This window comes from Eucyclogobius newberryi, unplaced genomic scaffold (assembly GCF_026437365.1).
Source record: "Eucyclogobius newberryi isolate DKJ021-1_F unplaced genomic scaffold, fEucNew1.0.hap1 SCAF_12, whole genome shotgun sequence".
NCBI classification, from domain to species: domain Eukaryota; kingdom Metazoa; phylum Chordata; class Actinopteri; order Gobiiformes; family Gobiidae; genus Eucyclogobius; species Eucyclogobius newberryi.
Window position 1 is genome coordinate 22,032,008 of NW_027315746.1, and position 247,500 is coordinate 22,279,507.

At 39.7% G+C, this 247,500-nt stretch overlaps 6 protein-coding genes across 8 annotated transcripts; 1 reads left to right on the forward strand and 5 right to left on the reverse strand.

Moving 5' to 3' along the window:
* Window positions 1-20,007: 20,007 nt before the first annotated feature.
* plk3 (polo-like kinase 3 (Drosophila)) lies at window positions 20,008-26,253 on the reverse strand. The gene is made up of 15 exons (XM_072441457.1): window positions 25,976-26,253; window positions 25,065-25,172; window positions 24,874-24,990; window positions 24,577-24,706; window positions 24,349-24,436; window positions 23,956-24,051; window positions 23,671-23,869; window positions 23,429-23,555; window positions 23,146-23,261; window positions 22,651-22,771; window positions 22,477-22,560; window positions 22,196-22,358; window positions 21,979-22,108; window positions 21,788-21,898; window positions 20,008-21,697 (listed from the first exon to the last, which is right to left on the reverse strand). The coding sequence occupies exons 1-15, from the start codon at window positions 26,192-26,194 to the stop codon at window positions 21,500-21,502; spliced, it is 2,007 nt and encodes a 668-aa protein (XP_072297558.1). The 5' UTR covers window positions 26,195-26,253; the 3' UTR covers window positions 20,008-21,499.
* Window positions 26,254-27,365: 1,112 nt separating this feature from the next.
* cacybp (calcyclin binding protein) lies at window positions 27,366-29,949 on the reverse strand. Its single transcript, XM_072441458.1, has 6 exons — window positions 29,838-29,949; window positions 28,884-29,094; window positions 28,702-28,798; window positions 28,291-28,390; window positions 28,110-28,204; window positions 27,366-28,032 (listed from the first exon to the last, which is right to left on the reverse strand). The coding sequence occupies exons 1-6, from the start codon at window positions 29,853-29,855 to the stop codon at window positions 27,864-27,866; spliced, it is 690 nt and encodes a 229-aa protein (XP_072297559.1). The 5' UTR covers window positions 29,856-29,949; the 3' UTR covers window positions 27,366-27,863.
* A 212-nt stretch (window positions 29,950-30,161) lies between these two features.
* mrps14 (mitochondrial ribosomal protein S14) lies at window positions 30,162-31,919 on the reverse strand. The gene is made up of 3 exons (XM_072440396.1): window positions 31,835-31,919; window positions 31,097-31,261; window positions 30,162-30,501 (listed from the first exon to the last, which is right to left on the reverse strand). Exons 1-3 carry the CDS (start codon window positions 31,901-31,903, stop codon window positions 30,319-30,321), a joined length of 417 nt encoding a protein of 138 aa, XP_072296497.1. The 5' UTR covers window positions 31,904-31,919; the 3' UTR covers window positions 30,162-30,318.
* Window positions 31,920-47,339: 15,420 nt separating this feature from the next.
* Window positions 47,340-71,546, forward strand: tnn (tenascin N). Of its 2 annotated transcripts, none has more exons than XM_072441460.1 (17): window positions 47,340-47,538; window positions 47,615-47,806; window positions 48,213-48,587; window positions 57,808-57,941; window positions 58,010-58,139; window positions 59,477-59,659; window positions 59,943-60,032; window positions 63,986-64,249; window positions 64,978-65,238; window positions 66,034-66,297; window positions 67,408-67,538; window positions 67,789-67,927; window positions 67,989-68,140; window positions 68,534-68,630; window positions 68,737-68,901; window positions 69,378-69,541; window positions 70,706-71,546. In XM_072441460.1, exons 1-17 carry the CDS (start codon window positions 47,340-47,342, stop codon window positions 70,844-70,846), a joined length of 3,081 nt encoding a protein of 1,026 aa, XP_072297561.1. In that variant the 3' UTR covers window positions 70,847-71,546. The 2 variants fall into 2 exon arrangements, with proteins under 2 accessions (XP_072297561.1, XP_072297560.1); XM_072441459.1 differs by having other exon boundaries at window positions 47,416-47,551; window positions 47,625-47,806.
* A 5,564-nt stretch (window positions 71,547-77,110) lies between these two features.
* LOC140356494 (uncharacterized protein KIAA0040 homolog) lies at window positions 77,111-82,559 on the reverse strand. Its single transcript, XM_072441461.1, has 2 exons — window positions 82,467-82,559; window positions 77,111-78,174 (listed from the first exon to the last, which is right to left on the reverse strand). The coding sequence occupies exon 2, from the start codon at window positions 77,736-77,738 to the stop codon at window positions 77,418-77,420; it is 321 nt and encodes a 106-aa protein (XP_072297562.1). The 5' UTR covers window positions 77,739-78,174; window positions 82,467-82,559; the 3' UTR covers window positions 77,111-77,417.
* Window positions 82,560-92,461: 9,902 nt separating this feature from the next.
* Window positions 92,462-219,662, reverse strand: tnr (tenascin R (restrictin, janusin)). 2 transcript variants are annotated; one of them, XM_072441462.1, is made up of 31 exons: window positions 219,598-219,662; window positions 190,213-190,266; window positions 165,065-165,122; window positions 151,918-152,037; window positions 151,452-151,650; window positions 150,577-150,677; window positions 150,274-150,436; window positions 148,939-149,415; window positions 144,693-144,812; window positions 144,302-144,445; window positions 143,494-143,609; window positions 135,615-135,765; window positions 133,486-133,664; window positions 132,527-132,617; window positions 132,115-132,197; window positions 131,797-131,899; window positions 130,366-130,455; window positions 128,742-128,875; window positions 128,506-128,635; window positions 126,484-126,750; window positions 123,484-123,603; window positions 123,230-123,373; window positions 118,020-118,139; window positions 116,254-116,397; window positions 108,386-108,516; window positions 105,501-105,633; window positions 104,254-104,405; window positions 103,060-103,156; window positions 96,671-96,832; window positions 96,082-96,245; window positions 92,462-94,334 (listed from the first exon to the last, which is right to left on the reverse strand). In XM_072441462.1, exons 4-31 carry the CDS (start codon window positions 151,999-152,001, stop codon window positions 94,218-94,220), a joined length of 4,116 nt encoding a protein of 1,371 aa, XP_072297563.1. In that variant the 5' UTR covers window positions 152,002-152,037; window positions 165,065-165,122; window positions 190,213-190,266; window positions 219,598-219,662; the 3' UTR covers window positions 92,462-94,217. The 2 variants fall into 2 exon arrangements, with proteins under 2 accessions (XP_072297563.1, XP_072297564.1); XM_072441463.1 differs by lacking the exon at window positions 126,484-126,750 and having other exon boundaries at window positions 132,115-132,215.
* Between the last annotated feature and the right edge of the window lie 27,838 nt (window positions 219,663-247,500).

The following is a 247,500-nucleotide window of genomic DNA, read 5'->3' on the forward strand; positions in this document are numbered from 1 at the left end:
GTCTTTTTGTGCAGTTGGAGGGTCAGCTGCCTTGCCAGTAAAGGAAGCTATTATACACTTATTGTATCTGTCTTTTTCTGTCACTGCGGGGCTCGGCATAGCAGAGCTAATGTGCCAGAGGACACGATGCACACTCCATCACTCTGTCCACTTCTCTATTCTGTTCCCCTTCTTTTACGTTGTTTAGCTTGGCAGCATATGACAGCTTTGTTCACTGTTCAAAACGCAGGGCCTTGGCGCAAAACACATCATGAATAGTAAATGTGATGTCCTTGGGATTGAGAGTGGCACCCTTCTGAAGATGAATTGTCTTTTACCATTTTATAAAACTGTTGCTTCTAATGGCGGCTAGCAGCAAACTGCAAAGGTGCATTTACCGCCATCTGATTTATTCTTTATTCTATAGGCTTTAGACTTTATCCTTCAGACTTTCTTCCATTCCAATCGTAATGGAATTGGTCATTGTTGGAATGATAGAAATTGCAGTACTTGTAGTGGTAGTTGTTGTACTGATGGTGGTTGTTGCAGTAACCATAGTAATAATGATGTACTTTTGTTTTGACTTGAGAAATGTTTTCATGCATTAATAGTACTCCATTAGACAATAAAATGTTTTGGTCTCTCTTAAACTTCCACTCTTTCATAAGAAGAATAATGTTCTGTTTTGCTCCGTTTAAACAATTTGTATGTTTTCCATTCAATACATTAGTAATGCTAAGATATAAAAGATAATGCAGTAACAGTACTTACATTTTTTTGCATTTATTGAACCAATCAAATAGCACATTTAGTTGACCATAGTGCTGCACAAATAAAGTGAATATATCAGATAACCCATTTTTATATCAAAGAAAGAATATTTGCTAAAACCATGATTAATATGGATGTTTAGCAAAGGTGCTGCAGCTAACTGTTATTTAACGCCAGTGCGATGAGTGTTTCCATTTCAATACATTGCTACAGATATAAAAGATGAATCATGCACTGATGTCTTAACAGATATAACCGTTTCTGCAGTGACATGTCTTCAATATGAGATAATATGGTTGACTTAATTATGTAGGATTCAGAATTGCTTCTATTACATTTCCTGTAAAGAAATGTATACTGGAAGACATGAATCATAACCCAATTTTCATTCTGTGTGGATCCGTCTTGACAGCCCATACATGACGCACTTCACCCGGAGAGCGTATTGATTATCTGCCTGTTATTTTCCGCGTCCCATCATGCAGAAGAGAAAATATTGGTTTGGCTTGTATGATTTCAAGTACTATTTTTAACAATACAGTTTCCAATACTTAAATTCAATTGCTTTTTTATGAGTGCAGTACGAAAATAAAAGAGAGTAATAGGGTCACAGTAGGAAGAGTGGTTTGATCACTGGAGCGTGGCTAACAAATGTATGACGTATAAAGCATGGTGATTTGTTAACCTTTTAAAATGGCAAATTATGTTTGAGATGTATTATTTGTCAGAATGCTGGATTGAGCCTGTTATTTTGGCAACTGTACTTTGACTTTGTGTGCTAGATGACTCATTGTTTCTTTTAAAAAAAATAATAATTTAAACCCCTGTGCGATCAGATGTAGCTTTCATGAGTACAAATATTTCTTTTTACACCTATAGTTACATATAAACCTCACTTTATAACTATAACTTAACATATTTTGGCTGTTTTCTATTGCAACAAACTGAGTTGCATTTGACACACAAACCGTGGGGTTCATTGAAGCTGAAATTGATTCTTATGATCTTTAAGCTTGCCATAGGCACCGTGACAATGTGAGTAAAAAGCTTAAGTCAGATTTAGGTCTTTGCACTATGTGGAGTCATGATCTACACGCACGTACCATTGATTAACATGCGGCTGCTATGGCAACACTCTCTCTCTTTGTCTCCTTTGTAAAGGCTTGAAAAATCCAAAACAAACAATTTGGGCTTTCTTTTCTACATAATCCCAATTTGACATAAAGTAATTGCTTGTACGCACCAAATAGTTGTGTTGAAGTGTTGTGGGCCTTATTATGACACATGAGCCCATCTTCCAAATGCCCCTGCGCTTACATGACTACTGAGAATTATTTCACAACCCTCCGTGTACCACTGCTACAGGAATAAACCATCCAGTTCAGTTCCAATTCAAGTTTTCAAACATAATAAATAGTGTGAAAGAAATGGCAGTGAACTGAAATATTGCTCTGTGTTGTACAGTGGTCCATTTCATAAAAGGTTGGGCTCTATTCCAGCCTAATCTGTGCAAATCAAAATGATGGAATATATTTTGTAGCAGAGAGACATTTAGTATTTTCGGGGCACACAAGCCACTATGACAAATGGCATGTTGTGTAATTCATGGGGACGATATCTGTTGAAACAATTACAGTTGCAGTGCATTACCAAATACAAAGCTGAGAATGCCATTACACAACTGTATGTCTTTTTCAGATTGGGTTTGCTTTTCTCCCTCCCAGACAACTTTGGCCAACGTGACATTTGGTATAGTTATAGTATCTGCATAAATGTAAGTCTGACAATAGGATCCCAAACATCAGGGAAGAAAAGACATGTCTTCATTTCTATTTCACTTGTAAACTTGGCTACATCAAGTAGCTCTAAAGTGAATATCACAACAATTAAAATATCAGTTTACTATTCATTATTTGTTCGCCTTAAAATGTATATCATATATCCAACATGTTCATTGCACTGATAACCTTTTCTTAAATTCTTAATTGATTTGATGTTATTCTTGTAGTTCATTGTTTATTTATTGCAGTACAAAATGTTTTTTAGAAACAAATTTAAAAAATCTGTTTTAAGGTTGTTGTTGGTGGCATACCATTTAACTGTACAATTTATTATTTTAGTGAGTTAGTTTGTTTGTTGTTTTATGTCTATCTTGCAAGTTCTTCCACCAATCTGCTCCCAAACCTGACCCCTCGCACCTCCAGCGCGACACTAAGGTGTCATGTACGGCCTCATTAAATGTGTGTTTTTGCACACGCTCCCTCGTGACCCAAAAGTTGTCTGAGAGAGAAGCTGAGAGGAGTTCACACCAGCTGTGAGAATATATCACGTTCTCTTCATGGAACTGGTGGCGGGTTTAGATCTGAAGGTGCCAAACACAAACATGCAGATAACACTGACCCTCACAACAGTGCACCCATAAAACGGTGAGGGGTCGAGGAGCTATTTATGCCCTGGAGTAAAAACCTCCAGGGGAAATTACCTTGGTCACTATTTTTCTTTAGACTCTATGGACGGTCCTGCCGTGAGAGCTCACAGGTGTAGTTTGTTCACATTTAGAGTGAACTACCGCCTAAAAGACGATTCCATATGTCAAAATGCATTTACAATTTTTAAAGTAATTTCTCCACTGTTTTCAATAACATTTGTCTAAGTTTGACATATGGTATAAGCCCATACCAACTGTGAGCTCTTCACTTATTTAAAGAATCATTAAAAAAGTTAGAATATTGAAATATACTTTGAATACAATTAAGATACAACAAAATAGAGACTTTTTTAAACTATTAATAATAAAATTAAAATAGCATATACTGTGACTTCTTAGGTAATTTACCAGAGGCCCATGAAAGTAAATGGTGAAATGGCAGAAGATGAAATCCACTGTTGATTTGATGCATGCCATATGAATTCATCAACATCAGCATCAACATTTAAAGCAAAACCTTTTATCATATGAAAACACTTGGTACTTTTTGAACAGTGCTTCGTAAGGAGGAGGAGGAAAAAGCTTAGACCCACTTTTCTGGAAAACACATCTGAGACACAGAGGAGGGCGGGGGCACAGGCAGGAGGCAGACGAGCAGCTGTGAGATGAAGAAAGCAGTAGGAGGACAGTTACCACATTATCTCTCTAAGTATCACTCCACATGCCTGCTAAAAAACACCAGGTAAATCATGTTCTAAAACTTTTATGCCATAACTCCTACGTACAAATACAGTGTAATGTCATTTAGCTGAATTCTGAGCAAGCTACTAAAATGTCAGACTCTATTTTGATAGCAAGAAAAAGCCTTGATAATAAACGATACAAGAATAAAAACACAAAATAATACTAATGATCATCTTTATTTTACCATGTGATTTTATACATACAGTATTATAAAGCTCAAGATTATTCTAAAACAGCAAAATCTGGGCACTGTTCAATATTAATGTATTTTTATGTTTTGTCTCTTTTTATCTTATAAAAACAGTTTCTCTGCTAGTAAATATTATCCAGATGATTAGAAATATTTTGTTCCAACAGGCAGTACATGAAGCTTGTTAATATTGAAAATTATGCATCTCTTAAGTGTCGTGTAAACTAACTGATTAGCATTAAAAGCCGACACAAATCTCACTTTGATCTCATATTAGCTTCAAATCAAACCCCAGCCCTTCGCCACACAAGGATATGAATATTGATGTACAGTGTGTGACTCACCGATTAGGGGTTGTTGCAGCGCTATGGCAACACTTCCGCCACTGCTGAAAACCTCCTCTCTGCCCCATGTCTCTGTGTTCCTCTGTGGAAGTGGGTGGAAGGTGGCTGTAATGTCACACTGGCCCATAATGAGGCGGCAGCACAGATATTTAAAATGTGCCATGGGGGCAGGGGGTGAGAAAGATGCAAGAAATAGCACCCACTGTATGAAAGACATTTGGTCTGAGGCACTAATTTTGAAATCTTTTGACACATTTATACATAATTAGAGTCACCATGAGGGGTGCATTTAGCTGGGGGCTGATTCCTGTGATGAGCAAAGAGGCCATGACTGTACACACACAAGGTCTCATACTGCTACCAGCATGTGTTTTGTAACAGCAGATGACAGACGCATGTACGCTTTGTATATCAAATACACAAAACACAATTAACACATACATCTTGTTTGTTTACTGCCGTGTGGTGTTTACCCAGTTATATGGCAATAATGTAACAAATGGACAAGCTTTATGTTTCCCCTTAGCAAGAAGCGGCTATAGATGTTTTCTGAAACTGGGCACATTTACATGGAGTAGTAGAATAATAAGATAACCCAAGAATTAGATCTGATTTTGATGGGCACAAGAGAAATGTGATGATCAGAAAGAGTCAATCTTATCTTGTAAGTATTTTGAAAACAAAGTCCACATTAGTTTGCCCACTTTTGTATAATTGTCCTTGTCAAAACCTGCACAGGTGTGAACAAACAGACAAAAATCAGATATTGACAAAAAATATCTTGATATTTGTCTGGAGTATCCTGATAATTTGCCAATTGAACAGAAAAGTCTGTAAATGTATTAGTTGAGGTTTAACAATTAGACACATGTGAAATATCAAATATATCACAACAGTTCAGAGATATCACCTTATACCATTATTTGAAAGTTTACAACATAATTATATTTCATTTATATTTTTAATCATCTCATTTTGTATTTAAATCATCTACTGAATATTCCAATTTGACATTTAACATTATCTACATTTCCATATATTTCCACCTCTAATCCTGACATTTAAATATATTGGTGTCCATAGCCTGTCTCACCTTTACAAATGTCTTCAGCATTTCAGATTAGATTATCTACAGCATGTTACCCTTGAGTCATTCCATGTAATACACAAATACATGATGTACTTGAATTGAAGGTTATTTACTGCTTTGAGGACTTTTCGACATTTGTCTTCATCTTTGTTTATCGCTCTGACAACGTGCTCCTGTCTCTGTGCAGATCTACTGATACTGCCCAGTGCCCGGAGACATGTGATTTATCCATGTGTGATTAAACCGGCTGAGTCGACACTACGGAGAGCAGTAAATTCCACAGCATTCACTCCTAACGATCACAGTGGCAGGGACACATTAATTAATGACAAGGTTTTACAGCCCTCAACACAAACACAAAAACACACAAAATCACGGACAAAGTTGGAAGCTAAGAAAGACTGGATCGGCTTTAATTTATATATTCGGAATTTGTTGCAGAGAAAAGTTCTAGGGAATATTTTGGAGCTTAGCACAGGCTGACACAGACCCCCCCTCTCTTCCTCTCTCTCTCGCTCCCTCTCTCCCTCTTTCTCATATCTCCCTTTTATTGAGCGACTTATCAGAAAAGTTAGAAGCGCAAATATGCTTTGTAGTCTCGAAGTAATAAATGGTCATAAAGGCAGGAATGTAAACGGGAAACAGAAACAGACCTGCTGACATTTTGCTTTGATTTCTCTTGGTTGCCATGACACACACACGTTGGTGTGTGTGTGTGGTGTGCGGAGCATAATTATGTAATGCTTTGTGTCAATAAATGTTCCGTTTCAGCCAAAATGAACCACATGATACAAACTGTGAGGAGACCTTGCTCAACACCCGGTCTGGAGAGACGGGAGATGGCGGAGGAGAGTGGATCGGGGATGGAAGACATTCTGGACGGCGTGGAGGAGCAGCCTTTTCTGCCTGCACGTGCCCGGAAACGAAAAAAGTCCCTTAGCTCGTCCGAGGGTTCTGGGAATGAGCAGCAGGATGAGGCTGAAGCTATTGATATCCGGGGTGAGAGCAGAGACTGTAAGGTGATCATAAAGCTTGCACAGGATAGTGCATCCTTTAAGGAGTGGAATTCAGTGGCATTGTCAAAGAGCCTAACTGTAGCTGTGGGAGTGATCAAGAGTGCGAGTGTCCTTAGAGATGGCTCGCTGCTGGTCGTGTGCAAGGACGCGGCTCAGCAACGGAAGGCGATTGGAACTAAACGTCTGGGTGGAAAGGACATTCTTGTGTCTGATGCTGAAAGAAACACGGTCAGAGGAGTTATCGTAGGTGTCCCTACGGCGACGTCTGTGGATGAAGTTAAGGAGAATTTGACTGGAGTTACGGTGGTGGACGCTAGGCGGTTGAAGGTGACCCGGTCTGGGGTAAGATGTGACAGCTTGTCGGTAATGGTAACACTTGAAGGGAGGTGCCTGCCTAGTAAGGTGTTCATTGGGTACATGTGCTATAGCGTCAGGCCATATGTTCCGCCGCCCCTGCGTTGCTTTAAGTGCCAGCGCTTTGGGCATATTGCAGCGGTCTGTAGAGGGAAGCAAAGATGTGGTAAATGTGCAGGAGATCATGAGTATGGGAAGTGTGACGTGGGAGCAAAACTGAAGTGCTGTAACTGTGGGGAAGAACATAGCTCTGCCTACGGGGGATGCAGGTTTAGCAAAAGAGCTGCTGAGGTGCAGAAAATAAAGGTCTCTCAAGATATATCCTATGCAGATGCAGTCAAGAAAGTTTCAAGTAACGAGTTTAGAGTAAATACAGAGAGAGGAGCCAGCGCTGCTCCCAGCCAGGGCGAAATGAGAGAGGCCAGCGTGGCTCCCAAGAAGTGTGAAGGTTTCAAGAGTGGAGGTCCCAAGTGTGCAGGTTCCAGAATTAATGAGAATACCCTGGTTGTGGATAGAGAGGATTTTGTACTCTTTATGGTGGATGTTGTAAACTGTGCTGCTCAGACTCAAAGCAGAACTGAAAGGATCAGGATCATTGCTAAAGCTGCAGGGAGATTCCTTGGAACAAAGGAGCTTGATTGGGCAGATATAGAAAACAGGCTAAAGGCGCTAAATGGGAGTAGGAGTGATGGGGGTCTGCTTTTGGGGAGTCAGAGTGATCAGAGTGACGAGATGGGGGTGGGGGTGGTCTCCTGTCCTCGCCCAGTCTCGTAGACGCACGGCTACCAAGCAGCGCCATCAGTGGAAATATTAAAGCCTATAGAATGAAGCCTAAAGAATAAAGCTGTACGGTGGAAGCACCGAACGTCAAAGAAGGAGAGGAAGATGAAGAAGAGTCTCCCTGGAATAAAGCCGGTTGTTGTCTGAAACAACAACAACTATTCTAGTCACAAAGACATATCATGACCTCATGGGCTTTGTAACACCAAAGCAATGGAAGGAGTACTTTTACGGACTACGACAGAGTCTGAGGACTACGACAAAGTCTGAGGAATAAAGTCTGGCGGTAATGAAACACTTGGATGCCAACCGCCATAAAACAACAACAACAACAACAACAACACCTTAAATAAATTGTGTGAATATTGTGTGAATAAAATAAAGTAGCAATTATTCTATTGTTTAACCTACACGTAAAACCTAATGATACAAACCAGTAAAGCAACTCTTGATGATTCATATCTCCTGAACTATTGTCAAACTGGAAAGAACTATAAATTCCCATTAGATGTAGCAAAAAGAGGTGGCAGAGAAAAGTAGTAAGTTATTTAAGAATTGAGTGATTCTAGACATGTGTATTCTCCGTTATGACGGGGTTATGAGTGCATGATGAATGGAATAAGATCAAATGATGTTCAAACTTCCCTTAGCATTTTCACTGTCACATTTTCTAACCGCCCTTTCACTTCCTATTTGTCATTCCTTCTGATTAAAAAGGTCAACAAAATCAGTTCAACCGTATTTCCCTTCCTTAACTTAGAATTGTATGGTTTTTGTGAGATTCTCCAGACGAGTCTTGTGATTCTACTACATAAACACTGTGTCAGCTGTTAAAGTAGTGGGTCAGCTGGTCAGCTTATCTCTCACACACTAGTCTATTGTAATGACATGCGATTAAGATTATTGTGCCTTTTGCTTTGGTTTATTACTTTCTGTCTCTGTTATTAAAGGTTAAAAGTATTTTTTTATAGCATGATTAACAGTTAGTGATGATTTACATTTATTTGAATAACTTAAAACTTTCACTCGAGTAATTTTTTGTACCACTATTTTATTCTTCTATTTGGGTGAGTTATATTATTTTGAACTGTTACTTTACTCTTAATTGAGTACAATTTCTGGCTTCCACCTCTTTTTAACATTAACAGTATTTTGGCAATCAAGTGATGTGTTAGAAACAGCACAGTAACAATCACAGTAACAAAGATATTGGTAGTTGTTTTATAGAAGTTATATAAAGTAAGAAAGAAGTATAAAAACATATATTTGTATCTTTAAATCCTGACTAAAATACAAGAAGAAAGGAAAACTGTTTAGAGCTTTGGGTCTTTCCAGAAAGAATACTTCCAACCAATCGCCCACACGCACGCCTCCATAAAGTACTTTTGCTTCAGCACACATGGCTCTGATAAAGGAGAGTTTGAGTACAGAGAAAGTGCACTGGGGCTGGTTCACAGAAGGTGATGCCTGGGACAGCCCCAGGTCACACACGGGGAGGACCACGCACCATTGTTACTGAAAAGAAGTGTTATGGTGTCTCCACTTGTTTCTATATGATGACAACAATGACACTTTATAATGTATTCATCAGGCTCAAGATAATAAGTGTTAGTGTGCATGTGTCTGACATATACTATAAAAGTCACAAGCAAAATAAAGGTACAACTTAAAGTTGTTGATTGAAGGATTAAAGCGCTGCCTCTGAACTGGGCAGAAGCATCAAAAAGTAACAATCATTTAAGTTAACTTTCTAATAAATTACACAGACATAATGCTTTCTGATTATAAGTTATTCAGATATCCATTCAGGTCAACGATAATAAAGCAATAATAATGATGTTCACAGCCAGCAGCAAAATAAATCTGATCATTGTCTTATTTCTGGAGCACAATCAGGATCAGGATCAGATTATTAAAAGGTCATGTTTTTGATAACATGTTTTTGATAATAACTTTAGATTCATCTGGCCATGCAAATGTTCCCATTGTTAGGTTATTGAAAGACTTGATGTGCTACATTAAAAAATAACTACATTTTTAATCTCTGAAGGTAGATTTGTTTAAAGACTTCACATTCCTACAAGTCTCTTTTTTTTGGCTCGATGTGTCGAGACGCCATTGTTTGTTTTGCAATTTTCACCTCAAATCCAAATACCTTCTGCTTTATGGTGACACCGTGAAACTTTTCTTGACACAAAATGGTGTTATCCAAAGCAAAATAATTATCCTGTCTCCACAGTTATGTCGTGGATTTCCCCTTTTCAGCCTTACATTATACCACTTTTATCTGTTATTAGGAGCTTAGAAAGGCAGACAGAAAAGTGTCTCCACTTGCCAACCAAGAAAATATCTAATTTCTTACTTTGCCATTTTAATATTGCGGATTATTTGCATTGACTTGCTGAATGTGTTGCTGTGTCATGTAGGGATTTTATAACTAGGGGGAATCACATGGCAGGTACTTCCCACATTGTAGAGTAACATAAAAGTACATAAAAAAAATAAATCTCTAAGCCTTCCTTTTAAACTAATTTGGTTCTCGCTAAACTATTTCCATTTGAGATAATGTTTATACATGTCAAATGATCTACAATGTGGGAATCCCCCTGTTATCAATTAGACTGCTCTGGAATCTCTTTCAAAGCTGCTCAGTTTGTTTGGGTTAGACCGCATGTTAGAAAAAGAGAAGAGAAACAAGACGGTGGTCAGTGTGTGAATGGTTATACTTTAAATCTGCATGCGGACATACTTGACTGTGAAATAGCGGATAATAAATTGTGCGTGAGCTTTCTCAAACAAGCCTCTCATACAAATACACAGAGGACAAAGTGTTGCATTGATATGTGTGTGCAGTGACCACAACAGTCTCTTATTCTGCTCCAGATGACACAGTGGAGTCTGAACATACTCAGGAGAATGTGGGAGGCCTGCAATGTTTGCCCTGTGGAGTTTGACGAGTTCAGAGATCGTATGGAAGAAATTACAAGGTTTACAACATTTTAGTTTGTTAAGGACTGTATCAAATGTAAAACACAATAAAATGCTTATAGAGCCAAATCTATGCATGAAGAAATGTTTTGTATTGTGTTGAATTGAGAAAAATGCATTCGCAACAATCAATAAAACCTTATAGTTAGATTTAAAACAGGATCTTTTTCCCCATACATTTCCAATTCACAAGAACATGGCCCTAGTTCACCTGTCCACCATGATTTTATTCTTACAGCAGCCTCTAATTACAGCCACCCTCCAATCAACACTCCACATTTTCTAGTAATTAGTGCAGTTCCTGTTTTTGTCATGTGATCACTTGTGATCGTGAGTGTGGCTTCTGCTCAAAGATCTCTTTGAGTAAAGGGCCATGACGGGTCATTATCACATGTGGAGTGGATGATGCATTGTTGTCCCCCCCATATGGCCTTTGCTTGGCTAAATGAGTCAGAGAAGAACAGGCCTATTTCATACTTGTTTTAATCCTTGTCTTTAGCCAAATTATTAAAAAAAATTAACGTTTCCTAAATGTACTATAAATATCTTACTCCAGCATGTATCTCAATGTAATCCTTTATTTGGTCACAATAAAACAGTTTTGGTTTTATCAACACTAAACCCTGTCGCACTGACTGGAGCAGGCAACAACATTATAGAGAAGCAGCTTAACCTACACCACTGTTGCACGCTGTTGTCTACTGTGTGGTAATAGTAAGATCTGCCAGTAAATAAACCCCCATTTACCATGGTTACGTTGTGAAATCCTTTTATAAAAGTTAATCTGGGGCCGCTTCATGGCGTGCAGGCCATCTGTTTCCAGGCCCAGTGTTGTTTCGTCCTGTCAGCAGAGTTTGCTTGTACTGGAGACATTAGTAGATTAGTGCACAAGGTGTCTCCACATAATTCAAGGGTGTGGACAGGCTGCTCCCAAAATGAAAGCAATGCTGCATCATGGGAAATAGTATAGCATAAACTGTTCAAATGCTAACATGAAGTAGTGTAACATTGTATTGTCACGGTAAATCAAAGGCCCGGCCATAAGATATACAGTATGTGTCCCCTCTTCAAACAAACACTTCCACTTCTAACATTTCTAATTCTAATTCAGAAATAGAGTTTTCACTTGTCAATCACTTGTCAAACTCATATGAACAATAACCCCAAAGCAAATGTAAAATATTTTTGTTGTAACGTTATTTCTTACAGGACTCTGAGAATTACCAGGGTTTATTTTTGCCTTTCATTTATATACATTTCTATATTACCATGAACAACCTTTAAACGATTTTATTGCCCATGTAATACAGCCACTGGCATTAAGCAGTCAATCTATAGTAGAATCAGTGCAGTGTGTTAGCATTTTCACTGTTCACATGTTCTGCCATTTCTCTTCCTGTTTGTCATTCCTTCTGATTAAAAAGGTCAACAAAATCAGTTCAACTGTACTGCCCTTCCTAAATTTAACATTGTATGGTTTTCGTGAGATTTTCCAGAGAAGTCTTGTGATTCTACTACAACCATAAACATTGTGTCAGCTGTTAAAATACTGGTTCAGCTCTAGCTCTTAGACACTAGACCGAGGGTTCCCAAACCTTTCAGGCCGGAACCCCCAAAATAACCACGAAACCGACTGGGGACCCCCACAACCAAAATTAAATAGAAGTCTGTGATGATTTCAAGCTTCAAAGCATTTAAAATGAAGTTTAATTGTGTTTATTTTAGTTCAGTTAGTTAGTTCAGATTCATTCATTCAATGTGATGCAGCCCGCTGGCATTCAGCGATCAATCTAAAATAGAATCAGAACAGTATGTTATACCACTGTGTACATTTCCATTTTACAGCATGGAAACATTTCACCATGGAGACGTTTTGTGCTCTGTTTGCTGCTGTTTAGGCTTCCTCTACACCTGACAAACAGGAAGTTGTGTACCATAACTAGAGTACCAGAGTTAATCTTTCCACAAATGTCAACCCCTCATGACTTTTGAGATCTAAAAATAGACGTGTTTAATAGTTGCGTTTGCACATTGTTCACCAGACACTATGTGAAAGGGCATCCGCTGTGAAGCAACTTCCCCTCGAAGCTAAGTTGGAACAGACTTTGCTGCAGAGTCTCTGATGTGTTCCTCACAACTGAAAAGGCAGCTTGGTTTGTAACACTTCTTCGACAGGATGTGGTTGAAGTATTATAATTTGTGGTGTAACTCGAAATAGCAAAAAGGGTCCAAACACACACTTTGACCCCGATGCTAGAAATGAGTCAAGGGGGCTGTGTGTTTTATACATCGTGTTCTGTTTCATTCTGGGTCATTTGCTTAAAATACTTTCAGACAGATCTATATGAATACATTGAGAAATATCACTTTTTTCATAATACATTGAGAAATATCACTTTTTTTCATAATACATTGTTTCTTTGAGCCAAGATAAACTGATATGCTTCCAAATCCATTACAAATATTGTGAATTACCAAAACATTTGTAATTTGCATAAACGAACAATCACCAGGTTGGGACATTGGAACAGTCAAGTACAGATTTTGTGTTGTACCTTTTTTTTTATAATATGTTATAATATCTGGGGGAATATTTCCTTACAGCTGCTAAGGTCCTGGTGGAATATATTTTGACAATAAAGTCCGTCTTCTCTATGAACCACGCAAATGCTCCAATTACCAGCATTTTCTTCTCTATTCATAGCCACCAGGAAACTGAAGAAGGCCTTTACAGATCAATGGCCCGGTTGTATTTTTGCGTCTAAAAGATGTCTCCTGAGGGACACATCTCGTCAAGGTTCAAGAAGTTGAAGGGAAACTGCAAAACGTCCAAATGCAGGAAATGAATGTATCGCCCTGAACAATGCACTGGGATGGGCTGCTGTGGCAACATGTCATGGGAAAGGAAAGAGCCTGGGCCAACTGGCACATGACTCCGAAAAATGCTCCCTGTAAGAAAATCCTTACAATATAGACAATAAAGTAGTAAAACATTTACTTCTTTGCTTTTTCTTTTTCTTTTTACAGCACAATGGAAGAAATGTATACTTAATAATAATGAAAACGATTTCTTGAAAAGGAATAAATGTAAACGACATGAATGGAACTGTTACTATTAAAGGCAAGAAAGAGGGTAGAGAGTTTTCCTGGACAGAGTGCTGTTACTCTCTGCTGAAAGATAGATTTAATGCCATACTGTTGAACATTCCAGGCCAAGTAATAACATAATCTTAGCGAGAGGAACATGACACATCTTCCATCACCAGAAGCGTCATTTTGCCGGTAAGTGCTCCTTAAGTATACTTCAAAAATCTGTCAGAAAAATACAGATAGTCAACAGTCTGCTCCTTTTACAGGCTAGAATTCACATGTGAATTACAGTACAATGGCTTCTCCACATGCACATGCGGGGGCCGGGCAGACTGAGAGCGCTCTTGAGAAAACACAAGTTACTAATTAAGTGAAATTGTGTGACAGCAGTTTAAGATGTCTGGATTCCTCTCCCTCCTTCTCTTCCCCCCTCTCTCCACCCTCTTGTGTGTCCCTCCAGATGTTAGACTTCCGGAGTGCAGTGATGTTGAGACGTTTTATGTTGGTTTCTGTCACAGCGGGAGTTTCTGCGGTTGATCATTAGCGACGATGAATAATCACACTAACACTCACCAAAGAGTGAGAAGGGAGGATCAAAAGACCCCCCCCATCCAACTTGGGACCCCCACAGCAAAATTAAATTGTTAAATTTTTGTAGTTTATTTTGATGTCTGTCTAAATTTGACAATGAAGAGATAAAATACTGTAATAATTGTAACATTAGAAATCCTCTCGTGATCCACAGCATGTGCTTTATGACTTCCATTCATAGTAGATTCATTCACTTCTTAGTCAAAGTGGGTCTGAATGATCAATTTGAACCTTCTTTTACACATGTTGGCATTAATCTTTTCCTGACTTGTTATATGTTTGAAAAGATAGGATGTCTGGCCAGGATAGGGGAACTAAATGCATCCTGTGAACAATTACTAATGCATCCTGTATGTCAGTAGTCAAGAAGGATGTGAAAGGGAGCTCCCCAAATACAAAATGGCGCATATGTCACAATCTGCAATGATCAAACCAATTTATACATTTGTATCTGTTTCAATATAATACTTTCAAAACTGTTAGGGCACAATATTTTTCGGTGTTGTAATAGGTTTGAGCAATGATTGGAATTAATGAAAGAAGTTATACTTGATCGTGGTAATGTATTATCATTGGTGAAAACAGCCCCCCAAATTTGTACTCAAGTAAAAGTACAGTTATACGGCTAAACTCAAATACAAGTACCAAGTACAAGTAAATAAGCACTGCCGAAATAGTTCTTCAGCAAAAGCAAAAAGTACAAATAAAATCAATACTAATTACTATTTACCGTTTGGAATTTTGGTAGCATTTGGGATCAATATGTAATACAAAACTTGAAACTTAAGCTGTTTTAACATTGTTTTAAACCGGGAACACTGAACTTAGGAAAAGAGGACGGGCACTGAGCTACTGTAGCCCTGAAGTACAAGTACAGGTTCACAATTGGCTCATACCCAATACCCAAAAGTGCTACTCAAATACAGTTTGTACATGCAAGTATTTGTAATTAATTACGTCCTCCCCTGTGTATGATTCTATTAGATATGAATATATATGGCAGACAGTGGTGTATGGTTGCAGGTACCTGGTTGGCCTAGTTGTAAACAAAGTAGTAATATTCTAGACTTAATACTAGGTGTGGTAATGTTAATGAAATAGGAGAAGTAGTTGTTGTAGATGTCTAGGCGTAACTTGAGTCCATGCTTAATATCACTAATGTTGGTTACTTTCCCCACATTTTACTTACCATTGCACTATGCTACCCCATTTTGTAAACCAATTTAACTAACAACAAACCGTTTCTTTCTCCCTCGGTTCACAACAGCAGTCAATCACAGTGCAGATCGAAGGGCTGCAGCGTCTGGGTGAATCAGGATCTCCTTTGTGTTCCTAATGGGCTGCAGAGGTCAAGCCTTGACAAGGAAGCACACACACACACACACACACACACTCACACACACACACACACACAAACACACACACACACACACACACACACACTTCCTGTCGGACCAGAGCAAAGTTAAGTGGTGGCTGACGTAAGTAGCAGCGTGGATTCTCTTTCAAGCAAGACTGGTGACATCAGCTCTGAATCCCGCATCCAGGAGAGACCAGAGCCAAGACAAACACAAGGACAAATACAGAGTAGCCACAAAATGATCAGGCCGGCTCGGTTATCCTCATCCTCCTCCTCTGCCTGCGTCACTTCTTCAGTCACTTCTGATTTAAAAGTCACCACTGTGGAACTGTAGTGTTTTGAGGCTGTTATCTGGTTATGACACACAGGCTACAACAACACCCCAATTTTGTTTGAATGTTTTGTTTTATATTTCTTTTCTTTTTCTTTCCCCCCCTTTTTTTGGCATGGAAACTCACTCAATGAGTAGAAGGTGATGGTTCATTGAAAATAGTTTCATCACACAATATTGTTTTGTTAGTCAAATGTTAAACCAACAGAGATTGGAAGACATTCGTACTGGAGGAGGGTTCTCAAAAAAGAATTGTGACACTAGTATAATAAATGTATTAAACTGTTATAAAAACACAACTGTTGAAAGACTGGCGAGTCCCAAATGTTCGCTGCACAGATGTGTCCTTCCACAGGAAACCGCTGAGCACTGACTGTGGTTACATGACATCATGCTGCAGTTGTGCTCATAAATCCATTCTGTCCATGCCCAATCCAATTAAATCTTACTACAGAAACAATAAATCCAAAGAACATTGTAAATGTAAGGGCCATTACAACATGCACATATGAGCAGGTAATTAAAGGCTAAATTCATATACAGTGTAAGTAGTGAATTTTAACAGGGGAATTATGTTACTGATGCAGCACAAATGAACAGTGTTTACATAGGAGTAATACCATGTTTTTTCTCTTATTTTTAAGCACAATTCCAAAACCACAAATGTTGAACCTAATCTTCTAACTTTATAAATTGTACCCATAAACTCTCCATACAACAAAAAATAGCCTGCCATTTAATATTGGTAATGTCCCCACTCCATTCCCATTAAATGATACAGCCTTACAATGTTGTGATGTCATCTTAAACCCAGCCATAGCAGCAGTATTAATTGTGGTACTTCTTACAATGATACTCTGACCTCATTCATACAATCGCCCCTCAGTCTGGTGATCGATGGGCAATAGATTTTAAGCGAATCAAGCTATTTTGTGAGGCACTCAGAATGTATATGAATTGAAATGGTGAAGAAAGAGACTGAAAGAGTGTAAAGAAGATGATGACTGTGCTAACGGCAGCTGAAAAAGCAATCACTGGCTAACTGCTGAGTGAAGCTGGCATGTGGCCACGAGGTACACAGCCCTGGATATGACGCTGCTCCTGAACACCTAATGATTTTCTGCTCTATTGAAGCAATGCTGCATATTTCAATGGCATACTCTATGAACAATCCCTCAGCTTTGCTCTCACCTGCTCTTAATAACATTCCTATCAAGAACATATTTTAATTCCTTTAAGTCTGTCTTCTCAGAAATCCCAAACAGATGCTGTCCCTTATGCTGTTACGTAAACTGGCCTTTTTAAAAAAAAAAATTATACATCATGTTTAAGTTGAAAGTCAAAACCAGTGTGTCAGTGTGACGATACAATTTAAACTAAAAGTATTATTTGGGGAAAAACCGTACCTGCACAAATCATTAGAAATGCTCAGATATCAATACCCGTCTAAGTTTGTTCATTGTCCTAAAACCAACTAAGTTAGTACCTGATAGTTGAAACACTAAATTCCAACAATGAAATACTTCTTAATTAGCCTGGCTCAGGAACTAAGGAAACTAGCTGTAAATACTCTAGCTATAACCTGAGGCCCAGAGAAAGAAACTTTCACCCAAACTACAAGCACAGTCTTTTAATCCATCAGCACAAGTAAAAAAAAAGTGTTATTTTTGACTCCGAGCTGACTTTTATTCCGTATACAGTATCAAGAACAACACAAAAAAAAAGATTTTTAACACCTAAAAATACATAGCCAGAGTGAGGCCCATTCTCTCTCGGGCTAACATGGAGACACTGAGGCTTTTATCACCAGTCATAGCTATACGAGTGTAATGCCCTGCTCTCTGCGCTCCTCTGGCAATGGGCTCCTTGTCATTCACAAAGTCAGGACACATATTCATGGTGAGGCATCTTTCCAGTACTACGGCCCTCGTTCATTGACCAGAAGGACCTCAGGGCCGCAAAGAACATCCATTTATTAAGAGCAGATCAATGCCACCTTTGCAGTATTTAATATTCAATTTACATTTCATGTATGTATTTATTCTATCTATCTATTGTGCCTCTGTGTGTGTGTGTGTGTGTGTGTGTGTGTGCCTCTGTGTGTGTGTGTGTGTGTGTGCCTCTGTGTGTGTGTGTGTGTGCGTGTGTGTGTGTGCCTCTCTGTGTGTGTGTGCCTCTGTGTGTGTGTGTGTGCGTGTGTGTGCCTCTGTGTGTGTGTGTGCGTGTGTGTGCCTCTGTGTGTGTGTGTGTGTGCCTCTGTGTGTGTGTGTGTGTGCGTGTGTGTGTGTGTGTGTGCCTCTCTGTGTGTGTGTGTGCGTGTGTGTGCGCCTCTGTGTGTGTGTGTGTGCGTGTGTGTGCCTCTGTGTGTGTGTGTGTGTGCCTCTGTGTGTGTGTGCGTGTGTGTGTGCCTCTGTGTGTGTGTGGACGGGATGTTTTGATGTGTGGGTCAGGTGGTTGAGTGGGACGTGGGCATGTGAAATTGTGTTTAATAAACTGAAAAGATTTTGTTACTTTTTTGTATGAAAAGTGCTTTAAGAATAAAGTTTGATTGATTGATTGTTTGTCAGATTTAATTGATTTACAAGCTTAATGTCTCACATTATCATAATAGCTTATAATGAAGAACTTTTGCCAGACACAGACAGCACCTATAATAAAATAAACCGAAAATGAATTCCAATAAAAGTATGCTGACATTTTAAAACACCAAAATCTTTAACAGGCTATATTTATTTCCTTTTGTGTGCTTGTCTTTTTAAACATCCCAGCTATATTCTCAGTTGATTTGCAGAAAAATTCTCAGTGTGCTAGACACAGTGCTATCTCACATCCACACCGTTTACACCTGGGAGGTAAAAATCTGGCTCAAAGATGTAGTCAAGTGAACGTTGCAATTAAAGTTGAGGCATCAGCGTTTTTCAGTCTGAGCAAACCCATGCTTTGAGTCCTCCTCTGCTCCACTTTACTCTGATCTGAACCGGGAGGAGGGGAAGTTTGACGACATCTCACCCCCTTTTCCTCTGCTCTCTGTGGGGGTCACAATGGTACTGCCAAGTCAGCCTTGTCACTGTCAGTCTGTTTGGAGGTTAGAATGAATTGGCTCACACGAGGCCCGATTATGAGAATACCTTATAAGGCCAATTATGCTACATTTATATTCATTATCATTTCCTTCCTGATTCATATTTTTATTCACTGACTCATTTCATTTTTGTGAAAGTGAGCCAAACACTTAGTATGCTGTTTTGCTGTATGACATGATCTGAAAGTGTGTATCTTCTAAGGAGATACTTCTGAGATAATATATTTCCAAACCTTGAGTATGTGGTTTACAGCAACAACAAAAATACATTTTAGAAGCTATACCGTAGTTCTAGTGGTAGCAGCAATAATGTTAAGGGTTATGGAAGAATACGTCTGTTGAAAATGGTTGTGATGACAGCGATTAGTATCAACTTTTCATAGCAGGGTACAATATTGTTAATTTGAGAGAAATGTACAGGTCTTGGATAGACCAACTCTGAATGTAAGATTTTTACTCAAAGCATTTTGAACAAAGCCTTGACATTTTTCCCCCATCAGTGAACTTGCTACATTTGAGTTTCATGAATGCAAAGTCAAGAATGTGTCCCTTTGTTGCACATAGATTTGAACTTGTTAAGCAGGTTGTACAATTTGTTAACAATGTCACAAATGCCAAGCACTACACTCACTCTTTGGCAATGTACAACACTTTCACCATAAAAAGGTGAAACCATAAGAGTTATAGAACAGGTTTGCCCGAGTTACATAATTGTCAAGTGTTTCAGTGTAACAATGTCCTCTGTAGATGGCTCATCGTTCAGGTTACCACAATCTGTTTAATATTCATTTTTCATGTCATCGTCATTTACATAAGTTACTCATGCTGCCATCAGGCCCACTGTGTCATGTAAGACCAAAACTACAGGATTGGCTTTCAGTAAACGTTTATTTAATCCCATTTTCCCCCGAATACATTACATACAAAAAGGTGATCGGAATTGAACATTTCCTCGTGTCAAGACCGCGTTAAACATTTGCACAATAAATTAAAAAAACCCATGTATAAATAAAAATAAATAACAAGACAATATGTGCCAAAAATAAAGACTCTTCTGAAATTGGCAAATGGCTTTGAAAACACAATACTTGTACATAATACTTGCATTCCAGGTCACAGTTTTAGGATACAACTCTGGGTCAAGAAAAGCAATGTAAACCGATAAGGATTACAGTACAGTACAACGGAGTACAATGTTTTCTTTTTTCCGATATAGATATTACTGGGATATACATTTAGGATACCAGTTGATCTAAAAAGCTTATACCGGGTATGAGTGTAGTGCTATGGGGAGAACTTCTTTACAGTTCAAGAAGTGGGCACCCGCTTGTAAATCCCATCTACAATGTCGTTTGTATCCAGCTCGACATTCAGTTATTGCACTATACAGACATCCCTCCGAAAGGCACTTTATATCTCGCCCCCTCCCTCCTTTGTCATTCCCCTCTGACAGCACACGTGGCACACACATTTGGAACGCACTGTGAGTTTAAAACTGAAGCTTTTAAAAACTCAAGATGCTTATTTGGATAAAAACAAATTATAAAAACTGTGGTAGTTTTAAAAAAAAAAAAAAAAAAAAAAAAAAAAAAAAAGCGTACTTTCCGGATGAAAAAAGTAAAGAGTGAAAAATTGTGTTGATCCCCATTTTTTGCAGTGTACCGCTTTTGTGAAACTTGACTTCCAGTTATTCCTTAAAAAGTGATGGGGCAGAGTAAGACGTTTATACATTACTAAATGCTGGGAATGCTACGGTGCGTGTGGTTGTAGTGTGAGTCAATGGTTGGCTTTTCGAGTAAAGACCAAAAATGTGTGTGCGTCAAACGTCCAACAGGATTGTTTCCAACTGAGGGTAGGAGGGCCTCTTCTCTCACCACAGCCCTTTTCTAAAGCATCTGCTCGGTAAGACAACTTTTCCAGATCCACATGTAATTAGATCACTGCGGGGAAAGGCTGTCCTGCTGAAAGATCCCACAACTGATGCAAGCGATGGGAGAGTCAGTGTTTGATGCTTCAGGAAAAACCATGCTCAAGGTACTGGGAAAGGCTGGAGCTACACGACTGGTTGGTTGCTTTTGATGCATCCACCCAAGAAGCCAGTGGTTTGGAGTGAGAGAAGTTCATCCAGACGTCTCTTAATGAGGGATCCATTTTAGGCCAGTTCAGGTATTAAGACCAGAGGCAAAGCTGGCCAGGCACAACCCTTTAAGGAAACATCCGAGGTTTGCAGTGTGTTTTGACCCTTCACGCGTCAATGCAATAATGAGCTGCCTAAGCATCAGTCTAGGTGAAGATATTGCTCACTGTCCCACTGAATACAAAATCCTGCCCTTGAGAGAGACCTCAGAGAACAGGAGGGCCTCAGGCATCCATGTGATGCTGCAGCAGCTGCACCACATACCTCAGTCTGTGCCTTAGCTCCGAGGAGCAGCCCAGCTCACTCAGCATACTCAACAGGTACGTGTACGACACTCGCTCCCTGCTGATGTAGGTCAGCAGGTACACGTCATCCACTGACTTGCACAGGATTATTTTGGTGTGGTCTGTGTAAAAGTTCACCTGCAAAAAAACAACAACAATAGTTATAAAGCAATCAAAGTGTAGGGACACACTGAAGTAGTCAAAACAAGAACTCAAAATAATTCTTACCTGTAGAGTGCCATTGTTGAAGAGCATCACAAGTGCGTGGTCAGTCTTGACCCATTGGAGCAGTAGTGGAGGCGAACCAGAGACTTGTTCTTCACAGTGTAAATCACCACCCTAAAACAGTCAAGTTGGCGTTAGTGTACATTACTAAATAATTTGATTCAAAAGAGAACATTTTACTAGACTAGACCTACCTCCATGAGGTTCTGTTCCATGTAATTCGCCATAAGTTCTACGATTTGTTTCTGGCTTCGGAGCTGCTCTGGTAACGCGTTTGCAGCAAAGGTAAAGTGTTTGTTGTTGTTCAAGCAGTAATGCACTGACCTGTTTCAGAGAAAGAGAAACTGTTAAGGAGGAACATGGACGATTGCACTAGATTTACAAAAAAAAAAAAAAAAAGTAGACACATACCTGCGTTGGTCACCGAGGCTGAGGTGTGTTCCCTCATTGAACAGAACGCCGATGTTTTGGTTGGACAGTTGGTACCCAAAGCCATATTTGTTGGAGTAATCAACCCATTTAGTCACCCACAGGAAGGACTGTGGCCTGGACAGGCAAGGTGGGTTTCTTGTAGCTGTAGAATAGACAAAACATCATGAATAATAAAAAAAATAAAAAAAGACAAATAGGCACACACTGTGGACAATTTAGCCAAACTTAAGATGGCAGACTATGCATCATCTGTTGCTTACCTGCTGGCATGTTTGCCAAGCAGCTGTTCAGAACTTTCATGGCCACATCAGCAACAGCTGCTGGAGACAGCGCATCCTCACATGCTGGAGGGACAAAGAAACATGAGATCCTGTTAGCATGAGGGAACCTCCACTATTTGTACAACTGTAGCTTTTCAAGAGAGCCTTGCTTACGTTCAGAGCTGCTGGCCATGGTGCCTTTGAAAGAGCGGGAGATAGACTTCCTGGATTCTTCCTCAGCAGGGGTCTGCTCCAGAGGCACTGAGCTGACCAGCTGACCAGCGGGGGAAGGGGCCTGCGGGAAAGTCAACATTTAGCCCACCCATAGCACAAACTAATAATTCAACCATGAAACATCATAAAATTAGTTAAACTGTACAGTGAAGTCTGTGTCGCACACTCCTCTGCAATGCTAGGCTAAGTTTAAAAATAAACTAATCTTCATAATGACTTCTCATAAACAGGTACTTTCGAAGACCACATTGTTCCAACAATCTTATGTTTTTATTTCCCGCGTTGCAATCAGTGCAACAATATTAGCAATGTAACAAAGGCCCATTGAGTGATTGACTCCAAAAAATCCAAATAAGTTGACCAATTTATTTTTATACAGGTCATTTGTGATACTTTAATGCTTGTTAAATTTTTTTTTTTTTTTTATAAACATACCTCATTTGGTCCCACTGTTTTGTAGCTGATCTGCCGACTGATGGAACATTTTACAATGCCAGACACCAGCTTTGAAATGTCCTTGTCATCTTTGTCTTCAAAAGGAATCTTTTCCACTGCAAAAACAACAAAATTAATTCAGCTTGGACATCAGTCAACTTGTATCACCTAAAACAATCAGACGTGGAACAAACAGGACTGGCAAAAACCTCCAACTCTCCTCAGAATGAACGTAACCAACAGTGGCATTAGTTGATTTGTGACAGTGGTCATCGCTTCTTACCTTTTGCCTTCTTCTTGCCAAAGAGACTCTTTGCCATTTTTGTGAGGAATTTCTTGGCAGGGCTTGGCGGGTGGAGCTCTGGCACCATCACACAGCTACTGGGAGGGAGTTTATCAGGAGTGTAACCCTGAAGGGAAAAGAAAATTTGAATTTGAGGCCAAGGATAAGGAACGGAGCTTTTAAATAGTCCATCAAAAGAGTGCAATGCCTCATTTATCCATGCAAAATAAGCATTTACTCACTTTGGTGAAGAATTCATGGTTGAGAATTTGATCGAGGGTGAGTCTGTCGCTGGGGTTCTTCTGTAAGATGCTGGAGATGAGTTTCTGGGCTGAGGGTGAGAGCGTGGAGGGAAGGTTGTAGCGCACTTCTTTAATGCATTTGTACGTTTCTTTTAGGTCAAGCGTCTCAAATGGAGGGTTGCCACACATGAGCGTATACCTGAAGGAACAATTACAATATGAAATTGAGAAAACAATTGCCAATTAAATCCAGACATCCTCTGTTAAAAAAAAATTACAACTTACATGACACAGCCAAGCGACCAGACATCAGACTCTGTGCCGTGTCCCTGTCTGTTGAGAACCTCGGGGGCCAAATAATTAGGAGTACCACAGATTGTTCTAAAAAAAACAAAAACAAAAAACACATTAAATAATTTTGCCTAGCAAGTCAGTCATGGCATTGCTTGTATAGCCCATCAGCATTCCTTCATGAATCGTTTCTCATACAGATACAGTCAAACTATTTTCCAAGGGCAATTTCCAACTGCCACTTTGAAACCAGTTGAGTCAGGTGCTTAGCGGGAACGGCAGGTAGGGCAGAGAATGTGCCACGTGCCCATGTTATTTGAACTATGCAAGCCAAGGAAACATACCAGAGTACATTAATATTATCGTCCTTACTTACTACAAACTTACTTTTTCCTCTGCTCCACCGTTTCTAGTTTTGCAGCGAGACCAAAATCCCCCAAACGCAGCTCCATGTTCTCGTTCACAAAGAAGTTGCCTGTTAAAAAAAAAAAAAAAAAAAAAAAAAAACATTCATCCCGTCAGCATTCCACATATTCGCCTAAAGTCACTGCAGATTCCAGGGATGCTTTCATGCGTGAACGCATCGGGCTGCGATGTCATGCGTTCCCTACTCACCTAGTTTCAGATCTCGATGCAGGATGCCTCTACAGTGGAGGTATTTGAGGCCTGATATGATTTGTCGGAGGTAATACCGCACTTCAGGTTCAGTCAGTGTGTGTCTCGCCTTCCAGATGTGAGCCAGCGACTGCGGAGAGACAGGGGAACGGGGAAACTGTCAGCTCTACATCCATCAATGACCATACGAGACACTGTACAAGCTAATCATGTGGGGTTTATCATGCTGCTGATAAGATTAGACATTTTGTACACAAAGGCAGAGACTGTCCACTGTGGGGTTTTGTGGTGACTCACCTTTCGGCTGCATAGTTCCAGAAAGATGTAGATATTTTCTTGGTCTTCAAAATGATGGGAGAATTTGACTATATGCTTGTGTGAAAGGGATCTGTGCAAGTCAATTTCATTTGTAATCTGTTAACACAATGAGTTAGTCTGCATCCATTTACATAATTAAATTAATACATTTGAAAGGCACAATTGTATACCTTGTCTCTCTGGTGTGGCTTGGACACTCTGCTCTGTGGGATAACCTTAACTGCGTACATTTTGTTGTTTGAAAGGTCTGTCATTTCGTAGCATCTTGCAAAGCCACCCTTTAGAAGAAAAACAAATGGTCAATATCACAAGCAGCAGGTAGAAAACCTGCATTGACAAGCTTCCATCCAAACAAAGCCCAGAATATACCGCCAATGCTTCTTCTACAAAAGGCACTAACAATGTTAAATCCATCACCATGAACAGAAAAGCGGGTCTTTCGTAACCTTGAGCTGTAGTGGCACCTTCCATAATGACAGCACTGCATTTATGGTTTCATATGGTGTTGCTGGAGATGCCACACAGACGCTCGCGGACACGAGGACGAAGCAGACGGTGATACTGCATTCATTAGCCGTGAAATGGCCCGAGACGGTCCCGGCTCTGCGGCAGGGCGCACGGGGCGCTCTTGGCCGCGTGCCCGGTGCAGCGTCGATGTAAAATGCAACACGTTGATTTTTACCCCATTCATTACGTGAAAAACGCCAGTTCAAGACCTTTAATTATCGTAAATTAATTCGTGACGATGGATGCGTCGGTATGTGGAGGAAAAAAAAATATGAGTCTCGCGCGGCCACTCCAGTTTCATTGATGGAAATGTGAATGTATGGTCGGCGTGAGGTGGTGCCAATCATGGGCACACCTTGCGTCTGATTCATTCAGCGGTGACGCGCGCACACATGGGCAAAAATTGGCTTCATACAACACGAGGTCACTGGCTTTTCCTGCATTAACTACACACCAGGATTAAAAACGGACTGTCAGGCAAATTTTCACCCAGACAAATTAACAAAAAGCAGTCACGTTCCAACATTTTTTTAGCCGTTAAACGAACGAGCAAAGCGACGCGCGTGTCTCGTACCTTCCCCAGAAGCTTCCCTTTGCTGTAACATCGTCCAGATTTAGGGTCTGTGATCACCTGGGCGACCTCGGACTTGTGCTGCTCGCCCTTATTCCTGCTCGTCTTCGCCGCCGGGGCTGAGGACTGCGAGGCTCCGCGCTCGGGAACGGGCTTGAATAAATCCGCGTTCATGTTGTGGCACGAGAGACGCTGCGCCGCCGAGAAACAGCCGGTATCCATGGAGCGCGGCGGGGGCTGTGGGGAGTCACTCAAGCGCTGTCCCGTGTGTCTCCCTTTTGGCCCTCGAATTGTCACGAGTTGGTTCGGTTCGCGGCGCGTTCTGACTCCCACTGACCGACTGTGTCTGTTGAGTCTAGGAACGGCTCCGCGGGCTTTATATGCGCTACGTCACTAGGAAGGGGCGGGGTCACGTGGCGCGCAGACCTGAGTCCAGACATGTTCACGTCATCATCGTTATCGCATAAAGATGATAACGGTGCCGCTCCAGATACGTGAGGGAGAAACACCTTTTGGACACACGGATTAGTTTTCCATTTCTCTTTTTACGGTAAATACGGTCAAACACACCTACGGTAAATGCGGTGAATGCACCTTTTCAGCTGGCTCCCAACCGCCATTAGGAGTAACACAACAACGAGCCCCACTGATTAATCAAAGTGATGGGATTAAGGGACTGCAGAGGTCTGCCTGCAGGTCGACGCAATTTATAGCACATTAAACATGTGATATACTTTTAAATTATGTAAATAACCAAGAAAACCACAATGGGTCGTCTTGATTCCCAAATCGAGCCCCAGTGTATCTTTATCATCACAGGAAAATGATGACGATCTTCCCCTGACCACATTGAGCTGCTCTAACGGGATGAAACATGTAACAATCAAACGTCTGCTTTGATTTCAGCGTCATTTCCATGGAGCCAAACTCTGCTGTGCAAGTTCAGATGGGGTTCAAAATGCCTCCCATTCATTCTGCAGTGCTCCTTGATCATTTGATGAGATTTTCTAAAAATAGCAATGGTGCTGAGTGGTATTACCAGTTAACATTTGATCTTGGTCTAAAGCTTACAGAAAAGTCTGTTTGGTTGTAGATTAGAATATGCCAATATTTACCACTGACTATTTCATGGTTTGATTTTCTAACCTTTGAATCACTTGATTAAATCAACACTTTTGAGACACCTTTCAAGTCGACTGCTGTTGTGATTGTGAGCTCTACATAAATGTATTACATTGAAAATTAATATGCACAGTGCAACATGAATCACATCTTTGCCTCGTTGTGTGTATCTGGGTAAATCCACATGTATAAATGTTGGCGCAAGACTGCCACCTGCTGTCATCTTCTTTAACAAACATTGGAGGCAGAATGCTTTTCAAGGAAGAAACACTTTGGTAAATATATTCCTTTTTATTAGTTCACATTGTTTTGATTTGGCTAATTTTTTTGTTTTTTTTGAAGGAACAACCCAATTGAGTTCAGACATAATCCCTGTCAAACATTAACTATGGAACATATTACACAGTCATGATGGTTTGCATTTTATGGCAAAATCTATTACTTCTGAACACAGTCTATGGTTACAGCACACATAAGGCTGGATATTTTTTGGAATGGTGTTTGCTTAGTCATTTTCAAGGAATGTCTTAATCTATTTAAGGAATGACAGAACACACAAATGGCCTATTTTGCAAATACAGACAGTTGCATCATGCTCAGTTTCAGATATTCTAGTCGTTTTCCTTTTTCAGCACAGAGAACTTTATATGTAATAATGAGTAATGATATGTGTGTGATAAAGGCAATAGTAAGTAACTCTTGGTGTAGCGGGTTGTATCGAACATTTACTCAATGTTCAACCCTTTGATGGAAGAGGTGGGATTCAAGATCAAAAGTCCATCATGTCTCCAGCTCCGCCTCTTACTTTCTTCTCCTGGGATTCCGACCAAGCTTTGTTGATCGTCCTCTTCATGTCATCGTCTCCGTCGTCATAAATCTTCTTGAGCATGTTCATCAGGCCATCACTGGGCTCTGCATTGTCATCCATTTTTGGCTTACTGTTGAAGAGGAGCAAGAACATCAAGTCTTGTTAGGGCATGTCTTCAGAAGCAGTGTGTAAACGATCCTCACTTACTCTTTGTCTTTAGACTGCTTCTCCATTTTTGTAAGGTATTCCCATTTTTGTGTGGACTGTTTCTTGCACATTATCAGAAGCATGTCTGTTTTTATCTGTTACAGAGAAGAATGGATCTTATTTGGTCCAACAATTGTCCATTTATTACACTGAATTCAAGATCACTGTAACTCAAGCCTACCTTTTTGTAACAGTCCTTTTCGTTGATTTGATGCAACATGTTTAGAATAGTCATCTGGTGGTTCTTTCCATCGAGTTCCTTTACCAGCACAGAAAATGAACTGAAAAAGAACAAATATGCATTAAACGTGGCTTGCAATAGTTTGTTTGGGCAAGTCACAACTAAAGCTATGGCACATTTGAATGACAACACAATGTAATTTATTGCTCTTGTAAAACTCCTTTTTAGTAGAATATATAGTGCAACATATAGACAATCTCCTTGCTGCCCTGCTAGCTTTATATATTTTTGTGAAAAGAAACACCAATCGCTGTTTCCAATACAATTCAATAGCATGTACCTTTATAGGCATGAGGTAATCTGGTAAGGTAAGACTGACAAAAAATATGATTAGTTAATAATTAAGTTTACCTATCTGTAAAAGTGACATCAACATTTTCTGATGGAATTTTGTGCACATCCTTCAACGTGATGTAGATCTTCACAAATTTATCAGACTGGTCCCATGCTGCAGGAGAGAGGACATGTGTTAGCTTTTATCCTTAAGTCAACAGTGTCCTAAAATGTAAAAGGACATTTTATACTATGTATACCATAGTTTGTGATTTTAACTGCGTATGCCACTTTAGACGCTACTGAGGGATTCATGTCTTTTTTGGCAAGTTGCTCCTTCTGTTGTTTTTTGGCTGAGAGCTCCTTCTCCACTTTCTTTATCTCTTGTGTCAACACATCTTTAACTCGGTTTCGCTGGGCTTTCTCCAAAAGAGACCCAAGTTCAGTCAAGTCTGCCTCCAACTGATTGATCTGCAGGAGATTAGACAATTAGAAAAGTTAGTTTGAAAAATGCTGAGATATTATGGATCGATGTGGAAAACGTTATAAGGTTTTCACCAATATGTCTAACAAGACTGCCATCTACTGTCAGACCCCTGTCATTACATAATAATGGTACGTCACTTTACTGGCATAAGATAAGATACAAGTGAATCAAGTCTAAGAGGTTAATAACATTTGGAAATAATCTTGCATTGGCTCGTTTTAATGTCAATGATGTTGTTTTCGTGTAGAAGTATGTACGACTGAACATGCTTAGGTTCATATTATTTACACTTCAGAATTTGTGAGGACGAGGATACATAACAAATCAAAAGAGGATGACATGCTGATTTATAGAAAGGATAAAATCTACATTTACTTCACAGTTAACACAGGTTTTATCTCGTCTCACGTGACATCGCATAGATTGGAGTTTTCTTTGCTAGAACATTCCAGACTACGACAATGCGACACAATCTGGTGCATATGAAAGTAAAACTGCTGGAATAAAGTAAATGTCACTTAAAACGGCAAATAACCCTGATTGTCATTCACTATATGGAAACATGAACAATCAGTTTAGACTATCTTGATTGAATGAAGACTTGATTGAATCAGCTTGAAGCTAGCTTACATGGGACCATCAACACCCGTGCGCTCTGAGCAATGGACACAACTTTTATCATTTGCCTCATCTCAAACACAATACACGAAGGACATATCTGTTTTACCTGCTCAGTTGGATCCATTGTACTTCTTTATTTAACAGATCGATAACAGGACGTCCTGCTCTCCACACAACGCACGCGTCGGTTTCTTCTTTTCTGGTTTCATATTGGCAACGACACATATACTGCCCCCTACTGGAATGTAAGTGAATGTACCCAAACAGGCATACATATTATACTAATAATATATACAATATACAATAATATACAAACTTAGGAGCCTTCACTAATACAGTCATAAAAATAGTCAATTCATGTAACAACATTTTATTATTGCATTTAAATTCAATTGACATTTATTAGACGAGAAAACCTATTTACAGAGAAAATGATAATGTATATTTAGCATGTATTATTCCGTTAGCGGTCAATAAGAGATGCTTCACATCTATGAAGGAAAATTAACATGCATTACATTGTGCGCATGTGAATAAACCAAGATGAGTTTTCAGAACAACCAATCTCTTTTCTAACATTTGTAACATCACCATCTTGCTCTGAGAATACCAGACATCTGGTTGTGGTCAGCTAAGTGACGGAAGACAATTCGACTGAGTCTCCATCTCCGCTTCACTCCTCTTGGTCTTGAAGTCATTATACACCGATTACGAATCCGCACAGGGCAGCTGTCTCTGGGTAACGCAGCAATTTCCTTATCTGCTACCTCCTGCAAAAGCAAACATCAAAACCACTAAGGAAATATATTTAATTAATATTTTTGCAATTAATGATTATTTTAGTAACGTCAGTCGACTAGTCAGCGACTATTTCTATGTTGTACTGTGAACATTTTTACATGTATGTATTCAAACACATGATGCTTAAGGCTGAAATATGGGGACTGAAAGATCCTATCTTCTATCTACAGAGAATATTTATGAATTAAGTGGCTTATTGATCAGAAGTAATTTATTATTTTTTATTATTTTGATTAAATAATGCCGTTCGAGGGGGAACTCCGTTCACTTAAGTGGAGAACGAGGGAAGTCTCTTGCTAAAATATGTTATAAAGTAGATTGATTTGTGTAAATTGTCCAGTGTTCCTGTGAATAACAAGTCAATAATGCGATTCCGGACCCTAAAACAGCTTTTTAGTCTGTGTAGAACTTATTTTCTCTCGAGGTCAGCAGCCCTATCTATGTTAACGAATGCAACAGAAAGTAGGAATAAGTCGATGGTGGCACTCTGGGCAACTTCCGAAATAAGGTGAATAGTCCAGATAACAAGACGTTGCATTCCTTCAGTATTTTATGGTCTTGTACCTGAAGTGTCTTAGGCAGGATGGTGTTTTTTCTGATTGCATTGATCCGCAGTCTCTCATCAGCATAATCAAAGGCCATCTGTCTCCTCTTCACATCTCGGAGCATCCTCCAGTCCACGTAATAACCTCTGACCTGCTCCACAGCCACCCAGCAGCTCCTCAGGACCTGCACAAAAACAAACAGCACTCGATCAGTTCGCCTTTTGTCAAAATTTCACATGGTTGAGTAGCTGCTTTTCTTTTTTTAAGATTGAAATAATGTCAGCTTGCGTAGTATTTATAATTAAATCACATTCACAATATACACAAGGAAATGCATTTTACTTAGAATGAGACATTAGCCAATTCAATACAGGAACAGGAGGAGGTTAAAAAGGAAATCCTTATTGTTATGTAATGTTGCATGAGCAGCTTCATTATTTTAGACACAAGTTTGAAGGTAATTCTTGATTTATATGGTTAATATTTATAATAGGGGTCTATTATTGGAGCACAACGCATACATTTACTATGAATTATATTTCTACTGTTTGTGATAGAAGTAGATCATTATATTATCCGGCACTATGTTGAGTCTGTTGATCAGAACAGAAGACATATTTATGTCCTCTTGACTTTAGCCAGACGCTGTGCGGGGCAACACAAATGCAACAGTGGGACATTGTGATATCACACAGACCATTTATGATAAAAATAATAGAAGAAACAATGGACAAAGAAAAATAAACTCTTTAAATACCTGTTTTGGTGCACATAGAGAAGAATAAAGGGCATTTATCCCTAAACTTGTCACACGGCGGACCGCCATGTTTAGTCTGCTTCTTCTTCTTAATGTTGTGGTGTGAAGTGGAGCGTGGTGACCCCTGCTGTCCAGATGCAGTACAACAACTCTTGTACTTAGCACCTTTTTTCGTCTGTTTTAGGCTCGACAGATTTGTATTGACAAGCTCATCGTTTGCTATAATTAAATCAGATTATCTCAACATTTTGCGTTGCACCATAGCGAGTTCAAAGATTATATGTAAATAAGAGGGTTCAACATTTATATATTTTCCATGTATCACCCACATGGGAGCTACACACGCACACTAATGCAAGAAAAAGTCAATGAAAGTAAACTATTTTAATAAAATGTTTTATTCAGTTTCTCCAGTTACCTGCAGTAAATTCTAAATCCTATAGAGGGCAGCAATGCACCATACAAAGAGGGCACACGCTTTTACTCTATTGTGTATTTATTTGGCGATCCCAGCCTAAACCATGGGTTTGTAGATTTCAAATGATAACCAGACAGTGTACTGTAAATTATTGAGAGAGAGAAAAAACAAAACAAAAACATTGATTTGTGTTCTTTCTTTTAGCCATAGTGTCAACAACATCTTGCTCTGCACAGATCTGACCTGTAATTTGACCTGGTGCAAAACCTGCTAATCTCCATGAAGATAGGCCAGATATGTTTAATGCCATCTTGTGGAACTTTCCACTCAAGGCAATGACCTCTCTATGGAGAAAGGCAGGTGCTGGACCCTTCACCAGAGATTTACAGACACCACTTACTGCACATTTATTCAAACACAAAATGTGTTACCTGACCATGCAGTCAAGATGCTCTACAGGCAAAAAACAGATCTATAAGGTGAAATCAAGCAAGCTCTACATACTTTCAAACTGAAATCTATTTATGCTTTACCAGCAATCATAATTTTCACAGAATAATTGCTGCATGTAAAACATTCACCACTATATCTCCTACAGGCCCTGATAGGGAGAAGATGGCTGATGTCTTCACTTTGATGAGACGGAGATCCATGTGCACTCCGTCTTTGAATTCCTCACAGCCATGTAAGCTGATATGAGTCTGTTCTGCCTGCGGTGTTAACAGCGGTAAAATATAAGTTAATAAAATTTAACCGCTTGGCCTCGGCACCTCAAATTAAATGTTTTTCTATAGGGACTATGGCGTATCCTGGTTCAGATGAAGGATATAATCACACAGACATTTTCCTTTGGTCGCTCAAATATGTGATGGCATTCTTCATGTGTTTTCATTTCCAGCTGCCTAAACAGAACCGTTCAATAGATCTATACAATAATATTGAATTGTCCATTTGCACTTTAAGTTGGTATTCTTAAAACATATTTTATAATGGGTTAAAATTTATGAGATGGCACATCTCTGTTATGCAGGCTTAAATCATACATCGAACATGTAAAATATGTGAGTCATTAACCTCGGTATTCTCACCGCACATTTTAGCCATGTTGCCATGTTATTAAATGCTGAATATGGGAATGATTGTGCAGTAGATTTAATAGCCACCATGAATCAAAAGCAAAAGACATTGCCCATTGGTTTAGACAGAATTTTCACTCATGGTGCAGTTATATTTATACTTTCTCAAGAATAATTTATTCACTAACCACTCTTTGACAAGTTGCACACTTTTTTTTTTTTTTTACAGTGATGAAAGTACAATTCTTGTCACAATAGCTGAAGCAGAAACCCTCCAGTTAGTGGGCTAATTCTACTGAACGGACGGTAAACCAATCATATCCTGTGAAAGAATGATCACCTACATTGAATGTTCCTATTATTTAATTTCATAATTGATCAATTTGTCCCAAGAAAGTGAAGAGAACCCATAAAAAAATAACACGCTGCCTCTTATTCAGATTCATAAATAAATTAGATTTTAGTTGTTGGAAGTTGCATATCACTAAGTGGCCCCAAGACAGCATTTAACTGATGCCTATAGATCGGAAAAAGTCACCACAGCTATAGACTTACATATACTAACATAAATACATGCATATAACATACAGTAGGGGGAATCTCAACTCGCATCGTTTACGTTTTATTTAAACTACATGTTCCTCTCTGTTGCCGAGTACAATGGCAGCCTGTACTGACACATTTTTTTCAAACACTACACAATATTGCAGTGAATGTGTTAAAGTAATTATACGTGCCTTTAAAATCCCTGCTCCTACCATGAAACCGCAATGAAATGCACACAGGTCCAACGTAACCGTGAGACGTTTCCTGGACTCTGTCATAGACTAAAATAAATAATCTTTCTGTACACGTTGTAAAGCTCACAAGAAGGAGTCACTGGAGTTTGGACATGGCATTAGCTGAAATATGAAAGATATAGTCACGTGTTACAGTATGTAAATTCCATCTAATAAATCCTAGACAAAGCCAGCCATTCAACCGTTCACAGGGAACCATGATTGTGGAAAATTTGAGGAACTTATAGTTTAATAGGAAAAATGTAAATCACTAAAAATGCGAGCCCATTCAAATAAAATAAAAAACAAATAATTCTTGTGACTTCTTAAGGATACTGAAACCCTGAAGATACTACCAGTAGTATTGCTACTAATTAATTGCACTATTGCTACAGCTACCAATACTACCACCACTATTACTCTGTGAAAATATACTGTAGTAGAATAGAAATACCACTAAAAGTACTGTAAATGATACTGCTAGAACCACTGGCAATACTGATGCCCAATGCAAAAGTTGAGTATGATATTAAGTTTTGTTTTACAACTAGAACTAACCTATCTCCACATGCATTTGTTATTCTTGACCGCTTCTTTTGCCGTGACTCAATGTATGTATCTAATTTAGAAGTACAAATTCTCTACCTCACAACCCTAGCCAAGCAAATACTAAAATACTAGATATTAAAAAAATACTTTTATTGAAAGTATCAATCAGCACGCTCCACATTAGTCCAGGACATTCTTGCAGAGAGTCATCATTGTCCTTTTGACCCTGATACAGCCCATTTAGTGAGAGGTCGTGACCTTATGGGTGACGGGGGACCAGCCCAGCTTTCCAGGTTCCAGGAATGTCTAGTCTTCCCCAAAGGAAACAGGTTACAACAAGCCCATGGTCAAGTTTAAGGAGAAAGTGGTTCATATTTATTAGCCCTAACTGTTTATGTTCAAGCAGGTCCAAGTTTCTAATCTGATTTATTCTGACACAATATCACATGCGTTTCTGGCAACAACAGGAAACAATGAAAATCTAAGAAAGTGTCTTTTGGAAAACTGGATCACTGGTTGTATATAGAAATCAACTAAGAAAAGGGATATAGATAAAGAGGGGAACAGACACATCTGGGATTATACTCAGTGAGGAGACCACCAAGGTGAAACACAGCACACACTTTGAAAACAAACCCGTGTGACCCAGGAGAATCTGTCGGTGGGTAACTCGGGGTGCTGTTTTACAAAGACGCAATCATGTACCTCAAACCACTGATTTACAATGTGTTGAGTCATACAGCCACTCGCCTCCTAATGTTACTAACAGAAAACTGACTAGTTACGCAATACGTCATTAGTCTACTCACACCACATCTGCAATTATAAGGACTAGTCTCTGGTTCATTTTTGGAATGGGTTTTGACTTCAATTGGGCATTTGCTTGTTCAGCATTAAATGTCCATCAACTCAGTGAGCATATTGCCTACTACACTTTCTTTATACTTTAAAGCCTTTCCAGGGTGGGCAAGGACACGGATCACAGGGCAACTGAGGCCTTGTTTACATTCAATACAAGAGGTACAGAAGTACTATTACCTATAAACCGCTCAGACCAGTGGTGGAAGAAGTACTCAGTTTTGTTACAGTATTTCTGTGAGGAAATACAAACAAGGTATTTATTAATTCCTTCATTTTCTACCGCTTGTTACCGTTCGGGGCTGCGACAAATACAGTATTTAAGTATTCAAATAATTATTTTTTAATTTTCATTAAAAAAAAAAAAGTAAGTAAAAGTACCTGTTTAAAAAATATTTTAAGAGAAAAAGAGTTTTACGTGTTATATGTAGTAGTAGCTATATGTATTTGGTTAACAAAGGTAATTTCAAATCAGTGTCTTAGCTGGGACTTGACCTCAACTTTTAGGCAGAATGTCACCATCAACATGGTTAAAATAACCCTTCAAGTACAATTTACTTTTCAGTCCAGTTCAAACGTTTTGGAGTAAAAAGTATAGCTACTTGGTCTCAACTGTAGCAAAGTCAAGGTAAAACATATCCACTGTAAAAACTATTGTACAGATACCTAAAAATGCTACTTAAGTGCAGTACTTTTACTTTTGTTGTTCGTTACTTTCGCCCACTGCTGCAGCGTCTGGAAAAAATAGATTCCTAAAATGACCTGCACCTCCCCCTGACCCATGCCCACAATGCTCTGAGGTCAGTGCAACGCAGTGATTTCACTTTGGAGTTCTTGCATTACTGACACAAACAATTCCCTGTTAAAGCTAAAGACAGTTTCTTATTTACAAAGCTGCCTTCATACAAGTATATCCTCCGTTTGGAACATAAGATTTGTGACCATACTGTTAACAAAACATAAAACCTTATTGCGGTGAGCTCCCAGGACAGGAGAGAACCTCAACGTCCAACCACCCAACGTTACCCACAAAGCTCTGCTGTGTGTACAATGTGGCAAAGGCATCAAAGACACATAGGACCTTGAAAGTTCCTTATACCATCAAACTTCCATATGGCATTAGTTTATTTTTCCTTAAATGAGTTAGATTTTATCTGCCCTGTGTCGCTCTAATCTGATTCAACATCCAACAAAGTCACACATGGGAGAAAATACAAAACAACCTCCAGACATTTTGAGCATGATGCAAAATGTCTAAAGCTTGCGTCTAATCAGATTTGGCTAGTCTTGTAAACACCATACGCCTCTAATCTACGATAAAAGGTATACTGATGTAAAAATGACTGGCCCAAGTTTGCTAAATTAATGTAACCTAATGACCTGAGGACAATACGTGCCTTAAACTGATTTCCTCTGCTAAATTCACAGGCGCTGTTTAGAATAGCTGTCAGAATGAGTAGCTCCTGTTCATGTCAAATCAGCTTTTAAAATCAACAGTTTCCAGATTTACAGAGAAGCTGCAATCAGTGAAGTTTGGCCTGCCCTCTTAAGCCACTTTGTTAAGATTAAATACACCATATGTTTCACCAGACTCCAGCTCGGGGTAAAGCTACTGCAGCAGCAGATGCAGTAGAAGTTGCTTTATCATCTTCTGTTTAACTGTGAGATATGAAAAAATCTGGCTAAATTCTTTTCTAGTAGCACACATTTCTGGTTATTTTAACTAGAAATATGTGAGCCTCGAGAGGGTGAATATTTATCTTAGCCTTGTGTAAAAACAAGATAATATGAAAGAGTTGTAGCTTGAGTGAGAGAGAGCGCAATAAATTCATTTTTGGCTTGAGCGTGACGTAAAAGTGAAATCTAAAGTATACCATAGGGACACGTCAGTAAGAAAAGGTACGGAATGAAGAGGTTATAATGGTGATTTTATTGTAGTGGTGTGAATTTACTGCAGGTAAGTCAGGTTTAAGTCATTCTGTAGGCGTTGTTGCCAGGATTCCTATACACGATTGAAACACTGAAACATATGTACAACGGCAGAGTACAATGCCGATGTTGTCATGTGTCAGTGTGTTATTGTAATATGGAGAGAAATTGTTCCTTCATCAGGCCACAAATGTCCTTTATTTAAGCTCATTCAATTTCGTGGGACAATTCTTGTTGCATTTTATCTACTGCACGCCTCAGAGGCCTGTGTCAGTTTCACATGTAAAACAAATTCACAGCACACAAGCCATGACTTTCCATTATTCTCCATAAAAGACAATAATCCCACTGGTGTTTGACCAAAGCTGGAGGCTAAACAATAACATACACTGCATTTTTGATCATGTTCCCACAGCCCAATGTCAAAGAAAAGTCATGAATATCATTTCTATGAAGGAAACATGATAAAATTTGACCTGCTGCGATTCATCCCGGTTGCTGTGTTTATTGTGGGGCTCAAACAAAGAGACTTTTACAATGGGAAACTGCACAAAGTCTAGTAACATTGCTGACATATTCGCACTGGCTGCCCCATAAAGTGCTGTAAATGTCATCACATCGCACTCAGACACTTTATCAATACATTTGCAATATTCCGACTTATAGTACACCGTATACTGGAGTGGAGATGGCTCAAAAAGGGTGAGACATTTGATCAACATTGCAGTATAACATGAATATAAAATGAATGAACAGCTAGGTCGTTAACAGATAATAAATCAAAATCATGTTATAAAGCAACACAAAAAGAGAATATTTAGTATCTTTTATTTTATTAAAGTGATTGCCTAAGTTACATTTAAACTATTTTCTTTCTTTCTATCACTTCTTTTCCTACCTTTCTGTTGGCTGGCTATAGAGTAACTGAGTGTGTCCCAGTTTTAGTTGCGATAATAGAAATAAGTGGGTACATACAAAACATACTGAAATCAGGCTTATTATTACATCCGTGCAGACGAGTCGCACTGAGAGAGAGCGTTCAAATAATTAGTCTGTTGTGTACGTTTTACATTGAGCCATAATAGTAAAAAAAAACACCTAATAGTTCCCTGCTGTGTGCTGCACTGCTGTTGTTTACTGCTCCTGACACACGATACTCCTTAAGCGTAATGTTATCTCTTCTCCTCTGCAGCAAGATCTTAAAACCAACATTTGCTTATATCTATACAATGCTGTGACATACTTAATCTGAGGTAAATGCTAAAGTAATCTACACATGTGGTATAGCATTGATTTTGCTTCCTCTCAAACCTAAAAACAGTATTTCAAATCAAATCATGCTTGTCATTGTCACAGCTACCATATCATTGGGTTATTCTCAGTTTAATATTGTCACTTTTCTTTTAAATAAAGTAAACAGAAAGTGGTAATGTAAAGCAAAAAGATCAAACTGCATCTTTTGTGTCATCTAGAATTTCTCCTGAACAATCCTGCCTCCCGCTGCGCCGCTGTAATGTGACACCGTAGGTATATATTTGGAAAGAAGTAGCTGTAAACTATATGCTAACCTTGACACCTCGCATTCTGACATCAACCCTGAGCGATGGATGATGCTACAGTATCTTACAGAGGAGATACCAACGTGATCTTCTGATACAAAATGGGAAAAATATCATGCTTTTATTGATGTTTATTGGTTTGAAAATGTACGCCGCTTGCTTCCCGACGCTCCAAAGTGGTGTGCCACTCATCAAAAACACTTACAACATATATCTAAAATGTGTTATTTTTTAGGATTGGATAAAAGCAAAATACATACTCTACTCTTATATCTCTATGTTTACCAAGATTGCGAATATGCTTTTAGCACCAGCACTCAAACTATAAACATGCATATTTCTTCTATTATATGGAAGAAGATTTGTCAGTTGTCAGTTTAAATCACAAATTTCAAACTTGGCTCTGAAGCGTTCTGTTTGGAGCTGCAAGATTTATTGCAGTTAAAACAAAATCATATCTTGAATGGTTACAATTACAGTAGCAATGGTCTTTTTCAAACAACAAAATATCCAGTTTCAATTATAAAACCTGTCAACTCTGTAGTTTAGACTTTTATAAACATGGATTCTTGTTTTAGTTTGGCAGTTCATTTCATATTCCAGTCTGTGTTCTAATGTCATTGTTGCTCCTAGACATTATTATGTTTAAAACTGGCAAAATCCTGATCTCAAATGTCAGATTATGTCAGATTATTCAGCATTTGTACTCGGGTGTTAACACCAGTGTGTTTAAAAATCCAGCCAACTTTTGAACTTGGTTGATCTTGGTTGAAAACAGAACTGGAGACAACATTAATTCACAGATATTGAATAGGTAAACTTTCTTTCACTTTTTCGTCTAAAACTGAGATATAAAGAAACAAACATGTACCGCAAAATCCACTTTAATTCGCCAGTCCGTAACGCACGTTAGTAATTATGTCCATTGAGAGAAAGTGTCATTACACGCTCACCTCTCCTTTCATTGCAGAGTGCAGAGGGGCAGGGGGAGGAGACGGGACCCTCCCAGACGACCTGCCCATGGCCCATAGGCACCGGGACAGCCCAGCTCACATAGGAACTCAGAGTCTGACCGATAGCAGCCAAAGAGGAGGTCAACAGGTGGTACAGTGGAGTCCAGTCCTGCAGCAACAGTTCAGCGAGGCTCAAGGGTAAGAACACTTTACTCTTGAACCAATTTAACTAAGATAAAGGTAACTATTAGGTTAAACATTAAACACAACTAGAACATTCTAATAGGCTTTATTAATTATGTACAGCGTGCAGAAGTTTTGTCTTTTCTTTTAGCTTGTAGTGAGAAAGTGTGTTGTGATACATCTTCTGGTGGTAGTAGAAGTAGAAGTAATGGGCCGAAGATGGCTTTTTAAATCATGAATAGTTTCACTGGATCCTTTTCTATCCAGTGTTTTATAAAATTACAAAGCTTAGGACTCTATCTATAGTAAGAGTTTATATATTGCCCCTGTGAGATAGATGTAGTGTCTTAATGGAAAGAGAATATGCTGAAATAGAGCAATGTTCAGTTGAAGTGTGGGAACTGCACCATGCAACTGTGTTGCATGGTAGAGTTGCTTTCCAAGTTTTGATTCAGCTTGCTTACTTTTGTCTCTATTCTCCTTTTATTCTCCTTTTATTGATCAATACTGTATATTTTGCTTTCCCTTACTGATTTCTCCCCTTATAACCTCTGTCTGTCACCGCCTCTGCATTCAATCACTCCCGGTTTTGACACCTGGAATTTATCAAATGTCACACCATTGCAGCGGTTGTAAGTTCATATTATATGGCAAATGAAAAACCAATGTGAGTCCCAGGTTCAGATCGCAGTAGATGAACACAGCAGATTTTATTATTATTTGAAAGGGCCTGATATGAGGGGAAATGTGGAATGGTTGTCAAGAGTAAATGATGTGCTGAACAGAAACAGGCTCAATATCACATGCTGTTCTGCCGTCACAAAACCACAGACAGAAGTATTTTATTGTGCACTGTTAAAATATGGCAGGAAAAACATGAAATCAGTCAGTGAAAGTAACTTGGAACCTTTACTTTTAAGTATTTTTTGGAAGAAATGTTAACTTACAAGTAGCAGTACAAATACTACTTATAGTCATTTTTATTGAATGCTAAAGTGATTTATTTTATTGACACAAATAATTGTACATTTTAATAGAGAGGCCAGTACAAAATCGACCTTTATGAGATTTTAACCATGCCCTTATCATTAGTTTACTCAATTTCAAACTGTATTTAGATTGATTCATGCGTGTTTGAGTAATTTAACAGGAATTAAATCACAATTTCCCATTTTCCCAGTCCCATTTCTATTACTATGACATTTTAGATCAATTTTGCAATAAACGTAGAATGAGAGTCTTTGTATGTTAGTAGTTAGTTTGTTACTAAGTACTAGGAAAAAACAATGTGCAAACTGCTCTTTGCAGTATCCGTCAATATCCAACACTGAATTAGCATTTATTTTCAATTAACGTGTAACAAAAATATCAAATTGTTGTATATGCCTATTACTTATGCTTTAGAAAACTACAGAACAGCATGGTATGAATTATTCTGGGCCAACATCTGCCTGTAAATTAGACTTATATTAGTCTTATACGACATCTTAACCAAAACCCAAACCAGCAATTTTTGTCTGGCCGCTACCAACTAATAATAACTTTCCATTGCAACATGTCATAAATGTGCATAAATATTGATGAAGGGACTTGTGGGGCATCAGGTACTCACACGGGGCCTTGATCCACTAGATTTACCCTTTAATGCTACTGTGCTGGCGAGGGAACTCCACAGAAGCCCCGGTGAAATGAGCTGCAGATGTGGGCCCGTCGCCATGCCAAACAACACATGCACAGACCGATGGAGAGACAGACAGGCAGAGTGGGTGGCTGTGGTTGCATAACGTGACGGCTAAGATGATGGAAATCCTACCAAACTGATATAAAGAAAACTGTTAATCTTTTCAAAATGTGACTTTAAGATTTCACTTAGCTGTGTTTGGTGATGTAAAATAAATACAGTTAGAGTAGTTTTATAGCTTAAATAGCTTAGAAAAAAAACACTATTTGATACAAGAATAGAATGTGCTATGATAAAAGGGATTCATTGATAGAGATTTACTGACTCATAGTAATAGTATTATTATTAAATTATTTTAGTTGTTGTGATTTTTTTAAATGCAATTAAGTCAAAAGTGTTTACAGTGCTACAGGTAACCAGGAAGGGGACACTGTGGTGCTGTAGGACTGATTGAGAGGCCCTCAGGTGAGCTGATCACGCTTGTTTGGTTTAAATTATGTTCTTGCATACCGTATGTTCCAGACTATAAGTCGCACCAGCCAAAAAATGCATAATAGGGAAGAAAAAAACATATATAAGTCGCACTGCAGTATAAGTCACATTTTTGGGGGAAATTTATTTGATAAAATCCAAGACCAAGAACAGACATTTAATCTTGAAATGCAACTTAAAATAACAGATGAGAGAACACTGTGAATAGGTGTACGTATGCTAACGCTAACACCTTCAGCTACATGACGCACAGACAACGAACTGTGGTAAGTGTCTGGTATGTTAACGTAACATATTAACAGTTATTTAGATAACTATAGCATAAAGAACATGCTAACAAGTTTACCAAAGCATCAGTATCACCCCAAATCACTAAATCCATTGAATTCTTCTTCCTCTGTGTCACTTAAACAACTCTGAAAACTCCGGAGGTAGAGGAAGTGCAGATTCTTCTTCTATGTCAATTAGAGCCTAGAGCGCCCTCTTGTGGTTATCTGTGTGAAAACAATCAACATGTGGAATGCGGTTTCAAGTGTGAAAATAACAAATAATTTCACATATAAGTCGCACCCCGGCCAAACCATGAAAAAAGGTGTGATTTATAGTCTGGAAAATACGGTAATCCCTCCCATTCCAGTGTAGTCCTCAATTGTTACGGTTTGGTATTTTGAAGAGCAGTTGAATCCATATTTTCTTAGCTCTGATCTTTGTCTCGGTTTTGTACTGCTTTTGTCCTTATTTGGTAAGGCATTCTTCTGGGGTAATCACTACTTTATCCCATAGTTTACACCTGGCTTTGATCTACACTCGTTTTAGGTAGAGGTGGGCAGATGTTAAAAATATATATAATATAATCCTAATATATTTTATTTTAACATAAACCTCTAATAAAAAACTAATGCATTTAAAGAAATGTTAACCTATTTCCGTTGGATTGCCATAATATCATCTGATTATTGTTAGGAATACTCCAAAAATATTGAGATAATAATAATTTCTGTCAATATAGTCCACCCATGGCCTCTAAACACTACCTGAAAAGATATGTAGTATACTTAGGTAGTACATAGTGTAAAAAGCTGTAGGTCTATGGAGGTCAGCGCCTTAAATTAATTCAATTTAAAGTGACAGATTATTACAATGTATCCATCTGTTATTTGCCTCTAAGAATTGTTATTGTCGCTGTACAGAAACAGGTGAGGAGAGTAAGGTAAATCTTTAGACCCGGAGGCTGCACTCTCATGAGCTGCACTGAGATGCCCCTCACTCAGACGCCCCTCTTTCTTTCTCTGGTTCTCCTTCCTTGGCCCGCTGTCTAAATGGATGAATATACTTGTAGATATACATTTGAAATGTACTTTTGTGTTTTGTACGATGTGTGTAATGCAAAAGTACAAGGGGCGTCTGAGTGCGGTACATTCACACAGCCTCGGGTTATACAGATTTATGCTTGAAAATATGCCAAACTATTCATGTTAGCTGACTTTTGCTCTCCATCAGCGGTGCAATGCAAATTTACAACTCCCGCCAAGCATAAACCTACCACCCTATAGATCATCTTTGTTTTCTTAACAGACTCCCTTCCTTGTCTTCCGCTTTGTTGCTGTGGTCCACTGAGATTTGCCTTGAGTTGAAACTTCCCGAAAACAGCCGGTCTTTGGTTTGAAACCTTATAGCCCTCTAGAGATGAGAGGAAAGATGTACACAGTCTGACAAAGTCTTCTGCCTCTTTGTGTACTACTGCTACTGCTCACTTTCTGTTCCCTTGTTCTTATGGAGTTACATGCATCTGCCACAGCTGTCTAGTGAAAGCTGTCTGACTATATAGCTCCCATTAATTGTGGCAACATTCCTCCCATAAACAAGACGCAAGTGTTCCTTAAAGGAGCTCTATAGACACATGGGTACAATGTGCCCCTGCTCCTTTAAAACATGGTGTACAGTCATTACAGGTCGTCTACAAACATTTCACAGGCCCATTGACATAGTTGGGCTCAGACACAGAGCGGTTATTGTTGAGAAGGAATTTTTAACAGTTTTTATGGACATACTGGATTCTACTTAAGTGTCTTAGGATGTTGAAATACAACCTGGATGTGGGGATCCTGAAGTGATGTGTTTTCCTGCTTTATACTTTGGTCAATAAAGCGTGGACTCCAAAATAAACGTGTCTTATCTCCCAAAGAAAATTACGAGTTTTACAGTGGGTTTATACCATGAGCTTTGTTAAGCTAAAGACTACTGAATGAGACCTTTTGAAGACCAAAAAGCATTAGAGAAAGCCCAGCAAAACCAAAAGGTTTGTAGGCGAACGCGATCACATAATGTGATACTTTTTCAATATATTATTACCGGTACACCATATTTTAAATCTGTGTTGTACATTTATATTTACAGAGCAAAATGAGAGGTCTAACTCCCATATAGAAATGTTCTGCTTCGATTCGTACCCAAACTCACACACGCAGGGTTGAGTACCCCTTCTTCTGTTAAACTGAGATAGAAGCTTTGCATGATAATGCGTGATTCTTGATTTTGCATTTTCTCACCAAAACAGTTTAGGCTTATCTGCTACTTTAATCTAAAAATGTAATCATTTAGCTTGAGTGCTTAAAGATTTATTCCTCCTCAATTCACTTGTGCTATTCATCTTTCCATACTTCCTCGTCTCCTCACATGCTATTATCCATACATTTTCCCTTGTCCTGCACTTCACGTTCCCCTCCATAGCCCATTTCCTCTGTCCATTAATCCCACCATCTGTCTGGCCTGGCCCATGCTGGGACGGTAGCACTATAGCGTTCCCGATATGCTTGGAAGCTCATGGCCCGACCTCCTCCAAGAGAAATACAAAATTGGTTCTCAAAACAGCAAGTGTTGAATAAAAACCTTGACAGGGAGCTATAAACATGCTTGTTGAGCATCTCTGTGTGCCATTGGTGGGTACCATTCCCCACTGTTAATGGAGCATCCAAATCATCTGTCACCCATACACCAAACACCATCTTCCTTCAGCCCAACAAGCTGCGTATGTTCATATTTATATATTTAGCATCATCATCATAGCTTTTGGCCATTGATAAAACCATTTCATTTTAAGTAGCCCTCCCTGCACTAAAATAAATGGTGATCTCGGAGCTTGAATGTCTTGTTAAAGATTTGCTAACCTCAAAGCTCCTGTCATCTGCAAGCGAGGTCATGCAATTCTGGGTTTGGACTATGTAGAATCATATAGTCATTTATATCATCATCAGACAAAATAATTTATAAATGCCGCAAATCTTTCCTTAACATTCTAAAACAGCTGTTTTCCAATCCCAGTTGACAGTGTTATTGTTATGGTGTCAGAAGATGTTGCAGATTTAGAGGCCAACTGTTGACATGTTAATGTTCTGATAATGTCCACTGAGATTTATGTTGTCCGTTTCACATTTCGTGTTGTCTTACAATTTCCATCTTCCTTGCTATTTGATGCACCGTGGGGAATAATAGTATGTCAGTGTGTTTTGCCATAAAAAGTGTCACTTCAAGGTTACTTAAATTTGTGGCCTTGAAGATAAATTAAAGGTATTCAATATTATGCAATGCTGACTTTAGTTTTTAACTAGGTTATAATGTTGTTTACTCAGCAAAATATATGTTCTTTGTTTCGTTTTGTTTCCCACCACTTACGTAGGCCTGCATCTTGTAATAAACAATGAAACTCTTGAGTGTTTTTAAAGGCACTACATCTTCACCAGACTCAAATTGCCTTCACTATTCATATTCACAACATAAGTACTAGCGAGTGAAGCTGCTGAACAGTTTGGGAATATTACACACAAAAAAGTATTTCCATTAACTTCCGAATTTAAACTTTCAAGACTTTGGCTTGAACAGAAAAAACAGATGGAATCTTTTAGTCAAGAACCTAAACATTATTAGCATTGCATGAAATAAACCTCAGCCTGAAACAGCAGGTTGTAATGTACATTCACACATGGGAGTCTTAACTATATGCTAATAAATTCCTATGTACAGCCACTCTGAGCTGTCTCTTGTTACAGCTGCAGTCCACTTTTGTTACATGTTTTGCTGCATGTGCATTTATTGTACACATGTTTTATAGCTGTGGAGTTTCCAGTTGTCAGGCATCACAGCAGGACGTCCCACACTCCACTTAGTTAGACGCTTTGTCTTTCCGTAGACCACACATAAGCTGCTCACTACAAGTTGGATCTGTTGCCTTTCTATTTAAACTTTTATGGTTGAAGACTGCATTTAAGGAAATGTGCTTAGTTAGAAACAGTGTGGTTTGCGTATGTCATTTGGTTTCAAGGAAAGTTGTGGCTACAGTAAAATTTCACATGACATCATTATCCTGGGGTTGCTGTGCTGTTTGAAGAAATCCTAATTATAAGGCACAGGGTTCAGAAGATAGTATTATGACTCACTTCTACCCACACCTTGGTGCACTATATGGTGTCCAAGGAAACTGCAGCTAAAACAAAGCTAATATGTATGGATTACACTGAATATTTGAACACAGAAGATAAAGTCTGGATTAAGGTCTATCACCAAAGTTTTAATGGCCCAAAATGACATTGCATTTTGCACTTTTTAAGCTTGACATGGCCATTCATGAACTAAGTATTAAGTATTAAGTAGTCCTACTTTAGTCATAGCTGCCTTGGGGCCTAACATGGTTGGTACCAATCACGCACTCTAAACACAAACCTTCCCATTTGACGATGTCTTTCCCATTAGCCTCGGACCTCGACTTTAAGTTAGAAATACTCAGAAAACATTTCATTAATCTTGATAATGGCGGCCTCCTACAGAGCATTTGCAATGTGCCGTTGCAATTGAATGGGGAAATCGTCTTTATAGTTTGGATTAACTTGACTACAGGTGAGTAATGCTCAAAGTGTAAAGGCATTACATTTGCCAGTGTGTCACAGAGAGTCGGTTTATTTAATGGTATTATTAATTCATGAAGTGGATTGTGTTTTGTAATCATTTATCCTCTCTGTGTTTTTCCCTCTAGCCATGACCACCAGACTCTTGTGGAGAGCCCGGTGTTGGTTGATCCTGCTCTGCACTCTGTCAGGATGTGGTTTCGGAGATGAACACCCCCAGGTTCCCGCTCCGGAGCAGGGAGTCACCTTCAGCCATGTCTATAAAATCGACATCCCAGCCACGGGGTCGTCTTGTAAACTCGAGCCCCTTTCCACGGATGATAAAACAGGTCATTAAAACACCTTTGATGAATGCACGTAAAAAAAGTCGCATTATACTATACTAATACTGGCATTGTGTTGTAGATGTGCAAACAGGAACAACAACAGGAGAGAATGATATCATTTTTAGACATAACATCAAATTGCAGACGCCAAAGTGTGACTGCGAGGAGTCAGAGAGCTTCAAATCTCTAATGTACCGGGTCAACGGGCTGGAAGAGGAGGTCACCTATCTGAAGACCCAGTGTGATCAGGGCTGCTGCGGAAAAACCTCAGGTGGAGTGTCTTATAAATGTTATTTTCACACAATTATTTTTCTAGTGATCGATTTCAATACAACCTACTAGTTAAGTTATTGGTCCTATGTTAGCCTCAATACTTCACTCCTTATAATCATGCTTTAAGAGAGACTTAAAACACAAAGGAGGAAAGAGAAAGAACTGGTCTGGAAAAAGGGAGATAGAGATACAATTGAGTTTGGAGTTGTGTCACATAACTGGAAAAACAAGATGACATTATTATATTGCACCAAATGAATAGCTTTAGAGATGAGTGGCTGGCTATGATTGACTGAATTCTCCTAGATACATCCTCGACCATTTTACCAGGACCTTTAAACAATGACCGTCTAAACTACATAACATCTAACTAATAATATTTTCTTTCTGCGGTGGTTCTCAAGGTGTTGACACCAGCTGCAGCGGCCACGGCACGTACCAGCAAGACTCCTGCAGCTGCCTGTGTGACCCGGGCTGGGAGGGGCCGGACTGCTCTGTGTCGACCTGCCCCGACGACTGCAACGACAACGGCCGCTGCGTGGATGGAAAGTGTGTCTGTCTCCAGGGCTACACCGGGCACGACTGTAGCCAGGTTGCCTGTCCCGACGACTGCAACGACAAGGGGCAGTGCGTCGATGGCAAGTGTGTGTGCTTCCCCCACTTCACCGGAGAAGACTGCAGCGTCCAGAAGTGCCCCAACGACTGCATCGGGAATGGGAAGTGTGTGGATGGGAAGTGCGTCTGTGATGAAGGCTTCTTTGGGGATGACTGCTCCCTTGGTAAGCAATGTGTTCCATTCATTTTATTTATTAAGAAAAGTTCTCTTTTTCATGGGCACCCTGTTACAACACAACACAACATGAATAACAAACAAACACAGGACACTAAAACACAAATAAAGCATTCAATGAAATTAACCAATACATAAAACACATTTGTACATACAATATGAGATCAAATTATATAAAACAAGTGCATCAGCACTGCGGGTAGTCCTTGACCAATTCTTTAAAATCATCAAAAGGTAAACGATTATTTAATTTAAAAAGTCTCTGTGTTTTGTTCCACATGCAGGGAACAAAGTTGTTGAAAGCCTTTTTTCCTGTCTCTGTGTTGACACGATGGGATTGTAAGACCTCAAGCAGTGAATACTGACGTGCAATAAACTTGATAAATAATCAGGCAAAATGCAAACTAGAACCTTACACACAAACAAAAGTCAGTGCTGTTCTCTTCTTGCATCCAATGATTATCATTCGACTTTAGAGTATAATTGACAGTGCTGGGTTCTGTCTCCTTCTCATGGAATGAACATTAGAGCTGAACCTTAGAGCTGAACCTTAGAGCTGAACCTCAGAGCTGAACCTTAGAGCTGAACCTCAGAGCTGAACCTCAGAGCTGAACCTTAGAGCTGAACCTTAGAGCTGAACCTTAGAGCTGAACCTCAGAGCTGAACCTCAGAGCTGAACCTTAGAGCTGAACCTCAGAGCTGAACCTTAGAGCTGAACCTCAGAGCTGAACCTTAGAGCTGAACCTCAGAGCTGAACCGTAGAGCTGAACCTCAGAGCTGAACCTCAGAGCTGAACCTTAGAGCTGAACCTTAGAGCTATATATATATGTGATAGAGATGCCGTCCAGTAACACAGTGGCTCCAAAATTCCTGCCAAAGGCCGACCACATGACTCTTGATAACGGGCTTGATTTCAGACTTGCCCAACTCAACCGCTACATCAATTGATGGCCGCCGAAGGGAACGTTTAGCCAGTGCATCAGCCATTTCGTTACCATCCACCCCCACATGCGCAGGGACCCAAATGAAGGAAACCCTCACATCCTTCCTGGACAGGGAGAGCATCAGACAGAAGATGCCATTCAACACATCCTGTCTGCAATCCGATTTCCCAGATTTAATGCTTTGCAATGCAGAAAGGCTGTCAGAGGCCACCATAATGCCGCAACACTGCAAAGCAGATTCCGCCCATTCCAACGCCAACCGTATCGCTATAAGTTCCGACGTGAAAACAGAAAGGCGATCTGTCAACCTCTTCTTGACCGCTAGCCCCAGGTCAGGCACAAAATAAGCGGCGCCAGTACGCCCACTCTCAGGATCCCTAGACCCGTCGGTATAAATAAACACATCACCTGAGTGCTTATCGATGATCGCTTGAACGGCAAACTGCGGTGCCCTCCCAGCGACTCCTCTAAGCTTGCCATGCAAGCTAACATCAACAGGAGCCGGGACAAACTTCCACGGAGCTATAGCAGACAAAGCCACCGACGGGCTCACACGCAGATCACCAACCCCCGCAAGCCGCGCCTTCGCATTTCCTACCTGGCTGAAAACCATACCGCCAGCCTCACTCTGCCCCCCATCAACCCTGAGAAAGTCCCTCACCGGGTGAGAGCTCGTATGACCTTGCACATTCACCCAGTAAGCTAACAGAAGTTCTAGCCTCCGGAGCCGTAACGGCAATTCCCCCAACTCAACCTGCAGCGCCGAGACAGGGGAGGTCCTAAAAGCCCTACAGCAGATGCGCAAGGCCTGGGCTTGCTCCACATCAAGCTTCTTTAAGTTAGTCTCAGCCGCAGACATGTAGGCTATACAGCCATAATCAATAGCCGCCCTCATGACGGCCCGATAAATACCCAGGAGCGACCTTCTGCTGGCCCCCCAGTCCTGGCCGGATAGACAACGAAGCAAGTTATTCACCCTTTTGCATTTACCACTGACCTCATCAATGTGCTGACGCCAACTAAGCCTCTCGTCAAAGGTGACCCCCAAGAACCTCACCTCCCTGACCTGTTCAAGCACCTGCCCATGCAGTCGAAGGGAGATGTCCCTATGCCCATTGAAGAAACAGATCACTTGAGACTTCCGTACGGACAGTTTAAACCCCCACTTCAGGGTCCACTGCTCCACCTGCTGTATTGCCCTTTGCAGTTTCGCCTCGTAAAACCGGAGATTCCTCCCTCTCACCCATAGAGCACCATCATCAGCATAAAGGCTCCTCCCAACAGACCCATCCACGTCGTCAAAGATGTCCTTAATCATGACATTGAACAAGATAGGGCTACACACACTCCCCTGCGGGATCCCATTCTCTACCTCATAGACCCCAGAGTAAGCAGCGCCCACTCTGGTTTGGATACGCCGGCCAGACAGAAAGCTCCGGACCCAGTTAAACAGTTTACCCTTCACACCACACTTCCGCAGCTTAATGAGGAGCCCATCCTTCCAAACCATATCGTACGCCTTCTCCACATCAAAGAGCACCGCAATAACCTTTTCTTTCTGAGCCCTGGCCAGCTGGATATCAGATTCCAAACACAACACGGAATCCATGGTGTTCCTGCCCCTACGGAAACCACTCTGGTGCGCAGGAAGCAAACCCCGACTCTCCAAGAAGTAATCCAACCGCTCGGTAACCATGCGCTCCATCGTTTTCCCGAGCTGCGACGTCAAGGCAATCGGCCTATAACTTGAAGGGTCAGACGCTGGCCTACCCGGCTTCAGAACCGGCACCACCGTAGACTGTTTCCACGCAGATGGAACACAACCTGAATCCCAAACACGGTTGAAAAGACCCAGGACTAGCCCAAGCGTGTCATCAGTCAAATGAGAGAGCATGTCATAGCACACCTCATCTCTACCCGGGGCTGTCTGTTTCGCCTTAGAAAGTGCTCTCCTTAGCTCAAACAAACTAAACGGAAGGTCAAGGTCATCTTGAGTCGAAGGCTGGTGCCCAATCAGCTCAGAATTCTGGGCCAAAGTACTCTCCCTGTAGTAGCCTTTCCGCAGGTGAGAGATTGTCAGAGCTGTGCACCGACACAAAGGTGCTGGCCAACAGTTCAGCTTTGTCAACGTCGCTGACTGCTTCAACACCATTCAGTATTAGGACCGGGGTCCCATGACCTCGCTCAACCCCATGCATCCGCTTAATCATCCCCCAAACATCCCCGAGATGCGTTTCTCTCCCAATTTTGGAACAATACCGCCTCCAATAGGCACTCTTGGCCGTTCTCACAGTTTTCCGCACAACAGCGCGGGCCCTCTTGTAGTCAATGAGGGCACCCTCAGTGTGGGCAACCCTTAGCCGGCGAAACGCCGCATTTCTCGCCCTAACAGCATGACCACATGCTGTTCCTCCTTTGTGGAAACGCGGTACGGCGCCGGCCAGGGCCGGAGCCAGGGGGCGGGGCCGGAGCCGGGAGCTAGCTCACGTCACAACAACACAACGAACGCAACGAAAAACGCTCAAATCCAGCCGAAAAAAGTCCAAAACAGTTGAATTAAAAAACTATTCCAGCGCGTGTCCCTATCGTACAGTAAAATAGAAAAAATATACTAACTATATTTACAAAATATAGGAGATAAAGCACAATAAGTGTGAGAAAGAAGAGAGAGCGTTTACACCGGGCTGCCAGCTGTACCAGCGCCTTATGACGTGCCATTCAGCGTTAGAATAGATATATTTTGGGTCACTAGAGTGTCTTTTGGAGAACAGCATACATTTTGTTTTGTTTTATTTGAATTAATTAATAATATTAAATTAACAGGTTTTTTTTGGATCAAGTGAAAATCCTCTTGAATATGTTTAATCACTTGTGCACAAGAAGGTGCCTTAGCATAAATAACTGCATCATCTGCATACAAGTGGATGCTACTGTGTTTTGAATTGTCCCCAATTGAGTTCATATACATTTTAAATAACAGTGGTCCAAGGACAGAGCCTTGAGGAACACCTTTATTAAGGTAAGAAAATTCCAATTGAAAGCCATCTGCAGAAACAGCAACTGAAGGTTCCTGAAAGCAACTTTATTTGTGAGGTAATCTCCAAACAATTGTTCTGACTTTGTATGGAACCCACAAACATCCAGACAATCCGAGAGAATACAGTGATCCACAGAATTAAAGGCCTTTGACCAATCTACAAAAACATTAGCACATTCTTCATGATTGTCCAATGCAATAGCAATATAATTTATAACTTTGGTAGCAGATGTGATAGTGCTATGCCCTGGTCTAAATCCAGACTGGCAGCTATTTAAAATGGAATATTTGGTTAAGAAAGCATGCACCTGGTTACTTATTAGCTTCTCCAAGAGCAGGATAGTTTTGAGATTGGACATAAATTATTCAAATAATTTCTGGCCTCCTTCGTGCAAAGGGAGAACAAAAGCAGTTTTCCATAGTAATAGGATACTTTCAGTGTGAATTGTGAGATTAAAAACACAAGTTAAACAATTCACTATTAGTGGGGCTGATAACAAAAGTAACCTAGGTTTGAGGGTGTCAGCTCCAGTGGACTGTTTTGGATCAATAGAGAGCAACATATTTAATACTTCATACTGTGTAAAGGGCTTAAGGGAAAATACTTGATCATCAGGTCTATTCTCATGTATTGGGGAAACAGCAACAGATGGAGCAGCAGCATCATAGATATTTCCAGAGTCAGCAAAATGCTGATTTAATCACAAATATATATTTTTTGTTGTCAAGCTGATTGCGTCTTTAGTAATTTTATTTGGTAAAGAGGGAGTTGAATTTTATGAAAAGGATTTAACCGTTTGCCAAAATTTTGCAGAATTGCCCTGTGATTCCGTGAAAGTATTAACATAGTAAGATGTTTTGGCTTTACGAACAGTAAAGACGTATTAATTGTTCTTAAGTCAAAACTGCTGCCAATCTGCTGCTGATTTGGTTGCTCTGGCTTCTGCTCTGGCTTCTGCTCAGGCTTTGATCAGATCATACTGTGATGTCTGGACAGAAGTAGGGATTATTCTTATTTTTGATTATTCTTATTTTTGGGCATGTTTATCAGTAATATCCTTAAATGTTTTAATGAAAAAGTCCAGTGCTGTGTTGGGTTCTGGAATACAAGCAGTAAAAGCAAAGTCACTATAGAACAGATCAGACATAAATGCTTGTTCATTGAAATGCTTATATGATCTTTTAACAGTTAATACTTGATTTGGATTTAATACATTTTGTGTTCCGCACACACCCAATTGAACAGTAGTCAAGTGGAACGGAAGGTACAGAAGTCCTCTAGCTCTCCGACAGGTGCAGACAGAGGATGATAAAACTCTATAACTATATTTTTCCCAGCAACATCATATCATAAGGAGTCACCAAAAGAGTGTAGACCTTTCATTGATGACTGATTCAAATTAGAGGCAGTCCAACATTTAGTGCAAAATACTACATACTTGTCATCTCATTCATCCAGGAGTGCTCCATTGTCCAACAAAACAAGACAGTTGTAGTCATATGGACACTCCATACTAAAGTACTAGTACAGTAGTAGTATACTTCTGGTACATACTTATTACAATTACTTTACTTTACTTTACTTCATCACAAATCACTGAACAAAAGGCAGAATGCCTGGTCGAGGGTGTTGTCCTGTGTTGCATAAATTATGTATGGCAGTCAAAGAAAAAGAATAGCACATTATCTACAGTACTCCACATAACCCTGTGCTTTGTTCCTCTCTCAGGAGGTATTATAGTGCTGTTATTTAAATGATTTCTATGTTACATTTGCCACTGTAAATGACACATACATATTAACTTAACTCTCCTTAAAACTGTCTTTTTAGTACAAGTTTTGGGTTGTGTAAAATGCCATACCTTCCCCAATGGCCCATTCACCTTGATGACTGCTGTTATCAGATGACCTGCAGTTCAAGCGTTTAGGGCTCACACGGGGCTTGTAATAGCTTGCTGTAGTAGTCATGATTACTACCGTACTATACCGTATCTAAAATGACCACTTATATTGTCATCTCTGCATAGCAAAGTTGTTATATAAATATGCTTTTAGTTAAATAGTTAAATTTTCTGTCTCTAGTTGTCACTGCAGATTAAATGCCTTTCGTTGTTTGATGAAAATATAAACTAAGTCTCTTTTTATTATCTAACCTAACCTATCTAGTTAAACAATATTATATACGTTGTTTTATCAGCACAAGCAGTATCACCTTTTGACCCTATAAAACCTACCATAGTAAGATTTAACTAGACTTTTGGACAAATCCTCTCCTAGACTTCTCTATGTCACACTCAGATCATCACTTTCTCGCTGCGCAGCTATATCTGTACCTGCGCCGGACCAGAAGTACTGCAAAAATCACATTTTCCAGCAATTTGGGGTTAGACAAGCAGAAAGGTGAGGAGCAGCTGCCAGACATTTTATTTGGCTGAGTTCACTGAGAGACTGCGACAGTCATATTTAGGTGGAATGCTCAACATTTTACTTAGTTCAAAGTTCAAATTCATCCAAAAACATCTAAGAGATTTTGTACTGAAAAGGTACATGCGTGATTGAACCTTTGCAGGTCGCCTGTGAAGCTGCTCGGCTGGTCTTTTAGCCATGCTGCTCAGCATGTTGTTGCTACTGAACTCCTGCCAGTGTATAATAGCAAGTGATAAGCGCCTTATGAAGATGAGTAGCAAAGGAAAACATGCAAAGTCATATTTATTTTTCCATGGCCAGTTGCCATTTCAGCACATGCATGATAGATATCAATCCTCTCCACAGGTGATGATGTGGGAGGAAAAATTGCTTTGTGAAACCCACAATTGTACTTTTCTAATAAAGTCCGAACATTAAAGGCAGATGGCGTGGGTGCAAGAAACCCTGCAGAAACTACCATCAAAAGTCAACATGGCCCCTGTTGAAAAAGATATTCTGATCAAATGCAGGTTGGTCATTAAATGCAGTCACAGTAGCTTTGGACATGGATCATTAACGCAATGCAGATGTCTTGGATTTTTCAGGCTCACGCATTCCCTTTTATATTAGACACCCAAAAAGTACAATATATCCTTTAAAAACGCTATGCTCAGTTAAAATGTCAAATGGAAAATATGAAATGTCTGACTACTTGTTAGTTCAGTGCTTGAATTAGTAAATACTTTACATTCTCTATAACTATTGCTATCATTATTATTAGTTTATTTGGTGGAAACACTACATGATAATGCACACGTTGTAAACATGCCAAAATGTAGTTATGGGCTAATTTCCATTATCCCTCATATACTTCTCATTCATACACCAGTGTACTTCAACACTGGAGTTAAGGCGGGTGAAGAGCCTTACTCTAGGATACAACTATGCAAAAGCACCTTGTATTTCCCACAGTCTAGCCAGGTCCAACCTCTACTTTCTTTTGTATTCCCAACACTATCCCAACCTATTGAAAGACCTACTGTAACTGCAAACTGCTGCACCGACCTCCTCCACTTCTCAGCGCTCACCTGTTCCTCAGACTTCCTCACTGTATTCCCGTTACCCCTCCCTGCTGCTCGACTCACCGCTTCTGCACCCAGTCATTGCCCATTCTGTCCAATTTGAACCCACAATCAAGGTGACACATCAGCTTTCCAATTCTGGCCGTGCTCCACCTCCTCCTCCCCATCCTCATCCTCCTCTGTATCTCGTCCCTTCACTCTCCTCAGCCTCATCTTCTACCACCAGTGTCCAGACCCCGAAGGGAAGACATCTCCTAAATGTCATCTAATCTGAGTCCGAGCGCCAAAATAAGTCATTCGTCCAATGAATAATTTCTCTCTTCAGGGTGAAAATGCTTTACTCTATCTGGACTTGTGCTAACTTTGACGAAAGCAACTAGTCCACATAAAATTAAGGAGACGTATATTTGATTTTGTTCCATAATACATTTTTTGTATGTTTGTTATTGGGATACACTTTCTGCCTCAATATAGGATTACCTCTTCATTTCCTCCTAACATCGTTTTATTTAGTTTTTCTTTTCCAAACAGGTATTGCCAGCTACAGACTTAATCCTTGTTGTGAATTAATTTATTCCCCATCGCTCCTCACAGAGACAAGTGGAGCGTGTTGATGCTTGTGTCTGGAGTGGCATCGGGGGGATATTAAAGTTTGTTTGATGGAAAACTGCCCGTGCTGCTCTGAAAGGGAGAAAAAAAAACAGCGGGCTTCCTGGTTGAGCCTTGTGGATATAGCATCTAAAGCTAATGTGAATACCTTCTTAGGTCTTCCACTATAACGCATGTTTCGTCTGTTCCCTGGAGGCCTGTTCTTAACCTTCAGTCTACCAACAGCATCTCGTCATGGCCACAAAGTCGTCTGGTTGTTTGCTGGTCTGTTATTTGGCTGATGCAGCGTTACTCTACACCCGTTAGATTATAGACCCTAGTCATGTTTTTCCGTCTTCTCAGTTAGAGGTTGTTACTGCAGATGTCAAATAGGTAACCACAGAACAGTTTTCATCTGTTTAGATTGCCACTGGAGTGAAAATGACTCTAATACACAGTTTTTCTTACACCAAATTGTTTTTTTTCTATCATTTAAGCAGTTATTTCTGTCATTTATCGGATCAAGCTTAATCTGTATAATGGCAACATTTCTTCTGGAAATGTGAATTTTGCTCTTTTACAGTAAGTGCATGTTACAGCAAAAACAAGAAAGACCAACAACTAGAAGTATATTTGAATTTTTGCATTACATTTCCAAATTTAGTTCAGGTGTAAATGCAGTGACAATCTTTACAGCTTAAAGAAATTAAAGAAACATATAAATATGTTGTGAGGTCACTATATTTCTAGTTAATTCAAAATGTAAATTAATAATATTTTCTCTGGCAGTTTAACTAATAAAAATGACAATTTATTGTATTTTTCTTGCTGTGATACTGATATTTATTTCGTTTTTTTAATAAAGCTATTTCTTCTGCTGGTCCTCTACATGTCTGTGACAAAAATAATTTCCCCTTGAAGATTATTAAACGTAATTCTGATTATAATTATGACAACTATTTATGTACTGAGCTTGAACCCAAAAAACATCTAACTTCAATATAGTATAGATAAAAGCGAGATGATAATGAATGAATTGGCAGATGCAGAAGTTCCTCTAAGGTGCATTCAATAGGTTTTGAGACATTTCTTTCATCTAAACTACAAATTACATCTATTAATTAATCATTATTTTATGTTTTTTCTTGTCAGTTATGGGCCCACAGGGTTTGCGTCTGGTCACGGCGACGGATGCGTCTCTGTTGGTGGAGTGGGAGCACGTCAGAGGAGCAGAGTACTATATCCTGACACACCAGCCCAAAGGAGACGATGCTGCTCTCAAACAGGCATGTTCATTTTGTTTTACTTTACTTGACTCTGCTCTGCTCTACTCACCCACTTTGTTTTTCTGTAGGTTCAAGTTCCCAACACGGAGAACTCCTACCTCATCACAGGTCTTACTGCTGGGGTCACCTACATAGTCCAGGTCTATGCTGTCATCAAAGAAATCCAGAGCGAAGCAGACAAGATAGAGGCCTCAACCGGTTTGTTTTAATGTCTAAAGGAATTATGGTCAAACAATGGAGCTTGTCATGTTTGTACTTAAACTTAACAATTATGACTAAGAATTGAAAAGTAGTAAATGTTGCCATGGAACCTGTGGGTGGGATGTATATCGCACGCTTCAAGTTTTATTCTAGACTATAATAAGGCCATACTGTGATGTCTAGGTTAAAATTGTAAACAGAATCTTAACAAACTCCAAACCACGATTCAGGTTCAGTGGGATGTGCACTATATTAAGTAATCGTGGCATTAGTGTGCAGACATTCAGAAAATAGTAGATACAACATTAAACCAGCTCTTTATTCTCAGTTCCTCTGTACTATTTAAACAAAAATTAAATAAAAACATAAATTAAATATAGTATCGGTACAATGGTTCTGAACACTGTGTGTCAGAGATGTAGGTAAGCTGGTAGGAGATGTAAATAACAAACTAGAGTGCAGTATATCATTAGATTTTATAACATTCAGATTAAATTACAAGGAAATGGCTTTAAAATGTGTTTATTTAAATGTAGTCATGGCCATAGATGTGGTGAGAGGCAGATGTTTGGTGACAGGATCAAACATCCTTAAATGCGGAGCACGAGGGACTAACAAAAACAAACAAAAATGCAGGAAGACACACAGTGGTGGTGCTTCAGTGGAACATTTTTTTACCGCCTGAAGAAACTGTCATCTGGAACACGCAGCATGGGGCCGCCATCTTGCATAGATTTAACCTTCAAAGATTTGCCTAAACTCTGCTCTGTGTTTCAGACCTTTGAGTTATAGTTCTCACTTTTTGAAAGTTAAAGGGGACATATTATGCAAAATCAATTTTAATGAGCTTTTAACCTTGTTACAACAGTGTTTTCTCTTCATTAGTTTACTCAAAGATGATTGATTCATGCAGGTTTGAGTAATCGTGTATTGTCCTGCAATCTTGAGTCCTATCTCCTAAATTCCCCTATTTCCGTCCACATCCCTGTAAATTGCAATTATTCGAAAAATGAAGACTCAAAGTGATAAATGTAGTGCTCAAAAATATCACTTTTATTTTCACTTGCCACTTTTCAAAAAAAGAATGTGTCAATAAATGTCTGCCGCTTGTTGTGGTGAAATGCTGGTTTGAAGAGTTATCAGTTCTACAGTTTAAATCAGGAAGTCAACGGACCCCTTTTTTAAGCATTAAGCCGCTTTAGATCATTACTGCGGTTTACAATGAACACAATATAAAATGATGATCTATGCACGTTATAGTTCAACATAACAAAACATAACAATCTCCTTTAACCATGCCATTTGTTTTTCATTGTTTTTTTCCTATATTGTAGAAGTTTCAACCATCGATGACCTGCGGGTCGTTGGTCAGACTGATGCCACCATAGAAGTGGACTGGAAGAACCCCATGGCCCCGGTGGAGGCCTTCCGACTCTCGCACAGAGGCCCCTCAGGACAGGAGGAGGAGCTGGAGGTGCAGCGCAGTCAGGAGGCACGCACCAAGCACACTATTGTGGGTGAGTGGAGACCTACAAGGGATACAAGGGCACAGAAGAAGAGAAGAAGAGAAGATGGAGAGGCTGAGGTGGCTGATAGGTCTACTGCTGAACATAGCGGAATGACACATGTGAGAGAGAGTGCGTTGCATTTGTATTTGCTTGAGAAGCGATATACGAAGCAGGAAATACTGGTTGAATTTATGCTACGGCTTCATCTCCTCTGACTGTTTGCATCATAATTTATTTATTTAATCATTAATTTATTTATGCATTAATTTATTCATTTATTAATACTTTGCAGGTCTTTATCCAGGAACTGAGTACTTGATATCTGTGAGTGCTGTGAAAGAAGCCATTGAGGGAAAAGCTTCTAAAACTACTGGGGTCACAGGTCAGTATGCCCGATTCATTATGCTATATATATCTTTATTGCACGGCACTTTGAAGGTCTAAATACATCTTAAAGACATCCAAGAAATTGCATAAGAGATCTGTCTTCCTTTTAGCCACTGTTAAACCCTCTATAAATCTTCAGTGGCCGTGAGGTTAATATGGAAAACACAAAATTCCACCTGGTTTTACCTTCTTCCCAGGAAATAACGTCATGCACATCAATAAAGACGCTATACAATTATGGTTAAATGATTAAGGATAGGAATTTAGAGCCTAATATTGCCGAGTGGATGGTTGTGGTAAATGGGAACATGATATGTATAGTGTAATGGTGACGCTCCCTGACGACTCGGCTGAGGTCTGAGGTGGATTCTTGTCCGGTGGCGTTGTTTTTCGGTCTTACCCTGCTTCTGAGGCCCAGCTGCTCTTAACATTAGTTTGACAAATAGTCCAAAATGGAAGGTTAGCGTTTTGTTCCTTGTGATTGTTCTTCTCCAGTCCAGTTTATGATCTCTGAATACATCACCATAAACTGTCATTCGTTTGGGAAACCGATTAAGAGTCTCTTTTTTGCATTTGGTTGAGGGATTTTGAGCCACCAGAATGAGGAGTAAGCGACATCAATTTGCATGAGCATTATTCTTGCACTCTCACCAAAAGATCCATTTCATCTTTGCATGTCTGCGGACGCAAAGCGAATTCCTGATCTTTTCTGTTATGTGAAATAAATAGTAATGCATCAGCCTTCAGTACAGCGCAGATAACAAAAGTTAACAAAAGATAACAAACTTTTGACAAATCTCACATATCTTGTAATGGAGTTCTACAGTTTATTCAGCTGGTTGTTGTCCAATGACAAATACCTACTTACAGTGAGTTTATTGTTGATCTGGGGAAAAAAAGAAAAGATCTTCAATGTGTTTCTGTCTCTGGAGCAGTTATGCATTTTCAAGCACCTGCATCTCTTAAAGTCAGCCAGGTCCTCTGAAGCTCCCGTCTGTACTAATCTCTCCTGTGTGATAACTAATCTTGCCCAGACAGACAGTGACTTGTCCTCACTCCACTGGCCACAATTCCCAATTTTCCGGTGTTGTGTGAGGCGGCTTAGAGGTGATTGAAGAGGATACTCGTGAGCTCGGTTTGACACTGAGGGCAGCACTGGTCTTACGGTGACTGGCATTGCAGAGATAGAAAATACCACTCACCTATTATCTCCAAAGAACAAGCTGCTCACCTCAAGACAGCTCCGTAATACTCAGGGGATAAGGCCCACCCAAGGGAGTTATACGACGGTTTCATTAATCTGCTGGTACAGTATTTGTTGTTGCGGTTTTGCTTCAGAATTGTTTCTGTTTTAAATTTTTTTATTTTCGCAAAATTTTCCTAAGAATTTATTGGGCTTGCAGCTGGCATACAGTACATTCTCCTAAACATAATGATATTTGATGTACAATATGCATGTTTAATCAAGTTTATCAATTTAGATAATCCAATTCATTTTATTTATGTTATTTTTTTTAAACTGAAACGTTTGCAAAGTGCTACACACAAAACATTCAATACACTTGCTCTACCAGTGCAAAACAATACAATACAATAGTGAAATTATAAAAAAAAAAAAACTAAAACAGTAAATCAATTATCTAAAACGATAAATACTGGCTAAAAACTACAACGACTCACCAGCCAGTATTCCTTTGCTGTGCAGGGAGGGCATCTGGGTTATACTGTATGCCATGTCAATACACAAAATCACTGCACATGCAAAATTACACACAATCTCATTAAGTAATAGCTAAATCTCTATCGTTGTTCATAGAGATTTGAATTCACATTTGTCATCTGTATCATAAGCGATAAAAGCCACACATTTGGGACAATCCAGCTGACAACCATGGCTTGCTATGTGTATATTTGTTTTTATTTCAGTTACAAAATCAAAAGATAGGAAATATATCCAGACACATGCACGCCTGCCCTTTCAATATTCCGACTGTGATCAAAGCCTATTCGACTGTTGCTTCTCATTCAGCGCAGTCACCCACGGGTCTTTAAGCTATAACAGATGTCCCGGCTGCAGGTCAGGGGAATCATGTTATCAGAATATATTGTAGCACCTCTTGGTCCGCCGGGACGGTCCTGTGCTCTGAGGCCTGTCCATCACACTCTGCTTTAAAGTGTCTATGCCAGAAAAGTGACAAATGGGAATGTGAGTGTGTGTGTGTTTTATAATGAAGTTAAACATACATTCTGTGTCAGATGTGTCAATGTCGGTGTCACTGGAGGTCCACGCATGGATTATAGAGGTCATATAAACATGCCAATTCAAAAAAGTATTGCATTTCATTTGCACCACATGCTATCATAATAAATAGTTTCCTTAGGCCGCAGTTATTTTATTACTTGGTTTGAAATTGCTTCACGCGCTCTTGTCTTTTGACTTAATACCGCTTTTTACATTTAATTTAATGCTATTTTGCTTTTGATAATAATTTATTTTATTTATATTGTATAAATCAATAATCTAAGTGCGGTGGATCCGAAAAACCAAGTAATACAATAACTAAGGCCTAATGGGTTAGTTGTAGAAACTAGTATGTTTTCCTCAAACCTTTTTTCTTTTCTTTATAGTTGGTTTCTAGTTTTGGGTTGCAGATTGGAGCTTGTCCCAGTGCTTATGACACAGCTAGTTACCGTACTTTCATACTTTTTTACTACAAAATGATTAAGTTTAAACATCCACACTTGTTTTTAGAGGCAAGTCTGTGCTAACCTATAGGCGCCCCTGACAGTTAAACGGTATAACCTTTAGATCAATACCATCTACTGTGTACTGACCATAAGCAGTGAATGAAAAAACAATTATGTCTGAATTTGGCTTCAATGACAAACCAAATCCACATGGCAGAGTTGACATATACTCCACAAAAATGCTGCTATTTTGACACCTACTGTAGTTTCATTGGTTTCCTCCTGCCTGCACTGCTCAGCCGGGGACTGAGGCCGTGAGAGTATGAATGATTAAAGATGGCCTGTCACACTATAAGCCTTGTGGTCAAACCCAGGGCTGAACATGCCACCTGTAATGGATAAGCTCTTTTCCAACTGGTGCAGCCCACTAGCTTCTGTCACTACCTCGCTGGTGAGGAATGTATGTCTTAATGTACACGTCAATTTGAGGAGAAAAATGTGGAGGAACAAAGACCATGAGATTTAAGCTTAAATGAATAATAATGATAATAGTTTTGAGATACAGCAAAATACGAATATAATATAGCCTAAACTATGTTGATTCCCCCCATTAACATATTTATAATTTGATTGAACTTATGCATCTCAAAAAGTTACCTATTAATTGCATATGCAGTGTCCAAATCATCCAGAATTTGTTTATACACCAAAGTGAACAACTGTAAATTTACAAGGTAATTTTGTGTTCCTTATTTACTGGAGATAGGGGCTCAAACAGGAAGGATACAGTGAAGGACACATTAACTTTTAGGGTTTTGGAGTTGCGTGGCAGCTTCCCTCAGTGGAGACGATACCGTTTGCACACTGACAGACTGAACTGCCTCCCAGGATATTTACAGATGCTGATTGCTTTTGCAGTTGGCTCCACTTCCTCTTTGCCTCTGTCGGATTATCACCAGGTTTTGGGTCGACTTCTACCTCTTGTGCATGTACGGCCATCTCTAACCATACCAGCTTTTAACAAAGAAAATTAAGATATTGCAATAAAAGCTAAGGGTCATATGCAGTTTCTTCTTCATTTTTAATGTAGATACTTTGAAACGTTTACATGCGTCTGATGCTCTCTGTGCTTATTAACATTGTGCTGATGAAAATTGTATTTTGTATGTTTTTTTTGCACCATCAATGGAGGCAGTTTGTTTTGAGTTAAGGCAAAGGACTCTTTTTTGCCACATTTCTTTTTTCCTCACCCTCCTTCAGACCTGGACGCTCCTCTGGGCCTCGTGACCACAGAGGTGACAGAAGACACGGCCACAGTCACATGGGAGAAGGTGAAAGCAGAGGTGGAGGGGTACATGTTGAGCTATGAGACCAGCGAGGGCACCAGTCCAGAGTACGCCCTGGGCCGTGACGACACCTCATACAGGCTGATCGCTCTAAAGCCTGGAGTCCTGCACACTGTCTCCATCTGGGCCTTTAGAGGGGACAAGGTCAGCCAGAAGACATCCACACAGGCGGAGACAGGTAAACCTGTACAGGACGGTCCAACAAGACCTGAGAATTTGGCTTTTTTACTATTATACTAAACTCTTTTAAATATATACATATTTATATTATTGAAAATGCCCACACATTTTGGCCCCAAACACAAAGCATGTTTTGTCAAATGCCCTGGAGAAAAGTTACACCCTTTCATGCTTTAAGTACATACAAGATAATTAGTCTTGACAGCTCATTTAAAGGCACTTTTTCTGTAGCTGTAGACGAGACGTCCTTAAAATGTCTGACAACAGACATTTTGCCTTGTTGAGTTGTTCATGGTCTTCTCTTCTGGTAATATGTTGTGACGACTGGCAGCTGCTGCCGCAGCGAGAGCAGACTGGCCTCTGTTTACCCGGGCTTAACTAAGGAGCTTTTAAATCTCTCACTTCTATTGAAAGAAACACAATTATTTACTTTTAGCATGTGTTTCTCTAGAGAGGTTTTGATGAGACTAACAGACATGTTATGGTCACTGAGCCCCCTCATTCGTCAAACAGCAGGGGCACAAGGATACAGTTATCCAAAGAGACTTGGAATGCAGATTACTACATCCTTAGCTCCTGATGTTATTGTATTACCTTTTTAATTTAGCTTAAATTCTACCATAGAATTTCCAGCCACTCCCCACCTATTGTAATTTTGAAATGTAAGCTACATGTGAGGAATGATGTTACATAAATGCTACATACATTTGTATTGTTCCTATGCAGACCTAGATGCTCCCAACCTCTCCATTCAAGACACCACTGAGTCCAGCTTTGTCGTTAGTTGGGTCCCGCCTCAGGCTGAAATCGATGGCTACATTTTAACCCACAGCTCCTCTGAGGGCACTAGTGAGGAAATCCCTCTCAAGTCTGACCAAAGCTCTCACAAGCTGAGTGGTCTGAGGCCTGGAGTCCTGTACACTGTGCACGTGTGGGCCGTCAGGGGGAGTAAAGCCAGCAGGAAGACCTCCACACAGGCCCAAACAGGTGCCCAACTCTGGAAATCTTTCATTATTGCTATACACCTAAAACAACAAAAGGACTATGTTTCAGTGTAAGGATTACAGTCCCTCCCCCTCATTATTAAACTATGATTCCAATATCATAACTTTTTTCATAACAATTTCCCTGTTGCCTGCAGTTTTGTAGAAGCAGAAATTAAACATTCCCCACACCAAGGTGTGATCTATCTGAGGGCCACTGTTGGAATTCTCACACGTTTTTCTCACACGTGACAAAAGAGGACCCTTCTTTTTGATTTAGTACAGTCTGTAGTATAAATGACTCTCACATGACTTTGTGCAGCTTCCATTGTTAGTGCATGGTTTGAGAAATGTAACTAACATAGACAACATTATGGCCTTCATTGACTTGCAGACTTCATGAGAGCCATCAGAGCAGGATGAGTTCACATATGCTGTGTTTGGTTTCTTATTATGAGAACTGAGAAAGTGAAACTGGGTTGGACTGAATTAAGATTTGTGTTCATGTTTTTTTCACTTTGTTGACCAAAGTGGACCTAAATATATGCCATCATTATAGTAATACTGCTTTCCAGTTTACTTTCATTTTAGTTTATTTTTAGTGAAATTGAATATACCTTCTCTGGGTATTTTAAACCAGCAGATGTGAACACATGTGAGACTTCTAAAGTCTAGCTTTTACAAATATCTTTGTGTTAGGGGTGTAGTCTTGCATGCCACACTGACTTTTCTCTTCTTTTACAGATTGAAACAGCTGTAGTATTTTCAGTAATTAACTTCTACTAACCTGTGCACTTAGACTTGGACGCTCCAACTAACCTTGTAGCACGAGACACCACTGAGTCCAGCTTCACCGTGTCTTGGGATAAGGTCCAAGCAGAGATAGATGGCTACATTTTAACCCACAGCTCCTCTGAGGGCACTAGTGGGGAAATCCCTCTCAAGTCTGACCAAAGCTCTCACAAGCTGAGTGGTCTGAGGCCTGGAGTCCTGTACACTGTGCACGTGTGGGCCGTCAGGGGGAGTAAAGCCAGCAGGAAGACCTCCACACAGGCCCAAACAGGTCAAAAGAGATTTTTTTAATACTGTATGCTTCAAACATACACGTTCATGACTATTTCAAATTGACCAGAATATGTTGAGGTTAAAAAAATAGGGCTAAAAGTGAATTCAAAACATAAAATAATAACAAATACAATAATACTTTTAAAGATGCTTAAAGTCGCTTTACAATTTTGTACATTATTCATTCTTTCGATCGTAGGTGGTAAGCTGTTCTTGTAACCCAAGCTGCCCGGGGCCAGACTGAGAAGCGAGGCTGCTAATCTGCGGCATCAGCCCGTCCGAACAACTCTAACAATTCACTCACATACCACATACATATTAGGCAAGGCGAGCTAAGTGTCTTGCCAAAGGACACAACAGCGCTGACATGAGATGGCCACAACATGACAATAGTTCCATTAGGAAATCTGACATGTAAAATGTGTTTATAATCAGAAAACTGAATGGATTATTTTCTTTTTGTCCTCTATATGCCATCTACATTACAGGTCAAGTTTTGCTTCTATTTAACCTCATAATTGTATGCTACGTATACTGATTTTACGTAGTAGCGGCTTTTACATTCCCACATTTTTTTGAACTTTTGTGATTTTGAGTGCATTTTTTTGTATGTGTATAGACGTAGTACAAAGAGTAGCAGTGTATAGGAAATGTCGAGATCACAGGGGCGGTTGTTACTCATTGAGGGGTAAAAATAGAGATACTGTGGTGTCTTTACGTGAGTTTGGTGATCTGGAACATGGTGTCTACCAGGCAGCTCTTGGTCATAGTGCTGCATGATAAACTGTTCTAGCTGTAACTCATAGACGCTCAGTTCAGCGGTGTCCCTGAGAGCTGATGGGGTTTGACAATCAGAATATAACCTTTTGCATACAGGTAGGAAAGACAACGGCCAAAGAGAATGTGAAAACATGAATATGTGATGGTCCAGTCGGTCATAGATGTGTCTCTTCACATTCTATGCACTTTCCGCTTTCTTGTTGAAATATATATTTGTTCCTTATACTCTTTGACTTCAACAAACAATGATAGACAATCTTTTTAGACCCAGAAAGCGATTAGAAAATGAACAGAGAAAAGTTATTGTAATGGTCATTTTTGGTTACAGAAATCGATGCCCCCAAAGACCTGAAGGCTGTAGATGTGACAATGGACACGGCCACAGTGACCTGGGTTCCACCTCTGGCTGAGATACAGGGCTACATCCTCACTTACAGGGACGAGGAGGGCAAGATGGAGGTATTAATAATGAATGTTATAGATACACTATTCCCTCAGATTAAGCCCCTTCAATTTGCACTGTGGAACGCTGACCTCTTGTGGTCGATAATGCAGTAAAGGCAAATCTAAGCACTAAAGTGTTGGTACACGCTCTTGAAAATATTTAATGGAAAAAATAGCCATTTAAACCCTGTTTCACTGTTCCTATTTAGTTTCCCTTGACAATATATTTTGTACATATATTATGGGAGGTCATATATTTTTTCAGGCTGTTGAAAAGAAGCTCGGAGTCAGACAGAAAAAACTTGCATTGTCTGGTCTGGAAATGGGCAAGAAATACATTGTGACCGTCATTGCTTACAAAGGCAACAAGAGAAGCAAAGTGGTGGAAACGGTCTTCCAAACAGGTCAGTGTAAAAGGTCAAGTTAAAATGTTTCTCTATATTAATAATGTTTGTTGAATCTTAGTTGGCATCATGTATCCGTTCCCCATGGACTGCACCCAGATCATGAAGAGCGGCATCACCAAGAGTGGTGTCTACACCATTTACATCAACAATGACCAGTCCAGACCCATCGAGGCATTCTGCGACATGGACACTGATGGAGGGGGCTGGCTGGTATTTACATTAAAACATCATTAATACACATCATATCAAACAGCATGTACAAGCACCAATGGAATTAAAGCATTATGTACAGATTTGCAAAGTATATGTTTCTATATTACCAGTAGATAGCATTTTAGAATAAGATTAGAAGACTATGTGTTCTTTTATGTATACATTTGTGTTAAATAATAATAGGACCCATCTTTACAATAACCAGTCATTTATTACTAGAACAATCATGCATTTGATTTTTACAAATATCAAAAATGTATCAAGAGTCAAGGTCTTCAGCACCTTAAAAAGAACATATTACTCAACAGTACAATTGAATACTGACACCTGACTGTTCTGTCATTGAGCTCTGGATGATCTTGTACATCAGTGCGTTTGTGCTGCTTTCAGGTGCTGCAGAGGCGTACTATTGGCAAGCTGGACTTCATGAAGCGCTGGAAACAATACATAGCTGGTTTTGGCAACATGACAGATGAGTTCTGGCTCGGTGAGTGGGCTGTTACTGGTTTTTTATTTGTATTGTTCTTTTTTTCTGCTAACACTCAAATCATGCAAATGTGGTAAGTCATGTAACATCTTTTTCCTCCCTCTAGGTTTGGAGAAGATATACGATCTCACCAACACTCCCACTCAGTACGAGATAAGATTCGACTTGGGCTATGGCTCAGAGAGGGTCTACGCTGTATACGACAACTTCAAGATTGCACCAGTCAAGCAGAAGTTCAAACTTACCATCGGCAAATATAGTGGGACAGCAGGTGGGTTATTTCACTCCTAAAATCTTTCAAAGTAAAACACCGCTCAGAGGCAGCCAGACACGCACTACTCTGCTCAGTGTTCAGTCTGCTACTAGAATAGAAGCGGTGAAAAGGGGCCAAGGGCAGCAATATAACAGACAAGCTGGGAATATAAGGGGTTTCAAATTACAGGGAGCTGCTGAGAAAGCAAATATACTGTGTCACTGGTTAGAGTTTTTGAATTAGAAACCCGCATTGACTGAGGTACAGGCAGCGCATATAGAGATGCTATCTGGGGAAGCGGCTTTGAAGTCAAACACATACAGTGCCACGGTGTGCTGAAACAACGTGTACACTTCTACTTTTAGACGTTTTATTCAATTCTATCCATCAGGGAAGAGCAGATGGAGCCAGGGAAATAGGTGAACAGAGTCAGAGGATGGGTATAAGTCGCCATGTTAATGATTATCATGGACTGTTGTGGATGATTATGCCAGGTGATGCGATGACCTACCACCAAGGCCGGCCCTGGACCACCATAGACAATGACAACGACATCGCCCTGGGCAACTGCGCGCTGACTCACCGCGGCGCCTGGTGGTACAAGAACTGTCACCTGGCCAACCTCAACGGGAGGTGGGGGGACACCAGGCACAGCACGGTGAGTGGACCCCAAACCAGTGTGCATTTTGATAAGATGCTATTTAGTTTAAGTTACAGTTTGGGCAAGACTTAGTCAAAGAATTCCTTTTAGCTTTAGTTGAGAATGTTTTTTTTCTTTTCATAAATGATGTTGCATTGCTCCATAGGATATGCAAAGATGTATTTCATAGACGTTGAGTTTGGTTTGGATCTAGTCTCCACTTGTCCCTTTCATTCATTTATGCATGCTTCGTTTTTTATTATTCAGCAAATATATCAGTCCTTTGAGATGAAAAAAACATCTATTTTTAGTCATGTTTCAGCCATGATGAATACTTTTTTTCAAAATTGAGTTTGTATTTAGTTTACATTTTAGTCGACAAAATGAACACTACACACATGCAAGTGGTAAGTAGTCACACATTCATTTCTTCAGTGGAATTTGGAGATAGAAAAAGATTCTATAGAAAGTCATTGCTTTATTATAGTTTTATTTAATAGGTAAATAGGTACATATCTATTTTTTCACTATTGTTCTAAATATTTGAACTGGGATATGATGCAGTAGACACCCACATATTATATAAAAAGAAAAACGAGACACATTCTTCAGTACCACTTTGTATTGCTTTTAAGCCTGGTTTCACTTTGATAAAGTAGTGGAACTGAACTAAAACAAAACACGGTACGTCGTCCATCATGTAATTATCACAAAGCCTGAGGTATTGTGTGTGAGCGTTGGTTCCATGTTTCCTCTCTGGGACTGAGCTTGTTTTGTGTTGTCAGGCACAGGAGAAGTGGTTTGAATCCATCAGCAAAAACAAAAAAAGACATTTTTCACTGCAGCTATAAAACACATGTATTTTCTCACAGATACAGGCCCAACAGCAAATTGGTGTTATTGAGTCCATTGCTTTCTGGGTTTTATTTAGGTCGTTTTACTTTTTTTTGGACCATTTTGTTTACAGTGGTTTGTGGTCAATTATATATAGTATGCCATGCAGAAAGTATATTTTAAAAACTAATACAACCATAGTTTGTGATTTGTTTTTACTTGAAGTGTAATTTTTGAGATAGCAGAATCGTCCAGATTATCATAAAAGTGAAGAAGAATTAAAAATAAATTAACATATTAATTAATAGATTTCATTTCTCCTCCTTCTGTGCGCTGTGCCACTGACAGGGAGTGAACTGGGAGCCCTGGAAAGGTCACCTGGACTCCCTGACCTTCACCGAGATGAAGATCCGACCTCTGGGAGCCATGGCCAGCAGGAAGAGGAGGTCAATGATGAAGAACAGGAGCACAACTGTGGAGGAGGTTTAGAACAGACGCCTCTGCCAACTGCCCAGAAGCATTAAAAAGGAGATGTTTTGATAGAAACATTAGAATAAAGGGGTTGAGTGTGACCTGTTACACGGACACATGCAATGGATATTTACAGCTCTATAAAAGACACAAAAATGCAAACAATTATAACTTATTAACTGTTCAAAAAAATAAGAGCCACTATTTTGTTACTGAATTTGCATAAGATGTTGCATGTTTTTGAAGGAAACAAGATTATTTTTACAAAAGCAAAACATTTAGTGTAGTTTAGTTTATGTTCTACTCTCCTCACATTTTTCATTATTTAGTGTTACATTTTAGTGGAAAGCGGTAGAATTTTGATCTGTTTTTGTTGACTTCTTTTACATGAAAGAAATTGACAAAATTTTTTATTTTTTTACTCAATTACAACACGTAACCACTAGAAATAAACCGGAAATGTAGTGGAATGATGCAGCAGCTACACCCACACAAGTTTGCCAAAAACCTCTTGTCTGCTCTTTACACTTTTCTAAAAATCTGTTCAAAAACTTCTTTCTTGGCACAGCTAATTAAAATTCTTGGGAATTTACCATAATTATCATCAACTCCTGTTTCAGAGCAATTTAAACCAAGAAACTGAAGCAGTAGCCAGTAGAGAAGTAAATAGTTATTGCATATAATCATAATTTTTGTCCATCAACTAAATCAAGCTGTATATGTGTGTAATTCAGTAAGTTCACAGTACGTTTTATGACATTTTCTGTGTATAGTACTGTCATTAATACAAAAATGTGAAACATGTAAGTGTGTGTTTGGCCCTTTTTCTCAATTGTATTATTTGGAGGCACAACAGTGTTATTTCTGTAACATTTCAAATTATGTCAATATATAATGCTCATTCAATTTGCCATAGCACATCAAATCCATCTGTATAACTGACACAGATTGGCCCGGACTTTACAGCTTAATCACTTTCCATTGTAAACTGTTGGGGACTGTGACATGGACAGGGCTCATCCATCAACCTCCTGCTAATGTGTCACAACTCATTTGGGCTTTACGCCTCTCATCATCAATTTTGCATTTTCATTCAGAACCATCTGGGCCCACAAGCTTTTAACACGGCCTGTCCCCAATCCGTCTTCTAAAGGTCACCAGAGACTGAGTAACAAACTGTTTACGACGCTCCTAACTCGGGCAAATTGGAAAGTTTGGGTGCTCATTTTGCCTGGCAATGTGCACAACACAATCTATTACTTGCACCATTGTCATCATCGGACAGACCAAGCTGAGCATTAAACTGTACAGCCAGATGAACCATTATGTAATTATTGTTCATTTTCTGTCCCCTTGCATTGCACAGACACATCATGTTCCCAAAGAATCTATAATGCGCAGGACCATCTCAAAGTATAAAGAGATCCTGGTGCCCCCCTTTACACTTGCCTTGGATCAGAATAAAAATACCCTTATATCAACCCTTAAAATTTGTTTTACAGCCTAAAACTCTTAAATTGAGCTTTTCATCAATACATTCAAAATAACTGTATGTTGTTGGAATCAATATGTTTTATTCAACAAAAGTCAGGTTATTTTTGTTTTTGACAGTGCTCTATGTAAAGAGACGCTCAGCTGCTTAGACTCCACTCCATTGTGTCTAAACCTCCTTGATAGTAATTGCATTATTCAGGTCTTGTGTATTTGCTTTTTGAACGGCTTAAGGTTTTATAGCTTAAAATAATATTATCTAGAAAACAAGAGTAATTCAGCCTTGATTTCTTCGCTCACAGAACAACATAGCCGACAGATGTTGCAACAATCGACTTGTCTTGGCCTTTTGCTGGTGCTTTGAGGAATCTAAATGAGGACAAAAGTAGAGTTGTTTAAATGCTTGAAAGTTCAGATACACCTTATGTGAAGGCTGAATTGTCCAGAATGAGTCTGGGCCGGGATTCCAGATGGAACAGACTCAGATCTTCTCAACTGTGGGAAGCACACAAATCCAGCTTTATAAGGGAAATATATATTATACATGATAACAATTTCAAAAGCAGATTTTGCAAACAAAATTATTAAATTGAATACATATTATGCTCTTTCTTTCTCTGCCTGGAATGTAGCACTGAGCAAACCTTTGAACGATACTTAATCTTGCAAGCTAGCAATGCAATTATTTCATAACAAATGGGACTTTTCCATAGAGTTCCGATAACTAAGGGAAATAATACAATTTCCGAAAGTGATCCATCCCCGCACCAGACGTAACCACATGACCAAGCAGATACTAAATTCAAGTTTCCAATCATTTAATACAAGGACTGCCTAAGTTCTATGCTTACAGCTGTTCAGGAAAGCATTTTATATTAAAAAAAAAGATCCAAAAGCGTGCAGATGTGAAGGTCTTTCCATCCCACAATGGTTGCATGTTTCTGTGAGGGAGGTTCCAGCCAAAAGTACTTGCTGTTCCAATATGTAGTGTATGTGTAAAGCCTTGGTCTTGGTGATGTGTTCTTTCCATGATGCAGAGGGCTGTGGCAACTGCAACAAGCGCGGTTTGTTTGGGGAGAGACTGCGAATGGCACATGGACGGGCTGTTGAAGATGTTAAAGCTAAAGTAGGTGATAATCAGAAATGTAGGTGATAATTAGAAATGTACTCCTAAACAATGGGAACTGTACAGCTCACGTTCCCCAAAGATAGTTGAATTACTGTGGTGGGAAAAAATAAATACATCATTTAAAACATTTTTCACAGTTTTGCACAGTTTTTCAAATCCAATGATACAAACACATTACATTTAGTGTTTAGTTTACATGTCTATTGAACTTGAACTGTCAAAAAATATTAACGCACATCCCTACATTTATTTGAAGTTGAACAATCTTGATTGTTTTTTTGTTTTTTTTAAACTTTATTGTTAAATCGTTTTTTATTGCTTCATATAGTGTAAATTTGGGGAAACGTAAAATGTATAAGCTAAACTTTAGTCAAATAATTGAATAACTTCACTTATATTGTTCAATAAATAAGTAGTGTAAGTAGTTTTTCAAGTGCACTTTAGTTTATTTTCAACACATTTTTATCTGCTAACTTAAGCCCTCATTATCAAGCATTTAAATGTTTGGATTTGCCATAACTCTGGATATAATGTATTCAGTCAGACTTTAAATGTCTGCAAACACATATAGTATAAAAAGCTTGGTCCCTGAGGTCGCTTTGGCATAAACACTTTAGAAGGTGTATAATGCATAAAACGGGCGTTAAGAGATGTGCTGAAGAAAACTGTCAGCTCATTAATTACCTGTTTAAAATTCTACACCTTCACTGACCCCATCAGAGTGTCAAATATGGAAACATTTCCCCCTCATCAGCAAAAGAGGGTTTTCAGAGGCAGGTCCACGCGCCGTGCACTTAACAGAGATAAACATGTTTTATTGAGGTTAGGACTCCTGATCCGTGAAATGGAACAAATTCACACGTTGACGCAGTAATGGAGACAAACACCAGCAGCTCCAGTCAGAGTGATAAGAGGCCACAGTTATCAAGAGGCTTATGTGCCATAAGCTGTATTTACAATGCATAATATTGGTATCAACTGTCATGGGACATTTGGGTGTTACCTTCAAGCTCTTCAAGTGCACTATGTAACTTTTCTGGTGGGGGAGATTCACTTGCTTGTCTCCATGGAGATATTATTGCTTTGCATGAAATGTTACATTAAGTTACGTATTACATAAGTTGTTAATTTAGCATGATTTTTTTATGGATATTTTTATTGAAAAATAAATAAATTAAAATACGTCACCAACCTGACAGGGGTCTCCTCTCCACTGATCTGACCTGTAATTTGGCCTGGTGGGTTTAATTCCATACTTTGGAACATTATGGGCATAATAACAATCATATCAGTAGATCATGTACGATACAAACGTTTCCAACGTGTCACGAGCCACAAACAGTTTTGATGATAAGCTACAGTACGTGGTAGTGGTGGTGATGCAATGGCAGTAACCACAATAACTTTGTGGTAGTAGAAGGTGTAGTTATAGAGCAAATCTGCAATCCCAGCAGGTTTGGTCTTCATTCATCAAAGTATCGTGGTGGAATATGGTAGCACTGAGCACAGTTAGTAATTGGCAGCAGTGGTATCAGCAGACGTAGCCCGTGTGGAATAGTACGAGTTGTTATTCCATACTTCTATAAAAATGTCTATATTTTACATTTTCAGGGATAAATCTTGCAAATTGAGAGCACTTTTGTATGAGTGAATATAGTGGACTCCCTTTGTCAGAGCGGTAATGAACTAAGAGCAGCCCCATTTTCCCATCAGCCCTTGAGAGGAGGAGTAGCTTAGTGCCCGTGCACGCTAATGCATAAAGATGATGGTGAGCTTAATTGGGCTTTAGAGAACGTGAAATTCAAAAACACACTCCAACTTCTAACACTATTCAAGATCACTTTTTACAGCTCATTAGAAATTACAGAAGTGAAATCAGTTGATGTGTAAATGAGACCTAAATACTTATTGGTGCATCTTAAAATATTATAATGTATTTTATTGTAAATCTATTTGGTCATGAAAAATGTTGATGCAAAGCTTTTCGTTAAACTGTTCATCTTTAGTTGTGGAAATGGTCTTTATTTTATGTATCTCAAATCCAAGTAGCCCATAATGATAAAACAAATAACATTATACAATTTTTTACTGACCTCTTGTGGAAATGTGCAACACTTATGTCTCCCACAGCAAAAGATTCAAGCCACAAGTCAGATGGTAATTATTTTCGGTGAATAATTAGAAAAAGAATATGAGACACTTAGACAAATTGTGAAATCACTGTATTGTTGAAATGGCAGTTTTGAAGGTAACAGCAGCAGCATAGCACACATATAAATACAGCTTAAGTGAACATGCACAGCTTGTCATAGTTTGCTCACAAAGGTAGAGAAGTCAAATCCCAAACTTAGTTGCTTCTTGTGTTTTGCTCTGGGTGTGAGCAGTGTGACTGGAATCCTTCTGAGTCCATCAGCAGTGATGTTGAGGCGCAGCAGTCTTACAGTCTTCTCGGATCTAGATTCTCCTTAAATAACTCCCTCTGATACATAGTGAGTTTCACACAAAGAACCCCACGGAGCTCTGCAGATTTTTTCCTCTCAGAGTTCACATTCACACAGGGCTGCAGACGTCAGAGCAACAATCTCACTATTCAAATTAAATACATGTCATGTCGATAATGCATAACATGGCTATTTAATACAAGAAACTGAAAATACTTGAACCAAAATAGTATTGATCAATGGACAATGGAGCGCTACAGTTATGTGTTGTATCAGTTATGTGGATGCTTTCAGTGCAAAAAACACATTCATTAAGTCACTTTAGTGGTTTGAACTTATTTTACATTAGATTATAAGTCTAATGGTGTTTAGTTACCACATGCAAGCACTCAAACTAATAATGTTATAATTTTTTGAAAGTCTATGGGTAAAAATTAAGATTAATTTACTTCTGGTGGATGAAATTTGATGATCACTGTTGAACTCTATAACTATAACTACTGAAATCTCTACTTGGTTAATGTATCATTTAATATGAAGATGTATTAAGGCCACTTATAAATTTAAAAAAAACAAAAAAACAAAAACAGGATACCAAATAACACACAACTTTGCCAGAAATAATATGCAAATGAGTTTTAAACATGCACATTTGCCCAAAAATTGCCGATTTGCTTGACTGAAGTACTATATTGATTCAAACACATTGGTTTATGTTGGATGCACTTGTAGAAGGAATAATAAAGGGCTGCCAACAAGATCAAGCTTTGGGTGACATTTGCCTTGGATAAACTACTGTACAGGATATAGTTCATGACTGGCGTTTTGCCAATTTGTGCTTTTCTTTGGACTTTGTTGAGAAGTTTGACAGTTGGCGCTGGTGTGTGGAAGATCTACTCTTTGACCTAAAGTAAATCTAATCAAGTTGAAAGTAGGGAGCTGTGTCTGCTGTTGTGTGGACATTCGACTGTGTATATGCACTGCACTGTATTGACACATTAAAAAGCAATAGCCCACACACACTTTCATGTCCTATAATAACGTGATGGCCCAATATGACAAAGTGATGGGGATTGCTTCCTTTTCAAGCCATAAACCTGTGCAGCACTGGGCTGTGGGCTCCGGAATGATACAAAAAACAAGCAAATATGAAGAAAAATGCAAATCTGTCATCTGTAAGTAGGCCTAAAACGCTTCCGTAATTTGAAAATTTATCCAAAAAAATAAAAAAATTTGATAGGAAGATTTTAACCACCATTATTTACAATTCCTTTAAGTAGCTCTGTGACATTTCCCTTTCTATAAATTGATCTAACCTGTCCAAACCAGTACAATTGTCTTTTCTCCTCATGTCAACAGCCCTGGCACACACTCAAACATTGTTCCTCACTGACACGTTTCTCCTCGTCTCAGCAAATTCCACATGTACCATACGCTGACTACACGCTATAGCAAACACAAAACATACCACGCCATGAATACAAATGAATTATACACACGATCAAACAATAATGTGCCTTCCAGGGTCTCAAACCATTCCCAGTGCCACTCTATCCGCCGTCATCGCCCCGGGCTTCACCGAGATCCACAGGTCATCCGAGTTTGTCGAGTCTTTCTTCTTTTTCGTCTCTGACCTCGCTGTTGCCATGGAGTCCGGACAACAGCAACAGCAGCACCCGTCGGCATGGCGACAGCAGCAGCAGTGGCAGCAGACGATGAAGGTGGTGAGGATGACGAGCAGAGGTAAGGTTAGCAGGACCGCCAGGCACACCGTGTTGAAGAGGCCTTGGTCGTGTTTGTCCGTCACAAAAGTCCACAACTGCTCGAAGAAATCCTCAACTTTGTCCATTTTCGAGTCGGAAAAGTCTGGAAAAGTTCATGCAAATCCTTCAGGGTTTAGGAGACCGCACGTGTGAGCGTTCCCACACCAAAATCATTAAGAAACCGCTAATTAATACAGCCAGGCATTTTGGTGACATTAGCTGGCTTTTATGTTCCACTTTCTGATGCCTCGGTTTGTTTACGCGAGACAGGAATGGCTGCGAGGCTTCCTTAAAATGTCTGTCAAACTCCACGCCCCAAAAGCACTTGTATAAAGCCAAGAAACTTTGAAATCCGTTATGACAATTCTTATCTCAAGGCAGTCACAGAAAAGTTTGTTGTTCATGCATTCCTCTCACATTTGCAAGCTTCATCCTTCAGAGGTTATTTTTTTTTCCTTTTTTAATCTTTCCGTCTTCGGCCTTTTGCTTTGGTTTGATCCTCTTCACTCATGAGGTGTGTCACTGAAAAAAAAGAACAAAGCAAGAGAAAGTGAGAGCAGAATCTTATTTGTATCTACTCATCTTAACCTGCTGCCCCCGCCCCCTTTCATTCTTTATTAAATATTCTGTGCTAAAAAAATATCTGAAAAAGTAGGCAAAGGAAACAATTCGAAATACAGTGGTGGAAAGTAACTACAGAAGTAAAAGTACGTAAAAATAACAAAAACAATCATCATTTTACACATTCATTCTACTCCACTGCATTTGAGAGGAGGAATGTGTATTTCTTTAACTGGACTGAAAAGTGGAAAGTACTTCATGTGGGTTGAAGGGTTATTTTTAGCATGTTCATGATGACATTCTGCATCACGTGTTGAGTTCAAGTGCTGACTTTGAGAACACAAAATATGTACATCAAATTCACACGCACACATATCAGCACATTCCTGTATCAAAATCCCCACATTTAACATTTTAATAGTTGGTTTAGTTGGTGTGAAAGTACGTTTTTAAACAGGCACCTACATTCTTTTACTTAAATAGATGTTTTTAATGCGCTAGTAATACTTTTACTTGAGTATTTTTTGCTCCTGTAGCTGTTCTTTTACCTAAAACATTGTGTACTTACAATTAAAACAAATCATCTAAAAAAAATGTATAAAAAGCTTAGATCCAACTCCATGTCACAACAAAACAAAACAATAAAACGGAAAAAATAAAAAGCGAGACTTTATGGTTTGGTTTGAATTTATGGTTTCCCTTTGACAATTTGACATTCTATTTTGTCCCTCTCTTCCTCTTGTCCATCTGTCAGAGCCTGTTACGTCTCTTGCTTTCCGGTCGATGTCAGCTCCACATTTTCAGCGCTCCGTCTCATTAATACGGCACACGGCTCATTGAGGATTCAGGGCAGGGAGCAGAGGGTCCCGAGGAGGAGGAGGACAGGGCAAAGACACAGGATAAACAGGAGGGAGGATGTCTGAGCGGGAGGAGGAAAAGGTGAGACACTGATGGAGGTAACGTCTCTCTAAAAGGCCTGAAGAGTGTCAGGGGGGAGAGGGTTGAAGATTCATCTGAATATAAGGCCATAATGGCTCCCATCGGACACTGCCCATTACATCTGGACGTTTTATGAATGTTAGCCTTCTTTATTATTCCATTTTTAATTCACTTTAATACACGAAATGCACTGACTTATTATGACTTAAAGAACTTAAAATAACTTCCGGCGTTGATGAGAGCCGGCTGCTTTTTAAGTTATCTGTTTTTTTATCATTATACTTCTGTGCCTAATCTGTGTTGCAACATTAGAATTTCCCCATTGTGCGACACATAAAGGTGATCTTATCTTATTATGTTACATTTATGTCGGCGATTGTCTCCATGGAGATTGCTTTACCTGGAATGTTGCACAGTAAGACATTATTAAACCTATCTTCATGACAAAAGCAGGTGACTCCATCAGGCTAAGTTACAGGTCCGATCTGTGGAGAGGCAAACCTGCTCATTGAAAGCAATCAAAACTCCTGTAACAATAAGTGCATGTACTAAGTTACACAGTGCAGCTTTAAATAAAGACAGCTTCTGCTTGAGAGGAGCAGACAGATTTAGTTAAGTTAGTTTTGTATAAAGCAACTGGGTGGAAAAAAACGGTCTGATTTGTAACATCTACGTCTACGTATGTGCTTTCAATTTATTCCATGTTTATCTGGCCTCAGAGTTTTATTGGACAGGACAGCTGAAGTTTGAAATGGGTTTGAGCGGGTAGAGACATTCAGCAAAGGTTTAATGCCAGGAAGCAAACCCTACAACTCTGAAGTAGTAAAAACCTTTAAACTACGCACCACCGAAGAGCACATCATACAAAAAAGTAAAATTTGTTTTGTTCCAGTGCAGCTTTAATGTAAAAGCATCTATTTGGGTGAAAATTAGTCCATTATGCACTGTCTGCTTTGAATTATAGAGCATTATATTCTCTGCGACGCATGCTAATGTTTGTTAGCTTTACCATGATGGCAAAACTCGCTTTGGCCTCGGAAAGTTGCCTCTCAAACTCATTGCGATACAGTGAGTGATATGTGGACCGCTGCAAAAAACACTGTAGTTTCAACCTTTGTGACTCCTGCACTTGCAACTCGCGTGACTTTAAAGCACAAACTATTTGCAAACTTCCACTCTATTTGCTCAACAGGAAACTCAGCACCTCAAGATTCATGCAGCACTAGAGGCAGTTTACAGTTCTATTCTAAAATATGAGGAGAAAACAATCCAAGAGTGAAATTGTAAACATTTATATCAACCTATAGATTTTAAGAGTAAACATATTCATCATTGTGTTGTTAGATTTTATTAGATTAGATTTTGTGTCCGGGGACTTGACTCACCCACAGTCAATAGCATGTTTGGTCATAGCTGTGGCACGTCAGTATTTCCCACATTAAAAACAAAACTGTCAACACTGTCAACACTGTCAACACTGTAAGCTGATGCACAATAAGTGTTTTTAGTGAACACGATCCGGCAGCGGTTAGAGAGATGTGAGGTGTTCATGACTAAGGCTGTATCAGAGCTAAAGCTTGACAAGAGCAAGATAAGAGGTGAAGTGTTATCATACTTATAGTGTTATAGTGTTATAGTGTTAGTCAAGAACAATGAACTGACTGTGTCCCAAAGCTTCCGCTCAGACTGTATTTAAATTTAACATTGTCTAGTCCTGAAAAAAATAGACTTTTTTAGCACTGTATACGCTCATATAAAGCTAATTATTAACTATTTTGATGATCCAGTGGTAATACAATGTTGACTGAACTAGTACATGCAAAGTGGCAGCACCAACAATAATTGCATGGAACATTACATTACACGGAACATTAACCGCCGACTTTAAGTTTATATATTAAATCAAAAATATATATATATATTAAAAATGTATATATGAAATGTTTAGAATTGAATCAGTTATATGAAGTAATGCCCACAACACCAATACGTAAATTATATTATATATATTTTTTACAGAATTTTAAGGTTTGAGTTGTTTTTTTGGATTGAAATCGAATGTGTTATGTACAATAGTTCCCACATTGCTGGTTAGCCTCTGTCATGTCTATTAAACCATTGATATTTTTTTAGGGGAAAAATGAATGGGAAATGACACATAAATAAATAGCAAATGTTCAAATTCTGATACTTCTAGTACTTGGGAAAACAAGTTGCGTATTGAGTATTGGGCTATGTCAAGGCACGGATCCAATCTTGCAACAATAAAGACAGTGCCAGACTCAATAAACAAATATATAATTGTAGAAAGCCTGGAAGGTTATCTGTAAACCATTGATTTTAGCCTAACAAAAGCCCATTATAAAAGACCTATTTCAACTAACTGGGTCTTTTATCAATTGACTCTATTACAACGTTGACTTAGAATTACTAGTGTCCTCGCATTCCGTACTTTCTCAAGACATTGTGCTTTCCTGCAGCAATTCACTCACAGGAAGAGGTCAATGCTCTGGACACACAAAGCCAGGAAAAGACTGCATGAGAAATATGTTATGGTTACACCGACTTAGCCCCTTGTTGCTTTCTAAGGAGCGTATGTGACCTAAAAGGCTCCAAGTTGTGACAGAAGGCATGGCAGGAATTTTTAATGGAGAGCCCCCAAGCGTACTGTGCAGAACATGGCCCCAGTATGAACATCTGATTATGTCCAGAGGCAGTTTGCAATATGCCAAGACGAATTGATGCTTTATGTGTTGAAAATATATAGAGAAAACTGCAAAAATTCAAAGTTTCGAAGACTTAAAAGCGACCAGTAATCTTTCAAATCAACTTTTATCTAGACACATCATCACTCTGTGTACATTTGCTGTATCTGAATGACAACAAAGCTCATCTAAGTCAAGTTTTCTGTGGAATATCTTTGAGTTCTCTGAATTTATGGAGAAAGTTTTGTGATGACAGCTTCATCCTAATGCTTAGCAACGTGAAAAGCAATCGGAAAGTCAAGCGATTTCCCTTAAAGTCCCCATCATATTCAAGCTTTGAGCATGTTGACCTGATTTGAGTGTTGAAAAGTGATTTTCTTTCAAGCGGTAAGTGAAAAAAAAAAGGTCCTGGTTGGAGGAGTTGATTGTCTCAGCAGGAATAAACTTATCTGCTTATCTTCAGCGCCTGTCAAACATCCTGTCAGACACAGCCGCAGTCGCGCAGAGCCAAAACAACAACACAACTATGTTCTCAATGCTTTTCTCTCAACTTCAACAACTCACAGTACAAATACAACTTCCAGATAGCTATGTAAAGTAGCACCTTACCCTTTCAGTGGAAGGTCAGGTGTCTCCTGTGGCTCATAGTTGCACTTTTAGCATTCACTTCTGTGCGTCTGTTCACAAAAGGCTGATCTTGACACAAGTCTTCACTTTCTGTTCCTGTTTCCTCGTGTTGTTCTGCTGCCCCCACCTCCCTCTCGCCTCCCTCTCGCCTCCCTCTCGCCTCCCTCTCGTCTCCCTCTCCCTCTCTCTCTTCTGGTCACAACGTCACCTCTCCCGGCCCACTTAGTCTAAGAATGGGCCCTCTGTGCTCTCAGCGTGGCGCGCCAGATTCTTGTGGTAACACACTCACACATGATGTCAGCCCAAAGGTACCGGTACACTGCAAAAGAAAGGGAAAACAACGTGTCATCGATTATTTACAGTTCAGATCATTGCGATATCAACAGGTGAGTGGGTAAATGACAAACACACTGAATTCTTTCAAAAGTAAATGAAGTAAAAGAAAAGAAAAGAAGAAAAGCTAAAACAGACGGACCTCTGCAAAGACAATGGTCCTATTTTGCAATGGTAGTTACTGTGTCAATACCAGGTGCACAACAGGAAATAATAAAACTGCTGTTGGTAGTAGTGACAACAGCAGTAGTAATAGTAACAGAAGTACTACTGGTAATTGTTGATGGTGACATGACTGTAATAAGTAGAAACTTACAATTAGAATATATATCTTTACTAAATTTAGATAATTGGATGATCCTTGTCATGCATCATGAGTAGAAAGCACTCATTTAAAGTTATTTTATCTAACCCTCTGTTTTATTCATAAAAAACAAAGTACTTTAAAAGAAGACATTATGACTTTCATCTATAGTTTACCTGTATCTTGCTTCTACTTTTGTCTTAAGTTCAAGAAAACTGTGGAAGTTAAGAGTTAAGTGAGAGCAAAACTTCAGAGATGCCCATGGCGCTGCATTTTTAGTTCACTCAAGTAGGAAAGCGTTTGATTAAAGTCAGAAAGAGGACACAAAGTGTTTTTCTGCTCCAGAAGGAAGGAGGATATTCTGCTGAATGTTCAGACTTGTAGACTGAGGCATACGCACATGCAGGTTGTGTGCTTAAAACACTCCCCAAAACATCTGTAGACATGTGTGTAGCTGAAAGTGAGCTGACATGACTCCTGGGAGTCACCTCAGTGATGAAAGCAGTACTTAAAATGCATACAACACAACAACAAAATAATATGCATATAAAAAAATTCTACCACCATTTTGCAAGCTCTTGCAAGGATAAAAACACAGCACCAGGTGAACTGAAAATATGTAAACAGGAACATACATTTCTAGTTTAGAATGCTTCAAATAACCATTGTCTATTTCATATGCATTATCTTTATTATGGCCAGAGAGTACTTTTATGAATGATCTGCTGTTTGTTGGATGGACTTCTGACCATCTGACTCCAGTGACCGTGCTGTGAGGATCTCTCAGCCACAGGGCACGGTTACATCCAAATTGATGAGACAAGCCTCACCACGTCTGCAGGTGTGTTTGAAGCGTCCAGGACCAATAGCTCACATCCGCCCACTCTGACACACAGCCCCAGTGGGCGGCTTCTTTTTGGAAACTGGAAGAAAGTATACAACCACAAATATATCTGTGTCTTATTGCAGCATCAGTCAGCTCCACCTAACTGCACACGTAACACTTAACTGCACCATAAAAATACTATTGGCATTTTAACTGAAGTGATAATAGATCATATTCTTTACATAATCGCTATTTTTTGTACCCCATTTCAAATCTTCATATCCATAATATTGTTAAAGCTCAAAAAACAATGATACATTGATTTATACATTTACTTACAGCATAAAAAGAGACCATTGTTGACCATTTTTTGTGCACCTTGTGAATTTCAACATATTGCCTTTGTATTTTAACAGTTTTTATTTGCCTTGGATGTAAGGATGGGTGTCACCTGAAACCCATACTACATTTACTTGCCACACACTGAATGGAAACGGCTGCCATTGTTTTTATTTATCACACAAGAAGTATTATGTCTACAGATCCTTATGTTGAGCCTGTGCCCCCCCAACCTGTGTATGTGTAAGTGTATGTTCCACTTCCTCCCCTGTAACCTAACTCCACATATGTACTCCTCTGGGCCATAATGAGTGGAGATTTCCACAGAGAGCTTATTGAGTTCACCTCGGAGCGAGACACAATGCAGCCCTTTATTCTGCTCGGGCCTGGAGTTGGACAAATTGCAGGAAAGGCCCATGGGCTCACTCAGGCCCTGTGATCACACAATCGTCGTGGAAACAGGGAGTGGGACATTACTAGTTGCATTAGGCAAAGTCGCATTGAATTACCCAAGAGAAGAACTGAGACCAAACAAAACAATGGTTCGAATACTAGATAGATAATAGCAGTTTAACATGAACTATTGTGTATCTACTTCACCTTTGTATTTGTGACAAAGCTTTATAAAATGACAACTAAAAATTATATTAGTTTTTATACCTTCAATATTTATCTTGAAGTGCAGATTATTATTTTAAGGCATATTTTGTGCACTTGCCTCACCCCCGTGGAACCACTGTTCTAATTTCCTTTAAAGGGATATATAGTGTCCAGGTCGCCCCTGGTATGATGATGAGGTATCCATCCATGCCAGACGCCCTTGTGAAGTCATGCCGCCCTGTGAACTGTGGCAGGAGCCTGTACTGTGGCAGGAGCCTGTACTGTGGCAGGAGCCTGTACTACAGGAGCCTGTACTGTGGCAGGAGCCTGTACTGTGGCAGGAGCCTGTACTGTGGCAGGAGCCTGTACTGTGGCAGGAGCCTGTACTGTGGCAGGAGCCTGTACTGTGGCAGGAGCCTGTACTGTGGCAGGAGCCTGTACTGTGGCAGGAGCCTGTACTGTGGCAGGAGCCTGTACTGTGGCAGGAGCCTGTATTGCCTGGCGTGGTGGTAGAGAATCTGGCTGCATAATCATCAGATTGCAGGTTTATACACTGCGTACTAAAACTACAACTAGTTTAGGGGGGATACTTAAACTAGTGTGATAGTTTATATCTCCATCTCTGTTCATATTGATAACTAGATGAGGGGCAGCCACACATGTTTGCATTTATGTCACCCTGTTCAGTTTTCTATACTAGTATAATGGCAAGGTCAAGAATCATGCTTGATCAGAAACAATGCATCGGAAGGTTTTGATTTTCTTTGGGTTAGGGTAGACTAATAGTACATTTAGTACTCTTTATGCTTCAGTGCATCAGCAGTGACTTGGTTTGGAGCAAAGTGATCCATTGGCTGCTAGATGAGGCTTACTTAGGTCACATTTATGAGCATAATTATTTAAAAAAAATACTGCCCAAAAAGTTAATTACTAACTCCCTTGCCCCGGCAGCTGGTTGGGATACACAGATGCAGTGGACCTATGTGAGGTGTGTCTGTGGCTTTTTGAGTGGGAGCTCTAATGAAATGAGACAACAGCAATGTCGTAGTGGAATCTGACATGTGTACAGAAATAGCCCCTTAATAAAACTCTAGTTCCCCTGACGCAGACCTACACCATGATTCAGGCCTGTTCAATGTTTGGCCCACATGAGTACAGTTAAAACAAAAACAGTCTAGTTGGCCATATAAGGTAACACTGCTGAGTTTGGCTCCATAGACAAGCCATCCATCTCTGGAGCGTTTGGCTGGCATGTAAACTGTAAACTGTAAACTGTAGGCTTTTACAGCAGGGCCTGGTACTGCAATGGAGGTGTTTTAACTTCCAGTGCCGTCAGATGTTTCATGCTGCTCAAAACACACATTATGTTTCGTTTTTTGGTAGAAGATCCAGTAACTAAGATCTTATTTTATCACTTTGCATTCTCAGTTCCTCTTTACAAAGAAGGAGCATTGCAAAATAAAGGGAAGTTTACTGGAAGGCTGCCCGGGTCAAGTCAGTGTCTAACCTTGTTTAACAGTCAACTCCTTATGGTATTTTAAGGTTAATATCAATATTAAAACAAGTATAGAAAAACTAGTGTATACTATGTTTTGCAGGTATCAATGCAGGAATATAGTAATAATATAAGTAGGACAGGATTGTTCCTTTACGGATATTTTAAGAATGCTTTTTATCCATATCAGAAAATTCTTGGATCACATTTTATTTATAACTTGCAAAAGGCTATTATTTAGTGTTAAAAATTACATTATATTGTCTAAACAGGCTTTTATGATCCAAGTGATCCAATTGGTATCAGTATCAAGTATTGAGCCTTTTCCTGTGCATCAAGCTTGATTCTGAATTTTAATGTAACAATTAAATACTATAAATCATTTTGTTCATGCATGTTTATTGAACTACAATGACATTAAAGCATTTGTATCCTCTATTTCCAAAATAAACAAGCAAAATTTAATAGGGTCAGAATTTCCACTCATCCCTCTTGAAATCAGATACAATTTCTTATCTTGACATTTTGTGGCAATTATCTTTACAGAAATGCTTTGTTTAGTCTAAATATACTTTTTTCCATGAAACCACTGACAGTTCTGTGGTCATAATCTATGTATCAGAGCACTTCCTTATTCATTTTCTTTCCACTGCTACCAAAATGAGTCATCTGTATGCAACATCCCTGCTATTTCAGCATTTAAGATTCATGCTGAAAGAGAATATTAATTTCTCATTTGTAGCAACTGAGACATTTTGACACAGCAAGCGAGTTCAATTAAAAATTTCCAGTGTGCCGCGTGAAAACAACGGCGCTGTATTAATCGAAGAATCTCCCCGAGTTTCGACAGGATAGTAAGTGAACGGCGGACCTGAGCGTGTCATGTTCCCTCATCTCACTGTGATGCCGGTGTAAAGCAGCTCTCCGGGTGAACGCCGTAATCACTGTTAATCACTGTCACTTGCAAAAACACACACCGCTAGTTAGGCTGACGCTGCATCCGGTATATACGGGCTGGACAAGGAAAACCAAGCTATATGGAGTAGTTTGGCAGTCAACAAGCCTGTCAGTATCATAAGATATACACCATTACTATAGGCTACTTTATTTTATACTTTTTTTACCACTGGGAATCATGAGAAACTTCGTTGTGCCCATCTCAATAAGTAGGGTTGTTGTATTCAGAGTGCATATGGAGAAAATAACTGATAAACCAATCAAATATTATTTGAGCCTTTAAAATTAGGTTCCTATTTATAATGTATGATTAAGCTCAGTTTTTCATGGAAAACTGTTTAATAAGCAGCTTATTGAGGCTTATTACACATTTTGTACAGGGCAGAAACCATAGCCTGTGCTCTACTGCTTTAAAAAGGAACTACAACTGGATTCAGACTCTGAAAATGGCAACTCAAATGAGTCATGAGAGGATGATTTTGCTTTCTAATTGGATAATCGTCTTGAGAAGAAACAAAAAAACAGAATTACAACATAAACAACACTAATATCATTAAGAATAAATCACCATTAAAATTGTTATAAGCAAAATATAAATGTGATTGGACATGTTTACCTTGTATCAGGAACATTGATCAAGTTTATGAAAGTCAAAATGAAAATCTACGGTTCCATTAACACACACTTTTTTAATTAACAGTTTATTAACATTTGAAGGGCTTATGAGCCTACAAATACTAGTAATAAGTAGTAAAGTACAAACAAATAACTAGTGCTTATCAACGCCTTATAAATTATTTACTAAGGGACCTTATTTAAAAGCATTACCTGAGCTTGATTGATGAACTAGTATTATTTGGTATTGCAAATTACATTCTACCATATATCACATTTGGAATTATTATTTTCAATGTGGTATTGGGTATCAAGTCTGTTCTTTAATATCAAAATCGAGTTTGAAGTTTGAAATAACACTACTCAACAGTAACTGCAGATCCAATAATGCAATCAGTAGGTTTTGGGAAAATACAGCCATAACTCATGTTCTTAGGGATGGTTGTTATGAGAATATTGAATCAAATATGACAGTTACATTATGATCCAGTGCTTTCTATTAAGGGCAGCACAAACAAAGTTGCATATTGAACTGTTTACCCACCCACTCCTATTTGTCATCTCACACTTAAATGGAAAAAAAAATGGCATGCCATTTTGCCATCGCATTCCTGTTATTACCATTGTAGTAAAAAAGGTGTGAGTAATACAGAACAATACAACAATTTAGCATTTTCATTTCAAACAAGCAAAACTTAGGCTCAACACATTTCAGTTCAAGAGCCCATTGGGAACTGGCTTTCCACTTTGATGAAACCAAAAGAGCAAAGGTGTAATTACCTAATACCCTCTGCACTGCAGCTATTAGCCTGTGTGTATACAAAATAGCATCTGAAATTGCCGAACATCAGAGCTAGTGATTGGGCATTCGGTCTTATTTATTCTGAATGGCTCCTATAGTGCTCTTTACGATTTAAGAGAAGCAGTGGAGCATTTCGAAACCACGCCGCTAGAATAAAACTATTTCTAGCAGCAAAACAGCTTGAATGAAAATTACTGCTGCTGAAAAGGGCACGCACCAACACGAATGTACAGAACGTGTGTGATGAAACAGGCAAATACAGAAGAATAGTAGAAAAAGCTTCAGTTGTAGTCATCTGGACTCAGTTAGAAAAAAATAGACGTTTCGACTCTCATCCAAGAGTCATTGTCAATAACAGAATTTAGGTCGGGAACTCCGATATTTATACTGTTCTGTGGTAGGACCAGCCCATTGGGCGGAGCCTTCCTGGAGTAGAAAGAGTTGTTTGTTTCAACAGAAACTCCCCCCTTGTATCTACCGAGCTACTCCTCTTTCTTCTGAGAAAAGATGGTTTGAAAGAGGGGTTAAGGAAGCTATTTTTGTTAAAAAAGAAAGACCTTCTTTAAACAGAAATGGAGGGCTAAGATTCAATCTCCCTGGTATCTATAATGGTATACTGAACCCCTGGAAAGGTAGAGGACCAGGACCAGGACATTTAGATGCTAATCAGGTACTCAGGGTGGTTGAGCCAGGGTCTCACAAAGACAAAGAGGATTCTAATAGCCCATTAAGATTCTGAATAGGCTAGCTCAATTTAATGTGAGTAATATGCAGTTTTAGGATTTGCAGACCACATCCTTTTGCCATATAAAATACACCAAATATCTGAGCTAAGTTGATTCTTTATGCACCACATAATGAGTGATTTGTTTAATTGTTTACTATGCACAAACCCTTTCATTATCATACAAATATTACCAAACAACACCCCAGAAAACCTACAGAAACTATAAGAATGTCATGCCTTCTGCTGTCCAGGACCTTACAACTCTGCAGAGGGTTTTGAACTTCATTTCCCTCCAATTAGGGCTCAGCGTGGATGGGGCAGTGCTGAGAGGGTCCGGTGGAGGAGGAGGTGGGGTGGACGGGTCTTTATTCAGATGCCTGTCAGGCCTTGTTAGCTGTGAGGGAGCAGTCAGATGTGAACAGCACACGGAGATGGTGCATGGTCCACACACACTGGACTGGAAGGAACGGACGGGAGAAAAGTGCTTTTTATTTAACATGTGAGGTGCTTAGATTAAGTATCAAATGTAAAGAAGATCACAGCGCCAGTATAGATTTGTGTGTTCCAATTCAGCGTGAAATGTGCACTACGAAACAACTTTTCACTGGTTTTATTTGTTTGTTTGAAAATGCATTCTTACTGTGAGTGCGGCGGTTTTTTACAGATCTGACCTGTAACTTGGACTGGTGGAATCACCTGCTGGTCTTCATGGAGAGTGTTGGATATGTTTAATCTCCATTTGGCGAAGCCTCCATCCGAAAAGTTACATATTGTACCTTTAACTTACAGTGTCTCTCCGCCGTTCTGATTGTCAGAGCCACTTTTATTCCTGATCGTTTTATTGTGAACTAACCAACTTAAGTCCACATTAGTTTGTCACAGTTCTTACAACATGAGTAAGGCCTAATCTAAAGTGTAACATGTGTTTCCACAATCTGCAAGTCTTACAAAAGGATCACAGACTGAAATTGTGTAACAGCTTTGGACACCATTAGAGGATCATTTCATTAGCAGGAATAGAAAAACTGGTTTATAACTGGAGCTGTATTGGTCATTGATCTTTAGCCTGTGAATGTGTTGATGGTGTCTAAGTCAACCATTTATTCAGTTAGCTGGAGTTATGGTTCTATTGTTCTTTTTTTAACCTCATTTTTAGTTTTAACACGCATTTCCTGGAGCAGTTTTTGCAGCTTGCATAATTTAGCGATTTGCTAATCTAGTACATTCCTCAGCAGATCATTGAGGTCCACCATGCGATTCAGTTGCAGATGTTTTGATTATGACTTAATACATAAGTCAATCTATAACTGTATCTCTATAATATGGAACTCAAGTTGTGTTTGCACTCACCATGAACCTACTCCATCTGTGTGACCACAAAAAGGACCTCACTGGTATTTGAATGCATTTATAACTTGCTCACAAACTCTAATTGTTCACATGGGCTTTCTGCTGACTGGACAGTGACTGACTAATTAGCACATAATTAAAATCTGCCATAATTAAAGACCAAATACAGAAAATGCTGCGTGAGCTTTCACAAAGGCATATCCTTGTTACGAAGTCAACACAAACAACACTGAAGGGGACTATTAAATATTTTATTAATATGTAGAAAATGTATTAAAAAAGGAACTATATAATACATGTTAATGTCAAACTAAAGCTAAGGTTATCCAACAAGAAATCAGTAGTTTTAACATAGCTTTTCAACAGTCAACTTCACCTTTTTTTTTTGACATTTACAGCATCAAAAATGTAACTTAATCCAGTATAATTGAATAAAATAAAATATTAATCTGTAACTAAGTGGTTTTTAACATTGTTGCTTGGTCATTATAAATAGTAATAATTGTTCCATCAGATAAACAACATACCGGTACCTTCAAGTCACAGACAGTTTACATCTTTTCAGTGCTTCAGACAAATCATAACACAACCTAAGAGAAAGAAAAGGAACTGACAAATGAATGGTACAAAACATAACTTACAACTGATGTCTTTACTTAGAGACTAATAACAAACATCGTAACGTTTGTGGCAGATTTTACTGCTAATGCTAAAAAAAAAAAACATGAATTTGTCAATAGCTGATGCTCCCTGAAGGTAATGAAATTGTTGTGCTGTAAGACACACCCTGCAAATAAAATTCTGTTCCCCCACTGTTTCCCCTATAAAATGCACAAACACAGTACTTAAGAGAAAGTACATGGAAAATTCCCTACTCCACAATAAATCACATTGGGAGATGGATCGTAGGAGAAGCTAAGAGACTGTCACTTTGACACGCAAACATTAATCAGCCCTGGGAAAGGTCGCACAGCGCTGACACATTTGTTCACTGTTTACTTTTTTACTTGCATCTGTTTTGTTTGCCTTTGTTGGCAATTTTACCCTTTCTACATTGGCCCAGAAAACGCATTTATCAAAGTTTAGCTACTTCATCTAATTTACCCTTTCAAACTAATTTCAATAGCAACAATGGCTGCCACTGGCCGTAAATTAATTATGTAAAACAATATTGGGGTTCAGTTTTTTTTATTTTAGCTGACAAAATTCTATGAATATAGAGTAGGTTTATTAAGCAGAGGTTACTGAAAAGTATATCGTGTTTGTAAATGCTGTTTTCATAATGTATTTAGTAAACACAAATATGCTGCTTTAGTCGCACAACGTGCCATTATTATGGACACACAAACTGTTCAATCCAGTCAAGAAAAGTCTTTGTTGTGAATCTCAATCAGGAGAAACTCAGCAGTGAGACAACTGCACTGGAAGGAACAGAAAGGATGAGCTTCTAAAACTGTGCTTCAGGTCCAAATGCAGAGGGAGCTCTGGAGAATAAAGTCATACAGGAACAGTGAAGAAGAGCATTCTCCTTGTTGAATACTTTAAAATCAAAAGGGTGTAAATAGAATACCCACACACAAAGTGCTAGACGAGAGCTATGACTTGTAAAGCCCACATATGTGCGGTGGACACAATTATGGGCTCACAAGGTTCTTCACATACAGTTTGTCAAAAACAGCTAAATAAATACAGTATAACCAAAAAACAGCCATAAAACAAAATTCACAGTGGCTGTTCAGGTGAGTATACAACAAATGTCACAGTTTCAAAATAAAAGTGCCTTATACAAATAAAACTATTGCTTGTAGTCATGGTGACAAAAAAACTAATCAATGAATCTCTTTTCCTTGAATGACAGAAAGAGGGTTTAGCCTGATGTTATATGTGGTCAAAATAAAATGTTTTTTGGAAGCTAGACTGAAATAGTAAGTGGCACTAAACACAAAGCTTGAAGGCCGTGCAGCAGATTATACCAGCTGCAGAGAAAGAACACAGAGCTTCTGCTGGGGAGCGTGGACCAAGAAGCAAAAGAGTTGGCTCACACAATGCAATGTTCTGCTTTCTTTGTTGAATTTGGGCTAACACGAGATCGCCAACATGACTTTTCTGTTTATGACCAACATTGAATACACTCACCCAGGGACATGATTAACGGCAAGTTCTAAAAGGCAAGACTTCATTAATAGAGGAAAATGACCATAATTCAAACAGCAGGCCGAGTCTATAAAGCAGATTTTTTTAAATGTCACCATAACTGCAGGCAACCACATCATCAGTAGTCCCACACAGAGAGAGCAGTACCGTGCCTTAGTTCATCAGAGGGGAGTTGACAAAATAATGACTATTGTTCATGAAGGCCATAAAAGACACATGAATGAAACAAAAATAGCCCATTTTGTTCTTATATTTTGTGCAAATGAAGCTTCATACTCGCACTGGTTTCTTAGTTATTTCTTTTCTTTTGGCAGCCAACCCTTCTCAGATTTCTCCATGAAACTCATGGTGCGTTCATGTGAACATGCCAAAAATGTTTGGAATTGCTTTGCCAATCGTCAACCATGATAGATGGTGATGTTTTTAGGCTCACACAGCCAAATACAAAGAAAATAAAAACATGATACCATCTTGTCCCCTAATCTATGCCTAACACCAACAGAACATAACATCAAGAAAGTGTAATTAAATAACAAATACTGACAGAGTACATTGAGAACATTTGGAGAAATGAAGAATATCACATAACTGTTGCTGGTGCACTGCTTTTTGAGAGATTTGGTTGTTCGTTAAATTATATCCATTTATTTATAATAATAGCATGAACTTAAAAAGATTTTATAACAGGGCTTTAAATAAATGTAATTACATTAAATAGGTGAATATTGTCACAATATCAGTTATAAAAATATAGATATCTTACAGTTAAGAGTTTTAAGGGCATGTACAGTCTGTTTCTGTTAAAAGCGTTATTACTTTCAAATAATGCTTCCTCAGTTTAGAGGGCGTCTCGGAGCACTTGTCCTTTCTACACAGGGAAAGGCCATTCACAGACTTAAAAGGAGAGAAAGCTCTGGATTTGCCTTTCCTGTTTTACAGCAAAATGAACCATTGTCATTGAAATTATTCATAAAATACACACATTGTCTTCTGGGCAGAAGTACAGCAGGGGCAGACAGCTAAAGCTGGAGAGAAGATCTACGCAGGTCTGACCATGTTCTCATGCTGCTAAAGAATGGGTTGTTAGAGAGACTTTTCACACTTTGTACTGAAGCTTTTATGTAACAAATATTAAAATATTAGTAGCCATCTTCTTGTCGCAAATGTATTCAAATCCTGTGTAAACATGGTCCGACCTGGGCGTGTGCGTCACTGCAGGCCGCGGGTGCTTTTACTCAGCCGACCTCCTCCTCTTGCTGCTGATGCTACGGAAGTTGAACGGCCTCATCTTCATCTCCACAAAAGGAATGGAGAACTCATGGCCTTTCCAGTGGTACCAGTTAATACCCTGCAAAGAACTTCCACAATTCAGATAAACAAACCAAGCAGGCTTTCCAAATGAGATGGAAATGTCAAATATTCTGCATCTATCTCTGGAGCACGCTCCTGGCGGCAGCGAAAAAGCCCCTCTCAAAAAATGGATGACACAAAATGCACTGAAAATAAAGCACTGGACTAACATTATATTGGACATTCGGACTTAATTAGAACATTGACAAATTTGACAAGACATTTTTGGTTTTGGTTTTGTTGGAAGTCTACTTATTTTGGTTTATGTCTTTTCTCTTTTCTGTTTTTCTGTGTTTATTCTTTTGTTATAAATCTGAAAAATAAAAAATAGATATAAAATATTGCTTGTGAGCTGTGGGTAGATGTCTCAATTACAGAGAAGTTCTTAGAAGTGCGTTCAACCAGACTTCCTTAGACCTACTTCTCTTACTGTCAGATTGGAGTTCCTCTGTACAAGTCTAACCAGCTGCTTCTCTCAGTTTCTGTCATAAAAAAACAGCTCGAGGTACAAAGTGGTGGAGAGGCAGTGAGGCTTGACAGCCTTTAAAGTTGAGCCAATCACAGCCTCACAAAACCTGTGTCTATCTGAGACCTCTTCAGGAGCAGAACACGGAGTCCTTGATGACAGCAGCCTGTCATTTTCAATAAAGACCTGCCTGTGTTTATTTAACTATTAGAGAAGGACTGTAACTTTTCAATACAGTTTATATTTGTGCAGAGGAAATGAACAGCACACATTTCAGCGCAGCAGAAATAAGTAACGCGCAAACTAACCCATGGTTCCTTTTGGCGGGTGGCTGATGTACTTAAGTTATGTACACTACTCTTAGCACTAATGGTTAAAGTAAAAGTAGTGGGTAAAATATAAAAATATAAAAATACATAAAAAGGCACCGTGCTATTTGACAATTTCAATTCTACCAATAATACAACCACCTAGCATTAGTTACATGCACTACAAATATTTAGTGACTTTAGTCAGTTTCCTCCCATACATCTCCTTCTGTGATATGTATGACTATAACCCCTAAACCAATTAACTATAAATATGAATATTAAAAACATGTTTCTATTAAATTACAATAATCACAAAAAAACAAAACAAATATTGGTAGCCAATAGTCACAAATCGTACATAAAAAGAAAAAACATTGTTGTAAACATTTGTCTAAACTCAGATGAGTATTGTATCTTTATAAACATTAAACTCAGATGAGTATTGTATCTTTATAAACATTAAACTCAGATGAGTATTGTATCTTTATAAACATTAAACTCAGATGAGTATTGTATCTTTATAAACATTAAACTCAGATGAGTATTGTATCTTTATAAACATTAAACTCAGATGAGTATTGTATCTTTATAAACATTAAACTCAGATGAGTATTGTATCTTTATAAACATTAAACTCAGATGAGTATTGTATCTTTATAAACATTAAACTCAGATGAGTATTGTATCTTTATAAACATTAAACTCAGATGAGTATTGTATCTTTATAAACATTTGACTAAACTCAGATGAGTATTGTATCTTTATAAACATGTATTTAAACTCTAGATGAATATTGTATCTTTATAAACATTTGACTAAACTCAGATGAGTATTGTATCTTTATAAACATGTATTTAAACTCTAGATGAATATTGTATCTTTATAAACATTTATTTAAACTCAGATGAGTATTGTATCTTTATAAACATGTATTTAAACTCTAGATGAATATTGTATGGCGGTCTGACCTGGCTGTGTCTGGACTCCCCGTATTTGCCGTTGAGGTTGGCCCGGTGGCAGTTCTTGTACCACCAGGCCCCTTTGTAGGACAAGGCACAGTTTGTGACAGCAATATCGTTGTCTCTGTCTTTCGTGGAGAAGGGTCGGCCCTGGTGGTAGCTCAGCGAGTCCCCTGTGATCAAAGGCACAATGTTAAACTCTGAAGGGGAACGGTGAGTAAACATTTGTGTGGAGCAGCAGTGAATAATAGCGTGATGAGGGGTTTTAAATGGACAGGCTGGCGGGAGATTGAGATGCAGAGAAGGTCCTGCAGCAGCCTCTGTGTATTTACTTAGGTGGAGAGAATTAGAATGATAAACATGAACGGGTGACAGGTAATTCTGGCATATGGTCATGTTGACGGAGGAAATGTGGAGGAGCTTCAGGGACAGGAGGAGACGGAGGAGGAAGTTTGGCTGTGCGATGACGGGACACTATTTGTGGAGTTTTCAGATTCTGTCACACTGTCCTTTCTGACATGAAGTAAAAGGAGGAAGTTTTTATACTGAAGCTGATACTGCGCGGGGTACTGGTACACACATTTCATAATGGCTGTACCTGCAGTGCCGTTGTACTCTCCTATCCTGAGCTTGTAGAGGTTTCTGGCGTCTCCGATTGAGAATTTGTCGTAGTTTGCGTAGACTGACTCCTGTCCATCCTTCATGTCGATTCGCAGCTCATAACGGCCCTGAGCAGCAATCTTCTGGATGTTGTCCAGGCCTGGGGACAAATAGAAAGGCATGTTGCTATATACTGTTTCTTGACTGTAAAAAAACAAAACAAAAACTGAGTATTTACTGCAGTATTTACATTGTGCTTATATTAAACTACACATCTCTAGGCTTTCAATTGAAAAGAAGAAACTGAACAATTCAACAATGTTCCACCCAATTTAGTTATTTTGACTTAAATGTAGATGTTATTCAGCAAAAGTACAGTATTACGCAAGTACAACATTGTGAAATTGTGTTGTGTTTGACTTTTACAGAGAAAATTCGTCTGATTTCACTCTCATCATGATGCCTCAGATTACTCACATGTTTTTTGTTGCTATAATGTTAAAGATCCAGAAATCAAATAATAATCAGATTTTGGTGTGCATGTGAACAAAGCCAGAGAGTCAGAGATAAGAATCATATGCACATCGACAGAAAAAATGTTTTGTTGTTGTCTACATGCAGATTTAATACCACTGAAACCTCTAGTTTGTGCTTTTTACCTGCTGTTTCTGGCCATTTTGCAAAAATGCCAGTCATTTGCATCGCAGCTTTTAATGAAACCCTTTATTGGATTGTGGATACTTGGCACTCAATTAAGTCAATTCCACTGCTTCTTTTGCAATTATCTCATACTGCACATTTCTAAGTGCCATGAGCTTTTACAGTTTATCTTTGAGGCAGCAGAAACAAGAAGTACAGTAACTGCTGATAAGGTGCAGCTCCCTGACCTGTGAGAGTGGACCGTTGTGCATTATCAGATTACAACAGGCACCTATCAGGAAAAATGTGCCCTCTCCTGCTCAACCATCTATACAGACAAAAGTACAACATCCTGTTTTTAAAACCCAGAAAACGTAACGCTAAAAGATCTGATATGGGGAAAGGTGCAGAGGAACTATGTTGTAGATTTTATCACTATCTCCACTGACAGATTACAATGACCCAAGAGCACTTGTCTGGGGAAGCTATTGTTGAAATAAAATTCTTTATTTTCAGCAATTAATTCCGAGTCTAGTGTTTTCTTAATGTGGTTCAAGGCATTTAGCGTGGAAAAAAAAATACATTAGGTGAACGTTTTGCCAACATGGACACATTTGTTAATTAATACAATGTCAGCACTAAGCTTGTATTAGATGTGAAACAAGCCGGGGTCACTGGACAGGAAAAATACATTGCCCTAGAGCCGCTATAAAACTCGCCATTCCCTAGACTGTAGCAGATAATTGTGCAATCTTAATTTCCATATTCTTTATTGCAGCTACCCAACGGTTAAGTGGCTCTTCTGGTTCGGCCTTATGCAACGATGTGATATTGATGTTTATGGTTCCGCGCCGGCCGACTGGACGGCCGAACTGCGCGCGCTGCCCGGTGATTAGCTAAATGTCTAATAGCGCTCAGGGCTCTGATGGTGGCCGCGGTGCAGAGAGAGGAGTGAAGGTCGGAGGCAGTAGATCTTCAGTGGCCCATTTGTGTGACACGAGCTTGTGCTTTCCGTGTAAAAACTGCACAGATCCGTCAAAAGAGCCACACCACAGGGCATTAGGACGCAGTGAAGTGGCAGACCGTGGACCATATAGCTGCTCAATGCTTTTCATGTATCATTGGTGTTTAATGTTATGTAATGAAGAGGATATAGAAGTGTGATGTCATCTGCAGGCTATTGACAAAGAAACATGTCAATGCCATATACATTTTTTGCTTATTTTCCAACACAACCAAAGCAACATCTTACAGTTTTGATAATATGTTTAGTGTATTTCTAATATCAAATGCTATCATCTGTTTAAGTTGAAATGCATGGAGATGGCACCCTTGGTTATACAGTGTTAGGAAGTAACTAAATACATGTACCAACAATACCAACCTTTGCGTAAATTCTTTTGTTGGTATTAAAAATAGTTACTCTCCTAAAATAAAAGGAACACATTTTGGTATTTGATGATGCAATTTAGGTTTCAAACTGCATGACATTAGTGAGAAAAAATAGAAAATACAGCTCTTGTGGAGCAGGCAGGTGCACATTTTCCTTTTCTAATTGGTGATAAATGAAGGCATGACAAATGGTGCAACAAACAAAGCTGTTAATCTAAGCTGCTAATCATATGACTTGTTTTTACACTATAATGTAATAAAACTATTTTAAGTATGCTAAGAATTCAGAACACAGTACTGCGATCGGACAATGTCATGGAATTTATAGGTATAGGCATAAGTATTGCAGGTATTTAGAATGTAGGTATTTCAAAGTATTCTTCCCAACACTGGCTAAATGGTAATAAAATGCTGAACAGAGTATACTATATTGATAACTGTTAACCACACATATTAACTTGACTTTAATGACTTTTTGAGCATTCGTTGTTCTTTTGTATTATGGAGGTCCTGTAATGACAATATCAATGTATGTATCAATATCCTAGTGAGCTGCACTAGCTCACTTTTCCCCCATTTGTGGCTAAATTTGATAAAACGACATGTAAAATAAACGTACGTTGAACAGTTACTCTAGTCTTAGCAATAATATAAAACTCAACTCAGCGGTTAAACTTAGTGACCCACAAGTTTTGTTATATTCAGAATATTTTTTTTTGCTTTTGACCTAGATAAGTAGTCACTAATCCTTTTAACTTGCCCTGATCTCGCAAAAAAAATATATATATATATCTAATCATCCTTCAATGTTGAAAGGGCAGTTTTGTCAACAAGTAAGTAAGTAAGTAAGTAAATTTTATTTATATAGCACCTTTCACAGACAGAGGTCACAAACACAAACCCTAACCCTAACCCTAACCCTAACCCAAGTTTATAAGACTTGGTTTAGCAGTCTGGCCTAAAACACCCAAGTACTGGTTTATCCTTCAATGACATCATCTGGGGCAATAATCAGAGTTTCTGTTTTGTCAGCATTTAGCTGCAAGGAGTTTTGACTCAGCCATTGTTTTATTTGCACTAAACAACTGACCAAGGAGTTCAGCTTCTGGAAGGTTTAAAAGAGCAATAGAACAACTTACTCCTCCTGCTGTGAACTGTTTCTGCATAAAATTTTGCCAGAAAGGATCATATCAAATAGGCCACTAGAAGAGCTGCAGACAAGAAAATGCATATCATCCAATTTTAATTATCTAAATACTACTATAACAATTTCAGGAGGGGGAAGCAGTGCTTCACCAACACAGTTTATGGAGCGGGTGTAGATATGCTGACCTCCACTAGGGAATGTCGTCGGACGGTGGAAGGAATACTGAGGACCTCCCTAATCCCACCCTCCTCAGCCTCCCCCGTAAGGTCTATTCCAGGATACTGGAGAGGAGAATCGAACCTCGTATTCAGGAGGAACAGAGTGGTTTTCGTCCTGGTCGAGGAAACCTGGACCAGCTCTATACTCTCCATCGGGTGCTCGAGGATTCATGGGGGTTTACCCAACCAGTCCACATGTGCTTTATGGATCTGGAGAAGGTTTTCGACCGTGTTCCTCGAGGTGTCCTTTGGGGGGTGCTCCGGGAGTACGGGGTCCAGGGCCCTTTGCTCAGGGCTGTCCAGTTCCTGTATGACCGGAGCAGGAGCTGTGTTCGCATTGCTGGCAGTAAGTCAGACCTGAGCGTGTTGGACTCTGCCGGGGCTGCCCTGTCACCGGTTCTGTTCATTGGCTTTATTGACAGAATTTCTGGGCGCAGTCAGGGGTCGGAGGGTGTCCAGTTTGGGGACCACAGGATCTTATCTCTCCATGGCTCCATCAAAACCGCAACATACACTGGGAGGGTTTGTAGCCGAGTGTGAAGCAGCTGGGATGAGAATCAGCAACTCCAAAGCCGAGGCCATGGTTCTCAACCGGAAAAAGGTGGCTTGGAAGAAGGAGCTGAATGGAAAGCTCTCGATTTACCGGTCAATCTACGTTCCTACCCTCACCTACGGTCATGAGGTTTGGGTAATAACCGAAAGGACAAGATCGCGGATCCAAGCGGTCAAAATGAGTTTCCTCCACAGTGTGGCTGGGCGCTCCCTTAGAGATAGGGTGAGGAGCTTAGTGTAGAGCCGCTGTTCCTCCACGCCAGCTGAGGTGGCTCGGGCATCTGTTCCGGATGCCTCCTGGGTGCCTCCTGGGCGCCTCCCTGGGGAAGTGTTTGGGCATGTTCCACTGGGAAGACGCCCCGGGGAAGACCCAGGACACGCTGGAGGGACTATGTCTCTCGGCTGGCCTGGGAACGCCATCGGGACCCCCCGGAGGAGTTGGAGGAAGTGTCTGGGAGGGGGAGGTCTGGGAGTCCCTGCTTAGACTGCTGCCCCCGCGGGAGTGGAAGAAGATTCATGGATGGATGGATAAAACAATTTCCTGTGGCTATTTACGTGCGGTAAGCCGGCTGCCTCTAAAGTTCTTTTGTGCTCCCCCTGACATGTTATCAGTAATTTAGTACCACACAGAGCAGCTTTTACTGGAGTGCACGGAGTCTCCTTGATGCCACCACCCTGAGGTTACATTAGCTGCTTTTAAGCACTGAAAAGACAGAGTACAGAGCAGACAGAAGAGAGAGAGTGTGACCCGTGACACAGCCCCCCCTCTGCAGCTGGAGGAGAACTGCTGCTCTGGAGTGGATCGGGGCTCAGGCACAACCAGGTCACAGACAATTTTATGAAGTGAATATTCCACTAAGTTATACGAGTCACAGTTCAATAGAAGAACAGTGGACACAAACGCCTCAACATCAAGTACCGTAGTGTTTGGACTGACGGATTTGATCGTGTTTTCTCTTGTCAATTGTACACTATTCCATAAGAAACAAAACATAACAAACAATACAAAAAGGTTATTCAGTAATCCTTTCCAAGGCTGTTTAAAAAATGAGGCTTTAAGTGCTGTTTTCCTTGTTTGGACTTTGTCAAAGCAGTAAAGGTCAGATTTGTTTTTAAAATGTTGCTTTGGATTTTGTTTTAGAAATTGTTTTGTTCAGTTACAAAAGTAGCATTTCATTCATCTTTTATTAAAGAGCAAGATGTAATATATACCTCTGTTTTCTTCCATTTTTGTCTCACTGCCATTTCTAGCTAAAATCAGAGGAACCACTTTAGTACCAATTAATGACAATAAATTGTGTTTGAGAGGAAAACAAAAAAATAGTATTACAAGTGCGTACTTTCAGATAGTATTTACTGTACCATTATCTCTTGTTTGCAGTCTTGCACCAACTTTAACACCTCTTTTTTAGAATGTCATAATGGAAACTGTGGTTCTGTATATTATTTTGTTTGGTTAACTAGATCATGGTGCTGCAAACTACTTTAAATAACTGTTACTGACTTTGGGCTTTCAACTAAGACTTTGTGATAGAATATAGTAGAATAGTGTCTTTCCTGTCTAATAAAGCATTCGGGCCAGAACATTCTTAAAAAATAATCTTTTACCTTTTACCCATTCTCGTTTGCCCGAATATCACCACACTATCACAAATTCTGCACTGTTATTTAATTCCTCTAAATCAAGTTCAAATGCCATTTTTTTGCACCCTCATTTATTTTATGAAATATTCATGTAACATTTCCCTTTAATCATCTGCGCCAAACAATAATAAACTGGCACATGAAAAAAACATGAGTCATTTGCACATTTTCTAATGAATATAACTATTGTTTCATAATGAGATTTGGGGAAGAAAGACTTTGCAGCGTTCGATCAAACGTAGTGGTATGTGTTTTGTTTTTGAATCAGCGCAGTGCTAAAAACAATTACGGATGAGACGCAGAGGCTCTCACCCAATCCTGTAATGAATGAACCAGAGAAACTTTGAGAAGTGAAGGAGAGGAGGGCAAAATGAGCAAAGCCTGGCTCATCTTAATCAAGAACTACTGACGTGAAGAATGCTTAGAAATGCTGGCCTGTTTATTCCTCCTCCATGAAATAAATATATCAGTTTAAAGTGAATGTCCTGACCTTCTGCTGATTGCACCCAGTAAATCCACCTGAGTCATAGCAATGATTCAGCCTTCAGAAAGGTTGACATAGATTCCACAAAATGGGAAACAGGTTACACACTAGAGACTGCTGTTCAAGGTTGCATCAAGCGAAATGTGTCCTAAGCAGATATTAATGAAATTAAAGAGATATCTTTCCTAGGTTACCTGAAAGCCATAATGCATGTGCTATTTTATCACAATGTCACTACTGCAGCAAAATGCATAATTACTGTAGCTATTCAATGAAACTAAACTCTAGTCTTAATAATAAAAATATATTACCAAGCCAAAACTCATCCTCCAGAGTTCCAAAACCAGCACGGTAATCATTCCACTTTCTGGAAAAGTCGGTCAACCCGTTCTGCCGGCGCTGAAACACCTAAAAACAAAATAACAGATGTACGCACACTGATTATTATATGTGCATCATGTTTGCTTTCAAACGTCTTCTTTTACATTCAGTTCAAGCACTTTGCTAGTGGCTGTTTGTGAATGTGTCCTCATTTATATTCACATTTTTAGCACCCGTTTGTGCCAGGCGTGGAGACGCTATTGTGAGCAAAGTGGTGTGTATCATTTTCTTTTATTAATTCAAGCTTGTTTGTAGAGTTCATTTCCAGTAGTGTTGCCCTGATACTGAAACTTTAGGCTGATTCCGATACCAATGTTATGGGAAAAGCTTTGGCCAATATAAAGGCTGAGAAATATAGCTGTAAACCAATAGATTTTTATTCTAAAATCAGGATTTTAAAATGTACAGAACCAATTAGAACACATTATACCCTTTAAAAAGAGTAAAAAGGAAAAGGTCAGACATCATTTATTTAGCGAGCCTCAGCCTCCTGTGTCAGGTCAGACACTCAGACCTCTTCTCTTCTCCTTCTTAAACCCACTCACACTAAAGTTATTTGGAGTAAACAAGTCTAAACTGATTGTTTAGGAGGAAAACAAAGTCAAATAATGTCTGAAAAAAACCTAGCATTTATCGCGGTTTGTGAGTGAATTCATCTGGCATTTATTCAATAATGGGTTTTACAGTCTGTTCTGTTAGGAAATAGCAGCATTTCCTTTGTCCACAGAGCTGTTGTTTTCTTCCTGTTTCTGCAAAGGGACGGCAGAGTTAACTCATTCATTACCAGAGCGTAATATCGGCAGACTGACATCGGTGCTTTTGATTGATACCGACAAAATGACTAATATTGGCTGGTACCGAGACTTGGCCATTATCCAATGGAATAAAGTAAATATATTAGTTACTTTCAGAGTAAACATTGTGTACAAATTACTGCTTTCAACTGCAGCTGTCCCTCACTCAGAGCCTTTTAGAGTCTAACCAATAGGAGAAGTGGGTGGGAACAAACAAACGGCACCACCAAAATAGCAGATCGTCAAAAGGATAAGATCACTTCTCAATTTTTATCACCATATTGGCCAACACTAATTCTACCTTTAATGTAACACCAACAAATGTCTTACAATCCAGCCTCCGTCATCAGTGCTCATGTCACAGTACACCTGCACGCCTTGGCCGGGGTCTCTGTTGATGTAGATGGTGTAGACCCCGCTCAGGGCCTCGCCGTTGAGCAGATGCTGGGCGCAGTTCTGAGGTGTAGCAAACAAACGACTCCCTGGAGACAAGACAAGACGGAAAATGTTGACAGAGCGTGCTTTGTGAAGATTTCCCCCTTCAGCTCACCAGGGCCAATTGGAGAACTGTGTGTAGACTACAAAGAAACAAGAAACATGCTCTTGATTCTGACTGCTGCTATTCCCAGAGTATTTAGTGATGTTGAAAGAGTCTTAATGTTGTCATGATATTTTATTGCTGTTTGGTGATGTGGAATTGAAGGGAGATTTCAGTATTATAAACCTTTTAAACACATTATAGCGTATTAAAGAGGGACTGTAGTGATGTATTTTCACTTTCTGGTGCGGGGACGTCTGCCTGCTTGTCTCCATGTTATTATTTTGCTTGGAAAGTTCCTCAATATGGCATTAAACTGATCTCTCTTATCTTAATGCTAAAAATACTTACAAAAACACATATTTGATCCGCAAAGTCATCTGTTTTTATCAGTGAAAATACACGTTTAATGTCATATTGTGGGAACATATCTATGGAAACCAGCAGGTGGGATAAAAAGTTACGTAATGCACCTTTACTTCATTTGTTCTAAAATATTGACGAATTTGAGCAGAAAATAGACAAGCAGAAGGATCAAAATGCAAAAGCTTCAGTTCTTGACAAGAACCAAAATAGTATAAAGCAGAAATATTTACAATTAATAAAGGATCACAGTTATTTCAGAGTCAAGTTCATTGATGTATGAGTTTACAATGGAACTTATGTTAATATTACGTAGCAGAGGAAAACATTTGAACACAATTCCAGCTGCTGCAACTGTTATTAAGGTAAATGAATGGATAACGGTGTCAAAATGTGGCATGTTTATGTTACTTCATGGTGATTAGCGGCTTTGTTATGTTGCCTCTAACTCTTGTTTGACAAAATACAAACAGAAGACATTAAAGATTCAAGCACATTGTGAAGTAAGTGCCACCCTGCAGCTGCGGCTTAATGGAAGTCTCTCTTGGTTGTCCGTGGGGAAGGGATGTACAAATCGTGCCTTGCTTCGGAGATATGGCATTACCCCCTCACAGGAGAAATGCAAAGTAAAGTCGCTGTGTGTAACATTGTGTGTAAATGTACATATGTATTGTACCTGTAGTGAAAGTCGTGGACACAGTGGCGCTTGTATCTAATCCCTGAGCAGCCTGAAGCTTCACCGTGTACTCTGTGGTCTCTGCCAGTCCCTCCAGGCGGATCCACGTGTCCTCCGAGTCCAGGATCAGCTCCTGTGGGGACAAAGCAAACACGGGGAAAACATCAGCAGATAATTATTTTAAGCAAGTTCAGCAGAGTGTCAGGCTACATCGAGTACATCGTGTCGCTGATGAAATATTCAAATTGTGTTATAAATAATAATAATAAAAATAGTTATAAATATGCTGCAAAAACAGAGGTTATCACAAGTTAAAAATATTTCAATACAGAATCCAAACACATTTGAAAAGCTTTCATTCATCTAACTTTTACATGAATGCATTTCTTCTCTCTCTCTTAGTATCTGCCAGAAGAGAGAATGTCCTGAAACATTGCTCAAAATAAAACAAAAAGAAACATAAACTATGTTATAAGTTACATTTTGTGTTAACTTAACTCACTAATTAAACTGTAGATGCATAGTGGCTATATTCTTTCAGAACATTAATCCCCTGTGCAATGTTTTCAGCACATTTGATGCTAATCCTTAAACAGGAACAGCTTTGTGCAAAAGGTTTCAATGACCATACAATGCTTGCAATGTTAATTTCATGATATAATTGCTTGATATGTCATCTTTTGAGTCCATTTAAACAGCAGGATCAGTGACTTCCTAAGATCTGAGTGAGAACTGACTTATGGTGGCAGGTTGAAGAGTGGACACTTAGACAGCGATCAAAGATAAAAGACTTAGATTAAGTCATGGTGGTCCCTTCGTTTCTCAAAAACCTGGGGATGTTTTGTAGTCTGATTAAAGGAAAATGTGACTTGGAGTGCACATCAAATATAAACAAGTGCAATGAAAGTTTGGAGAATAGCCCCCAATTCCATGCAACGTGCCTGTGTGTGAATTATGCATGGAAGCAGTTGGTTAACGGTGTCTCTGTAGCATACAAACCATTCCCCATTGCGCGTTTGTTAGATTTTTAATATTAGATAAACAACCATTTAAATATACTGCTCGCTGTAGACCCATACAATTACTAGTCACTGAGCGCTCTTTTTGGAGTTTCTGTCCTTGTAAGATTTTAATTGACAACGCTATTCTTCCAAGCATGTACACAACTTCCATTTACAAATGATAAGGTCTGTGTTAATCAGATAAGAGATACATCCTACAGCTAAAGTGTTTTGTATGAATGATAAAAGGCCATTATCACACTGAGAAGAGGCAACAGAACAATTAATGGTAAGGACACACTTCGCTTCACATTCAGAAAAGAACCAGACCTCAGCTATAAAAAAAAAAAAATAAGAGGGAGATTCTTGGAAAGAGCCCTTCAGTTTGTGTTGACGGTGAACAATTTGCTCAAGTACAAGTAGTATGAAATCTTTTTGTTACACTATACTACCGGTAATTGAATTGGATTTTTGGTGAAGGTCAAGTAAATCTCCAGAATGTGAGGAAATGTTCAATAGGGTTTTTTGAATATACTAATTTGTAAACGCAAGTCAAAAAACGAGCAGCATGACCTTATTTGAACACTGCAATTATATGTTTATATAATTCTAATTCAGGGGGAAATGCTCTATCAATCGTATGTTTTCCATTACAAACCTTTGCTATTTTATGAATCATTGTGCCATTTTTTGCAAACACCAACAACCCTCCCCAAAGAAAACCTTCTAACAAACTGATTTGTCTCTCTAGAGGTAACATGGAAAAGAATGTGTCTGGGGAAAGCATTTTGTTTGCTATAATGCAAATAAATGCCCCTCAGGTGTATTGATTTCCCTGTAAAGGTCAGAACAGGATTTGTAGCTTTCCGACCATCATTCAGCGCACAGCCTGTTTGAACGCTCCGACAGAAAATACTTCACCACTTCATATACCGCACTACTAACACAACATGAGTATTATTCGTCATTGCGGTGTACAATTAAAGGTGCGCTATGTAACTATGTATGATGCTTGTCTCCCTAAAACACCTGTGATTGAATAAATGCAAAACTAAAAATTATATTAGTGCATTGTGAAACTTTCCATGCGAAGCAATAATAATAGTCTCCACCCAAAAAAGTTACATAGTGCACCTTTAAGTTATTGAGGCATTTGATTTGATTTGAGAAAGGACATTTTCTGTACCTTTTTACCAGTTGTCTCCCATGGAAAAACCTGGCCCTGTTCTTCTCTGTGCATGTCAAGTTGGCTCTCCTGCAGCGACCGTCTCCCTCGGCCTCACGCTGAGCCACAATACGCTCACAACAAAGGCCAGTATGGAGAAAAGTGTGTGTGGAAGCCTAATTGCTGATTAGAGTCTCTTGCAAAGCCTCATGGGAAGCACCTGCACTCACTTAAATAAAGGAAGCAATATATTCTCTATACACCTCTTACCAATGTACGCTGTTCTACGACTAAGGAACATCAAAAAGTTTAATTCAAATAAATCTCTCTTCACAGGCAAATTAATATAATATCTTATTGGCGAGGCAATTTTCTGTGTTCTCCGAGGGTGTAATTTGATATATTCAGGGGGTGTGATGAAAAGATAAAATGAGAGCTCTGAAGGGCTTGCCATAAAGTTTTCATTTGGTATTCTGTATCTTTTTTCAACACACACAGAGTTCTCTTTTAAGTAGGTGATTAGATTGAGGACATATCCTACTTGGAAAAATGGAAGATTAAGACCTTTCAGAATAATATGTTCTATAAATAATTGAACAGCTCTAAACTATTTGGTGAGGTAAGGATATCTTAATCTCCACGAAAGAAGCAGTTCCAGTGTAGCACTATTAAAATATTTGAAGCAGGGGAAAAAGCACGTAAAGGGACAAAGTACGTACTTTGCGGGTACCATCAACGGACTTGTATGTGAGCATGTAGTTGTCGATTTCAGCTATAGGAGGTTGCCAGGAGATCAAAGCGCTGCGATGGTTCACTTCACTGGCCGTCAGGTTCAGTGGGGCATCCATAGCTACAAAAAACAGAGAAGATGTGTCAATCTCAAAAAACATATGCAGACATTCAAATTCCTTTTTAAGTCCTTCTTTTTCAGAATCAGAAAAGGTTTGTCATCTTAAATATAAATTTGACATTTATAAGACATTAATGTCTTAAATATAAAATGGCATCAACCTCTGATTCAAAGCATAGTACAGTATAGCATAGTACAGTAGAGTACTGAATAACAAAGATTACATAATGCACGAAGGACAAATGCTGCTTTCCAATTAATAAGGTCGGGCCCATGACCCATTTTACCATGATGGGCTGGACCATATTTGTTAGTGGGCCGGATTTGGCCTGCGGGCTGCAAATTGACTAGCTCTGGGCCAAGAGCAAAATAAAAGATGAGTTCAGACAGATGAGTTTGCAATAGCAGTGATGGAGCCTCTCAGAGACTGCCACTTACAGCGGGTGTGATGCAGGGGCTGGAGCAGAGAAACATGTGATGTCATTCAAATGTTCAGTAGTCTGCAGCCCCACGCGAAAACCTTACTTATTATAATTATATAACATAATGATATAATTATAATGTTTTGTGTAGCCTAGTCAAATGGTATGAGTTAAAATATCGCATCTAATTTCAAAAATCTAACATGTAAAATCATAAAGTCACTTTCACCTTGGGGAGTCACTTTTTCTCCCTAGGCCACGCCTCAAGTATTTATTTTCTTACAGTATGTTGCATTATCATGTTTATATATTTGATGATAGTGTTTGTCATATGGTGGGCCACAACCCAAATCTTGTTTAGGCTCAGCAAACGCCTGGAATATGCTCCAAATACCAAGGGCACAAACACCTCATAGCACTTTGGCCTGTTAAATGACAACATTTTCTGTTACACTGGGTTAAGGACTATTTTTGTACAATATTGAATGAAGACTATTACTGGTACTGGGGATATTTCACGCTTTAGACTTTACTTTAAAAAGAGAATCAGTTGAAATGAGGATTATCAGTAGCACTCTGTGGAGGGAGTGATTGCCAACTCATTACCCCATGTACTTTAAACACACTGACTGCAATAACAGTTCTCCTCTGACAAGTCAGCCGTTTCCATCAATCTTTTAAAAAACCGGCAACTCTAAAAGTGAACACAGGTGAGATGTGTTTAGTGTTAGCTGAATTTCCCTAACTTTTATGACGTGTTTTTTGTTGAATAATACTTGAAATTTGCAGACCAAATCTGAACAGAATAAGAGTCATGGGAAAAAATAGTGTATTCAGTTTTTCATATTTTCTTTTCTGATTGCAAAAGTACTTCTACTATCTTCTTGCATTAAAAACTATTTCAAAGTAATTTAGTATAATAGTAGCTTAGTATAGGTTATGTCAGATCGCCTTCCAAACAGAACCATCTCAATTTATCTGAGCAAGCACAAGGACAACTTTCACGTGTATATGTTTTTATGGAACTTCATCAAAACCTTGTGATGAATTTGACACATTACAATCCCAATCACCAAACAAAAATCTGCAATTGAAGTGGACACCATGTGCCGCATCTGCAATAGCTGCAGGAAATGACAGCTTGCTCAGCCACGCTCAGCCACGCTCAGCCTATTAGACGCACTTGTTTATTTGCATATGGAGAGGTATTGCTTACAAGTGTTCATTTGGGAGCTGGAGGAGCTGCAAAAAAACAAAATCTCAACAGTGAAATGATGAACGTAAAGGTCCACGCAAGCATTATAAGATCGTAAACCTCTATTCTGAACGTAAATATAGTTCTATGAAATTCATCCAAATGTAATTCTGCTGCGACCAGAAGTATGGTCCAAGGGTATCCATTTATTGTATCCATGGCAGGAGATTTGAGGCCAAGATACATAGTTTTGAAGTCAAGTGGAACACCAATTTCAACCATTTCAACAAGCCCTCTTGTATTCTCACATTCTGTCCCACTTCAGCACTAAACACTTAAAACGAAAAATAAGAATTGACTCAAACTACTATTGTACATTTGATTGATTCATGTTTTGGGTTTCAAAGCACCTATAGTTAAAATCAATCAACTAATCAATCAATCAATCTATCAATCAATCAATCAATCAATCATGTTTGACTTACTTGCTCTTGTGGCTGTATTATTTACTATATTGAAGAGTAGTCTTGTCTGTAGGATTAGAAAGCCCACCCAGGGCTTTCACAGCATCTGTACTTTGGGTTTTCAACACATTACATCACGTTCAAGTCGGCGCTTTATTACAGGCCTTTTGTTGACACTTAAATCACATCAGTCACTTCAGTTTCCCCACCTTACATCAGCTCTTCCCACTCTGATCTCCGGCTGCTCCCAGAACTACAGACAAAATGTTGACCTTCTTTAAGTGTATAATAGAAATTGGATGACCTTCAGTGGCAGATCGGTTTCGAGTCGTTACATCACTAGCCCATCGCAGCCTAAGTGAGCGCTCTCCACACTTCTCATCCGTCCTTCCACGGCAAGTCTAACTGCGGGGCTCTTGCAAAGACCATTTTTGCCAGTCCACCCACGTAACGCTAATCTGACACTACACACATCACTTTTTTTTCCCTTTGTCAAAATGTGTGTGCATATGGAAAATGCAGTGACAGCACCGTAATTAACACCATGCACTCGTCTCCATAACTTCCGGTCTCAATGTGTGGCTCGCAGTGACAGGCGGCCGATGCTTGTGCAATTGGGTTTGAAGAAGGAGCAGAAATAATAAAATTAAGAGGAAAACATTATTACATTGCATTACAGCAGACATTTTCAGTGCAAGATTTAATTTATACCATATGTCTCACTTCTTCAGGAAAATCAACACAGTTCAGTTGAGAAATGTTTTAGCACAAAAAAGTGTTTTGTCCAATACTTTCAAGTATATATTTAATCTTTTTTCGATTAAAAAAAAACAAAACAAAAATGCAGCCTTAACTGGGAATTTACCTGCATTTTGCCAGAGCAGGGGCATGTGTGAATCAAGCCAGAGCTGAATTCCCTACATTTTATTCTGGCAAAGTGACTAATGCAGGGAAGGTGTATGTGTGAATAAAGGTTTACTACATTACCCTATGCAGTTAAATTCCATTGTTATTTAGATGCAGCCCTGGTATAATGAAAGAATACAGAGAGACAAGTGTGAACAGAGCAAAGCTGGCAATGTTCTGGGACTGAAGCCTGTGTGAATGGGGGTCAGTGCTGACTGTTCTGGCAATCTGGACATGGCAATTTACCGGGAATTATGTGTGAATGTGGCTAATGTTTCACAAAAATGTTGATTCATAACATGGCTATTTACCACATCCCTAACACAAATGTTCTTCTTGACAATAGTCTTGTCAGTCTTGTAGGTTGAATGTTTACTAGTGCATAGATTTAGAAAAGAACACTAATAGTAATCAGATGTTTTCATTTCGACAGTATCAAGTTGCAGGGTCTTGTGTTCATGTTCCGCTTGACAGGCTGGCAGTCTGTTTAGTTTATCATTTGTTCTTGTCGCCCAATCTTCTGATGAACAAGGCGTTTGTATTGCTCTCAAGTGGCGAGGAGTGGATTTCTTTCTCTGAAACAAGGGGCCGCAACTCTACTTCCCCTTGATTCTGCAATTAAATCGCTCTCCGTGTTATCGTCTTTCTCGCTTGTCCCCACCAATTAAACCTCCTACGCTTCTGTCGGCAATGTGTCCAAGCAGGTGGCCAGGAGTCATTTGAGTTCCTGGCAGCTCGTAAGAGAGGAACAATACGATTGATATGAATAGGTTTGGCTTTGTTTAATGTCTCATTAACAAAGAGCGTAAACAATGCCACACAGAGAGCAGAAGATGGAGGGATAACAACAGGCAGCGGGTATTTGTAGCAAGAAGGAGAAAGTCACTCACTGAGGGCGGCTTCATAATTATCTGTGTGTGGGGCATTGCAGTTAACCAAATTTCTATTTAATTGTGATCAAACTAAAACAGATTTCAAATATTGGCTGGGTAATTTTCCCCCCAAAAATTTGTTTCTAAGCAGAAATAACTATTGTTTCATATTTGTTGTTGCGTGGCAGTGTAATTGAGCATTTATGTGTTGTTTGATTAAGCTGAGGTTTATTTTAAAAGTCAGTGTTGGTGAACGTTATTATTATTAATATAAAAGCAGCATTTATCTATATTTAAATTAAATTAAATTTATATCTATATCAAGGCGCTGGTACAGCTGGCAGCCCGGTGTAAACGCTCTCTCTTCTTTCTCACACTTATTGTGCTTTATCTCCTATATTTTGTAAATATAGTTAGTATATTTTTTCTATTTTACTGTACGATAGGGACACGCGCTGGAATAGTTTTTTAATTCAACTGTTTTTGACTTTTTTCGGCTGGATTTGAGCGTTTTTCGTTGCGTTCGTTGTGTTGTTGTGACGTGAGCTAGCTCCGAGCGAGCCCACCAGCCCCCCCCCCCCCCCCCCCCGCGCCCTCCGGCCGCGCTAAAGTACGGCGTGTCGTCGGTACACGTTTATATACACGTTTATATGAAAGAGGAACTTCACGAATGATCGGGACACGCACTGGAATCGCTTTAAATTAACTTGTTTTGACTTTATTCGGCTGGATTGAGTGTTTTCGTCGTGTCGTTGCGATGTGTTTTGGCTCCGGCCCCGCCCCCCGGCTCCGGCCCCGCCCCCCGGCTCCGCCCCCGCCCCCCGGCTCCGGCCCCGCCCCCCGGCCGGCGCCGTACCGCGTTTCCACAAAGGAGGAACTCATGAAACTGCGGAGAACTGTCGTCTTACCCGGAGATCGTCACGTTATCCCGTCGCAATACTGACCTAACCTAATACTGATGTGCAATTCTGTCATATGTGCAATTGCTGTTGGAATTCATGTGCAATTCATGTGCAATTACTGTGAAATTCATGTGCAGTCTATGTGCTGTCGTGACACATATTCATGTGCAATTACTGTCGTGATCACATGCAATGGTATTTATTTATTTATTTGTCTATTGGGAGTTTTTATTTATTTATAGGAGATCTTCTACTGAAAGTGTTTTTCAGACTTCCTATAAGTGATATGTTCTTCTGTATCTACCTCTGTATCTACCTGCGTTGCACCAATGAAATTTCCCCATGTGGGACAATAAAGGAATATCTTATCTTATCTTATCTTATCTTAAACTATAAAATTGTGATTGCTCATTTAAGGGAAAACAAAATCATGTTTATTGATTACATTTTTGCCCCATTGCCCAGCCATATTGGAGTGTAGAGTAATATTTGAAGGCCTCAAGGCTTCAAGGTCTCAAGGGGCTATTCCGCATATCAAGAAATAATTTCCCACAAACCAACCAGTTCCGCAGATGAAGATGGCACCAACAAATACAGCAAACCAAGACAGTATGAGTGCTTTCAACTACATTACACTGCCAAAATGTCACAGTATTCTGAAAAACGCAATTAAAGGATATTCCGTTCACAGTAGAGCTATCTGCAAACAGCCATATTCAGATGAGAGCTCAGTGGAGAATCTCTGCGATTTCAAACCACTTACCAAACACTGCTGCACAGATGCACCCGACACATGTGAGAGCTCTTGCCCGGTGCTGCTGCCTGGAGGCTTACGAAGACACAAGCACAGAGAGAGAGCACACTTTCCAGGACCAGAGCTTAAATAGCAGCCTTAGGAGATGTGCCGCTGTTGAAATCCGAGGCTCAGGCGGGAGAATACAAAACAATTCTGGACTGTGGCTAAGAGGTTTGGCTTCGACAAAATGATGTGAATGGCTGAAGGATGTAAGGGGCATGGTGGGCTGCAGCCAGACTCATGACTGGCTGAAACGTTTTAGAGAGGAAAGTATGTGGAAAATAGACATGACTCTAAAATACTACGATTACATCATCTTATAAAAACAGTGGGCAACAACTCTTTGAAAATAATAACATATTTGTTTTACGGGGAGGGACCCTATGGAGTTCTGTAGTCAAATAACTCAAATAATCAGCAATGATCTGAGCCATGATGAAGACATTCAGACACAGAACTGGAAATGATTGATATTTGCCCAAATGCAATGGCACAGACATTTTGCATTTGTACAGTGAATATGAAAACTGCTTTGTTTTAGTCTTACTGCACACTACAGTATACTGCCCACTTGTAGCACAGTTACAGTTAAGCTAAACTCAAGAAGCATAATGATGTACTTGGGATTCTATTAAAGGTCCCTGGGTAGACAAGAGCCAGTCTGTTTGTGGAGAAACATTTTCCCACACTGAAGGAAATTTGCTTTATAAATGTATGACTTTCACATTGATACGCTTTTTAATAATGCCTGGGCAGAGCAGTGCCACGTACATTTCTGAACTCTGGGGCACTGGAGAATGTTCTTGTATTGACTTATTATATATTACTACTAAAAAGATGATTTGCATCTGTCTGTCGTTTGTTTAAATGTTTCTATTTTGAGGAGCTTTTTTTGAGTCCGACATAATAATAAATAATATATCTGGTTGAGTGGGGGGGGGAAAGCCTAAAGACCTTCTCAAAAACAACAAACAACAATCGACTGACTATCAGACACGTCAACAGTGCAGAGAGGAGCAGGAGAACAAAAAAGAACAAAGAAGAACAAAGCACACAACACGTCTGGTAATCAAAAGAAAGTGGTTTCCTTCACTCACTCGGAGTGAACAGCACTTATTAATCACAATATGGCATTGCTTTCATCATTTACTTGTTTTTGAGTAGCTTCTCTTTGTGATTTCATGCGGTAAACTCTTTTGGAAGATGGAAGATGGCCTTACGCTCAGATTAGAACGACGCACCTAAAACTGCTCAAACATTCTATTGTTCATTTGCTTGCATTACGTTCCTTCATTATGTTGCTCCACATTCGTGCACTTGGATTTGGGCAGCCCTACTTACAGCTTTTGAAGTCTTTTGTAAAAGTTTGTCGACGCAGCAGTAGAGGACAGGTAACTCCTACTCTCCCCCGGGAACACAACACGCCTCTGCTGACTTGTTTTACCCCCAGGAGAACAAAGTATACACAGAGGTACAACTCAGCTTAAGTAGAACTGCCCCACTTAATACTGACTACAGCTGATGGAGATACTGAGAATACTCTTTGTGTTCTTAATACAATCTTATTACCTTAAAGTGTTTTTCTATTTATTACTTTGTCTGACGGGATAGTCCCTGTTGTAATTATTCATCATAGTATACATTAGTAGAGTAGGAGTTTGAGAAGGAAAATAAAAGTTGAAAATTACACTAGTAGCACTAAGTTGCAGGGACATTTTACTGTTTTAAACAATTATTTAACACAATAAAGGTGTTATCTGGTATTACAATTTGTGTAATGTACATGGATTTTGTCCCTTGTTTACAAGATTGTTGCTAGGTAACAGTTGTGGAATTACCTCTACCTATGTCACATCTGCTGCTCATGTCCAACCTGGAAGTACAATTATAAACTTCAAAAGTCAAAGTTATCAAAATGTGGAAAAACAGGCACATTTGAGTACAATCTTAAATAAACTACACTTTTGTGAATCTAACCTGTTAGATCCACATTAACGTTTTCCAGTATTTTTTTGAATGTGCCCAGCTCTTGTAAAGACATGGGTAAATATGAAACATAAAGTTCATTGCAACACTGGGAACAATAGGAATTAACAATTTATCACACTGAGAAGGCACTAGGACAGGCGACCCTGTAACAACGTCCTCCTACAGAGCAGCGCGTCCGTGTAAATACATACGCGTTTGGAGGTTCGTGATGACTGTTCCACTGGTCAGGGGCCCCTTGGTGGCGTACAGGGCCACGGAGTAGGTGGTGCTAGGCTTCAGGTTGGACAGCTGATGCTCCTGCTTGTTGCCTTCAACCAGGAATGTATCAGCAGTTACTGAAAGTGAAATATATGTGTTATTTTTACTACTTCCACCCCATCCCACACACTTGACACTGCTGTTTCAATCCTCTGAAACAGAACACTGGAATCTCAACGCTTAAACTGTTAGAACTACCTTTGGGCTCCTTTTGAGTAAAAAATGATGCTATAACTGTACAAGCACAATATATCAGTGTTAAAGTAACAATTGTCTCCAATAATACTTTCCTTCAAAATCTGACAACAAAGAATAAGACGAACAAGACTATTTGTTGAAACGCTACCGTCTAAGAGCAGGAATTTGTCCGTCAGCGATTTGCAAGGAAAGTGTCTATGGCTTAATGTCTTTGTCTTGTTGGGTTTTATTTCATTTGGATGGTAATGAGACCTGCTGCAGATTGCTTTTGCGAATTGGCTGTGAGTGATTGCAGGATTTTGTGACCTGCCATCTGTCCTCTCCGAGCGCACATACTTCACAGACACAGTTCTGCTTGTTAATTCTGAGCACTATTCTGAAGACACCAGCAAACCATATTTCCTCCTGATAGGCTATTAATCTATTTATATGACATTTGATTGACTCATAATACCATTGTTTAGATTCTATGAAGATGTTCCTGTGCCCATTACATGTCACTTCTAATGCAATGCAACACGTGCTATAACATGATGTGTATAAACCATGGCTTATTACAATCTCAAGCTTTTTAATAATAGTGCTGCAGGAAATTTGCCATGTGACTTTTGCTAAGTGTTTAATGGGTCGTGCATGAATATATTTGCCTGACCAGCCGTTCCCAACACGTTTTGATGCACTACTTTACAAAACCTGAGGGTCTGGGATCCAACCCAGTCGCGCCAATTTCCAAAGGGAGTGATTGACAGGCGGATTAACCAGACAAACGCATTGTTCGTTCGTGTCTCAACAAACATGGTGGATTACGAGGAAAGGATCAAAATAACACAGACTGAGAAACGTTGCCGACTTCTTCTGAGTCAACAAGCGACGCACTAAACTTTGTAAATCTCAGGTAAATATATTTTGTTCTGAATGTCCCGAAAATATTTGAGAGACGTCTTCCGCATTTGAGAGACACGCGACACAAAGTCTTCCGCATTTGAGAGACACGTGACACAAAGTCTTCTACATTTGAGAGACACGTGACACAAAGTCTTCTACATTTGAGAGACACGTGACACAAAGTCTTCTACATTTGAGAGACACGTGACACAAAGTCTTCCACATTTGAGAGACACGTGACATAAAGTCTTCCGCATTTGAGAGACACGTGACACAAATTAGCGGCGATGGTTGGAGCGGTAAATACTGGAACATTTTTTTTGACGCCCTCCAATGGTCCGATTCCAGACCGAGACGCGTTTCGAACAGAATGCGGGCGGGGCTGGCGGGTCAGGCAATGAATATATAGGACAAATGAAACATAACCATAATCTCTTATATCAAAGCACTTTACATTGTATTTTCACACTTCACACCAATGTCACAGCTGTCCTCTCCAACCACAGCCGAGCACTCGTGTACCACATTAACAGGCGAGGGATTGAGTGGTTAGCACTTAGCATCCCTCTCCATCGCCCTAAAATATACAACGGAAGCTTGAACAACAGATGCTCACCCTGGTTGTGTGTGAGGGTTAGGACGAAGTTGTCCACACTGGAGACTGGGGGATTCCACTTCAACACGGCGCCTTGGGGTGTTATGTTTATCGCTGTCAATTCAGAGGGCATGTCCATAGCTGCAAAACATGTAAGGACACAAATGTATTCAAGCTTCCATCAGATGAACAAAACGGATTGTTAGGTATGTCTATGCAGGAAGTGGTTAAACTTCAAAAAAGCAACACAATTCTCCTGCATCTTTTCTACAGCGTGTCAATTCCTGTTAAATCTGTCATTGTACTCACAAATCTGTAGAGCACGATGAGAGGAGTGCGGGGAAAGGCCAATCGTGTTTATGTGTAATGCATTGCGAAATGTATTGTTGACCGCAGATTTTATATATAGAATAATAACCTTTTCTGATTCTGAATAAGAAAAACATGGCCCAAGATGTGACCATATAAAATGCAAAGGGAGAAATCCAAGTCAAAGTATTTTTCTGCACCTTTATACAGTATCTGGTTATTAGATCTTTATTGTTAATACCAGACACGCAGCATTACAACAAGCACAAGTCTGCCACAACAAAACTACAACAAACCATCACAACTGTATTTATCCACATACTTTTTTTAATGGATTTTGGGACATTGGTCATGAAGTTACAGTCAAAATATTGGTGAGCTGTTTTGACACTCTCAGCACAAACAGTAGGCTCACAGTGATCAATCGGTGAGCCACAGTAAACAGAGGCAAAAATATGCAGTGCCCAGACAAGGACATGCATATTTCAAAATCCCCCAAATGTTGCAGCAGTGTTATTTTTACTTTTTTATTTGTCTAATATAACTTTTGTTTTTTTTAGCAATTATTTCCAACATAAAAGTCACTGAAATGCCACTAGAAAAGCGTCTTTGTTTGCCATGATTTAATTAATTATGTGTCTAAGCTAAATGAAGTAAGCAGAAAACAATGGCTATTTGAATAAAACATGTTTGAAAGTGATTGACAGCAGACGGTAATATTGTATAATTCTAAAATATCCACTCTTGAAAATGCTATCGTTTTAATTCCTTTCAAAACCAATCTTCCCCACCATCCAACTAAAAGTCTAGAGTCATTCAGTTTAACGAGCAACTTTTCCTCTTCCTCATCCTCTTCTGCCACTGCTGGACATGCCAACATTGAGTTTGAATGTAATTATACCTTTAACCTGCTGTTTCAACCTCAATTTCTCCTCGGGCAGGTGGGTGTGTTTTTGGCAACAGAGCACACAGAACAGCCATGTGTTTCCAAAGCAGATGAGGTAATTAATACTGCCCTAGCCTCACCACAATAAAGAATTGCACTCATTAGTGACTGGAGCAGTGTTCTTATCTCTAGGATAGATGAGTGAACCTGATTACTGTAATTATGGTAATTGCAATAGGGTTTAGGTGAATTTAGTTGCAAAGTGTGTTTTTATATCATCACTGACCATGTATTATTATTGAATCAGGTTTTGTATAAAACTACATGTAAAGTAAACATTTGTACACAAATGTTCCACAAAATAAAGTTATACTACTTTTATGTTGTTCATGAGTGTTTAAACGCAGATTTGAAAGGTCTGACCTATCATTACATCAAATCAGGTTTATTTATTGCTCTATGCCGATTAGCACCCGGCCCTAAATGGTTCATTAAGGTAATGGTCATTATGTACTGTCAGGGAGCACTTAGCATAGCATTATCACAGTATTAAGTGGTGTGATCTCCTGTGAAAGGTGTGAAACGGAAACAATCTACTTAAATGGTTTGATTGAAATACTTCAAACAGAAAGTACCTCCTGATGAGACCTTGAAGGCAATACAAAGGCTTGCACTATAATAATACAAATCGTTTAGTTTCTTCTAACAAAAGAACTGCCAGTAGACTTCTAAAGACTAACAATACATCTAGACATTGTTTTTGAAAAACAAGACATTTTGACTTTCATCCAAAAGTCATTCTCATTTGGTGAACTGGTCTGAGAACTCAGATTTTTATCCTACTCTGGCCGGCGTAAGGCCAGATAACAGCCTGATAATGACCTGTTTTCCAAATCTATTAACAAATAAATTAACAAGACAGGCTATTACCAGGAGGTTCTGCCGGTGAGCAGGGTGGATTTCCCAGCCTAGGTCCACAGATTGAGAATGACTTTTGGATACATTTTTTTAACGCCCAAAACTACAAAAGCAGTTGCCTCGAAGGATGACAGTGAAATAGAGAAACAGATTAAACAATGTTCACAGGAAATTAGCAGATGGATAAATGTAAGGACAGGAAAACAGCATTTCCTGTCCTTACGTCCAGCTGACTACAACTGAATGTTCTTCTATGACGGACACTCCTGGACGAATGAGGGATGACAACGACTTCTTTCTAAGAATTTTTGGCAGAAATTGAAAACAATCCATGTTTTTTTTATAGTCTATTATTCCCTTGCACTTGCTTTACTTGCCCACTTATCTCGGTGCAGAAATTGTTGTAATTAATTCAGGAAATATATATTTTATGGCCGTGGCTGCAGAGCCGCCGCGTGGTCAAAAGGCCCAGCAGTTTCCCTAACCCTAACCCTAACCCTGACCCTGACCCTGACCCTAACCCTAACCCTAACCCTAACCCTAACCCTGACCCTGACCCTGACCCTGACCCTAACCCTAACCCTAACCTTAACCCTAACCCTGACCCTAACCCTAACCCTAACCCTAACCTTAACCCGGCGCGGTCTAAAACGGCGCGGTCAAATAGAGCAGCAGTTTCAGGAGCCGCGGCACAAAATAACATGGCAGTTTCGGCCGCGCGCCGCGGCTCTGTAAACACACAGCAACATTTTTATGCCTTCATGTCTGCAACTTTTGTATTGCATTTGATTATTTCACCAAACAAATCCTGCAAGCACTTTCATTTTGTTTATTTGAAAAGGGCAATATATTTGTAAAATATTTCAGCAAGAATTAATTTATAACTCATATTTTTTATTTCGTCCAGAAGGTTCACAGTAGAATCACATTTAGAAATATGCATGAATTTATATTGTTTACGCCCTTGGAACATTTTCGCAAAAGACAACTTATTTTGGCATTCATTAGAAAGAGAGGGAGAGAGAGAGAAAGCAGCCCTCAGCCTGCTAAACTGTGTTAAAATAAGACATTTTGCATTCAAATCTTGAGTATTGTTCTGTGTCAGCCGCAATAAAAGGTTTTCTGGATCTAGATGGAACAAGTCTTCATTCTGTTTTTCTCAAGTTCTGAAACAACCTCTCATTTGGCCCATATTTTACTGTGAATGTGGAAACTAATTTGGCAATTGTTGGGGCTGGATTGTTGCACTAAGCCACTGAGACAAGTGTTTGCTCTGGTTTGCAACAATCGCAAACAGTGACTGTATAATACTGATGCCACTATTGTTTCCTACAACAATGAGGTGGGTGTTTTTTTGTTGAGATTCTAAATAAAAATGTTTGTCAAACCAACCCATGTTTGTATTATTTTATTCCATTTCAGATCACACACCGCTTAACAATAGGCCAAGCTCTGGGTGGCGGTGCGGTGAAATCTCATTCCTCTCTCTGGCTGCACTTGCACACAACAATGACCCAATCAATAGAAAACAAGGTGGTCCAGGCTGCAGCAGTTGACCACAGGATAGAAATGCCTTGGCTCAGGCAAACCGGGATTTTAGATCGACTGTGGCTCACAAAGACACAAGAAAATGTTATCAGGCTAAAGAGGGTAAAGGTCCAAATCTTCACCTTAATATGTAGTTAAGTGTTGAGTAGCGTTTTTCGCAGAATGTCTCCACAGACGCAGAGCTTAGTAAAGGAACGTTTATGGAATATATTTCACTAAAGTCAAAGATTTCTTGACTTAGATATTAACATTTCTAAGATGGGGTCAAGTGCATTGTCTGTGACCTCTGTGAACTTAAAAAAAAAAAAAAAAAGGCTGAATCGAAATGCATGATTAAGAAAGAAACCAGATATTGTTTTTTCTTCTTCTTCTTTGCTGTATTGCCCAGCCCTACCAAGTGCTCTTATATGCAGTACATTTTTCTTTTCAAACGAGCAGAATAACACTCTTTCAGTCTACATGTAGTGCTCTAGGGCTTTAAGTCATGTAGTTGATTAATAGATCAATGGACTCTTAGTCGACCAAAGGTATTATTAGTCAGCTAATATTTTATTAGGATTATAAGGATTTAGATGGACCACAGTAGAAAGAAAAACGCATGGAGTCAGTTATGTAGATGCTGTTTACTTGTAGCCTACTTCTCTGTTTACATTTAAGTTGCTTTTGCCCAAGCGCCGGCCTCCCTTTTAGGGGATTAATCAATACAGAGGTTATGTCTTTTGTCAACCCAGAATTTCTTTAGTCGACTACAGCCCAATCTACGTGTCTGTAAAAGGAATAGAAATGCTCTTGTTTTTTGGGCCATTACATCCTTTGCCAAGCAAGTGGATTACTGTCCAAATCCCCTATTTGTGTTTTTAAAATGGTATTAACATGTCCCATGTTGTGCATTTTGTATTATGATGAAAATGTTATTTACCATTTCTAACAAAGCTGATATTAGAGTAATGTTCAAGCATTTATAGTCCCGGTGGCTCAGCTCTTGGCAAGTATGTTGGGGTCGTTAGAAAAGCAGATTACATTTTCAGAGAAGAAGCTAAGTGAATGCAAAAAAAAAAAAAAAAAAAAACTTTTACTGCATCTTATTCCCTGGGTTGGATTGTCGAACCTCACCACTTTCATTGAATCAGGTCTCATTGACATGCCAACACTTTCTTTCTCCTGTCCTCTCCAAAGCTCCTGATTCCTCCTCATCTCTCACACTGGAGATTGTGCATACACTATCAGGAGAGTGTGTTAATCTTAGCGCTTCCACAAAGGCTATAGCTATCTGAAAATGATATGACGAAGCGCAGTTTTAAAACTTGTTCTTCAAGGCTATCTTAAAAGTTCAGAAACCGAGGCAATTAATGAAAGTGCTAATGAAGTGGAGAGGAGTCCAAACAAGCACAAAGGGATTAAAGATGCAGGATGATGTAGAAAATGGGGTTCAGGTATTCCTACACTTTTCACAGTTATTTACCTCCATATGTGACACGTTATCATAATGGGCACTTGTTAATGATCGGTAATAATAACAAAAATGAGTGTTTTGATTCATGTAATATTTGATCTGGTATGCGCTGCTCACCTGTGAACACAGAGGTGCTGACTGCCTTGTTCTCCAGGTTGTCCCTTACAGCCGTCAGACTGATCTCATACTCAGTGGCCGGGAACAGGCTGGACAAGGTGTAGTTGTTCACATCACTTTCAATTACCATGCTGTCCTCTCGGCCTGCAACCACAAACACGAGGATACACTGGAAACGAGGACTCTGGTATGTACAGCAGCATGTGGCTTGGATACATTTAACACCCAGCAGATATTTAAATGCAATACGATACCTTGGGCAGAGAGGTAGGAGAGTTGATAGTGTTTGAAAGGAGCCAGTGGTGTGATCCAGGAGAGAGTCACAGAGTCCTCCGTCACATCCGACACCAGCAGCTCTTTCGGTGGGTCTGTTCCTGGAAGAGGACGGAGAAGAGTTAGCCAATATCCAAAATATTATATTAACTTGATAAAGTACATGTGACGCAGTACATGCAGTTTTAAATAATAACCGTACATGAAAATGAGACGACAGTTAATGATTGACAGACAAAATACCAAGTTCTATTGAATTAAAGTGCTGATGTGGGAGTAGAATGAAAAGTTCAGTGTTTCACCTTAGACTACATATTATAATACTGAAAATTGTGCTCTTGAAAGCTGAGACGATTTATACATTATACTCCCTTCACCTCATTTGCATAAACAAACCTTTGTGCTTTTTGTAAGCACAAGTGTGCAAATGTATTTTAGGAAGTAGCAGATTTTGTCGAAGCAAATCCTGCTCATTCAGCCATAAGAACACAATGAGAGGCATTAGCTCTGAGACTGAGCCTGGTCGGCTGAGAGTGTTCCCTCGCTGCTCACATTTTGTTTTATGGCACTCCAGGGAAAACAGAGCAGCAACGGAAAGGTTGTGGCAAAAGTAATGTGGGCAAATGCAGTAATTAAAAGATACCAGGTCCCTCGTGCAAATAGAAACAGGAAAACAATTGGACAAGGATTCAGGACTTTAAGAAGAAACGTGTGGAATGCTTTGACCATATGTTTAGACCAAAGTTCTTATTCTCAATGAGCAGATGTCCCATTGATAATTCAAGGCTTCGATCTAATTAAACAGTTCCTGCATAGAATGTCATCATGGACAGATGTTTATCTTTCTAATTGCATTTGAAAATCCCATAAGGAGCACAAAAGAATAAAGGCAAAGTAAGTTACCATTGGCTGTGGAAGCATATAGTTTTATGATAATGATCATTGATATTGCGAATCATATATTCATTGATATTGACTAAATGATTACATTTACATTACAGGAGTTATCCCAGGGCAGGAATACATTGTTGTGGATATGCAAATGCTATCATAACCACATCTATCTTATAGACGTTTTAGGACAGAAAAATGTTCCATTATACTGATTATTTAAAAAAAAGTATATTTAGAAATGAATACAAACAGTAAGACCTGTCGCAATAATTACTATTGACTTGAATTGGAAAATATTTTTGGAGCTCAATATTTATTCGGTGTACGTTTTTTATTTTTGTATTGTGCAATAGTGTTATTTCTTTTGTAATATGATATGTTTTGAGCTGTAGCAGTTTGAATAAGTAACTTCTATGGCTGGTTATCATTTTATTCTCGCAGCTCATGTCTTTTAACACAACTGTTTACTGGGATTATGCTGGTTTACTGTTTTGTGTGCGAGTGGCTTTTTCTTTGAAGGAACAGATCATGTTTAAAAATGTATTATCATGACACCCGTAATTACTACTGATACACATATATCTCTCCTGTTTACTTCCTGCTATGACCACCACTACTACTAATTCAACAGGATCTATTGCGTTGTGAGCGACCGAAACTGCAAAAAAACCTCCCAAATCAATGCAGGATATAGACAAGTACAGTGCTGTGGCTCAAATTCCCTTTACAATCCATACTAGCCCACCTGCTTATCGCCATGTGCAGGAGAATGAGAGGAGACAGCCGTGTGGCCCAAGGCTGCCAAGGCTCTTATACAGAAAGAGCAGAGTAATCAGATGTGCAGGTGTCTCTGGCCCCAGCGCTAATATATCCATCTATGGTTACTACTCATTTTGTCTCCTCAGCTTTATTTTCTCTTTTTTCAGTTTCCTTTATACTGGAAGAAAACTGCTTCTCTTTTCTATTTGCCAAATCCTGACCTGCGAGTCAGTCCTTCTTTGTGGAGATATAAAAAGAATACTTGAAATCAAAAGGGAGACACTGTGAGCTGGCACCCAGCATCAAGCCCATTCACGTCTGACATAACTGGGCCATTGTCTGTTTACAATGAAGGTGTAACACGGTAAGGAGCTTAATGCTTATACCAAAGGGAATGGAGAGGAAGATAAATATCATAAACATTTACTGAAATAACCTACATATTAAACCCATTAAGAAAGCTAGTAACGTCCAATTGCACTAGATTTCAATAGGAATAACAACATTATTTAGACTGGCTTCATGAAGGCACTGTACATTGTAAACCTCAGCACTATGACAAGACAGACAAAAAACTATTATTTGTCTGTAAAGAAACTGTCACCAATTGTAAAGCTGCATAAAAGGTAATCATCAGAAATCCATTCAAACACTATTATGGAAACAGTTAATGGTTTTTGAATCACCATTCAGAAATTGTCATCTTTCTTTGTTAATGGTATTGCATCATCCAACTAGCAGACATGGGTCCCAGAGGAATTCGAGTTTCAAACAAACATAATCAAGTTGCTTTGGCCAACAACCAGAAGAAATAAGCTTTTTATTGCAGTGCCAAAGTTAGTAAAAATAATAAGCCTTGTGACCGTGTTGCACTGATAGCACTTTTAAATATATATATATATTTATATTCTGAGAAAGTTTTCCAGAAAATAGAAATAGAAAAAGCAATCTGCCTGTTATCAATACTAATTTGCTGCAGTGCATTTATAGAGATGATGATATTGTTCAAAGAAATAATGATATATTTGCAACGTGTGACACCTTGTAATGACCATGTAATGACTTTGTTGGTAAGATGTAATTATAGTTAATAAGATGCTTAAACTAGCCCTGCGACAAGTTGGCCACTGTCCAGGGTGTACCCGGACAGTACCCCCGCCTAAGGCCCGAAGTCACTGGGATAGGCTCCAGTCACCCGCGACCCCAAAAAGGAACAAGCGGTAGAAAATGGATGGATGGATGGAAGATGCTTAAACTTGAAACATGAAATGGGTGAGAACATTGGGTCATGATCATCATATACTCAGTGATGCCTGCTTGCAGCTCACCTGTGGTGAGTGAGGCAGTAATAGGCTCCGAGGTAGAGTCCCCTTGTATTGTGATTAAACTGATGGTGTACTGTGTCGCAGGCAACAGGCCCTGAACCAGCGACCTGGTCTTGGATCCCTCCAGTGTGACCTTAGACATGTCAGTCCCGTCAGCTGAGCTGTAGCTGAGAATGAAGAGGTCTGCGGGTGGCGCCGGAGAGCTCCACGCCACCAACACCGCATCTGAAGTCACCTCTGACAGGAAGAGGTGAGATACGGGCCTGATTCCTGGAGGAGCGGAGGTTTGAATGTCAGCGCAAGGACGCATAAAAGGTTTGACCACAAGCAGCAATAGTAAGAGAAGAAAAAGAAATGTGCTGCTGTTATGAAGATGACAGAGGAGGAAGTCAGTGATGGATGGAGGCGGTCCAGGCCGCCATGATGGGTCGTTTATTACCAGTTGAGAAAATTGAAGCCGGGTGAAATTTTGATGAAGTAGGTTAGAATCAGAACACAATGGAGTGTCAGTAATGATTTAATTGATCATCAAAGACAGAAATAATGAGATGATGTGGCATTAAAACAAAATCAAACTAGAATTATGATTAAAAAGCTATTTTTAATCAGATATCAGATATTATTTAAGACTGCATGGAAACGCAATGAATATGAATGAGTCCGGCCTGTAAAAATATAAATGGATTTGGAATGATGGATGAGGTTATACATTTCTCAATCTTTTTTGCAAAGTGTAAATCTAATGTAGTTTATATTAACTGCATAATGTAATAAGACATTTAATGGCATGTTTCTGTCTTTGTCCGATATAACTGAAATGTTAAAAGCATCACACCACAACGCTCTTCTAAAATAAAAAAATAAGTATAGTATATGATATTGTATATTACATTTGCATTTGAACTAATTGAATTATTACTTTTGGTAATGCGGTGTGGAGACAAGAGCATTTCAATTACCGTATTTTCTGTACTATAAGGCGCACTGTCAATGAATGGTCTGTTTTTTTTAATCATTTTTTCATATATATAAGGTGCATTAAGCAAAACAAAACGTGTACCACTCAAAATTGCTTTGAGGTCAGTAAGCACAACCAGAAATCATCCACATAAGGCACAAATATACTGGATTATAAGGCGCATTGTCATTTTTTGAGAAAATTAAAGGCTTTTAAGTGCGCCTGGCTAAGCTTTGGATGTTTTCTACCACTCCCTACTTAAGGTGGTTAAGTAATTTACACATTTAAAGCGAAGTCTGAGTCGGAGAGTGATCTCATAGAGTCTTGGTTGTCAGATGTTGCCAAGTGACAAGTTGACATAAGCTTGATGGGATGGATTACTTTTCCTTCTTCTTGTTGTTTAAAATCTGTCATTTCACTATTGTCTCAAGTCTCCGCTCAGACCACTCCAGATGGTTAAAGAGGAAGAGAATCTAGTCCCATTATCAGATCGATGAGGCGATGATGATTTCAGTGATGACAGTGACGTGCCCAGCAAAAAGAAAGGAGCAAGGGATGAGAGTACGTCCACACAAACGACAGGCCCGACGGCAGGTTAGCACGTGCCCATCACCATGACAACATTCTTTGTACAAGCTGAAATGACGGCACACTTTTTTGCTAAACATCGGGAGAAACATATTGATTGGTGTGTCACATTAGCATTGCTTTAACACAAGAATGAATGGTCAGCGGTGGAGGAAAAAGAATTACAGCTACACATGAAAAGCTTTGGATGCAGAGGCACAATTAGAAAACACTTGTAAAAGCCTCATTAGCTGACTTGAATAATTTACTGTGGCTAATTACTTCTTCAAAGTCCTTTAAGGTCTTGATTTTCTTTTGGTATGACTCGCCTTACCTTCCACAAACCGCACTCATTGTACAAGTTCATTATGGAGCGAGGTAGGAGCTAGCAAATTGACTTGTTTGAAGAAATAAATCCATCTCATGTAAAAAAAAAATATGCTCCTTTGAACGAATGATTTGGCAAAAGCAATAAAATATTCAAAAAGTCATTTTTTTACCTGTAAAAGCATCTATTGTTGCAGCGGTGCTCTGTTGCCTGCCTCTCCGTGCAGCCACAGTGATTGTGTATTCAGTTCCTGGCTCAAGGTCCACTAGTGTCACCGTGGTCAACTCTTTGGGAACAGTGAGCTGCAAGAAAACTAAATTAATTTCTTAGAACCTACAGTACATGAGGTCGCATCCTTGGCGCACATTGTTGATGTCCTCATAACAGATATACTTAATATATTTTTACCTCAGTCGTGACGCCAGAAGACGATATGTAGGTAACCTTGTAATGGTCAATGGGGCCCTGGACGACCCCCCACACAAGAGTTATAGTATTATCTGTGGAGGCTGTGACAGTGAGGTCCAATGGGAAATCCAGGCCTGTAAGGGAACATTGGAAATACAGTTAGTTAAAAAAAACAAAAATCATAGAGAAATAATTCCATGGTCAAAATGTTATTTGTTAATTTCTTTGCAGTCAGCCCTAAAACATGAACAATGAATAAAGACGGATGGATGGAAGTTAACCTGGCTCACGGCAGATTGATATTATGTCCCACTCTGAATTGAGTTCTACCGTTGGGAAAAGGCATAACATCATGACGAGTATCTGAAGCTGATTGGTCGAAGCGTCACAACAGGGGAACAAGACGAGAAATCAAACTGTTAAATCCAGTTGAGAGAAAAGCACAGACTTCTCCTTTGATTTCCACCCAAACTACAATGCTGCAGGCCGGGCTCAAACCTGACAGCGAGAGACGGGTCAGATGGACTCTCAAGAGTTTGTGAACTCACAAAGAGCATTCATCTAGCTGGCCAGTGTAGATTGGAGTACTCACTCAAACTAAAAAGGGAGCCAAAAGTGAGCTTTAGAGACGTAACTAAACTTTTTGTTAACAGTTTGTTAAAAAAAAAAAAAAAACATTCACCTTGATGTGCATTTCATAGACTAAGAAGGTTGACACTAATGTGTAGTGAAAGTCTGGAGAAGAGAAGGGTGATAAATCTGACTGTGAATAGAAACTGAAGTTTGGCACTTCCTGTCCTGGACTTGTTCAAGGATGTTGATGCTGAAACATGGCTCTGCTTCAAAATTGATCAACACAAAAATAGTGTTTTTAAGGAATACTTGATCACACCAGTGTGAATTCAGAAGGTTTGTCATCAACTCAAAATGCCTGCCATTTACAGAATTCTAAATGGTTCAAATATTTGTTATCATCGGTTAATAATAAATATTATAACAAGACAAGCAGTCTCCCTTCAAGCATGAAAAAATGCTGTACTTCTTCAAACAAATTACACCTTCAGTTTGGTTCAAAAGAGAGCAGCTTTAACCGAACCTTGTCTAGATAATGAGAATGAGATGTCAAATTATTTAACGTTGATTGAGAAAATGCATGTTGAATATAGTGCATTTTCACATTCAAAGAGTGAAAAGAAGAGTTTGGGACAAAAAAAGCTGTTGTATTGAAGCAATTTTAAAAAACCTGTGTGCAGGAAAGAGGCTGAATGTAATGCGTGTTAACAGAAGGAATAATACTGTAGTCACTGAAAGAACTCTCATCTCTATGTAAAAGATCTAGGACTAAACATAAAATAATGCAGACAGTTGCATAGGCCAACCATGCATACACATGAAATGTAACTAACAGAGATCAAGGGCAGTGCCGCGCTCAGGCACGATGAGTTTGTGTTCTGTATCCCTCTTTTGCACCTGCACAAACGACCCGGTGACGTCATCACGAAGAACTGTTCGTTTACAAGTGGAGCTGAAGTGCTAACATTGTAGCTGAAATAATACGCCCAGCGGCATAAAATATCTCAAATATAGTGAGTCCTGCCTGTCATACGCGCTTACACAGACATACCTGTTCTGGCATTCATTGTTGAGGGTGCACTCTGGTTGCTCCCTTTCATTGCTGAGATGCCAATTCCGTACTCTGTACCCGGGAGAAGGTCTGTGGTGGAGAAAGGAAAATATGTACCAGTTAGAGAGTTTTATGAAGTCTGTCCTTGTACACAAACCGAATCAGAAAAGGTTTATTGCCATTGTCATTGAACAGAATTCACAAACATAGGAACTTGCGAGTTCTGACGGTCATTTAGTATCACTTTGGTGACTAAGCAAAATAAACATAATTTAAACTCTGAATATGCAGCATTTTTTACCGACAGCATGACTCATTACAGTAGAATAATGTAGTGAATAGTTAAATGAGCAATCCAAAAAGTGATCGAAGAAAGTGAGTGTCAGAGTGGGAATGAAAGTAGAAAGTGCATTGATTTCATTGGACGGACTGAATAACACAAGGACCTTTTGCTTCTATTCTGATGCCAGTCGTGCCCTTTTAGCACCATTGCCAAAAACTCCCAAGTGACCCCTCATTCCTGACAGCCTTTCAATATGACAGCAGGGCAACAAGCGTTTGTGTGCACACAGTCACCTCTCAGCCAACTTTAGGTGAAGAGATGATCTTGAATGGCAAGGAACACAAGCAGTTTCTAGCTTTGTGTGTGCTTTTTGCTGATGGGAAATGCATCAGAAACACTGCCCTACCACTGGAATGCCCGGTGCCACTTTGGGGAATACTGTCGTTGTGTCCTTGTGCCAGACGTTTCACCCTCCTTGCCTCCAGTGTCCATATACATAGGTGTATTAATGATTTTTTCCATGGTTACAATCCAGTGTGTTTACAGGATGTGCATCATGTATGTTCATTAACATGCACTTCCCCGACCACATAAACAAAATAATAATAATGATAATAAAAGGGGTGAGTGTTTTATTAACAGTATATTTATTTGTCTTTATTTGTAATTGTCTGAATTGTAACTGAAACACTAGACCAAAACCAAGAAGTTAATCTCAATCATAGAGCACTTCAGATTCTTCATGTATTGTTTCTTCAGCACAAAGACCATAATTTCTCTACATTTATCTAATACAAATCAGTTTGTTGTTATCAAAATAATGATACATTTGAAATACAATGTATAGCCCATAGTGCTACAAGTACAAACGCATTGAATAACACACAAAAATACATTGACCCTTGGTGCAATGACAAATATATCTATATCATATTGAAAACGCCTGACAGTATCACCTTCTGGAATGTGCAACATTCATCTTGAACGGTACAGCCAATAGTTTACTCCCTTAAATGTATATTTTCAGCTATTTCAACTTCTATTGTGTTGTAAAAATGGACCTTTAATCTGATTTAATAACTAGTCCTCAAAAGCAGAAAAACTGAGCGCCCACTGCAGTTTAAAAAGTTAGGCAGCATTAGCCTTACCTGTCAGTGTGGTCTTAGAGGTGGCTCCCTCGTTGCATGGAGCAAAGACTTTATCATAAAGGTCTCCGGCCAGAGTGCTGTACACCACCTGGTAACCCTCCACCTGCAGAGATGCAACGTGATATAGTTTACATTAAACTGATTAAATTAATCAATTCATTTCCAAATCACTAGAAGGAAATCGTTCAAAGACATGTCAAAAGTCATTAGTCTTCAATTATCTATTGTGACAAAATAAAAAAATTCCAAAATATCAAAATTAATTGTATGGATAGACAACAGAGATATCAGTATAACTAAGTGCTCCTGCAGCATTACCTCTGCCTCACTGTTGTCCCACTCCAGCTCCAGGCTGGTGGAGCTCTTGGACACGAGGCGCAGGTTCTTAGGGGCATCGATCTCTGAGAAAAACGATAAAGCTGACAATGTTGGGGACACTGAGACCAATTCTTAGGGAGGGTGAACAAGCAAACATCAGCAGTTTACACTCTCAACTTGTTCTTAAGTCAAATCTTGTTATATTGATGTAGGAACCTTTAAAATGTACAGTACAAACGCTGGTGATAATACATTACATACAGGTTACGGTGTATGGCATAATGTCATAGATACAACTGTCTAATTATAAAATACAGATTTATAGTCAGATCAGTTCTTGTCTTATTGTAGTCATATTCTCATTATTCTCAATTATATTATATTCATATTATGTGCAGTTATCAGCTCTCACCGGTGGAAAACTCAGTGGAAATGGCTCCACTCTCATTTCCTTTCCGCACTCCGCTCACAGACACATTGTAACGTGATCCGGGCCGAAGGACCTGTACGACACAAAACAGAGTCTCTGACATGGATCAATGTCTTAAGGCTGAAAGTCTATGTGTTCGGGCCGGGTTGGACCTCATTTCTATAATTTTACACGGCATTGGGTCGGACTTGGGTAGGACTCGGGTTGGGCTCGAGTTGGGCTCTGGTTGAGCTCGGGTAGGACTCGGGCAGGACTCGGGCAGGACTCGGATTGGGCTCGGGTCGGACTAGGGCAGGACTTGGGTTGGGCTCGGGTCTGACTCGGGCAGGACTCGGGTTGGGCTTGGATCGGCCTCGGGTCGGACTCGGGTATTACTCGGGCAGGACTCGGGCTGGGCTCGGGTCGGGCTCGGGTAGGGCTCGGGTCGGACTTTGGCAGGACTCTGGCAGGGGTCAGGGCTCTGGTAGGGATCGGGACAGTTGCAGTATATTTATCAGTCATGTCATTCTTGACTGAAGGCAAACAGGCTGTGTGTGCGTGAACTGTTCGTGTGGTTTGCTCCCCACATGTGACGTTCACACACATTTGAACAATATCTGGCTGTGATCGGGTTTGGGCCTTTAAAAGCCGTCAGTCAAAGTGCACTTAAATCTGTCGGGCTTTGGGCATGTTGGGCCTAACTTTTATGGCCCAATTACAGCTCTACAATGTCTTTGTTTCCACTTTATCTCGCCGCACAGACAGCAGACAAACAGTGAGATCTGATTATTTGACGTAAATCTCGGAAAGAAAGATGCTTAAACTTGTGCAAGACATAAAACCAAATGAGATAAATGATTCGGCTGTTCTGGGGCGGCAGGTGAACCCCTGAATCATGACTAAATACAGTCAGATGTGCGATCTGATAAATAGCTCAGGCATTCACACACATGAAGGCTGACCTGAAGGGAATACTGGCTGAGAGAAGGCTGCAGGCGGAAGGTGGTGCGCGGACCTTCTCCTCCCACCAGGCCGTAGCGAAGAACGATCTGATCAATTTTAGCCTTCGGTGGGGTCCACTCCACAAACGATACGGTGTCTGACACATCTCGAACAATCAGCTGAGTGGGGCCATCTATCACTGAGCAGGAGGCACACAACAGAAAGACAACATTTATAATAGCTGCAAGCAAGTTATTGATATTTCAGATGTATTGTATGCTTTATGCTGTGCTCAAAATTGACATAAAAAGTGCTTGGCAGGATAATATTATCCCAAAACTAAAATCAATATCTCAGTAAACTTAATCATAGCAAATAGTGTCAAGGTTTGAAACTTAGAAAATTAAAATCATTTGTAACATTTTCACAAAAGGGCCATTGATTTTCATGGTATGTTCCAGCCAACTGGAAAACTGCTAGAATTATTGCTCAGACTTCAAAAACAAGCCTAATTGTGATGTACTTCTTGGTGGCATACGTCACAATTAGGCTTGTTTGTGTGTATATATTAAAAATGCTACTAGAGTCCATTATTTATTATATTTAACATGATTTGCATAATTCTTATTCAGCATTTATAGTGAAATAATGCAATAATCAATGTTGTTTCTTCTTCCACCTTCAAAAACTGTTACGTGCAAGTATAAATCAGAACAGCCAATCTGTACCATTTTTACAAACCGTAATAAAAGTTAATATGAAATGTTCCTTGCGGCTGACATTTTTACAGCCATCAAAAAGTTTTATGGCTGAAGGTATATTTTTGACTGCTCCGGCTGAAAAGCTTATCTTATTACAAAAACTGGTGGGATTTTTGTCAGCGTCCGTTGCTGGGAGCTTTTTCAGCAGTAGATTTTGTTATCTGGAAATGCTATTCCCCGACAGTCAGACTTGTACCGGTATATGTTATCAGGCCTGACACAGCAGATACCAGCAGCTCTATCTAAGAGGTGTAAAACACATGCAGCTAACGATTAGAGTCTTCCGCGGTGATCACTGAAAGACAACTAGAAAAAGAAGAATAGAAAACACATCAGGAGTAATGAAGCAAACACACAGTACCTTCAATGAGAGTTAAACAGACTCAGGGTTTGCACAGAGGAGACACTGCTAATACAGAGCATTTACTGCTGAGGTAATGAGGTGTTAAGAACAGAACAATTCAAATGTTTTTAATTTACCCCTTGATTAACTAAATTGAGGCAATACGTGTGAAATGAGTCTGGCTCTTTGTACTTATTTTATTTCAACTAGATTTATTGATTATGTGATTAGTACTACTATAACATTTAAATGAATGAATCTAGACAATATTCATATTGGTCTTATCTATAAGGCATTATTAGATGTAATAGATGTACAGCATAGCAGGCCGTAAAGAAGACTTTTACTGAGAAACAGTGTTCTATGGTCAGGCTCGACACACAACAGGTCTCAATTCATGCTGCATCAGGAACTAGTCTCCAGAGCCTCGTCCTAGAAAACACCTAGAGGTAGAATGCTGCTTCCCCATCAGCTGTCCACTCCCACTAGCCTCCTTTCACTCTTCATTGGTCCATTGTTCTCTCTAAGGAAGACTAAATCTAACATCTAAATAATCGAGCAACTTCCAATTTGTCTTCTGCTTCTGTTCTTGATCCAATATGGGGTCCTGCAGTGCGCTTCCAATGAAACATTAATGAAAAAAGTGCCATGAATTATTAATCTTTACTTAATTACAAGGTACAAGAGGAACAAAGGCTTGACAGGAAATGGATGATGTTTTGATTGCGGACACCACTGTCTGAATTTGTTGAGGGAACATTTAGAATAGGATCTATTGCTGCTGTCCCAGAGGAGTCGCGTGGTGAGCAGTGGGGCCATATTTCGCTGAAGGACATTAACAGTGTCAGAGGAACTCAGGGTTTACAGTGCATTCATTGAACTGACTAAATGTGCACTGCAATTAACTTTAATGTAACTGAACGTTTCCAATATGCTGCACGCTGAGGTGATGCAATCATCTATTGAGGTATTAAGCTAATTCTCTCATAGTGTTTAAAGATAAAAATGAATTGTCCAATGAATGACTAATGTAACTGCTACATACGTGTTGTGACGATGCCGGTGATGGGTTGGCTCCTGCCCTGCTCTCTCAGGGCCACCAGGTTTACAGTGTACTCTTCTCCAGGTCTCAAACCAGTCTGCACAAAAGAGGTGATGGTGCTGGGGAGCTGAGCTGTCATCCCTCCATCATTGTCCTGGAGGGAAAAACGTAGTGATGAGATAAGTGAAATGTAGCTCTCCTGAGTAAATGTCAGCTATTGTCGACTTCACATTTCATAAAAAGGTGAGGTCACACTTACTTTTACCATGTTATGTGTCATTTGTGTACTTTTTTCTGGTGGAGGGTGAAATCTCAAATGTATGTGCATAAACTGGCAGTACATTTACAGTGGACATTCTACACTGAGCACCACTTTGTACACTCTGAGCCCTGCCACTCCATATGGAGCTGCTGCAGCTGTTCTCAGTTTTTCAGAGCACTTCCTGCAGACAAACAGATGTTACGCCTAATGCTGCTACACAGACTCCACTATGAAGGTTTGCATTAAAATGAAGAATCATGATGATTCCAATTCCACTTGCCACTAGAGTCGCTCTCCATGTAATAACTTGAACTGAATTATTGGACTGAGCATCATCCTGCAACTTTAGTGCTCATATCACAACTGGAGTTTAATCTCAATTATCATTTCGTACAATCGAGGTGCTGCTTAGTTAGAACAATCCCAACAATTGACTACACTACCTCAACTTTCCTCCCGTTCACCTGTAATTAACAGTGATCACTCTGAGCAAGGTCAAATCCAAAGAATGATTTCAACAAAATACTATTCTGCATTCAAAATGGAGTTCGTGGCTGAGGGTTTGCATTGGGGAATGCATCATTTGGATTTTTTTTGAAAATGTTCAATTCTCAAAATAAAAAAAATCTCCCCCCAAAAAATAAAGCTATTGCACGTTCAAGTGCATCCCTCTGCACGTGAAGGGTCTCTGACCCATTTGACTCTGCGTTAGCTCACAACCATTTGACCATGTGTGTCACTGTTTCACCTCTGCTCAACTCTTCCCAAACTTTGCACAGCTTCCACACAAGCTCCAGAGTTTACGTGGAAGTCTGCACATTTTCACGTTAAGTATTTCTTTTATAGCTCACACTCTTTGCATGGGGTTTGGGGTGCACGGTGGCAAAGGCGGTTAGCGCTCTTGCCTCCCAAGAAGGAGATCATGGGTTCGATTCCCGGACCAGACCTTCATCACATGATATCTCTGGGTGGAGTCTGCATGTTCTCCCCGTGTTACCGTGGGTTCTCCGGCTTCCTCCCACCGTCCAAAGACATGCATGTGTTAGGTAAAATTGGTAATTCTAAATTGGCCTTAGTGAATGAATGTGAGAGTGAACTGTCTGTTATGTCTATGTATCTGTGTTAACCCTGCAACAAGTTGGCCACTGTCCAGGGTGTACCCCGCCTAAGGCCCAAAGTCACTGGGATAGGCTCCAGTCACCCGCGACCCCAGAAAGGGAACAAGCGGTAGAAAATGGATGGACTCAGGGTGTACCCCGCCTAAGGCCCAAAGTCACTGGGATAGGCTCCAGTCACCCGCGACCCCAAAAAGGGAACAAGCGGTAGAAAATGGATGGACTCTTTGCATGAAAAAAATGCATACGCACATTTGGATAATCTTTGGATAAAAAAAAAAAAAACTGTCTTTGTCTTTGGATCAAAGTGTCAAAGCAATTGAAAACAAAACTGTAATATATACTGCTACCTCTTGATCTTCCCTTAAATATGCATCAATAAACTAAACTTTACCAGAACACTGATGACTGAGCAGCCACTTCAAATGATGTTAATATTATAACATTGACTGTGTTGTAGCTGCAGGCATCATTTAACATAATTTCAAGTTTGAGGACAAGATGATTCAAGCTGAATTCAATGTGAAATATAAAGATTTGCATTTGAATGTGGCCTGATCGCTGAGCTCTGACCTCCTGCTTACCTTCTCTCTGTGAATTACATATATATGCATTTTGACTTCTGGCACAGTCATTACCTACATACAGGTTATCAACCAAAAAAAGGAAAATGATTGTAATGTAAATGAATATTAAACAAAAGTCTAATGAATGTTACCGCACCTTTAACAATCTAATAAAACATAACATTTTACACATTGTCGGTGTAATCCCTCATTCGTCCAGGCGTGTTCCATAGTAGAAAAAGCTTCAGTTGTAGTCATCTGGACTCAGTTAGAAAAAATAGACGTTTCGACTCTCATCCAAGAGTCATTGTCAATAACAGAATTTAGGTCGAGAACTCCGATATTAATACTGTTCTGTGGTAAGACCCACCCATTGGGAGGAGCCTTCCTGAAGTAGAAAGAGTTGTTTGTTTCAACAGAAACTCCCCCCTTGTATCTACCGAGCTAGCCTATTCAGAATCTTAATGGGCTATTAGAATCCTCTTTGTCTTTGTGAGACCCTGGCTCAACCACCCTGAGTACCTGATTAGCATCTGAATGTCCTTTACCTTTCCAGGGGTTCAGAATCCCATTATAAATAACAGGAAGATTAAACCTTAGCCCTCCATTTCTGTTTAAAGAAGGTCTTTCTTTTTTAACAAAAATAGCTTCCTTGACTCCTCTTTCAAACCATCTTTTCTCCCTGCTTAAAACCTTCACCTCACCGTCTTCAAACAAGTGATTAGAGGCTTCAAGATGGAGATGCACGGCGCTCTGTGGTCCTGAACTAGTATTTCTTCTGTGCTGATAAAGCCTCTTGTGTAGAGGCTGTTTCGTCTCACCTATGTAACGTTCTTTACAACTTTCTTCACTGCATTGGATCGAATAAACTACATTGCTCTGTTTTTGAGTCGGCAACTTGTCCTTAGGATGAACCAGTTTTTGTCTTAAAGTGTTTCCTGGTTTAAAATAAACAGGGACTTCGTGTTGTCTAAAAATTCTCTGCAGTTTTTCCGACAGGCCAGACACATAAGGGATAGAAACACCCTTCCTTCTCTGTTCAGTTTCCCTTTTGTCCTGCTTCTTGGTTCTCTTCACTCTGTTGAGGGTCCAAGCGGGGTAACCACAGGCTGAGAGGGCATTACGGACATGTTTTTCCTCTTTCTTCTTGCCCTCTGAGCTGGTGGGCACACCTTGAGCTCTGTGTTGTAAGGTTCTGATCACCCCCAGCTTGTGCTGTAGTGGGTGGTTGGAACCAAAGAGCAGATACTGGTCCGTGTGTGTAGGTTTCCTATATACTTCTATTTGGAGTTTCCCGTCCTCTCCTCTGATCGTGGAACAATCAAGAAAGGCCAAGCGATTCTCCTTAGCGTCTTCTCTTGTAAACCTGATATGTGGGTCCACAGCATTGATGTGATCAGAGAAGGTTTCCAGCTCTTGTTTCTTAATTGTTACAAAAGTATCATCGATATAGCGGAGCCACAGTTTTGGGGCTATGCCTGAGAATGAGGACAGTGCCTTCTTCTCAAAGTGCTCCATGTACAGGTTGGCCACTATGGGAGAGACGGGCGAGCCCATGGCACAGCCATGAATCTGTCTGTAAAATTGTCCCCGGAATTGAAAGTAAGTGGTGTTCAGACAGATGTCCAACAGTTTACATATGTGTTCAGGTGTCAGTTTGGTCCTTTCCTGTAGGGTGATGTCTTCCTGCAGTCTGATCCTCACCGCTGCTACTGCATCAGAGGTCGGGATGCAGGTGAACAGGGACACAACATCATATGAAACCATGAGGTCATCTGGGTCCAGTTGGAGATGTTTCACTTTATCCACAAAGTTGTGCGTGTTTTCCACATGATGTACCGAATTCCCCACAAGCGGAGCCAATATAGTTGTTAAATGCTTGGCCACATTGTAAGTGATGGAATCTGTGCTGCACACTATGGGTCTGAGTGGAACCTCCTTTTTGTGTATTTTAGGAAGGCCATAAATGCAAGGCATGGCTTCACCAGGATACAGTCTGTAATACAGAGGCCGGTCTATCACTTCCTCTTTTTCCAGCCTTTGTAAACAGTCTATCACTTTCTTCTTGTAGCCACTGGTCGGATCTCTTTTCAAGCGCTCGTATGTGGTCGTGTCCTCGAGGAGGGTGTGGACTTTGGCTTCGTAATCAGCTGCGTTGAGAATCACAGTGCAACGTCCCTTGTCTGCTGGGAGGATGTTGATGCTATGATCTTTTTCCAGTGCTGAAAGTGCTTTTCTCTCTTCAGATGTGATATTTGAAGGCGGTGGTTTGGCACTCTTCAGGGTCGCTGTGACACGTAACCTCAGGTCTGCAGCCTCCGATTCAGTCATTTTGTTGTTTCTAATTGCAGTTTCAGTGGCTGTGATGTAGTCCTCTGTAGGGATGTGTTTAGAGGTGACAGAAAAGTTGAGACCTTTAGAAAGCACCTCCTTTTCTGCCTGTGTCAGAACACGATCTGATAGGTTCTTAATCCAATTGTTTTTGCTGGTCGCTAATTTGTCTGTCTCAGTCCTAATGTCTAGCTCGACCTCACCTGCATTCTTTTTGTATAAAAAGAATGTTGAACTTCTTGATTTGGCGTTCTTTGCTCTTCCTGTGCTGTGCTTCTTGTGCTGTCTGTGTAAAATCCAGCACTCTTTTGAAAGCTTCTTCAGGGAGTATGCTGGTTAATTTCTCCTGTAAAGTTCCTGTTCTGTCTTTCAATTTATCAATTCTGACGTTGTTTTCCAGGATCCTTTCACTGAGCATCTGCATAAGGCTCCTTCTCCAAATCTTCTCTGCTCTGTGTCCTCTGACCGGTGATTTGATCTGCAGGCTCTTCGGGATCATATTGTTCTGTCTGCATCTAAGATTGAACCTCAAGTGATTCCTGTTGTCTGCTAGTTTCCTGGCTACAGATTCGAGTTCCTGAACTAAATCCAAGGTTTTAGGCCCGAAATTCTTGGATTCACTTACAATGTGGCCAAGCATTTAACAACTATATTGGCTCCGCTTGTGGGGAATTCGGTACATCATGTGGAAAACACGCACAACTTTGTGGATAAAGTGAAACATCTCCAACTGGACCCAGATGACCTCATGGTTTCATATGATGTTGTGTCCCTGTTCACCTGCATCCCGACCACTGATGCAGTAGCAGCAGTGAGGATCAGACTGCAGGAAGACATCACCCTACAGGAAAGGACCAAACTGACACCTGAACACATATGTAAACTGTTGGACATCTGTCTGAACACCACTTACTTTCAATTCCGGGGACAATTTTACAGACAGATTCATGGCTGTGCCATGGGCTCGCCCGTCTCACCCATAGTGGCCAACCTGTACATGGAGCACTTTGAGAAGAAGGCACTGTCCTCATTCTCAGGCATAGCCCCAAAACTGTGGCTCCGCTATGTCGATGATACTTTTGTAACAATTAAGAAACAAGAGCTGGAAACCTTCTCTGATCACATCAATGCTGTGGACCCACATATCAGGTTTACAAGAGAAGACGCTAAGGAGAATCGCTTGGCCTTTCTTGATTGTTCCACGATCAGAGGAGAGGACGGGAAACTCCAAATAGAAGTATATAGGAAACCTACACACACGGACCAGTATCTGCTCTTTGGTTCCAACCACCCACTACAGCACAAGCTGGGTGTGATCAGAACCTTACAACACAGAGCTCAATGTGTGCCCACCAGCTCAGAGGGCAAGAAGAAAGAGGAAAAACATGTCCGTAATGCCCTCTCAGCCTGTGGTTACCCCGCTTGGGCCCTCAACAGAGTGAAGAGAACCAAGAAGCAGGACAAAAGGGAAACTGAACAGAGAAGGAAGGGTGTTTCTATCCCTTATGTGTCTGGCCTGTCGGAAAAACTGCAGAGAATTTTTAGACAACACGAAGTCCCTGTTTATTTTAAACCAGGAAACACTTTAAGACAAAAACTGGTTCATCCTAAGGACAAGTTGCCGACTCAAAAACAGAGCAATGTAGTTTATTCGATCCAATGCAGTGAAGAAAGCTGTAAAGAACGGTACATAGGTGAGACAAAACAGCCTCTACACAAGAGGCTTTATCAGCACAGAAGAAATACTAGTTCAGGACCTCAGAGTGCCGTGCATCTCCATCTTGAAGCCTCTAATCACTCGTTTGAAGACGGTGAGGTGAAGGTTTTAAGCAGGGAGAAAAGATGGTTTGAAAGAGGAGTCAAGGAAGCTATTTTTGTTAAAAAAGAAAGACCTTCTTTAAACAGAAATGGAGGGCTTAGGTTTCATCTTCCTGTTATTTATAATGGGATTCTGAACCCCTGGAAAGGTAAAGGACATTCAGATGCTAATCAGGTACTCAGGGTGGTTGAGCCAGGGTCTCACAAAGACAAAGAGGATTCTAATAGCCCATTAAGATTCTGAATAGGCTAGCTCGGTAGATACAAGGGGGGAGTTTCTGTTGAAACAAACAACTCTTTCTACTTCAGGAAGGCTCCTCCCAATGGGCGGGTCTTACCACAGAACAGTATTAATATCGGAGTTCTCGATCTAAATTCTTTTATTGACAATGACTCTTGGATGAGAGTCGAAACGTCTATTTTTTCTAACTGAGTCCAGATGACTACAACTGAAGCTTTTTCTACTATTTTACACATTATATCTACAATTACAAAACATCTTGAAGTCTACATATACCTTAATACTTTTGTACGCTTCTAGTTTACTGAACAGTTCCCTTAAAGAAATAATAGAGGATAATAGAGTCTCATTTCCTCGTGGCGTGGACAGCCAAGTAGTTCTCCCACATGTCAATCATTCCCTGCATGCAACTGCACACCTGCAGCCTCGTTCCCAGGATAGCAGCATGTTTCCCTGGCTACGCATGCGTGGTTGATCTGCCGGTGTGTGTTTAGCAAGTTCCTTCAGTGTACAGTACAAAAATGAGGATAGAGAAAGATGTGTTCGAGCTCAGAAGAGACGGAAACCTGCGGAGACGAGAGATGCGATGAGATCCGTCGCGCTAATAAACAAACGCACGTGTAGCAGCGGGGCTGTTGCGTGCTCACGCACGATGATGGTAGGCGGCCTCTTGAAAAGAACAGGAGAGTGTAAGTGTGCGGCACACTGTGCACATGCGCATTTTTAGAAAAAGGGAAAACAGTCGCTTGAGTTCTCAAATCGGCGAAAAATCCTCTATTATTCCTTTAAGGTGAAGAGACATTGGCACACGTTTCTAGATGTCCTTTCCTCCAGGTAATCAGAAAATATTCACAGTGGACTAGTCTTCCCTCTACTCATGGTACATTATACTTTCACCTCAAACTACATTTCAGTCTAGGATTAGCTCACACAAGCACAGTGTCTTCATAATTTCTTTGCTGCCTCTAATCAGAGCATCGTCTGTGTACTTGGATTAAATCCACATGAGCAAGGATGAACAAGTGAAGAACATCCCTCCAGAAAGAGCGAGAGATGACATGCATACAAGAGGAAGAGGACAACGTATGAGTGTAATGTGTAAGTAGGGGTTTGAAAGCAATAGGAAAAGATTGGATAGAAGGAGTAAGCCAATAAAAGCAATTTAGACCCAACCTTTTTTCTTAAAAGGCTTTGCAATAAATACAAAGAGCATCTTAAGCATTCAATCCATTACTTTTTTTCTACACGGACCAAAGGATGTCTCCTCCTGAGAATGCCTTAAAGCAGAAAGCCAATTACTGTGAGGGGCCATAAGATTAGAGTGCCTGGAGCACCTGAGTTTACACTGGGAGACTTTGAACTAGATCAAGCAAAGGTTTTCCTCAACACAAATTTAAGAGTTCATCTATCTAATGGCCAAGAACCATAAGAAAATCTCCTATAATTTGGTGTGAGCTTTAAGTAATATGATAAATGCAAAAAGACTATAGTTGTCAGCTGATGTCATGTGTCAACTCATATAGGCCCTGAAAAATGGGTCAAACACAACCTTAGGTATGAAGCTGATCTCCCATCCATCGAAGGAGAAGTAGAATGGCTGCCAGTGGACCTCAACTGAGGTCTCTGTGATGGATGTGAAGACCAAGCTATCTGGACTGGAGACATCTGAAAAAGTAAAGACATATTGTTGTTCTTCAGTGACCAATACAGACCATAAATCACAAACACCCAACTCCTGCAAAGAATTGTATGGTAAATGTGCCTTTATTGATTCAATAATAAAATTATATATATATATATATATATATATATATATATATATATATATATATATATATATATATATATATATATATATATATATATATATGTGTGTGTGTGTGTATACGTGTAACTTTAAATATTACACCAATAACCAATTAATGTTTGTTAAAGGCCAAAATGTATATAAAATATTGATTATTTGACAATTAAATAAAATAAACAATTCCATTTATAATATGGGCATATAAAAATATGTGAATTTGAAAATCAATAGGGGGAAAAATCTGCTTTAATACACTGCAAATGCACCAGGTACACTGGTTTTGTTTGTGTTGAATTAAGAGTGATAGAACAGGTGGTGGAGCAGATTTAAAACTAGTTTGCCGAAAACCCAGGTGGTATTCACATTTTATTGACACAGTGAACCACCAGGAGCGTTTGGGGTGTTGTACCAACTCAAAATAGTGTGAGACTAGATGTGCATCTGCTTGAATTAATCCGCTCCCTTTACTGTCTGGGAGAGTAAACATGAATATTAAAGGACCCTCGTGGGACTATCCACTTGCTAGTGTCACAGAGAGGAGTGCACTCACAGGTGGAGACGGTGATGCTGGCGGGAACACTGATGCTGTTGTTGATGACAGAGAACACATTGATGTTGTACTCCATTCCAGCATCCAGCCCTGAGATGGAGCACTTGGTGGTGTCACCGGGCAGCCTCAATTCCAACTGCACCCCTAGTACAACAGAGTAAATGCTGCAATATGTAGATTGATAAAGAATGTATGGAGAATTACCAGCAGAGTATTTAAGCAGACAATACTACAATATGCCAAGTGCTTATTTTTTTTAAATTGTGGATGTACTGTACATAAAAACAGAATAGCACATCCAGGCATATTCATACATATCTAATTTTTTGCATAAAAAGCATTTACACTCCCAGTCCAACCTACAAAATGATGGCGCCACATTAAAACATACCTCCAGGGGTACTGGGTGTGTAAGTGACCAAGAAGTCTGTCAGCACAACTGAGCCTTCCCACTCCAGGTCAATGGAACGATCGGTCACCCCTCGCACTCTCAGGTTCATCGCTGGTGCCACTGGAAAGCACAAAACAATTTATTCATGAGTTTATTGATGTGCATCACTAAAATTCAGAAAGCCTGTGGCAAGTTTCAAATCTTTTGATCTACAAAGTTTCCCTCGAGCGATGAACATTTTAAAATCTCTACATTAATGAAAAGGCAGCATTAGTGTCTCACCTTAGGACACTTTCTGACAGCATAAGCTAGTGCGGGGCACTTCACTCACAACATGCATTTATGTTTGTCTTGTTGTAGTTCTAGAGTTACCAATAAAAGTTCCCACATCTCCAAACACTGCTTATTGAACTTAAAAGTCTGTTTGGACTGGCTCTGATGGCGGTGGCCTGAAATGTTTATGCAGGAGCTCTTCTGCGCAGTTAAAAGAAAAATGTATTTCCATGCTCTGGGTATAGCGAGTCCAAAAGCAGGGGCAATTTCTTTCTTTGGGCCTTAGGCGGGGTACAACCTGAACAGTGGCCAACCCGTCGCAGGGCCAACAGGGGCAATTTCGTATTAAATAAAATCTAAATTGCAATTGAACAGTGTGTTTTTGTGTCATGCATTGATAAACAGAAAACAGCAGTGTTAACGTGTGATCGGTTTGTTTGGCTAAGATCAGTCAGCATTTACTGAGAAATTATATTTTTTAGTTAATAGCTGTTTTCTGCATTCTCTCTTATCCGGTCGTCTTGCTGCTGTGCATAGCTCCTCCTTGGCTTTAGCAAAGCCTGAGCCCAACATGGACAGATCCCTTTGGGAGGTAGTGCCATGAGTTTGTACCCCTCAAACGCCCCAGTACAGTTAACTTAAGACAATAGAAACACCTATCCGCACCACACAGAATCCATGGAAACAAGGCTTAAGTTTATCCTTCCCTAATATCAAACAAAAAGTTGTTTTCACACTTTTCCTGGCTTGGTCCTGGTTTGAGCCCAGTTAAGTCCTGGTGTAAACCTGGTTTGGTCATGTTCCAGTGCTAGTCCTGGTTAAGTCCTGGTCTAGTCCAGGTTTAGATCCGGGTTTGGTCTCAGTTTAATCCCGATTTTACTGTGGTGTTTTTGCATAATGTGAACACACCCCTAGTTGCTGGTGCCCTTCAACAATTCATCTGAATAAAAAGCGTAAAAACAGATTGCATGACTATATTGGTATCACGTGCACATTCTTGCTGGTAAAAAGATGTTGACACTCTTAGCAACAAGAGACTATCGTTAGCACAAGTGGTGAAAACTCTGCCACTCATTCAGGGCGAAGTGGATTTTGTTGAGCCATAAACCAGAGAGGTGGAGCTGAATGTGAAGGACATGGCATAAACAAAAGGGTTTATGGGGGTTTCTGTGAAAGAAAATGAGGAGGACAAGGGCAGCGAAGGACGAGCACAGTGTATGAAACAACGAGGTACAGATGGATGGCAGTAAATCATCTGTATGGAGAATCTTGGACAACAGTTCTGTAAGATGTGGCATGAACATGAAACCAGAAATCCAAAGAGGCATAAAGGAGCAATAATACACAACCCATGAACATCGTCTTTATGTCTATAACCAGGCATCCTGGATTGTACAGCGCCACATACACTCCTGGGGGAGCCACTGGGCACTTTTTAGTAGCAATTCAGATCCTTCCTCACGCACTCGACAGATGGACACACTAAAACATCTGAGACATGGACAAGAATGTGATGAAATAAATCATAAGTAGATGTACTAATCAATGAGATGGCTAGGGAAGGACTGAATGAGGTCACAGAGGAAGGCGGCACGACCGGCGGTTTGAACATTATTATGAAGGACAGATTCTTCGGCACTCGATTTTACAGCACAAAGGAGCTCTTCAAACGCAAGCAAAAATGTGAAGTATGTGTTCAAAGAATGAAAATGCATATTTTCACCTTCTCTTGCTCGAGCGCTTTTCTTAGCCAACAAGGTCTCTGTTCATTCACAATATGACCTTTCAGTGTAAGCAGCTTCAGAACTATAAAGTCTATATAATAGATTGACAGCAAGCATGAAATTTAAGCTTTTTGGATGGTTATCCTTTAGACACTGTGGATTGTAGGTTGGTTAGTTTGTTGCTTTTGAAATAACTTAAGAAATAACTTTACATTCTATTCATATGGTCAGAGTCAAGAAGAAAACCTGGTGGTGGTTGTTTGTTTGTGTAGATTTTATCATATATAATGATTTACTATTGCTAAATACATGTTTTTATATGAATATTGTATTAACAAATAATAAATTATCTTTATAGTTTACAAAAATAAAATGGCTTGTGATAGAAGGCTGCAAAGCAGGTAAGAAAAAAATAACAATTTATAACAAAAATGCTATGTTTTTGTGTGTGTTCATACAAACTCATAAAGCTTGCCACCCCCCTTAATCGATACCTCCAGGTTACTTAAGAGTAAGCTTATCTACTTAATCTAAGTCACCTAATATGAGGTAATCCAAATTAGATAATCAACTCCAAAATGCAAGTCTACTGGCAAAAGAAGGCCAATGATTCTGCTCTTCCATCTGAGCGCCTCAAGTCTACAGTAGGACATTACAGACTTCAAAATAGACATCCTTTGCTTTTTCTCCAAAATTATTAAACTGAGTGCATAACAAAAGGGAACAAAATCAGTCTTTTCTTGCAGACAGACACTTCACATACAACTTTTATTGTGCCTCGACGTGTCAACAAAACGGCACAGCCAAAAACATATTCAGAGGTGCTTTGTCATGGAGCAAAAGGGGGAATCAATTCTTATTCAGAAAAGAGGAACGGCTCTGAATATTGAATGACGTTGGTCACAAGCTCCAACATGAAGACCAGTGACAGTATTGGTTCCTTCTCTGCACGCCTGTCAGAACACATTTAATATGAATATTATTCAATGGCAACCAAAAATGAGCTGTCAGATGGCTGCCAAAACATAGTCAGATCAGCTTGTTTCAATATACTTCCAAACTGTTTTGTATTGTCGGGTTTAAAAATATGGCTGGGTGATAAGATTAGAAAATGAAGAGCCTGATTTTCTTTGAGCCAGATTACACCGGAGATTTCATATATACCTGTATAATTAGTATTTTTATATTGTAAAAATACAGGAGTGGTAAATATATTCCTGTACAAAGTTCACACTTTATTGTGATTGGCTGAATCTACCTGCACTCACTCAGGGAAGGACAGAAGCTGACCAATAGTAGAAGTGGGTGGGAAAACCCATGGATGAGATCATAGTTACATTTTTACTGCCATATCCCCCAGGTACATGCACTTTTCTTTATAATTAACAATAAAACCTTTTGTTTTTCATTCCCAAATACTACTTTACTATTGAAAGAATTCACATCTTAAAGGATGACAACACAGTGTAAATGGAAAAACTACAAATCAAAAATGTAATAAAAATGTAATCTTTTTATACAACGTGGACATACAATATGAAGAATGTCTATGATGAACAAACTGTGCCATAGTGTTTTCCTTGTGGTCTGAATGTAATGGAAAAGCTTGAGCTTCTGCTACTACCTCCAATCTGCTTAAGTAAATAACCCTCTGACTCAAGTTCAGTTTCAAGAGTGAATTTCACTTATTCACTCACGATTCATTTAAATCCATACAGATTATCTGACACATCTGAAGATTAAATGCCACTTCACAGGGGAACTTCTGTACGTGTCGTCTTTGTCAAGTTATCCTGCAATTTACATTCTATAGCAATTATAGCAATGGTTTCCTGAGTGAGCGTATACAATCTACAATAATTGAAGCTAAAATATAGCCAGCTTCTTTTTACTTTTGATAATGTGAAACACTTACACCTGTCTCCAATCAGGTCCCCAGTAATTGAACTGCTTCATTTTAAATTCAGGAAACGGTGTTGCCGCTTGAGCCTATAATTGTACAGACTTGGTACAGGAGTGAGTGTAATATTATTTCCCAGTCCAAGTATCAAATGCTCATGTCAATGTCATCCTCTGTCACTGTCAATTGAAAAATTAGGGACACCGTTCCTTCTGAGATGAAGACAATTTACACCTGCTGTCCTAATGTCGAGATCCACCACCACAGCCAGCACAGATTTTGTTTTTGTGTGTGAATTATTTGGGGGATGTTAATGCTGCAATGAACTAGCTAGCCTCTTATTAGATACCTGAGTTACAGTCATCTCCAGCGTAGCCGTCCTGGCACACGCAGAAGCCCTCCTTGCACACGCCCTTCTTGCTGCAGTTATTGGCGCAGTAGACCAAAGAACAGTCTTCCCCCACGTATCCAGGGCGACAGTGGCAGGTCCCGTTGACGCACTGGCCCTGGTCAGAACAGTCGTTGAGGCAGCGGCCCACCATGCAGGCCTCCCCCGTGTAGGACTCCTCACACACGCACTCTCCGTCGATACAGAGGCCGCGCCCTGAGCAGTCCGCGGGACACCGGGGCTCTGAACAGTTGTCTCCTCCGAAGTCGCGGTCACACACGCATTCGCCCTCCACACAGATGCCCTGTCCTGAGCAGTCGTCCGGGCAACGAGGCTCTGAACAGTTCTTGCCCGTCCAACCTTCTTCACAGAGGCAGCCACAGATCTCGTAGCTGAAGGTGCCGTGGCTGCTGCAGCTGGAGCCCACGTCCAAACGGCCTGTAAAACACTGAAGTAAATACTCGGCAACGTGCAGAAAAATTGCCCCATGAAAACAATCCACTCAAGAATGAAATATCAAAATATAAATGAATATATGAATAAATAAAACAAAAAGCAATAGTCTTTTCATGCAAAAAGTATAATATTTAAAATAATCAATGTTGTTCAATATAAAGTCCAAATGTATCAGAAGAAAATGTATGTATGAAAGTATTACCACAAAATGCACTACAAATGTATTATTTTTCCTGCTTGCACAAAATTATCTTCAGTAAACAACACAACAAATTGTTGGCCATCAAAAATGGCATTTTAATAGCAATTTAAATGTTGATCCACTTGATATTTACTCATGTGAAACGACAGTAGTTGGGACATCAGACACAGTGTAGTCTTTCAATGCATTTCTATTCCGCAGCAACGGTCCTGAGCTGGATTTTCATCCTCATTCTGATTCAGATCAGGACCGCTGCAGATAATCATATTCCCTCTGAAGAGACAGGGCATTTTCAGAAAATATTTGAATGGTTTGATGGTGTCAATGGAGCTGATCCTTTAACCATAATATATCCAAGAACTTTATCCAGTCTAGTTTTTCACATAATAATGTGAGCTACATTCGAATACTAATTCAAAACAATTTAAATAGCTTTTAGACAACAGAATTCTTCTTTATTGCCCTTCATGCAAATTTAAGGAAATAAATGAACTGTTGTTCCTTCTTTGCAAGTGCATTTCTAAGAAGTAAATGCTCCTTTTATATTCCAGCCTTCATTACAATGAGATAGTAGAACAAGAGCAGAGCATCAACTCTATTACATACAGCACATAATATATTGTTTGAACAGAGCTCACCCATGACAGAACCGTCCCCACAGCACCCAGAGCCACACTGTGCTCTGAGCATGGACACCTCCCTCTCCAACATCTCCACTCGGGTGACAAGCTGATGAAGGGTGACAGACGATGGACAGCCACACGCTGCTTTTGGGATGTTGATACGATGAGTAAATGTGACCTTATCAGAGGAAATGAGCATAATGTAAACACCAGCATATTTGACTCAGCAGATTAATATTAATGTATTCATTGATTCATATATTAACATATTTGAAACCTAAAATACATTTCCCAGATAAAAAAAAATAAAAATATTACCTGACTTTCACTGTCCAGCGTCTGTTCTGTGTATTCTGTTGGTCCCATTGAGTTCAGTGGACCCTCCACAGGAGGCCTGGATCCCAGCTCTGCCTGAGCCCCTAATAATTATTAATAATAATTATTACAAGTTTCTTCACTGAATGAAAACTACTAAATAAATGTCGTGTTCCCCTAGGTTTACTGGTTGGCAGGGTGCTTTGGCCGTGTACGTGAACGCTGTCGACCAGACGCTCACGAGCGCTGTGGGGGAACAATATAGGCGTATAGGTTTATAGTATAGTTTATAATATTATTTACATTGTTATGTTTAGATTTCCATATTATTACTGTGTTTCAAAGTGATTAAATGTCTATAAAAAGCCTTATAAACATATGTTGGCATTTATAAGTACTTATAGTTTATATACAAGCCTTCCTTTTCTGCATGAATGAAACTCAAACACTAAATTAAAATGCATTTGTTAATGAATTATCTTATGCACATATTCTTAAACACTGATGTAATAAGCACTGTTAAGCTGTCACTGCTTGTGAAAGCATGTCAGTGCCACGGAGACACAAAACACAGATTAGGCAGGTGAAGCATGAGAGAAAATGTGGGCTGGATTCTAAAGACACGATTGACGATCGGTGATCAGTGCTGCATAATTTGACAGGGTGGGGGGCGCTGTTGGCGGGGTGGGGCGCCCTGCCTATTCAATTGTAGGGGAAACACTGGTTTTGTTGTCAAAAGAAAATAATCACTTTGCTGTACACGTCCTTTTATTCAGTGGGAAGTATGGATTTCATATAAGAAGATCTTGCTCAATTGTTCAATGACCTAGGTTTTTAAGAACATGTTCCATCCACACAGCTGTTTACATCAGTCTTACCATCAGAGGCGTCTGACTCAATAGAGCACAGAGATTCCATTGGGACGTTTATGTTGTAGACATGGTTGAAGATCACAGGCTGGTCTTTCATCGTCTGGTTCACTGTGGAGAGGGACTCATCTGCTTCTGGGCTCTGTCTCCTTACTCTGGTGGTATGGACCAGTGCACTGCCTTGTGATGGAGCAGCATAACTAGCACTCTAACCAAAGAATTATTTACATGAGTTTATCTCAGCATGACATACTTTTCTCACAGATAGAAATGGATACAGGATGTGGAATTTTTTAGACATTAACCTTGCTACTTTGATCTGTGTAAAACACAACCGGGACAAAGGTAATTGACTTTACTCCCTAAAATAGTGAACCAGAATTAATTTTACACAGCCCACACGGCTGTGTAAAATTAATTCTGTTGTCTGTCTCCTGTGTCTCATAACTAGATATGTTTAATTGATGAGTTGTACCTGTAAAAGGAGGAGCAGGGCCAGGGCCAGGATCCAGCCTGTTGTGGGCACAGTGGCCTTGTGAAGGTTCTCTGCCAAAAGCATTTTGGGAAACAGCTTCCAGACTCCAGGCAGCAACACCTGTAACAAGAAGTGAAGTTTATTTTTGATGTATTTTAATCCATTTTAATTTAGAATCACCTTTGGAGGTATATACTTTTCATGCAATTAAAAGCATGGAGATCACATCACGCTGTTTATGACCCTGTACATGATCTGTACCAGGAAACAACCATAAAGTAAAGTCATTCAAGGAGATGCCCCTGCTGAATTGTGTTAATTCTTTGTTAATCAATATAAAAGCAACTAAACACAGTGAAGATGTTTTATCATGGGTGTTATGAGCCAGTCAAACAATTATAGGAGTATTTTCACATGTCCTCCGCAATATTTTCACAACACTCATTTGATTTAGCACATTCCTGCCAATGTTTTTGTCAGGGAGAATCCACTGAAGAGGTGCTTTAAAAACCCCATTGATGTGGCAAAGCGGTTGGTGTTCAACAGCCTCTTCTATCACAACAATGCATCTCGTGTGGATGAGGCAGCGATTGCGATCCTTTTGTGGGCGCGTTTCACCACCACTCTTGTATTTTCTGATAGATAGGGGAAATGTTGGATGCAGTTATATTTGCACATAGATGAGAAAGAAGATTCTAAATGTGTGCGTCTTTGTCTTGACCTGCATCAGTAAAGACTGCAAATGAGATGACAGATTTGAACCATCTCAAAGTCCTATTTTACTGTGTGAAAGGAAACAACTGCAATTAACAAAGGGTTCAAAAGTTTGTCCTTAGAAGTGGTATTAAATACACAATGACAAGGTATTTTTCAAAGAAATGTTAGCAACGCAACAATACACAAATAGCCTTTGTGCCCATTTTTAAATACAGTCGTTACCATTACCACATTACAAGTTAAAGCGATGAGTACGAACTAAGCCGTACATTTTTTAGTAAGAGCTATCACCATACTAGTCTCATATTTCACAATGACTGTCTATAAATCAGTGGTATAGACTGGAATTAGATTCAGCACAAATGCATTTGAGGGAAAGTACAAGACCTTTAAAAGCGTCTCAATCTCTAGCTTGCACCAGAATGAACAAGAACGAAGACAATCAGTCATACAAAACATATTGGCACCGCCGATCTATCACTGACGACCCATAGGGGGAAGATAAGTCAGGGATATGTTACAATCTACGGGCTTCAGAGCATGCCGCTAATCTCTTTAAAAATGACTGTGGCCTTGGTGCAATGCTGAAGAGAGAGAAAATGTTCCAGCATGACACCGCTGTCTAACATGAACCATTTAACCAGCGACTTCACAACAAAATGAAAAGTGCACCAACGATGACGGAGCAAGATGGACAAATCCGAGCGGAACCGTGTGGTCGGACCTATTAGCCTAAGCACCGCGCCTGTGGCTGCGTGCAGGCGGCGTATTCTACCCAGACATGATCATGACGAATGGGGCAGTGCTGATCTTTGAATGGCCTACTGTAACAAGCACGGCTGATTTATATTCAAGCTCAATGAAGTGTGCTGCAAGAGGGTGATGGAGAGAGCAATTTAAAGAGTCATCATACAAATGTTTTAATTGGATGGATAATATGAAGAGTCCTGTAATGGTTAAATCCCGACTATAAATAAACTGTATTATGTGAGTGTTTTGTTTCTTGTTTTTTCTGTACCGGAAAGCTTGTTCTCATCCTTAAGTAAGTATTACTATCCAAATATGTGTCTCTCAATAGACACAAAAGTTATGAGTTCCAGTAGTTTGAATGTGTTTTTTTTGTCTTTTTAATTGTGCAAAATGTCTTGCATTGACCGGGACATTAACCCCCTTTACAACCTTTTGCATTTTTAAAATTGCAAGTATAAAATGGAGATAAAATTATTCAGTTTAAATTCAAAATGTCTCGCTTTAAGGCAGATATACCCTTTCAAATGGCACCCAAATATAGAACCGTGCATTAATGTGATATATAGTTTTGCCCTGGCTCTTTTTAAAGTTAAAAAGGGGTTCAAAGTCAGAAGATTTGGCTTTAGTCATGAGGTCGTGGTACAGGCAGCTTCCCAAAGGTTTTTATTATTATGCATAACGATGTCAGGTTTTTCATGGAGGCTCAATTATAGCTAGACTTAACATATTTAAAGTCTACCAGGCGTAAACATTTTGAGTTTACTTCCCATTTTCAGCACAAAATGGAAAATATATTAATCACTTCAACATGATGTGCTTTGACATGCAAATCCATTCTACAGTATATGCACGTGAGCTACTGTACAAACACATAACTACTTGTAGGTCATCGATGTGTTATCAACCCGCACCCCCCCACCTGCCTTGGTGGTATTGAGATGTGTCAGCATGCAGTTTCTCAATCTGGGGAAGTAGAATGCAAAACAGTGACGTACATTGGCATACATTACTGCAGAAATGACCACTTAGCCCTAGCAAGGTACTATAATACATGCATTTCCAATGGCAATAGTGTCTCGCACATATATTTAAGTGTTTTCACCTAATTAGTCACAGATGTTTGGAATTAAGTTGGTAAATTAGGATTTTTGGCCCGTAAGCTTTATTAGAAAGGACAGCTTAGTGTGAAATGGGGATGAGAGAGCGGGAACATGCAGCAATTTGTTGGAGCCAGGATTCAAACTCACAACACTGCGGCCAGCTGCACGTGGAGCCTGCCACATTAACCACTCGACCACCGAAGGTTATTTTTCCATTCACAACTGTTACTTTTGTCTGTTGTCCGTAAGACCGCTAACATCGGTTTGATAAAATTCGTTGAACATAGCACATCAATGCCAGTGCACAACATTTCCAACTACATTTCTAACAACAAGTATTACAGCATTACAGTCTCCCAAGCTTTCAATCAAATGATAAAGTATTCTAAATTCTATTGTCGTGCAAGAAATGGCCATGTAGTGTTGATGCTGCAACAAATGTGTGTTTAGTGGGTTTAACATGGCACCCCTGACAGCTATTAGTTACCTTAAAGGTGAGAATGTGCAAAGTGATGGAAAATACAACCATTTCTAGTTGATGATTGTTTTTTTTGTTTTTTTCTTAAGAGCGCTTGCTTTAACCACCAAGGCCATCTTATATAAAGAAGGTCACTGTAATTGAGCACACCTGTATAGCAGAATCTGAACAACATCACCTAAAAAAAGCATCACTTTGATCTTTTCATATCAAATTACATCGTTCTCCTTTTTCTGCACTGAATATATTATCTTTTATCCTCCATATGGTTCACAGGCATGTAAATCAATATGAGAATTGAATTTTCAAAAGCACCCCCCAATTACTCCCAGACATTAATCCAATCTTTGCAGGGGCCTGCTTCAAAAAGAGTCCTTTATCACACGCACACTGTGGAAAAAAGTGATAGGTATGAAAAAAGTGAGGAATAAATGATAAAACCGATAACAAAATTAAAGTGAAGCTCCTCTCAAAGCTGCAACCTCTCAAAGCTGTTTATGCTATCTTGTTTTAGTATTCTGGTGTTACAACTGCAGATTCAAGGTTGTCGTTAGCAGTCAGATGGTTGAATGCTAATTTCTCCTCAGGGATTACTGGGATTTGTGGCTATAGACACTAGGTCAACGCTCCTACTGCAATGTAATGCATGCTGCTTCCCGTTCATCACAGCGGGCGCTTTCTAAACAAACTCAAAAGCCTATTAACCTGTTTGGTTGATTATATGTTGGTCTTTTTGACCTTGATATGTATGCGGTCAGCACTTGATTAGGTGGACTTCCACAAGAGGTAAGGTGAGTTTCCAGTGGACTGGTTCAGTAGCCCTTGACATTATGCACATTTCCCGTAAGTAATGGCTTTGACATTAAAGCTAGGGTGACTGACACACACCAATTAAAATATGGGTGACAAGACCACGGCTAGAATATGCCTGTCTTTTGTATAATGTATAATGAAAAGCAAGGCAACATTCATATTCTTCATATACTAAACACATTATTTCTTCATCAAGACCCTATTCAATGGTTTCAATAGTGATATTTTTGTCACAGTTTGAAGGTGTATGTGATTGTATTGTTTTGTCTGCCTCAAAAGCACAAACTGAAAACATTGAGCTTCATAGCTGCATTCAAGTCGCCATCAGAGGTGTGAGAGCCACAAGCTTTTCGGGTTTTTGATGCAAGCCAACAAAAGGATGACAGGTTGTTATTACCACAACATTTTAACAGCTACTGTAAGTGCTACGGCCTCTCCTTTTAGCGTACTGTCAGTGTGGATGCGTGAAAGGCACGCAGGCAAAAGGGCTTTGTGCTATGGAGCTGAGTGAATGGGTAAAAGAATACAAAAGAGTGCATTAATGGATAGATGAACGTAAAACTGTCAAAAAATATATGACATAATCTTGAAGTACAGTAATTTAAACACTGCAATGGGTATTCTTTTGCTTGCTGTGAGGCTAGGGCGCTAACAGCTAACCGTACATGCACAATTTGGTCAAAATCCGTTTAATTCCCTCAATTCAGTCATAATAGTTTATGTTTTTGTGATCTACGTTTTTCTTTTAAAATACATGTGTGAATGAAACCCACTTCAACACTGTGATAGTGGCATCACAACACCAGCAGCTGTTAAATACTTCTCTTCCCACAAAGCGTGATTACACGCTTTCGATGGGTGGGATAGGTTTATTGCAGCAGATCTTGGTGGATTTGTGCTCATAGGAGATTCTCATGTCAGTGGATCGAGAGCTGCAGCAGGCTTCATTACCTTACACCAGCACTTGTGTCACTGTGCACATCCTTCCATGGCCACAGGGTGTTCCGACTAAACCTGTAGTTAAGTGTCTAACTCTCTGCCCCGTGGACATCTGTCTCAATCTGTGCGAGTGGGCTCAGCTCCGAGTGGTCCTGGGGGGAGCAGATGAGTCAGTTTTGGGAGCAGTTAACTTCCAATCCAGAAGGACAGAGAGGTGGTATATAAAGTAATGGGTGGGTGAAGGCCAGCTGTGATTTTAATCTCTAGTGCTACAGTTGCAGCTAAACTCACCGCAGGTGAGGTACTGTGATCATGAGCAGTCAGCATGAAGAAAGACATGAGTGCAGCCTCCAGATGCTAATGTTGCAGACGGCTCAAACATAGCTCTAGAGGAGGGATACACTTTAACCGCCATTACCTGCCTCCAGGATGACCCGACACCTGTGGTAGTGTGGTTATGGTAATAAATAGTCTTGGATATGGTTACAAAAATCCAGCCATAAATCACAAGTTTTCAAATGTGTATTTATTGACTGTCCTAATTACTATGAATCATTTAACTTCCAAACTTTTTGTGTCTTGAGTACTTCCTATACTTTGTCTCAGACTGCAAGTATCCCCAAACTTAGGTAGGCAAATAAGTCTGTATACAATAGTAGTATATCTTAACATAGATTTTATTATATTTTCTTGTTTTAATTATATTATCATTGCCCAAAGGCCTCCAAAATATTCTTAAGGATGTAAAATTGACTACTTTAAAAAAAACAAAAAAAAAACCTCTGGTCTGACCCTGTTTGACAAGTTGGATGTCTCTCTGAACTTTCTCCTGCACTCACTTTTATGAGTATGTTTTGATGATGCATGGACTTTTTGTCCAAACATTCCCTCCTCCTGTTGTTGCGATCCTAAACTGCCCGTACCCTAATAAGCGATTTAACAGAGGCAGACTGATTAAATGGGCTATTCCGTGGGTTTTATCACCTCTGCTGTGCTGCACCTTTGCTCCATTTCTTTAATCATCTCTCCACATCAAATTCAACCAATGATATTTATCTGCGCTGGTTTCCATTCTACCAGACTTCTTACAATGTTTCTTCATGGATGTATTTTATTTAAACAGGACATAAATGAGTGATTAAGGTGGCAATGCTATAGTGGCACTAGTGTTACAAGTGTGACAGCAGGCCTGTTATCCTCTGTTGCCTGGCCCTTATGGAGGTAAACCCCTAGCCTCCATTTGCACAGGTTAATGTGCAGTCACCCTGACATGAACACAAAACCAATAGCAGGCTCTGTTGTGTGGCTCTCTCTTTTCCTGCCTTACGCCGCACATTACATTACATCTCTTCTTCTCCCTCTCTCCGGCAATGGAAACATTACAATGGCTTTCACATTATTCCCTTCATTCTGGCCAAATTACCTTGTATTTCTGGACCATTAGATTCTGCTCATTGGCTCCTCCCACAACCTCCAAGTTGCACAGTACGTGGTCTATTTCTGACACAGAATAAAAATATGCTCTTTTGAAAGTAATATATTGGATGGTATCTATACAGTACATTCAAAAGCTGTTTCACAAACGTGTTGATAAAAAAATATTTCCGATAAAATGCTCTCTGAAATGTTTCTAGATCCACAGGGGGTGATGAGATAAGAATGAAAATATCCCAAGGACAACTACTATGTATTATGGGACTGCCCTATTATTCAAGTACAGGACTGAGATTAATGAGGTACTATAGTCTTCAACACAACATTTAATTTGACTTTATAAAAATGCCTCTCAGATATAAATCTTCAACTAGGGAAACAATAGATAGATATATGTGAAATGTACTTTTGGCTGCAAAGGTGTCGACAGTCAAGGTTTGTCTAGTTTGCAGTGAATTTGAAAATTGACCAATTTGCCTGACATTGGGACAAATGGGACGAATACAAAAGGGGACATATGGACTGACTTTCTTTGGACTACTCTTTCTTTTTTTGTTTTTTTTGTGTCTTGTTCTGTTTATTTGAATGTGTTAGTGTGTGTTTTCTGAACCAAAATAATAAAACAATTGCAACCCCTGGGAGCTAGGTCCTGAGTTCAATAAACCAACTAAAACATGTGTGGATGTGGTGTGGATGGTGAATATATTGTTTTTTTACACATAACTTAGATGTCTCCAATCATACGTCACTTCCTGTGTCACCAGAACGTCCCCGCCCCCTTTTGGGTGAAGACAAAAGGCGCGTCCGTTCAAATTAATGGGGTGTGATTGGGGATAAACTTCAAATAAATGACAAAAACTATATTTTGTGATTTCTATTGAATAGCCAAAGATGAGAAGAACGTAAGAACAAGTGTTTTTGATTCAGACAATTCAGATACGATGGTAAACATGTTTAAACTGATACAAAACAAATCATATATGCATGTATCAGACGCATGTGTTTTCATATCAAACAGCTGTTAATGTTTACCTTTTATGAAAAATGAGCTGGCAATCAAAATAATCAAAATTGTCCTTTTATTTCTGGGGGTGCTTTAAGTCCCGTATTTATTGTGTTGGTTTCCTTATAGTTAAATTATTTGTTTGCATCTACTTTGTACAGTTTATTTGTTGTGGAACAAAGTATAAAACTATAACTGCATGTTTGTGGAGTCATTTATCACAAGCTACAGTTAGCAAGTTAACTGTTGGTTATTGCTAACAACATTTTGGATCCCTTAATTAAACACGTAGAGTCTGGTTAAATATTTACATGATTTACTGTCACGAAGCAACTAAATGGATGAATGAGTTTGTATTTCTAAATTATGGCCACAGTGTGGAGCGATTCATTCACTTGAAGCAAAGGAAAGCTAACGTTAATCAGCTGTTAATGATATTTCCTGATAAAAACACTCTTTATCGTCAATTGATGGTGATTTCATAGTTCCGTAAGAAAGATCGGCTGTTTTCCCGTGGTTCTGATAGCTGGTTCTCAATAGTTCAATACTAAAAGAAGAGAAGATCCTTCAATTTGTATCTACCAACATTGACTGAAACAAAAATGTTTAACCAAAAGGGAGGACAACGGCAAAAGTGCCCGTATGACCGGAGACACAAACTAACAATCGATGCCAAAAGATCAACTCTATACAAGTCCTAGTGATACAGCTGTGATGTGAAGCATACAGCACAAAGTATGTAGCCTGTCAGTATATTAAGAGATAGATGAAACAATAGAGATAGTAGCAATAGCAGGATACAGATCGTAACCCTCCCCGCTCTTTGAAAAAAAAAAAAAAGATATTTGTCACTTCTCAGTTCATAGTGTTCATTCTTTCAGCTTGTGTTCTCTTCTGTTCTGGTCCTTTTATCTGCTGTTTCTTGTGGGACGCGCCTGACAACTCACTCTCTTATTCATTTATATATGGTAAATCGCCCGGGTCTCCCACCTGTGCTATCAGTGGCTCTCTCTCCTCTATGATGTATGTGCAAGTGGAAACGCCACATAAACCGCAGCCCCATTGAAAGCCATAAGCTGCGTGGGGATGATAATGTGACTAAGGCATCAGAAGAATACTTACATTGCCTCTGTCTGTGTGGTGCCATTACGACTAGGCAAGAAAACCCCAGAGCACTTAAACTGGGATTGCATTCAATTAATAAACAAACTGCACAATAGCATTGATCCTCAATAAGCAGTTATTCTAAAGCTTGTGTGATATTATGCTATTGACCAGCATTAAAAATAGCAATTGCAGGGGAATTGTCCCTGTTTTGACAATCTTCTGCCAGTGTGTATTAAAAGACATATACTTCCAAAGCAATTTTAAGAGCGTGTGTTATTTCTGTTTTTTCCACCGTTTTACAAACTGTGGGAGTGTGGGTTCGTTATTACATATTGCCCTATTCAATCTAAAACAGCACCCATAGGGCTTTAAAGTGTATGCTTGTTTTATAAAGAACATGTTCAAAATCTACATTAATTGCCCTTAAAGAGCAGAGTTTTCAAGCCGTTCAGATGCTAAATCTTCATTGCAGTCGATGGTATGGACAGATGAAAAAGGATTACCAAGCTTTCTTCATCAGGGCTCGGCCAAACTCTCTTTGAACAACCTGCCTCACACAATTAAGCCAGCCCATTTGAAATGCTTACTTATTTACAAGATAGTGCTTCCTAAATGGCAGTTAGAAAGTACCGATGTCTCATTGCTCCATGTGCAAGTCACGGACAGATAACTAAATAGTCCACCTGGCTGCTCGAAAAAGTGATTTTGTAGGAGCGAGGGTCACCATGTTAGGGCCTCTCAAACTGATGGAAATAACACAGGGTCAGATTGGAAAAGTCTTGTGTGCCGAGTAGTAAAGGTCATATTGAATGGGTTCTCCATCTCCAGCACATGCATGTAGTGCCACACTGATCTGAGATAGTATCGGCTCTGGAAATAGATTGTTGAGGCGCGGATACAAAGGTCCAGTTCATTAGCAGAGCATGTCGCAGGTTGTAGACATTTCCCGAGCTCTGCAGCCTTAAGCATGCCCCGATGGGAGTAGAAGACATTCACACTGGAAAATGAGAAAATTAAAAAGGAAATATGCAAATGTTATGAATGCAGAGGTACTAAAGAGCAAGCATCATTCTAAAAACAATATACATTTGACATAATACTTTCAACCATCAGTATAGTTTCCTACATAGCTTTGATGATTGTGTATTGTAGTTAGTAAATCTAAGATAAGACAACACAGTTTAAGATTAATAACGCATTTCAAGCTGGCCACTCACTTCCGGGTCTCAGCATGCAGTTGTATTATTGATCGTGATTAGACGGGAAAAATTCACTAATAACTATGAGTTTAGCGAGGATTTGTGGTTTTAAAAACAGCAGAGAAGATTCTCTGAGCCACATCACAGATCGAGTGAGAGTCTGAACGGAGTGTTTTTAATGCTCGGAGGGGAGAGGACTTGATAACCAGGATTCATCAAACTAGAGTGAATGACTCTAAATGCAATAAATAAATGAAATACAAGCATTATTAATAGTAGTACGCCTAGAATTATTATCAGTAATAATAACTCTAAGATGTAGTTTTACATAGACCCTAGTATTATTTAAACAATATCATGATTATTTTTCAAATGTCTTTGTATTCTTTATTATTCGTTTTATATATATATATATATATATATATATATATATATATATATATATATATATATATATATATATATATATATATATATATATATATATAGATAATCTAACCCTAGCACCTAGGATTTAAATTAAATTAAACTTTTTCAATTTCAAGCAAGCTATTGTTCGCATTGTAATACAGGCCTGTGCGAACACATCCATGATTGGCATAGGTGATGACAGCAGGGTTCATTTCCTCTGCTCTTTGGGAGTTTTGAGATAGACCAGAGCACATGGAGCGCACTGACCACTGACGCTTGAAATGAGCACACAACAAACTGGACCACTATTCTGATCCTTGGTGCTGCGTCATGTCTGTAAAATCTGCTGCTTGTGCACATCTTCAAGCCTTTGGTCCAAAGACAGAATGAGCTCTCACTGTAAACTTTAGGAGAGAGACAGCACTAGTGATGGTTGTCTTTTGACCAGCACGTCCCGCGGGTTACCGGGTTACCCGTGGAATTGGGACTTGTCAAAAAAAATCTCATTGCACTGCAGGGAGGGTAATTAAATGCTGACCGCATTATCGTATGTCCCCACTCCATGTGTATATTTGCGTTTAGTTGTGTCCAAATTCAGCGGACATCACTAGAGAGCATCGTCAGTTTGGGGAAACCTGACTGCCAACTTGCTCTAACCTGTTCCCTCTCCTCTCTTTACTCAGCTTCATGCTCTCTCTGTTTTATTTATTTTGGGTTTGTTATTTTGAAACATAAAAAGTCCAGATTTTTCAAAAATAAATTACATGGAAGAGATTTAATCTACTGTTTAGATGCATATTTGAAAATGACTTAATTATTTGGTCGCGTCAGTGAGAGGAATGGGAGGGACACTGTCAGAAGCAGTGGCTGAAATTAAAGCCATTTTCAATGTGTAATTTTGTAAATAAGTCCCACTGTGCTTTATTTATGTATTATGTTATTGCTTTAGACTGTTTTAATCTCAGGGATCAGGTCTGCAATTAGCCTTTGGTTAGATGCCCTATGGACATGGCATCAGCTACAATTTTATGTGTGGCAATGCTCGCTGTTCTGTCCCTTTTAAATAAACTACTAATAAATAAGAAAGGGGGGGTCGTCCTCACCGTCCCCCCCATCCCATTTTTGCTTATGCTGTCAGAGCAAGTTGAAATAAAGACATTTTTCCTTAAGGGTCCGTGTGCCCTTCCAGTGCAGTTTAAAGTCGTGTGTAACAATTTTTAGATTTATTTTCTTCTTCATCACATTTCCTCGAGCCCGGGTACAGTCTCTCTCCTGCTGGCGCCTTCACTCAGCAGTGGCAGCTCTGGTGAGTGTGTGTGACAGCTCCAGCCCCCTCACGCTATCTTTGGGTGTGACGAACATGTACACACAGGGCTTTCATTTGCACTCTCTCTCCCTCATATCCAAGCACTGTCAGAATTGCCTGATGCCTGCTCAGATGCGAAAACCTGTGTGGAATTCAAACGCTTGTATACTCTTTTGGATGCGCCGGTGTCTCTTTGTGTGTCTCTGCAGCCATAATCAGGACTGACACAGGCACACAGGCCATAATCCTCATTGATTAGAGAGCAGAGATCAAAGACAGACTTCCTCTCTCACCTTCCTGGTCCCACTCTACCACCTCTTACTGCTCCACAGTCATCACTTTGTGTGCAGGTGCTCCCAGGCATTTTGTACAAGGAAAAAAAAATCTGAAATATGATGGGGAATAGTCTAGTGGAAGGATATCAGTTGCATAAGGTGGTAATAGTTAGCAACTGCTACTGACATCATGAATTTGGTCGATTCGAATTTATATTTTCATTCATTCAGAGGCAGAAGTCCTGCCTAGTGGGGGTAGAATACACTGTCAAATCTGCAGACAAGATGCCTAAAAGACAACCATTTGTATATCAATTTACAAAGCCAGATGTGCATTATAAGCATTCACTGTGAAAAATAGCAAAAGAGGAAAGATTGAATTATTTTGCAACCAAAATATCAGAAAAATATTTGTTTCATGCACTGTATTATAGAAAATTCTTTGCAGAGTGTCTCGTTGCCTCTTCAATCCCAATTAGACAAGTAGAAAAAGGCCAGACTGCAATTCTCAATCCCAGTACTCAACACATTGCCTGTTACTCCAATTATTTATTTGCCTTTCCGCAGAAATAAACACAGGTAGCGATCAACGTTTCATTTTGCGATCTTGCAACAAAGAGGGTAATACTCTGACTTTTATTATAGTCAGTCAATGTCACGGCAGTGTAAACGAGACCTCCAAGTGGTCCTCGTGTGGTATTGTGTGACTTCCATAAATGTTTTAGTACAAAATAGCACCCAATGTACACCCAAAGAACCTGAATATTCTATTATTATATATGTGTTTCTGATTAATAGGTTACATTATACTGTATTTGTAAAAAATGATACCTGATTCTTGACATTCAGATTGAATTTCCAACAATATTCTTATTGAAACATTTTCAATCAACAACAATTTATGAAATGGCCGGTGTAAACAAGTGCAAAATGCTATCTTGCAATCCCAGGTCCCAATGTTAGAATCACTAAAATAAAATAAATACATATCTGGCAACCTCATACTAAAACTGAGCAGGTCATTGAGGCGCAATAAAGTGAGTGCAGTATTCATTAGAATGCAGTAATTAAAATCAAAGTGCTCTATTTGAAAACCTGAATATCTTAATCTTTATTTCATATTCAGTAGTTTAGTCATTATCTTAAGCTGCTGAGTTTTAATTGTGTCAATAGGACTGCGGCCATGAGCTGATTAACCAGTCCATGAATGTAAACATCTCCAGGTCAGCTGCTCAGGAGATGTAATTGTCCCGCTTTGTAACTCAGCTATGCTCGATTTGTGCAGCCCACAGACAGACTAACAATCACAGATATGTAGTGCATACGTGTCCAGAGTGAAAGAGTGAAGCCACCATCAATTTGTGCTCTTATTAGGAGCCAGTGGTGGTGATGAATACATACAGGGAAATTAGTCCAAGACGAGGGCTAATTGTCTGATTAGATGTGCTTCAGGTTGATAGATGCACAATAAGACCATGCATGTAAAGCAGTGGTTAAGGGACATTAAACCATTAAATTGAACATTACAATACAGCCAGAGGGAAAGATATGAGACTTCATTAATGTGACTATGCACGTAGAGGAGCGGCCATGTTTGTGTGGATGTGCACACTACCTTTTCTGTCAGGATCTTGTTTTCTTGTCTTGTTGTTTGCCGAACTCTGCCTCTGCACCTGTCCAGAGAGAAGACAAGGCTTAAATTAGCATTACAAAAATTGTATATTTGCACAAGTCTACATTATTATTACTGTATGACATTTGGAAAGCCATTTGAGGCAGAGATTATTCAGTATGAGCATAGTGTGTGTGATTTCTAAATCAAAAAATATTTTTAATGTATAAACATTCATTTACCTCTACTAATTCAAATGATGTAAAGATAAAGATTTCCCTCAGCTACAAACAAACCACCAAAAGCTTGTGTCATAAATGTTGCAATAAAAAAAAAAAGATTTTTCTGGCTCAAAGGCTTCATTAGACAGGACAGCTGTAGCGTGAAATGGGGAGGGAGAGGGTAAAGATATTCCACAAACGGTCAAAGCCGCGAGGCAAACGCAGAAGGCCGTGATGGTAACAAAGACCTTAAACCACTACACCACCAGCCAACACATTTGACTTGAAAGTGGCTATGTTCCACAGTCCTTCAAACATGCAGTCATTAAACCTCTTCTGAAAAGGCCTAATCTAGATCCCGACCTATTGGTAAACTACAGACCTATTTCAAATCTTCCCTTCGTCTCTAAAATCCTTGAAAAAGTTTTAGTAAAACAGCTTTGTCGCCACCTGCAGGACAATAACTTATTTGAAGTTTTCCAGTCAGGGTTCAGAGCCCACCACAGCACTGAAACTGCACTAGTTAAAGTCACAAATGATTTGTTATTAGCCGCTGACGATGGACTGGTCTCAATCCTGGTTCTGTTGGACCTCAGCGCAGCGTTTGACACTGTTGACCACAACATTCTACTGCAGAGGTTATAATGTGATGTAGGTGTTGGAGGAACAGCCCTTAGCTGGTTTAAATCCTATTTATCTGATAGGTACCAATTTGTTAATGTAAACCAGAGCTCCTCAACTTGCTCTAAAGTAATTTACGGTGTGCCACTGGGTTCGGTACTCGGTCCAATTCTGTTTACTCTTTATATGCTGCCGTTAGGCAACATTATCAGGTCACATGGCATTAACTTCCACTGCTATGCAGATGACACTCAGCTGTATTTATCAATGAAACCTGATCAGAGCGATCAAGTAGACAAACTTAGTGCTTGTGTGAAGGATATAAAAACCTGGATGACACTTAACTACCTGCTTCTTAACCCTGAAAAAACCGAGGTCATTGTGCTTGGCCCTAAGCGTCTACGAGAAGCTCTATCTGAGCAGATAGTCACACTGGACAATGTCAGTGTAGCCTTCAGTTCTACTGTAAGAAACCTTGGAGTCTTATTTGACCAGGAGCTCTCATTTAAAGCTCATATAAATCAAGCTTGTAAAACAGCCTATTTCCATTTGCGCAACATAGCCAAAATCAGAAGAATCCTGCCTAAAAGTGATGCCGAAAAACTTATCCATGCATTTGTAACGACTAGATTAGACTACTGTAACTCCCTGCTTGCAGCGTGTCCTAAAAGCTCCATAAAAAGCTTTCAACTGGTTCAAAATGCAGCAGCAAGATTACTAACAGGAACAAAAAGAAGAGAGCACATTACGCCAGTGCTGAAGTCTCTTCACTGGCTCCCCGTCGAGTCTAGAATCAAATTCAAAATTCTACTCTTGACCTACAAAGCCATAAATGACATGGCCCCATCCTACCTCAAAGATGCTATAGAACCATATCATCCAAACAGAGCTCTTCGCTCTCAGAATGCTGGCCTTCTGGTGGTGCCAAGAGTCTCTAAAAGTACTGTAGGAGGTAGAGCGTTTAGCTACCAAGCTCCTGTGTTATGGAATCAGCTCCCGACCCATGTTAAATATGCTGACACAGTCTCTTCATCTAAGTCCAGGCTTAAAACGTTCCTCTTCGAAATCGCTTATGGTCAGACCAGTTAGGAACAGAAATATAAACCCACAGCTCTAGCTATGCAGCTTGAGCACTATCCTCTTCTTCTGACTATTTATTCTATCAAACAATATTTATCTTTTAATTCCACTAGCAAACTGTTCACCGCCTTCTTTTTCTTTCTCTCACTCCTGAGGACCTGTGGACCCAGATGTCCCTCTCCTGGTGAAGTGGTCCCTGCCCCGTGTGGACGGTCCCTCATCTGCCTGAAGAGTGGGTCCAGCTCGCCTCAGTCGGTCCCTCATCTGCCTGAAGAGTGGGTCCAGCTTGCCTCAGTCGGTCCCTCATCTGCCTGAAGAGTGGGTCCAGCTCGCCTCAGTCGGTCCCTCATCTGCCTGAAGAGTGGGTCCAGCTCGCCTCAGTCGGTCCCTCATCTGCCTGAAGAGTGGGTCCAGCTCGCCTCAGTCGGTCCCTCATCTGCCTGAAGAGTGGGTCCAGCTCGCCTCAGTCGGTCCCTCATCTGCCTGAAGAGTGGGTCCAGTTCTGCTCAGTCGGTCGCTCATCTGCCTGAAGAGTGGGTCCAGTTCGCCTCAGTCGGTCCCTCATCTGCCTGAAGAGTGGGTCCAGCTCGCCTCAGTCGGTCCCTCATCTGCCTGAAGAGTGGGTCCAGTTCGCCTCAGTCGGTCGCTCATCTGCCTGAAAAGTGGGTCCAGTTCGCCTCAGTCGGTCCCTCATCTGCCTGAAGAGTGGGTCCAGTTCCAGTCTCCCTCGTGTCCGTCTGTCCGTCTGTGAGAGTCGGATCTCTCCTTCACTGGAACTCCTCCAGGTTTCTACGCTTTTTTTCCAAAGAGGTTTTTTTTTGTAGTTTTTCCTGGCCGAGAAGGAGAGTCTAAGGACAGAGGACCCTGGGACATTGTCCGTTGCCACCACAGACATTGTCTGACTCCATCGCCACCACAGACATTGTTGATTCGGCCCTCAGAGGCGACTGTTGTTGTGATTTTGGGCCCTACAAAAATAAATTGATTTGATGATTTGATTTGACTTATATGTGTGTCATTATTTGGCTAACCAAGACAGAATGTAATGATGTAGTATGTAACTTTTCTAGTCACTTGCTTGTCTCAATGCAGATTATTATTATTAATAATTTATTATTTGTATTATTATAATAATAATTAAATAATAATAATTAATATAATTATTATTATTGCTATGAATGTTCCACAGTATGACATTTAACGTATTTCTCTGTGGAGAAAAAAAGGCAACCAGGCCAAGTTACAAGACTGATCTGTGGAGAGGACAGTGTTTTTGAAGGTATTTTTGAGAAATAAAAACACCTGTAATTAAATGAATGCAAGATACCACAGGTCCTGACAGGCTGCCCCAGCAGCAGTGAAGGATGGTCCAAAACAAAAGACAATAACATCTCCATGGAGCGAAACACCAGAAAGTTACATTGTGTACCTTTAAATATTGCATAACTTTGCTTTCTTACAAACTCATTGTAATTTCAATCACTGCAGCCTCCAGGAAACACATAATCAAAGCTGTTGAAATCCCGATTGTGGCCTATAGCTTCCAAATGTAAATGTATGCTAATGCAGTGACTTACTGTATAAAAATTAGCAGGGATTTTCAGCATTTTCTCTTTTTTGAGCCAGAAAATGCATCTCTCGAACTAGGTTTAATAAACAGAAGAACAAAAGAGCACTGCAGGGACAGCGCAGACACACTTACACACCTGTGTGTAGGCATAACATAGCTCTCTGCCCTGCTGAGAATAACAGGCCAAGTCAAGACCCAGCTATCAACAGGGAAATAAAAAAAAACTATGCATTTGCTAGTGCAGCACTTCCAAGTACCCAAAGAGCCCACGCAAACAGAAAGAACTAACCAAGTGTTTGCTCTTGAGGGTATCGCACTCACCCCACGAGGGATGAAATTACAAGCCTTGTCAGACGATTTCTTTTCAACCAAAAATGGTGCCACTTGGGGTGTCTCACCGAAAATCGATTTAATGGTAGAAAACAGGGCCATCTTGTCTTTTGGGGAAAAAATACACCGACAGTAAGTAGGATAAAGGAAAATGGGCCAATTTATAAAGATCACTATTATTTGTAAATGCCATTCACAAAACTGTATGCTTAAGATTGCAACACTATCCAAGGCATTTTATGATATTTCTTGACAGAATCTTAGGAATCTTTTTTATCATCATCACTTTAAAAGTGAATAAATCAATGAAAATACGGTTTTGAAACATGCAGTTGTGTATAAAAGCACACTTGTGCAACGTTATCAGAGGAAAACCTATTACTTTATGAAGATAAAGTCATATGGAAGACAATATGTAAAAAAATGCAAAACCAACCATAGAACAAATAGATGGCCTTCATTTGAAGACATGACATTTAGAAGTGTCTCACTTGAGATATAAGTTGTCACACAATTACAATCTCTGTAAATATAGACACTGAGCTTCTGAATATAAATTATAGTTGGCCCATGCAGTTTTATACTGGCCGGGCAGTCATCCTAAAATGCTGTTGTTGCAAAAACAACAAATTGTGACAAGAATGGAAAACATGGAATAATGTGCATTCCAAGCAAATAGTTTGACAATGAAACTTAAGGAGGGCCGGCCTGCAGATGGAGACTGGAAGAGCTAACCATAGTTTGGCATTCAAATCTCCTGACATCTTTGAATCTCACATCCACACAGCATGGTGTGGAGGAGTAAGCTAAAGGAATTGTGTGTCCTCAGCTCCCATCTGCTCTTCTTGTTCAGCCATTCTGCTAAACCGCGGCTTTAACACAATTACATTAAAAAAAAATTCACAACCAGAGCCTGCCAGAGTGACATATGGAGCCACACTGGCATGTTGTGCTCAACTGTGGCACGGTGTGCTCAATTCAATTAATTGTGTTGTAGTTTTTGATGTCACCTTTGCAGAAAAGCATGTTGGGAAAGCCCTTTAAATAAGGAGTCACACTACATATATATATATATATATATATATGTGTCTCTCAGGATGTCCTTTGGGGGGTGCTCCGGGTGTACGGGGTCCGGGGCCCTTTGCTCAGGGCTGTCCGGTCGCTGTATGAGCTGTCCGGTCCCTGTATGCAGTGGCAGCAGTAAGTCAGACCTGTTTCCAGTGCATGTTGGACTCCGCCAGGGCTGCCCTTTGTCACCTGCTCTATTCATTGTTTTTATGGACAGATTTTCTAGGCGCAGTCAGGGGTCGGAGGGTGTGGTCAGGGGTCGGAGGGTGTCTGGTTTGGGGACCACAGGATCTCATCTCTGCTGTTTGCAGACGATGTTGTCCTGATGGCTCGGGGTGAAATATAAACACAACATGCCTTAATATTATGAATTTGTGATATTTCCATGCATGCAACAAAACAACACATTATTTAGATCTTATCGAGTCACTTAATCTTAGATCACATCTCACAGTGGGAGAAAAACAGAAACAGGACAGTCAGTCCGTCTGGCCAACTGTGTTTGTTTGTCCTTAAATAGACACGACATTGGGATGTCGGCGTCAGATAGAGCAGTGAAATACAATTAATGTAATTTTTAATACTTTGTTGTTTGATTTGATGATAGGAACTGCATAAATCAAGAGACAATAACTGTTAGAATAAATCAAAAGTTGAATATAGTGCTTAAGCATAAAGATTCATTTCAATTGTTTTCAAAAGCAAAGTTAATACAATTTCCATTGCTTATCTTTTAATGAGCACTGAAATTTTAGCGCAGTAGAAAGCAGGAGGCAAAGTTTAAAACTCTACCCCACAACAGCTTGATGCACTACATAAATCATATTGGCTTATTGAATTGAGAAAGTATGAAATATCTGCAATGATAGATAGTTGGTATTTAGTGAGAATGGCACAGAGCCACTTGTTCTCCTGTGCGGTGTGTGCACGGCTGTGAGTTTGTGTGAAAAGCAGAGATTATTGCGCCGTCTTTTTTTCCGCGCTCACTCTATTGTATGTGCGTGTGAGGACCAGCCTTGTCTCTCACAGCTATTTTTTTTCTCAGTGGACGATCCTATTTCCGTTGTGTAGATGCAGCAGATGGATTCCCTCCCACTGGCCATTCATCACCTGCCACACCAAAAAACAGCCTTTGCCCCCTTTTCGCCATTGAAAAATGGGTTTTCCACGACAGAATAAAAGTAACTTACAGTGTCGTCAGAATAACAACGCAAAAACCATGGACCACAATTCAGGAACTTTTATTGTGTGTGCTATAGGACATGCAGTAAAACGGATTGATGCTACGTGAGAAGGGGTTTATCATGTGGGCAAAGGAAGCCAACTTCAAAGAGCAGGAATAGAAATGATTAGGAATTGAACGTGGTTGAGCTTGAAGGTTTATTTCAGTCAGTAAAATAAGATTAAATCAAATACAAGACGGAAAAGGCAAAGGCTGAAGCTTATCTTATTTATTTATTTATTTGTCTATGGGAATTTTTATTTATTTATAGGAGATCTTCTACTGAAAGTGTTTTTCAGACTTGCTGAAAGTGATCTGTTCTTCTGTATCTACCTCTGTATCTACCTGCGTTGCACCAATGAAATTTCCCCATGTGGGACAATAAAGGAATATCTTATCTTATCTTATTATGCCTATCCTTTTCACAGTTCTACATTATGCTCCCTGGGCAACAGCACAAAAGCTGTAGTAAATTAAGGCTTTATATTACAACAAAATGGAGTTATTGTGAAGCAAAAATGGGATAAAGGAATTTACAAAAATATTAAAACCTTTTATTCATTTTTGACAATATATACAGTAAATGCCAACACATTTCAGTCTTTTCTGGGGCTTTATGTTAAAAGAATAAAATAGCCACCAGGGCTCTTTTAAACAGTAAAATATGCAATCTGTTCACATAAGTGGATCAAAGAGGAACCAGTGAACAAAATAATTGGTAACATGATTAGTGACTTTTAAATCATTCAGTTTATAATGAAAGTTCTTATCCACCACAGAAAGTGAGCTCACAAAAACAGTCAAATCTAAATCATCAAACTTTACTGGGCTAATTCTCCGTGGATTAAAGTGCCATTAGGGTCCAACAACTGGGACAGATCACCTGAAGGAGCCCAGCGCAGACAGAGGAGCCTCCACTCAGATAGACCCCAAACAGACCAGCAAGACAACCCAACAATTGTACACATTCCAAGACAGTTATCTACAATATTCTACCTTTATATTTCACTATGCATTTTACCTCTGATCAGTCGTCAAAATGTAACTTTTCCATTTAGACATTAGGCGAACAAAAACATTTGGTGTCTTTCCGAGGTTATGAGTAAATATTCGCATTGGTGCAGATATATTGCAAATGTCAGGAACCAATTTAAAAATCCCTCCCTGAATTGGTCAAATTAAGTAAGCCAATGCTGTTAGTGACAGTTAAAGCAATGAGCTCATTTCTGTGTTTAGGTGAATTGAAAACACGGCATTTCACCCACACTATGAGGACAGGTCTTTCAGAGGCAACTCTTGTAAATGAAAACTCAAAAGTGTAGGATTATGCCACAGTCTGTTCTGTCTTGTCTGTCACTGAAAAAGTGACATGTACAAACTTGTTTTTTCCTTTATCTTCCTTTTTCCATTAGTTTCTGTCTTTACCTTTTTGACGTTCTCGTATAAAAACTCGTATAAAAAGCGTATCATCTTTGCAAGAACAACATCAACATAATGTTTCCGCTTACAGTGGTACAAGTTGAAGAACTAATACATTTAATTTGCTATATTTTCTTCCAGCCCTGAGGCAAGGAATTCAAATATGTCTCTGGATGAGATTTGGGAGAGTTTTCGAAAGTGGTACAAGCTGCAATAAAGTACGTGATTTATCAGTAGCTCAAGAAGAAGCACAAGCTCATGTTTTCTTCATGTGCTAAAATAAAGCCTCATAAAAATGATGCCTCAAGGATGTGTTTTAATAGCTTGGTTAATTTATCAAATGTCCAAAATGTGGGGGCAGTGAAGGAAATATACTACTAAATACATCAATACGGTACACAGAGCTGCATGTGAGAAACTCCTGCACTACAGTGGAGCTCTGAGTGAGTGGACGTTAAGCAATTTATTATGACAAGAATCAATTCCACAGGCACCGAGATGACATGGAAGGACACAGCAGAAGGGAAAGCAGGAGTGTGTTCATTATGAGCGTGTTACAGAAAACAAAAGAATGGGATATGAAATCAGATTGTTAGTAACTCGATCTGTAACATTGTCTTCTATAATTGTACAAATGTATGCATCTATGTCACCACAAGTAATAAAGAGTGAAACAAGTTGCTGTGGGAGTAGATTTGTTTTAAATGAATAAATATTAGCAAATTCACATTTTTGTTTCTTTTCTTAATGATTTCAACATAATCAATGATAAAAAAATAAAACATAAGCGGACACAGAAACCTACTACATAGTGTGTGAAAGTCCACATTATTCCTTACACAGGGCACTATTTAGGGGTCACACCATTTTAGGGGTGTCTGAGAGTACAGCTGGTTAAAAAGTAGTGCACTATACACTATACTAAATCCCACCCTATGCACCTTGAAGAGTAGTGACCAGTGTGTTGCTCGTGGTCGAGTGGAGAGCACATAATAAGCACAGCAAGCTTAAAATAAGCTTCTATAATTGCTATTGATCAAAGCATACATTTCTCCACAGCACACTCAGACTCACGCCAAGCCTGTTTGTCCAGTGAGGAGGTGTAAGGGAGGGAGGAGGAAGAGTGAAGGGAGAGTGAGTAGGAAGTGGCACTACCATTCAGGCAATTCCTATTGAACCTCACTCTGGAGGAACAGAATAATAAGTGCAAGACATGCCGCCAGTATCCTACTCATCACTGAGGCAGTTTATACCAACCACTTAAGCGCAACATCAATCATAAATCTGTGGATTACACAGAGGATAATTACAAGACTACTTCATATGACTACTATTTGTCTGATGTATCCAACTGGCCTTTTAAATCTCAAATTGAAATGGAAAATCTGCTTTTAAAATAATAATTACTGACAAAGCAAAAGTGTCGATCTGTCAGACACGTTTAAAAAATAACCTCTTCATTACACTGACTACAAGGGGAAGTAAAATAAGATAAGATAAGTTGTTGGAAGATGATCCTTTATTGTCCAACATGGGGAAATTTCATTGGTGCAACGCAGGTAGATACAGAAGAAAAGAACAGACCACTTATAGGAAGTTTGAAAAAACACTTTCAGTAGAAGATCTCCTATAAACAAAAACTCCCATAGACAGAACCCAACAAGAGATGGAGGGGAAAAAATAATAAAGATAAAAATAAAAAAAATGTAATGTAAAGTGATGCATATTGTTCACAAACATCACGCCACATTGTGTTACTGCTATTGGCCAACATTACACCTTAAATACCTTACACGGTAATAAACAAGTTGTATTACTTTATGACTAATACTCAGAACAGTGGTGTTGCGTTTGCAGTTCCTGTCTGCCTCTGTGTTGGAGCAGTGCTGAAACAAAGCTAAAGGATGTTACAAGTCAAGCTCCAAACAGCAGCAGCTCAGAATAGCTCTGTTCGTCTGAAGACAGCAGATGAAGTGGCGCCTGTGACCCTGCAATCTCCTAAGACTGTGCTGAGCGCCAATAAGCCCCACCGTTTTAGGAGAGGGAGGAGGTGGCTTTGGTAAGTTTTTCTATTACTTTGGTTATTCAAGCAAAACCACAGAATCAACTTTGCATGATTCATTGACTCCCAGGGAGTTTTTCAGAACTGTAATACTCATCTGCTTATATCCTAATTTACATTTAAAATGGTCTAGAAAATAAATACAGTAAGTAAAATACAGTAATCGAATACAGTGTAGTGGGGCAGTAATTTGTCTCTGATAAGTAATGGATCTCTGATATTTGTGTAAAATCAGATCTCAACACAAGCATTTTAAAAGCTTTTGCCCTGTTGTGAAACAGGGTCAGATTTCAGTATTTATGGTTTGACTCAGTCCAGTTGAAGCTTTTTTATTTGTTTTATTGCTTGATCGGGTCAAGACAATGGATAAGTAAGTAATTCAACTTTATTTTCTATTTCATTTCCACAGTAAATAAAAAATAGTCACACTGTGGTAAAAAACACAATTCAAAATACAATAAAATATACAATAATATGCAGTCAAATTTGAGCTTGGCCAGTCTGGCTAAAATGCTTGTTTGAAAAAGTGACTCTTAAGATGCTTTTTAAAGACAACCACAGAGTCCAGAGAGAGGGAGGATCATTCTGAAGTAAACGATCGGTCGCCTCCAGTTTAAAACAAGTTCAAGACCTGAGGCTCCTGGACAAGCAATAGGGTTTGGTCAGGTCAGTTACACGGGTGCCCATGTAGCGCCCGAAAGGTCAAAACCAACATTTTGAAGTGGATCCGATACATAACAAAGAGCCGATGAAGATTTGATTAGAATCGGCGTAATGTGGGCTCTGCTGTCAGTACCAGTCAGGAGTCACATATTCTGTGGGTCCTTCAAAGCTAAATTTTGTTGACAAAAGACAAAACAAACACAAAAACATAATTTTATATTTTAATTGTCTGACATATTGTATTAGTTATATAGTTACATATATAGTTATATATGTTAGTAAAAGCAACAAAAAGGCCAACTGCTCCTCCTGTTTCCCGTCTGCACACGTCTGCTTGGGTCTGTTCTGGCAGCTCAGCTCGGATGAAATGAGAAATACACAGCGCTAAGATCAGGGCGGCTCAGAACTGATTTGACTTGTTATGACTCTCAAAAAATGTGCTCTGGTACTTTTAGCTAAATAAGTACAGACACCATACCATGACAGATTGCCAGGTACACACAACTTGATGCAATATTAAAATGATATAGAAGCTATTGATTGATCGAGTGTTCTAAATGATAATATAAGTATTGCTTTTTAAATGCATTATGAAGAGAATATTGTTTTCTCGTTGCATTGCAGTTGATGGATGTTTCCAAAAGATGCTGACTGCAGTGAGAGAACGCATGCACAGTACAAAACACATTTGACAAGAATGCTACAGTGAAATGACTTTGTTTTTTATAGTATATGTAGGCCCAGAGCCTGACCGAATCTCATCCATCATCTGAACATCCAACGATGAATACATTACTCTATTTTTAGCCAGGTATTCTACATTTTGAGGTTACACTATAAGCCCCTTTTGTCTTACAGGGAAAAACGGTGCTGTTTTGGGGGGAGGTGAATTTTCCTATCAACAGGGAGCATCATTTACAGAGGGTCACCAATAATGGAAAGTCATTTACACCAGAGGCCGTTTTCCATGTGGGCTGGCACCACTGCTGCCAGCTCAATAGGACAAATGGCTGCATCAGACCTAAATTACAACAGTAACCTAGACAGAGTAGCTAAGTACTCCCACTAGAGGGACATGGGAGCTCCAAATGTTTCCCCTGATGAGGTTTAAAGTATGAAGTCATAGCTAAAAAGACGTTTAAATACCCAAATTAAACATTTTCATCAGTTAAAGTGTAATTACGGAAGAAGAAAGTAATTGATTATATGTAAATAAAAGACTGTACGTGGGCTCAATTCCAGCAATGCATTTAAATATGCAGAAAGTATGTACTGTCCTCTTGCTATTTTCACCAATTTTCTGTCTCTGTGCATTTATCCACAAACTTGGGTTCTTTTGAAAGACAATAGAGTACAAGAGTGGTGTGAAAAAGTCTTTGCCCACTTTCTGGTTTCTATTGCATGTTTGTCACACTTAAGTATTTCAGAAAAAAAAAAAATATATATATATATATATATATATATATATATTAGTCAAAGACAACCCAAGGAAACACAAAATACAACTGATTAATAACTGGTTAAGCCACCGTTAGCAGCAGCAACAACGGCAATCAACCGTTTGAGAAAACTTGCAATGAGCCTATTCCAGCGCTGTGAAGGAATTTTGGCCCAGTCATCTTTGCAGAATTGTTTCAATACAGCAACATTAAAGGGTGTTCAAGCACGAACCGCCTTTTTAAGGCCATGCCACAGCATCTCAGTAAGATTCAGATCAGGACTTTGACAAGGCCGCTCTAAAGTCTTCACTTTGTTTTTCTTCAGCCATTCAGAGGTGGACTTGCTTTGGATCATCGTCCTGCTGCAGAACCCAAGTTTGGTTCGCTTGAGGTTGGGGACAGATGGCCGGACATTCTCCTTCAGGATTTTTGGTAAACAGGTCCAGGTCCTGAAGCAGCAAAACAGCCCCAGACAATCACAAACTTTCCAAAAGGTTCAACTTTTGTCTCATCAGTATTTTCTCAAAAGTCTTGGGGATCATCAATCTGTTTTCTGGGAAAATTGAGACAAGCCTTAGTGTTCTTTTTGCTCTGCAGTGGTTTTCGTCCTGGTTTTCTGCCATGCAGGCCATCTTTTCCCAGTGTCTTTTTTATGGTGGAACACTGATCTAAATACTGATGCTGTTTCTCCCATTTCGTAGTCTACCCTAAGGGCATAGTTGATAATAATAAGCGTTGAACAACATCTATAACACAATAGCTATAAGTTATCACCCATATCTTGCCCCCCGCTCCCCTACCCGGAAATGCAGACGGCTTAGTTTGAGATTCGCCCCCACCATCGCGAAGAGCGATCCGCCTCCCTCGCCCAACCCGTGACTAGTCTCAGCGTGAGCGTGCGTTAACCGCAAACAAACAAGCTGTATAAGCGGCAGCAGCGTTGGAACAAAAAAGTAGCATTTGAAGCCTAAATAAGCAGAGTTCTTCTTGAGCGCGGGGCGAAGGGGGAGTGGGGGTGTTACAGGTACAGAGTGCTTCCTGAAACAGGGAAGTGTGTCGCGGCATCTTGGTGCCCCCGTTCCCCTGCTAATCCGTGGGGAAGGATAGAGACTATTCTCTAGCGAAAGACTGCAGGACTCCAGTGTTCTCCCTGAGGGGTTTTGGCATGGCGGGCCGCCATGCTCCGGCTGGTCACCGCCATGCCCAAAAGATACTGCCAGGTATTAAGATCACAATTAAGCGTGAGCGAAAACCATCATGCCACTCGCACGGGGATATTAGAGTACTACAGCGCCGTAGTACTTTTTGTAGCAAAATTTGTTAACTTAAAGGTGGTATAGACGATTTTTTTCAGCAAATTTTTCATCATATTTCCTCGTGGCGTGGATAAATCATTTGTCCTGCCACGTATCAATCAGAAAACGCACCTATCGCTCACCTGCAGCCACGTGCGGTTCGTCCTCACGTTTCCGCGTGCCTAAGCGCATAGATCTATCATAATATAGTTCCCTCAGTGTACAGGGCAAAATGAAGACGGAGAAAGACAGTTCGAGCTGACGCAGAAGTGGACAGAAATCTACAGGAGACGAGCGATGCGCTCCGTTGCGCTAATAAACAAACGCACGTGTGTGTTATATCAGTCCGCACGGGGGAGTGCGCATGCGCACTTTCGCCTGCGTTCTCAAATCGCAGAAAAATCGTCCATTGCGCCTTTAAGTATTTTTTTAAGTACTTTTCGCGAGCCCCCGCACGGTTTGTCCCACCGCCATCTTTCAACCTCAGCCCAGTGAGAAAACTGGGACTCGATTAAAAAAAAAAAACGTTGGGCATATACGAGGTGCCAATAGCACTGTAAGAAGGTTAAAAGCTCTGTAAAGTCCATTTTGGATGATATAGGTCCTTTGACTGAGGCCTGCAGTTCTTTGGATGTTGTTGTGGTTTTTTTTTGTGACCTCTTGGATGAGTCGTCTTTGTGCTCTTGGGGTAATTTTGGTCAGCCGGTCACTTCTGGGAAGGTTCACCACTGTTCCATGTTTTCGCCATTTGTGCATAATAGCTCAAGTCCCAACGTTTTAGAAATGGCTTTTTAACCTTTTCCAGGCTCAATTACTTTCTCTCTTATTTGTTCCTGATTGTTTTTGGATCTCAGCATGATGTCTAACTTTGGATGATCTTTTGGTCAATGTCACATTGTCAGGCAGGTCTTATTTAAGTGTTTTCACGATTGAAAACCGGTGCGGCAGGAATCAGGCCTGGGCGTGGCTAGAGAATTTGAACTTAATAAACCACAGTTAAGTTATATTTTAACAAGGGGGAAACAATACAATGTAATTACCGTGTTGATATATTTTGGCTGCCAACTCCGAACACTCATCTGCAATGGATGAAGAAGAAATAATGGTTTGGTGTCGAATATAGGGCATTTAAATATATTTTAGTTTATAGTAACAGAAAAGTTTGAAAAGTGTAATGGAATAGAGGAAGAAAAAGTTAATCTCAAATGGTTTACTATTATACCACTGTAAACTACCATGTGCAGACTTTTGGAGATTTCGTCATGTCCATCTTGAAGTAACTAAGGAAGAGCTGCGGCTGGCGTGAAATAATGAGGTGGTCTTTCACGCGGCGTTGTCAGGAGCAGTGGAATACAGAGAAGTGTGCAAGGCTAATGAGGAGCATGTACAGGAGCAGCAGGGCGGAGGATGACCTGACATACAAGCAAAGGGTGATGTCTCTAACACTGACCAAGCACAATTATGGAGTAACAATGGGTAACAATTGTATTGAATTGCTTTTTTATTTCTTCAAATTCAGATTCAAGCTCTAAATTAATTGTAGTGTTTGAAAAGTATGGATAATGTTTAGGGGAAAGATTAGTGGCTGTTTGAAAAAAATATTTTTAATTGTCAGTTAGAACAAAGTAAGTGATAAAGTAGTAAAGTTAAGCAAGGAGGGTTGTCATGTTCCAAAAGATGCTGCACTGTTAACTGCAGAAGCTGATGGCGGTGTGGCACGAAACACATCACATGTTTAGTATGCAATGTGGGCATCCATGACAGGAACATTACAGAACATTCAATTGTAAATAGTCCCAGTTATGTTATGTGCAGCTCTAATAACAAACTAAACTGGAGAACTTCACAAAAGTAAAACGCCAAGTATCAAGGCTTTCTCTGCACTAACGTAAATAAACCACACCCAGCAGGAGGCGCCATTGTGAACGCGTCCTTTGAATTTGGAATTGGTAATGTTTTTAATAGATAATGAGTGCCTCTTAACAGTTAAGCGGTAAAGCAAGTAATTGCTTTTTCATGGACTTAGTTTAGGAATTTTCTATCATGTGGTGCCAAATCCAATCACACGGAGAGCAATTAAACTCTTGAGTGATTTTCTCACACAGGCTGCTTTCAAGGAACTCACATCACTGGCTCTGATCCATAACTAATTTCCTCTTAGAATTTCAGTCGTACTTCTATATGGATCAGTAATGTAGTTTAGATTAGGGCTGTTCAGATACCTTAAAAAAAAGAAAATATATATATACATATATACATCTATACCACAGTGTGTTAATTAGGACATGGCTAAATTTGCCTGATAAACAAAGTTAATGTAACGCTGATGTCGGGAAGGCTACACAGTTAATTTGACCAAAGTTCTATTCTCATTCAAAAAGATAAATGAAGGCATTAAGAGGAAACACAAATCTTTCATTATTTCTTTCATTATAACAATACTTTTACAATTTTTTTTTTAAATATAATGTAGTATTGGATTGGTGATTTGGTTTGGGTACTCACTAATGCAATACCTAAAGAATAATTGTATCAGAACTATGTGTGTAGCAAATATCTCTGTATCATAATTCTGAATAACTGATTTTAGGGTACTGCACATGTATTTCATTTTCTTATTTTATTTTATTTCCTGTCTGAGACGCCAACTCTGAAGAAAATAGTCAAAAAATCCAATCCATTTCACACGGTTTCCATTTATGAGCCACTGATCACGTCGCCCATATGGTGCCACGTCCAGCCGCTCCAGCAGACTGGATTACTGGACTGGTCACAGCCAATGGTTGGTGCTAACAAGTCTCTGCCCAGCTCTGATTCCCACTTCTGCACAATGCTGAATTCTTGTATTTGTGAAGGTCTGACTGATAGCATGACCACAAAATACTTCTGTCCAATAAGCAAATGAAATCCACGGTGCGTTCCAGGTGCTCAGCAGTACCATTTCTGTTCATTATTTCACCTGAGTTTTCTTGAGCCACTGCGTGAACTCCCATCCCCCAGACAAGCACAAGCAGCATCTATCTTGTGGACAGAAGTGCTGAGTGGCTATTACTTCTCAGCAGACCACATAAAAACTACCACAATTAAACGGTATCGGCCTATTCAAACTTGTCTTCTTGGGCAGGGAAAATGTGAGTGAGCAATAGTTGAGAGGGGCAGAAGTAAAATTAGATTTGATTCGTCCAGATTCTGTTACGATACTTAAAATGAACATTTTCGTGTCATTATTGGTATCAAAAACAGCTACATAATCAATTTTGTCTTTTAATTATTGTTTTGTAAATAACATGTCAATTGCACAACTAACTTTTTTTTAATTTCATCTAGGGCTTAAGACTCTCTCTTATATTAGTTAAATTTAAGATCATCTTCTTCATATGAGGTAAACTGCTTGATGTATTTAGACTGTACTTATATTATGTATCATATTCCACATGAGAGATTCTTTACAGCATAAGCATGTGTTTCTGCATCTTTACAGCAGTTTGGTGAAATGTTTTGCCAGATTTACTTTGGAATTGGAAACGCTTACATGCAATTGACCATCTGCTTTGTCGGTGCACATGCTCTGTCCTGGTCCGTCCTTCAGTGTGCGTATGTCTGTGTGTGTGTGGCACTCGGTGTTTCTGCCCCACCACTCACTCACAGCTCGCCATTGCCTCTCTCGCAATCACAGAAGAAATTTGAAGCATGTTGAGCTTGTTGCGCAGACACAAGCATGTATGGGAGGAGATAGTCCTGATGCTCGTATTTGTCCACTAGTGTGGAAATGCGGCGCAGAGATGTCAGGCATATACACAGCACGCACAGCGGACTGTCAGGACTTGGCTGCTGTACCTTTTTCAGAAAGCAGCTGTCAATTTCGCATCGAGATGGATCAAGACACGTGTACGATGTGTAACGTGACATTGCACCTGACAGGTCTAGTTAGGACCCTGTGCATCTTGAAGACAGACTTTTCGGACGTGTAATCTGGATGTCCTGGACGCCCTAGACGTGTGTCCGAAACATAAACTGGCCAGCAGTATGTGTGTCCAAGGCGTCCAAAACACATTTCTGGCTGAGGAGTTTTTCTCATGTTTCCTGTGTTGGTCTGTTTGTGCAATGGCAAACCAGGTTGAGAGTAGCTTTGGTGTTTTTGCTTGACATACACAACCAGAATGTATTGATCATCCCTTTCTGCTAGTGCGGGGTTTGTTTTGGTCCTTCTTTTGGATAAAGAAATATGTTGGTACATTTCAGGTTCGCGTCCACATAGACTTTGAATATAAACTCGATGCCTGACGCCATGGTCAGAATGCACCCTTGGACTTAATGGCACTGACTATTATGTAAGACGTTATAAGTAAGCCTCTATCAACTAGTGGTGTCAATACCAGTGGTGGGCCGTCAGGGCCAGCAAGGCCTTCTCTTCTAGCCTAAACATAATCAGAATATAATTTAAAAATACATATATTTTCCCACAAATATGTATTAAATTATTCCCCAGAGTAAGAGTTTTACTCTTCATTTCATGGCTTTCCTCTTGGTTACACTGCTTCTGCCCCAGGTTGAGATTTGGAGGCTTGTCTTTATGTTAGATCTTTGATCCAATCATATTCAGCCATCATATGTTGCCAGGGATCTAAAATCTGCCCTCAGACCTTCAGACCTCAACAGAGCTGGTGCTTGTAGCTTAAAGTGAATGGAAATGAAAATGATCAATGACCAATCAGCTTTAGAGTTGGCTCTTGTACGTCTGCTGGTTGTTACATAGGAGCCGTCTGGCAGGTGCATCACATGCACGTCTTTTGATTGGATCACCAATATTGAGAGGCAGGTCCAATGGGCGGGGCTACGCAGAAACTCAGAAGGAGGAAACTGAATTTGACAGATACATTAATCTGTGTAGTACTAAGCTGTTTTTTCAACCCACAATGTGGAAGGAGGAAAAGATATTGATTTGGTCGAAGATATAATTATATCGCCTTTCTCAAGAGGAACTTTTTAAGAAAAGTTAAACATTGTAAGGAGAGGTCATCAATTCGTTGACATTGCCGCGGACAACGCGCAGACATCGGCGCGGAGAACGGCGCGGACAATGTATAGTGTCTAGAGCCATGGCATCATAATGATGGTAATATGGGGGTAATAAGAGGTGGATTCATTCAGGTGGGACTGTGTATGACCTCACTGAAGGCCCAAGCCCAAGACCCACGGCCCGCCACTGGTCAATACTGTTATTGGAAAAGCTTTGGGCGATAATGTAGCAACCTATAGATGACCTCACATTGCCATGGTGATAGGAAAGGCTTTTTGTTTCGAGACAGCAACCACACAACACAACTCCCACCTGGGGAATTATGACATCTTTGGAACAAGAGAGGCTTCATGCTTTGAACGTTTGAACAGCTTTTTCATAAAATGACTGCTTTCAAAGAGAGAGAGAAGACCAAAACTAGTTCCAACCCATTATTCAAAGAGGAAAGATCCATGACCCAGGGGATGAGAGAAAAACAGTGTCTCCTAGATTAAGCTATGCTAGCTAAGCTAAGAGAGGGAACAAAGACATTCCAGAGAACAACTCGACAACTTTACTCTCTCCAGATAAGTAATTCTGTGCCTGTCAAGGGATATATTTTTTGCTTTAAACTGCGACATCAACACTCAGGCAAAGGACTTTTGCAACTTTTCAAGTCTACAACAAAATTTGGATGCAGGACACTAAAATCAGCGTCATCAGTGGATCGGTACAACGGCCTTTTTGTTATGTAAATCTCAGAGCCAAGGAAAACACCGATCAAGCGGACCTGATCCAGCGATTTTTCAGCCTGTCAGAGCAGGAGCCCCAAACCGAGCTCCCCAGCGTGACCCCGAGCTGAACCCTGGAGTCCAGGCGGACACACAGGTCCACCTTCTGCTGGATCACACAACTTCTATTTCTAGTCGTATTAACGCACATGTTTCACAGTTTGGCTGACACAACTAAATAGATCTAGAACAATCATATCCAGTGGCTCCATCTGTTATCGGCTCATTTGCACATCCCATATTTATATTTTACCGTTTAATTATTTGTTGAATAAATCTTCATAAACCACATTTGATCAAGTCTCCATTAATTTCCAGAAAAGGGGTCGATGTCACGGTTACGTTCTCATAACCTTCAGATTAACGAGCTAATAATTTTTATTACATTGATTATTTAAATATTTTATTATAGATTATTAAATGCCTAATAAAGGATGGTGCCCCACACAGCTTAAAATATGACAACAAGACATACCCACTCTCATGCAGTGTGTCATGTTTTAAATCTTGATCCAATTCTTTAATCGATATCAACTTTGAATAAGTGGGAGACCATGAATAACACTACAGTACTTGTACAAGTAGAACCACTACAATAAGAGGAATAAATTGGAGGAATAAATGCTTATTCTAAAATAAGGATTAAATCTATTTAAAAATGTTGAGTTAGAACCCATAATGACCTTCTTTGGGAAAAAAGGGCAAAATTTGACAGGGCTATTAATTATTTAGCTCAATGGTTTGTTTTTGGTTAGGCTATAGTATGATTATTCTTTATTAGAAATTAGCACATTCCCTTTCTGTGAATTTCCTGTTTTATTTAGACTATTTATCAAACTTAAGTGTCTCTCTGAACCTCTTCAGGCCAGTGGTCAATACTGTGCAGGAAGCATGATTCTTATTTTACCACAGCTGCTCAAAGCTCTAACATGAGCTTTTAGAAACAGAGCGGACAGCAACTTCTTTTAGAGGACTGCGCATGCGCTCTGAGGACCACACAGCCCACGCTGAATTGCACTGAACTGAGTCCGTTTTTTTATCCAAGTTTCAACAAAGAAACAAAATCATCTTTTAGAGTCTTCTGTTCACGTTTCCAAAACATACAGCCAGTATTTTAACAACATAGAGCTCATTTGTGTAATGAATTGGTCGGTGAAGTGAGTTTATTTAATCCATAACCCTGTGGGTGTTAGATTTATTTAAAAAAAAAATCACTTTTGAGTTATCCACTAAATACTGAAAACCCCAGGTCTGCACATCCATAAAAGTCACCACACACTGTGACTGTAAATAAGGATATGTTTGTCTAAAACATTTCTAGAGCATTTAAAAGCCTGTGACTTTGTCATTTGGGTATTTTCAGAATAAAGATTAGATTAAAGTTTACAATCTGTTCATGGAGCTGATGTTTTCTTCCTTGTATTCCTCCTGTTTCTGCCAGGGATGGTAGAGTTTAAGTATTAATTACCAAGGCGTAACATCGGTATACTGAAATCTGTGCATTTGGCTTATACCGACATTGATATGACATTGACATACTCAATGACGTGAATATTGATTCAAACATAGGGCCGATTTATCGCTGCATCCTACAATCAACCCTTACCAAGTCTTACTAGCTCTAATCTTTCTGTAATTATACATGCCTTGTTTTTACAGTGTGATTTGTGAATGCATCATTACAGATGCAACAATCAATCCCACTACAGTTGTAGCTGCCACAGTGGAAGTCCATTCTCATTCCTCAAAGGCTTTCTGCAAAAAATAGCCAAAACTCATTGAGAGGATGTAGGTGCAGAGCACATAAATTGCACAATAAGCAGTGATATCCAGATGGAATTTACACATTCTCTTCTTTTAAATGTTGTTTTTAAAATAATTTACAGTGAATATAAAACAAAAAATTGGCAATATATATGGGCAATGGGTGATTTTCTAAAAATCTATAAATTAACCACACAGTTTTATGAGCCCCAGGGTTCAAAGCGTGGGGGAAAAAATCTGCTAACCCTAGCTAAAACTAGCGAGTCCAGGACGCGCGGTCAAAAAGTAACTCACTAGCACGAGGCGTCCAGCGCACATGCGCAATGGAGGAGTTGTTGTGTTTCCCTGTGTAGCTGTGTGAGGGTAGAACTTTACAAAGTCCAAAAACAGATGCGATGGGCTCCGGGCTTGTCTGGGACCCGCAGATACTTCAGAGGTGAGCAGAGTTTATGGAATATCATTATTTGCTCCAGGAGCTGCGTCTTGAGGATTTTTTTTTTCTTCCGGGTAGTGCTTAGGACATCACTGGAGCGCAATCTCTGATTGGCTGATTGCTGTCTGCCGCAGAAAAATTGAACTTTGTCCAACTTTTCTGCATTGGACTCTTTGGACGCTTCCAAAGTTCAATCGCTCCCAACGTCCAAGACACGCGTCCACATAGACTTTGAATATAAACTGGATGCTGCGGTGTGACGCCCTTTAGACTTCACTCTTAGACTTCACTCTTAGACTTCACTCTTAGACTTCACTCTTAGACTTCACTCTTAGACTTCACTCTTAGACTTCACTTTTAGACTTCACTCTTAGACTTCACTCTTAGACTTCACTTTTAGACTTCACTCTTAGACTTCACTCTTAGACTTCACTTTTAGACTTCACTCTTAGACTTCACTCTTAGACTTCACTCTTAGACTTCACTCTTAGACTTCACTTTTAGACTTCACTCTTAGACTTCACTTTTAGACTTCACTCTTAGACTTCACTCTTAGACTTCACTCTTAGACTTCACTCTTAGACTTCACTCTTAGACTTCACTCTTAGACTTCACTCTTTAGACTTCACTCTTAGACTTCACTTTTAGACTTCACTCTTAGACTTCACTTTTAGACTTCGCTCTTAGACTTCACTTTTAGACTTCACTCTTAGACTTCACTCTTAGACTTCACTTTTAGACTTCACTCTTAGACTTCACTCTTAGACTTCACTCTTAGACTTCACTTTTAGACTTCACTTTTAGACTTCACTCTTAGACTTCACTCTTAGACTTCACTCTTAGACTTCACTCTTAGACTTCACTCTTAGACTTCACTCTTAGACTTCACTCTTAGACTTCACTCTTAGACTTCACTCTTAGACTTCACTCTTAGACTTCACTCTTAGACTTCACTCTTTAGACTTCATTCTTTAGATTTTGAGGCCCCTGCCTCCTTGACTCCTCCATTTTGCCAGTTTCGAAGCCTTGAAGGGCATGCGCTTTGAAACAATGCTCCAAAACATGATTCAAAGCGCTGATCACATGACCTAGATGGTCAGTGAAGCTTGACACATGACTCAAACAGTTCATGAAGGACTTTAAACAAACAACAGAACAGTGAGCCTGTTTCAAACCTAGGACTCTATAAAGTCTCAACCTGCTCCCACAAAGCTTAAAAAAGGGTTTGCTCGTCGGAACCATGCTGATTGTTTGTGATAGTCACATCCTCTAGAATTTGTGCCACTTTTTCACATTGGACATCAGGCGTTGCCACATTGGTGCAGTGGTTAGACATGACATTAGACAGACACGAGTTTCTGAATTCGAGGCCCATGTGAAACGGGACTAGTTTGTGTCAAGAGCTGCCCTGTCCTTCTTGGATTTTGCTGCTTTTCCAAAGTAAGAGACAATGTTTTAAATAAAACTGTAAATGTAGCACATAGAATGTGGTTTGATCAACTGTGGATGTGGTAGTACTAAAACATACCACCAGATGTTCCTCTGGGGAAGGGATTCAAACTGTGATTCGAAGCCCCAAAACATTTGGTTCAAATGCTTTGCTGTTTCACGAGGCTTCACTTTGCCCATCACTATTATTGAATCCTAACACCTAACCTTAACCTCCACTCCGAACAGGGTCTGCAACTACACCCCCATGAATTAAATCAAATCAATCAATCAAACTTTATAAAAATCCTCTCAATGGGTTTCAGCTTTCTGTGAAAAAAGAAACTAGTAACAGTGATAAATGAGATTTAGAACCCCTGTGAAAATAATGCAAGTACTGGAAATGAAGACAGTAGAGTGCATCACAGGCTCAAAAAATGAGGCAGTGCATGACACAATAAAATACTTTTTATCTTTGATACTTTAATGCAGTAGTGCCTCGACTTCTTCTAATCTCTCTCCTCAACTGAAAATGAAGTACTTGTACTCGTATTGGTTTGGGAAAAATTATATTGGTGCATCCCCTATCTGCATATTAAATAGCGGTTAAGAAGAGGATAAAGCCCGGTGAATTGCCAAAGACAGTATAACTCACAATGAGACCTTTAACACTATATAAATATACAATGTTGTATCATTACAGTACAGTAGTAACTTGGCCCACACTACATGCACAGAGGGATCAAAGTCTAAATAGGTGACAGCCTCTGAACGCTGAGTGAAACTCAGTGGAAAAACTTGTCACATCCTAAATGTAATGTGAGAATATATTGACAATGTCCTGGATGTGGCTGTGCAGCATGAGCTCGCCCTCAGAGCCACAGGGTCAGAGCACATCAGAGAGTGGAGCACTGAGACAACAGCAGCTGTTTTTACAAATACCAATGTCACACATAATAAACAGTCACTCCCTCTACATGTTCCTTTTACAAATGTCTCCGTCAGAACCAATCAAAAGCCCTGTCATATCTTTCCAAATACAGTGGATTCTTTCCCAAAGCTTTCCCTTACATCATTCAAACAAACGCACATTAGAAGTTATAAGTGGATGCATGTATGGAAGAAAAATTGTTTCTCCTTGGGAAACAGTAAAAGTAATTCTGATTCTGAATGTAATAGCTAAAACAGTCAAGTGGGCAATAGCTGATTAACTGTGACACTGTTTGTGACCCTGTCACATAGCGATCTGTTTGGACCACAGGGAGGAAAGTCTTGTGATTTTATCTGAAGAGAACAAACAGACTGCCAATAGCCTTTGGCTATCTGGATGTGCAAGTAAGCACACAGTTTCCCCCAGTCAGATCAATGCTTCTCGATTAGACCACCAAGCTCAAAAGAATGCACTGGGGTCCCCATCCACTAGCATCAGAAACCTTTTATTGCATAATGTGCACCCTATAAATATGACTGTTATATGATTGTTGGCATTAATTCTTAAACAGTTTAAACACTGCATGTTAAAAAAACATGCCAGACACCAAAACATCATCTATCCCGTGCCATTTAGCACAAATGTGGGTAGAGCCTTGCTCAAAATCAATAGGCATTTGCAACAATCAATAGCTGGGTTCCTATGAGAAGTAATTAGAAAGGCAAACAGCAGCAGTCTTCCTCTTTTGGTCTCACACACACTTTAGTCAAAAAGCAATAACACACAATCACAGTGCATGTCAGGAGAGAAGACAGATATTAAACACTGCTTTAACGTATAACCTTAATACTGTAAATATAAATGAATTATCTTGTGTCTCTTTACATGCTGCATAATCTCTGTTACAGAGTACATGATAAAATGTATGTGTAGGATAAAACAATCTGAACAGCTGAGTCATATGGAGCCGTCTGGCAAATTCTATGGACAGTCCCTGAACCAACTAACTAAATAAGTAAATACATTGAGAAAGTAAAATGGGGTGCACTTTACATGTCCATGTTTACAATAATAATAATTAAAAGAAAAAAATAATTATGTCTCAGTCTTTTGTCATTATTTTACAAATCATGAAAGAATTGTGATGCATTGGATCATAGGTCCTGCATCATGAATGGAATTGTATTGTGAGAATTCTGATTCATTACACCCCTAGTTTTTTGCTTCTGTGGAACCTCCAGAGTTGGGGTTTAAGCTGCTTGAGGTGTTAACTGCGCTCTTTGTCTGATCTCCTTCGCCTCTATAATTTGCTTGCAATGTGCAAGCAAATTATATTACGGTCAAAATCAATATCACCTACCACAAATACACCGGTATTTCGATATACTGTACAATACAAAATAGCCCAACTCTAATAAAAATCCATGTATGTATACCATATTCACACAGAAACCATAAAGAAGTATGAAAACAAGATACATATTTACCAATAAAGTAATTGAAAAACCTCTTAATGCACTCCAGAGCAACTGAAGCCTGTAAAGCATCTAATAAACAGGGGCACATACAGCAAATAGTCCTGCGCTTATCTGGAAATGCCCAGGTGCCAAGCTTCACGCAGAAGGCCCACACTGATAAAAGGGTTTCAAATATTAAAGACAGGTATCACACTGAGCTGCTTTTCATTACTATGTGTAAATACACTCCTACGTGCCCATATACACTCATACATAAAGATAAGCAGAATATCGTGCACATTGCGGTATGCTGCTGTTCAAAGGGCTACAGCATCACACACAGAGGCTGGATCCTTACCTCAAGTGCACACAACACGGTTGATCTTCTGTCTGCTGGGCTTCAGAGATGGCGCTGATGACACAAACAGAAAAGCAGAATTTTAGACCATAAAAATAACAAAGTAATGTGTAAGATCTAGAAATGTAATTTATGGTTTGTGCGATATACATTTCTTCAGCCGATATCAGCATGGAGCTAATCAGTCCCATCCATGTCGTAACCTGCTATAGTTCCATAAGACACACACTTTGAGAAATGAAATAAGAGCACATATTATTTTATGTTGTGCAATTTGGCTAAATTTAACATATGGAGAAGACAGCATGAATACTTTGTACATATATATTTTTTTTTATCTTTCAGGTGGTAATGTAATTCAGCCCTGTGCCAACATGCCATGTGGGCAAAAGAGAGATAAAACAAAGTAAAGCTAAATATGTTTTGTTGAGTTTCACTAAAAGACTCTGTCAAAGACACCTGCTCCCATCCACAACCATTACCAGGCTCACTGTGGGTCTTGTGTGCACCATGTCTGGCACTGAGAGCAGACAACAGCTGCTACTCACTTCATACTCTGTGTGGTTTGATAGCTGCGAAAATCACTGCAAAGCACGGCTTACTGCAGCCCACACACACGTGAATGAAGTCACAGAGGCGCTCTTAAGACAGAGTGACATACAAAACATACTGTAGAATAATCAAGATACTTTCTTCATTTGTAGTTCAAAACAATTATCGATGTGTGCATGAACATTTTAGATATAAACATAACTACAGGTTAATGACTCATACTTATCCCACAGAAATGGTGGCACTGAGATGTAAAAGCCTGACTCCAGTGTGTTTGTAGTTTGATATGAGTGAGAAGTATAAATCAGTGTAAGTAACAAAAATGTATTTTGAAATATGATCATAATTAATCAGCACACTTACATTGATGCTTTGATGATTTTTACTGCAACATTTTTATTAAGAATATTACTAATGTTATCATTTCACATCCAAATAAATTAGCCTTTTTAAAAGCCTGATTGTTCAGAGGAGTTACAGATACAAGCTGCTCGGATTGGCCTGGCGTCTTTAAGTCTTTGGTTGTAGTTTGGCACTCGTTTTCCGTACGGAGAGCATGGTGTTCAATTCAAGAGGACAGATTGTATGGGTAAATTTAATGTGATATCAGCACTACTCCTGAACCTTACTCCTCCTTTCAGGCAAGCCCCCCTTCATAATCAAATAGATTCTTATTGCATTAGTTAATGGTTTAATTTGACAGACCTTGTACAAATACAAATGGATGTTTTTGTTTTTTTTTAAATACAAATTTAAATGTTGTATAACAACTAAACGTAAGACATAAAAATCATACAAATCTTAATTTCAGTCTTCTGTCACATCAATAGCTGTTGCTGAGGTCAGAGTTGTAATGAGGTTAGATTTGAAGCAGCAGATAATGAGTTCAATAGCCTGAACTATGACGTTACACCTTTCTAATCTTCCTTGTCGTTGTCTCATATCCTTTCTTACTTCTTACGTTTCTTTCATGAAGGAGACAGAGTGCAGCTGAAATGTCACAAGAGTTCACAGCACTGCATTATGCATATTCCTGCGGCCGACTGCAGACCTCCCGTCAGACGACAAACTTCAGGGCTATTTGTCCTCATTACAGAACAGCTTTCTGGTGCCCGTCTTGTCTCGCGCCGTCCCTCAGGGGGAGCCTTTCCACCCCTTCTTGGCATGCCTCATTTTTATTGTTGCCTCTCCGGTCCACGCCGGCTGGGACCATGCCTTAAACCCGACACAACGAGTAAATCTGCCAACTGTAATTAAAATGGCTTCTTTTGTGCCTACATTTCTTGTCTCCACTGACACAATGGCCATGGGAACTTCTGTGGAGCCGTCCATGACCCGACTCCGAGAATGAAGGCACAATGCTCAGTTTTATTAGTCAGCAAAAACTGGGACATATCTTCTATTTTATCTTGATTTGACCCAGTTTCGGAAGTGAAAATAGGATTATTGGAGTTATAGGTACACTACACTGAAGAGAAATAACACAATTAAATTATCTGGTGAAAAGCGATGTTCTTTTGTGCTGTATGTCCAGAGGGCATAGTAGAAGTATCCTGCAGGGCAAAGAGACGGATAATGCAGTCTTGTCTTTCAAGGTCGACCATTCTCAGCAAAAACAATGTTTTGTTAAGTCGAATCAATGGCACTCATTGAAGCCATTTTCCAACAATATTGTTCAGGGACTTACTTGGGTGCCATTGATTAGCTGATTTACAGCTGGCATCTGTTCAGAGCTACAGTGACTCTGAGCTGTTCATTACAGAAGCCTTTGCTGAATAGGAGATGAAACAAAAAGATACAATCACTTTATTATCAAATTTAACTTATTGAGCCAATAAAGTCATTTCATTCCGCCTCTTTTGTGTTTTTGTACGGAGCTGGCTGTGAGCCCAGCAGAAAGGACAGGACAGAAGATGCCGTCAATGCTTAGACAGAGGGGACAAAAATTTTGCTCAAAGAACTTGTGTGATGGAAAGTTATTCTTTGCAAAGAATGGTTTCCGTTGCAGCGGAAATAATATCTAAAGTGGATTTAGATATTAGTTACATTTGTTTCTTTTTTGGAGCAACAGCTGCCCAGTAAATACAGCTTTCAATAGCTGATATGTATTTAATATGTTGCTCTTCTAATAATAATTTCCTGTGGAAAGACTTTAGTTTACTATTGGCGATTTACAAAACCTAAAACTACATCTAACACATCAGATTGAACTGATATTACATCAGTTTGAGTGTCAATTTGTGTTTCTGTTGTTTTCTAATTTACTTTTCTCACCATCCACACAAAGCCTTGCTACAGTAACACTCTCCTTATCTGCTTCCCTGAAGGGCTTGTCTGTCTCTTAACCAGCTAAAGCAGGACTTCCGCTAGTCTGCGCCTGGCCCCTATTATCAGAGCATGACAAGGAGCGGCACTGTCGGCTTGTCAGACTAATAAACATCCTTTATGGCAAGTGCCTGGGTGTGTTTTGAGGGGAGGCAGCCAGCCACCGAGCAGGGCTCCATTGATTTCATGGATGGGCCACAGTACTTACACTTCCATTCGTCCATTATGTGCTGGACAGGCTGCTATTGTTTGGCCAAACCCACACTCATGACACTTGTAGTCAGTGGACGGTAGACAAGCTAGAGCTACCCAGGGGGAGGAAATGACATAATAATGAATAGAAATTTTAGCATGACAACAGACAACAGAAAAGCTGATTTACCTACTGAAAACAGTGCATTAAATCATACAGCATTTTGACTTACAACTAGCCTTGGTTTTTAGGTTCCAAGGTCAATGGAACTTTGAGCTTTTATTTTCCTCTCTTGTATTATAATTTCTTAGTTGGAGAGAGGTGAGAGGCCAAAGCACTGCTCAACAAGGCATTCAGTCTCATTCAATAATAGTAATGAACAGGTCTTATCTGATGTTGCCCTCCAGTATATGTCTGCTACCAGGGGACTAACAGTTGGACCCAGACAAAAGAAAGAATGAAAGTAAAAGAGAAGAAACAATGCTGCGCCCATGAGAACAGAAGGCCATTATTTCAGTACCACGGACAGTGAAACTCTCCCATAACTAATCAGAGAGCCAGCTTTGCACCAAAATCTCTTTTAACCTTTGATCAGCATTAATATTTATACCAGGTGGGCAGATAGGACGACTTAGGAGGCGAGTGGCATAAGTTCACTCAGCAAGTTCATTAATATCAAACACAGGTGTGGAAATTATGAAATATTAATGGTGCACAGCGAGGCAAGCACTCTTTTGTTCCAAGGCATCAGTCAATGTCTAATGACTTAACGTAAAGAAAACTTAGAAGTCAATGCAATGAATACCAATAGCTTCCATTATTCATAAATAAAACCTGATTGCACTTTTCCCTTCTTTTAATATATAGGAATTACTATTCTATTAAATCTATATATCATAAAACTACAACTGAATCAACATTTTGCCAATGACAAAATACTGTTCATGAGCGTGGATTGGGCATACATAGTAGATACATAGTACAATACTTTGTACTTGTATTCAAAACAAATGGTAAAGAATAGCTGCAACAGAGAAGATACTTGTGTTTTGCTCAAAAAAACACAGGCGCTACATATTTTGGGTCACTTTTGGTTTGCAGTTGCCAGCTATTGTATGTGTTTGCCCTGCAGCAAACAGTGAGGCACAAGAAGACGTAACACTGTCGGCACGACCTTCACTTAACCGCTGTATTGATGGTCCAATCATTTTGAGAGTATAAATTTGCACCTCCAGGGATTTCTTCAAATGGACAATAATTCTTATATATGTCGAAAAAAGAGGGGACAATCTTATTGTGACTTTATGCCATGGCCCAGAGTGCTCAGAAGATGAATTTAAAAAACATTTTTCTTCCCTCCTTTCAACTACAAAACATGGTGCGGTCAGAATAATGGTAAGAGCATCAAGTCCACTGGTCAAAAGTGCACACGTTTTTTTTCAGGGTCTGATTTAATAAGTAAACATTTTATAAAATCAAAATAAAATGTACTTTCTACTGACCGTGTTGCATTTAAATAAGACGCAGAGTGAAATCTGCTCCTGAAAAGCTAAAGTATTCATGAATTCAACACACTTGAAACAACAATAAAAGGCAACTCTAAAATACATAACAAATACTGCAAAACAACACAGAAATATAATAGAATATCAAAGCAAGAGAAGCTATTGCCTTATTGAAAAAAAATATATAAATAAATTGTTTTTCACTAGAAAACCTTGGGTTGAATTGAAAGCATGGTAGAATCACGCCGGTGGCTCTGCTCTCTTCTTTTTGTTAAGCCTCCTATTCACAGACATTACTAGTACGATATACTATAAATAGATGTCAGTGTCCATTACTGATTGTGCATTTCTAAAAGACCATGTAGTACATTTGAAGCTGCCTTTACCCATAAGGACTTACATGTCATACAAGGAAACAGAGCTCGCACGTTTGTTCTTGCTGCAGAAATGTTTGCTAATGTCTTAGTAATGACGATGCAGTATCTAAAATGCATGTAAAATCAATTTTAGCAATCTAGTCAAGCAATAAATCTTTATTAAGTAAGACACAAAACCAAAGATAACTAAATGACGAGCTTCGATTTGTTAACTGATATAGTCTTTTGTAACATCATCAAAATCAGTCAGTTAAAAAGGTAGATATACAATTTTAGCAACAAAGAATAGTGCATGTTTAGATTTTGTAAACTGTTATAATAAGTAGTATGAGGCGGTAGTGAAAAACACAAAGAGTTCTACTGTAAGTCCTCTCTTGGAAACGGTCGCTGTACACAAGAAGTATACGAAGAACAGGAAATGTGGAAAAGGCTTTTACCAGATATGAATAAGCAGCATATGTTAAGGCAGAGATGATTATATAAGCTATGTGGATGTAGAGAAAAAAGCATTTTGTTTAACATCATCATAATACAAGTCTACACAGCAGATGTGCAGTAGATGTGAGATTGTTATTGATTATAGCTTGTTCTGACAAACACTACAGGGGCAAGATATTGGAGAGGAAAGATATATGATTCTTGTGAAATACATGCTATCAGGCACATCAGGCACATCAGGCAGCCTGTTGCATGCATTTGTATGCACGCACACACTGAGAGGTATGGCTACTCTCCCACTGAGCGTGCCGCGGGTGCAGAGGTGCTTGCTCGCTCATCAACTCCAGGCTCAAACACAGAACTGCTGTCTGGAGCACATGCAGCCCAGTGGGGGACACAGAGCACACCGCCTCAATAGTGGACACGTTTGAATGTATCTGCCAGAAACCCAGCAGACTACTGGACAAACCATTCAGAGTTACCAGACAAAAAACCAGCCTTTGTTCTGCCTTTTTCTCTCTGCACGTCACAGAGGAGCACTGTTCTTGCCCGAGGCTGTGGCGGGCTGTCTGTGGGACGCTGCCCTTGCCTTGGATGCTGGTTTTGATCAAGGTGTTTCAAGGTTAGTTAACGTGCTGGGTCAAAGGGTTACTCAACCATGTCTTTGTTTCTTACTACTTCACTCTTTATTCTTCCCCTTTCACTTTTCTTTATTTACTGAGGGCAATGTGTGAATATCACTGCACCCAATGACAATAGTTGAAAGTCTGCAAACATGAATTTGGAATTTTTTGAAAATGTATTTTTACTTTCTGCACACAAAAGCACAGAAAATCCATTTTACAAAAGAAAGGGAAGCCAGTGAGACAGTGTGGCATCCAAACATACTGTGTATGGACTGCTTGAGCTCATACCAAACTAAATCACTTTCAGGCAGCACAACTGTAATGAAGGTGTAATATTTCACATTGGAGCCCATTCATATCCTGTAGACAAAAGACATTTACTGACAGTGATTAAGCAGCCACTTTTATTGGTGCAGATGGCAGGTGGAAATGATGAGGAATGAGGACATATTTTTGGCTAATGCTTTCGTTTATCAGACCTGTGCACGAGCCGCTTTCCTATTTACGGCTCCTTGGCCAGGGGAGATTACAGTTATAAAAAGTGATCTATTTTAACTGTAATATACTGCAAAACGCTCTGCCGGGGTAACAGACACCTATGGGAAAAATACACACTAAAAGGAGGCTTGCAGCAGGAATCAATGTGGAGCCAGAGGAGGCTGATCTGTGTAGACCTCATTAGACCCCCATGATGACAGTTATACGATTCATAGCATGCTGGAGAAACAGGAGAATTATCGCTGTGACCTTCAGTGGTGATGTTACTCAAATGATCACTTTTAGACACTTTTGGTCCAGCACTTGCTCTTTCTTTGTCCCAATATCATTTTTATGTATTAGTTTGCCAGTCAAACTTGAAATAAAATGACTTTACTCTGGCCTTATGTAGCCATTTGTGCTTATGATTCTGTATTCACAAAGTGTTGAATTCCCTCGATGTGGGGTTGAATCATGGTCTGCCATTTGGGTTTCATGGACGTTTTCTTTGTCAAAGTCAATAACTGCAGACAGTGTCATCTCAAACGATGCGCTTTTAATGATGGGGAGTCGTTCCAGTCACCTTTCTAGAGTCCTCGGAGATAAAGGACCACCGGCAGCACACAGGAACGCACTAAGAATTAATTCGGTCCAGAAGAGTATGTTCAAAAGAAAGGAGAGGGGAGTGGAGATGAGGATGAGAAATCACTTTGATCATTTCTACACAAAGAACTGTTACTGCATTAAAGGGAAAAGTAGTAAAAACTTTCTTACGGGACAAATTACTACTACCATTGCTAAAATAATTACACTACTGCTCTTGCCGGTTTACATTTTAAGACCACTGTTGCCACATCTACAGCCACCATTACTTTTGATTTTTAAATTACACTTTTACCTCTACTTAATATCATACATTTGCCAAAAAGTTATTGTTGTATACTTTCAATATTTGTGACGTTGTTGGGTCATTTATTCAACAAGGGTACAGAGGGAAGAGGTGTACAAAATGAAGGGTAAAATGAAGGCACAGATGGCAGACCTGCCATCTGAGGGCCAAAAAGACCAGGAACGATACAGACGAGAGAGTGTGGAGCGGCAGTAATGGAGGAGGAGTGGCAGTGGAACGTTCACCGATCAGCAGTGTGAGGAGCCCTCGCACTTAATTGGTTTGAACGAACACAGATGTTAGAATTATGCCTTGGGCTCATTCCTCCCGCTCTGCTATTTTGGCCCCCTCCAGTCGGGAAAAACTATCATTAGGGAGAAGCCCTTTTTCCACATTCTCCCCGGTAAATGCTTGTGTCCCCAATATCTGGTTGGGAAATAGTGTCGAATAGTGAGTTTGTTAAAAGGAACTCCTCTAACTTCCAACTACTTGCATGCGATACCTGTGATCAGCACCACTTCTGTTGGGACAAAACAGCTGTTTCATGTTTAATATGCGCACTTTAAAAACATGGATCACTTCGAACAAAGCCCCACAATTCAAAACTATTAACTAAAAACAAGGTGTTGTAATATATAGAGCCAAATTCAAAAGGCTGTGTGGAAAGCCACTGTGAATGACCAGTTCACAACACAGCCATCCTACTTACTTTCAAACAAACATGCATAAAATATAGACTATTAACTTTAATTAGTATTATCAGCATACTCAAAGAGTAATCACATGCTTATTTAGCTTGGCACTGAACAATTACGACAGTGTAGAACGTTCATCATTGATTAACACGTGTCTAGTTTAACTCTGTCCTGCACATGCACATAATTGTAATAGCATAATCAAATTGCTTCACTGATGATTCCTTTTTTGCTGTTGCCATGCGTCGGTGTTTGCCATTTCCAGGCTATAACCATTAACTGCATTTTTACAGGTATCCATGGTGTCCACTCTCCTGAAGTGTGCAACACTTCATTTTATTTACAAGCGATACGGGGGTGGAATGTCTTGCCCTTTAATAAGAGTCAGTGCCCGGGGTCTGGTTTGTGAGCTGTAGTCAGACAATATTTCTGAAGTGCTCAAATTGTATGCCGGTCCCAGCTGGGTTGTACTGCGTTCATGTCTGTGCCTTTCAATGACTTGTTAAACAGCGATGTCACTAAAGCAGCAGCAAAGACAAAAGAGCAATACCGGAGCGTGTGTTCCTCAGCATAGAAATAGACAATCCTTTCATTTTCAAACTTTTCCCTTATGCCGGACCACCAGTCCTTTGAACACAACAAGAGGAACTCAGCTCCACTGGCTTGCTCTCAGCAGCGTCTCATCAAAGCATCACCATATGTCAATACTGCTTCAAGTATGTTCCTTTCATCATCTGTTTACATGCATTACGATTCCCCTGACAATGTAGTGCCTGTGAAGATTAAAGGAGACGCTGGTCTTTTGCTGACAACATAGAAATACAGTGACATAAGGTGAGGAGTACAAACAGATTCCTCATCCACAAAATCCGATAACTTGGAAAAAGAAAACAAAAAAGCCTCCAGATGACGCATCACCGGTACTTTTCAGCTAAATGGATGCAGCGGAACAAGTCTATTATGGGAATAGTGTAGCATTGGATTCAGCCAGGACCAAATTACTTTATTATTCTGCATTTTTAGTTTAGGGGTTAATGCAATTCAAACCCATATGCCAAACAATTTCAAAAGTTACCTAAAAAAAGATTGAAATGTCCTGTGTAATCTCCCAAACGGGGATAAAGGGTATAAAGTATATTTCGCCTGTGGTGCATTCCTGTTTTGTGCACATTTGAGCACATTCCTAATGCATTGTTAAAATATCATCTGAATAACATTATCCAGGAAACAAAAACATATATAACTCTATGCTAGAGTTACCGGGTCTTTTTTACCTTTCACTATCTTAAAAGGCCTGTGGTAAACAAACCTCGTGGTACTGACCTTTCCTGAAAACTTCCTACCACTAAAAACAAGATCTATTACACCAATAGAACATTAAGCTGTGTTCAGTATCACAGCTCACCATAATTGTAATAACATAGAACAAATTGCTTTGATTGCAGGTTGAGTTCTGTGATGTAATGAAATGATTACATACCGGTCTGTTACTGTATTACACGTGTCGGGCAGGACGCAGTGGAGGCAGCTGATATACGGCTCATCTCTTGCCTATAGTAAGGTCACTCTTTTATTATTTACAACATGGGGTCTTTGTCACGGCTCACTGACACTGACCTTGCGCCGCTTGAGGTCGCTCTGTCTCGCATGCGCCTTCGTCTTCTCTGTGGTGCCCTTGCAGCACGTCAACTACACGAGAGCGCGCTTGAAGCACAGAGATGTTCTCAGGCCACAGGATTAACTTTGGTCTCGATTAACAATGGTCCGTGTGGGCTCGACCTCATTTAGAAAGTCTCTGAGGGAGATGGTGTATTTGTGTTATTCTTGCTGGGCTCACACTTAACACAATAAACATATATCTTATCACTTTTGGTCTTCTCTGTGTGTGTACATTCTTCGATAATGCAGCACGTTTCATTTTGGCCATACACAGGTTCCTATTAGAACGTTTATATTGAGCACCAAAGAAGAGCATATCTTATTATATATGTCGACTGTTTGAGGCCTTCAGAAATGATTACCAAAAGCAAATAAATTACAATGACCGAAATGCGTGTCCCGTCCTTGCAACAGTGGAACATTCAGAGCGCACTCCTGAATGACTAATATACCATGTCCTTACCCATGTTCTAAATCCCTGGTAAAGAGACAAAACAAGCAAATTAATTTTCTTATTAGACCTGTGCCAAATCAGTAGTTATAGCTTCTCGCTGAACATAACTCATAAAGAAGGTGGTGCTTGTAAATGATTTCAATAAAGTGTACAATCGCAGGCTTGGTACAGAGACACAGCACAGTCTGAAGATAATAAGGGACAGTAAATGTAATTCAGAATGTACTTAGGACCATTTGCTGCACCATGGTCGCTTGGCTCTAATGCCCCTCTAACATACACTCTCCTGATTACCTCTGTTTCGGCTCCAATAACAGCTTTAATAAAGTGGCGGAATGACTTGGGCTGGTCTGGGAACTCAAGAAATCAATCATATTCAGCCGCTATTTAATCTGAGTTTGCTGGTCGAGGATGATGACTCACAACGGTGATAATTTGGGGGATTTGTCTAATGATACTGCTGAGACAAGCGTTCCTGTCGCGGGAAAAGGCTGCACTATGTCATCATGCACAAGGCCACCGCAGTTCAGACGGGACGCATCCTCAATGTCAGAAGCGTGGATGCCCATTTGATTCTGCACAAAACATGTCCTTGATGAGTTATGCCCCGCGGAGGCACGTACTCTGAATTTATGGGTCGTCGTCCAACTGCTGGCAACATCGAAAAATAGCAAATCAGCATATAAATTACGGAGTTATTGAGAGCACTAAGGAAAACATCAAGCCGCCATTCCATTATATTAATTGGAATCGCCCCCTCTCCCTCCTTTTGTGGCAAGAAATGGCGCTGGCCGGACGAGGGTCGAGTGGTGATAAATGAGCAGCTAGTGTATGAATATGGCCTTGGACTATAATACGATGAAACATGAGAACAACAGCTCGCTTTTGTTTGGACTGACCTTGTAATTAATCAGAGTGCACGCTGCGATGGAGGGGGATGTACAGGACTTTTGGGGTTGGGTGGAGCAAGAGGCAGGAAGAACTCCACAGGAAAAAACACTCGGGAAAATCCTTTGCAGACAGGGAAACCAAACTGAACAAATTTGCAATATTTCTACAAAAATTAATCTGCGTTTAGTAGCAATATGCATAGCTTCGGATGGAAAAGGGAGTCCAAAAATGTCTTTTGCCTGTCACAAATGTAATTGCGAGTCATCGAATTCAGGAAAATGCATTCAGAAATTATCCAAAGTAATATTTTCAGCAGCAGTTAATGATAAGCTCTTAAATAGTCTCCCAAAAGAAGCCATGCAAACAAGACCGAATGGCCACTACACAGACATTTTCCAATTAGAGTCAATATTTTTAGTCACAGACGCCTACGTGCACAAAATGCTTCTCCACCCAAAGTAAAAAAAACACGTTTGCACATTCTGATGAAGATACTAAATAATAGTGTTTGCTCGAACAAGCAGTGTAATGTAATTCTGACATCATCAAGTGCAATAGAGCCGAGCTTGCAATTCTGGCCCCTAACAGAGACACAAGCACGCGCACACAAACAAATCATTAATGGTTGATTTCTGCCCACCTGGAAACGGACTATCCAACATTTATACGGAAAAAAACAATTGTGCTGACACCTTATATTTCAGGGAGGCTGTCTGTTGGCTACTACATGTCCAATAATGCATTTAGCAGGAAAAAAACTGTTTTGTTAAACCTCAAATTGCAGCTGAAATTAAAAGAAAGTCATAAATGCATGTTTAATCCAGGCTGAACACTGTCATAATGTTGCCAAACTGTGACAATAAACAAGGTGTGTGTCATAATACAACCACGTCATGTGTAAAACAACTAGAAGTATTCTTTATGATCTGTTTTAGATTGTATACATTGTTGAGAAAGCTGGTACAAATACATTTATACGGTGTTGTTCCAAGTGTCTGTAAAACGATAGCTCTTTGAAGAACCAGGAGCAACAGCTATTTCCCTCCACTTGTACGAGCCCCAATCTGCTGCTTAAATTCTATGGGGGGCAGTGGTTTTCTGTAATTGAATTCTTCTTAGATCGGCCAATATCTCAAGCACTAAAGTTTCCGTGAGCGAAATGTACAAGGAATCATTTTAAACGTGTCTTCGAGAAACAATGTGAAGTTCTCTGTTCTGCAGTAAATCAGAAACGGAAAGTGAATCAGCTGAAAGGTTAGAATGAGTGATCGTTTTTAATGAACGCTACAATTTAAAAAAATACGTAATAGAGTGGGAAACCTAAATCATGCACCTAATTAGTCTTTACCTCAGAAGGTTTTATAGCTGGTCTTAGCCACTGGGCTCAACACAGCAGCTTATGTAGCAAATATAGAGATTTATTATTACTTCACACAAATTTATCACAGGACATATCTTTGCAGCAGAGTCATTATTTCACCCAGAGAAAATATGCTTAACAAAATCTATTGCAGGAATTTATAATGAGGCTGTTAATAAATGGGCAGCTCTCCGGGAGCTTCAGTACAGTGTAGCACGGAGAGAGGGATTTGATAAACTGTATAATGTTTATGAGTGTGGGCTATCACAGCAGGCAGTTAGGCAAATGTCAGCGCTTTATTAACCATGCAAAGTGCAGTGGATATGAGTAATATTCTTGTGTCTGTCAAACCTTAATATCATTTAATTATTTATTTATTTTACAACGTTATTTATTCTAGTTTGATTTGATATTTATTGTAGCCAGATCTGTCAGTGTACAGAGCAAACCTGACAACGTTAAAACTAAATTGACAGTGAACAAAGGCTTTGTTCATTATTCAACAGTGAACTCTTATGTAACGTACCACAATAAACCAGGTTCAATCCTCAGGGTCAAAAAGAACACCTCTAAAACTGTGAGCTGTTTACAATAAAGGCTTGACATATCGGTAAACTGTCATGCCTCTCTCTGGGATCAAGCCATTTGCAATGTGCTGGTTTTGTGAGCTTGGTGCCGCCCTCAAAGGTGGGAAGAGTGCACATTTAAAACCTGACTCCATCAAGAAAAGGAAGTTCAAATTCCTGCATAGTTTAGCCTTTTCCTTTGACAGTGCGAGAGAATAACCTTTACATTTGTGTATATTTTTAGGAATTCTAAGCACCGGTAGTAGCAGCCAAAGTCTATTTCTCACTACACCTAAACCAACTCATCAATTTGCAATTAAAAGTTCACAAAATGAAACAAATGTGTCCTGCTTACCCCATCTTTTGAATAACGTGTATGTGTGCTGTGTCCGCTCAGCTCAGAGTAATGGAGCAGCCCCATCTGGACCTAACACACTGTCCAGACTGGCCTACCTGTCAGGGGGGTGAGCGTGCCCGGAAACAGAGTGTGTGCGTTTGAACTGCAGAGGCTGCGAGTGGTCGGCTAAAAGAAAAAGCTCCCACACTGCACCTGTTACGACCAGAGTACCCACAGAGAGATGCAGAAGACAATGCAAGTGTAAATGTGACAAAGGATAATATGATGAAAGAAGTGAAATGACGAAGCCGGGTTGGTTTTCCGGCGGTTTGTGCGTCTTAACGACACGATCAAGGTCTGACTTTATTACGCTGGCAGCTTTTGGCAGCAGCTGAAAAGTCTGATCAATTTGGCTTATCAGTGGCCATGACTCCACAAAACATTCAGCTGCTTGGCAGGGGCTGACAGGGGAAAGCGGGCAGTGAAAGAAACGAATTGTGGCTCAGCAAAAACCCAAAACTGTGGCCCAATGAATGAGCTCATTTACTTGTCTCCAAAACGCAGCGCTTTAATTTATTCTCAATCATTAAGTTAGAAGTTATGAGCGAGCCATACAACCAATAAAACAAAAGTCCACTGAATTATGATGACATTTTTTTTAATTACTGTTTTAAGTCTACAGAGTTTTTCCGAGCACAGCAAATTTGGTCACACTATTCTTGCTGCACAATACATCAAAAATATGGCCTATTAGGAAGCAATACATAATGCTTAAGTCTTCTTCAAGGTTCTTGACAGGCCACTTTTCTCTCAGAGCTGGATTATGGTGATATTATATGTGCATTCTACAGCAACAGTGTTAAAAACTCTGAACTCAGCTCTGAGGTTCAGCTCTAAGGTCCAGCTCTAAGGTTCAGCTCTAAGGTTCAGCTCTGAGGTTCAGCTCTAAGGTCCAGCTCTAAGGTTCAGCTCTAAGGTTCAGCTCTGAGGTTCAGCTCTAAGGTTCAGCTCTAAGGTCCAGCTCTAAGGTTCAGCTCTAAGGTTCAGCTCTAAGGTTCAGCTCTGAGGTTCAGCTCTAAGGTCCAGCTCTAAGGTTCAGCTCTAAGGTTCTGCTTTAAGGTTCAGCTCTAAGGTTCAGCTCTAAGGTTCAGCTCTAAGGTTCAGCTCTAAGGTTCAGCTCTAAGGTTCAGCTCTGAGGTTCAGCTCTAAGGTCCAGCTCTAAGGTCCAGCTCTAAGGTTCAGCTCTAAGGTTCAGCTCTGAGGTTCAGCTCTAAGGTTCAGCTCTGAGGTTCAGCTCTAAGGTCCAGCTCTAAGGTTCAGCTCTGAGGTTCAGCTCTAAGGTTCAGCTCTAAGGTTCAGCTCTGAGGTTCAGCTCTAAGGTTCAGCTCTGAGGTTCAGCTCTAAGGTCCAGCTCTAAGGTTCAGCTCTGAGGTTCAGCTCTAAGGTTCAGCTCTGAGGTTCAGCTCTGAGGTTCAGCTCTACGGTTCAGCTCTGAGGTTCAGCTCTAAGGTTCAGCTCTGAGGTTCAGCTTTAAGGTTCAGCTCTAAGGTTCAGCTCTAAGGTTCAGCTCTAAGGTTCAGCTCTGAGGTTCAGCTCTACGGTTCAGCTCTAAGGTCCAGCTCTAAGGTTCAGCTCTAAGGTTCAGCTCTGAGGTTCAACTCTGAGGTTCAACTCTAAGGTTCAACTCTGAGGTTCAGCTCTAAGGTCCAGCTCTAAGGTTCAGCTCTAAGGTTCAGCTCTAAGGTTCAACTCTGAGGTTCAACTCTAAGGTTCAACTCTGAGGTTCAGCTCTAAGGTTCAACTCTGAGGTTCAGCTCTAATGTTCAGCTCTAAGGTTCATTACAGGAGAAGGAGCCAAAACCCAGCACTGTCAATTATATTCTAGTAGAATGGCAATCATTGGATGCAAGAAGAGAACAGCACTGACTTTTGTGTATTTATAAGGCTCTCATTTGGGTTTTGCCTGATTATTCATCAAGTTTACTGAACATCAGATCAGGTATTTGCCAATTTGGATAAATTAACATTTTTATTTCAGAGTCTGACAGAGTCAATACGGAACTAGGGAAAAAGGCATTCAGGAGCTTTGCTAAAGACCTATGGAACAAATCTCAAAGACTTTGTTAATTCAATTATTCTATATATTTTTAATAAAGCTCCTGTTTTAAATGTTTTAAATGATTTTATTCCACATTGTGTGTGTTTTTATAAATGTGTTTTATTTTATTTTAATTATGAATGTTTTATTATTATCTAGATAGTCTGTTCTGTTTGTTTTATGTGTTTTTGTGTGCTTTGTATTCAACAAGAAATGTGAAAAAGTGAGTTTCTCTCTCTATATAAATACAAATAAATAAATAAAAATGTTCTTACCTGAAAATAGCCTGATGCCGCAACTTGTCTGATTCACATAAAATAGACCCAGAAGCACTACACCACATTGTTGAATCAGAATGTTTCAGGGAGCACTTGCAAAGTCGACACCTACACATCTGGGTAACTATATAACCTATTATTAAGTCTTTGGAGTCACAGCTGAAGAGACAGACAGTAATCTACTACTAAAAAACCTCACAAGAATATTCAGTTTTCCTCCTTGGTCACATTGAACACTCCCCCAGGGGCTGGCTGACAAAACAGAGCTTACATGGGATGATTTAACTGTAGCTCTGTTTGGGAAGGAGGAGGTTTTGGAGGGGCGCTATTTCTCACAGCAACTGACACCATCTACCCAAAAGTCATAAAGAGACAGGGGGCCATCCACAGAGCAGGCATAGCTCATTCCTACGACTGCATCCCACAAAGTTTACGATGTTTTTTTACCCACAAATGCAGCCAAAATAAAAAATCCATCATAAATGCATGTGTAATCCAAGCTGAACACTGTCATAAAGTTGCAAGACAGAGACAATAAACAGGATGTGTGTCATAATACTGCAGTGTTATGCATAAAGCAACTAGAAGTATCCGTTATGATCGTTTTAAATTATGTAGGATTACACATTATTGAGGAAGCTCAACTCAAACACATTTTTATTACATCTAATTTGTTTGTAAAAGGAAGAGGAGCACAACTAGGGCCACAATTAAATCCTTGACATTTTATCAACTCAGAAGATTGTGCAATAATGTGTTTCTTCTTATTTTGACCATTTTAAATTGGCATATTATGTACATTTTTACTAAACTGCCAATTGCCTTTATATTTTTATTTATTTTTTTATGTATACTTTTTTGTTCATTATGTGCTTACTTATTTCTAGCCTCAGCACAGTTCATTCCGGCAACTGCATTTTAAAAATACATGAACAATTCATGAGACAGATGTAAACACGCACTGATCTAATCACTGTATCCTAAAAGTTTCACTCAAATAGAGTGAAATCAAATAGAGCTTGGGGAATATAAACATTCCCCAAGCTCTTATCTCTAAAGGGAATACCACCAAGACAGTTGTGAAAATAAAATGCTTGATGTCGAGTTAACTAATGAGAAAAGTGACCCGCCTATTATGTGTGAAATGTGAAATAAAAGGACTCGTAAGAGGGAGAAACGCCATCAGGTTGCATACAACAGCTTGACTTGGCTCGCCACACAAAAGTCTGACGTTTCTGTGTCGTTTTATATTCTAAGTTGAATTATGTTCTCTGACTGTTAAGGAATAGCATTGATTTATGTGTAATTTCTTGACTCTTGTTGACTATTTATGTGTTATGTAATTAATGCACAAAGGAGCCCCAAGTCCCTCAGCAGGTCAGGACTCTCTCCACTTATTCACCGTTTGTAAAGCGCCTGCTCAGAAGGTCGCTTCATCCGTCTGTCCTGGGACCCTGCAGTAGGACCAGCGGGAGATGGAGACCTCTCACAGATCTGGTCCTCACCCAAGAACAGACCACAAAGGCAGATCTGGGTGCACTGTGGGTGACGGGGCTTAACCAAAAGGCCATTTGGATGTGATGATTTGGAGTTTGATTTGTTACATGATTTTGCTCTTTTTAAATTTGCTTCCACTGAATGAATCTAGGTGTTTTATCTACTTGAAGATTATTCAAACATAATAGCTTGCTATAAATGCTGTTACTTATAATTATATTACTATACATTGTCTCATTATCAATAATAATACAAACCAAACTAAACAATGTCATAACATAATGCATTAAAATATACTGGATTGAAACAAGCTTTACACTATAAGCTGATAATAGCTTATTAACTGCAACCAGTTGTTTCAAATACTATTTTCCTGCCTCAAATTGACTTTATGCTCACAGGCTCTAACTCACGTACACACAGTCATAGTTTCAACCCACCCATCATAGGGGCTCTGACACCTGTTCCCATGGCGACACTATCAATAGGGCAGGGTCAAAAAGTCTCTGTGTCTGAGCGCTGCGCCCCCTCTTCTGCAGGTCCTGACATTTAAAGCACTGTTTGGCTGTACCTGCTCTTCCCACAAACATTTGCACAGGCAGCCCATTCACTACACATTATTACACCACTGTAGTAACCTAGACTGTAGCCAACTCCACAGAACCATATGCAGAGTGAGCACAATCAATCTAGCCTTAGTTAAGGTGTGTAAATAATATATATTGTCACTTTTACTCAGCAAGGAACACTTCGATGGCCCCAGCTAACCTGTTTTAATCCCGTCCCAGAGGTCGACAGCAAAGTCGATGTGAGCCACGTACTTAAGAGAGACGGCCTGTGACAGTCCCTGAGCCACCGGCCCATGTGTTTCTGTGGACAACACAAACCTCCATGATTACACTATTCACAAAATGATTTGCCTTTCAATATCATTTTTAAGATCCAACAAAATCATTTCAGCTTTTTTTTCTTGGTTGGGAAAGGAAAAAATCGAATCAGACATTTCTGTATTGGACTTTTTTAAAGATCAAACTAAAGAGATCAAAGTACTTCTTGAAAAGAACTTCTTGATAGCCATATTGTTCTATTCAAAGGTCGAATATCACTCTCCAGTCAGTGGAATTACGTGACAATGTACCTGGATTAGAACGCCATCAAAATGCATTATTTATTCGTTCACAGACAAATCAACAAACGTTTTCAAGATCGAAGTCTTATTTTGAAATCCAATGAGAAATCAAACCCAATTGAAGATGGTAAGAACAAGAGTTCTATGGTTTGCACAGTGTAACTATGTTGTTATAAAGACATGACAGCTGCTTGAAACAAATGACCTGAGAGGAGCATGTGAATCTAAATAAAGTTGTTGATAAAAGTGATGCACTAATTAAAGCTGCATCATGTGTCGACGGAGCTCTCTGAGGAACAGTGAAGGAGCCTGACAAGCAGCTTTAGAGGACTGCCATGTCGCGTCATGCTTCCCACCGGCGCGGCGGTACATTTTGATTATCTATCAGTATGAAGAGCCTTGTTTCAATGACGTGGCTGCTCCGCTCCCCAACATCTGCCAAAAGAAAACAGCACAGTGCCATACCCAGGGGAGTTTAATGATCCACAAACACACACACAAACACACACACAGGCCCGCACAGAACACAATATTGATCACTGTTAGTGTGTCAATAGATTCAAAACAAGCCAATAAGCAACACAGAAATCAGGACAATAATGATCTGTTAATGGGCACCGCACCAGCACCAATGATACCAGGCTCCTCCATTTTGGCAGACTTTGACACACAAAGTCACAAACACACAACAGCCGACAGTAATCGAGAGAACTGGAAATAATGCGAACAAAGACCTCTTGTTTTTCTGTTTTTTTTTTCAATGCTCTCTGGCTTCGGATAATTTGGGTTTTTGGCAGGAAGTGTCCTAGCACAGCAACAAGAAAACATTCCTGCAGAGCGGAACGAACCGTGTGAACCTCACTGATCCCCGTCGTGCTGCACGAGGGCCACATCCCCGAACAAGGGTTTCAAATTTGAACTCCAACTACATAATAATAAGTGATCAGTCGGAGGCCAAACAGGAAGCAATGCAAGTTCAGTTGTCAAGCCAAAGACGGGCAATTCAGCCCTGGCAATGGAAACGTGCTACAAAAGGAAGATTTAAAAAAATGTGTGAGAGAGCGCACGAGAACAGATGCTAAGTGGCCAAGTGGCGCTGCAGAATTATGGAATTAGTGTCCACAGATGGCAATATTAACAGGTTGTTTCAGGTTGGAGCAGGATGTGTGATTTAAACAATGCATGAAGCAATTATCTCAATTAGTCCAGCAGGGCCATTCCAATTTTTTCAACAAAAAAGCTGGCTGTGATTTCATTTATTTTCGTCCCAGTGAGTTATTTGTTATCTTTAAAGCGTTTCGGTTTCCATCTTGCGTCGACATGTTCTGCTGTGCTGGTTTCAACTTCTGAAGGATTCTATTAAATTTGGCACAGCAGAGAAATGGATGAGTAGCTTTTAGACCCACTGTGCATTTTTGATAACATTTTTGTGATTTTTGCACAAATCCCATGCAGCAATAGGTAAATGCGATGAATTGGAATTCAGGTAAGCGAAGATAGAACTATATTGATTAAAAAAAGACGGCCCAGAGCTGTGGATGACATGTTTGAACACAGAACACAGAGGGAGAGTGCGGGGGGGAATAGAATTGTGAATAAAAGAACCAGATTTAACCAGCCATAGGAGAATGGACTCGATTTCATTGTTTTTAATGCAATCCCAACACCTTTTTACAAGAGATTACATTAGGGAAGATTCACAGGACTATTTTGTCGGCTTGGCACTTAGACTTTGCTTTGAGCTGTGAAAAAAAACCTCCACATACACACGGCGTACACATAAAGGCTAAAATTACACCATAAATTCAGTGCACTAGGGCTTCTCACAAATGTGCCAGTATAGATATACCTTTAGCTACAGTACATATGTAGATGGATTCAGTGACCTTCAAGCACAGTAAAGGAGAATTCTGCCGTGACCCTCAAGACAATAGGCAAAAAGTTGATTCAACCAAAAGGTGAATGCAGAATCTTCCGTGTTGCTGTAATATGTGATTTCACCCAATTTCAAGCATGACTGACCCAATAAGACTCCTGCATCCCATTTAAACCTTCCTCCAGAAATAACATTTATCCAATTTGTTTCATGGCTTCCCGCTCCTGTGCGCCCGCCTCACACATGCCTGTGGCGGCTAAATGGATGGTTGAGGCCTTGGAGAGAAAGGGAGTCTATGGCCCACCTCTGTAACCATATCTATGGGCTAATCCACTATAACAGGTCCAGGTCATTTAGGGAAGTGATATTTGTAGAAAGGATTTACCTTAACATGACCCTGCTCATCAATATCCCTCTCTAGCTCAATACACCAAGACACCAATAGTAATAATGCAAAATACTAATCTAATCTTGTCTTAGAACTATCTGCCGATTTAGAACAATGCCAATGTGTATATAAGTATAATACGTTGAGTCTGAGGTAAAGTATTCATATTTAAGGGAGATGATATTTATAATATGTCACTCATTTACATCTTACATCTTACATCCATCCTCAGACCAAAATCAAAACAAGGAAATCAATAAACATTCAATAAGGCTAATCGGAGAATGCTAGGTGCAAAGTGATTCAGGAGACGATCACACCTTAGGGCATTTCAATGGATTCAACTGATAACAATTATGGTCAGGTCTTAGTTTCAGAGTAAATACTTTCTCTCTTCTGAGAGCTTTAAGGCTAAAGGCTGATTCATACTTCATAAGAAGTGAGAAGTTTGTTTGTGCCCTTCGGGCAGTGAGAACAACATGAAGTCATTGTGTACAGCCTTTGTTCAGCCGTTCTCGCAGCTTGGTCTTGACAAATCAGCTGAGCTGAACTTTATTCTGCAGGGCTGTCCGTCAACTAGGCTGTGATTGGCTAAATTATATCAACTGAGCTGTCTGTGATGATAATCTCCATAGCAACAGCATTGAAACAGTTGTTGGGGATCAGGGGGGAGGGGTCTAGAGTAGTTCAGCTGCGGTGCCTATGAATGCCAGAGCCAAAATGAACTTTGTTCTCTCAGTTCTAGGTGCACAAACAAACTTCTTGATTCTTATGAAGTATGGATTGGCCTTAAGGGTTAGTGCCTTAGCATATATCAGAAATGAAGAAGCTACTTGGATGAGTGGCGAAATGTATTCACCCTAAAAACGTTGCCCAGTTGACAAAATTAGGGCTGCACAGTATATCGCAATATTGGGTGATGTACTAATCAATATCACAACCAACTAAATGCTATATCGTAATAACACGATTATGTTTAGTTTGTTTTGTCAATGTTGTGAGTCTGACTTGTAAATTTAGACTCATTTTGGTTTAAACAAAAGTGAAATTATTGTGTCAAACATATTGCATTTTCTAATCTTTTGGAGTGTCGTGACGGCTGCTACTGTTTATTATAGATATGTATTTGTCTTTCTACCTTAGATTATAATTGACTTAGATCCATTGCATTCAGAAGATTGGTTAGCTTCTATTCCACTTCATCTTTGCCTCTCTTCCCACTGTGCCAAACACAATACTGTTAGTGTTTTTCTGGCTGCTTTTCCATGAGTGACCCTGGGTGTGCTGCTGGATGCTCTGTTTCCAGGCACAGGGCCTATCACAGCGGCAGCATGCGGCGCACTGTTAAATACATCCAGCTAACCACCACAGCTTTCTCCATTCTGCTACATTTCCTGCACCGCTCACGTTGCTAATTAGAAATGAACTGGGTAATTAACCACCTTGTCTCATTGTTGGAGATGGAATATTTTTTCTCCCACAATGCAAACCCTTTGTCGTCAGCTCACAATGACGGTATATTTGTGCATCTCTCGGTCGAAATCCAATCCGAATTACCAACTGCTCAAAGGACACCTTACTCAGAGCGGTCTTTGATGAAGGAATCATGGAGATGAGGTGGAAAGCAGAAGAAATGGGAGCGTTGGTTCTAGGCTGTGGCTTATCGCAGAACACAGCTCTCTCTCCTCTGACATAACCACTTATCTCTGGTCGCCGGTTTTCACACACTGCATAGGAAAACAAACTGGAAATTCAGGATTATGCTGCATCTCTCACAAATCTGCGGTTTTCTATTATGAAATAAAAAGTAAGCACACATAATGCACACATAACTCACACAAATATGTTAAAAGCCTGTTAAAGTAGCGGCAAACACAACAACAAAAATTAATGGCTTCTTTACAACAGTAGTTTCCTAATCAAGGCTTCACCGAGCAACCACAGAAGCAGCTGAAAGTTTTATCTTACACAAAGCAACGATCACTACATTTAAGGTTACAGATAAGGGCTGAATAGATATAAGGAATTCTTTCATGGGGAATCTCTAGATAATGCTTTCCTCGTTCCAGATCGGTCTCAGATTTTGAAGACAGTGGTAACTATTATAATACATAATATGCAAATAGAAGAGTAAGGAAAGGAAAGTTTGGTATAGTATGGACTGAAGCTGGCTTTCTCTGGAAGGGCAATCTTCTGTAATGAGAAAAATAAGCAGTGCCAATTGCTTCTGGTTGAGCTAAAAGTCTTCACATCTATACAAAGGAGCACCATAAAAATCCATCCAACCAGAGAATGGCCCTGTAGTCCACAGGGCAAATCTGTTCACATGCACTTGACTTCAAGGCACAATGAATCCTTTCACCTGTACTTCATTCATGTACTTCGGTCTGACAGTCCAACTCATAATAGAGTTGGTGAGTTATATAACAGAAATCCAATTGCACATAATGCAATGTACAATGATTTTGGAAGATCTAGTCAACTAGAAATGATGAAATAATGATGGTACTTCAAGAATGAGCATTTAGTCTATTCATAGAGGCCTTTACTGTAGAAACAATAGAATACCTGATAAAACGTGAATGACATGCAAAGTCTCCTGCAGCTCCATGTTACAGGAAAAATACATTTAAATAATCTCTGCATCAGAGCACAACAAATACCTGCTGAGGACGTAGATGCAGAATATTGTAAATGATATGAAGACTGCCCCACCTGATTGCTTAACTTTACATTCTTACATTGCACATTACACTTACACTCTCAGTGATAATGTGGGACACACATCGTCATTCCCTTCGATTGCTCTGTCAATTATTCAGAGGAAGTCAGAGAAAGGAAAATGAACGCAGTCAACAATGCATGTCACGTCAATGTGTCCAACCGCCACTGTGTGCTAAAGTGGAATTGACTTCTGTTCATTTCCCAAATAGCACATATTTGACTGGCCCAGCGCTGCAGGGGCTACAGGAAGCCCAGTGACACACAGTCGCTCGCACACTCTCCATTTCTCCATTTCTCTGCAGGGAATCAATGATGTCTGCTTAATTATTGGGTGAATTTAATCAGCGGCACAGCGGTACTTACTGCCTTGTGACCCACTGGCTGTCAGGAAGTCACTTGCTTATCAAAAGTTAGTGCTCTAATAACACTGTAATAATTAAGGAATAATTAAGAATACAAGTGTTTAAATTACAGAGGTAAAGGTAACAAGTGTTCTATGGTGCACCTACAACTATTAGAACTAAATTCATAATGTTCACAGGAAATCAGCATTTAATAAATCCCCTTAAAACTATGGTTACGGAAATATAGGTGCCAGTTTTGTTCTGTTAACTGTTTAACTCTAACCAAATATTGTATTTAAGATGTCAAAGTAAATTAGATTGATCATATGTCATATTGATGGATGGATGATACAGACCTTTAATGACACCTTGGCTAATTGGCAGAAGTGTGTTTTGGCAAATGATTTAAATGGCTTAAATACCGGTAACTCTAATTAACAGACATAAAACATACATGTAATTTGTTAAGTCATGATTTGCTTTATCTTGTGAAAAAGAAAACATTTAATACAAGAAGTACTAAGTAATATATGAAGTGAAATGTGAAATTACCCCAGACAAATGTGTGACTGCTAAATGTGCCTAAGCTGAAATTAAATATATCTATATATTTTAGTTCAGCAGTTAATACGTTACCAGACAACAAATGGTTATTATCCGTTTTTCACGTGCAATGAACTGTGTTTGAAAGCAGTGGTGTTTCAACTGGCTAAAGACAGCAGTGCTCCAATTTGTGACTGAAATTAGACTTGGTCCTGGGACAAATGGACGCAGCAGAAGCCAGGGAAAGCATAAGAGACTTTTACCCGGGCTCACATTGCATGTGGGCCAGCTCCAGTGCAGTGACCACAGCCTTTCTGTAGCATTAAATATATGAGAGGAGCTCAGATTGCATGCCGTGCCGTGTGATTGGGTCAGTGAAGGTGCAGCGGCACTCCCGATTATTTCCATTGGAGACCGCAAGCCTTTTCCCAGTAATAATGATTCATCATCACGTGAGCATGTGGCCTTGCATCAAAGCCAGTGACCACAACAGCACTGCAGAGCTCTGATGTGCAACACTGCTCCAACACAGCAGCCGGAAATGCACCGCAGGCAATGTGAACACAAGACTATGAAGGCACCTAAAACTTGGAAAATACCTTATCATAAATCAAAAATCATATATGCAATCTCGTTTTTACTGAATTTGCAGTGGTTGTCAATCATAGTTGCAGAGAACAGTTAAAGGTGGTATGGACAATTTTTTTCAGCAATTTTTTTATCATATTTCCTCGTGGCGTGGATAAATCATTTGTCCTGCCACGTATCAATCATAAAGCGCACCTATCGCTCACCTGCAGCCCACGTTTCCGCGTGCCTAAGCGCATGGATCTATCATAATATAGTTCCCTCAGTGTACGGGGCAAAATGAAGACGGAGAAAGACAGTTCGAGCTGACGCAGAAGTGGACAGAAATCTACGGGAGACGAGCGATGCGATGCGCTCCGATGCGCTAATAAACAAATGCACGTGTGTGTTGTATCAGTCTGCACGGGGGAGTGCGCATGCGCACTCCGCCTGCGTTCTCAAATCGCCGAAAAATCGTCCATACCGCCTTTAATATAATAATAAATAATCGGATAAGCTCAATAACATGAAGAAACATTTGTGTCTATTATTTACTACACGTCTCTCATCCCCGTCTCATCCATCCCTTCCCTGTCTAATAAAGCCTAAACAAACAACATCTTAAAAATAAAAAAAATACATTAAAAAACCAAGCAGTTCACATTTGCTCTTACTTGAATACTGCATCCACAAGATATTTCAGCCTTTTCAACAAAGCAAGAAATGTATTGCAACCAAAATGTCAGGCTTTCACATCTCACATCCCACGTCCAACTCCACAGAACCTGCTGCAACTGCACTTAACTGACCTCTAACTTCAGAAAGAGGCTGAGCAATTAACTGCTCTCTAAAAATGTTAATCAGGTTCAGGCATATTTTAAAAGCAAACGTACTTGAAGATAATTCATGTATCCAGGGCACTTTTGGCTGGACATTTCCTACTATTGCCTACAGTTCCACACCTCTCCTGACAAACTACACATAAGGACTGAACACATAGATAAGTATCAGAATAAAGCAGCAGTTCCTCAGTTAATCCTGAGCCAAGCAGGCAGCAAACAGCATCTGCCTCTCGCTTCCGAACCGTTGTTGTATAAACAGACTCAGAGCATATTTACCCTTCAGCTAGAGGTGTCTCCAGAGCCAGCGCGTTTGTATATCTGAACGCTCTTCACAGGCAGCCTGGAGGGGGCCCACGCCGCAACTTTGCACTTTCTACTTCATGGCGGGGGAGAAAAGGCATCTTCCATCACAGGTCACTTACGGCTCTTCCACCTTTAAGAATATGCAACCCCGTGCTGCTCCGTGGCCGAGTGGATAGCACACATGCCAGGCTCCACATGCAGCCGGCTGCAGGGTTGTGAGTTTGAATCCAGTCATTCGGAAATGTCCTGCATGTCCTTCCTTCTCTCAATCCAATTTCATGTTATACTGTCCTGTCTAATTAATTCTGCAAGCTAAAATATACATTAAAATACAGGGGGAAACACATTAATAAGATATGTAAATATTGAAAAAGATAGAAGAGAAAGCACTAAATAATAATAAGTTGAGCATTTGCCCCTTAGATGTATACTTAGTAGTGGTATATACATGATGTACTAATACAACACAAGAACATGTGCCTCAAGCTGTCAAGTACTACCTCTCCAGGGTATTCGGTTGAACTCTGAACTTTGTGGAATTTGGGTCACAGCAGAAAAAGAAGCAATTTCAGTTTGCACAATTTGAAATAGGGTCCACAGAGAATATGTCTCTACAGTTTTGTTGGATACATAAATCACAGAATGAAAAGATTTCACTTTGTCGAGACATGACACTAAAGCTTTTCTTGCAGATGAGTAAAAAAAGCCACTCATCTTAAAGAACCATGAAGCTTTCTCTGTATTATTTCACCTGGGCGGTCTACATTTCTCCCAGACTTTTATGATGTTATCAGTTCTGTCAGCTCCTCTCTTCACTCGCTGTTTAACACACAGTAAAACAAAGCACCCGAGTGGCTGAAAAAGCAATCCAACTCCTGTCTAGCTTCTTTAAATCACTCCTGATATACAACCCACATCCGTTTTAAACATTTCCAAACACATTCAGCCCAATCAATGAAGTGATTGAATTAGACAACATCAAATCGTCTTTCGTCATTGGTGGAGAATAAAGCAGCGAGCTGCTGTTTAAAGTCCCTTCCATTGATTCTTGTTTTTCCCGCTCTCAGCACTGTCACTTTACACGCCGGAAGGCTGCGTATGTGAAATTTACAACAGCTCGCCGACCCAGGCATCCCATCCAGCAAATACTGCAAACTTGCTCTTCCATCAGTATTTTAATATACGAACCCCAAAGCTGCGAGCTGACAAATGTCCACATAAAATAAACATCAGTGGCACATCCATCGCCCCATATTGTAAATAATGTGGTTTGTGGAAGTGAAAAGCTATTTCTACAAAAGGACAGGGTTTGTTAAAAGGGTCATATAACACGTCAAATCAACCAAAGGCTTAGCAGTCAAATAACAAGAATCTATTAAACATCATCTAATAGTAGCTCTAATTATGCATAATAAAATAAGCTGTTAAATGCATGTTTGTGTAACAGTTGGCTCTAATCCCCAAGGAAGATATTTAGTCAGGGTTTGTGAAGTGAATTATGCAAAATAGTGAAATTATATACATAATTGTAGCCACAGCACAAACGCACAAAGATAACCCTAACCCAGTGTTACGAGGTTCTTTAATGTACAAAACCTGGACAACTCTAATGAAGAAAAGCAAATAAAACTAAATATCTCTGCATCTTTTTCTGACACTTGTCCAGACACTAATGGGCTCCAGGTCCTACTCCCTCAGTCTCCTAACGATAAGTAATGACAGTGGCTTAGTTAACACAATAAACACAGACACAGAGAAAAAACAATCCCCCTACAATGAACATTATGTAAATTATTAATTACTGCACAGACGATCGCAATCTTGTTCCGCTGCCCAGTGGCTCTCAAAATGTGAACGATTTCCGACTAAAGAAAGTGAAGATTATCCTGACACGGAGGGATTGTGGGGAAAATTGCACAATTACCACCTGCTCCTTCAACAATTTACATTTGCAATTAAAAAGTAGTAAACGCAGGCTCATGGCCAAGCGTCAGAAACAGTTCCCTGGCAACAAAACAAAGAATGAAAAATGAGCCGACATATGAACAATCTGGCTTTGTTCAACTCAATGAGAAGTCAGTATTTAATGACCACTTTTTACCAGCGTCCATAGACTTTCTAATTCTTCCTGTGCATTTATCAAAAGAATATATGATAATTTTAATGTAAAGAATTATCCTTTCACTGAATGATACATGTTCTGGTGTCATTTGCCTGTATATGTCGTCTCCTGATCTGCACATGCAAGTAATAAGTGAAGTGGAAAAGATGAACACTAAAAGATCAAGCGAGCGGAGTGACAAAAGCGCAGGGAGAGTCCGGTTAAGTGTCGGGGAGAAGAAAAGAGCACCGGGGAGAGCAAACGATCGCTCAGATTCAGTGTCTTCTTCTAATGACGGCCAAGCCACGCGGGAGGCAAAGATCGTCCCGGTTTAGTACGTGATGAATCCAGTGGCTGATAACTTTGCGCCTCCCTGTGCGTCCTCCACACCGGCGCAGGAGAATGCATCTGGGATATGATACAGTCCACTTCTCACTTGGCAAACAGAGAGGCTGAGCTCGTGGGGCAGTGTCCACAGAACCAAGGCAATGAATACTTTGCCATTAGAGGGAATATGATGAATAGCATTCACTAGAAATACAGTTATAGCCTTCAAACTGATAAATTAGAGATGTGATGTGGATGAATAAAATATGGCCAAATGATGATGTACATAATGAATAAAGGAAAAGGGCATGTTGTCTTTTACATTGTAAGTTAATGGTTTAAAGTTTTAAATCTAAATTACTATATCTTTAATATAGGACAGAAGCATTTGTTTGTCTCACGAAAATAAATCCAATACAAATGCCACTATATTTCATCTTAAACCAGTTGTGTCTCTATTGTTACCATTTATTAGAAAACTAAATTCTACACAATAATTTACTGCATTTTTTTGGCCAATAACTCATAAAATATATCTCAAAACAAAACATTTTTGAGTGTTAGAAAATCAGTATGAAACAGCAGTAACGGGCTCTGACCCGCATCCATCACGACACAGCAGTTTTGACAAAGTGCTTTCCCATTAAACTGCATCAATTAATTTCCTCCTGCAACTTTTAATGACTTCATTAGATAGCTGAAGTGAAAGCAGTTTATAGACTGGGCTCTTGTTTAAAACTATCCTCCCAGCGCGGACAGAAACGCACTTTCAAAGCCGTCTGCATCACCCACCAGCAGCATGTTTGTGTCGTTAAGCAGCTATTGTGGTGTTCCTCTCTGCCCAGCGTGATAACGCCGTGATTGATGCTGAGCTTTTCTAGCTATTCACCTGACACACAAAAAAACACACAAAAAACGTTGGCAAAATCAATGCACGGACTGGACGAGCAGAAAAGCGATGCACATAAATAAACTTTGTAAAACGCACGACGCGAGTGCAGCGCCCCAGCCAAAGTTACCTCACCTGCGCGGAGTGGCCGGTGACAGCTCCACAGTGTCTGCCCCGCTCGCCTCGCTCCGGTGCCGGGGCGGAGTAGCTTCTGTCTCCTCTGTGGCTGCGGGGCTCACTCCGTTTGCATCGACGCACGGGCCGTGTGTCCGCGCTCCTGCCTCTGGTGCTGAGCTCCGGCCACACGCAGCTGCAGTGAGGACTGAGAGGAGAGGGGGAGAGTGCCACTCTTCTCTCTCTCACCCTCTCTCTCTCAGTCTATCCCCCTCTCCCGCTTTCTCTTCTCTCTCTCTCTCTCTCTCTTCTCTCTCTTCTATCTCCCCCTCCTCTCTCTCCCTCCCTCTCTCTCCCCCCTTCTCTTTCTCTCTTTCTCTTCTATATCTTTCTCCCTCTCTCTTTTCTTTCTCTCTCTCCCCCTCAGCTCTGTCTTTCTCTTCTTTCTCTCTCCACCTCTTCGCTTCTCTCTCTCTCCCTCTTCTCTCCCTGTCTTTCGCTCTCCCCCTCTCTCTCTCCCTTTCTTCACCTCTGAGCTCTTGCTCTCTCCCCACTCTCTCTATCTCTCACCCTCTCTCTCTCAGTCTATCCCCCTCTCCCGCTTTCTCTTCTCTCTCTCTCTCTCTCTCTTCTCTCTCTTCTATCTCCCCCTCCTCTCTCTCCCTCCCTCTCTCTCCCCCCTTCTCTTTCTCTCTTTCTCTTCTATATCTTTCTCCCTCTCTCTTTTCTTTCTCTCTCTCCCCCTCAGCTCTGTCTTTCTCTTCTTTCTCTCTCCACCTCTTCGCTTCTCTCTCTCTCCCTCTTCTCTCCCTGTCTTTCGCTCTCCCCCTCTCTCTCTCCCTTTCTTCACCTCTGAGCTCTTGCTCTCTCCCCACTCTCTCTATCTCTCTCCCTCTCTCTCCACCTCTTTGCTTCTCTCTTCTCTCTCTCTCCCTCTTCTCTCCCTCTCTCCAGCTCTGAGAGCTCTCTCTCTCTCTCTCTCTCTCACTCTCTCGCTCCCTCCCTCCTTACTCCCACTGCTTCTGTCGCTCTTACCAACAAAATGTCCCACTATCCCACCATCTTCTTAGTGTTTCTCTATTGACCCATCTGTCTACGTCTCACATACTTGATCTAAAAACAGTGGCTTTACCATTGCAACCTCTAGTGGCTGTGCTGGAAACACAATTAACAATTAAATGTTAAAATGTGAAATATGTCTACAGGAAGGTAATGAATATGTTTCAGGATTTGGAGAGGGGCTAACAATACAGAACAAGCATGAAAATGTTACACAAAGCTAATTGCATCTCTCATGACAGGGAGGTCCACCGGTTCTTGAAGACAGTAGTGAGCATCTTTTTTTAAACAGAAGCAATTCATGAGAAATGGAAGCAGAATAAACATTTATTTTGACAGTTACATTCATTATTTCTACAACATTCTTTCACGCCACAAAGGTTTACCCACAACTGTCGACCTAGTACTAGATGGTGTAAGAACTCTTTTGATGAAGATTTATCAGAATTGATTAGTGAAAGTGGAAGGGCTGATCAAGGCAATGATTAAATCTATTTGCAGACTCTGCACTTGCCAATGTGCAGAAGACTCTATCTGCTAACATGTCGGTCAAATAAGAGTCTGCATATAAACAAAAGTGTTAAACATGGTCAACCATTCAACAAATAATAATAAGCCGAGTATTGGATTTAGAAATTGGATTTAGTACTGCAGATGGATGGAATTAAAATTAAAATACAAAAATACATAGTACATTCCATACAGAAGGTTAGATATCATGGCAGGGCACCAAACGTTTACGCTGTCCAGGGCAATAAAATGCTGCAGTGTGTGTATACTGATCCACTCAGACTGAACCTGAGTGAGATCTGAGTGAGATGTATTCCATAAGTTCTACAGTATTATACATGGACAGCCTATAAAGCCCAACTCCACACATGTCGGTTCAGTGTCTCGAGGGCACGATGACCCGACAGAAACAGTGTCATATTTTCACACCGCATCACTTATCAGGAGGCGAGTAGAAGAAAGGGAGATGCACTAAAAATATCCAGGGCTTTCTGGCGGATAGCGTGATGATATTTGTATGTGTATTGGAAAAGGCCAACGTGTGGGCCGAACGAGACACTGGCCTAGATAGAGATCCATAGGGCCCAATTAGTCAGGTACAGAATGAAAAGGAGAGAGTGGCTGTCACAGTTGATGAACACTTCTCCTGTTGGCTTACAGGCGATCACCATCAGAAACTCGTTACAGGTGTAACACTAGGGAACACAGATGAGAGGTAAATGTATGCTTATCCTTCACATACAAGGATTAGCAGCATTAATAGTCGAACATGTCAAAGCTAATTATTCATAGTGGAAGTGATCAAACAAATTGGTTAAAGTAAATGTTGTCCGAATAGGGAGATTTGTCCTCTGTATTTGTCCCATCCTTAAACGCCACTGGGGGAACTTAGTGTGGTCCCATCTCCAGATCTCCAGCTCGGCTTGGTCAGGACCTTTGATGGAGCATGTTTAGGATTGATGGGGAAACTGGAGTGCCTGCACAGAAACCCTAACCCGGGAGATAAACCCCAGGACGTTCTTGTTTGGAGGCGAGAGAGTCCAAAACCTGTAGCTGATATTAAACTTAGCTGTATTGCATGAATTTAGGGACATCGCCTCCTAGTTATTATACTTAATGCAGTTAAGATCACTAGAGATTAAGACTCTGTTGTTGTCCTTTTTTTGTCTTCTTTTTTTAAGGATTCTTGTTCCGTAGACTTTATTGGACAGGACAATGTGGCCAGAAATGGGGACGTGACTGGGGAAGGACATTGCAACACTTTGTCGGAGCCAGAATTGAACTTGCTGGGCCAACCTGTCAGGCAACTGCAGAAAAATGCCTGGCCTATGGATAAAACATAAGCAAAAACATTTTTATGTGAGACAGGCTCCACCACCTCGTGAATATTACAAAGCTTATAACAGATGTCATATTTTATTTATTGTCTGTTGTGTAAAATGTTTCTCATTATTCTTGAAAAGCCATAGCAATATACATTAGTTTTAAATAGCTATTTCTATGCAGAACACAATAAAACATACTGTACGGGATCCAGGGCTAAAGGACTGCTGTAGTGGCTCAGAGATGTATTTATCTCTATTGTTGCACGAGAGCGATGTGCGTGAGACAGTTCCAAAAGTCTATAGCTGTTCATTGTGGGATCGTTGTCCTTCACCAATCCGAAAATGACTTCAGTCACATATAGAAGGTGACATTTTCTTGCTCTTGCACTGAACTGAAATGTGGATTTGGATGTAAATCAACTACAACTCCAATGTTAAAAGTTCTGCAGAAAGTTACGGCTTGCAAAACAATAAAAAGTAAATTATGCAGTGCTTTTGTTTGCAGCTACGCAACTTTCCTGTGCCAACCGGTAAATATTGGCTTATAGTATTCAAATGAAAGATAGATTTATATGTGTAATGAAAGAAGATTATTTTTAGGGATGGAACCAGATCGTGTACCACAGATAAAATTAGCACAAGACTGCACACGTGAGTGGAATGATCTCTACAAAGATAGTGTGTTGGCTCAGACAAAAAAAGGGTTAATGCTGAGTAGTTACATCTCTTGAGAAGCTGTCATTCCAAAAAACAGTGTTACAATGACACCAAAAATAATAATTAAAAAAGAAGAAGTGAGGTCAAAATTGTTAACTGAACCACACAATTGAATCATTATAAACTATGTCAAATCTTGTCTCGTTTCGCTCTCCCCAAACCAATCCCTATTTATTTCCATTTTGATGCTGGCAAATGCCTGAAACAGTTTGGACAGAGTAAACAACAAAACAGCAGAGGCCAGACAAATGATTATGTTAATAGAATAAGCAAATCAAAACTGTTTAGACGCGATATATCTGTAAGCGCGGTACATTTTATGTGCACAACACTAACCTTTACATAGAAAGGAAATTCAATTATGAAACCTTAATAGGATTTAACTCACAGCCGTTCTTTCTGAAACGCAGTGGAGGCAAAAGGGAGTAAAAAAGTCCTTGGTTCATCATTAAATAGAGACAAGGGCATCACATAGACACATAGTGAGCGCCCGCAGAGGAGCAGAGATGCTGACGGGACATAACCACTCCCACACCACAGTCAATAAGGCGTTCTCATGATTTAACTTTGGTACTTGAAGGTGCCAATAATCCAATCATTGTATGTCTGCTTTTAATAGATGCTATGGGACCGACAACATCAACTCTGCGTGTGGAAAATCATGGTCAATTGATGCGCCGGTGAAACATTGAAGCGCTCAGAATTGTGTAAATGGATCATGGCACGGAGGGAAAATCCTTTTTTGCTGCTAAATCATTTGCTGGTATTGCAAATCAATCCTTGCTTCAGTTTATGTCTGGAGAGAGCTGAGTTTTGCCAGAAATTAGTCTGCAAAAATAAAGAAACTGTAAATTAACACACAAGACAACATTTTGCAGATATTACAGGCTATAATAAAGTAGTGAGTGGAAGTTAATTATATGTTAACATATTTTTGAACGCTGTGTATTTTCTTATTTATTTCATAGCCACTTTGTTCATTTCACAAACTGGAACTACTTCAGTTTGGCAAGGAAAATGTTTAAAAATGTGAAAGATTCAATTGAATGTTGAACTGAAAACTAATAGGTTTTCAATATAATGTGTGAATTATATCATATGTTAGTTTATTAATTTATGCACTGGACAATAACGTAAAAAATAAATACTTAAACATGGCCCAACTTTTATGCATGTCTGAAAATATGTTGAATAATTTGTGCATTAAGAAGCCCTAATAGGTCAATTTTGTATTTAAAGAGAGCTTGATATGATCAAAGGTTTCTATTTTGGATCAGCACTCTCTGGTATATCTGAGGCAGCAATTCCAAAAACATGACTGAAGCTACAGAGTCGGCAAAACTCCTCAGCGCTGGATACATTTTTCATATTTATAGAAATGTGTTTGTAAAATGAGATGTTTGAACTTGTTTCAATTGTGCCACTACATTTCCCCACAGTGCTTACATGTCCTTTCATTACGAACATTGTTATTTATTGTTTTCATTTCAGTAAAAGGCTCCGGAAAATTGCTAGCTGAATAAAAATGAAAAATATGTGTCAGTGTTGAGAGGAAAGGGATTTATATCAAATGTGTGTGGAGGCTTTTGTGAGGAGCAGCATGTCTAGACTTGGCAGGCTTCAATTGCAGTGCTATAGAATGTTTAAAACTAGGAAAGAAGTGGGATCTTTGAAACATTTGCTTGAGCGTGTGCGCGATTCTATAGGTTATTATGCAAACTAACGGAGTCAAATTGAAGCACAGATCTTTGGCTCACCCTCTGTGAAGTATTCCAAATGCAGTACTTACTTGTTGGGAGAAAAAAAGTTGTCGATTTAGCAGCATAATAATACAAACTTGTAACACTTTAGAATAAACACACATTAATAACCTCAATAAAGCATGAACAAGTCTAAATTAATAAATTAAAGTATTTCATTAAAAATGGTTCAGGATTAGTAATTAATATCCTCATCTCTAAACTCTCAAAGCTGGGATTGTCACACTGCGAGAGGAGATAGCTCTATTATGTGCTGTCTGCGTCTAATTTTAGAGCAGGAATGTGCCATTATTGTGACAGCAAAACTGGTTCTGTTCTCAGAGAGTTGTGAAACGTGCTCATAAACTCATTGCGGTGAATATTTAGGGGGCAATGAATGCATTAGGTCAGTGAGCGATACATGTGGACCGCTGCAAAGACATTAAAATAAACTAGTTCTTTTTGTGCTTTAAAGAAAGGCTTTTTCAGATGGTAAAGTCAAACTTGGTGGACCACCCTAGTACATCCAAGATATAAAGCAAGAAATAAAATATTTTAACAATACATGTTAATACATGCCTTATTTTTGTCACAAAGTCACAAAACTTTCACAATATTCTCTTTGTGGGAAAACACAACGTTTACCCAGTTTTAATTAAGTAGTTACTAAGCCTGTCATTCTCAAAGTAATTATATTTGTTCAGAATGAACTAAGTGTGTTCGTGCTTTGTTAATGTTAATTAAGGTGTAGCTATTATAAAGTTGTAATGGTACTGATTAAAAATCTGTGCTGTGTCGAGTGAGTTTACAGGTTTGGTGCAAATTGTCCATCTGACAACCAAACACTTTAGTTGTAGAGTTGTAGCAATCCAATGTGTCCAGAATGTGATTTTTAAATCACAGGTGGCTGGGTTAATATAAATTGCTGGAGATGTATAAAGGTTTACCATGAGTGCAGAGTTGTTTGAAAGTATCTTTCAACGTTCAACTCAGCTCATTTTTAAAGTACCACAAGCATAATGTGGTTTTTCAAATGATTGTGAATAAACTTTGAATGCTATAATGTATTATTAAAGTAGGTTCAGGAGCAGCGCTTCATCTCCATTTATGTGAGACCTAGAGACAGCAAAACTCTTTTGCTCAAACTCTCATCCATTGTTAGCCAAAGCCATGAACAGTTTAAGAGCATTCGTACAGTCTGCTCAATGATCCCCTGTGTTTTTGTTGGACTACTTTTTATAGCTGTGTTCAAACAAGACATATGAGATTAGCCCATTATGGAAACCCAAAGTAGGACAAAGGTACTACCTCACCTCTGTCAGGAGAGCAACAAGGACAGCAGTGAGTATGCTTGTGGCATGTCCTCATTACTGTCTAATTCAACTGTATTTCTAAAGAACTATGATACTTTTCTTCTTTTCAGCAGCTTTTGCAAATGATTTGGTCTGATACTTATGCAAATTAGTCTGATCAATGATCAAGACTTATTTTTATAATTTTATGGAACATATTTTTGATTTGAAATCACAAAAACAATTGACAAATTACAGTATTCTTTAACTGTTCCATTATTTCTGTACTGCAAAGAGTACCAGCAGAACAAACAAGCTTCTCAACAGATATGTTATAATTCATATTTTTACTGGCACAAGAACAACTTTGTAAATAGAGGACAGCAGTACAAATAAACAGAACAAACTCAGATTATATAAGAAGAGATGTGAAGAGCACAGAACTGGATCATGTCCAAGGAGAGGAAGAAGATTGAAGAAAAGCGGGGGAACATTTGGACAGGGAAGTGAGAGAGAGAAAAACAATTAGACAAGACACAAATAAGCATTCATGCCAATTAATAATCCACAGTGAGAGCTTCTTATTTACCATCATTTTAATGGCAGAAAAGGAAAGTCAAAATCTGTTTTTAAATCTCTCATTTCACAGTTTCATAGTCGGTCAGAAATATACTTACAATACATTATTCATGAATACTGGACTGAGATCAATGAGGCACTGTGACACGAACATTCCATTTGACTTGTATGTATATCCAATGTAGGGCTCTGGCGATGGAGATGATTGATGGAAAGTACTTATGTCTGCAGCAAAAAGGCAATAACAAAAAACTGGAAAACACGGCGGAGCCAACTGGATCACACAGCTCCAGCTCCTGGTTGCACATAATTCACAGTTTGGCTGAAAATATCATCTTAGTACCAGTTCTAAATCTAGCAAACAGCCTGATAGATCTAGAACAATCATTTGTAGTGTCTCTATCTGTTAATCCCTCATTTGCATATTCCATATTCATAATTATCTGTTTAATTATTTGGTCAATTAAAATTAGATTAGATTTGGTACTGTATAGACACACAACTAATGAGCAATGTTGTAATGCTGGCTTCAAAATATGTAAGATGTTTTTATGAGCATGTTTTAACTTGTGTACAGCCTGTTTGAGCCTGTCCAAAATGCTGTTTTGTCAGAGCACCTATGGCTGAGCATGTGACCACTGACACACAAAGATCAGGCTGCGGAACAGAAAGTGATCTGACAATCTTGGACGCTTTCTTCCAAACGTGTGATGATCCATCTCGACAAGCTGTTATTTCCTCCATGGCACCTGTTGTTTACCTTGCAGTGGTCATGTGGAAGATTAGCATGTATTCAGTTTTTCTCAAGCCCGCGTCGTCACTCTGTAATGATGCGGATAATGGTACTGAAAAGGTTGGAGAGACAATGACGAAGGATCCGTCTCAGCTCCTGTTTGAAATGCTCTCCGTCTAGTTTCTCGTGGAAGTTGAAGTAAGGTCAGGGAAGCAAAGAGACGCCCGACATTTTGTCACGTCACAGTCTGAAAAGCGCAGGTGGGATTGGCAGAGTTAATGAGCTCCAGTGCCGGTGAGCTAGTTTCACATTGTAGCAGCCCATTGGAGCGCTTAAGTAGAACAGGGCCATTTTTACTGTAATTAGTGCAAGCAGCATTATGGAGAAGTGAACTGGTACTTTACCCTGCAGGATGTCAGAATCTAGGTCTATTTTTGCATCTTGGAGTCTTGATCTCAATTACGAGCACCTATACACACACAAAACGTTATGTGATTATGTTACTTCCAATTATTTTATGTTGTTACAATGTCATGCATTATTTATTCACTTACAGTGTGTGGTGGTGAGCTTATGCAGCCACAAATGCCCTGTGTGGACCAAACAAAGTGCCAATCTGTGCTATATGTCACAAATCACTCAATTAAAATGAGGGATATCGGTAATATGGGAGGGTTTGAGGGTAGATGATATTTGGCACCAATATTTTTCTCATTGCTCATTTGCTCAAAGCGGATGCCAAGAGGTTTGTATTTGAGCTGCTTTGAATGTAAAGCAGATCAGATAGTGCTGAGGGTTTATTTAAGCATTCTCTAATATGGCAGGTGAGTTTAGCACTGCATATTGTGTTAGTTAGCATTTGTTTCTAGTTAGCCAAACGTCAATTCATCTATTTAATTCATTTTTTGCATAATTTCAAGATAATTGAAATAAAAAATAAGCAGATTCGTAATGCCAGTGTCGTTTTGTTTCAAGTTTCGCACAATCTTCTCTTGGCCAAGAGCATAAATCTCTTTGATGAGATGCCTTACTTGCTTAAAATGGCTGTTTTCCAGTGAGCAGCAGAAGAATAATGGCTACTTAAAGCTACTGGACAGAAAATCTCCATCTGGGACTCATACATTTGTTCACTCTATTAATCTATGAATAATTAACTTAAGGGTTTCCCAGAAGAGATTACCGCACTTTGTCTTTCCATGCACTAACTTGTTTAGAGCTGTACACTGCGGACGCTATTGTCAAGAGGCAAAAAACACCTGTACTGCGTGTTCACAATAAAAGTAGGCCACGGAACGCTTGATGCTGTGTTAGCATTGTGTTGTCAAAATGTGGCACTTTTAAAAATCCATCCTCATTATTCACACTTGGCAAAAGCACCAAATTGAGAGGGTTTGCACTTCACATTTTTTCTGGTATACAGTACATGAAAACGATGTTATGGCAATGTTGATTTGTTTGAGATCTTTGTTTGCTGACTGAGCTGCTGCAGAAAACACCTGCTGATGTGGAAACTAGTTCTTTCAATCTATTAAAAATATACTGGTAGTCAGATTAATAACACTTTTGAAATGTGATTTATCATGATTATTAAAATCTCTGTCTTAGAATATTTAAACATATTTTCTTACCCATTACCCATAATATCAGTGTAACTGTCTCTGATGGTGACTGGTAAAGCTGCTGCTGGGCCTGGCGACTACAAGTGTGTGTTGTAGTTTGGAGAAATGTCTGCGGAACAAACTAAAGACGTCATCTGGAGTTGAACAATATGCGCTCCGTGATGAAATTAAAACTTGCGTGTTCAGAAGACATGTAAACCTCAAAAGACCTTTGAAAGACATTACCTTTTCATAATTCCAAAACAATATGTAACAATATATAGTGACAGGCTGTTGTCGAACAAAGCAAAAGGAGTTTGTGACGTGAACCATCACATGACACAACATCCTCCCCCCTTCTCCCTTCGGATCAGCACCTCCGATAAAGAACACAGAGGACGCCAAATGGTTCCAAAGACCTGACTCTGTGGAAAAGTGGAATCGTTCTTTGTTCTTCTGTGTGGAAAGTCTCTTAAGGATTAACTATGTTCCATATCTTAACAGACCCGATGCTTACTGTGTGATCTAAACCTGTAACTAAATCATGTTTTAGTTTAGTTTGCCTTAAGAACTGTGTTTGAAATGTGTTTATGTCATATTTAATATACTTCCTTATTACCTGCTAATGATGTGTGTTCATTGCTGCAGTATTTTGTTCTGGTTACATGTCATTTTGCTGGTTTGAATTCAGTTTGTCCAAATTACAAACAAGATTGACTGAGAGTTAAAAGCCAGTTTTAAAGTCACTCCCACTCTAGGCCACACCTCCGAGGTCAGATAAAAAGACAGTGAGCTCCTCTCAGACGCTCTCTTGTTCTGGACCCTAAACCATGGCACATCAGGACAGAGACCCCGGGGCCCCTCCCTCATCAGGGGTGCAACACCTGTCGCTGGAGGAAGTGTCTTTGTCTCAACTTCTTGTGTTTTGTCAAAAACTGCATGATGGGAGCCAGACCGGATGCTCAGAATAGTCAAATCATTGAGAACTGTAACTCGTAATTAAACAAAGACAAATTAGACAAATTAACCTTAACCTTTTGTATTTTTTGATTAATCATACATTTTTCAGAACTTTTATATTTTACATGTAAAATTTTACTCACAATCTTGACCAGTTTTACAATTGTAATGATGTTTATGACCACTTCTTGCATGCCATGCAGCTTTCCAGTGGATATTATTAGTTCCCATGGTTTTATTACTTATAAACTGCTGCTGCAGTCTCAGTGCTATACTATCAAGTCAGCAGTGAATAGAAGGATACATTTTGATATCAGCAAAAATGTTCTTATTGAGTCTTAAATCTGTTGGGGAAATAGGGTGTTGGTAATAGAGCAGGAGGATGCTGCCCGTGATCACCAGTGCATTATCTGTATGTTTTAACAACTGATTGAATTGCTCAAATAGACCAATCCAAAATTATTACATTTGTATCTATTTATTTAACAGGCTCATCATGCAAAAAATGAATTCCCTTCTCATCCTCTGTCGATGGTCTCATCCCTTTTTCTAAGCTCGGGTCCTCTACCCGAGGCCCTGGAGCTTGAGTGTTCTGTGCAGAATCTGGACCGAGATGTTTGATGTTTTTCCAGGAATCTGCTGTAGCCAATCGTCTAGTTTGGGGGTCACTTCAAAGACCCCGGGCACCACTTTCACCTACACCTCACACGCCTAATGTTGGAGAACTGCACAACAATAAAACAGTATCACGAATATACTAACAAATGAGCAGGCAATATGCGCGACCCTAAAATGAGCTGGTTGGTGTTGTTACAGCTCAAAATCATTTGGGTCTGTCGGAAGTTAATTATTCACGGTACACACCCTTCTAATTATTTCAGTCGCTAAATGAAATAGTCTCTGGAGACACTCATATCACAAAAATTGAGAAAAGCAGAGTTAGCATGAGGGAAATTATAGATTTTTCTCCCATGTAATCTGCCAATTAATTCCCTGGTTTTATCACGAAATTGAAAGTGTGCATATGTTTGCATTTTAACTCCGGCAAACTCACACTTTCCGAGAGCTGTGGCGACAGTCATAACCACCTAAATTAGCAAAATGGAACTTTGCCTTCATGTGACTTTACTAATGGATTTGTTTCATGCATTTATTCAAATGAATACATAAATAAATATATATACGTACAAAAAAAAAAAAAGCTACTGCGTTCCATTATGAATATGTGAGAGATACTTGACCTTGTGTGTCTACATCTGCTTTGATTACGGTGAGAAAGCATTGTTTTAAGGTCTAAGAGATGATAGCGTGCTGCCGCTCACTTGGGATGTAAAAAAGTCCACAACTTCACTGGATATGCTGGATATGCGTGTAAGGAAGGACATCCAGGAGCCCCAAGGTTAGCTCAGCACCCAACTATGAATTAATAAGAAGCCAACGGCACCAGCAGCCAGCCAAGCACTGAATGAGGCCAGTTGATTATACAGTATATCTACACAGGAGAGACTTGTGGAGTTTATTTTATTGTACCACGGTTTGTGAGCTTGAGCTTACACATAATATAAGACAACTTGCCTTTCTTGTTAAACGTATCGATGTTCATGGAGACTGGCAGACAAGAATGAATGAAACATGAATATTTGACAGATGAAAGATTTATGTCACTGCGATACATCCAAGGAGACAAGCAGGAGGACTCTTCACCAAAAAGTTAAATAACATATAAAACCCTACATCTATTTTGATCTGATTTGATTTATTGGCACACACAAAAAAAATGTATATAACAATATACAAAAAAGACGGTTGTGCAGGAGGGTGAGAAGTGAATTAATGCAAAATGTGATTGTCTTTTTTAACAAATCAAGTGTGAAATTGATTTAAGAGTAGAGGCTAAATGATTCCAGAGTGTTCTTTGATTGTTTGGAGTTCTGCACAAGGGACGATAAAAGTCTCTGCAGTGTCTCGTTGAATAAGCGTGAATATCTGAAGAATACATTAAAAAAAGTTGTCACAAACTCTGGGAAAAGCATTAGACATGTGCACATACTTATACACAAAGACAGAAATACTGCAGTAGATGTTAACATTAAATATTGTCAAGAGACTATCACTCGAAGTCTTCATTGTTCTAATAATTTGAATTAGGCACAGGGATGTGGGCGGTAATAGGGGGTAGATGAAAACAGGAATTTTCAGAGCATTTGAGCCTCAGTTGCAGGAAAATGCTAAATTACTCAAACATGCAGGAATCAATGACACAACAAGTTAGTGAGTGAACTTATGTCGAGGAACGCTGTTAAGATCTAGACAATGGAATAAATTGATTGAGGCGAGTATATTCCCTTTCCTTTTCCGACCTGTTTAAGCATTCACATCATGACTTGCGGTGTACAATGCAGAACATATATCCACTTGACAGTAGAATGTAGCCTATATGACTTGATTAGCATTTCGGCTGAAGTGCTGACTTAAGATTCATCCCCGGAGATGGCTGTAATTTGTCTGCATGTGTAATTAGACGCAATTTTCAGAAGGACGTGTGGGAGGGAAGCTGCTCTTAAGGCGCCTTACACCGCACATGTAAAAACAGAGAAAACACAGAGTGAGTCAAATGTGAATTGTGAATTTTAAAGTCGCATGGTAATATCAAATTCACAAATGCAAACTCGCAGAAGAGACTTGTGTATACGTTATTGATTTCATATTTGGGTTTGGAAATGGCAAAACAGTTCCAAGGGTTTTGAGTGTTGCCTTTCGTGTTGAAGAAAACAGAGGGATTCCTGCTGCCATGGTGTAACGCCGGAGGGCTCTTCCACTCCAAGGCTTCGTGAGTTGTGTTTTGGCCTCCCAACCTGCTCAAAGCGACTACAAATACAGAGCTAAAATGGTTGACTGACTGAAATAGATTATCTTTACAACATAGCATCTGTCTTTCTGAATGGCTTGCAGCTTAGTATTTTTGATAGTGTGTCAGTGGTCCTCATGAAAAGTAGACACTTAATATTTGTTTTGCATTTATTTGGTTGCAATGTCTTTTTCTATCCCTCTAATGATATGGACTTAAGACATTGAGAAGGATGTTAATCTCTGTAATGAGATCATTTTCAAACTTTTTTCTGTTTGGGATCATGACTATTGTGGTCAAATTAGCTGCTAAGTTATACAGTAATGCAGTCCAAAACAATGAGCACATTGATTTAAATATAGTAATATTGCAGGAAGTATTGTGAAGAAAGTACATAAAAAGTGCAAATAGTTGGCCAAGCGTTTTCCAAAACACTAGTGATGTATTAGTCAAATATCCACTTCAAATGTTAGTGTTACAGTTATTGTGAGAAAAAACATCAGTATTTAATGATTAAGTCGGTGTAATCCATCATTTGTCCAGAAGTGGTCCATTGTAGAAATAGTTTCTTCTACTATTTAATGATTACTCGATTACTGAAGCCTTGTCCATACAAGAGTGAAATCTTTAATTTTCTCATCGTCTCACGCTTTAAAATGATGTGTCATTTAGATTTAGAATATTTATTTCAAACATGCACATAATATTTATGAAATCGACCTTTCAAAAGGACAAAATAAACTAAAAGTGCAAAAGACAAATATTTTTTGGACTACAGATTTAATTAAAAATACTTAAAGGTGGTATGGACGTGGATTCAGCAATTTTTTTATCATATTTCCTCGTGGCGTGGATAAATCATTTGTCCTGCCACGTACCTCACCTGCAGCCACGTCAGGCTCGTCCCCACGTTTCCGCGTGTCTAAGCGCATGGATCTATCATAATATAGTTCCCTCAGTGTACGGGGCAAAATGAAGACGGAGAAAGACAGTTCGAGCTGACGCATAAGTGGACAGAAATCTACGGGAGACGAACGATGCGCTCCGTTGCGCTAATAAACAAACGCACGTGTGTGTTGTATCAGTCCGCACGGGGGAGTGCGCATGCGCACTTCCGCCTGCGTTCTCAAATCGCCGAAAAATTGTCCATACCGCCTTTAATTCTGCTTCTAAAAATACCCAATTGTCAATTAACTGAATATTCTCGACATCCGTAGTGGCAGCCACTTCTAAATCCTGTACAAACGAATAATCACAAAGCTCAATGATTCATCAAACATTGTGTAAGGAAACTTGTAGATTAGGTCTAGTCCACTCATAAAGTCAGATCAGATCATTTTTAAGAACAGTGGAGAGCGGGTGATGAAAGCGCTCCTGTGGCTTCAGGTGGCAGAGAGGTGGTGGAGATGAATGAGGGGGAGGAGCCAAAGTCAAGGCCACTGCCAAAACTCTGCTCTCATGTGGGACGCCGTAATTAATTTGGACACTAGCTGCTGGACGGCATAACCTGTGTGTGTGTGTGTGTGTGTGTATGTGCGTGCGTGCGTGCGTGTGTGCGTGCGTGCGTGCGTGTGTGCGTGCGTGCGCGCGCGCGCGCGTGCGTGCGCGTGCGTGCATGAGAGAATAATGACATGCCCCCACCTACTGTGCTCTGCCCTTGAGCTGGCTATTTGCATTACAGTTAATTTAGGGTAATTAAGGCAGACATAGGAAAGTCTGACTTAGGAAAATGTGTTAGTGAGGAAAAAAACTTAATTACTTCTGGCTGTCCTGAATAATGTTTCAGTTTTTCTTGCTGTTTCCAAATCAAACTCAGTGCAAGTCTTTACCTGAGCAGACCTGTGGTGAATTTAAAGAAAGGTCTTTAAAAATGCATAATCTGGAGGCCACGAATGAACAGAAAGAGATATCCAGTTTAGGTCAGTGACAACAAAACTATCATAAGATCTGCTTATCTGTTATAAAACGTCTATTAAACTGTGGCTGGATATCTCTGGATGAATGGATGGTTCTTTTATAAATCCCAACATCACAATGCAGACCTCCAGCAAACCTTATACTAATGTTTGGTCTCAGACAGTTTTCTGGACAGTCAAAATTTGCTTACAAATTAACAGTCTGTGGCTGCAATATGGGACATAACTTATTTCAAGTCAAGACAAAACAACAACATCCAAACATGGTCAAAATCAACAAATAGGAAAGGTACAAATTTTCTCAATTTCACTGTAAATACAATCAACCAAACATGCATTTTCAATATAACCACTGCAACACACCTCCAGCATAATGATCCCCTGGTTGACTGATCCCAAAATCCTGTTTTAAATAGTCAAAAATTGCTTCCATATTTCACTGCAAATCAATGAGACAGCCTGACTTCAGTGCAATTGTTTTCCCCTCACAACATTTAGCATCCAATCTAGTAATGCAGTCTCGCCGGATGTTGTGCTACAATGAGAAAAAAAATTGTTTACCTATAGCTCTGTATCTTTAATTAGACACTTGAAGTATTACTACATTGGGTTCACCGTGTCTAAATGTATTACTTACTTGGCTGACAAAACAAGAGGGAGAAAATCCTGCAGCCTGTGTTATGTGGACGGTACACTACAGAGATTTTATTTCCAAAGGCGCATTTGGATTATGCTACGTATTATGATGGCATGTGGTACCCACCCGGCAGCCATACATGGACCCAATATCATCAAAATAGAAAATGCAGCATGAGTACAACTTCATGTTTTGTAATGTATTGGGCCTTAGCATTAAATAAGGCTAAATCTGGCTTTACATTTTCGCACTTTAGCATTTACCAAAATGAAAGGCTTGCAAAAGGTTACCAAATCCATTAGTGAGATACTCTGTGGATACTTTTTCTCCGCTCGCCTCATTAGAGCTGTGCACCCACCAGGGGAAGCTCTCCACGACCTATGAGCAAATTCATTTTCAATTTCAACAACTATTACCACTTTGTCACATTCCTCACACGTCACTCACCGTCTTCCCTTGAATATGATAAAAAGTGAAGAAGTTAATTTAATGTCAGTGTTTTGAGGACGATAAGCAAGTGGTAGAAAGAGTACTACTGATAATCTGTACTCAAAGAAAACTGCAGTTGCAAAATATACGCAGTTTTGATAAGACAAAAGAACCTTTATTTGTCACACTACGGGGAGAATCCTCTGTTGCAACAGAGGTTAAGACAGCACAAAATATATATATATATAGATCAAGATAAATAAAAATAGACAGCTAGCAGAAATGTGCAGGTAGAGCAAAAATAGAAGGCTGCAAGGCTTATGTACAATATATTGTACAGTGCAGCATGGGAAAAGAAGGTAAAGAATAGATAGGCAGGTAAGTAGGCCTATGCTGCCAAAAAAAATATCATTTTAGATCAGTCAAGTCAGTCAAGTCAACAAACTGTGATTAATGAAACTCTTTAACGCTGAATGAAGTTGTTTTAAAAGAAAATCAGAGCAGGTGATGCTGTCTGTGTTTGTAGGTACAGAAAAGTGAAAGATTGGAATGACTGAGACAAGTACGGTAACCCCGGTAACCTCCACAATTATATATTTTACTCATTCAAATTTGTACTCAATTCCAAGTTAAAGTTTAAAAAAGTAAAACTGCCCATGAAAAAAATAATAGTTTACTTGCTCCATGTTTGTTTGTGGAGATATTATGTTTTTTGTGTAATGCATTAAAGTAGCTTGAAATGAAATAATCAATTAAAAAATGGATTAATATAGTGAGACAGTGTCAGAATTCAGAGTTAAAAAAAAGTGTGTGCGAGTCTGTCCTTTCATTAACCTTGTGAAGTCCAATAAAGGGCACAAACTATTGACGGAGGCTGGAGGCAGTACAAAAAAACCAGGCCACTGAATACCGTTATAATGAGGCCTTTAATTAAACGTGCACAAGAAGGAACTTTGATCACGAACCGCCCCACTGCCACTCATCTGCCCACCGCTGCCCCCCATTCTCCAACCTGGACGTCCACAAGATCAACTGTCATTTAAAGTTTCAGGATAACGTGTAAATCGCCTGCATTCGCTCGGTCATGCTCAGACAATAGAGAGAAGACAGCTATCGACCCGCCGTGCAGCCGATAGGACAGTAATGAACTTCCTGTAGAACAAATGACAGTGGAAAAACCCCGGCTGCGGACGTCCTTAACTTTTCAAACTGTTCCGACACACTTGCGTTTTGAAAAGTTACAGTTGGTGCCAGACACACAGAGAATATATCTGAAACAAGCACAAATATATTTATGTTCTACCGTTGGTGTCGTCCAAGGGAAGAGAATAGTACGCTGGCTTTGTGTGCAAGTGAAAGTGAGACTGTGTTCCTGTGAAATAGTCGGCAAGAATTCAACTAACTACTCCATAATGCGCCTAAATATGACTTTATCTACTTTATTTTATCTTTATCTTACCAAAAAGTCACTTGAGATAAACTCTTTTTCGAGGGAGATGATGTATAATAACAGAGAAAGTAAAAAGTGACACTAATCCAACAACTTAAAATGCTTTACAGTAACAAACAATTTAGCTATTCACAAACAAATTCAAACAGCAACGTGTGTAACAATAACGACATTATCTTTCACATTGTGCAGGCTCAAACTTCAGACTTTAAGATCAGAGCATAAATTCAATCACAACGCTTAAGAACTACTCCCGTGCATTACAACATAAAAGAATCACGGAATGTTTTATTACTTTCTTTCATTCTCAGTTCTCAGATGTTTTTGTCCAACATTTAACAAACACTAGCGGTGCAATCGTTCTGTCACATAAACTGCCTTTTAGTAACAAAACATCACAGAAACCACAGGCAGGGAATTATCAATGAGATTATCTTAGAATTAGATAATGCCAAACTGGTATCTAATGAATAAAATGCAATCTTCTGCAGTCGACCCACCTCATGGGTGCAGAAGCATGAATAAGTGAATAAATCAAAAGTAGTACCGGTATATATATTAATTATTGTATGCAGTGAGAACAATTTGGTACAATGCCCAATTATCAAATGAAGCTTGGCCCTAGAATAGTGAGTTTCCAGCAGACATGCCTTCTTACAAATTGGCTACAGTGAAATAAGTAGGGAGCAATTAAGTTAAGCCAACCAGAAGGAATTAATTCTGCCGCAATTGTTTTTTCATTATGAGCTGACAGAAAGTGCCTCAGATCTACAACACTGTAACAGAGCAACTCTCTACAACTTTACGAGGCCGCCTTTTTTATTGTCCATTTAGATTCATGAATAACCTGTCAAGCACTTACCCAGGTGACCCCCCGGAACAATAGGTCTCATAATACCACCAAATGATTGTAAAAGGAGCATGCTAAGAACTGACCTTGCCTATTTGGAGTGACTTTTCCTCATCTTGGGCCCTGTTTTCCCCTTCCTGGCTCAGAGCTGAATAATCATTAAGGTAATGGAGTGGTATAGTGCGGCACGCAGGAGCAGAGGGGTACGTATGCCCTCAAAGCCCCTGGCACGCACCTCGCCCTGAATTTAAAAAGTGCTCCATCAATCTCCCGTCCAGCAGGCTGTCCAGTGCAATACTGTACGTGACCGTGTCCGTAAGGGACCTTCTGCTAAAGGAAAGCTAATGGGAGCTAATGGATTTCAAGTTCATGATCTTAAATATATGTGACTCTCTAAGTCACTTCATCAAAGGTAGAAGGACTAAATGTGCAAATTTGTTTTTACTTTTTATGCTAACTCTATCTGCGGCCCATGGGGCACAAACCCAAATGCATTACTTGGCTGCCAGCACAATTTATATATAAACAGGCACAATAAGATTAAGTATTTTTTCCTCCAAATTTGTAAAAGTAGAGCACTATTGGAATAGCTCTACTTGCCACCTATGATCCTCCCCCAGTATTTGGCTTGACTGACAGCCAGCACAGCACACTGCTAAAGCTCTGGCTGAGGGCACTGGCGGTGCATAAATCTGAACAGCCCTGTGGGACGCACTGCAGCCAAACACAAGGTTGCAGGCGGATACAGTTTCCTAAGCTTACTTGAACTTCTTAAATGTATTAATTTTGCCTGTTTGCTTTCTCCGCCTTCCCCACGAACAAGCGCTTAATCCACTTAGCGGTTTTTGTCACCCTAAAACCCTCCCGCTAGTGGTTTGTCAGGCATCATTAACTCCGCCCCCACCAGACACACTTTATGTAAAACATGGCTCTTATCGAAAATGTCCTCCTGCTGTTGGAAATGTAAAGAGACTGGATGTGCACAAACACACTGTATTATCACTGTCGACACACATTTTCAGGTTTTTAATTTTCAAATATGGATGTGCTATAAAATTTAACCTGAAAAAGTCAGATTGTTTTGTTTTGGCCACATGTTCACACGGGGCTTTATGAGGATTTAACTTAGAAAATGATCAAAGCCCGCATACCAACAGGGACTGAGGCCAAGTAAACTGAGCCCATCTTTGAGCTGTTGGGAAAAAGATGTGGGAGATGAATTATCATTTCAAACATTACCTCCATCCCTCTTTTCCTCCCATCCCTCTCTGCTGACACCTCCTCACACCTCCCTGGCCCTTAGTCAGGACCACTCTTCTGAGATCTGAGGCTGTAAGACCTGTTATAAACTCAGGTGGGACAACCGGCACAACTGTACACTCTACACAATACACTGAGTTGTGTTGAGCTTGACTTGAACTGTGCATTCCAAGTCAAATTTAATTGTAACTCTACAATGTTGAGTGACATGATGGTACTCTCCTCGCAGCAAGAGGGTCTCCAGTTCAATTTCTAGCCTCTTTGTGTGGAGTTTGCACATTTTCCCCATGTCAGTGCCCACATATTATTTCCTCATAGTGTTTATAGCAATAATACAGAAAATAGTGCTTGTTAAACAGTAAAACCAAGTGGAGTTCATTTATATTTTCAGTAATAAATAACTGAATTGTCAAATATGTGAATAATACTTTTTTCTTGTGAGAACACTAAAGTACTAAAGGATGAAGTGTTACAGCCACCAGATCTTAGAGTCTGCCTGATTGTTATTATAGAGCCCTATACACTATAATGGCTGTTATACCTGTTTTTATATGATGAGTAAATGAAGTCTCTTAAGGAAGATGTCCGCCTTGTCCTTGGTTGAATTGGTGTTAGGATGACAGAGCTGCAGTTCCAGTGATGATAATGCCCCACTTCATCTGCGCAGCTCTGCAGGGCCGTGAGGTCATAGTTTAGTTTGCCTGGGAGGAAGCCAACAATGGACCATGAAGAGACACAATAACGTATAAAACAATAGCCATTTTAAACAATGGACAAGAGAATAGGTGTATAAAACCTCAATTTGACATTTGCTTTATAGTCTGACCACCTTTGGGCCAATACAGCTGATTTTTTTCATGGGCAAAGAATCAAAAGGAAGGCAGTAAGATTAGATCACACTTTAACCAACTTTCCTGAATAAATCCACTTACTAATCGTTATCCTTCAATACACATGGGGACATTGATACATTTAAGATTTTACAAAAACAGTTATGCCTATTTTTCTTCATTTTGACCAAAGAAAAGGGCCATATTTGATTTGATTTGACAAATAATACCTAATAATACCTTTATTTTGTTAAAATAATGTTTAAACTGTATGAAAAATGTGTGAGTTGCTTGTGAATTAAGGCTGCATTTTTTTATGGATTGTCGATTTTTGATGACATAGACAGAGGGATTCTGTTTTATAACTCAGCCCTACTTCCTATAATTTTCAACTTTTATTTTTCAGTCATTTGACTAAATGTCGTAAAACTATGACAAATATTTATCCAAGTGACTATTCCAAACTCAGTAATAATTAGAAAAACATAACAATCTGTCATACGCCCTTTAAATGTACATTGTTCAGTGCATTATGTTAAATATCTGGGGATTTGAAGTAAACAAACCAAGATACATAACGAAATATCAACAGCCAAGGTGCTTTCAATAATTTAATATGACAAACACAATGAAATGTCAGTTAAGATTGTTGTGAGAGGTGTTGCGCTGGTGTGTGGAGTGCATAAACATTTCATGAAACGCTCTTCTGTCACTTACATTCTGCCACACTGCTCATGTGCGCACGGAGATGGCTGAGTGATTAACATTTAAGAGGCTGATTACAGTATGTTTCTAGTGATTGTAATGGGAGAGGAACAGGAAGCAGATGTCAGATCCTGCTGCCAACACGACATTCACGTCCCCTGGAGTGAAGGAGACGAGCTCAAATCATGGTATATGCTCTTGTGTGGTATGTTATGAGTAAATATGAACATACCCAAGTACAAAACCAATGGGAGGCAAAGTGCTAACGTGACAAATGCACACAAGCCCCAGTAACTACAAACTCAACCCTCAATCTTCACCCAGTTCTATGGGAAACAGACAACCCCAGCGCCACCACAGTTTGAGCACCCGAAAACACAACGCAGTGCAAAATGAACACCAACCGCTTCCTTGCAACTTAAAACAAACAGACAGGCAATGGCAAAAGAGCAACACCTCTAAACCAGGGGCACCGGTCTGTAGCCAAAGAACTAGGTGTTTTAACATCACTCACTTTCCTTAAGATTTAGGCTCTTGCCGTGCTGTGTTTGTGCTCCTACGTCCAAAAGTCACCTCGTGCCGTGGATTACAAGGCCTGTTGATCTACACGGACTATATGGAAAACGTATTACATACAGCTTAGAACTGCTGTGGTTTGGCACAGAAATGTTTGCACTTGAGCCTAATGTGATAGTTTATTATCTCAATAAATGTATAAATGCAAAATAAAACCGTTTAATTCCCATGACACATTTGGACTCTGATTCGCGCTGCAGAAGCTCGAGGTCTACGTGAGCACGTGAGCAAGTGACTGACGCTTGATGGAGGACTATAAACCAGCCTTTATCCCAAACATGAAGAAAAAAGTGGTGAAGGCGTCTGAAAGTGGACGGGCCTATGACACCTGTGCATCAGCCCCTGGAATATCAGGAGATCAAGGCGGATCAAGGCAGATCAAGGCTTAGGGCGGTTTAGCCGGAGAAAAGCACCTGCAGCACCCGATCTGTTTTGATCTCATCTATTTACTTTTATATAATCACAGATGGTCAAAATGAGACAGAAAAGGCCAGGATGTTGTACAACACAGCTAATATGATTAATTCAGGGATCTTGATGAACTTTAAAATAATAATTTCTCAATAGAGCTCAAGCGTGAAACTTCTGAGCTCTCAGTTCGTGTGTGAGAGAAACAGGGATGTGTTGATATAGTTTTATAGTTTTATTCAGTGTAACACTTCAAAGATACGTGAGATCTGTTATTTCCCTGGGACGTTGCTTGATCTGAGGCAGTCTCTGTTCTCAGGCTCAGAGCATTCAACTTGTTTCTGCCCCTCGGCTTCAGCCGTCTACACTCGCTAAAAATCCAAGCGAGGATTTCGGCATCTTGAACACACCGAATCTTAACCTTCATGCCAACGAAATCAAACCAATTTTGTTCATATGATTCATATTATTATAAATTTACAGGGCAAGAAGGTTGTTTGATTTTTTAGTAACTATATTAAACATTAACAAACACAAACACAACTTTTGCTCAATACTTTGTTGAAGCACCTTTGGCGCTAATCAAAGCCTCAAGTCTTTTTGAGAATAATGCTACAAGCTTGCTACGCCTATTTTTTGAGCAGTTTTATCCCATTCGTCTTTGCAGAAACTCTCAAGCTCCAGGCTGGGGGCTGAGTGTCAGTTCACAGCCATTTTCGGATCTCTTCAGAGATGTTCAATCGGGTTCAGGTCTGGGTCTGGTCTCTCAAGGACACTAGTCTCTCCTGTAGCCACTCCTTTGTTATCCTGGCTGTGTGCTTATGGTCATTGTCTTGTTGGAGGATGAACCTTTGCCCAAGTCTGGGGTTTTCATCATGGATGTCTCTACACATCTTTCTGTTGATCCCGACTAGTCTCCCTGTTCCTTCCACTGAAAAACATCCCCACAGCCTGATCCTGCCATCACCAGGCTTCACTGTAGCGATGGTCCTCAGAATCAGACTCAGAAAAGGATTATTGGTGTTGTCAGTGAACAAAATTCACAGGCTAGGAACTTGATTTGGTGTTACGGTGCAACATACAATACAATACAAAACAGTGAACAATGATAAAAGCAAGATATATCAGGCCAAGTGATGAGTGGTGCCTGATCTGATTGGTGGAGTGCTGCAGAGATGGTTGTACTTCTGAAAGGTTCTCCTCTTTCCACAGAGACATATTGGAGATCTGTCAGTGACCATTGGGTTGTTGGTCACCTCCCTGATTAAGGCACTTCTCAATTACTCAGTTTAGAATCACCAAGCTCTAGGAAGTGTCTTGGTGGTTCCAAACTGTTTCCCTTCACAGATGATGGATGTGCTCAGATTGGTGTCTTGATACAATCCTGTCTTGGAGGTCGACAGACAATACCTTGGACCTGATGGCTTGGTTTGCTTTTCCAAATCATGTCCAAGCAACTGAATTGACCACAGATGGACTCCAATCAAGTTCTAGAAGCATCTCAAGTATGATGTGATGTGGAAAAATGATGTACCTGCAGTTCAAAGAGTGTCATGGCGTTGTGAATACTTATGTACTCTTTTTTAAATAATTCAAACAACCTTCTTTCAAGTTGACATTATGGGGTATTGTTTGTAGAATTTTGATTCAAATAATGAATTTAATCCATTTTGGAATAAGGCTGGAAAATGTGGAAAAAGTGAATACTTTCTGGATGCACTGATGTTTTAGTCAAAACATGCATTTATAATGAAATTCAATGGGGATATGCAGTATTTATTATCATTATTGACATATAGTGTGCTCTAAACAAATTAGCTCAGGTTTTCAAGTTCACTACTTTTTATTGATGCTTTGGTTACACAGTGTGCTTTAATGTTGTCTTGTCTTGCTGTATTATATAGACTATGGGCTTCTCCCTTTAAAAGAAAAAAGAAAACTCCTGGAATATGGCATATAGCGGTACATTCCAGGCAAAACAAAGACATTGTCATGAGACAAGCAGGTGACGGTCCCTCCACTAGAAAGCATCAACGTCAAATTTATTGTATGTTATTGCTACAAAGCCCATTTTTGGGGGCTTGAAATTAACTTGATTTATGGGCCTCTGGCTTAGAATTGCCTGTCTTGGGACATGAGGCCAGGCCAATACAATTGAACTGATCTGATGTGCAAAGCATGGGTTAGAGATTTTTACATGTTTTTTGTAATTTTATTTGAAAACATAAGCAACAGATTATCCCTTCTGGTCAGCAAAACTTTTAAAAAATGTAGATAATTTGTATAGACTTCTGTAATCCTGCCTGCGAAAGTGCAATGGGGACATCTAGTGGGGATGCTAAAAAGACATCACGTGACAAAGCGTGCCCAAAGTAAACAAAAAACGCTTTTCTTCAGTTTAGGATTGTAATTGTAAACAACAAAAGCCATTGGCCTGAGAGAGTGACATTCATGTGCCATTCAGAACCAAATGTTTATTTAGAACAGCGATTCTCAATCTTTTTACACCAAGTATCATCTAAGAAAATACTCTCTCCAAGTACCAGATCAAAAGACTGTTTTAGTCATCTTAAAGGTTTCTGGTAAAACCTGTTTACTAGCAACAAAAAAGCAGTATGCCTATGGTATAAGATTTACTTACATAAAAGAATACAAGCTAATAATTGTGAAATATGAATAATACATATACCCAGCCTGCTTGGTTAAGATAAGATATTTCTTTATTGTCCCACATGGGGAAATTTCATTGATGCAACGCAGGTAGATACAGAGGTAGATACAGAAGAAAAGAACAGATCGCTTATAGGAAGTTTGAAAAACACTCTCAGTAGAAGATCTCCTATAAACAAAAACTCCCATAGACAAAACCTCCCATCACCCAACAAGGGATGGAGGGGACAAATAATAAAGATAAAAAATAAATAAATACATAAATACATAAATACCATAGCATGTGATCACGACAGTAATTGCACATGAATATGTGTCACGACGGCACATGGATTGCACATGAATTTCACAGTAATTGCACATATGACGGAATTGCACATGGTTAGGTCAGTATTGCGAGTGTTCAGGACTAACAGTGTTTGTTATAAAGTCTGACAGCAGCAGGAAGGAAAGACCTGCGAAACCTTTCCTTCACACAGCGAGGGTGGATCAGTCTCTCACTGAAGCTGCTCTCCAGAGTGGACAAAGTGTCCTGCAGGGGGTGACACTCATGGTCAAGCATAGATGTGAATCTAGCCAGGACCCTTCTGTCCCCCACCTCCTGCACCGAGTCCAGAGCACAGCCCAGGACGGAGCTGGACTTCTTGATGACTCTGTCCAGCCTCTTCCTCTCCCTCTCTGTGATGCTGCTGCTCCAGCAGGCCACACCGTGCAGGAGGGCTGATGCCACCACAGAGTCGTAGAAGGTCTTCAGGAGTGACCCTGTCACTCCAAAAGACCTGAGTCTCCTCAGGAGTGACCCTGTCACTCCAAAAGACCTGAGTCTCCTCAGGAGGTAGAGCCGACTCTGGCTCTTCCTGTACAGTGCGTCTGTGTTATGAGTCCAGTCCAGTTTGTGGTTCAGATGAACACCCAGGTACTTGTATGAGTCCACTCTCTCGATGTCCCATCCCTGGATGTTCACTGGTGAGGGGGCAGTGGGGAAATCCACCACCATCTCCTTGGTCTTCCCCGCGTTGATGAGGAGGTGGTTCCGCTGACACCAGTCCACAAAGTCCTGCGCCAGTCCTCTGTACTCCGCATCGTCGTCTGTGATGAGTCCGATGATGGCAGTCGTCAGAGAACTTCTGCAGGACACAACTGTCCGTGTCGTGTCTGAAGTCTGCAGTGTAAAGGGTGAAGAGAAAGGGTGCGACGACAGTGCCCTGGGGCGCCCCCACACTGCAGGTCCGAGTGTCAGACACACAGTCCCGGGCTCTCACAAACTGGGGTCGGTCCGTGAGGTAGTCCAGTATCCACTCTGCCAGGTCATACTCCACACCAGCCGTCTCCAGCTTGTCCCTCAGGAGCAGCGGCTGGATGGTGTTGAAGGCGCTGGAGAGATTGAAGAACAGGATCCTCACAGAGCTGCAAAGTTTTTATATATCTATACACATATATATATACACATATATATATATATATATATATATATATATATATATACTACAAAGTGTAGGATTGGAAACAACCCAACATGATACTGTCATAATGCCTTTCTAACTGCTGTAAATCTGGTGATGCAGCAGGACCTCAAATGGAACAAGAAAGAGCTCTCTTTGATGAGCAGGTCTGAGTCACAACTCCACAGCCACATTATTGACATTTGTAATGTCTCTACCTCACCAAAATGTGTTACACTGACCAAAGTGGACAAATCAATATCAAAAATGAGATATTACAAAAGAACCTGTGAAATCCTACATGACATATGGAGACTTCTCTGATCAGGTTCTAAAAACACTGCATGTCCAACATTTTCCATCTAGACACACTTCCTCTGGGCTCAGGCTGCATGTGTGCACTGTCCAGTGTGAAGGGATCCACAGGTGCCACAGGCCACATCGTGCTGTGGTCATGGGGTCTCAGGGGCGGGATGATCTTACACATCCCTCAGAAAGAAGCTGGTGGTGCAAAATCTGAGGAGGCTTTTCAAATCCAGGTGGATTAGGACTGAACTTTTCCTCAGCCACGCTAAAGCACTAAAATCTATTATTTAGTGGCAAATTCACACATTAGAGAAAATACATCTTAGATTTTAATGGAATTTTACTATTTTACTATTAATTTTATATTTTAGTGATTTTTTGTTTATTAATTTAATATTTTTACCTCATAAAAAATTGTCAGATTGCAATTTTTTACCAAAATGTTACCATATTACCATATATCTGGTATGTTCTGGTCAGTGGCAGCTGGAGGTCTTTACAATGGGGGAATCTCTTTATTACTTTTTATTCTTAATATTACAATATTTTTTATTGTATGATAAATCTAATACAAGGCCAATTCCCTTATCATATTTACATATTTTGTTCTAATAATAATCAAATAAACAATAACAATGGGATTAATACCGGGGATTCATAGTTAAATGAATAAAAATAAAAAGTTCTACTGTGGAAAAAACAAGGTCTTAACTGGACCAAAACAGGAAGCCAAGATTTTGGTAAATTAAAAGACAGATTAATGTGACTCCAATACTTGTATCATCAGAGCAGAGTGTCAAACATAGTGCTTTGCCTCTGGTTTAGGCAATGATCGTGCCATTTGGTAACATTTCTTCTTTTCAGATGAATTATCACCTAGCAAAAAGGTCTAGATCATTTTTACTATATATTTATTTAGGCCTAGATAATTACATTACACATTACAAGTGTACAACCATAATCAATTATTGCGTGATTAGAGAAATGCAAATGCTTAAATAAGATTTCTGTAATTGGCTAAGTTGTTGATTTGTTTCTCGATAAATGTGTGACTTTTTATTCTACCTTAACTAAGATTAAAGTTT

Coding starts and splice junctions, on each gene's coding strand:
- plk3 (XM_072441457.1), bottom strand. CDS start 26,194: ATGGATACCGGCTGTTTCTCGGCGGCGCAGCGTCTCTCGTGCCACAAC. Junction 24,707..24,873: donor TGGAACTATGCAGCCGAAAG/GTGAGTCACCAC, acceptor GTCTCTCCGCAG/TCGCTGGCTCACATCTGGAA. Junction 24,052..24,348: donor ACGGTGGAGCAGAGGAAAAA/GTAAGTTTGTAG, acceptor TGTTTTTTTTAG/AACAATCTGTGGTACTCCTA.
- cacybp (XM_072441458.1), bottom strand. Junction 28,205..28,290: donor AAAAGGACTGTTACAAAAAG/GTAGGCTTGAGT, acceptor TCTCTGTAACAG/ATAAAAACAGACATGCTTCT. Junction 28,033..28,109: donor AAGCAGTCTAAAGACAAAGA/GTAAGTGAGGAT, acceptor CCTCTTCAACAG/TAAGCCAAAAATGGATGACA.
- mrps14 (XM_072440396.1), bottom strand. CDS start 31,903: ATGGCGGTCCGCCGTGTGACAAGTTTAGGGATAAATGCCCTTTATTCT. Junction 31,262..31,834: donor CTCTATGTGCACCAAAACAG/GTATTTAAAGAG, acceptor GTTTTTGTGCAG/GTCCTGAGGAGCTGCTGGGT. Junction 30,502..31,096: donor TCCTGCCTAAGACACTTCAG/GTACAAGACCAT, acceptor TTGCTTTTGCAG/GAGGTAGCAGATAAGGAAAT.
- tnn (XM_072441460.1), top strand. CDS start 47,340: ATGACCACCAGACTCTTGTGGAGAGCCCGGTGTTGGTTGATCCTGCTC. Junction 65,239..66,033: donor CTCCACACAGGCCCAAACAG/GTGCCCAACTCT, acceptor CTGTGCACTTAG/ACTTGGACGCTCCAACTAAC. Junction 67,539..67,788: donor ACGAGGAGGGCAAGATGGAG/GTATTAATAATG, acceptor ATATTTTTTCAG/GCTGTTGAAAAGAAGCTCGG.
- LOC140356494 (XM_072441461.1), bottom strand. CDS start 77,738: ATGGACAAAGTTGAGGATTTCTTCGAGCAGTTGTGGACTTTTGTGACG.
- tnr (XM_072441462.1), bottom strand. CDS start 152,001: ATGCTTTTGGCAGAGAACCTTCACAAGGCCACTGTGCCCACAACAGGC. Junction 133,665..135,614: donor CACCGGCATCGTCACAACAC/GTATGTAGCAGT, acceptor CCTCCTGCTCAG/TGATAGATGGCCCCACTCAG. Junction 103,157..104,253: donor CTGATGACGGAGGCTGGATT/GTAAGACATTTG, acceptor TTTTGTTTTTAG/GTGTTTCAGCGCCGGCAGAA.